The sequence below is a fragment of the Rhinolophus sinicus genome, chromosome 15, assembly GCF_057876585.1.
Source record: "Rhinolophus sinicus isolate RSI-liver-muscle chromosome 15, RSI-T2T, whole genome shotgun sequence".
Lineage (NCBI taxonomy): Eukaryota > Metazoa > Chordata > Mammalia > Chiroptera > Rhinolophidae > Rhinolophus > Rhinolophus sinicus.
In genome coordinates, this window is record NC_142515.1 from 76,275,083 (window position 1) to 76,494,958 (window position 219,876).

At 46.5% G+C, this 219,876-nt stretch overlaps 3 protein-coding genes and 1 long non-coding RNA gene across 17 annotated transcripts in view; 2 read left to right on the forward strand and 2 right to left on the reverse strand.

Moving 5' to 3' along the window:
* Nucleotides 1-33,232, reverse strand: part of RANBP3 (RAN binding protein 3) — a 51,394-nt gene extending 18,162 nt beyond the window's left edge. For 2 of the 10 annotated variants that reach the window (XM_019710778.3, XM_019710777.3), the window contains exons 1-5: nucleotides 33,104-33,228; nucleotides 15,100-15,155; nucleotides 9,118-9,306; nucleotides 752-788; nucleotides 575-661 (exon numbers count right to left, since the gene is read on the reverse strand). In XM_019710778.3, the coding sequence (XP_019566337.3) occupies nucleotides 575-661; nucleotides 752-788; nucleotides 9,118-9,306; nucleotides 15,100-15,155; nucleotides 33,104-33,125 (391 nt within the window). In that variant the 5' untranslated portion in view covers nucleotides 33,126-33,228. Of the gene's footprint in view, nucleotides 1-574; nucleotides 662-751; nucleotides 789-9,117; nucleotides 9,307-15,099; nucleotides 15,156-33,103 lie in introns of all 10 variants that reach the window. The other 8 variants (XM_019710781.3, XM_088792311.1, XM_019710776.3 and 5 more) reach the window with 7 other exon arrangements.
* Nucleotides 33,233-33,409: 177 nt separating this feature from the next.
* LOC109434067 (uncharacterized) lies at nucleotides 33,410-35,013 on the forward strand. Its single transcript, XR_002135770.3, has 2 exons — nucleotides 33,410-33,549; nucleotides 33,850-35,013. It is a non-coding gene; the product is annotated as an uncharacterized LOC109434067 (long non-coding RNA).
* A 7,082-nt stretch (nucleotides 35,014-42,095) lies between these two features.
* On the reverse strand, nucleotides 42,096-135,705 carry RFX2 (regulatory factor X2). Of its 5 annotated transcripts, none has more exons than XM_088792313.1 (18): nucleotides 135,543-135,705; nucleotides 84,281-84,428; nucleotides 80,736-80,825; nucleotides 78,784-78,860; nucleotides 77,003-77,264; nucleotides 66,971-67,045; nucleotides 60,325-60,506; nucleotides 59,290-59,409; nucleotides 56,536-56,651; nucleotides 55,368-55,486; nucleotides 54,862-54,974; nucleotides 54,378-54,532; nucleotides 52,850-52,947; nucleotides 51,876-52,025; nucleotides 50,388-50,596; nucleotides 45,566-45,686; nucleotides 44,358-44,400; nucleotides 42,096-43,842 (listed from the first exon to the last, which is right to left on the reverse strand). In XM_088792313.1, exons 2-18 carry the CDS (start codon nucleotides 84,383-84,385, stop codon nucleotides 43,730-43,732), a joined length of 2,148 nt encoding a protein of 715 aa, XP_088648439.1. In that variant the 5' UTR covers nucleotides 84,386-84,428; nucleotides 135,543-135,705; the 3' UTR covers nucleotides 42,096-43,729. The 5 variants fall into 5 exon arrangements, with proteins under 5 accessions (XP_088648439.1, XP_019566383.2, XP_019566382.2 ...); XM_019710824.3 differs by having other exon boundaries at nucleotides 45,566-45,719; nucleotides 135,543-135,703; XM_019710823.3 differs by having other exon boundaries at nucleotides 45,566-45,719; nucleotides 84,281-84,393; nucleotides 135,543-135,688.
* ACSBG2 (acyl-CoA synthetase bubblegum family member 2) lies at nucleotides 135,436-188,339 on the forward strand. Its single transcript, XM_074338705.2, has 14 exons — nucleotides 135,436-135,620; nucleotides 135,730-135,971; nucleotides 165,130-165,371; nucleotides 168,991-169,079; nucleotides 169,822-169,942; nucleotides 172,202-172,288; nucleotides 173,415-173,564; nucleotides 179,634-179,810; nucleotides 181,868-182,055; nucleotides 182,182-182,415; nucleotides 185,304-185,521; nucleotides 187,251-187,390; nucleotides 187,531-187,777; nucleotides 188,231-188,339. Exons 1-14 carry the CDS (start codon nucleotides 135,436-135,438, stop codon nucleotides 188,302-188,304), a joined length of 2,394 nt encoding a protein of 797 aa, XP_074194806.1. The 3' UTR covers nucleotides 188,305-188,339.
* Nucleotides 188,340-219,876: the final 31,537 nt, after the last annotated feature.

A 219,876-nucleotide genomic window follows, 5' to 3' on the forward strand; every position in this document is an offset into this window, starting at 1 on the left:
ACTCAGATCATGCCCCATCTAGTCACCTCCACAGAGTCCCAGGCTTCAAGGCTCCAAGTCCCCTCCTTCTAGGAGCTCATGGCATTTCACCACCAAATTGTCTGTTGGAGCCACTCAGCTCACTATGTACCGTGTGCGCGCGCGCGCGCTTCTTAACTGGACCACCAAGGTCTAGGCACATGGCAGAATGGTCAGAACACCCCACTTTGTACTTCCTACACCTTCAGTCTACAGACACAGCCAGCAGCCTTTGGAAGGTGGCATGTAATTAATGGTTAGAGCCCCAACAGGGCTCTGACAGTCCTTTTCCTCTCGTCCAGGGGGACGTTTTTCTTGGTGTGTTCCTTATCAGTGAACTAGGTCACACCCCTCTGTAAGTGTCACTGATCTCAGACTGGGGTACCCGGTGCTACACCTCAGGCAAGCTCCAACCTTATGTGACAGAGACCAAGTCTCAGATTGATTCTACCTGGATCTGGGCAGAAGATGACAACAGGTGTGAGACACTGGAGGGAAACAGTGGGCTTATCAACATGGATGCTTTTACCATGCAATACAGGTCTGTAACTGTTACCTGACTGTGAAGGTGGGAATTGGGTTAAAGAGGACGTCCTTTCTCGCTTGACAGGAGGGCAGTAATTTCCATCTTCTCGATCAGAATCTACAGAAAATAATGAGGAGGAAAAAAAAAAATCAGGCTGCTTCCACGTTTACAATCCAAGATGGAGAAACGTTTTAGAGATTTCCTCACCTTCTCCACCTTCGGGGCTGGAGCCTCCAGCAGACCTCTGAAACGAGAGCACAATCAGGGTGGAAGAGCGGGCCAAGCTGGCCTCTCACCTACAGCTCCTGAGATCCTTCATAAACGGATCCTGAAACGCAGCGCTGAGGGCGAACTCCCTGAGCTCAGCCACCCGAGTGACTTTCAACCTAATGCTCAAAATGCCTCTGAAGAACCTTCCACATCTGGCTGACCAGGCCACGAGCCAAGGAATCCTCTTAACGACAGAGCGCAATTACAGCACAGGAACCGGTTTCTTTGTTTCTGCACAGGTTACAGCCAACTGGCGTGCCACTCCTCGATTCAAGCACAGTGAAACTTTATCTGACCCCAACTCGTTTTGCCAAGAGCTGGAAAGCGACCCTGTCTCCCCTCGGATGGGCAGCAGGACTGTTTAAAATGGTCACATGACACTGGCTCGTGGCAGTTTCCATTCCTTGCCCTGGCACACCCCACGGTTTGGAACCCTATTTCCAGCTGGGCTACCGTTTGCAGAGCAAGTCAGAGCTCTGACGCCTTGGACAAAAGTCTGCCGCAAAGCGCTCAGAACAGGACTGTCAAATGCAACAATTCAGCAGACTACAGACCCCATGGAACGGCACATGCGGAGAGAAGGCGGCTGGAATCATCCCCTTAACCTCGTTTTAGAATGTGAACAACTAACAATTAAGACGCCTTTGAGAGCCAAATGGGGCCCCTCCTACCCTGGGACAACACACAATCCCTCAGGTCCCTTTCTCAGGGCCTTGTCACCAAAAGCAAACATGGAGGTGTGAACAGCACTCCTCCCAGGGTGCTTTTTTAGAGCCAGCAGAGGAGCCCATTTTTTTAATTTTTTTTTTTTTTAGTTTCAGAAGAGCCCCAAAGTTCAGCCAAATGACGACCACCTGCCTGGAGGAGCGATTAGGGATAAAATGAGATGGGACATGTGAAAGTGCTTTGCGAGCCCAGAGCAAAGCCCAGAGTGTGTGGAGGCAGGAACTGTACGCAATAACAGAGCTGCTGAGGAGGGAGCTGGAGGGAACCTGGCGGCGGGACTCTGGCCAGTGACCCGGAATCCGCTCTCGGCTCTCCTGACGTCTGGGGCCTCACTGGTGAGAACTCCCTGAAACCAGGGGTGGCATACTGTTTCATAAAGGGCCAGAAAGTATTTTCAGCTTCACAAGCCACGTTATACATTGTTTGTTTTTTATAATCTTTTAAAAATAGAAATACCATCTTAGCTTGTGAATCCGTGTGTGCACAGCCCTGTCCTGAAGGCTGGCGAGAGCCTGGACAGAAAGAAAATGATCCCAACCTGGACTCTGCATCCCGTGCGAGCCGACGACTCAGGTCTGAGTCAGAAAAGCCAGCCTGGGTCTCCAGCTCCAAGCCTGCGATTTAAGAGCTCCCTGGAAGCGTCTGTGAAGGGGAGAGGAGGCCACTGTCCTCAGGTGTGTCTTGGGGAATTGGGAGGCTCAGAGGAGACCATCTATCCAAGTGCTTGGGAAACACAAACCCTCGTAACCACGGGGGTTCAATAGTCCTCGGGGCAGCTGTGAACATACCATGGGGCAGAGTGTGAGGCAGCTCGATGCCCCTCTCAAAGGCTTGTAGATCTAGTCAGTTTCTCCCCGACTGCCATTGTTTACACGGGAAACCTTGGGCAAACTATCTCATTTGGAGAATTAGGGTGCCAGCATCTCCCTCAGAGGGAGGTGGCAAGGGGTCAGTGGGATAAGGAGGTGACTTCTGCTTAGCCCAGCACCCAGCCTTGTTATAACTGTTCATGCCTCACCCCTCACCATGGCCACCCTCTCCCAGCAAGCTCACTTCCGCAGGACTTTACACCCTTGGGCAGGGCTCGAGCTCCGGGACAGGCATGAACAGGAGAGTCGGGATGTGGGGTAATGTCCTGGGGGCAGCTGGGAGGTGAGGGGCCAGATCTGGAGACACTCAGCGGGGGTTAAGAGGAGGGGCCTAAGACTCAGCATGGGGATGCTGAGAGACGCACTCCTGCAGGGCTGACTCTGCAGAGGTCAGGCCCTGGGGTGACACGTGATAAGGCAGAGCTGTCACCAGGGCGCCACGCCTCCGCTCTGGGATCACAGCCTTCCTTGGGTGACATCGAGGTGCAGGCTCCAGGCACCGCTCCTATTCCTTCCCAGTGGGTCCGGCCCACCCTCCCCCATCCTCAAGTCCTGTGGCCCTGCAGGTCCTGCCACTTCCTGGATTGACTTCTGGAACCTGGAAATGGCCACCCTCTCTGGCCTCTGTCCACACTGCTCCCTCATCCACTGACATCCTCATGTCTGTTCCTTGACTTTGCCTGTGAAGACACACCCCTCGGTCCACTGGCCTCACTGCTCCCTCTTACCCCGATTGTGTGATCTGTGTCAGGGTCCCCCGCTAGCCTCTGAGTTCCAGGAGGGGACTGGCCCGGGGCACCCCACAGTAGGAGCTTGCGCGGTATTTGCTCAGCGAAGGACCATGTCCATCGAGTTATGCCAAGAGCAGCGGCCCATGTCCTAGTCAGCAGCCCTGAAAGCTGTTAGGCTCACGTTTCCTCATGTTTCCTCTGCTGCTGGGGAGGAAATTCCTCTAGCACCTCAATCTCAAGAGGCCTCCACACTGAGCTTTCCTTTGCCCCGCAGGCCACTCAGGTTAATTTCCACGTGTGTGAATCTCCTAAGGCTCCTTCTGCTATGGGTTTCTAATTTCATTCCACTGTGGTCGGAGAAGACTGCATGACTTCAGTCCTTTCAGATGTACTGAGACTGGTTTTGTGGCCTAGCACGTGGTCTACCCTGGAGAATGTTCCACGTGCCCGTGAGGGGAACCTGCGCTCTGCAGCTGTCGGGTGGAGTGGTCTGCAGACCTGCGAGGTCTGCGTGGTTCTGTGCTCTGGGAGTCCCCAGGGTCCTCATGCGTCTGTCTGGATGTTCCACTGACAACTGAAGGTGCAGTACCGAGGTCTCCAACTGTTATGATTGAATTGTCTTTCTCCCTTCAGTCCTGCCAGTTTTTGTTTCGTGTATTTTAGGGGCTTTTTTAACGACACCTAACTTTCTCACCTCTCCTAATGACACCGCAAAACTTCAGGCATCTGGATCTCCTTCAGAATTTGATGGGTGCTAGGAGCCTCTCCCCACACCAGGAGCTGGGCCTCTGGGTCTCTCGGGGTCCAGGACTGCTGACCAGGACGCTTGGTCTGTTCCATACCGCCCCTCCTGCTGTCCTACTCCACGCTCTCTGGCTCCTTCCTGTTTTCTGAGCATGTCAGCACTCTTCCCACCTCAGTGTTTCCTCTCCATGTGCTACTCCCAAGGCCTGGGATGCCTTTCCTGCAGGTTCACTCGCTGCGGCCTCCCTGTCCACCTCCAGGGTAAACCAGTGCTCATGCCTCCCTCACTGCCCAGAAAGAGGAAGCAGCTCCTCTCCACCCTCCAGCCTCTCAGGCCTCTACCCTGTTTTGTGTATCACAGTCAGCAATGACCTAATGTGTCTGTCCCCTGCTTCAATGAGGCCCTACCCTGTCTGTTCTGCTCACAGCTCATATTCACAACATCCAGGACACGGTGCACAAGATGCTCGACAAATGTTTCCTTTACGAATGGAGACTGCATCCTCCACTACATCCCCTTGGGTGATCCGGAGAAGAAAGGGTGCCCTGCCAGACAGTATTTAGATACTCCTAAACCCCTGACTCCAGAGACCCTCAAATCCCACCCCAAGTCTCTTATAAGAACCATCCCACAGGCATGTGGTAGGCCTCTTGCTCCTGGAAAAGCTGGGACGCCAAAGCCTGGGAGGGACAACACAGGAAGACTCCCTCACTGGGAGAACCTTCCAGAAACTGCTGGAACCTCCTATGGGGTCTGAAATAGCTGACTCAGAAGCAATGAGGAAACTGACACTGGCAACTCTCTTCACGAGTACAGGGGCGGCTGGATGGCTCAGTTGGTTAGAGCGTGAGCTCTGAACAACAGGGTTGCTGGTTTGATTCCCACATGGCCCAGTGAGCTGCACCCTCCACAACTAGATTGAAGAGAAGGAGCTGCTGCTGAGCTTCCGGAGGGGCGGCCGGATGGCTCAGTTGGTTAGAGCGCAAGCTCTCAACAACACGGTTGCCAGTTCAATTCCCGCGTGGGATGGTGGGCTGCGCCCCCTACAACTAAACACTGAAAACGGTAACTGGACTTGGAGCTGAGCTGCGCCCTCCACAACAAGATTGATGGACAGCTACTTGGAGCTGATGGGCCCTGGAGAAACACACTCTTCCCCAATAAAATTTAAAAAAAAATAAAAAGACTCATACAAGGAAGCAGGAAGACAGGATATAAGATGAAGCCATTTCTGCGTGCCTTTGGATATGCTGACTCTTCTAGAAATCCTGTTACCCCACGTGAGGAGCAGCCTGCACCCCACACGCTGCTGGGGAAGGGCTAAGTTTGCTGTCCGGCTGCCTCATGCTGTCTTCTCGGGAAGCAGAAAAAGGTCTGGGGTGCAACTCCCTTCAAGCCTCCTTCCCCCTGTCCCACCCAAGGCCAATGCCAGCTCCACCAACACTTTCCTTACCCATGGCAGCTTGGTAGTCAGGATCTCTTCCTTGTCAAAACAGTCTGGGCCCCACCCCACCCCACTAAGGGAGCAGCTATTGATTAGCTATTCAGGAGTCAGTTGAGAACAATACTGGGGACTCCAGCTCCTCAGGTGCCACTCACGTGAGGAGGTTCTAAGAGCAGACTTTCAGGATCCATGCTTCTACTGAGGACAGACGCAGGGTGTGGGCGCCCTGTCCTCCTCCGTCTCTTCCCACACTAGAATCCACCCCAGCAAGGATGACACCCAGGGTCAGCACCCATTTGGGACACCAAGACGAAAGTATCCCCAACAGTGACATAAGGAGGCACAAGGGAAAGAAGAGCAAAGATACCCTTCCACTGATTTCTCTGGCATCAGGGCAGTGTACGAATGAAGCAGGCTCATGAAAGACGGAAAAGTCCTCTGAGATGGCGGCGGGGGGCGCGGACTGGGAGGCAGGCTCGCCTGCAGCGAGAATGAAGGAGCTGTTCCCCACGTGCTTCAGGGCGGCACTAGCAGCCCTGGCATTGGGGCAGGACAGGCAGCAGCCGTCTTCTCCCTCAGAAGCCACTGGATCCTTGGGGAAAGCAGCTCATTCTGGGAGGCGTGCAAGTTCCTGTCGTCAAGTACAACATCGGGGGTAATGTCTAACCCAGGACGGCACTGCAGGTGTGGGAAGCTGCTGTTCTTTGTATGAAGCATGAAATGATGAGAATTACTATTGTTACATTCATCGAGGAGCCCCCTCTTCCAAAACAACATGGCTCTCGTGAGGCTGTCTGGCGTGGCCTTGAGCGGGAAGACGTGCCAGTCCAGGGAAGGGGATGGAGCTAGAGACTGTGTCTCAGGAGGTGACACAGGCACAGACACATAGCTAAGTATGCAGGAATGAAGGGCACTGCCTTCCTGATCTCCCAGAAAAGAGCAGAAAGCAAGACCAAGTCAGATAAATTCCTTACAGAAAACACTGGCTACCACTGGCCTGCCTGGACGGACCAGTTAGAAAGCTCGGCTGGCTGTGGGATGAAAAATCAATTAGGAGCGGAACCTGCTGACACGTCCTTGTCTTCATACGGACTATGGGCCAATTCGATGTTGTTTACAGAAATTCTTACCAAAAAGGCAGATACTGAAAAACCAGAGGTGGCCTCCAGAGACGTGAAGCTGGGTGGGGGTGGGGGTGGAACCAGGGTCGGCTCCCACACAGAAGCTGGAAGACGAGGGAAGCTGTCCAGCCAGGGGCTCGTTCCAGAATCTTTCTAAGCTTCCTGGTGGGTCTCATAAATGTATCTTAGGCTCATCAGTGCCTTGGCGCGGAGCTTCAGTCAGCAGACTTCAGCCATGCTCGGGGTAAGCACTGAGCTGCTTGCTTTCTCCGGAGCAGAGAAATGAATCTGAATGTGTTTTGGTCTTCAAACTGCCTTCTGAAAGCCAGGAAGTCTGATATATAGACGTTTTCCTGGTACTGCGTCTTCAATGGCCAGAGTGCTGATGAGAATGAAAGACGATCAGGGCCCTTTATAAGCAACAACGCAGCAAACCACTATTTATTATAAAGAGCTGGTGCTTACGGTTGGGTCCCCGAGGGCTTGGATCGCAGCACAGAGCAAGACACTGAATGTGATGGATGAGACCTGCTGAATAACATGTGGGCGGTTTCCTGAACTCCGATGTCACACAGAGTAAGATCCAAATTTGTTCTGATGCAAAAGCAATGAGTTAACCAAGGAAAAATCTCAGCCTGAGGAGCTGGGATCGGGTTCTGTCCGCCGTGATTTATGCCCTACCTGACCTAAAAACAAAAGTGTACTTTGCCTTAAACATGCCCAATCAGTGGGAAAGCCAACTGACCGGAGCCATTAGCAACCAGCCAGGGTTTTCTCTGCTGAGAGCCCCTTGAACGAGCCCTGGGTGGGCCCTCGATGGCGCTGCTGGGACTTCTGACGAAACTGGGGAGTCCTAGTTATGAATGCTGAAACTGAACTGTGCACGTGTGTATGTCACACGCATGGCCTTTGTTGCTGTGCTGCCACACTCATAAACTGCTGCCCCAGTCCTGGCTCTCTCCCATGGCGACTTCACAACCCATCAGGTTCCCTGCCAGAACACTTGACCTTGCCAGTCCGAGGACTGAATTTCTCCAGATTAGAGCCTCCAACACAAAGTCCACAAGAACAGAGAAGCCGAGTTCCACTGGTTGGGCCTCAGGCGAAAGGTGAGGCCCCTCAGGGCACTTCCTGCACCAGCCTCTTGTGGGGTGGGGGCTACCAGTCTCACCAAGTGGACACTCGAAGCAAGAGGGCCCGAAACAGCCTGTGTGCCTCTGGAAGAGTAGCTGCCGTGACACAAGCTCTGTAACCCAGCCATCTGCCACTGTTGGTTGAAAACCCTCAACCACCCCAGTCGGAGACGTCTCCGTAAGTTGTGCTTTCAAGCTAGACAGCAGCAGGAGGCCGCAGGGCCTGGCAGGCAGTTCCACGTGAAGGTTGTCTGTTCTCAGGGCACCGAGACCACCGTGTCTTCTGCACGTGAAGGTCAAAGGCACAATAACTCACAACACCTGACTCAGGACAAGGTTCCAGGAGCTGCTCTGCCCCCAACCAAAGAGGTGTCACCTCCTCATTCTTGCTTTGTAGGCTCTTGTGTGAGGGCTGTGATGACAGAACAATCTGGTGTAGGTGTCTCCTGCCGGGAATCTGTATGGAGCTTCTGAGTATATTTAATTACCCAAACCCACTTCTACGCCCTGAACGACCACCTCCACGCCACCCCCCCCCACCCATGGTGAAGGCTGGTTCTTTTCCCGCCACACACGGATTCCTCTGAAGTGTTAAAATGTGACTCTAACCTCACCTCGCCTGAACATGCTCTCTTCTTGCGTATCCTAGGGTTGGGGGCTGTAACTGAATTGTGTAATAGGCTCCTTCAGAACACAGGTGATGTGACAGAGGAACCACTGGGGTTGTGACACCCTGGAAGGCTGTCTGGTGTTCTGTGTGGCTGAGCGGGCTCCTATTTTAAGAGTCATTTTTCCAGGTCATGAGAATGGGGGACTCTGTCATGAGGTACCTAGAAGACGGAGTTTTCAATCCTGAATGTATGATAGTGTTTACTTTTCCCAATTTATCAAACTCCAAACACTCAAGACATTTAATGTCCTTGAGAGTTCACTCTTCTCCATCTATAATCTTCAAAAGTCTTCTTAATACAAAACTGAAGGACTCAGGCGTTCCTTCTGGTTTCAAAGAAGAGTCTTCTCTTCTTCCTGCTTTGATTGAAGACATGCAGTTCACAGCCTAAGCACAGTCCAGACACAATGGGCCTTGCAAAGGATCTGCGTTAGACACCTCCTCCTCCTACAGATGAAGGAAGCCGGAGCTACGTGTCTTTCTAAGACACTGCACTTGAAGGCCCAGATTCAGGGAGAGGAGGAAAAAAATGGAATGAGGGAGAAGGGATCGAATTTGATTTGGAAGATTCTACCCACTACTCAATTCCTCTTGTGACCCCTTGTGTCTCTTTCAGGAAACAGGATTAGCTTCTTGCTGTGGGTATATACTCCCTCAAGTAGAGAAGTCTCAGTTAAAAGGGGACCTAATCTTCCCTGACTTTTCCACAGAAGGAATTAAAGGGAGGTGGAGAGACCCTGGTCATCTTTTCAGTTGTCATCAGCTGCTTATGATCTAGGGTGTGGATCTGAGGGACCCGGAGGGAAAGGGGCCGGTTGGGGTGGGACCCCTGGGCCGTGGAATGCCAGGTGGAGGTGGACTTACCCCTGCCAGTTCTTGCGGAAAAGGAGGAAGCTGGGCTTCAGGAGCGCTGGCTGAAGCACTAGCAGGGGCAGGAGGCTCTAGGGCATGCTCACCAGCTGACTTGGGGTGACCTGTGCCATGGTGGGGGGCCTCAGCCTCCCCCTGAGGTTCCTCTCCCGAATCCGACAAGTCTTTTTGCTCTGCAGAAGACTGGGAGCAAAAAAGACAATTTTCCTTCAATGTAAGTAAAGGCTGCAACACGGGGCAGGGGACAGGGGCGGGGATTGAAGGGCTAGAGATGGCTGAACCTTCAGCAGCTCCTGCCCAGGAGGGCGGCCCGAGAGCCGGTACAAAGCGAAACGAATGTGGACTTGCTACTGTTTGAACTTGCAGGGAGCTTTGAGGAGTGCAGGAAGTCCAGACCTGCATTTTCAAAACTGCATGGTGGCCTGGCATGGAGCCACTCTGCTTAAGGCCCGTGAGGGAGGAAAAATACTCCTAGTGACCAAAATGGGGGTGGTGCCTCTATTAGAGGGGATCAGGGACGATGATGGTAAATTAGGTTAATAGCACACCCCCTCACAGACACTGATGCGGGAGCTGTTCTCAGCACCACTTCTGTCCACGAGGAAAGGTGGGGAAGCAGGCCTGGGCCACTACACAGCTGCAAAATGGGGCGTCCAGGGTCAAAGGCTTCTGCATCTGGCTCTAGTTCTTCCAGCATCTTGCAACTTGTGCTGCTTAAACCTGAGATGAAGGAAGCACTTTCTCATCTCAGTGAGTGCAGGTGTGGGGTGACCCAACGAGCTGGCAGAGACACGGAGAATTGGTTTTGTATCAATGGGCGGGCGGGTGGGTGGGTGGGAATTCAGCTGGAGGAGGGAGCCCCTTGGCCTGGATTCCCCCAGGCTCACCCCAAAGACCTCGGGCAGGGGCTTATTTGGAAAATAGCCAGGGTAAGAAAAAGCCGGCTCCGGGGGTCTTCATTCTCGAAAGTAAGACACCCCTGCCATTTCTTGAGGTGGTTCTTGGGCTTCCGGGGTTGGGGGTGGGGGTGGGGTTTCCATGGGCCGAGAGCTCTGTGCTCTAGACTCTTTTCTTGAGAAATGGGTTATACGGCTGGTGTCTTGGAACAGATGGCTCAGGTCCCCAGACCTCCCGCTTGGCGTCATCGACAACCAGAGCCATTTCTCAGTTTGTGAACTAAATGACCAAGAGGTTGCATTTCTTCTGATTGTGAAGTGACTGAGACCTTTTTAGATAAGGGGTGGGGCCTATTTTTTAAACATGTGAGCCTGTTGGATGAAAGGAACTATATAAGGAAGATCTGAGAGAACTTGCAAACATTCTCAGGAAAGCAATAGCAATACAACGTTAACTCATCTGTACGTCTAAAGAGTCACCGAAATCGACTCTTCCTATCGAGGGCAGATCGGCCGACACAAAGGCTTTCTTTTCCAGGCTGTTCCTCAAACCTGTGCGGGGCACCGGGTCAGTCTGCACCCGTCTGCTGCTACTTTATGGCGAGAGATTTAACACCCAATGAGAGAGAGTGAAACCCAAAGCTCTATGGGAAACTGCCTACCTCTCTAATTGGAACCACTTGGATTTCTTTTTCAAAGCCCTGCTTTTAGAACATAAATGTTCAAATGCCCTCATAACATGGCAGACTCAAGATGAAGCCTAAATCAGACGACCAAAAAAGAAATACAAGAGCTATTCCAGTATTTTTTACTTGGGTCCAAGTGTTTCTGCTGGACAAGAAAAAGAAAAGTAAGCTCTAAAGACCCAAGACAGGGCCTGTAATTTTTCAACATGTTTGCTAAAACCAGACATCAAGATTTCGGCAGCCTCTGACGTCATCCTAAAATATATGTGGCCGACCAAAACAAACAAACAAAAATGTGCATACAGGATACACTTGTTACACTAATAAGCTTTAAGACCTAAACATACTCTACAGTGTTTTCAGCGACACCTGACTTTCATCAGTATTTCTGTAACTACTTTCATCAGTATTTCTGTAACTACTTTCTGTCTTTTTACCCAATGGGCATTATCCTGCCAGTGCAACCTCAAAGCCACCCCCTTCATATTAACAAACGTCTGGAAGATAAACTGACTGCAAGAAAGTCATCACAAACAATAAGACACCTACATGGGCGGCCGGATGTATCAGGTGGTCAGAGTGTGAGCTTTTAACAACAGGGTTGCCGGTTCAATTCCTGCATGGGATGGAGGGCTGCGCCGCCTGCAACTAAAATTGAAAACGGCGACTGGATTTGGAGCTGAGCTGCACCTTCCACAACTAGATTGAAGGACAACGACTTGACTTGGAGCTGATGGGCCGTGGAAAAACACTGTTCCCCAGTATTCACAAATTAAAAAAAAAAAAAGGCTCCCTAGATCTAAATGTATTTGTAAAAAAAAAAAAAAAAAGACACCTACAAAAGGAGATTCAAATTCTCTTCACATTAAAGAGAAAAACAAAAAACAACCCTATCTCCATTCAAGCCAGTTAATAAAAAAAAGTTTCGTTTTTTGCCTCTAAAACAAATGTATGTAGTAAATGTGAGAATTTCATGAAGAGCGCCACCTTGAGGAAGCCTGGGACATGGGCGGAAGTAAAGACAATTCTGAGCTGTCTGTCAGTCGAGGCGTTAGGACCAGAACTCAGACTGTCCGAAGTTTTCTCTGACATGGGAGGAGAGGAGAATTTGAGAACTCATCCTGAGACTAGGTGACACCACAGGCTGTCACGTGGCTGGCCACGACCACCAATTTGTAGGTTGCTGAAAAAGAACGGCTGGTTAATGGGATTGACAGAAAATGCCACGTGGCGAAGCTTAATTTTTTTTCCTTTTGTTTTTAGATCCTTTATCTCAATCGTGATTCAGTAATAACAGCTGGGGCTGTTGTGCACTCTCCCTTGAAGAGGGGACACGGGCTCTCTGAAGTACCTCTCACTGGGTGTTTTACTGACAATGAAGTTAATGGTCTGACAGTGACAATGGGACTTCTTGATCTTTGTGGATCAAGAAGTACCTCAAAATATAGCTATAAGGGACATTTTGGTGACATTTAGGACAATTAAATATGGACTATATATTGGAGATTTCTGAATTAATGATCATTTTCTTAAGGGTGACAATGGCAGTGGGCCATGGAGAGGAACGGCCCTATTCCTAGCAGACACCTGCGGGCGTATTTAGAGAACCGTATTTAGAGAACCGTCCGATGGGTGCCACTTATACTCGAGTGCTTCCAGCATGTAAGACAAAAACAGTAACACTGAAGTCAGGTGAAGGACACCCGAGGGTCCGCACTACCATTTTCCTAACTTTTCTGAGGACTTGAAATTTTCCAAATAAAAAGCTGAAGAGAAAAAGGAGGAAAAAAAGTTCACTCGGAATAAAAAACGACAGCAGCCCGAACAGCCATTTCCCAATTCTGCTTCTGCAGCGTGAGGAGAGAATGAAACTGGCAGGGTTTCAAACTCGCACTTTTGTCAGAAGTACTGGGGCTGCTTCCTGAGAGTCTGCTCTCCCGTCCTGGTGGAGATGAGAAACCACGGGAAACCAGGCAGTGGTCTGAGTTACTGTTTACTTCCCGCCTCACTCTGGAGCTGTCATAAGCAACAGAGAAAGATTCTGTGTCCATTTGGCCACTGTCCACTGGCAGCGCAGAAAGCGGCGCTAAAGGACAGTTGCCGAGACTCCTTTGGCTTCTGCTGTTCAGCACGCAGGTTTTCCGTCCCCTTTGTGATCCTGTGGCAGAAGTGGAGAGCTGCACTCTGGAAAGCTGGAGAGCAGTTATTTGTAGCAGCCCATTTCGAGTTGGCTCCGAGTCAGTGCTGTGATAAGAATGACACTCGCACATCTGTAAGACGATCAGGACGTCTTCAAGCCGGTCTTTTGGTTCAATGTCACCTGCTTACGTAATGTGCATGGACTTTGTAAAGGTCATACACAAAAGTCAGCCTTTGAATTACAAACCAACAGAACTGTGAAAACAGTACTCAAATAGGAAATAGTAATTTTAAAAGCATTTTCAAATCAGCCAAGCAAATATTACATTTTAGTTTTTCATCCAGCTGGTTGTCTGAAAGTCTTTAATTTTAAAGAATCATTAATGCTTATTACTCATTTGAAATCTGGGGTTGGCAAACTTTTTGTGTAAAGGGCCAAATACTAAGTATTTCTGACTTTGAAGGTCATATGGTCTCGGTCCACATGACCTGCAAAAACAAAAAAACACTTAATTTCACTCTGCTGTTACAACCTGAACGCAGCCTCAGCTACTGTGAAGGAGAGGGGCATGGCTGTGCGCCAATAAAACTTTATTTACAAGAACAGGCAATGGTGGCGGGTCTTAGTTTGCTGACACCTGTTTTAAACTAAGAGTGGTTCAAAAGATGATGATGATAAAACTGAAAAATCTAATTGAACAGAAAACCTGAGAAGAAACTTTGACATCTACAAGAGAAGTCGCATACATCCATTTCTAACAGCTCGAGGCGCTGCATAGCCCTTCAGTGACTGGCCCTCTGGAGGAGGGCGGACACTGGGCTGCATGTATGTGTCAGGGCCTCAGGTAAAGGAGATGGCAGAGGCTGATGTACCTTGAAAGTACCACCTGGAAATCCAAAACAAAATGGGAAGAAAGTTTCCTCAGGCTTTGTGTTTCTTTCTTCAGCAAAGAAGCAACAACGGGAAAGTTTAATGTGAGAACAAGCCTAGTAGATAAGTCCCTGCCAGCACAGAAGGCTCCCTGCGACGGGGTTGGGGGTCGGAGTTGGGGCAGCTCCTTCTCCCTCCCGCCCCCCTTCACGCGCACGCACGCACACACGCTCCTCCTGGCACAGTACTTGAACGTTGCCCAAGAAAACTGGGCCGCACAGACAGGAAAGTCTCGGCTCTCTTCTCAGGCCAAGGGATGGAATCTACAAGCAGGAGCTGGGCTGCCAGCGTCCCAAATCACCAGACCAACAGCCGCCAACCTTGGAGCTGGCCACCCTGCACCCGGCCACCCTGCCGGGGACCGGGATCCACCAGAGCACCTCGCCTGTGGACCTCGAGCCCTGAGCCGCTTCTCAAATGCTGTTCTCATCAACCAGACTGCAAACAGATTTTGGAATACACCAAGTCCAGCGCAGCATGTGGTCACTCTGAAGCCTTTTGCGGGCACGAAATGACACCTGCTGTCCTGGGGCATGGGTGGCGAGGACCTATCCTTTTTTTTTTTTAACAAATAGAGGGAGTCCTCACACAAGCTTGGGAGACATCGCCACAGAACACCAACTAACTCTGGACACAGCCCCAAGCTTCCACACTGTTTTGTCAGGGAGGGAGACAAATATAAAACCGGTGACTTCAAGAAAAACAACACGCGGCATCGGAATGTTGCGGTGGCACGGATCAGGCTCGTCTATGAAGGTGTGCCTATGAAGTAGGCAAGGTATTTCCAACAACTGTGCCCAAGACATTTAAAATCCAAGAGAGGGAAGCAACCCGACAAAGATGGATGGTAAATATACAATGCAAGCCAACTAATAATTATTCTACTCATTTATGCCAAGTTGGTTAGGGCCAAAAAATCCCCATAAAAATCTTTAATTAAAGGTTCTGTTTTTCCCTCTTAACCACCATTGCTCTCTCCTCTCCCTACCCACCTTTTCTCTCCCTCCTGTCCCTCCTCCTTCCTTTTACCTTTTTTCTCCAACTCTTCTCTCCTACCAGTTTTCCTAATGTCCAGCAGTATTTCTAAATTGAATCATTAGGAATTAGAAGGAAGCTTTCCACCATCATTTTTTAAAGCAGGGTGTCTGAGCCCTTTCCAAACACCCAACTTAATCTTGCGCCGTGGTCACCTAAAGCCACTGGACCTTTTTTCTCTAAGCTCAATGTGAAGGCTTAAAGGGCAGAAGCATCCTTGGCCATGTGACCTGGGAGAGAGACCTCTTGGAGAAAACAAATGTGAAGAGAGAACACGCCGGCCCCTTACCTTTTGTCCTTTATCCTTCTGAAACACAAAGACGGGAGGAGCAATGGCAGGCTTTTCTGCAAAAAGAAAAATTGGAGTTTTTGCCCCCAACACTATATTCATACAGTAAACAAAGCTACATTTGTTTGTAAAAAGTTAAAAACAAACCCAATATGAAACTAGTAACTCCAAAGAAACATCAAATTATTTAGAAAATAGTTGCATGACGTGGGACCGTGGGGTGTTCAGTTTGTGACAACGCGACACTTAACGGGAGGATACGTGTACATGTTACACACCAACAAAAAGGCTTCAAGACTCACTTAGAACAGGCCGTGTCACTGACCAAGGGACGTGGTGAGGAATGCGGCGAGCTGCGGGTGTCCGAGCTGGCTGCTGTTCAGCAGCACCAATGGTGGCTTTGTAGAAACTTGGCCCTGAGCAGTCAGATCTTAACGTGGCACCTCCCCAATTTCAAATGTTGAAGACCAGTTTAGGTTTTTCATTTTTCTCAAATTTGTAGGCCAGTTGAGGCCAGGGGGCAACCAGGTGGCAACCTCTGCTCACACAGCCCTTTGGAGAGCTTACCCCGGCCGAGTCAGCCCAACGTTCCCCTGGGTCTCTAAGTGATCACCAGTTACTGCAAAAATAATTTATGGGGTTGCAAGTCTGAGAGTCCATCTTGCATGGCTGCTGCTGAAGAAGAAACCCTTTGGGGTGTCCTGTTACATGATGGGACCAGGGCGATGCTGCCTGTTGTTTTCAGGCAACACCATTTGTCTCCTATCCAGGGATAGCCCAGGATAGGAGATTCTGGACGAGGACCACTTTAACCCCCAGGGGGGCCCCTCATTGCCTCAGGCCTGGGCACAGTGGCTCTGGGTGCACTCAGGGACCCTGTGGGGTGTGCCCAAGGTCTCCTTCAGCATTCAGGGGAAGAGTGGACGGGAAGCCAGTGGAGTCATGAACTTGGGGAGCCCCTAGTCGTGGAAGGCTGAGATTACCCAGGAACCTGCACACACACACACACAGCAGTGCCCCAGCAGGACGCGCGGCATGGTTCATGTGGGGAGCTGCTCAGTGTCTGGTCTGGTGTGTCAGGGAACCGTCCTTGAGAAGAGGTGGCTGTGCTGAAGTCTCAAGGACAAGAGCCCGGCAGGGACAGTGGCAGGTGTGAAGGCATGCAGCCCAACAGCAGACGGTGGCCATGCTGAGGATTTGGGGAGTGTTGTAAAAGGAGTGGGGGAAGCATGGAGGTTGGTTTAAGTTTAAAGAGAGATCAGTTTGGGGAAGAGGGTGACATGGGCAGACTAGCTAGGAGGCCACAGCGATTACCCACAATAAAGATGGGGTGAAGACAAATTTTGAGGTGGAAAAGGGACAAGACTGAGATGATCAAATGGATCCTATCCTACTCCACCTCCCAAAACTCCTACTCCTTGGAGAAGCGGGACAGATGCCAGTCTTGACCTTGGGGCAATGGCCCCTGGTGGTGACCATTCCCTCCGCTGTGCTCACTGAGGCTATACCACACCCGGTTCAGTCACCTCAATGGTCCTCAGCACGTACAGTAAACACAGGTGAACAACACGTGTGAGACCAAAGTGCTAAAGGAAGAAGGGGGAAGGGTTGCCAGTGAGGCTTCTGTGCGTCCCTAAGCAGCCATCTCCCTGCACAGTGTGTAACTGCTGCCCGACAAACCACGACGAATGAACGAACGAACGAATGAACAAACGAATGTGCCTATACCAGGCAATACATGACAGCCAAGGAACGCAGGATGGACTCGGGACAACAGCAGTTTATCCACACCACATCTACCACGGGGAAGCCCAGAGACCTTCTCACGCTGCCTTTACCCCACAAGCCCAGCAGCAGGGGCTGAAGGTCTGGGCCTCAGCCTCACTTCTGCGTTCGACTCCTGGCCAGCTGCACGGCGCTGAGGCACACAGGGAGGAGCCAGGGTTTTGGCAAGCCCGGCCCCCACCCAGCCCCCCTATTTTCTTTAGAGAACCATCCCTCCCCCACCTCCACATTTCAGATGGAACCCAGCCCTGGCTCCAGACCCGAGGAGGAGAGTCCTGCGTGGGGATACTGTGGCATGTGAATGAGGCCAGGCCACTGACTGTGAATGCGACTTGGGTCCAGGACTTTTGTGGGAGCTACTGGGGAAGAGGAGCTCTCTCTGCTGGGGTGGCTGAGCTGGTGGGAGGTAACCCTGGGGCTGCCAGCAACCATGTGTCATCACAAGGGACCTTGGACTGGCTGGAGACAGAAGAGAAAATGGAATCCTGGAGACACAGCTGGAGGCGCTGGGTCCGGCAGGCCCAAGGCTGACCCCGTCCCCACGACTTTTGAGAAAGTCATCAGATACTGACTTTTGCTTAAGGCACTGAGCTGGATTTACGCCCCTTGTCTCTAAGCCTCCAGCCTGAGAGGGGGAGACTTCATTAAACACACACTCTGTTCCCTAGAAGAAACCTTGGACGGGCCTCCCAGGGAAGCGGAGATGCTTTTTTCTCTTCACCACTTGATAAACTATGTATTTATGGGTTTATGGTCTTTCTCCCCTACTAAGATGTCAACTCCAGGAGATGGGAGACTGCCTGGTTTCCCTCTCTGCCCTGTAGGCTGAGAACAGTACTTGGCACCCTGCAGGAATTCAACAAACATTTGATGGAGGGATGAGCAAGGGGAAGGGGCACTGGAGAAAATGACTGCCAGGCTAGTAAGGAAGGACTAAATGGACTGGGAACCATTTGGATGGGAGAGGAAGAGCTTTCTGATCTGCAGGCACACAAGAGGGGCTGCATCTGTGGGAGGCCTGGCTGCCTGTGGGCGCCTGAGACAGAACAGGACCACATGGCATGAGTGGGGAGAGGTCCCATCTGAGGGAGAAACAATTCTGCACTACAAGTGAGCACGTTGTTCAGCTGGGGGCAGAGGGAGGCTACAGAGGGGACATGGCGGTCTGGATTCTGGAAGCAGCCACCCGAAGAACAGGAACACAGGGTGAGATGCAAGCAGATCCAACCTTACTAACTCCCGGCTCCTGCCCCCCCCCCCCCAGTTCACACTTGCCTTCGTTCTCTGCACAGCAGCCAGAACACTGGTGCTGAACGCACGCTTAAAACTCGGCAATGCTCTCCCAGACTAGGGTTGTAGCTCCTTCAGCAGACAGGCCACCGCCACCTGACCAGTACTGTGCTGTGGCTCTGTCCCCCACACACCCAAGGCTTCTGTCACTCTCCTAGACCTCTGCCTGGTTTAGTCCCTCTGCCTAGAACACATTCTCACCTCATCTTTTATGGTCAACACTCACTCATGTATTGACCGTCTCCTTCAGGAAGCCCCCAAAGCATGCTCTGGCTTATATTCTGTATGGGTCACATGGAGGCCACCTGTCAGGGAGGCCGGGGGCCCACAGATAGGGCATTGAAAACAGCTCTTGCCCCAGCCTGTTTGCCACCCGGTGCGTCCCACTTAAGAATCATTCAGTAAATGTTTGAACTAAACCCCTCTGAGCTTTTTTTATTTTTAGGTATTTATTTATATTAATTTCAGGTACTCTCTGTACTTATTCACATGTGTAACACCAGCTGTTACGTAATCACATAAATATTTATTAGGCCCTTACTCTGTGCAAGGCATCACGGGAAAAATGGGACCAGGAAGCCACGGGACAGAAAACCTTAGGGCAAAACATCTGGTTAGAAGGGAGGGATGCGTTTGTATATAGCTCGTAATGGGCTTGTGTATCTGCTCAGTGGCAGCATCCGCCCCTGGAATATAAGCTCCGGGCGAGGCCTCTGTTGTATTCACCTCTATCTTTAGAGCCAACATGAAACACGGCTCAACAAGCAGTTACAGAGTGAATGAAAGGTCTTCCATTGCCAGGGCGCTGACTGAGGAGGCAAGGGCTCTGGCCGACCACCTCGGGTCCCACTGGGACCCCCACTGCGGGCAGGTTTAGCAGCTATGACAAACCCAGCCACTACACTAAAATGCAACAATGACCTTCAGTCAGCGTTCCACCAAAACCACAAAGCACCAGAGTTACACACAATTCATTTCCACTCAGCTCCAGACGGGCCAGAAGTCCATAAATTGCAAATTAGTGTCGGTATTACAAAATGACAACACGTACCCCCTTCCAAGTAGGATGGGCTTGCATTTACTGGAGTGGCCACAGATGGTTTTTTTTAACTATTTCCCACCACCAAACTGTTTCTGGTTGTCACTGAAGACCAGCATTTGCTCAGCTAACTGAAACCCAAGTTTGGGGAACGAACATGGGATAGAAGCAATGAGGCTCCTGTATGAACTGCTTGACGTCCCAGCTCAGCCTTCCTTTCACAAAGAGGGGAAAACCATCACCCGAAATTTCTAAAAACCCAGACCATCACAAAGACCTAAAATATTACAACGTTAATCAAATGTAGACTATTTGATCCAGGTTCTGCCAACCAGTGTTTTTTTGTTTTCTGGTTCTATGCAATGCTCTCTGATCAAATCAGTTTGTAAAAAACCAGCCAGCCTGGAGCGTTGGCTCACACTTCAGCATAGGAAGGGTTAAGGAAACCAACAGTATAGTAACCTGTTTCACCAACTGTTCCCCTAAGTTATCTAACCAGAGAGCCCCCTTTTCAGAACACCCGGGCTGAGGCCTGAGAACTGTGTTCTGTGGGTGACTGTGACCCACACTGGTGTGAAGCAGGGGGGATTCAGAGCCCCTAAGTCGCCTCTCACACGGCCCCACCTGCGGGGGGGGGACGACACATCAGGTGCTTTGATCTCACTGCAGCTTCCCAAGGTGCCACGTCCGAGTCAGCTACTGCCCGATCCGAGCCCTCCCCACACCCTCCCCCACAGGCTTCTCTTCAGCTCCTGCGCTCTGGACAGCACCCAGCCTGAGCCCAGCCATGATCCCAAATAAGGACCCAAAGTCCCAGCCTCCCGACCCCCGAGGCAAACTGTGTTGGGGGCGGGGCCACTGGCCAGAAGCTGAAAGGAGTGAGCCACTGATGACATCCCGGCCCAGAGCGCAGCCCCGCCCCTCCCCGTTCTCCTCCAACTAACTGTGAGGTTCAGATGCAAAACAGGACGGGACGGCCCAGCTGAGGGCAGGGCCTGTGTCAGGGATCTGGTCTTTGCAGCCCCAGTGACTAGCACGGACAGGTACCCCGGGCACGGAAGCTGCAAATCCCACACCTCTGCCAGATGTCTGGGTACCCCCCCCCAGCCCACACACACACCTGATCCCCCTTGCGGGCCCAGCTCCCAGAGGCACTGCTGGCATGGCCGTGACTGGCAGGGTGCCCTGCCCAGCCAGCTGAGCCTGGGACCCACTCCCCAGCTGCACCTCTTGCTACCTGGGCAGATTCAATCATAACATTCATTCAGCAACTACCACTGTCAGTAATTCCACACACCAAGTGTCCACTGTGCACCAGACATCATACTGGCTTCTAGGGTGTGGGGGGTGACACGGAGAGACATGTCCCCTGCCTTCCAGGGCAGGACCTCAGTCTTGAGTTGAACATTATAACACAGGGGAGGCACAGAGGGACCCAGTGTGGAGCTGGGCACCCAGCCTGGTGAGCCTGTGGAAAAGGAGTGAGCTGGGGAGTTTCTTGGAGGAAGTACCACTTAAGATGAGCAGCATTTAACCAGGTGACCAGGAGCAGGGAGGAGTCATCAGAGAGCAAGCATTGGAGGAACTCCACACGGCGTCCTCCAGACCCGTGAGGACAGAGGGGGAGCAGACCACCCCAGCCCAAGGAGACAGAAGTAGAGTGTACCCCTCCCCTCATGTTCACATCTGCATGGTCCAGTGTACCTGTTCCTGGAATGTAAACACCAAACACACTCAGGCAGTTCCTTTGTTGAGAAAATGAACCAAAGTTGGCACAAAAGAAGGCGGGGGAGCCTGAGACGCAGGCTCCCTCCTGACCCAAGGGGTCGCAGACCATTCTCCCCGCAGAGAGTGTAGGTCTCTGGGTGGGAAGGGGGTCTGGTCTCCAAGGTGACGGTCCGTTTTCCTAAAGCAGAAATTACTGACCTGGGGCCCTGGGTCCTAGAGAAAGTCCGCAGTTGGATTGGGTGCAAGTGTGGGAAGTTCTAAAAGCCCCACCCTGAAGTCATGCCCATAATTTGGTGTACAATGTCTCCGTCAGGTCAAAAGGAGGAGTTTTAAATGGCCCTGTGCTTGAGAGAATTAAAACAGTGGGCTTCTAGGTACCACGCCTACCAGGGTTTTATCTGTGTCTTTTCTGCTCAGAGACTGACTAGTGGCAAAACCTTTAAGACAAAATGAATTATGTGTTTATTTCAGAGGCCACAAGGAAGGGGGATGAAGAGAGGCAATGCCCGAAGTGAGTCTAAGAAGGAACTAAGAAGGAAGAGTTCCCAGGGAGAAGGTGGGTGAGGAAAGGAGGTGGAGTCCCTGCTGCAAGCAAGGGCAGGAGAACAGAGAGCTGGCCTGGACCCCACAGCTGGCCCAGGGGTAGAAGAGTGTTTCCCAGCCTCCAGGGTAACAGGTCTTGGGATTCCGTCTTTAGACTTCTTCCAGTCGCTTCCATGTTATTCACAGCAAGGACATTCCCACACCCGGGATGGAGTCCCCCCGGGGTCCCCCACACCCGGGATGGAGTCCCACATAGGCCAGCAGTCATCGGGCTCGCAGCATTTAGGGGACAGGCAGGTGCTCGGCACTGCATCTGCATCATCTTCCAGAATCTTCCTTCACAGTCACCTTAGGAGGTAGGTCATCCCAACATCTTTACTTTACAGAACAGGGGATGGAGACTCAAGAGAGGCTGTCTAAGCTGGGGCCGGGTCTCTAAACCAGGCGGGCCTGGCACCTGAGCCATCCATGCACCACAAGTGCAAAAGGAAGAAGTCATGACCCGTTTGCTTCTTCCCGTCTTTTCTGCTCAGGTGGGCCTGGGAGCTAAGAAACAGACACACTTTTCTTTCAAGAAATAACATCAGGAATAAAGCAGCTGTCAGTTACCATTCTAAACATCCGTGGAAGAGTATAAATGAGACTGGAGGGCGAGCAAAGGGCTTTGGGGTGGCCCGAAGCTTTCAACAAGGCGTGTGGTCATCTGCCTCGCTCAAGTGTGCACTTAAGCCGATAGCCGATCCTTTGGGTCCTCAAGGAAAAAATCCAGACACATTCCAAGGTGCATACTCAACGCAGAAACACACTGCGCTGTCCTCATTTGTCAAATGTTTAACCACATAGTGTACTGTGTAACACATTTAGGATCTAAGCTGAAAACATTCTCTCCACTGCCCCCTTTCACATAAACTTTCCTTCTTCACGCTGCGGAGGGAGTAATGTACACAAATACCAAAGGCAGGCCCTGTCTTGCAGCAAGCTTTGGCACCCCCCTGTGGCTGCCTCCAACCTTTGTCCCTGAGCAGCTCTGTTAAAATGAAATATGCAGACCTAGAAAAACACACAAAGAAGGGAATCTGGATTATCTTTCCTGTTCTATTTATTCCCCTCCTAAGTGAGGACTCAAACACCTGCCAGGAAACGTCCCTCTTCTGGAAAGCCACTTGGAATTCCTGTCTAAAATGTCAGCAAGGTACTTGTGTAAAATGAGCTTTAATCCTGGGCTGATGTGTCTTCATCTTCTTATCTGTGTAAAAAATATGGAAAGCATCTTGCCAACACAAATAACAGTATTAATACATGGCAACTGCTTTAATCCTGCGACACCATCTCAGCCCTGAAGTTTTTCCTCAGGAATTATTATAAACAGTCCTGTGCAGCAACATAAAGGCGGATTCGTCAGTAATGTGTCAACTCTGTTAGCAAACGAATTCTTTGCTGAAGAATGACCCTGATCGCAGTCATGCTGTTGCTAGGTGACAACGCTCTGGATGCTAGTGTGTCACACACTCAGTGGCCGCCCAGCCCAGCTGGCGGAGGGTGACGGGCCCCTGAATTCTTTTTTTGGTACTCAAATATATTTCTCCTCAGGCAACTCTCAACTGGTCTCATGGACATCACAGGGGGCACAGTTTTGGGAGATGATGTTCTCTTTTATTTTATGCACGTTTTTTCCCTGGAATGCTCTTCATCCTGTTATCTTCACCTACTGAAATCCATGACAGTTTTCAATTATTTCTTCAATTTTCAATTATTATCTTACCACTGGACCCCTTATACTTCTCACAACACCGAGAGCGAGCAACGCACACTTGATTTGGTGGTGGATACTTCACACACCCAATCCCATTGAATGCCACGCAACTCCCACGGCAGATGTCACTTATCATCTCTAATCTGCAAATCATGAAACAACACTGACAGGCCTTTGGCAGATGGGTGCCTTGCCCAAAGTCACACAGCTGGTAAGTGGGAGAGGTGGGGACCAGAACCCTAAGTCTGCCTGTCCGAGCTGGGCACCTCATACCCCCACTCCCCCCCCCCCACCCGTTATCTCCCTAAGGCCAAGCAGCAGTCTGCCTTCTACTTATTGGCCCTGCAGCCAAACCCTCCACTCTGCCCACCCACCCAGACTATGCTTCTGGGGGAACTCTGTGCCGTGAATCCAAGAGAAACCCCATAAACCTATTCAATAGATCATACAAAGTCGGCGACTTCACCTAAAACTACTGAGAAATTTGGGGATCCAGCTTTGACAGCATTTTTCTACTCTGCTACCAGAGGGCGCAACCCCAGCACAGCCAAGGTGAAGTACAAGAGGCTAAAGACTGGAGAAAAATTCCAGTCAAGGCTACAGACATCCCCTCACGGGAAGGAAATCTAAGGACTACATAACTTTTGCTGAGGCTGCAGACCGAAAGTGATGAAATTCAGGAATGCGGGCTCTGGTTTTTGTGTGCATTCAAACTGGCCTCAACCACTGTGGCTGGGCCCCTGGGCAAGTTAACTCCCGTTCTCCATACACTGTCCTCGTCTGTTCAACAGGGATGGTTTGTCCCAGGCAGTTTTGGGAAGGACTGAATGAAGTGATGCATATAAAGTGGTTGGCACAAAATATGAATTCTACACTGGTGTCATCATTATTGTAACTACACGTAGAAAACTGCAAATACTTTGATGCCGCCTTAAAGTATGGGGCTTGGATTCAAAGACTGTCCCCAGCCCCTGGGCTCTCGACAGTGACAAATGCCTCATGTTTGAAGGAGGGTTTGGCCCTTCCAAGAGCTGCTTGGACGCTGGGACACCGCAACACAAACACTCAGCAGCTCAGCACCTCGCAAGACCTTCTGAGGCTGAGGGATTCACTGGGGCGAGATGTGATGGGGCCAACTAGACAAGCCTTGCTCCCCGCAGCACGATTTACTGAGCACCTACTATGTGCCAGGCACCCTGCTCAGCACTGCAGACAAAAGGCCCACGAGGGCACAGCTTTCTAGTGGGAAAAGAAAACAAACAAGTTCCCAGAGGCATGGGAGACAATCAGACAATTCTGGAGATGGGTGCTATAAGGAAGCTACAGCAAGAGGTGGGAGTGACAGGTAGACGGCACTGCAGGGAGAGGGGGAGGTAAGGCCTCTCCAAGGTGACAGCTGAACCTCAGACATAAAGGAGTGAGCGGGTAAAGGCCAAATATACTGGACAGAGGGAACCCCAGGTACGAAAGTCCTAAGGACAGAAAGAACCTGGAGGCCAACATGGCTGAGAGTTTCCACAGGAAAGGTGGGAGGTGAGGTTGGGGAGGGGGTGCCGTGATGAGGAGTCTGGCCCGCTCTTGTGTAAGCGAGACCAGGGGAGGAGGACAAGTGGGGGAGCGACGCGATCTGATTACATTTCTAACAGACCCACTGGCCATGGTCCTTGTGTGCTTCTTCCTCTTCGTGTGTGTTAGGAAAGTTCCGGAACAAAATGTTGGCGATTACCACCCTGGGAGAGGTGAGGAGACTGATGCCAGGGAGGCAGGAACAGAGGCAAGGGGACCAGGGAGTCTGTCCCGGTGAGAAGTGGCAGTGACAGTGATGGCTCAGGCGAGGCTTGTGGCCTTGGAGACAGGCCAGAGTGGATAGAGTGGAGGATTTTGGAGACAGAGCCTGTTGGCCCCTCAGGTGTGGGGATCGAGATGACCGTCATGAGGCTGTGAAGGTCTGTCAGTGGCAGATGCTGGCAGCTGAAATAATTCTCACTCCTCTGCCAAGAAGACTCCACAAGCAGGGTGCCCTCTGCCGTGGCACTGATGCTGAGTAACCCAGGCGCAGCCACCACTGTGAACGCTGTACAAGTCTTTCTCCTCCGAGCAAAGGGGAGTCTGTTTGCTCGCTCTTGCCACCTGAGAAAGCCAAACTTGCAAGAACTGTTTTTCCCACTCCCATGCTGCTGTGACAGATGCAACACAGGTATTAATTTTGGGTCCAAAATCTTCCAAAATTCTGAGTGGCAAACTCGGCCAAGGCATTTTAAACTTACTGCAGAAGCAAGGTCTGCTTTCTAAACACATGCATGGAGTACTTACTCCCTTCTCTGCAAGTCCCTATTTTTCTGTGCCACAGTGAGAGCAGACGTAGTGCCCTACATGGGTCAGTTTTCAGGAGGACAAGTGCCCATTAAGTTGACAGTACTGATCCACTAGAAAGGATGACCACAAGCTCTTCGACCCAATGGCTGGCGGTAGGCACGCTGGTACCGGCCGACTGTCCCTGCTTACATGGCCTTGGGCCCCAGCTGGCCCCCTCCCTCCACCCCTCGTGAAATAAAACAGCCTGGACCCGGAGCACCTCTGAAGGTGCTTTCCAGCTCCGACATTCGGTCAGGACCTCACCTTGGACCTGAAAGGTCAGGGAAAACACTGTTCCTCCTTAGTAACAGGGCTATGAAGCCCACGAAGCCTACTTAGTGGCCAAAAGGCCACAATGGAAAAGAAACGTCAGAAGGGTGAGTCCTAAGCTCTAGTTGGCAAACAATTTATTCCTGGATAGTTTTATTTAATCTTACAGCTCAGGAGTTCTCACTAGGGGTGATTTTGTCGCCCCCCCCCCCCCCGGGGCAATGGACAATGTCTGGAGACATTTCTGGTTATCACCAGGGGCAGCAATTGCTAATGGCATCGAGGAAACGGAGCCCAGGGATGCTGACTAACATCCTGTGATGCGCACGATGGTCCTCCAATCACAGAGAACGATCAACCCCAAATACCAGCGGTGCCGGGGTTGAGGAACCCTGCATTCATTCTCTGGAAGAAGACCGAGTCAGAGCAGTAACTCGCATCATACACCAGAATCAGTTCCCGATGTGTCAGATGGCACAAACCAGGGAGATCCCAGCTTCTCAGTTACCTCCTTTCTCCCTCCCCACTCAGTGTGCGTATTTAAATGTATGCAGGACTAGGATTTAGTAGATCAGATAATTACAGAACCCAGAATCTCCTGCGGTGGGGGTGGGGGTGGGGGCAATGGAATACCCTAAGCCAGGGCTAGGGAGTCTCAAATGGGGGTGATTCTGCCCCTGAGGAGACAGCTGACAATTATCTGGAGATATTTTTCCTTGTCATGACGGGGGTAGGTGGGTGCCATGGTGTCATTTGGTAGAAGTCAGGGATACTGCTAAACACGCCACAATGCCCAGGACAGCCCCCACTAGCACCCCTGTCAGTACTGCTGAGGTGGAGAAATGCGGCTACAACCCCAAAGGAGCTTTTTCTCTGCCCAGGCACCCAAGCAGAAGAGGAACAGCAGTCGTAACTGACATGGCCCACATGCCGGTGTCAATGACCCGACCTGTTTTCTCTCATACAACCCTCAGACTTGATCAGCTTCATTCCCGTTCCACAGATGCAGGAACTGAGGTCAAACAAGTAAGTGGCTGAGGCAAGAAACAAACCGAGGACAGTCAATCCAGGCACTTCCCACTGGGCCACAAATTATCTACCACGGCCTGCCACTCACTCCTCCCAGTTTAAAATTCCCCTGGAGCTGGAGAGACAGGGAAGAAACCCACGTGGGTCTCCCTGCAGGCCCCACTCAGGCCCTCTGCACTGGGGCTCCGCTATCACATGCCAGCAGTTCTCAAACTTGTGAATTATTGAGGATCTCTAAGAGCTTTTGTAAATGTGGGATACAGCTTCTGATACTTACCACATTAGAAATTAAAACTAAGAAAATGTCAACACTAGTTAACTTATTTAAGTCAGTAAAGGATTACCTAAATAATAGTTTTATGAGAAGTAACTATTTTTTGGGGAAAAAAGTGAGAAAAGGGGCATTATTTTACATTCTGACAAACCTGTCTAATGTCTGGCTTAATAGAAGACAGCTAGATTCTCTTATCTGCTTCTCCAGTCCATCTGTCGCTATTATAATCTCCGGAAAAAACTCCACGGCCCATTCACAAGAGAATGAGAGTGAAAAGGGCAAATGATGGCCTTGTATTGTTAGGAAAATAGTTTTGAACTCACAGTCCCCTGGAAAAGGTGGGGACACCTGGGGACCCTGGGCCATGCTGGAGAACCGCCACCACACGCTGCGCTGAGTACTAGTACTCGAGGCCACTGACTCCTGCATTAACTGCAGGTTGTCAGCTCTCTGCTTGGGTTCTTTGGTAAAACGTACCCTGAGTGGGAAGAACTACGTCTAGAGGAGTCCAACGGGGTGGAAACCCAAACGCCAACCCAGGTCAGGCAGGCAGGCCCCACACTCGGCAGGGACTGGGGGTCGGCGGCACACAGTGTACCTTAGGGGTAGCGGCTGCTCCTCAGCCCTGGCAAGTCATATTGTGCAGGGATGCAGGCCGGGGCTGGCCCTGGTTTTTCAAGAGAAGTCAGAAACCTGGTTTATTTTCCCCCCCAGAAACCTCAGAATTCTTAAGTGTTGGCTCCTAATTAAAAACAAAGAAAAACCTAAATGGGCCAAATTAAGCATGTCTGCTCACCCCTGAAACAACTTGGTAAGTTCTGCCTGAAGTTTTCGACTCTGGCTTCATGTCATAAAACACCTGTGGGGCTTTTTAAAACGACAGACCCCCTGGACCCCACAACAACCTCTGAGGGTGCGGCCCAGGCATCAGTTTCCAGTTTCCTCCACAACCTCCTTAAATAAGTGTGACGCGCAACCAGGGTTAAGACCCACAGTGAATGCTGTGCAATAGCATCACGTGCCAAGACAACCAAGTAAACTGTGCCCACGTGGGGCTGCCCTCGGAGGCACTGTGCATCTAGTTTGCTACCCAGCAGTACTGCAGTCACACTAAACGGGACTCCACGGGACCACAGGAAGGTTACTGCCCACAGGTGGCAGAAACAAGTCCCGTTCAAACAAAGAACTGCTTGCCGCCCACACTGCCACTAGGTCCTGAATAGATAACGACACAAACGCATCTGCCTCCTGACTGCTTCAAAGTACCATGGAGAGCTACCAAAGCTCTGCCAAGTCAGTACCAGCCACCTTTGCCATCAACAACATGAAAACTGAGGAAAGCCAAACCAGCCTTGAAAAATCTCTAGACGGACACTTGGTCAAGCTAGATCAGTGGTTCTCAACTGGGGACAACTGTGTCCCCCTAGGGGATACTGGGCAATGTCTGGAGATGTTTTTGGTTGTCATAACTGGGGGAGTGGGGAGGGTGCTATTGGCATATAGTGGGTCAGGGCCAGAGCAGCCCCACAACACAGACTGATCTGGTCCCAAAGGTCTAGTGACAAGGCTCAGAACCCACAGCTAGATGATTATGCAACGAAAGGCAAGAAGGAAAACTTGGGAGGTCCGCCGGCCCAGCTCCCGCTGACCTCCCATTATAAGCTCCCCCAAGGGCTAGCTCATTCAGTGGGGTAGACTCACCCACACTATTCAGACTCACTTTTTAACAATTTCTGCTGAGCTGAGCACTTAAGCTAAATGTGTCTACAATATGAGGCCACTGTAGTGAAAATACTACCATTTACTGTTTATTACTGTGTGTGGACACAGGCGCTAAATAATTTACGTGCATTAATCCATCCAATGCTCACAGCAACCATGAGATAGATGTGATCATCATTATTCCCATTCTACTGGTGAGGAAACTGAGGCTCAAAAGGGCTAAGAATTTGCCTTTTATAAGGCAGAGTCAAAACAAATCCTGTTTATAAGGCAAAGCCTGTGCCCCACCACTGCTTTATACCAGTGGGTCTCAAGTGCCGGTGGTTCTCCTCACTCCCTGTCCCCCTCACTCCCTGTCCCCAGACATTTCACTGTCTGAAGACATTTTTGGCTGTTATGATTGCTGGGGTAGGAGTGCAGGAGACGGTGGGTGCTACTGGCATCTTATGGGTGGAGTCAGGGATGCCGCTACGCTGCTAAAAATCCTATAAGGCACCAGGCAGCCTCATGACAGAGAATCACCGGCCCCAGATGTCAACAGGGCTAAAGTTTTTACCTGCTTTTACCATCTCTGATTTCTACCACGCATGTCCATAGGTCAGCAAGGCTTCATGTGGATGTGGTGCCTTTTAATGCTGGAATCTAGAGTCCAAGAATCCCTACAGCTCAAATACACTCTGCTCAAATACATTTTATTCACCCCCTTCCCATTCTTCTTTACTTTACCAGGGTCAAAATGCTGCCTTCAAATCCTGATGTTGGTCTACAATGCAGAATAACTCCAGAGATAGGATGAGTAATGAGTGTGGGATGTATCAACAGCGACATTTCAAGCAGAAGAGAATATCCAAAAAACTACAAGTGTAAATCAATCTCTCTCTCTCTCTCTCTCTCTCTCTCTCTCTCTCTCCTAGGGGAGAAGCATTTCAACTGGACTTTAAAAGTCATGGGCTGCAGGGCTACCAAGGAAGGGCTGTGGGAGTTGCCGTCACCATCCCTGAAGAGATCACCAAGGCAATGAGGGCCATCAAGATGCTGCATTGGATACACCACTGGAAATGTTTCTTTGTACGAAAGAACTCCTAACCTTTCCCACTCAAACCAGTGGTTCTCAACCCTGGCTGCATATCAGGGTCACCTGTTCTGCTTTTTAACTGTACAGATGCCCAGGGCCCACCCAATGCCTCACAGAATCAGAACAGGTGGCTGTGAGGACTGAGCATTTGTGATTTTAAGGAAGCTCTCCAGGACATCCTAATGTCCAGCCCTGGTGGCCAGCTACTGCTTCGGACTCACACAGAGGTGGCAATAGCCCAGAGAAGAGAGGCCGAGGGTGTGAGGAGGGACCAGCTTAGGATCCCACTCTGGAAAGACATTAGCCAAGAGGGCGTCTGGAGCTTAAATAGCAAGCGGGAAAGCACACTGATGGGGTAGTCTCTAAAGCTTCAAAAGGCACGGCAAGGAATCTTAGCTTACACAGTGGATAAGAAATTAAACATCCAAGCCAAATCCACAAATGGAGTCAAGAAATGACCAATTAAAGGATGGCAGGGATATGTGAGGCACAAACATTTCCTGAGGACAACTATGCCACAACTAGTATCAAAGGCAAAGTACTACTGTGTTTCCCTGAAAATAAGACCAGACCTTATATTACTTTTTGCTCCAAAAGACACACTAGGGCTTATGTTCAGGGGATGTCATCCTGAAAAATCATGCTAGGGCTTATTTTCCAGTTAGGTCTTATTTTCAGAGAAACACGGTAGGTGAGTGAGGCCTTTATTAGGCAAAAATTTTAAGTACAAAGCATTCCATTATCTATTTTACACTTACTCTACAACTATGCAGTTTACAATTGACAGCTCATGTGTCAGTGTATATGCTAGAAATGGTATCCCTGGAAAATAGGAATCCGTAATTTTCCCTTTATGCTCAAAGTATACCTCACAATAAAGGTCCTCACTGATGAATTCATTCATTCATTCATTCATTCATTCATTCATTCATTCATTCGACAAACATTTCTTGGATACTTATTCTGTGCCAGGAACTGTTTAGGTGTAAGGGATCCATCAGTGATCATGACAGACGGAAGGTTTTGCCCTCATGGAGCTTATATTCTAACAGAAGGGTAGTAGTTGAACAAACAAGTAAACTTAGCATGCCAGATGGTAATAAGTGCTGTGAAGTAAAATAAAGAAGGATAAAGGGGATAGGGAATGTGGATACAATTTAAAATAGGTGGCCAGAGAAAGTCTCAATAATAAAGTAATATTATTAAATATTATAAAGTGAAGGAGTGGGCCATGGGGATAAATGTCGTAAAACTGATTCAGGCAGAGGAACCAGCAGGTCCAAAGGCATAAAGGAGGGAGTATAGAGACCACTCAAGGGACAGTGAGAAAGCCAGAGTCAGCGAGAGAGTGGTGGGAAAAGAGGACAGGGAGGCTTGGAGGGGCCACTCTGGTTTTTGGGTTGAGCAATTGATAGGTGTTAAGGGTGGAAGGGAAGCCCAAGGGGCAGCAGTGTTGGTGGTAAGTGGTCACCCTCTGGAAATGTTTTGAAGGAAGAACTGACAAGATTTGCTGTGGTATGTAAGAGAAAGAGAGGAGTCAAGGGTGACTTCAAGGTGTTGGCCTGATTCAAAGAACGGACTTACCATTTACTACACTGGGGGAAAGACTGTGGAATGGACAGGTTCTGGAGGAAAGACAGGGATTTTGTTTGATATGCCTATTAGACATCCAAATGGAGATGCTGAATATGATGCTGGATATCTGAGCCTTGAGATCAAGAAACTGAATGGGTCGAAGATGTAAATATACACAGTTATGTCATACTGATTCCCATTCGTCCAGTCCCTCTTCTGCCTTTAAATGGATCTTATGAATGGAATGCTCAATCCTCTATGGGCTCCTTTATCTTACAAAAGATATGTGCATAAAATGACATATTTTATGCGCATATCTTTTGTAAGATAAAGAGGGTAGAAGGTTCTGACCTCATTGATTCACATCCCTGCGCCTTACTGTGTGGTCTGCCTTGGACAAGTAACCTAGTCACTCAGTTTTCTCACCAAGTGCACGGAACTACACTACCTACCTACTTCATGGAGTTTCTGAGGATGAGTATTAACCAAGGTAACATACCGTGATCAAGACTTGAACAATATTTGGTACCATCCCAAAAGCTCCACCAGGGTGAGCATTTATCACTATCATTCATGCATTCGTGCAGTTCAGTCTGGAAACCTCAGGATACCCTTGGATAGCTGGGAGCATGGTATAGGGAGGGAATCAGGACCAGGCAGGGAAATAGCGCGCCTGTCGCTGTGCACCTAGAAACGGAGGGAACTAAAAATAGGCCTCGGAAGTCCCGAAGCTACAGCGATACCAACACCACTGTTGATTTAAGCAGACATCGGCTTATGGAGTGCTTTCTATGAGGGATTCTAACTGTAACCTTGTCAAAAACGCTCAGGTGGGATGTCAGCGCTCCGCAGAGGAGGGAATCGCACAGTCTCTGTGTTTGTCTCTCTCTGCAAGCGCAGCAAAAAGGGCCAAAGAGAAACCAGGGCTTTCAGCGGCCCACATCCTGCGGCCGGGCCTAAAACGCAGGGAGGTGAGGAGCGACTCTCAGGTCACTACGACGGAACCGGGAGAACTGGGGGCCGAGTTCGGCGTGGGGGGTGAAAACAAACCTGGCGTCCTCCGTTTTGGAGTTGGGCAGGCCCGGAGAGGATGAGAACCCACAGGACTAGGGGGTGGGCCTGCTCGGCAGCCAGGCCAGGAAAGGGGGAAAGCCCCGGTCCCTGGGAACGAGGGGGCGGGGAGGGAGTGTGGCGTGCAGGGCCCACCACCAGGCCCAGAAGTCTATTTACATCGGAGACCGAGGCGCTGGCGCCGCGCCTCCCACCCCCTTCAGCCTACGGCCTGGTCCGCAAGGCGGAAGGGCCTCAGAGCCGCGGCCCCAGCGGCCTCCCCGGCTCTCTGGCCGGACCGTGGCAGGGTCGGGGCTGCCGGGAGTGATGGGCCGGGCTGGTGAGCCCGGCCTGAAGGGACGCAATGGGGGGCGGCTGCGAGGCCCGCTGCGCCACTATCCCAGAGCAGATGGGTCCCCAGCACTCCGGGGTGCTCACCCGTCGCACCTGTGGCCCCTGGACCTCCCTCCGCCCGTTCCCTGACCGCCAGCTGGCCCCCGACGGCGCCTCCCCTACCTTCGTTCGCCAGGTCCGCCATTTTACTTCCTTAAGCCCTCCCACAAGGCCCCGCGCCGGCCCGGGCTCGCTTGCTTTCTGCCAGAAACTCCCGCGCGTGCGCACTTCCCTAGCCGACTCCGAGCGAAGCGGACAGCTCGCGCCTGCGTGCTGAGTCGGGTGCGGAGTCGAGCTCCCGATCGCGGTCAGGCCTGGCCAAGCTTTGAGCACGCGCCTGCGCCCTAACCGTCCCCGCCTCCTTTTCCCGCCGATCGAGGGGTATGGACAGGGCAGGACGCATGCGCAGTGGCTCTCCCGCGCGTCGCGGGCAATACGGAACGAGCGTTCTGTGAGCGTGCACGGCGGGCACTGGGTCTTGACGCCCCTGCTTTTTGCTTGTTTACCGTGGGATCCCCGTGGTGGGAGAGTGAGCCATCTAGGGCGCTGCGATCGAGGCCTTTTTCTAGGTAAATCCCTGGGTCTGCGGAGGGGGTACTTTCCACACACGCAGGCTGGAGGCCAGAGGGGCAGGCCTGCCGGACAGTTTTGGGGCTCCCTGTCACCTCAGGCTTAAGCTTCCCCTTCTAAGGGGCAAGTACATTGGGCAAATGCTTTCTTGAGGCCACATGGGGGAGGTGGCTGTGGTTGAGGGGGAAGCAGAGGTCAGAGGTTAAACATTACTGACCAAAGGGGTTTGTGTCAGTGGGGGTAGTGGGGCACAGGAAGGGAGACCCAGCGCAAGGGACTTGATCTCTCTGACCCACCAGAATGAGAGTTCCAGGACCTCCAGACCCTGACGCTCTGAAGGGAACAACGCCTGCCACGGAGCAGGGCCTCGAGTTTTTTCTGTAAAATGGGCTGATGAATCCCACAGGCAGATGTGAGAATGTTGGACACCCTGGACTCTTTCTTGACTCAACCTGCTATGACTCTCTCAGAACACCCTGTGGGCTCTGCCTCATCTCCACAATCCAGCCCAGATCCACCCGTTCACCAGCTGGACTGTCTTCACCCCAGGCCAGACCATCCTCATCTTTATCCGGGAAGATTGGATGGCTCCCTCTCTCCTTCCATTCATGCTTCCAGAGGTCCAGTCTCTGTTCTGCACACAGCAGCACGCAGAGGAATCTTTAAAAAATGTAAATTAGATGAAGAGCACATCTTAAGGCTTCCAAGGGGCTTTCTGCTAAGAATCAATCCTAAACCTCTTATTGAGGCTACACAGCCCCCTGGCTGTGCTTTGCCCTGGTGCTTCCCTTTGCTCATTGCGGTTCAGCCACATGGGTCTTTCCATCCTTGGAGCACACCAAACTCCTTCCAGCCTCAGGATCTTTGCCTTCGTTGATCCCTCTGTTTGGAACTGTGTCCCATGTCTCACCTAGATTTGAGTCCCAGTTCCACGCCTCCTCCAGAGTGATCTAAACCAGGAGATCCTATAGCTTATGGGCCACATCTGGTTTGTGAATGAAGAATGGTATTTTTAATTGTTGGAAAAAAAATAAGAGTAATATCTCATAACATGTGAAAATTGTATGAAATTTAAATTGCGGTGTCCATAAAGTTTTATTTGAAAACAGCCATACTTAACTCAATTTACATATTGTGTGTGGCCGATTTCCAGCGGCAACAGCAAAGCTAAGTCCTTTTAATAGCCTCTGGCCAACAAAACTTAAAATTTTACTATCTGGGTCTTTATAGAAGTTTGCCAACCTCTAATCTAGGACACATGTATCTACATTGTTGTCCTGTAGAGATCTGTACAATCAGTGTGTGTGGGGGTGGTAAATGTTAAACAACTGCTCTGAGAGAGAATGTGTGTGCAGTATGTATGTATGTATGTGTGTCTCTGTGTGTATAGTTTATTATAAATCTTACTGATATTCTCCTATCTCTTAAGTCTACAAGACAATAAAACAATAAATTGAACCCTGGTTTGTAGTGCTGATTTTCTTGGTATTGTTGGGGATGGGGGTATATTTAATAACTATTAAAATTCCCCTCAACTTTATTTAATAGACACCCGAATTCTGCTACCCTAGATTTCTCCACCAGGCTAGAAACACAAGCCACAGACCTTGAGTTAGAAATTCTCCAGGAATAGCTAGAAGGTCAATGCTGGAAAGGTCCCCGGGGATCGTCAAGTCCATCTGGTGGCCCGCAGTGCATGGACTTAGGTTTTCTCATTTCTAACTTGTTGGTTTCATTATATTCATTATATTTCATTACATGTAACTTCTCTTGGGTAAGTCTCCTTGGCCTTTGCTAAATCTGAACCCTCTGACCTTGAATGAACTTAATATTTTTCTTTGTCTTTTTATCGGTTTAAATTTACATTAAATAGATACTGTATGTCACCATTTAAAATAGAAAACCACACACAAAAAATAGGAAACCACAAAGCCATGAATAAGAAATCATTGTAGAAATAAACAGGAAAACAAAATAAGGTTTTTAAATTCTGGGTAGATACTGTATCTGCCAAGGTGCTGAGCCCCAAGCCTGCTTTTTCCTTGATGTAAAGAGAGATTAGCAAAAGTATTAGAGAGGGATTTAGGTATATTAGCAGTCAACTGAACTTTCTCCTTGACATGATGAGAAGGCGTGAAAGAGAATTGGAAATGGGATAACTATAATCCATGTGATCTGGTGTCATTTAATGCCATGTCTACATGTCTCCTAAAGTCATTTCATACGCCACAGTCATCCCACACTTTGGGGAACTCCCAGCAACATGTCATCACTTGCTAAATATAACCTAGTTGTGGTTTTTCAAGGCACATTAAGGGATGCTAGCAGGCCAACTGAATTTCCACTGGTTTCACAATTCTCGTCACAGTGCCAGCGGCGGCCAACATTGGGCCCCTTTGGCCTCCTTTGCTTTTTAAATCTGGTCTGTAACAATTTAGTCAATGTTTATTTATTAAGCAAATATTTATTGATCACCTGCTGTGGTGGTTTTAAAATATGGCCCCAAATTCTTTGACCCACTTCCCAGCAGGAGGTGAGGTCTCTGTTCCCTTCCCTTTGAGGCTGTGCTTGTTACAGGCCCATCAATAACAATACTGGAGAAATGACACTAACCTACAAGGTGAGGTCATAACAGGGACAGAGGATGTGACTTCTGCCTGCTTTGCCGGAACACATGCTCTTAAAGCCTTCAGCTGTCTTGTAAGCAGTCCAACTGTCCTGAGGCTGCCATGCTGTAAGGAAGCTGAGACCACAAATCCCGAGAGAACTGGCCAGCCTAGTACATCCCTTTCCTCACCCACAGGGACCATGAAAGATAAATGATGGCTGCTGTTATAAGCCACTAAGTTTGGGGGGGTATTTGTTATGCAGCAATATATCGAGCAGACCTGCTCTGCATCAGAAACTGCTTTACAGGTTGGGGCCCAGGACAAACCAGACAGCCTTCCCAGAGCTTTGCATTCTGCTGTGGGGAGACTGACAATAGACAGGTAAGCAAAATAATTAGATAGTGACTAGTGCTACAAAGAAAACAGCATTAGTGTGACAGTGACAGAAACGGGACACTTTCGATTGGCTGGTCAGGGAAGTTCCCTTGGGTGGTGACATTTTAGTAGATCTGCAGGAGAAACTTTCCAGACAACAGTGAGTGCAGAGGTCCTGGTGCAGGAAGCAGGTTGGTGAGCTGGAGGAGCTCAGTGTAGCCAGGGCAGAGTGAGGAGATGAGGTGAGGAAGGGGTGGGCAGGGTCTTGTAGGCCACCGCGAGGAGTCTGGAGTCTGTCCTAGGACAAGGATCACCAGTGGGAAGCGGAGGGATCTAAGTGGTTTACCTTACACTGCTGAGCGGCCTCTCCGCTGCCTGCTGTTTCCTTGCTGGGTTACCAGGAGACAAGTCTGAGAGCCCCTCAGCCTGAGCTGAGCTTTAAGAACTGTGAACTTTCTTTTCCACAGCCAAGGTGGAAAATGACTTCTGCAGTCAGGCTCCAGGAAAAAGGGCCCTCAGAGCTGTAATTCAGTTCTCATCTCCCCTCGTGGGCAGGGAGCCAGCATGTGAAGTATCTGCTCTGTGCCACACGGAGGTGGAGGACCCAGAGATGAATCAGATACAGTTCCCTCCCTCAGAAGCTCAGAGTCAGGCGGGGATGGAGGGAAGCCATGCTGGTTGCCTCCTCAGCTCAGCACTCTCCCCTGCCCTGCCCTCCCTCAGTCCTGACGGCTGAATGTCCAAGGTGGTCAGGGCTGGCACAGAGGGGGACCCCTGACTCCCTGGTTTCACCAGCTTCCCTCCCATATTTTGCAGCAGTTAAATATAGTATGGAATTGTGAGGAAATACTGTATATTTTGTAATTAAAAAAATTTTCAACTTTCAGTTTAAAATAATTTCAGACATACCAAAACGTTGCAAAAATAGTACCAAGCATTTCATATAGCCTTCACCCAGCTTCTCCCAATATTAACAGCTTACGTAAACAGCGCAATGATCAAAACCAGGAATCCACACCGATGCAATACCGTTCGTTCACTAATATACGACCCTTATTCAAATTTCATCCATTCATCACTAATGTTTTTTTCCTATTCCAGGAACCAGGCCAGGATCCCCCGTTGCATTTAGATGTTGTTTCTCAGTCTCCTTTAGTCGAGCTCAATTTCTCAGTCTTATTTTTTCTTGACCATGATACTGGTAATGAGTACTGCCCCGGTTATTTTGTCGAAGGCCCTCGATTTGGGGTTTGTTTGATGATTCCTCCTGATTAAATTCACATAATGCATGTTGGGCAGGAATAAGTTGCGATTGGTGTGTTTTTCTCTGTGCACCCTAGCAGGAGGCACGTGATGTCACTTTGTGCCATTACTGATGAGAGCTGAGCTCACTTGATTTTAGATGGTGTCCGCCAGGTTACTACTTTTCCTTTTGTAATTATTAGCCAGCAGCGAGACAAATAAACAGGGAATATTTGAGAAGGAGGAGGAGAGGCAGAGGGAAGGAAGAGGAAGCTAGCTTTTTCACTCTGTTTCTGGTGGTCTTTCCAGGCATTGCTGCAATTTAATAAACAAAACCACCTTAATTCTAGACAAAATCGGAGCCCGCGGTGTCCGCGCGCTGAGAGGAAGAGGCAGTATCACACAGGGACCACTGGGGGGCGGCAGAGGATTGGATGAGTTGAAACTGGCTCCAGAAGCAGCAGTTCATTCTTTCTCAGTAACTACACTTAACGGGGACTCAAAAGGCTCGGCATCAGTTGAAGTCTGGCATCCTCTGGGAACCAGGTCAGTAGGTGCTGGCTGCACCAACAGAGGTGCAGCGTGCGTCGGTTGCACGGCGCCTGCCCCGCTGAGGATCACGCTCCCAGCGGGACGGTTGCGCCGCCTCTAAAACGGGGTGTGGGTCCCAGGAGGGCTTCAGGGCGTTTGAGGATCCCCTCTGAACCTGCCTGCAAAACTCATGGATCCTGAAGGTGACCAAGAAGGATCCATGAAGGTTTGGAAACTGGTTGCAAACTCCAAAAACCACCTCTGGCAAATGTAAGCAAAGGGGGAATTTGCTGGAAAGTTAAGAGGGTGCTGAAAAGATCAAAGAGAAAAGAGGAGAAACTGGGCAGTCCTAGAGGGTCTTGGCAACAGAATCCATTAGCAGTATCAGCGGGGCACCTCCCCAGAGAAAGCCCAAACTTCAATTGCTTTCAGGCACTCAGCTCGCCTCCCAGAATCCAAGGAGAGTGTAAGATGGATCCAGCAAGGCAGGGCAGGGCAGGGCAGGTATTTTCCTGCCTCTGTGTGTTCAGGCCTCCATCAGGTTCAGATGTTGATTGAGCAAGTGACTCCAGGTGCCCAGCTGTTGTTCTGATGCCATTTGAGACACCCAGTGGACATTTGAGGGATGAGGAAAGTAAGTTCTCAATCCATTTTGAGGTCATGGCCTCTCACTCATGGGCCACCAATCCTGGAATGAAACCCCAAGTCCTCTCCAGGACTCAGGAAGCCCTCCTTGTCTTGCCCCCAGTTGTTCCTCCAGCCCCATTCTACCTCCTGCCCCCTTGCTCACCTGTCTCCTCCACCTGGAACAGTCTCCTTTAGTACGTGAGACCACCCACATAGAGATGGTGTTTAACACCATGGGAGAAAGGTTATTTCAAAAGAAGGTGGAATGGATGCTGGATAGCAAAACCCCACAGACGGTCCTCACAGAGGATTCTAGAAGGGACCCATGACCTCAAAATAGGGTGAGAACTACTCTCTGGTATTGTGCTGTTTGATACATACGGGATCTGACAATTAAGTTCGGAAACTCACCTGGAAAAAGTGCCATATACCTCATTGCTGAATATCACTTCGGTCACCTTCTAAGTACTCCCCTACGGAAGCTATGCACCGATGCCAGTGCCTAGTCCACCCTTCAAAGCAATTTTGGAACCCTTTTCTGGAATGGCCATCAGCGCTGTCATCGTATTACCCTTGATGTCCTGTATGTCATCAAAATAGCTTCCTTTCAATATTTCCTTTGTCTTCGGTAAAGAAAGAAGTCATTGGGGGCCAGATCAGGTGAGTAGGGAGGGTGTTCTAATACTGTTATTTGTTTACTGGCTAAAAACTCCCTCACAGACAGTGCCGTGTGAGCTGGTGCATTGTCGTGATGCAAGAGCCATGAATTGTTGGCAAAATGTTCAGGTCGTCTAACTTTTTCACACAGCCTTTTCAGCACTTCCAAATAGTCAACTTGGTTAACTGTTTGTCCAGTTGGTACAAATTCATAATGAATAATCCCTCTGATAATAAAAGAAAGGTAAGCAACATCTTTGCAACAAGTTCGTGAACTTGTCACACCAAGTATGCATATTCACTACATTTCACATTACAGCCCAATACCATATATGTATGTATCATACATACATATATCCTGAAATTAAGAGTATACAAAGCCATGTTTATTTTTATTACATCAACACTCCTGGTATTTTCTATTTCTATCCTGGTCCATTAAAAAGAAAACTAAACTGGTTATAAGCCACCAACATGATTTCATAACCCTCTTGGCCTGCCTTTGGGCATACGGCTTTAGCAGGCCTCTCACCCCCTTCTCCACCTCACTACCACTTCAGTTCCACTCCCACTGTCCCCACTCACCTGATCTTAACAAGTACCTAATTGACCCCCTTGCTTCCGGTTCCTTCACCCACCTGCCAGAATCAGTCTTTCTAAAGTCCAGCTCGATGGTATCAAAAAATTCTGGTGGTGGCCTCCTGAATGAGTTTGATTTTCTTTACTCTGCCTGCTCCTCCTCATTCCTCCACGTTTTCTCTCCTCCTTCCCAGACCATTTCCCAGAAGTCTTTCTCATTCATTCACTCACTCATTCACTAGATTTTTGCCGAGTGTACACTGCGATAGGTTTGGGAAACATGGACTTGAGCAAGGCAGACGAGAGTTACGTCTGCAGCTGCTGTGTGTGTGTGTGTGTGTACACCTCATATTTTGCTTCCAGAGTCTGTGGAGGCAGGAACATCTATAGGTCCCCTTGCATATCGCCCCTCCTCCCCAACTGTGCCTATTGAACTCTGACAGGGGGCCAATAGGACTGTAATATCAGCAGGGACCCAGGCTTCTGTCTCATTGCTTCACCATCCTTATTATATGACATCTACCTCGAAGTCGAGGATGGCTGTTGGTGCTCCAGCCATCATGTCCGCATTCCAGCCAGCAGCTTCAATTTTTCCATGTGTACAATGGAGGTGACACCTATCTTGGAAGATCATCAAAAAAGAGGAGATGGGACCAAAATGTCTATCATGGAGCTCCTGTGATTAGGCAGAAACTCCCAGAGGCTCTTGGTGGGACTGCGCCCGTTGTGCGGTGCCTGTGCCCTGGGGGTCACCCAGTGGCCCCACTGAGGGACTTGACGGCCGTGGGCCTTCAGCAGGCTCCCCTCCTCATCTCCTCTCTGGCTCCTGGGACAGTAATCACGTAGATATTGCCCTGCTCACTCCCTCACCAGCCACTCAGGCCCCATGGGCAGGGCCTGGCTCTGTCCTCCAGGATCCTGCCTCCCTGACACAGGCCTGGCTCTCTGAGGGGGAGGGCTGCGGGAGGGCTGCTGTTCAGAGCGAGGGCTGGTGCTGCTCAGGGGCTGCAGGGGACTGACATGTGAACCACCAGAGGGTGGGAGAGTCTGAGTTCCGAGAGCCTGGCAGGGAGTCAGTACAGAGTCAGGCCCGGAAGGGCAGGGAGTTCCCCAGGAGTGGCCACAGAATTTGTGGGGCCCAGTGGAAAATGAAAATTTCAAGATGGTGACAGCAGAGCATTAAGCCAAGCACAGGCCCTGGATTGCCCAGGCCAAGGAAGTGAGGTGATTTTAGTGTCACCTGGGGGTCCCAAGGCCTCTTCCTGGGACAGAGGGTCCTATGCTGGGGCTGAGGCTGAGCATCTCTGGGGGCATGTGGGGCAACGGCCTGGCAGCAAGAAGCAGCGTTTAGGAGCGGCTGACCAGGAACCGCATTGCTCTCCTCAGCAGGGTTTATTCAAAGTCCTATGAGTCTGTGTCACAGTCCCCTAGAAGGGGGTGGTCACAGCAATATGGATTCCTGGCTCCTACAATCCCACGAGGCAGGCTCTCTGCAGATGGGGCTCAGGGATTGGCGATTTTGGAACAAACTCAAGCCCTGCTTTTTAGGGGACTCTGGAGTTTGGCCCCACAGCCCTACAGAATAAACCCAAGAACTGGTGGGTTGCATCAGCGTCGGAGCGTGGCTTCATTCTGTCATGTCTGAATGAGCCTAGTCTCTTTACAAATGGCCTTGACCATCCTGGCTGAGGATTGTTTCTTGCCACTTCCGGCCCAGGGCTAGCCTTGCTAAATGAAGCTTGAAGAACCTGCTCCTTCTGGGATTCTCTGCAGAGAGTTGGGAGGGCAGTGCTGGGGGCCAGGCTGGGAAGGGGGGCCACATCCTGCAGAGCCACTGTGGGGGGTGTGTGGAGGCTGGAGTGTGGACTGTGACCCCCAAATGGGTACATTAAATGTGTTTATTGCAATGAAAAATGAGAACAGGCTTGGAAGGCTCGTGTCTTTACTGTCATTTGTAGTCCTCCTCATGGAATCGTGCAAAGGACCAGACAGAGCGTAAGGCAGAACCCAGCTGGTACTGGTTACCACATGTGGAAGCAAAGGCAGGCCATTACAATCCAAGAACGTCAATGCCTCCCCGTGGAGGAGATGGGTATTTAAAGACATTCTTTCTGTCTGATTTCATTTAAGTCTTGAACTCTAAGAGCAGACAGACACTGATCACCATGGACTTCTGGTTTCTAGAATCAGTGTATCTCCTGGTCCTCCCCCCAGCTGCCCCTGCACACCTGGCGAGGGCTGAGGCCTGCACAGCACTCCTGCTTGACGGGAAGTAAGGTTTTTAAAGGCCACGTGACTTTCCATCAGTACCTTCTGTGTGAACGAGAAAACAATATTGGGGACCGAATATACTGCAATATACACATTCATAAGAAACGTTCTAATAACAATTGGAGCACGAAACTATTCGTATAAACATATTTCCAAAAAGAGAAACTATTGCATTTCATAAGATGGCGCTTCCTAGACCAGAGGTTTGTCTTTCTTCTTTGCAGTTGTTTTGGGGACATAAGTCTTGCACTGAGCTAAACTAAGCAAGTGCACGTGTTATGATAGCCACAGATCTGGAGTTTGAAGGTCAGGTTTGTGCCAGTCCTTGGGATGTTTGTCCCCAGAGAAGACTCTCGACTTTGAGCAGTTCAAGATGGGACCTGCCCGGGGTTACACTGCCTCAGGATCACCAATTGCAAGGCAGGTGTTCTGGAAGATTCTGTGGAGCTGGCCGCAGGAACGGCTGTTTGTTCACCTTGGTGGGTGGCTGCCCTCTGAAGGCGCTGCTGAAATGCTGACCGCCCTCCCGGCCCCCTCAGAACAGACACGTTCCAGACCCAGCTGTTTGGCTTCATGTTGGCTGTGACCTTGGATTGACCACAGTCCTTCCCATTGCTGATAACACGTCTGGTGTTGACTCTTAAAAGACACGAGTGGGCCTGTTTCTGTGACTTGTTTCATGAGCCACGTTGGGCCGTGGGCTGCCTGCCCACACTCTGGGGACCTTTGGCATCTGGAGCTGGGGCCCCTGTGGGGCGGCCTCCCTGTCTCAGCGCAGGGCAGGAGGTGCGGACTGGTTGTCTCCCAGGGGCCACGGGGTGCACAGAGTGTCCCTTCCCACCACAGGGGCAGCAGGGCGGGGGCTCCGTGGACGAGGCCAGCTCGGGACTGCCCAGCAGCTGCCCACACCCTTCCTTTACGGCCTCCGCCTGAATTTTAAACATCACGGTGAAAACTGGACCAAGCTGAATGGAGGAGAAGCCTAGTGCCCAAGTGCCGACCCACCCCGCACGGCCCTTCCAGCTCTTGGCGGGACGTGGGGACTCCATGGAAGGTCCCAGTGCAGCAGACGGGAGGACGAGGTCAGGACGAAAAGACAACCCGGGCACTCGGAATCAGGCGTGGCCTGTGGCAAGGTGAACAAGTTTTTCTTCCGGAGGAACAGCGTGACCTTCCAGGGCGTGCTGGGCCTCTGACAGCAGGAGTCAGAGGCAAGGTCACTTCACGGAGGAGGCACGATTGCGGTGGAGTCTCAGGGGGCTGGGCGGGGCCTGGGGAAGGGCGCCCCCTAGAGGCCCTGCAGGGCGTGGTTCGGGTCACTGCGCTCGCGCTTCACCAGGGGCTCGCCAAGGCTGCGGGCGTCCACATTGGCCTCACTGCCCCGGTCTTCACTGATGTCATCTGCGGGGTCAGCGGTGGGGATAAGGGGGTTGGGGGTCCACAGGACGGAGAGAAAGAGAAACACGTCTTCAGAGAGGTGCCCAAGCATGAACAGGCCTGGGCTCCGGTCTGGGTTAACCTGGTTCTCCCTGACCAACGCCCATTGCCTGGGTCACATGCCGGGCAGGTTCCCCCTTGGTGCTTCATCCTCCCAAACTGTGGGGCAGGGAATGGGCTGGGGGTGGAGGCCCTCTGCCCTGCCTGCCCCATGCCCCGGCAAATCCCCCCTCCTACCCCATTGCTGGCTGTGGCCCTGCTGCTCGGGGCCCCCATGGGGGAGCCCAGGATCAGGAGGTGCCACATGTGAGCAGGAGGGGCCAGTCCTGCAGAAGTACTACTGGGCCACCTGCTGCCACCCGGGTGTCACCCGCCATCTTGATGCCAGCTCCTGAGGCTCTCAACCTGCCCAAGAGCTAGGCCAACGGCAGGAGAAACAGACCCTGGGAGGCTCATGGGAAAGCCCCGGCCACACCCACCTTTGTCCAGCAGCGTCAGTGACAGAGAGGCGAGATCGTTGAACTGAAAGAGAGAAGCCCAGAGTCAGGGGCCTTTGCGGAGGGGGTCCTGGTGAACGTTAGCAATGTCCACCAAGTTACAACGGGCTTCTGCTTTGTAAGTGAGGGGTTCTGATACGAGAAGTGGCTCGGATGCTGTGTCCCCTCGGACACTGTCTGGGCTGTATCTGTGAGCTGCTGGAGGGTTGAGGGGGTGCTGACTGCTCAGACCAGCAAGGGGACACAGGCTGTGGCCTCTGAATAATGACAAGGAATAGTTGGCATTTATCAGGGGCTTATTATGTACCAAAAGCTATATAAGCATCAACTAATTTCTTCCTCAAAACAACCCCACGTGGCCCAGCAATTCCGCTCCTGGGGAGATACCCAAAATAATTGAAAACAGGTGTTCCAACAAAAACTGGTGCACAAATGTCACCGCAGCATGATTCACAACCACCAAAAGGTGGAAACAACCCAAATACTCATCCATGGATGAGTGAATAAACAAAATGTGGTCCCTCCACACACTGGGTTATCATTCAGCCATCAAAAGAAGGGAGGTGCTGACATTCGCCACAACATGGATGGACCTTGAACACACGGTGCTTGGTGAGAGAAGCCAGACACACAAGGCCACATAGTGATTCATTTTAGGTGAAATGTCCAGACCAGGCACGTCCACAGAGACATGAAGAGGATTCGTGGTTGCCAGGAACTGGGGTAGGGGATGGGGAATGACTGTTGAAGACAAGGTTTCCCTTTGGGGTGATGGAATATTCTGGAATTAGATACAGGTAGTCGTTGCACAACACTGCAAATATACTAAATGCCACTGAATTATTCACTTCAGAATGGTTAAAATTGTAAATTTTATATGTATTTTACCACAATAAATAAGGTGTTTGAGGCCTCATTTTAGAGGCAGGAACAGATACCTAGGGTCGCAGTGGCAGAGGACCCAGAATCTGCACCTAGGTCTGTGGGCTCCCGCCCTAAGCCCCCTGCAAAATGCTTGCTCTTTGGGGATCCACCGTCCACTGTGTCAAGCTCAGCGTTCCTCACTCTCATCCCTGCAGGCTGCCCCATGGCCCCCCACTCCCCTCCCTCCCCTGCAAAGTCCCACAGCCTGGGCCTTGCTGACACCCTCCCAAGGTCCTTGTGGTGGGGGCGGGGTGGTGGGGGCTCACCTCTCCCATCACAGCAATGGGTGTCTCTCCGGTTGCCTCAGCGACGCGGTGCTCCACCAGGTAGAACATATACTCATCATACAGCAGGCGGATCAGGTGGAAGGAGCCGAAGCTGGCGGCACTGCGCAGGGTGAGGTCGCGAATCACCATGGAGCTGGGGGATGGGCAGACAGATGCTGGGCACCTTCCAGAGAGCAAGGAGTCCCAGGCGAGCCAGGCTTTTCTTCAGCTTTGAGGTTGTCTGGGGACCCCTTAGACCTATAAGGGGCCTGCCAGCTGCCAAGACTACCCCCGCGTCCAGGTGGGACAGGCAGATGGGAGGTGGGCAGGAGCAGTAGCTCTAAGAAGAGGCCGCTGAAAACATAAACGTGATGGTCTCTGACACAGCCTTAGAGACCACCTTTGGTAAGGGTCTTTCAGTGCCATTACTGAGTCCCCCCCAGTGGGCTGCCTTTCCCAGCCTTCCCATATCCTTCCCTCCTCCTGCCACTCCTCCGTCAGTGATTTAGGCACCGAAAAACAACACAGAATTACAGGGTGCTTTCGCCTCTTTCATCTAAAGCGGGAGTTGGTAAACTACAGCTCAAAGCAGACCAAAACCCAGCTTACCACCAGTTTTTGTACAACCTGCGAGGTAAGAATGGTTTTTACATTTTAAATGGTTGAGAAAAAAGTCAAAAGAAGAATTTTATTTTATGACCCATGAAAAGTACCTGCAATTCACCTGTCAGTGTCTATAGTTTTATTGGCACACAGCCATGTTTCATTTACATGTTGTGTGCCATGTGCCAATAAAAGTATTACTCGAAAATACTTACTGATTCTTTTTAAAAAGGAAGTATATAACATGGCTCCCAACCAGAAACCCTGGCCTACAAACACAACTAAGATGTAGCCCCAAACACCCAAATGCCCCATCTCAGAGCTCACCTACTCTGTGCCATTCAATCACTATTGTAGCAAAAAAAGAAACAGGCAGGGGCAAGAGAGGAAAGGAGACACAATGTAAATACAAACCATTACAGTAATTAAATAAGGGGGTCATCACACTGGGGTAGCACTGGGGTAGCCTTGAGCCTAGTAAGCAAACCAAAATCTAAACTGGAGTCAATGCACTTGACTCTGAGAGTGAAACTTACAACCAGTCACAAACAGCGGGTTCTCAAATAAAGCTGCTGGAGCTGTAGCCAATCAAATTATGTCCCTGCTTTGCTCAGCTAATCAAATCATGTCCCTGCTTTTCTTAGCCAATCAAATTATGTCCCTGCTTTGCTCAGCTAATCAAATCATGTCCCTGCTTTGCTTCCTCATCTTCTCTATAAACACTTCTCCCTCTCCTGTGGGTGGAGGCCCCAACCACTTTGGGTTTGATGCTGCCGAATCTGAATTGCTGTTTGCTCAAATAAACGTTTGGAAATTTTAATGTGCCTCAGGTTAGCTTTTAGTAGGCTGAAAAATGTCTATAGTTTGTGTATTAACTGAGGCTGCAGGTGAGCCAGTAAAGACAGCTGATTACACATCAGTTCATTTAATTTTTTTCACATCTTCCTGGACCAGCATGTAGATGCACTCTGAAGGCACTTTTGTTCAGCTGTGGAAAAAGAGCTGGCTTTAGCTGGCTGTGACTTTGAGATAGCTTAGGAAGGGTAACCAAGGAGGGAACCCAGGAGGTGGCTGTTCAAATTGGCACTTTCAAAAGCAAAGGTCACTTGAAGAACATTCATGAATGCAAAGGCTGTGCTCATAAGTGGACAGAGTGAAAAGGCTCGGGATATGTGATACTTTCTCTTTAGCATCTTCTTTGGCTCTGCATGGGAACCCCCGCCCCCCAAAAGTAAATGGGAGAACATGGACTGTGGGTCCCTGGGAGGAGGCCCTCACTCCCTGCCCACCTCTCACTGTCCCTCTCCCCACCTTCCTTTCCCCACTCCCAGGAAGCTTGCTTGGTTTGACATTTCACCAGCTCCTTTCTCCTGAACATTGTCTGTCAGCCACAGGGTAACACAGGTGTGGACGCTGCTGACATCTCAGGCTGTTCAACCACTGTGTTTGCTGCTGCTCTGTTAGGGGACCCCAGGTCCACATGCTTTGGGTCTCATTGCCCCTCCGTGGCCCACCCAGCTCAGTCTCAACCCCCCTTTCCCTGAAGCCCCCCACTTCCTGTGGATCAGGCCCTGGTACTCTGCACCCCCCACCCCCAGCCTTGGTGTCTGGTGCGATGCTTCAGCTCAGGTAGCTTTTCTGAATGTCTCCGTGGTCGCTTGGTATATTTTGGGTCCTCCACATGGGCTTGTAGCTTCCTGCGGTAGGAACATCAGCGGGATTCTACTAGGAGAAGCTCATCCCGAGCGTGGCAATCCTCCACCAAGCCCCGGCCCACCTGTTTACCGTTTTCTGGTGGATGCTACAGAAATAAGTCCCTGAAACCTAATAAAAGGAAACTGGGTAGTGTTTCAGTCCTTGTAGAGAAAAGCACCCCGATCTCACAAGGCGACAACCCCCTGAGACTCTTAGCCATGTCTTTGTTTCCGCATTTCCACCACTCTTGATCTTGTTTCCCTGCAACCTCCTACCATGGGCATGGGATCGCACCCCTGTATGCTGTCTCTGTACCCACAGAATCAGAGGTGTACCCCCTTCCTCGTTTATCATCTCAATGTTGCTTTATCACACTTTTGGGCTAAATTAGTGTTCTCTCATGTGGCGATGGGGGGTTAAGTGTCCAGCTGAGCCACACAGAATATTAGGCTTACATTTCCTTCCTTGTTCATTCACTCAACCAACACTTAGGTGCTGGGGACAGAGCAGTGCACAGAAGCAACGTCCTGGCTCTTGGGGAGTGTGAGGCGAGGAGACATACAACAGATAGGCAGATAGAGAACGAAGTGACAGGTGACCATGGGAAAAAGCAGGGCCTGGGGGACAGGATGAGAAGGGGCATGCTATCACTTAGAGAGGTCTGGGAGCGCTTCTCTGATGATGATCAAGCCACGGCAGGGAGAGGGCAGTGCAAAGGCCCTGAGGTGGCGAGGCCAGGGTGGAGAATGAGGAGGGAGCTGGGAACATGGAGTTACTGGGCAGCTGGCTGAGGGGCCAGCAAACTTCTTTTCTTTCTTGATATGACCCAGAGAGTAAATATTTTCAGCTTTGTGGCCACCTACTCACACTTCTCTGTTTGAAACTGCTCAACCCTGCTAAGGATCCACAAACGAATGAGTGTGGGTGAGTGCCAATGAAATTGTATTTGTGCGGTCAGGTGGAGGGTGACCTGATTCACTGGCCATAGCTCACCGATGGCCTGGATCACACACGGCCTGAAAGCCTTGGAACAGCTTTCATTTTCCTGGGGTTAATTGCCTCCTTAAAACATGCTCAATTTTCCACGTGTTTGTCACTAATTAAAGGAGCACAGTCCGTGTCTTCTGGAAGGTCCCGTCTGCACAGGTTACAATCTCAGTGTGGACACTGTTTTCCTTCAGAATTCTGAAGACACTGCTTAGCTGCTGTCTAGATTCTGCGTAGTGGTTCAGTCAGGACATACTGTTCTGATTCCTAGGGCTTCAATGTGGCCTGTGGCTTTCTCGTGGAAGCTTTTCCAACCATCTCCTAACCTCGCTGCTCTGAAATTTCACAGGGAGGCTCCGTGGGGAGGGTCTCAATCATTGTGCTGGGAACTTGGTGGCTTCTTCAGTTTGGAGACTGGTGCTCTGCAGTTCTGGGATAGCTTCTTGATTATGTTTTTATTATTTTCTTTCCCTCCGTTTTCTCTCTCTTAAAGAAAAATTCGTATCAGCTGGATATTGAACCTTTTGGATCTTTCACTTTTTGTTCATGCGTTCTCTTTCTCCCTCTTTTCCTTCTTTCTCCTTATTGTTTTCTTTCTCATGTTTACTTTCTGTGATGATTAGTTTTATGTGTCAACTGGTTAGGCTATAGCACCCAGTTATTCAATCAAACACTGGTCTAGGTGTTACTGTTTAGTGGCTGTGGTTCACATCTACCTTCTGTTGACATTAAGTGAAAATCACCCTCCCTAACATGGATGGGCCTTATCTAATCAGTTGAAAGGCCTTCAGAGCAAAGCTGAGGTGTCCCCCAGGAAGAAGTCCCACCTGTGGCCTGCAGTGTCAGTTCCTGCCTGAGAGTTTCCAACCTGCTGGCCTGCCCTGCAGATCGCAGACTTTCCAGGCCCCACAGCTGCGTGAGCCCGTTCCTTGAAATAAATCTTGTTATACATATTAATACATAATAATAATTATTTCTATATTTATATGTAATTATGATTAACTATAATATATTTACTTACATACTTAAAAAATGTATGCCCCTGACACACCTGGCCCTTGCCCAACTCCATTCCATGGTAATACATGGACCGCAGGGGCACCGACGCCCATTTCTGCTTCCTGCTGCACTTGGCAGTGAACAAAGGCTGATGGCTGCTTCCCGTTTGGCTCACTGCCCTAACTGACCACCTCACACCATCTCCCAAACTCTTGCTCGCATCTGCCATCTGCCATCATCTGTTCTCCTGTGCTCCTTGTTCTGGGGGTTTATGCCTTTTAACCACTTTCTTTAAACCACTTTGTGGGGTGTTGCTAGGGAGCAGAAATAAATGCATGGGCTGAAGTTGCTTGGTTTTCCAGAAGGCCCGATGGCGATGATTCCTGGCTGTGGAAGCCCGCCACCTTCTTTTAGGCCCGGGGAGCCGCTCTGCCCCCCTCAAGCCAGGATGAAGCCCACCACTGATGGCAGGACAATCTCTGGAGCCCCCACCTTGCCCTCCCAGAGTTCCCTCGGTGATCAGATCAGGGGCACTTACCTATAAAAAGACCATTTTAGCAGGAACTGCCGGGCGGCCTTGGGGAAGCTGGGGCTGCCCGCATGCTGCTTCAGGACCTGGGTGACCACGTTGTCGAGCCAGCGGGCCCACTGGTCCAGGGAGCTCTGCTGCTGCAGGGTCAGCTTGAAGTCCTGCTCTAGCCGCTGCACAACGCTCTCCTCACACTGGCACACCCACGAGGCCTGCTCCTGAGGGTGCAGGGGGCAGTGGGTCAGGATGGAGTGTCAGCGACAGCCCTCCATACCAACGCTGTGGGTGAGCGCACAGGGACCCAAGCACGAGCTCAGGACCGGGTCTCATCCCGGCGTGCACACCATCTTGCCTTTGGCCTTTCCGACTATGGCCAACTACTGTTAGTACCACCCCACCCGGCAGGGATGGAAGGACCAGAGCCTGTCCGGCTTCTATGGACTTGAATCCAGGTCCTAGATCCAGACCTCAGAGTACACAGCCATGTCTCTGTGTTGTTTTATTTTTTATTTTATTTTTTAATTCTTTTTTTTTTCTGTTTTCTTTTTTTATTGGGGAACAGTGTGTTTTTCCAGGGCCCATCAGCTCCAAGTCAAGTCATTGTCTTTCAATCTAGTTGTGGAGGCACAGCTCAGCTCCAGGTCTAGTCACTGTTTTCGATCTTAGTTGCAGGAGGCACAGCCTACCACCCCATGTGGGAATTGAACCGGCAACCTTGTTGTTGAGAGCTCGCGCTCTAACCAACTGAGCCATCTGGCCGCCCCTGTGTTGTTTTATTTTTGAGTGGTCACTCTTGCGAATGTGTTTTAGTGGATAAACTCAGGGCAGCACGACCCCATTTGCTGATGGCCTGCACTCTTCTAAGCCCAAAGAGAGAACTGTGAACATGGCAACAGGAAGGTCCTTTTTTTTTTTTTTTTAAGGAGGGCGCAGCTCACAGTGGCCCATACCGGGATCGAACGGGCAACCTTGGTTTTATTTTTTTATTTTTATTTTTATTTTTTTTTGTAGATTGGAAATATAATTTAACTTATTTACTAGTTGTGGCTAGTTAGGGTGGGAATACTAATTTTATTTGCATATAAAGGAGCACAAATTGCTATAACCAGAATCTAAAGTTACATTTTCTTTTTTTGCAACCTTGGTTTTATTAGCACCACGCTCTAACCAACTGAGCTAACCGGCCACCCCAAGAAGGTATATTTTTAAAGGAAAAGAATCAAGGTGATGGTCCCACCACCTGGATGCCAGGGGGACCTGAGAGATCACGGAGTGGAAACATGGGGTCCCTTGGTGGGCCCACCCTGAAGCTGGTTCATGCGACACAAACGTGCATGCTGGCTCTGCTGTTGGATGAATTTGGGGGGTTTGCACATTTTTCTAGGCCAGTGGAGTGGGGGTCGCAGCTCGTCGCCCCTGCTCTGCAGCTCTGCTCTGCAACCCTGCCCCGAGCCCCGGCCCAGGCGGTGGGGAGGGGAGCCTGCTTGGGAAAGTCACCTGCACGTTGGCGAAATCCACGCGGTTGAGGTCGCTGAGCATCTGGTTGATCTGGGAAGCGTTCTGAAGCACTGCCCGCGCGGCCTGCGCCAGGTGGTTGAGGGACGTGTACCTCCGCAGGGTCTGCGCGAAGGCGCTGACCACGCCCACCTGTGACGGAGGGTGGCAGGGGAGGATGAGGCTCGCGCATGCAGAAAGCTTGTGTTCTCTTCTTGGAGGGAGCAACTCAGGGACGGGGCAGGGGCCGGGAAGCGGGACCCACCGCTTCCGGTGACAATCTCAAGGACCCGAAGAAGGAGAATCAGTGAAGGACACAGACGTCACCAGGGCATCACGTGGCATCTATAGCAGACGCTGTGGGACGGGTGGGTTAGAACGCAACCCCTTTGGCCCTCTGGAGGGGTGGGTGAAAATACAGGGTGCCACTGGATCAGACTCTGTGGGGGTGGCCTGGGAATCTGAGATTTTTAACAACTGCGGTTCTCTGGCACCCTGAAGTTTCAGTCTCATCGGCCTAACAGCGATTCCAGGATGTAGGCAGGTAAACCAGACGCCCAGAATCTGGCCTCGTCTGTACTTGGCCGCTCCTTAAGAAATGCTGGTGAGAACAGTCACAGAAGCTCATTCTTTTCTTTTCTTTCTTTTTTTTTTTTGCATGAGGGCCTAATCTCCACATTTAAATTCTGATTTGTGGCTAAAACTATAGTAATAAGGGTAGATAGAGCAAGATTAAATTCCTCCTCTTTCATGAGCATAGAAACATTCAATCTGTGGTGAGTTGACCCAAATGGGTCCCATCAAATGGCCTCCTCTGTCGCATTTCCTCAGGCCCCCTGAAGGGACACAGAGGAGCAGGCTCCTGGTCCCCTCCCTTCACAGCACAGCAGGGCCCGAGGGGTCCCCAGCCCACGGCCTCTGCTCCCTCAGGGTGACCAGTGTGGTCTGGAGACCCAGACTCCAACCCCAACAGTTACCTTGGTCTGGATGACCTGCTGTGGGAAGTCGCTCATGGCGTTCGTCAGCCAGCCTTCCAAGCTCTTGGCAAAGTTGCGGATGGCCTGTGTCAGGGTGCCTGCGGGATCAAAGCACGACATTACCAGTGAGAAGGGCAGCGTCTCGCCCGTCAGGATGTGCACAGGGTGTGACAGGCAAGCGCAATGCAAGGTATCACCCCACACGCAACACAGGAAAAGCAGTGGACGGAGCGACACAAGGGGGGGGGGGAGAATTCAGGACACTCAGTGAGGGAGGCCTGCAGTACAAGTCGGCCTGTGCAGACTGTCCATGTCTCTTCATCTGTCTACACTAGTGGGTCTCACCCAGGGCCTTCCTGCCCCAGGGACACTGGGCAATGTTGGGACATCTGTGTTTGTCACGACTGGGGGGGTGGGGGGTCCTGGCATCAAGTGGGTGGGGCCAGGGATGCTGCTCAGCCCCCCACAGTGCCCAGGTGGCCACCCCCAGAGTCATCCAGCCCCACTGTCAGCACTGCCGAGGCTGAGAGCCCGATACACATGTATGTATGGAAATATGTTCTATCAACTTCCAAAATGTATTGAGATGGCTTACAATAAGAAAAAATTAAGACTCTTATAAAAGTCCCCAAAATGTAAAAGTAAATGCACCCGAAACTCAAACCTTAATATAGACACTCAGTTGCACACTACACTGAATAGTTGTCTGGCAGGTAAGGCCAGAGGAGAAATGCAGCCATCAACACTGTTTCCCATTTTCTGGCACAAAAGCAGCAGACCAGTTCATTAAGACAGACGGGGACTTCCGAGCGCTGACACAGGTATTTACAGTCACCTGCCAGGTGTAACCCGTGGAGCACACTGCAGTCATTGATGAAGAGCGAGGCCTCAGTGCCCAGCTTCCTCCCCCTTTACTAGGTCCACGCAGGAGGGCCTGGAAGTTAGGGCGCCGGCACCGCGGGCGCCCCCTGGTGGTGGTGGTTGTCACACCACGAGAGACCCTGGGAAGCTCCCCCAGCCGGTGTAGCCATCAAGGCCCACGATTTTGTTTTTTTCCCCTCCTTTGATCAATTAAGGTCGCTGGAATCTGGACAAAGTTCTGTAGAATCCACCCTTTGGCGCTAAAGAGTCGCAGGGTTGGGAGGAAGCGGAGCTCAGCATCAGATCAACCCCAGGGGAAGTGGGTTAAAACCCAATTCAGGGCTTACAGCAAATGCAGCCCCGAGGGGGAGGGACGTCCTGTGACCTTGACCCCACCCTCTAGAATCTCCTCTGGGGACATCTGAGACGGGATGTGACCTGGAACCCCACAGCTTTGGGCAGCAGCACCCACCTCTGAGCCCAGCCAGAGCCACTGCCTGGGCCCCTCCTAGTCTCCCAGGGTCAGTGAAAAAGGGTGAGCACCTTCCAGGGGTGCCTGAGCCGCTGCTCTCACTGGACTCTTGGTGCCCCAAGTCTGAGACGCCCCGATGAGATGGCTGCAGGGGCGCAGGAACAGGAAGCGGGGAGGCGGGAGGGGAGTGCTTACTGGGCACTGGCCGCAGCACGTCGGGGATGAGGACCTCCACCAGGGCCTGGTAGAGGATGTGGTCGCAGCTCCTCATCCACTTGAGGATGGGGTCACATTTACACAGAGACACCAGCTTGTCCTTCGGGAGGACGGCGACTTCGGGGTTCTCGTCACTGTGGGGGGTGGGCGAGATGAAGTGAGCTGCAGCCCCACAACTGTCTGAGGCCTGTGGAGTCATCAGTGCCTGTATTCCCCATGCGGGTCCACACGGTCCCTCCCCTGTGGCTACAGCCGAGGTGATTTCTCTTTGGCACATGGTCACCTCCAAAATCACTCACTCGAACCAAGGGACTGGGCAATGCGAATTACAATCAACCATCAGAGGTACAAAAAACAACATATGCTCAAGGTGGGGGCCAGCGCTATTTCTTGAAAAGTTGACGCGTTTGCCTGTGGGTCACAGTGGGGTGTCATTGGGCCTGTCTGGTGGGACAGCAGGTACCTGGCCGGTAGAGAGGCAGGGCCATCACTGGAGGAGGGTTTAGAATTCCAGAAGGAAAGCCACAGCTTTTCAATGTAGTGGAACTGGAGGTTCATCACGACATCTAAAGTTGCCTGGGAGTAAAAACAGCCGGTTAAATGCACGAATGTGTATGTTAAAAAGTTTACAGATCAAGTGTCATCAGGACCTGCCAAGCAAGCAGCCATGACACAGGCTATGGGGGGGGGGGGGGCCTTTTGAAATCCAGAGACCACAGAGAGGATAGAAATGGACAGAGGGACACCGTCCAGGGGGGACATTTTATCTACTGCTTGGCCAGAGTGAGCCGGGGCTGCTGTGTCATCGGGGACAATTGGGGATGTCTGAGCGCTTGGTGGGTCAGCTGATGGGCCCGGGGAAGCATGCTTGGCTCTGCAGCCAGCGCCTGGGGGGCCCCGAAGCACCCGCTGAAGCCCCATGGCCCAGGCACGGGCTCTTTCCGGGGCTGCCCTGAAGGGTGTGGTCACCTCGCAGTGCCGCCGGTAGACCAGCTGCAGGGCCTTGACGTCATGTAGTGTGACACTCTCCTGCAGCAAGACGCTGCCCAGGTCAGGTGCTGGAAACTCCGGGAACACGTGGGAGACATCTGGGGGATGGAAACAGGGTTACCAGCGGCCCTGCAGAAGTTCTCCCCACAGAAGCCGGGTCGGGAGCCCCATGTGCTGTGGGACGCTGGCCAGACATATCAGCGACTGTTCCACAGCCCTGGGGCGGTGTCCTGGCTCTGCTGAGCAGTCACACGGCTTCTGTAAGCTTTGGTTTTCTCAGGTACAGATGGGGACAGCATTGAACATTGTCCCCTCCCCCCCCACACACACATACACACATGAAATATGCTGAGAGACAAAGTATAGAGCCCAGGGCCAAGGACACAGCAAGTGCTCTCATCACCCCAGATCACCCCAGCATGGGTGCCACCCAGGGCAGTGCATCTGGGGACAAGGCCAGCCCAGTGGTGACCTCCTGGGCTTGACAATCTCTCCAGAAGAGCCATCACAGGAGGGCTCTATTTAGGCTCTAAAAATACACCAAGGCCACTGCTGTCTCAATGTGTGCATGTTTCTGACACGGGTCCCAATAAGTCTCCCTGGGCGTGTCCAAGTGGCAGTCTCTGGGTGAGGACGCAATCCTGGAGCAGTGGGGTCATCTGGGATGGGACTCTCCAGAGCAGCACCCAGGGAACAGGGCCCGGCTGGCCTGTGTGGGAGCTCTGGGAGAGGAGAGACCCAGTTTTAGGGGTCCTGAGCATCTTGAATGTTCCAGTAAGCAAGGAAGACAACCCAGGAGGGCAGCCGACTCCTGCTGCTGCCCTCGGCCAACAGGTTTGAAAATAGGACATCTATCCTCTCTCTGATGGGCATTCCATTTTATTCACTTATTTTTCTGGTGGACTCTTTATCCACGAATTTGGGGGGCAGACGCTGATCTCAGGGATGTGGCATCTCAGGGATGCCACAAAGAAGTGGCGTGTGATTGAACTTTCTATGTCATTCAAAAAGTGTCATACAAGGAGACTCTTTAGAGCACCCATTTCAGTGCTGCTGGTGTTGAAACCCACAAGCACCCAGAAGGGCCGAGCAGACCCCGGGCTTTCACAGCGGGCCCTGCACCCAGGTGGGGATGCTCCCCGCTCACCTATGTACTGCTGGTGCTGCTGGCTCTGTGCGGCCATGGCCTGCTCCGGCGTGCTGTGGAGACTGCTGTGTGAGCCACTGTCCCCAGGGCTGTCTGTCTTCTGGGCCGGCCGGTACCTGGTCAGGGGACACATGTGCCACAATGAGGACGCAGCAACACTGCCCAGAATGGGCCTAAGGAGCAGAAGGCTGAGCAGGATGTGCTTTAGTGTGTGCGTGTGTATAATTTGTAAATGATTATGGTGAAATACACATAACAAAATTGATCATTTGAACCATTTTTAAGTGTTCGGTTCAGTGGCATTAAGCATATTCACCTTGTCATACAACCATCCCCACCATCCATCTCCAGAACATTCCCATCTTCCCAAACTCACACTCTGTCCCCATTAAACACTCACTCCCCTCCCCTCCCCCAGCCCCTGGCACCACCATCTACTTCCTGTCTTTGTGGATTTGACTCCTCTGGGGGACCTCCTGTGAATGGAATCACACAGTATTTGTCCTTTTGTGTCTGGCTGATGTCACTGAACTCAATGCCCTCAAGGTTCACCTATGATACGTTGTCACATGTGTCAGAATGTCCTTTCTCTTTATGGCTGGATCCTATCCCACTTCATGTATATGCTACATTTTTATCCATTCATCATCTGCTGTTGGATACTCGGGTGGCTTGAATGTGTATATACAGAGGGTGCCAAACAAATGTATACAAATTTTAAGAAAGGAGAAAACCTGTATTAAAATTATAATCCTCAATATACACCAATAACAAAAGATGAATACTAGTCACGTTTGACTTCTGCAATTACAAGAGGCGCTCAAAGTGGTTCCCATCAGCGTAATTTTAATACAGTTTTTTCCTTGCTTAAAACGTGTACACATATTTTTGGCCCCCTCTGTGTATATCTGAATGCTTCTTCTTAGAAGACAAGTGAACTTCTTTACACAGAATCCCAAATACCTTACCATTATATGGTCTCGAAGGGAATTCTGAGACTGTCCCTTTCCCTGAGCAAGAAAGCAGTGGACAGTGTGTGTGGGCAGCAAACTGGGGGACATGAACAGAGAAGTCCTTCCGGGGCAGCATGTCTCTCAGAGCCCAGAGGGACGCTGCCAGGTGGAGTGTGCAGCAGGAAGGGTGGGGTGGGGGGCCCCTGTCTGAGCTGGGGGTGCCTTTCTTTGTGGAAAGGGGGGTCAGGCTCACTGTGAGGAGGAAGAAATGCCTCAGATGTGCACGGGCCACCTGACCTGGGGGGTGGTTCCATGTACAGGGTACCAGCCTGTTGCTATGAAATATGTGTACGTGCTCCTAAAATAATACGCTGCCTGGCATATAGATCCATAGGTGTTTGCAGGGGCCGAAACCAAACAAGAAGAAGCTGTCGAGTCCATGTCTGTGGAACAACCAGGGTCAGAGTGGACTGTTGGTTCCATTCTGATGTGTTGGCTCCGGGAGAACATTCCAGAGACTCTTCTGTGACCGCCACTCCTGTGATTGCCATGTGGTTAGAAGTCACTGGGACACTTTGGAGCAGCGGAAATGGGGTTTTCAGCCTCACAGATTGGCTGAGGCATGAAGGTGCCATGTGGGGGTTAAGGGGGCACAGTCCCTGCCCTGGAATAGCCTGGACTCTGGAGAGGGAGCCCGGGACACTGGGAGGCTGACATTCCAGTGGGAACCTCAATGGGATAAACTATGGCTTAGAGGGCTAGTTCTGTTGCTCGTTTTGTAAATAAAGTTTTGTTGGCACGCAGCCATGTCCACTTGTTGGCCGATTACCCCTGGTGGCCCTCGGCTACAGCAGCAGACCGAGCAGTCATTACACAGACACTCTGGCTTGCAAAGCCCAAGGTATTTGCTCTCCGGCCCTTTACAGAAAAGTTTGCTGACTGCTGCCTTAAAAGATGAGTAGGTTTGTGAGGGATAGAGAACATTCCAGAAAGTGCCCAGGCCTTTCCAGCCCTCAGAACAAAATGTCAGGAAGAAGCAACAACTTAAATCTATAGGCTTCTTTCTCCTGGCTTCTTGTGTTATTTTCAGTGCTCTCTCTCTTTTGTTCTTGGTAGTTGAAAAATTAAAGATCTGTGATACCAACTCTATGACACTCTGGAAAAGGCGAAACTATGGGGACAGTCAAAAGCTCAGGAATGCCAAGGGTTAGGAGAGGGAGGGATGCGTAGGTGGGGCACAGGGGCTTTTTAGGGCAGTGAAATAGTCTATGATACCATTCTGAGGGACATGTCATGATACATTTGTCCGAACCCCCAGAATGTAACCAGGATGAACCCTAGTGTAAACCATTGACTTGGGGTGACGTCGACGACGTGTCAACAATGCAGGTTCAATTGTAACAAATGCACTGCTCTGGTCAGGGATGTTGACAGTTGGGGGAGGCTGTGCGTGTGTGTAGTGGGGAGGGGTCTATGGGGAGTCTTTGTACTTTTTACTCAATTTTGCTGTGACCTAAAAGTGCTCTGAAAAATAATGTGTATATTCTTTAAAAAACAGAACACTCTGGAAGCTGTTAGCTGGGTGAGGCTACGTCCTCAGCCCCGAGTCCTGATGCCCTCTCTTCAGGCCAGTGGAGGTGAATGCCTTGGTTCTCCCAGGACGCTGGAGACCGAGGTTCATTGGTCTCCACTGTAGGATAGGAGTCCCCTCGCATGGATGACTTTAATGTTTGAGAAACCTCTCCCTGCATTCTCCCTAGGGAAACCCCTCCTCAGGCCGGCCTCAGCCCTGGTCACTCACCTGGGCTTCTGGTGCACAGGCTGTTGCCGCATGGCCATGTACTGGGTGTCCTCCTGCAGCCGGTTCAGGGGTGAGTCTGGCTTCAGACGGATCCCATAGTAATGATACTTGGAGTTTCCCCTAGAAACCAAACATCCGGGTCAGTGCTCTCTGCAGACATCCTGAAGGACAGGAGGTGCTGTCTGGGTCCTTCCTGTACGTTGGGCCCCAGGGTTCAGTATTCCCTGCACCATGTGGGAAATGTTCATGGGCTGCTTCATGTCCAGAGGGATTGAAGAAATTCTGCACACAACCTCCTGCTCTGGGAGGTTCTCCTCTTGCATTTTAGTATGATAAAGGCTCTGAAAAGTCCTGCAGTAAGAAAACCAGTCCCACGTCTATGTGCTGTAAGGACGGTCTCTGTCAAGGATCAAAGGTGGCAGAGTTAAGGAGGAGACCCACACATTCTCTCGGCCAGGATGCTGGCTTCTGAGTGTGCACGAATGAACCCTGACCCCCACTTCTGTGTGACCTCACTGAGCGTAGGCACCGAGCCTGGCCTGCCGCAGGTCACGGCCACATGCGCTCCAGGCTACCCACTTTGAATAGAGTGTGACCACCTTTTTCTAGCGAGAGAGGTGTTCACATTCTTGCCTGGGATAAGTTTGTGGCACATGATGTTGCCTGGCTGCGGCAGGCCAATGGCAGGCCATGGCGGGGTGTCCAGGAATAGCAAAAAGCAGCAAGAAATAATAAATCCAACTGTCCTACACAATCAAGAGGCGGCTTTTTAAAAACCCATTATTATGGAAAATTTCAAACAAGGAGAGGGAGCTGGAGCGAACCCCCATGTGCCGTCACCAGGAGAGAACCGGACCACAGCCCACGCCCCGGCCCAGGCCAGGACCATGCTGCTGCCAATTCAGGGCAATTCCAAGTTCACCGGAGGCGTGCCAGCCGGGATGTGTGGGGAGGAGGAGGAAGCTGGCTTTCTGTACAAAGGGAGAAGAAGGACAGATGGGTGTGGGGGGCTGCTGGACACACCCCGCTACCCACCTGGTGCCCAGTCGCCGCGTCCTCAGGCCCATAAACACGGAGCGGATCAGTTTCCCAAAGGAGGCGGCGTTCACAGGGTCCAGCTTGTGCTCCTGGCAGTGTCGAAGGTAATGGTTGTACAGAGAGCTTCGGGGGAGACTGACACCTTCGGCAGTTTCATAATTATCTAGTAGCCACTGGAGCTAGAGAAAGAAAGACACGTTTCCGTTCGTCAAAATGCCCCCAAACACCAAAATGCTGACATTGGACTCATTAAGAGCATCACATGCTTCCCCTCCACTAACATGACGAGGAAATTCATTGCTATTGTCACCGATTTGGATCCAAGAGATTCTGGACATGTTACTTAGCTTCCTTTCACCTGCTTCTTTATTCTTTCAGTTTTCAGCCTGGTCTTCAGACTCCTTGACTTAATTGAGAAAAACCTGCATAGATGGAGACTTCGTAGAATCTGTCTTTATAATCATGTAAATACCCACACGCCCTGCACGCTGTTGAAACGCCAAATGTCTCCTAAACCTATGGGAATGGAGATCAATTCTGATGACGAGTCAAGAAAACTCACGGGCCGTGAGCCCTGTGTCGTGCATCAGCATGGTGGTCTACGGAGACAGGCCACTACTTATCTCCTGCAGGCCTGGACCGAGCAGAGCACAGACAGAAACTGAGTACAATCCTTAAGAGGCTAATGTGCCAAGTTTTGTGCTCAGGCCAAGGCAGGAAAAAGAATTGAAGGCCAAATGTGCTGTTCCCAGAGGTTGGCACTGAGTTGGAGGGCCAGGAGCTGGCCTCGTAGAAAGCTAAGTCCCCACCCACGTGGGGCAGCGTGCAGATGGAGGCCCCCCGCCTGGGAACCCCTGAGCACAGTGCCCTGAAGGCTGTGGTTTGATTCTGGCTTCTGCTCTGTTGTGTGAGCACACAAAGCCTGACCCGTGCATCGGCTTTGGGGACAGGCAGGAGCCATGTGCACAGGATCCCAACTGGGGCAGGATCGCTGAGGGAGGCGGGTTGTCGAAGCCCCCCCCACACCCCACACCCCCGTCAAGAGCACTGCGGGGCTCCCTGCTGGCCCTGACCACCTCTGCGGTCCTGGCACGCAGGGCTCCTGCATGGCCCCATGCCCTTTGCATCCTTCCAGATCCAGAGTGAGCGTCTCCCCTGGGACATTGAGACCCCCCACCCCCACCCCCACCTATGGCCTGTACCCCACTGCACTCCACGCCCCTTTGTGGCCCCAACCAGGCAGCATGCTAGCTGAAAAGTCAGCCTACGCATCCCTTTGAAAAAAGTTTTATTATGGAAAGTCTCTATCATGCACAGAGGTAGTGAGAATAATTTAAGGAACTCCTGCCTCAACAGGCATCAGCCTGTGGCCATTTTATTTCATCTAAGCCCCGCCCACAGCCTTCTGCCTGTCCTAAGCCATTTTAAAATGAACCCAACGACCCTTCATTTCATCCCTGGGGCCTCGACGCTCCCACGTGGGCCTGAGTGACAGGTGGGTGGTGGGGCCACCTGGGGGTGGGGATGCCAGAATGAGGGAGGTTTCAGAGGCAGGGGGTGGGCACGCTGGACGTGCAGGATGAAGCCGTGGGAGCAGAGCAAAGATCCAGGACTGACAGAGCAGAAGGTCCTTTAATAGAAAGACAGGCATCGGGCACCAACAAGGGCTAGGTAGTGGGTTCTGTTTGGGGAGGAGGAGGTCTGGGCTGGTGTTTGGGGCAGAGGTGGGGACCAGATGTGTAACCCTGGCACCACGCAGCTGAGGACAGGGTCTCGGTGAGGCGTGCAGAGATTTGTCGCGCGTGGGCACTGCCCTGTGCAGGGGCCGAGGAGGGAGCGTGTGGCCAGGCCTGAAATGAAGACCCAATACGTGCTGCCTTGATACCCGGGGAAACCTCCCCACACTGCTCCTGCAGGGAAGTCTTTGAGCCACACAGCCATCCTCACTGCGGGACCGGGCACAGCTCCTGCGGATCCCTGAGGAGCAGGAGTGAAGCAGGGGCCATGCCACCCTCTTGTCACCACAAAGCCTCCCATAGTCCATTGCTCACTCTGTTCCTCAGTATACCCATGTGACCCCTGTGGTCGGCGCTGTCCTCCTCCCGTGGGCTGTGAGTCTGTGTGACTAATAACAAACAGCTGTCCACTCCGTCTGGTGCCAGGTGTCATGCGTTCAGCCATCCCTGTAACCCTAGGGTGGGAACAGCCCTCACAGACAGGCTGACGCGACACAATGACAACAGGGATACAAGAAGGAAGATGCAAAGCGACATGCAGGAGGGTGGCAGCCATCAAGGGCAGGGGGCTCTGGGCAGAGCAGCTAGCTGCGTGACACGGGCCCGAGCTCATGGGAAACCAGAAAGGCCCCTGAAAAAAACTGTCCCTTAAGGAAAAGAACATCACATTTTCTACTTTCCATCAAGTCATTCAGGCCTTTCATGTTCACACTTCCTGTAAACGTGCTTTTCTGCCATAGGCAGCACAAACCTCCCTCTCCTTCCAGTTTCGCTCTGACCCAGGCCTTGGAGCTTTAGGAGCCATCTCCTTGGGCCTCCCTTGTCCCTGACCTCTGTCTCCACATTTGCACCCCCAGGATCTTAAAGATGCCCCAAGAAACACTGACCAGAGAAGATGGGGTCCCAAAGAGCAAATGGGACCCCAGGGTGCCACTCCTTATGGAACCCTCCATGGGTGGGAGAAGCCAGGACCCACATGGGGACACTGACTGTGGTCCCCGGAGGAGAGGCGGATTCTGTCGGGGGGGTGCTGAGTGATGGCGGCTCATATCTGGCCCACCGCTTGACACGACCGGCTCCTATGTAAAAAGAAAGGTTTGGGAAAGGCAATTCCTTTCCCCCAACCTCGTGGTATTTAAATTAAAAGTAGCCATCTCTGTCTGGGTGAATCTGTTGAGTTGACATCAAGGTCATCATGACAGCAAGGACACATGGTCACCTTCCTCCTAAGTAGAAGTGACTACAGAGAGAATGGACACCACTAGCAGCCTCCAAAAGAATAACTTCCTCTTTTTTGCCTTGAGGAGTTACTAGGAAGGAAAACTGATTGAAGAAGCTGGGGGAAGGAGCCATTGGAGAAGTGTTTCAGGCAGACGGCACAGCCTGTGCAAAGGCCCTGGGGCAGGACCGTGCCTGGTGTGTTGAAGGAACAGTGAGGAGGCCCGTGTGGCTGGAGCAGTGATGAGGGGGAGAGAGGGAGGTGGTGAGGGCAGGGAGGGGGCGGGGGAAGTCATGCAGGGACCTGTGGGTCGTTTCCATGACACTGGCTACTACTTGGAGGGAAATGGGGGCCCTGGAGGCTTCTGAGAAGACAGGTGCCAGGATCTGTCTTAGGTTCTAGTAGGATCACTCTGGAGGCTGAGGGCTGGTTAGTAGGTGGACTCGACAATCCACGGGAGAGATGGGAAGGGTGGTGAAAGGTGGCCATGGTGGTGAAGGTAGGACAAGTGGTCTGATTCTAGGTTGTTCTGAAAGTGAAGTCAAAGAGCATGGGGAGGTGAGGAGCAGGAGGGGGCAGGAAGCAAGGATGAGAAGGGAAGATGGCAGGTGTGGAGTTGGGGGCGGGGTCCAGGCAGCCATGCCCTTGAGGAAACAGCTGCCCTGCCAGGGGAGGGCAAGGTAGTGAGGGGAGAGGGGATACTGAAGAAATAGCGGTCCAGCCAAGGCCACTGCTAGAGGCATTTGCCACGTAATTTGGAGCAACATCTGGGCAAGTGACCCATCCTGTAAGCTGCCGCTCTGTGCAAGCCCCAGCTGGTCTGCAAGTAACACCTTTGTCATCATGCCTGCCTATGGTGGGCCACCAACTGAAGGATAAAGGATCTTTGACAATTTGTGTTTCTTGATTAAAAAGCCATATAACCTGAATATAATTTAAAATCAGGGCATCCTCCCAGGGTTTGGAAATAATGAGTTTGTTTTAGTAGACAGTGGCCACCTCCCTGTGACAGTGACTCAGTGAACCACTGTGGGGTCCCTGAGTCTGCCAGGGTCGAGGGGAGGCTTCTGCAGCTGGGATCTGGGGACAGCAGGGAGGCAGCGCTGGGAGGAGCCCAGGCACCTCCAATGAGTGTAGTTGGGGACCTTGACGGAGGCTTCCCCAGGCGGGGCAGCATGGCTGCTACACCCAAGCGGAGGCCACAGCGACAGCCCGGTGGGGAAGGAGTTTTCACCCCCAGAACCAGTTTCTTTACCTCCTTTCTCTGAAATAACTATCCCTCGTTTTCATGCCACCAGATCACACCTGTTCCCATTTGGAAGACCACTTGAGGCCTCCTTCCTTCAGCGGGGGTTTCCACATCAGGCTGGAAGTTTCCTTCAACCTGCAGACCCCCTGGGTCTGAGCTCCCCAACTTGAGGGCAGCACGGGAAGCACCTGGGGGACCCCAACATCAGCTGGCTCTGGAGGGCACCATCCAGCCTTCCTGGGCTTTGGACATCACGCCACCTGCGCCCACCCCAAGAGAAAACAAGCCTCACAGGAGGCAGTAACGGATCCAGAGGTAACCTCTGTGCTGGGTTCCTGGGCAGACAGGTTTGCTCTGCGCGGCTTTTCTCATGCCTGTCAAACTCCTCACCACCCAGCTCCCCAGAGTGATTTCTTCTCGTTCCTTTTGTCTCCATGCTCAGCACAGCCCAGGGCTGGGAGGACACTGTGACTAGGGCCTGGGACGCCACCAGGAGAACCAGCCCTCAGGGCGCCCCCGAGTCAGACTCGTTTGCCCTGACGTTGGGCTGACAAAGAAGCCGGACTATGGCTGGCTGTCCGACACTAGAGCATCTCAGCTGGGGACAGCTCCAGTGACAACTGTCATGCGTGCGTATGGCCAGCTGGCCACAGGGTAAGCTCAGTCAGCTGTGACGGTGACAAGTGTCAGCAGGACACACTGCCCACCTGTGAGGCAGGTCACACGCTTTCTCTCTCCCCTTCCTCCCGCTCGGTGTGCATGGTTGACTCTCTATAGAAAGATTCTCTTCCACTCCCTTTGACTCCAAATCACCAAGCCCCGCTCCTCCTCCTCAGCTCCTGATGGAAGGAGGAGACCCAACCACAGATCCGCAGGGAGAAAACTGACGCGGAGGTTTTCTGCTCGGAGAGTCAAGTCAGGAATGTAAACGGGCAGGGAAGCAGCCAAGGCTGCCTGCCTCCCAGAGCAAGTGTGAGAACACCAGAAGCAGCCCTGCAGCCATACACCAGCAGCTCATGCGTTTCCCAGACATTTCAAATGAGCCGGACATGCACGCTGCCTGCCTGGGGCGTGCGCCCCCATCCTGCCTTCCTTATACGCCTCTCCTCAGGGCTGACCGAGCGCCAGGCCACAGGCTGTGACATGTCCACGTGTGTCTGCTGACTGCCGAAGAACGCCTGTCCCTGTAGAAGAGACTGTCATTCTGCAGCTGTCCCTACCCAGTGCACTCTGAGTTTAAGACTGAGAAGGGGTGTCTTCCCTCTAAGCACTCACTGAAAACTTTTCCTCCCCAGATGGGCCATTTGGGGTGGCCACGATCCATCTAGCCTGGGCGTGAGGGGGGCACCTGATGTAGTTTTGTTTTTTCCCTCAGACAGGTGTGAGCCTGCGACCCCTAGTGAGAGCCTCTGAGGCTGAGAAGCGTACGGCCCGCATACATGTGCCTGGAGCAGCCAGCCATACCTGTGTCCAACCATAAACCCAGAAGTTTCTGGGCCTTTCCCTAGCTGGGCTGCTGCCCCAGAACCTCTGCCTTTTGAGCAACACTCCACTTTGAACATCAACCAGCACAAAAGTCTTCATGGGGTCACGGGATTGTGATTGACTAAAGGGGACTTCTTTTTCTTTTGTGTTTTAACTCTCAAGAGAATTGAAAAGATTTGGGATCAAATCACAACCTAAGTAGCTGCTTGAGAAGCATTCTGGCATCAGTGGCCTGTCCTCTTTTTAAAATGCCGAACAAATTTCCAGTTACATGTAAAGTTGAATTGAAAGTGTTTGGAGAAGGGAAAATGGAGGAGTGTGAGGAGACCAGAACTTTCCTTGTTAACTATTCCAGGAAATAGACTCTTAGACGGTTACCTCCTCCAGTGCGCTCCTGCCCCACAAAGCTGCTCAGAGACAAAGACGTTTGTCACCTCCTGGCATGGAACCCATGATCACAGTTTCCCCAGAAGGGGAAGGAGAGAGATCTCACACAACCCACATCAGTAGGAATGAGTTGCTTTGCACGTTTCTCAAGTTACCTTCCCCCCTTCCCCCCCAAATGCCGATCACAGTAAACTTCGCTAAGACTCTTTATGGTATCCCCAATCCTGCATCATCTTTTGTTATTGTTGCTTGTTTTAGTATTAATTTTGTTTATAATGCTTGTGATCCGCCAGGCATTGCTGGAAGTGTGTCATGTACGTTCAATAATCTCATCCCCGTAACACGCCCTGAAGGGGTAGGTGCTATGAGCATCTGTCTGCCTCCAAAGAGGCCCTCATGTCCCCTACACTGCACAAGGGCATTTTGCTGGATGCAGACCTCTGGCTGGGCTTCTCCCCCATTTTCAGCACTTCAGAAGTGTCATTTCATTGCCTTCGCTTGTTTTTATAAAATGCCTGTGAAGGGACACGCACAGCAGGGCAGACCACCGGGCCAACACACACTTACATGGCTGTTGAGTAAACCGCTTTTGTGTGATGTAATCCCTTCGCTTTTTTGGAGGTTTTCAATCGCCATTTCAAGCTAAAGAAAATGTGTGCAGAAACAAAACAAAACAAAACGAAAAAAAAAAAAAAAGGAAATCAGATGGTTAGCATCAGCCAAGGTTTGTTTTTATTAATATCCAAATAATGATTCAAGCGCCTACAAAATAAAAACAAGGCTTGACACAGGCAGGGGGCGGGTTAAGTGGGAGGTGAAGCAGCAGCCGGGTGTGAGGTAGTTACATGCAGGTGAGCCCAGAGCTGAGGGACACGAGAAGCGGGAGGAAGCTGGACTCTGAACCCTGGCTGTTGAATTGAGCACGATGCCTGCATGCGCACGTGTACAACATCCACACTTAGTCGCTGCAGAAGTTCAAGTGTAAGCAGAGCCAGCAGAATAATCGCCCGCTGCTCCCCACACCTGTCGTCTGTTGCTAGGGACAATCAGCCGACCAAAAGACACCATGGACAGTTGGTGGCACTGACTTCCCGGCCAGCCTGTATCCTCCTGGATGCTTCGGGAATACACCAACAAGGCTAAAGACCCAGGTCCTGCCATCAGAGGTGTAAGACCATGGGGCCATTGCACATGTCACAGAGATAAGTTCCTGAATGTGTATGAAGCACGAGCAGTGCAAAGAGGGTTATAGAGAAATGAGAATGTAGTCACAGAGGAAAAGTCATGTGGCAGGCCTACCAGCGAGGCCTTCTTGGGGGAAGGGGCTTCTGAGTTGGATTTTAAGGACCTCATGGAGGTGGGGAACTGAGGTGGTGCCACAGGTCTACGCAAAAGAACAAACACCCAATTATGTGTGGCTACCATCACATTTGTATGTGCTGAATTTGACCCTGATTTGTACTTAGAAAATGGAAATTTAAACTCTGCTGCATTCCACCATGACAGAGAACTGCAATGGAAGGAAATGAATCTAAAGTATACGCCATTTGTCCTCAAACACACAAGGACTTCAGTGATGCTTCTGCAAAAAGCAGGCTGAACATGTATTCTAGAAAGCGCAGCTGGACTGGCTTCCCGGAGCTGAGTTCAGAAATGAGAGGGTTACTGCTTCACCCATCACCCTTCTGATTACTGTTGTATATGTCCACTCTCACTACTTCTATTCAACATTATACTGGAAATTCTGGCCAGGGCACTTAGGCAACAATAACAAATAAAAGGTACATGAATAGGAAAAGAAGAAGTAAATGACCTCTCTTTGCAGATGGCATGATCTTAAAGAAAATACTGAAGAGCAACAGAAAAATCAATTAGCACTCATAAATGAATTCACAAAAGTTGCAGGCTACAAGATCAACATACAAAAATAAGTTATATTTCTAAGCAATGAACAATGTGAAAAGGAAAGTAAGGAAACAATCCCATTGACAATAGCATCAAAGAGAATAAAATACCTAGGAATAAATTTAATCAAGGAGGTGAAGTACTTGTACACGGAAAACTATAAAACATTGTTGAAAGAAACTAAAGATGACCTAAATATACAGAAAGACATCCTATGTTCATGGATTGGAAGACTTAATATTATTAACGCGGCAATACGCTCCAAATTGATCCCTATCAAAATTCTCTATTGAACTTCCAACTGCTTTTTCAGAAATGGACAAGTTGATCCTAAAATTGGTATGACATTGCAAGGGACCCCGGTGCCAAAACAATCTTGAAAAAGAAGAACAAAGTTGAAAACTCACCCTTCCTGATTTCAAAACTTACTACCAAGTTATAGTAACTGAAATGGTGCAGTACTGGGATAAGAACAGATATGTAGATCAATGAACTGAGAGTCTAGAACTAGTCCCATCCATCAATATGGTCAATTGATTTTTGACAAGCATGTCAAGACCATTCAATAGAGAAAAAGTAAACTTTTCAACAAACAGTGTTGGGATAATTGGACAGCCACATGCAAAAGAATAAAGCTGGATCCTTATCTTATACCATATTCAAAAATCAACTCAAAATGCATCAAAGAACTAAATGTAAGAGCTAAAACTATAAAGTTTCTAGAGGAAAACATGAGGTAATCATGTAAAACGAGGTTATCTTCGTGAACTTAGACGTGGCAATGGATTCTTAGAAATGGCACCAAAAGCACAAAAAACATAACAAAAGAAAAAAATTGAGATAAATTGGACTTTATCAAAATTAAACTTCATTGCAACAAAGGACACTATCAAGAGAGTGAAAAGAATCCCACAGAATGGTAGAACATATTTGTAAATAATATATGTGAAAAGGGTCTTGTATCCAGAATATATAAATAACACTCATAACTCAACAACAAAAAGACGAATGACCCAATTAAAAAACGGATGAAGGACTTAAATAGATATGTCCCCAATAAGCACATGAAAAGATGTTCAACATCATTAGTCATTAGGGAAATAGAAACTAAAACTACAGTGAGATACCTTTCATACCCACGAGTATGGCTGAGAAAGAAAGAAAGAAAGAGACGGAGGGAGGGAGGAAAAGAAGGGAGGGAGGAAGGAAGGAAGGAAGGAAGGAAGGAAGGAAGGAAGGAAGGAAGGAAGGAAGGAAGGAAGGAAATAACAAGTGCTGGTGAGGATGTGGAGAAATTGTAAGTAATCCTCATACACTGTTGGTGAAATGTAAAGTGATTCAGCTGCTGTGGAGTCTAGCAGTTCCTCAAAAAGTTAAATGTAAACCCAGTTAAACCATATGACCCAGCAATTCCACTCTTAGGTATATACCCAAGATAACTGAAAACGGGTGTTCAAACAAAACTGGTACACACATGTTTATAGTAGCATTATTCATAATGGCAAAAAAAGTGGAAAAATCCAAATATCAATCACAGACAAACGGATAACACAACACGGTCCAGCCACACAATGGAATATTGTTCATTCACAGAAAGGAGTGAGGCACTGACAATTGCTACAATATGGATGGACCTTGAAAACATGCTTGGTGAGAGAAGCCAGACACACAAGACCACAGTGTGTGATTCCATTTATGGGAAATGTCCAGAACAGGCACATCCACAGGGACAGGACGTGGGTTAGTGGTTGCCAGGCGCTGGGGGAGGGGGGCATGAAGGGCGACTGCTAACTGGTACAGGGTTTCTTTCTTTCTTTTTCCCCCCTCAAATTGGGGAATATTGGGGAACAGTGTGTTTCTCCAGGGCCCATCAGCTCCAAGTCATCCTTCAATCTAGTTGTGGAGGGCGCAGCCCACCCTGCCATGTGGGAATCGAACCGGCAACCTTGTTGTTAAGAGCTCCCGCTCTAACCAACTGAGCCATCTGGCCACCCCCAGGGTTTCTTTTTAGGATAATGAAAATGTTGTGGAATTAGATAGGGTAACGGTTGTATAACATTGTGGATGTACTTGATGCCATTGAACTGTACACTTTTAAATGCTTAAAATGGTGAATTTTATGTTATGTGAATTTTACCTCAATAAAAAACATAACTAATTAAAAAACCATTAGTGTCTCTCACAATCTCACAAAAAGAATGGATCTTTTACTCACACGCATGGTTTTAACATCATGCACTGGTCACTTGGAAAATATTAGTTCACTGAGTTTGCAGATCTTCCAAATGTTGCCACATTTCATTACACAGTATTGAAAAATCACATTTGTTAATATCACTACCAACCTCATTGGAAAGATACCAGTTTCTCAAAATTCTTTTTTTTTTTGGTTGAAAATGTACTGGCAACAAAATCTGTCAGTTGTTTTCCTGGATACATCCGGCTCCCCCGTTCATTTCTGAGAAAGTGCCTGCCCCCTTTCCAAGTCTGAATAATCATAATTTGTCTGTTATTCCTTCAAGCAAGAACAGCGTTTGAAGAAAAACGTGGCTAGTTCTGCTCACAGCTCACTTGTACAGAATCTTCTCCTCAAGATGGGCAGGCCGCTAAAGAGCTGTTTGTCACATGGAATATTATAAAGATGTGCACTCAGAGACTGAGATTTCATAAAATTAATAGTTTTTACGGCTTCACCAAGGACCTTCTTACGTGGAACAGGTGTTTGATTTCTCTGTTCTTTTTCGTTTTACTGTGAGCACATGCTGGTGAAGGATACAGTGACTTCCAGGAGAGCGTGATGCCTCTGCTTTGATTCCTGCCTTGACATGTGCCCACCTGTTTCAGTGATGCTCATTTTGCACAATCAGTGCAAGTGTTGATACTGGGAAAATGGCAACTAAAGGCTTAGTGTTATTATGAAAACAGTTTTGAGCTTGTGCAACCCCTGAAAGGGTCCTGGGGACACCCAGACGTTTGCTGGACATATTGAAGACTGCTAAAAATCATGGAGTTATGAATATTGAGAAAAAGAATACAAATTTGCTGTATAAGACCATCCTTAAAAACCCATAGCTATTAAATAGGATCTGAACAAAACCACTGATACAGAAAATTAACTTAATGTAAAGTGGAACCTCGGAAGGTGTTCATTGTGTTTTCAAATTAAAATATCACTTAAACATCTGAAAGCGACGAAGGTCAGGAAACCACCACCAACACCTTAAGGCCAGATGGGAAGGTTGATGCCCACAAGTCAGGACTGAAGGTGCACTGCGCACGCGCCTCCAGCAGAGGGCGCTGCGGCACCATCTCCCAACACGACTTGGAGGGCAAGCCCAACATCCTTGGAAAAAGGGGTATCTTGCACTTGAACTTGAAGTTTGGGGGCTTCCTTTCAGATCTGACAAAGGGATTCTTATTGTACAAGTACAAACGTCTTGCTCAGTCTTCTTGGTGGCTGGAGAAGTTAGGGTTAAATCGTTAAATATGCTTAAAATTAAAACTAATTTTGTATTTCACTAGAGTTTTTCTAATATTTAAAATTTTTTATCTAAGTGCTACATGCATGCGCACATGTCAAACAGCATGGAAGAGCCAAGGATGGACTCAGTGGTGCCCCATCCCCACCCCAGGCCCAGGCTGCTTTCCATAAAATAATTTCTGTCTCCTTCACATCTTGGTATTACGTATATGCTTGTGCACCTATTTCTTGACTCATAAGGCACTTAATTTTTCTTTTTGACTTGCTGCAATGCAGCATGTATTCCTTTTTATTTGGCCATTTAATATCATGTGTTTCTGCTACATGAATTAACAGAATGCCTGCTTTAAGAGCTCAGTTGGACGGAGGACAGAAAATGAATAAGGACTCTCTATCAAAGATACAGTGTCTCAAGAACCTAATGTAGTAACAGATAGCAGGTGAGTTTTAATAGCTACCAAGTATATTAAAATTAGCCAATTATTTTAAAAATTTTTAATAAAATTTTAAAATTTCTTTCATGTATAATCCTAGCAAGATTCTATCTGGCATAAGGATTACATTCATGCCTCTTAAGAGAGGGTGGAGGTTACTTCTCCTCCAAGTTCATTAGCATCTACCCAAATGGCCATCCCATATATAGCATAATAACCTTGTTAAAAGGACGTGCCAGACAGGGTTTGTCCCTGCAAAGGGCCAGGAATAAACACCCAACACCCGCATCTCCAGGCTGAGTCTGCCCTAATTGGATATCGGGACCATGTCTCCTGGGGCTAGAAGTGTGAAGGGGTGGGGGATATTCCCTGGAAAGCAGCGGGAGAAGTGGGGACAAGGGCAGAAACCTACGATAGCTAACCCTCTGTCCTAAAACACAGCTTAGTTATGATACCATAGAACAAGGAAGTAAAAGTTTAAATGTTGTATGAGCAACCCTTTTGGATCTTTAAAGAAAATGGAGAGTATTTTAAAAGAAGGGAAGCAGCCCATCTGGAATTCTGAAGGTAGGGACATAAATCATAGAATTACATCTGGAGAAAGGGCCAGGTAGGAAGGGCCACAGTTAAGGGCCAAACAGGAAGACGGGAAGAACAGTGGGCTCATTGCTGGGGCAAGGGGGAGGCTGGCTTGAGTAAAGGGGGCATTTTTAATGTTTGTCCATTTTTATTTTTGCTAATGAAACATTTTAAAATTATGTAAGTAATATTATATGTGGCTGCTGTACAAAAATCTGATTAGGTCAAAGGCATATAAGCCTCCGTCCTGGGCCAGGACTGGGATGTGGCTAAAGAGGCACGCAGGGCAGAAAACTTAAGGAGACGCTCTGCTCAAAGTTGGGCCAAGGCAGGATCGGCCCCTGAGATATGGCACCCTGGGCACGTTGTCCCCTGGGTTGTGTCAAGGAGGTTCAATCTGGGCTGAAATGACAAGAGGAAACGTCTCAGTTTAGTATCTCTGCTCCATGTAGTCCAAAAAAAAGTTCAACAAAAAAAGTTTTTATCAAAAACTCACCATTTGGGCAATTCACTTTTAAGATTTAGAATACTGATGAAAATTTAGCCACAAATAAAGACTCAAGAAAATCTGTCACCCAGTCTGAAATCACTCATTGAGGTTGTAAATGGCGATTCGCACTGGTCTTTATGCTTTCTTTTCAGGATTAACTTCAAGTCCCAAAACTCTGACATAAAAGAATTGGCAGATGTCAAATGTCAGATCCAGGAGCGATATTTTATTTCTGTTGCAGCCTCCGGACCGTTTCTGTTCTTGGCTCCTGGAAAGTCCCTCGGATCTCTGCTGCATCCTTGTGAGATGTTCCCACGCCAAAAACAAGCCGATAAACACCAACAGAGCGGATGGAGTCAGGGATCAGATTCTCATCCAAGATAACCACTCCCCAGGGGCTTTCATGGGTGCGTGTGTGTGTGCGTGCGTGTGTGTGTGCGCGTATGTGTGCATGTGCGTGTGTGCATGTGTGCGTGTGTATGTGGAAACACATCCCATTAATGGATTTCCAATTGATTCCAACACTTGATTCTTCAGAAGCATCCCAGATGACAAATCACAGTAGCCAGGGGGCCTGGGGTCTGAGCTGCACATTTGCCTGCAACCAAGATGGTGTGGACCAGAGAGAACACTGCTGTTTGTCAGTAAACTTGTTACCTGCAATCTTAGTATTTTCTACTAAGATTTGCTTGCATCAAACCTGTCATATTCATAAAAGTTAATGTAGTCTGTGAAAAACACTTTCTGATCAACAACAGCTCTAAACTTAGGTCGACCCAGCCAGTCCTCTGAGGGAGAAGCACGTCTGGTCCCTGTGGCACCTCAATCTGGCAAAACATCGCAACCTCTAGAAAGTAACTGATTTCTCTCCAGGCCTGTTCTTGGAGGCAGATCCTGGGGAATGAGTACTCTGGACACAGAAAGAGAGAGAATAGCAAGGCTTAGGGACCTCTCTGATGTCAGGGTGATGCCAAAACGCACCCAAAAGAACAGGGATGAGACTACAACATCACCTTCTATTTCAGGAGACTAACCCCACGCCAAAAGAGGAAGTTATTTTCTAACTGAAAATCAATCAATTAATCCATCATATTAACAGTCTAAGAAGCAAAAACTCATGATCATATCAACGAAGAAGAAGCACTTGAAAAAACTTAACATCCAAATGATAAAGACTCAGAAAACTAGGACTAGAAGGAACTTCCTCAACTGGAAGAAGGGCATGTATGAAAACCTACAGCTAACATCATACTTAGCAGCAAAAATCTGAAACATTTCCCCCTTAGCCTGGGAACAAGTCAAGGAGGTCCACACTCACCCCTCCTATTCAACATAGTATGGGAGGTCCAGCCAGTGCAAAAACAAGAAAGAGAAATAAAAGTCACCCAGATTGGAAAGGAAGAAATAAAATTATTCCTATTTGCAGACAACATAAAACTCCTAGAACTAAAAAGGGCATTCCACAAGGTTGCAGGATGCAAGGTCAACAGCAAAAAATCAACCGTAGTTTCACATACTAGCAATGAACAGTTAGAAACAGAAATTAAAACTCAATACCATTTACAATAGCTCCAAAACCATGAGATACTTAGGTATAAATCTAACAGAATATGTATAGGTTCTGCATGCTGAAAAATTACAAAATGAAAGAAATCACAAAAGATCTAAATAAATGGGACAGCATACCATGTTCATGGATTGGAAGACCCAAGTCAATTTTCCCCAAATTGATCTACAGGTTCAATGCTATTTTATCAAAATCTTACTATGAATTTTTTTTGTAGACATAGATAAACTGAGCTACAACTTACATAGAAAATTCTACATTTATAGAAATAGCTTCAACAATACTGAAGAAGAATAAAGTTGGAAGAACCACTCACTATAAAGCTACAGTAATTAAGACCATGGTACTGGCAAAGGGACAGGCACATAGATCAATGGCACAGAACAGAATGTCCTGAAATAGACCCACACGTAGCCAACTGATTTTTGACAAAGGCACGGAAGCAATCCAATGGTGGAAGGATAGTCTTTGTAACAAATGATGCTGGAACAACTGGCAGTTTAAATGCATAAAAGTAAACCTCGACCTAAAACTTGCATCTTATTCAAAAGTTAACTCAAAATGAAGCATATCCAAATGTAAAATGTAAAACTATAAAACCTTTCCCAGAAAACGTAGGAGAAAATCTTCATGAGCTGGGGATAAGCAGAGTTCTCCGGCATGACTGCAAAGTATAATCTTGTCAAAAAAGAAAAATCAACAAATGATTTGATCAAAATAAAAAATAAAAATTTCTCTGCAAAAGACACTCTTAAGAGAATGAAAAGCCATTATCAAGACTGGGAGAAAATATTTGCAAATCACATATCTGACAGGGGACTTGTATCCAGATACATAAATAATTCTCAAAATTCAACAGTAAGAACACAAACAACACAGTTGAAAAATAGGCAAACGACTTGAACTGACACATCACCAAAGAGCATGTACAAAAGGCAAATAAGCACATGAAAAGCTGCTTACCATTGTTAGCGATTAAGAAAATGCAAATTATAACCACAATGAGATACGACTTGCACACCTACTGAAATGGCTCAAATGGAAAATGCTGACAACACTGAGTGCTGGTGATGGGGAACAACATGAACTCCTATGCATCGCTGGGGGGACGTCACATGGTAGGACCACTAGGGAAACTGTCAGTGATTTCTGATAAAGTGCAACACACACTTACCGTAGGAGCCAGCAATCCGCTCGTAGGTATTTACCCAAAAGAAAGGAAAAGGTATGTCCATACAAGAACCTGGATGTGAGGACTTGAGCTGCTTTATTCATAATTGCCCCAAACTGCAAACCGCCCCAATGGCCCCCGACTGGTGAATGGATAGGCAGTGTGACGGAATCCTATTCAGACACGGAGGAGGTTCACGCTACAACTTTACTGGTTCTCAAAGACGCCACACTGACTGAAAGAAGCCGGTGTAAGAAGGTCACTACTTACATGACAGTCCGAGAAAGACAGAATTACAGTGATGGGAAAGGATCAGCGGTTGCCAGGATTGTGGGTGAGGACACGTGGTGACGGCAAAGAAACTCCAGTCGGGAGTTTGGGGTGAGGCAACCATCTGGATCCTGACCGCGGCGGTGGTTACCAGAACTCGCATGTGCACCCAATCCCAGCCCAAACTCAGGGCTGTGCACCCCCAAAAGTCAATTTTACTCTATGTTAATTTAAAAAATGAACGTAAATATGGAAACTAGAGTTTTGAAAGTGAAGTTTTTTAACCGGGTAAGGAACTGTTCTGGATGGAAGCATGCAGTAACAGTGTGGTATAGCTCTTAAGAGAAACTTCCTTTTAGTTCAGTCCCGCTTTCATAGGGATGGGCTGACCTAGGCCTCTAACAGCCTGAGGATGCAGCTGACGGCCATGACACCACCAATAGCAGCAGCAGCATCTACCAGTAGGGAGGTCTTTTTTTTTTTTTTTTTTTACTCATAGGTAATGTTCACAATAGCCCGTGATGGAGAATTTATCCTTTTTCATCAACGAAGGAATGGAGGTCCAAAGAGGCCGAGACTTGCCCAGGTACAGCTGGCAGCGCTCGGGCTCCAGTGCCCCAGGCTGCCTTCTACTCACCGTCCCTCTGCTGCTGCCAGTCTAGTCGGGGTCTAACCTGCTGGCCCTGGGAGCCGAGTACCTACCGTAGCTGGCGACGACCGGGAGGTGTGGGCCAGCGTGTGTCTCGTGCTGTCCATCCCGCCGTGGATGAGATAGGCTCCCGCACTGGAGACGATGGAGCTCCCGCCGACATCCATGGTGATGCCCACCATGCTGTGTGAAGGGACCACGGGTGGGGAGGAGCCGGCCACGGTCACCTGGGCACCACCCGGGGCCTCGAAGTAAGACGCTGCGCTGCTTGGGGCGTACATTGGAGGCTCGGGGTTGTAGGCATAGGCCGCCCGCCTGTCAGAAAGAGAGAAGATGCCTCCTCTGAGTCTCCACGGAATCCAGGACAACTTCACAGAAAAGCCGGAGCCCCACGAGACTGAGCATATGCGCTAAGTCAGACACGAAATGGCCACGCAGCGCAAGGTTCAAGGTGATCGCCTCTGAAAATATTCAGGACCACAGGCTGACTCATCGAAAACTAATCATTTAAAAATTTTAAGTGTATAAAGGGGTCGTATAAGGGAGTTCCTTTGTGGAGATGGCACCATTCTGTATTTTATTGTGGTTATGCGAAATCTAGACACCAGATAAAACTGCATAGAATTAGGCAGGCACGTGCACAGATGCTTAAAGACTGGTGAAACTCAGGAAGGCCCACAGGCTAGTTAATGGTGCCACCCCAGTGTCACTTTCCTGGTATTGCCCTATAGTCACAAAGGATGTCACCACTAGGGAGGCTGGGGAAACGGTACATGAGACTCTTTTGTACTAATTTTTACTAACCCGTACTAGCCTCCTGCAAGTCTACGATTCTTTCAAAACAAAAAGTTTAAGAAAATGAAATTGCATAATAAAAAGAATTTCTAAGTAACACCAATAATTTGTCTAATATTCCTTTAACATCTGGATCAAATGATTAATCATATATGTTGACACTTAAATTTTTAGGTTCCACTCAAGTAACACCCACCGCCATAGTAAAAGGCAGTTGGTAACAGTTTTTCCTTGGTGGTGACTAAAGGTTAGTGATGTGCCTCTGGGTTCCTCTGGGTGGCAGGGCAACCCCCACCTCTGGGAGGCATGAACTCCAGTTCTGTTCCCCAGGGGACAGCCTCTATAACTGCAGTACAGTCAAACCCAGGAAGTTGACGCTGGTACAACCTACACACTTGCTCAGATGTCATGGGTTTTACACGTGTTCGTTTGGGTCTGTATCTAACGGAATCTTCAGTGTAGGGCTGTAGAAGCTCACACAACTCAATAAGCACCACCACACCCTCACACTCCATCCCTGAATTTTCAAAGGGGAGTTGTTGAAATCAAATGAGCAAAAGGACTTGTGTTTCGAACATAATGAGCTTCCCGGGAAATGTGTCCTTTTCTGCCCCAAGCATCACATAGTTTGCAAGCAGAAAACCCTAGTCCCTGATAAATGGAAAATCAAGGTGTATCAACATCATAAAAAGCTACAGGTGAACAAAGGCCAGGATGAAAAAGCAGAGAGGAAATGGTTTCCAGATTGTGAATACTGAATCTTCAGACTTAGAAGTTGGATTAGGATTTGTTTGTTTGTTTAAGACTGCCTTTTCTAGAAGTAAACACTACAAAGGTCTGTGATTTCTGAAATCTTCACAGGCCTCTGGTGTTCTAACACCACTGTAATGGTTGCAACCTATCATCCAAAGGATAAGGGAGAGGAATTTGTGCAAACCCATCCCCAAACGGACAAAGGTGGGAGAGCTGTGAAGAAAAGTTCCGACGTGGCCTAAGGTTCTCTGGGAAGACCCTTCCCAGGGGAGACGAAAGCACGTACAAGGCTCCATTCGTGTAGACAGTGTCTCCGCCCTCCACGTACTGCACTTGGGGGTACACGTGCTGCACGGGCTGGACCTGAAACATCAGACATTTTGAGTTACGCACAGTGGGCTTCTTGTTTGTGCTTCCACGTTATTCAAGGTGAAAGTAACTTCTATTGCCTTTTATAAACAGTGAGTACTACATTACAGTTTTCCCACCCACAGTTGGCACTTCTAGAAAGAAACTAGGAGAGACAGTCCCAGAAAGGCCATGTAGGAGGTGGCAGTGTATAGGGAAGCAAGGTCAGTGGCGCCTGTTCTGTGGGGGGAGGGCCCGGCCAACAGCCAGAGCAAAGCTGGGTAGGTCCCTGGGGCCCGCCAGCCACTGGGCAGAAGGTCGGTCCTGCTGGACAGCGGATGCCAGAGTTAACGGACAGAACGCCAGCCTCTGAGTGCCGGACCTGTGTCCCCTCCACTCAAGGGCAGGGCAGAGGGCTCAAGCTTGTCACACTCTACACTGTCCGATGATGCTCCCTTCAGGTGGCTCTAGTGCCCCTCCCTGGCAGAGGGGTCTTGGGAGCCACACCAGGGAGAGACTGTGAAGGTCTGAAGGGAGGACCCCAGCACAGCCTTCCCTGGTCCCCATCCATCAGTGCCCCAGCTAATGGCCGCTGAGGGACACTGGGCTGGGTGGGGAGGCCCAGAATCTGAGCCTCACTGCAGAAGGAACCTTAACGAATGCCTAATCCAACCTCATTTTGAGTGAAAAAATCGAGGGCGGGGTCCCATCGTGACCCCTCGGTAGGGCTTTGTGTGGAGCTGAGTCCCACCTCTAAGGACAACACAACACAGTGTATACGTGCACACGCTCAACCCCTGGGACAACAAGCGTATCGTGAGGAGTTCAGGGCTTACCAAGCCGAATGGGCTTTGCCTCAGGGGACCAGATGAAATGCACAAGTCTCACCCCACAAGTCCAAGTTACCCAGAGAGAAAGAGGTGGGGCAGGCCCAGCCCCACCAAGGAGGGGGTGTTTTGAAATCACGATATTGGTCTTGGCCTCCCCTCCCTCGAGGAGCTAAGATAGCTGCTCCTGCCGGCCCCGCAAGCCTCCTCCAGTTCTCACTGACACAGCCACCAGACAAACCCCTCTAAATATGCTACTCATCTGAGCAGGATTCCTTGAAGAGAGAGGCATGTCCTCTGGGGTCTCAGTCATCTCCACATATTTCTCGCAGTCCCTTTCAGGCAGGAGTCTGAACTATTTTTAATTTAAATTCAGCACCTTACAGAGCACGAGTCGGCAAACTCCAGCCCGTGGGCCAGATCTGGCCTGCCCATTTTTGTAAATAAAGTTTTACTGGCATACAGCCACGCCCCTTCTTTTATATCTATGGCTGCTTTTGGAGATAAGGCAGAGTTGAGTTGAGTGGTTGTGCCAGAGACTGTCGGGCCTGCAAAGCCAAAAAAATGCACCATTTGGCCTTTTCCAAAAAAGGTTTGCTGACTGCTGTCCTAGATCTCTCTGACTGAGCTGGTGGTGATCTGTGCTGCTGTTTGGCAGTGAGCCCATGCTTTCAAGCTTTGTTCCCAGATAATTTAATTTCATAAGAGGCGCTTCCTCGGTCATGACGCTCGTCTGCGGGTACAGCACCTGCCTGCAGAGAGGTGTGCCTCCCCAGGAGGTTCTGTGTTCCTCCAATCCAGAACCTTCGCGTCTGTCTGCCTGTCTACTTCAGCACCCATCGCTCTATGGAGGGCTTGCACCCCAAACCTGAATTTCTTGGTGTGCTGCAAAACTATCTGCAGTAAAAGATTTTTTTAAAACATAGCTTCAAAAGAACCTTCTGGTAAGGAACTGAAGACATCAAAGAAAAAGGAACAGCAATGACAGAAAAGAAAGCCAGTTCAGAGAGGGCTCCAGATCGCTAAGTGCTAATGTGTCCCGTGTCACCTGTGCTGTGGTTACCTGCTGTGGCACCTGCTGGACTCTGGGGAGCGAGATTTGCTGCATCTGAGCCCCTTTGGGAGCCGAGCCCGCTGCCTGGACCAGCACCCTCTAAAAGGGAAGGAGAGAAGGACATTCAGACTTGTCAGAGGTTAGGCCCGGAAGCAAACACAGATTACAACCTGAGCTACTGGGCCTGGGCTACTGTTGCTTTATGAAAATATAGGTGGGACTGATAGAAAAGGAGGGGAGGATGCACATATCACATGCAGGCTTACTCAGACACAGCAGATGCTGCTCCTGTGCACACAGGCACGTGCACACACACACACACACACACACACAGACACACACACAGACACACACACAGACACAGACTCACACACACAGACACACACACAGACACACACACAGACACAGACTCACACACACAGACACACACACACACAGACACACACACAGACACACACACAGACACAGACTCACACACACAGACACACACACAGACACACACACAGACACAGACTCACACACAGACACACACACAGACAGACTCACACACACAGACACACACACAGACACACACAGACACAGACTCACACACACAGACTCACACACAGACACACACACAGACAGACTCACACACACAGACACACACACATAGACACACACACAGACACAGACTCACACACACAGACACACACACACACAGACACACACACAGACTCACACACACAGACACACACAGACACACACACAGACACAGACTCACACACACAGACACACACAGACATAGACTCACACACACAGACATACACACAGACACACACACACAGACAGACACACACACACAGGCATGCACACACACACACAGACTCAGACACAGACACACAGACACACACACGCACTCACACACACAGACACACACAGACACACACATAGACACACACACACAGACTCACACACAGACACACAGACATAGACACACACAGACACACACACAGACTCACACACACAGACACACACACACAGGCACACACACGCAGACACACACACAGACACACACACAGACACACACACACACGGACACACACACACAGACACAGACTCACACACACACACACACACACACACAGGAGCACATGCATCGCCACCCGCGCCCAGTGGCTTTGTCTCCTTGGGATCTGTAGTCAGCAAGGTGACGTGGGCTGTCCCTGGCACTGAGCCAAGAGCTGGGTGCCGCGGAACCGTCTGGACAGCCGTCCACACCACCTGCCCCTGGAAGAGTGCTAGGTATCACGTACACATTGGACTTGTCCCCATGTAATACATGAGGGGACAAATGAAGCCTGGAGTGGTCAAGCAATGTCTCTGGGCCTCAGCACAGTACATTCTAGAACCAAGACTCAGTCCAGGTTTCTGCCTCCAGGTCCCGCTCCTGCACTCCACGGCTCTCTGGGTTCCTGGGCCGAGTCTTCACAGTGTGGCTTTGTCATTGTGCTGTCAGAGTACTGATCGGACACAAAGAACTATGAAAATATGAAGGCTCAAATGTACTCCAGAGTCAAGAGAGAAATAGGAGAGTTTTGTTTACGTAAAGCTAGGGCTTTAGAAGTCATTGACTTTAATTCTGTGGTTTTCCGATATGGACCCTAAATGTCATGGGTTGTGGGGATTCTGCAGTGCTTTGCCCTGTAAACATCACTGTATAAAATGAATTCAACAGGGACCTGGCCCTCCATGAGTGCATGACCAAAAAAACAAAAAGCACGTAGATGGTACAAAATCAATAGGATGAATAGATAACACAGTGTGCCCATCCACACACTGGACTATTACTCAGCCGTGAAAAGGAGGAAGTGCTGACACTCGCCACAACGTGGATGGACCCTGAACACACGGTGCTCATGAGAAAAGCCGGATATACAAGGCCACACAGTGTGTGATTCCATTTATGTGAAATGTCCAGAACAGGCACAGTCACAGGCAGAGTGGGTTCGTGGGTGTCAGGGGCTGGGGGAGGGGGAATGACTGCTAATGAGAATGGGGTTTCTTTCTTGGCTGATGAAAATGTCCTGGAACTAGAGACGTGAAGGTTGCACAAAGTTGGGAATGTACGAATCATGCCACTGATTTATTTTCTTTCAAATGGTGAATTTTATGTTATGTGAATTTCACCTCAAATAAATAAATACATAAATAAATAAATAAATAAATAAACAAATAACAATATTAAGGATTTACACAAGCTGAGCTGTGAGATACAGTAGCTACTTGCTAAATAGCCGTGTGGCCATGTAAATTTCATTTGATTTAAATAAACTGCACAACTCAGTTCCTCAGGCGCACGGACCACATTTCCCCTGTGCAGAGGCATGTGGGGCTCGTGGCAGAGCACACCCGCAGGAGTGGGAAGCTCTGTTGGGCGGTGCAGGGCTGAGAAGGGCAACAACGGCACTGCAGCATGGGAACTGAGCCAGCTAGAATTCCTCTTTTTGGCAAGGAACCGGTCAGGAGGCCTGGGGAACACGGTACAGCCTGGGGCCAGGGCACTCAAGGAAAGGGAGTTTCCTGGACAGGCAGCGAGCAGGGCTGGGGGCAGACGTGCACCTGCCATGTGGGAGTGGGGTGCACCGGGATGGGGACACTGCCATCGAGGCTGTTTGGGGGGGGGGTTCTGGACTCATTTCTATCTAGCAGGGATGGGAGCCCAGGAACCTGGGAGGGACACAGTGGCCACAGCAAGACCCATTTCACTACCCCACCCCCACTCTGACAACCACCAATCTGTTCTCTGTACTCACAGGCTCGTTTTATTTCTTTAAGATTCCACATATAAGACAGATCATACACTATTTGTCTCTGTCTGACTTATCACACTTAGCATAATGCCCTCTAGGTCCATCCATTTTGTCGCAAATGGCAGGATTTCATTCTTTCTTATGGCTGAGTAATATATATGTACTGCTTCTTTTTTATCCAGTCATTTACTGATGGACACCTAGCTTGTTTCCGTATCTTGGCTAATGTAAATAATGCTGCAATGAATATTTCAGTTCCTCTTTTCGAGCTATTGTTTTCATTTTGAGAGAGCCTCAATATGAAAATTGTCTCTCCACAAATTTTAAAGACTATATCCATTCTAATGCTAGACTCAAGTTTTAACCAAATGCTAAAAATTCTCACTTATCTTTTGCCTTATCCATAAAGTCTTCCTGTGTAAAAGGGCCATTCCCAAGGTAGAAGAAAAGGTCCCTTGAAAGATAAGAAAAGACTACATGGGACTCGGATCTGACTTCGTATTTCTTTCTGACTTCAGATCATTGATTCCTTGGGTGGGGGTGGGGTGGGGGTGGGCAGAGGGCTTTTCAATTAGTGAAAAAGCCAAATAATGTGACATGGGGCAGACAGAGAAGGTGTGGCTATTTCAACAGCTGCAGCCTTGGGCCTGAGAAGGCAATTCAGGAACACACAGATTCCTCTCTCTACTGATTCAAGTGTTGTCCAAAACCACAGTTGGTGTGCGGCCACATTGGCCACACTGGTCTTTGGGGCTGGTCCGTTACCTGCGGGGAGGCTGGCACTGCCTGGGCCACGGGCGCCTGCGCAGCTGCCGACGAACACAGAGCCACAGACGCCGGCGAATCCGGTCCACCCTCTGAACTCTGCATGCTCAGTTCTGAAGAGAGGCGGAGAGAGGGCGAGCGGGCAGGGCTGCAACCGCCAAACCCAAGGAGGCAGCTTCAGACACAGGCAGGACAGGCGAGCGGGAATTCCCTACAGTCCTCAACGTTCAGAGGCAGGGACCCAGCCAGACGGGGTAAGGAAGAGGGGACCAGTTTGTACGGCTGTTTCCAAGAAAGGGAGAGGGGAGGTGGGAGGGGCTCTTCTTCCAAATAGAAAACCAAAAAGTAGTTCTGCAGGAATGCCTCAATGGCAGGCAGGGGACAATGGCTTGTCCCTGTTCCAGGCCAATCAGGCTGAACTATTTTCAAGGGCTCATAGAACTGTTTGCTCATTTACCCAGCAAGTCAAAAGCTCTTGATGGATGCCTGCTGTTTGGGGAACTGGGCAAGAGCATTCTAGAGCAGGTTTCTCCTCCTCAGCACTACTGACATTGGGCCTGGGTCATTCTCTTGGGAGGGGGGGACTGTCCTGGACATTGTGGGGGGTTGAGCAGCACCCCTGGCCCCACCCGCTCAATGCCAGAGCACGCACCCCCAAGTTGTGACAACCAAACCAACAATGTCTTCAGACATTGCCCAATGTCCCATGGGGGCAAAATCGCACCCCAGTTGACAACTGCTGGCCTAGGCAGAAAAAAGGTGATACACAGTGAGAGGAAAAAAAACATTTTCTCCTAGGCTGCAAAAAAGTCTTCAGGAATTTTAGCAGCAAGTCAAAACTACCTTCTGTTCCTAGGATGTTAACCCATGAGAAGGCACAAAAGTGTATTTCTTAGTGCCAAATGCATAGATCTTTCAAACAGGTACTTTTAAAATTCTCTACAAAAAGACTCGCTTAATATTAGAACAAAGTGGCAGATGATACAAAATCATTCTATGAAAATGCAGAAAGTCAAGCTGTCTTCACTTTAAGCAAACCACCAGCTACCTTAAGCATTTGGGAGGCAATGAAATATACACACTGCAAAGAGGAGGTGCTTTGTGGCCAGGCACATCCCTCCCTATCTGTCCTGTCCTGGCCCCACGCTGAGCATGTCACCCTAGCTTCTGCCTCACTGGGAGGCCCGAGGCACACACCAGAGTCCGCAGGACATCGTGCCAGAACGTTTATATGTATATGCTTCTCTATCACCCTAAGAGTTCCCACCTGTATGAATGAGTGAAGAATTTTTTTAAAAAGCTTTTTTTTCAATGCAAAGAAAAACTGATAACTGGTTAAAATAATTTGCCTAAGGGAAGCAGAAAGGTTTGTGTGTGTTTGAACCTGAGTGTGTTCGTTTAATCCCATCTTCATTGATGGGGACAATTTCATGACCTCCCCCAGTCACCTCCCAAATGCCTTTGGAGCCTGACTCAGGTCTTACCACTAGATGTCCCCAGTGCCCCATGGTGACTGACACCTCCAACTTTCTTTGCCTCTGAGAGGAGATTGTGGATTTCCAATTGTGTATTTCCTGGGTCTCCAATTCTCTCTGCCTTCCTGTCAGAACCGACCTTTGGAATTTTCTCTTGGAAGTTGCTTAATCGAGGTCTCTTATACACAGTTTTCTCTAATGTTTAAATCAGTCATTTGCATACTAGACACCACTTTGGTCCCATTTGAAGCTAAGAAGTGGGTAACTTCAGTGACACTAGGAGCAAGTGGACTAGAACTCTTCGTGAAAAGAATCCACTAGCAATAAAATGAGAAAGCTGACTTCACTGAGACCAGTTCCTTGTTCCATGGGCAGAAATAATTTTGCTCCAAAGTCTAAGCCTTATTGAAGCAAGGAGAGCGGTGAGAGTGTTGGTGATAGACGTTGAGCCCATGATCAGCTTAGTGTGGCCAGATCGCACCTTCCAGAATGCAAGTTATTCAATATCACATGGAGTTTTCAAGCTAACATGTTCCCTGGTTTAACACATTATTTATCATGCACTGTCTGTGTTTATCGCACTATTTAGCTTATATTGTTTAAGGATCAGCAAACCTTTTCTGTAAAGGACCAGAGAGTTTTTGACCATCCAGTCTCTGGTGCAACTACTAGACTTTGCCATTGTGGCACAAGAGCAGCCTTTGCTGATATGTAGGTGAATGATCTTGGCTGTGCACTAATAAAACTATTTATAAAAACAGGCGACAGGCCAGGTTTGGCCCATGGGCCATAGTTGCTGGTGCTGGTTCATACAATCTAGGTTTAAATAATGATGTGGTTTTGGAAGGTGGGTAGAAAAATTACACTGTGTGGATTCAAAACCTTGAGGTCCGCAGGCCCTTAATCCAGTGCATAGTTCTTGGGGTCACTTCTCACTAACATGACAGGACTGGAGGGGGAAGCTGGGGGTGACTCAAATTGTTAGGAGGATGGAGGTGCTAACTGTTAAAGACAAATGGAAATGAGAACAATGGGCTCCTGAAGCTGATGAAGTCACGAATACAAGTGGCTCACCAAATCCTGGACCCCGGAAGCCAGGTGTAACCCTTACAATGTAAGACAGGCATTGGGCACAAGGGAGAGATCACTTTGGGGAGATGAAGTGGGTTGAACAGTGTCCCGCCAAAATTCATGTCCACCCAGAATCTCATATGAATCTTATCTGGAAATACAGTCTTTGCAGATGTAATCACGTACGGATGAGATGAGACCATACTGGATTAGGGTGGATCCTAAATCAAGTGACAGTGTTCTTATAAGAGACAGAAAGCACACACATGGAAGAAGGCCACGTGAAGACAGAGGCAGAGACTGGAGCGATGCAGCTACAAGCCAAGGAAAGCCAAGGACTGCTGCTGCGAGCCTCTAGACCAGGGGTGTCCAAACTTTTTTCAACGTTTTTTACCAAGGGCCATATGCGGTAAAATACACAAACAGCCGGGCCACTCACTGGAGGTGAAGTACGTATTGCCTCACCTGGTTTATTTAAGTAAACTAAATATATTTTTGGAATTTGCTGCGGGCCAATTAACAATGGATCGCGGTCTGCAGTTTGGACACCCCTGCTCTAGAAGCTGCAAGAGGCAGGAAGGACCCGCCCCTAAAGGGATCACAGCCCTGCTGACACTTTCTAGTCTCCAGAACTCTGAAAGGATACATTTCAGTTGTTTCAAACCACCCAGTTTGTAGTACTTTGAATGGCAGCCCCAGAAACTCAAACAGGGTCCTTATGAGGGGCATGGGGACAAGTAGGGACCAGGGCATGCCACGAGTGGGTTTTGGTGCAGGGCTTCAGTGCCATGCACAACTCAGGCGGTGGATACATGTTTATCAAATGAATGAATATTTTAATAACTCTTTAGTATTAGAGCTGATACTGAATTATATAAAATTATCTGTAGCATTTCAGATAGCGAGACTCTCTGACAGTACTTTATAAAACAGATAATATATGGAATTTGAATTTCAAGAGTACAGATGAAAAATATAAATAGGTTTATAAAGGTTTCAGAAAATTTAAAATCTACCTGGTTATTTTAGGATATCTGAGACTATTCTGGGAAATGTAGAGACTAACTCTCTACTCCACCTAGAAACATCCCCTGATGTTGGTAGCAGACAGGCAGACTGACAGGCAATGTGTGGGCCAGCCTGGCTGGTCCGATATATTAACACGTAACTGCCTGTCTGCAGAGAGCATGGAATCCTTCCTTACCCATTTGAGATAATCGAGGTTGTAGGATACACAACCTGATCCAGTTTTCTGAATTTTTTTAAAAAATTCGGGTCCATTCATCAAGGGCTCTTAGCACATCAAAGTTTACGATTTAAAAAAAAGTTTTCTGAAAGGCATGCAACAGAGCACTGGCTTTCAGTAATGGTGGAGCAGATTGGTTGGACTAACCCTCCTGTAGATAAAAATTACAAAATTGGGAAAAATATTTTTTAATAACACAACTATCTGAAGTCACTGGAGGGAGACAAAAGCAGGCAGACACTGCCAGGAGTCCATCCTTGGAAGGCCACTGCCACAGGCAAGGCCAGTGACTCTGTGGCTTTGGGCCCTAGGTACACCCCAATCCACAAATACTCGGGTGGCAGAAAGCAGCAGCTTGTGTGTGAAGTGTCAGGAGAGAGTTTGGAATGTTAAGGGGGAAATCCTGGAAGAGAGAGCCACAGAGGGGGTGAGCCCCCAGATCTGCCTACAGAGTCCACCCAAATCTTTAAACCATGCATGTGTGGGGGAGACAACGGGTCTTGGAGAAAAACCATCAGGTTGAACATAAAAAAAACTAAGGTGATTTCAGTGGCTGCCCACTGTAGGAGGGACAGAGTTTGAGTCTAGCCAAGTTAAATGCCATCAGGGGAACACAGCAGACTCCAGAGATTCTATAACATCATTCATGAAGTCCAGGACCCAATAAAGACCATGAGCTTGAGAAGAAATGGGAAAGTGTCACCCATACTCGAGAAAAAGAAAAAGGGAGTTAATTACAACCAAATCAATCTAGGTGATACAGATAAAGCAACTACTAAAAATATGCTTAAGAACTTAAGGGACGTTGTGTGCACAATGAATGAATTATATAGGAAACTCAACCGAGTAAGAGAAACTATAAAGAGAACCGAATAGAAATTCTGGAGCTGAAAAGTACAATAACTGAAATGGAAATTTCACTGAATGTGCTCAACAACTGATTAGAGATGGCAGAAGGAAGAGTCAATGAACTTCAAGATAGAGCAGCGGAATTTACCCAACCCAAAGAACCGAGGGAAAAATTGAAGAGAATAAGCAGTCTAACATGAGTTCCAGAAGAAAAGGAAAGAATAAGATAGAAAAAAGATATATTTGAAGAATGAACAAACATCTCTTCAATTTGATGAAAGAAATCAACGTATAGGTCTAAAAAGCTCAGTGAACCCAAAGAAGGATAAACCAGTTTAGGTGTGTCATGGTTATACTAGTAAAATGAGAGAGAGAGAGAGAGAGAGAAAAAAAGAGAGAGAGAGAGAGAGAGAGAGAGAGAGAGAGAGAGAATTGAAAGCAGTCAGAGAAAAACTACACACATTCAGGGCAACAATGGCATGGATGACAACCAACTTCTCATCAGTAACAATAGTGACCAGAGGACAATGGAATGACATCTTTAACATGGTGGGGGAAAAAAACACTATTGCTCAGAATTCCATACCCAGCAAAACTATTCTTAAAAGGAAGGTGAAATAAAGATATTTTATGATAAACATAACCTGAAAAATTTTGCTGCTTACACTATGAGAAATGCAAAAGGAAGTTCTTAAGGATGAAGGGAATTAACACCAGATAGTAAACTTGGATCTACAAGAAGGAATAAAGATCACTTGAAATGATAAATATGTAGATGTAATCTACATAACAATAATAGCACAAAGGAAAGGAAGTAAATGGAATTACACATGCAAGGTATTTTATATCATACAGTAACATATTATTAATAACTCCTATCTAGTTTGTGATAAATTAAAACATATTACAATTCCTAAGCTAACCTCTAAAAATACAAAGAGATATAGTTAAAAATTAAAGAGGATTAAAATTAAATACTAAACATATTTGCATATCCCAAAAGAGAGCTGGGAATGAAGAACAGAAGAACAAAAAGACAGATGAAACAAATAGCAAAATGGCTTTCCTAAATCCAGACATATTAACAATTACATTAAATGTAAACAGATTAAACACTTGAATGAAAAAGCAGAAATGATTAGCCTGGATTAAAAAAAAAAGATCCTGTTGCCTAAAAAAATCCCTAAAGGCACACACAGATGTAAAATAATAAGATGGAAAAGGATATACCATGCAAATTTTAATCTTAAGAAAATTGGAGTGGCTACAATAATCAGACAAAATAGACTTCAAGACAGAAAATATTTCTAGAGATGAGGGACATTACAACATGATAAAATTATCAATTTATCAGGATGACATAATCATTATAAATGTGTATGAACCCAGTAAAACAGCTTCAAAATAAATGAAGAAAAAAAATCAACAGAACTAAGGAAGAAATAGATAAATAATCATAGTTGGAGATTTTAAACACCCTTCCCTCCCCTCAGTAATTTTGATAGAAACTAAACACAAATATCAGTAAGGATATAGAATATCTGACTGACACTATCAACCACATTGATCTAATTGACATTTATAGAACACAACAACCAAATCCTATATATTCTTTTCAGATGTACATGAAATATTCACGAAGATGAATCATATTCTGGGTCATAAAGCAAGTCTCAATACATTTCAAAATACTACAATTATACAGAGCATATTTGTATTTTGGCCACATGTACATCAATAAGATATCTAGAAAAATGCCAAATATTTAGAAAATTTACAATACACTTCTAAGATAACCTATGGGTCAAAGAATAAACCATAAGAGAAATTAGGAAATATTTTGAACTGAATGATAATGAAAATACCATGTATCAAAAATCGGGGGAGGGCCGGCCCGGTGGCTCAGGCAGTTAGAGCTCCATGCTCCTAACTCCGAAGGCTGCCGGTTCGATTCCCACATGGGCCAGTGGGCTCTCAACCACAAGGTTGCCAGTTGGATTCCTCGACTCCCGCAAGGGATGGTGGGCAGCGCCCCCTGCAACTAAAATTGAACACAGCACCTTGAGCTGAGCTGCCGCTGAGCTCCCGGATGGCTCAGTTGGTTGGAGCGCATCCTCTCAACCACAACATTGCCGGTTTCGACTCCCGCAAGGGATGGTAGGCTGTGCCCCCTGCAACTAGCAATGGCAACTGGACCTGGAGCTGAGCTGTGCCCTCCACAACTAAGACTGAAAGGACAACAACCTGAAGCTGAATGGCACCCTCCACAACTAAAATTGAAAGGACAACAACTTGACTTGGAAAAAAGTCCTGGAAGTACACATTGTTCCCCAATAAAGTCCTGTTCCCCTTCCCAAATTAAAAATAAAATAAAATTATGGGATGCATCTAAAGCAGTGTCTAGAGGGAAATGTTTAGCTTTATAAGCTTATATTAGAAAGAAAGGCTTAAAAATCAATCATTTATATTTTCAACCTGAGGAAGCTATAAAAAGATGAGCAAATTAAACTTAAGAAAATAATAAAGAAAAACAATGAGATAAAAAATTCCACAAACAATAGAGAAAATAAACAAAACCTAAATTTCTTCAAAATTGTTTAATTTCTTCCAAAAAGAAATGAGCTATCTAGCCATGAAAAGACATGGAGGAAACAAATAAAGACGCATTAGAGCCGATTGTCTGGCTAGGTCTTATTTTCGGGGAAACAGGGTAGGTGGAACACAGAGCATTTTTAGGGCAGTGAAAATACTCTGTATGATAATATACATTTTTCCAAACTCATAGAAAGTACAACACCAAGGATGAATCCTAATGTACAGTATGGACTTTGGGTGATTATGACATGTCAGTGTAGGTTTCATCAATTGTAACAAATGTCCCATCTGGTGGGGATGTTGATAACGGGAGGCTGTGCCTGTGTGAGGGCAGGGAGATATGGGAAATCTCTGTACCTTCCTCTCAACTTTGCTATGAACCTAAAACTACTCTGAAAAAAAAAAAAAACTCTTAGGGGGAAAAAGACAACAACACTGACAACCCCTTAAAAAAACACTGATAAGAAAGAGAAAAGAAAAAAAAATCACAAATTGCCAATATCACTGAATGAAACAAGATATATCACTACAAATCTTACAGAAATCAAAATGATAATAAGGAACTATTATGAACAATTTTAGCTAATAAATTCAACAACTTGGATTGAATGAACACTGTTTTGAAAAACACAGCATACCAAAACAGATACAACATGAAACAAAAAATGTGAATGTCATATCTAACAAAGAAATTGAATATTATCAAACAACTCCCTACAAGGAAAACTGCAGGTATAGACAGTTTCCCTGGTGAATGCTACCAAACACTGAAAAAGAAATTAATACACAAATTCCATCAGGAAATAGAGAAAAGAATACCTCATGCCTCATTTTACGAGGTCAGCGAAACCCTGACACCAAAACTTGATAGTGATACTACAAGAAAACTATTTAGCCCAACATCTCTCATGAACACACACGCAAAAATCCTAATAAAATACTAATAAATAAAATCCAGCAATATACAACCAATATAACCCATACTTACGTTGTCAGTCAATTTTTTTTTTCCAATAAAGACTCAGCTCTTTTCCTCCTCAACTGATTTTTGATAAAGGTGTCAAGACAATTCAACAGAGGAAGAAAAGTTATTTAAACAAATTGTATACCATACGGAAAGAAAAAAAAAGAAACCCACCTCAATCCCTACCTCACACCATATAAAATATGGTTTCAAGTTAGACCACAGACTTACACATAAAAGCTAAAACTATAAAACTTCTAAGAGAAAACACAGAGGTGTAGGCAAAGGTTTCTTAGACAGGATGCAGAAAGTCATAAGCATAAAAGAAAAACTTGATAAATTAGATTTCATCCAAATTTAAATCTTCTGCTCATTAAAAGATTTCATTAAAGAACACAAATCCGTAAGCCACAGTCTGGGAGCAACTATTTGCAAAACATGAATCTGACAAAGGTCTTTTATTCACACTATATGGAAAGGTCTTACAACTCAGTAATAGGAAGACAAATAACCCAGTGGGCAGAAGACTTGAACAGGCACTTCCTGAAGATACAGACACTCAAAATGGATGTAAACTGGTGCGTAACACTGTCAGTCGCTAGGGAAATGCAAACCAAACCACAGGGACCATTAAACACTCACTAGAAAGGTTAAAATAAAATAATCTGACAACAGCCAATGTTGTCAGCACATGGAGAAATCGTGACCCTCACACACTCATGATGATGTAAAATGATACAACCACACTGGAAAAAGCGGTTTGGCAGTTTTCTAGAAAGTTCAACCTACCCCTTAACCCAGAATTCCTCCCCTAGATGTTTATCTAAAAGAAATGGAAATATATGTCTTCAAAAATACTTGTAAGAGCATGTTCATAGCTGTTTTATTCACAATTGCCAAAAAGCAGAAATAACCCAAATATCCATGATCAGGAGAATGGACGAGAAACTAGATTGTGGTAAACTACAAAGGCATATGGTAATTCCTAAAACAACTACTAAAAAATACAAACAGATAACGCTACAAAGCTAATAGGGGAATACTATCCGTTAATACAAAGGAGTGAACTCTGATAGATGCAACACCCGGCGGAATCTCAGTCACCAAGCTGAGTGAAAGAAACTGGACCCAAGAGTGCATTGTGTAGAATGGAGAAAACTAATCTCAGGTTTAACTAAAAATCAGAGCAGTGTGGGGGCGGGGATGGCTGGGAGGGACAGGCGGGAAATTCCCAGGGAGGATGAGAGTGTGCGAGTGACACAGAATATCCATTTGTCAATATTAGACAGCCAAGATTTGTGCATTTCCTGTGTATAAATTTGAGGCTGAAAAATCCCACAAACACAATGGAATGGCTGTGGATATAAGTGGTACAAGAAAGGCAGAAGCCTGGTAACTGCAGAGGCCAGTGTAGCTGAGGGCCACATGGGGCTCATTATCTGTGTGCTGATTCTGTTGATGTGTGAAATTTACATAATAAAAAGTTAAACAAACAAACCAATCTGGCTATTAGCTTTCCACCAAAAAGAGTAAGTACAAGTATGTTTCATTGCTGGTTTGCCATGCTAGCAATGCCACCTTGAAGGGTGGCAGTTCCTGAGATCCTTCCAGAAGGTGAGAGGCTGGATGCCAGTGACTCCTCCGTCTGGCAGAACAGGGATCGTCAGCAGGGAAAGGAGGTAGCCGGCCCGGGTCCAGGGCCTGGATCAGCCACATTCAGCGTGAAGTGTGGGATCCCTGAATTCAACACACATCCCCCTGCCTCCCCACCCTTCCCAACCCCCTCCACCTGCTCAGCTGGGGTCAGGTCTCTGGCGATCACAGTCACCTTAGATGCATTTCATAGGTATGAGTGCAGGTCTGTGCTTCTGCTCTGAGCTTGAACTTGCTATATGAACTGGGAACCATTCAGTCTCTGTCTGTCATATTCATTTGTCCTCTCTCCTGTTTTTCTTCCCGATGCTAGGCCCCATGCGTTCTTTCTCTGACTCCCTTCATCTGTGGCCCCTCTAGAGTGGGGTCCAGGGGCCTTAGCTGGCCAATACAAAGAAGAGGGGCCTCCAACACAACTCAGCCCGGCCAGGTCGGCCAAAAGCTCCCGGTAGCTCAGAAACTCGCCTGGTGTGTTGTTTATAAGCCAAGTACGTTTCATTTGCCATCTGATGCAAGGCAAGGGCAGACTGGAGAAATAAATAGGAAAGGACAGCGTCATTGCTGCGCCTTCCCCTTCTTGGCCAGCAGCAGTGCCTAGAAGGCACATGTGACCTTGTGGAGATGCTGCCAAGGACACTCAGCAGTGGGACATCTGCCGAGGCTCCTGAGTACATGTGCGAGGACACTGTGAGACCGCTGGTCAGCAGCCCTGGGTTATAGCCTCGGTGAATGAATCTGCCCAGGCACCAAGGGAAGACGCAGCTGTTTATAGGAAAATACTCTGGTTACCTGGTAACCAGTAATGACAGGAAAGGAAATGCAGGAAATGCTGAGGGCAATTTCTGGGCCTGCTCCTGGCCCTGCGCTGACTCACCAGGACTGAAGCATCTCCTTTCTATTTCTTCCTCCATATGCCAAGTGCAGGGGTCACCTGCCTAACAGAGGTCTGATCAATACTTAGAAAACATGTGGTCATCTCTGGGAAATTAGGAAAGGGCACACAAAATGTTATTAGCTCCCTTCATTGTGATTGGCTAATTACCTTCCACTTTGGGGAGACACACAGCCTTTTACTTTTACTTTGGGAGGAGACAGGGGCCTCAGGCCGTTGGCTCACGCTCTCCTGGTACTTGGTGGCATCTGGATGGCACCAGGGTTCATGTGCCCCAAGAAAGCAATGAATTTCTTCCACATGAACAAGAAGCAACAAGTCCAGAACACTCTCAAGAGTTCTTTCAAACCCTGGCTTCTGCCTGATGCTTGTGTTGCCATTCTGAGTGTTATTATGGTGCCCAGAAAAATGAGGTCCATTTCCTTCTCTTGGATCCCCTTCAATCTGAGGCCAGATCTAAGGAGGAGGTGATGGTCCAGTGGTTCAGGTTCTGTCTTAACTGTCCCTGTTGTGTGTGGCCCCCGCCTGGCCCTCACCACAGCCCTGCTCAGCTCCACGCTCCAAGAGGAGATCCGTATATTTGGAGAACTAAGTGTCCATATTTCCCATTGCCGAAAAGTGGAGCCTTTTACGTGGGAGCCATGGCAGAAACTACGTCCTTTCTCGCACTTGGATCACTCCCGACACCCAGTAGACACAAACGCAGGGATCTCAGCCCAGGCACTGCAGACATTCTGTGTCCTGGGCAATGTGGGGGGCTGAGCAGCATCCTTGGCCTCTGGGAGCACCCCCTCCCCCTGCCCACAGTCTCCAGACACTGCCGAATGTCGCCTGGGGAGCAGGGTCACCCGATTGAGAACCACTGTTCTAAGCAAACGTGCGATGTCTGAGAAATGAGCTGGATAAACAGCTGAGAGTGAAATGAACTTGCTGACAGGTTAAGAATAACAAAGAGGGTACTATAGTGACCTGGACACAAAATTGTCACAATTCTGTCAAACAAGGAGTGTGGAATTAGAGGGGGAAAAACAAGGGACCCTTTAGAGGCTCTCCGCTATTTCCAAAAGTATCAAATTCCAATTTATATTAAGGGAGACCCATTAGACTTTCTTTGCCTAAATTTTTTGAGCAACACGTTACTCCTCAAGCAGTTCTTAAATGTTTTCTTTTGCAGCAATGGACTTTGAAGGACCAGGGCTGGCTCGGAGTTTCTCTGGAATAAAGTATCTTCAGAGTTCAAATTCCTTTTTCTTTTGGTAAGAACTGGGCATCTGTTCCTGTTTCCTTTTCAGTAGCCAAACTCTCCCTCTTTCTCCAGCACAGGATCAGGCCTGAGCCCTGGAAACTGGCCGTCTATCCAAAGCGCTCTAGGCAGGACACAGGGGGCGGGAGGCACAGCCAGGCCCCAGTTGGCCCCTGAAGTCACAGGCTCTTGTCCTTGGTGGCATAGGACTGGCTACTCTGAACTCAAAAGACAGCAGCCTTTCCCTGTCCGAATGGGAGCACTCACTTACTTCCCTCTTTAAGAGACATGACTTCATTATCAATTTAAAAATTGTCCAAGCTAAGGTCTGGTTACCTTGTTTTGGATGTAAACTGATTTTAGTTGCAACTGACATCATGGATTCAGGGGAAAATGAGAATTAAAAAACCCTCCAGCCTTCCCCAACATTTTCACCCAGTAATTGTCTTAGGCAGGCTCCCAATTCCATAGCCTGAAGCATCACAAGACTTGGTTTCCAGGAAATGGCAATTCTCCCCAGGTTGAGGGGCAGGTGCCCCAAAGTTCACCACATCAGAGGGAATAGAAACTAGGTGCTGAGCAGTGCTGAGCGGGAGACCAACCGTTAGCACTTTTCTGCGAAGGGACAGTGGGCACGAGAAGTGTTGTACACGCACACATATACACACACGTACAAACACATGCACAAGTGCCCACACAAAAACCCACATGCACATATATGTACACACATGCATACGCTCACAAATACACACGTATACACAAACACACCCACCTACACAGGGCACAAAAACGTACATACGTGCCCACAGAGAAACATGCATATACACAAACACATATACACAAAACACACATGAATGTACATACACACAAAACACAGGCTAATTAGAGAAAAATGGCCCAAGCCACTCAGAAGACCCCACAGCCATGATCTTACTCCAGATAGTTTCTATTAAACTGAATGTTGACTAGTCCGGATAGGGAAAAATCAATGATTCTTAAAAGTAAACGGAGGCAGGGGGAGGGAGGGACCTATGTTTACATATTTGCACATATGCATATCGGAGAAAATCGCACAACACAGGTTTTTCGCCACAGATAACTTTCTCATCCTGGGTTTTGGCTCTGAAATTGTAACCCCATCACCCACTTTCTGACACAGCTTCTCCCCAGCTCTCAGCCCTGCACCCCACTGCATAATCCACCCCATGTCCTCTGCCCCTTGCCCTTAGCCCACCCGTCCTGGCCCAGGTCTCCCTCTGTCTGCCCAGATTCTGGTCCCCACCTTTCCACTCTTCTCTTCCTAGCATTCTCAGCGCCCATCACGCATTTTCTATGGCAGATTTCTTGCTACAATCGCAGGGCTGAGTGGCTGTGACAGAGACAGTCACCGGTTACTCTCGGGTTCTTTCCAGAGCCCTGACCCAGGTGTGGTGTGTGTCCCAGAGACTCCGTCTCCACAGAGGACCTGCATAGCAGGCTGTCCTCTGCCTTTTGCTTGCGTTTCATTCTTGCAGCTCACAGCTCATTCTGTCACGCCGGCTTCGAGTCACGCCCATCACCACCATGACCCCCCTGCCTTAGTTCCTTTGCTAGGCCAGGATCTGGGGAGGCAGCCTGTGTTATCTGGCATCTTAGCCTCTCTCTGGTCTCACAACAGCCCCACGTCTTCAGGGCCAGTTTTCAGGCTCATCTGAACTTCCTCTCCGTAGTGTTTGCTGTTGCTCGTTGCGATTCTATCCCCATTTCTGGTCTCTTCCTCAATCTGATGGTGGCTTCTCAGTTCCTGCTCTGGCCCTTCTGCATCCCATGCTGCACCGTCGGGCCTCCCCTTCCCGGGCTCTGTCACCTTGGCATGGGTGACGTCCCTACACCACGACTTCCAACACTGCCCACTTGCCCAGCTCCAGGCTCCATTTCCTGTTGCTTCCCACACCTGGGCGTCCCTCAGGTGCCACAATAAATCCAAAAGGGAACTTTTCCCGCCAAACTTGCCATTTGTGTGTTTCCTCAGCCACTGAGCTGTTCCAAATCGTCAGGGATCTCCTTCTGCCTCGGGGCCACATCTACCTGGTGACCAGCCCTGCTGTCTCTGCCAGGTGCCACCTCTCAGGGACCTAGTGCAGTCCCTGCCTCCTGGTCACACACCTGGAAGTCTGATCTGCCTCCAGAGTGGATGCATATTCTATGTCCATCAAAGGTGACTACCCAGGTGGGGGCCAGGACATTCTGAGGCCAAGGGCCTTGAGAAGCCTGAGTGCCCGGCGCCAGCCAGTTCCCGGCGTGCCCTTCACATTCACGGGGCAGCGCAGCCTCTGGGCGACCCAGACCTGCTGACCGTCGACGCCCAGCCAGCCTGACAGCCCTGCTCTGAGGAGCGCAGCAAAGAAAGGGACAGCTGGCTCCCTTCCTACCTCTCAACCCGCCCGTGGATCTTAGTTCTATCAGGGAAAAGACTTAACAGCCTCCCTTCCTCGTATGAATAAGAAACTCGACTTTTGAACACACGCTGAGGTGAGTGTCCAGCTGAGCGGGGGAGGGGCAGAATGGACTTTGGACTCAGATACAACCAAGTTCAGATCTCAGTTGTCACTCGCTGTGGCCTCAGTTTCTTTATCTGCAAAAGGGGTGGGGAGGACGTAGTGGAATGATGTACTGGACATGCCCGCCTCGAGCCTGGATCCCAGCCAGTGCTTGATAAATAAGATATAGCCAACCCTTGAACAACACGGTTTGAACTACACAGGTCCACTTATATGTGGAGCTTTTACAGTAAGTATGTTGGAAAAATATTTTGGAGATATGCGATAATCTGAAAAAACTCGTAGATGAGCCATATGATTTTCTTAATAACATTTTTCCTCAAGCTGACTTTGTTGTAAGAATCCAGTATCTAATACATGTAACTTACAAAATATGTGTTACTCAACTGTTTATGTTATCGGTAAGGCTTCCGGTCCACAGTAGGCTATTAGTAGTTAAGTTTTGGGGGGAGTCAAAAGTTATATGTAGATTTTCAACTGTGTGGGCGTTGGCACCCCTAACCCGTGTTGATCAAGGGTCAACTGTATGACCTAGTAGAAAGGAAGGGGGCGAGAACCCCAAAGACAGTCAGCATGGTGGAAGCAGTGCTTGTGCACCAGACTGTGGGTCAAGCATGTTCTCACTTAGTTCTGAGGAAGCTACTCCGATAGCACCCCCGTTTTAGAAACAACACACACGCTGAGGCTCAGAGAGTTCAAGCGACGTGCCAAAGGCCACACAGCATGAAGGGGCAAGCTGGATTTGCACCAGGTATTCCTCCTTTAACAGCGGGAGGCACAGGTTTGTAAGACCCCCCCCCCCCACGTCTCCTGCATCTGTATCACGCAGAGCGCTGTTTCCTTCCCATATAAATTGCTCCTCAAACCCACGACCACGAGAACTCAAAATAATAGCAGGAGCTCAGTGTTTTGCTTGGAGTCTCCGCATGTAGTGTATGTCACTAGAGCTACGAACTGACTCCTAGGATTCATGTGAACGAAGGTTGGACTTGCACGTTCCGCCCTGTCTGGTTCACATTAAGAAATGGCTCTATCCATTCTCATAACTGGAGGGAGCGTGTAAATAAGGATGCCAACAGCCACTGTCCCCGTGCTTTCCCATAGGAGTTGTCCGCACAGATGAAGTCCAGGCTGGCCCCCTGACCAACCATGCACATGCCACACCTGCTTTTACTCCCCCCCACTGGAGGCTGGCGCCATCTGTTTCCCACGTCCCTCTCTGTCTTCTTCGAACCTCACAAGCTCATGTGCTCACATCCGCTCTCCATCAGGGCGTGGTGCATCTTCTACAACCTCTCCCCTGCTCTGTAAAGGCTTTCACTGTCACTGTAGGAAAGCCAGGCGTCCTCTGATTCCTGACACAGTGCTGAACTGGGGCGGGCACGCAGCCTCCAGGCTTGGCGCCGGGCCTGTGGGGTCCGCGCGTGGGCCTCCACACCGCCCTGTGCTGCTTCCACACACAAGCCAACATCTTGCAGAATCGAAGGTGGCCAGTGTGGCTCCAGAGGTCCAGGCCCGCAGTGACAAGGTGGGTGGCAGCCACTTAGCAGGGAGGGCCAGTGGAGGCTGGCCAGGAGTCTCCATCAGCCCTGCAGCCACCATGGCACCAGTCAGGATGAGGCGGATGGGCCCCCAAGGAGCAGGGCCGAGGCCAGGCTGGAGAGACCCCTGTCCCTCGTGACAGCTAAGAACAGAAGGGCTGCTCAGTTCACAGGGTGGGGGGCAGTAGGAAACCCACCTGCAGGATCAAAGTGGACAGATGCATGGCGGTGAGCATGTTACACCCTCCGTTAAATCACCTCAGCATCCAGGGCGTTTTTCCTGACCTGGGCACTGCTGACATGGGGGCAGGGTCATTCTCAGCTCTGGGGTCTGTCCTGGGCGCTGCAGGGGCTGCAGCGGCATCCCTGGCCTCCACCGGGGATGGCAGGTACCTCCGTCCTCCAGCTGTGACAAGCACAAACATCTTGAGACATCACCCAGTGTCCCTACTGAGACCCACTGGTCTAAGGTCAAGGCCTTAGACACAGGGCGTTTCTAATGAACAAAACTGTTCCCGTTGCTCGGTGCCCCCAGTTCTGCTCCATCACACAGGTGTCCTGGACTAGCCAGGCCTCCTTGAGAAAACCAAGTCTGGGTCTCAGTCACCCTGGGGTCCCCTCCCACTCCCTCTCCTCACTCCAGGCCCCTGGCCACGTTCCTCGTAACGACTCTCCAGACATGTTTTGAAGTGAATGGCGGTACAAGGGCCCTGCTGCCCTGTGCTGCCCGCCTGCACTGCCCACCTGTATCGAGCCAGCCTCCAGCCTCTGTCTCCAGTTGGTTACGGGTCCCTGACCCCACGTTCTGAGGCCCAATGTCACAGGTGTGTTGTTTTTGGATTATACCTCCTCCTCTTACCAGCCTTTCTTTTCCCTCACTTGCACCCTGGTTTCTGCCTTTTTTCCTCCTTTCTGCACCCTCTCCAGCAGGTGGGGAATGTGTGAGGCCAGTGAAAATGTGGACAGCTGGAGAGGCTGTCTGAGGCCAGGCTGGAGGCTGACTTAACTTTCCCCCTCTTATCCCACCTTCTGAGTCTTCAGAGTGCCCCAGAGAGCCAGAGGGCGGAGGAGGAGCAAGGCAGGACGACAAAGGATGGGCCAGGAGCTCCTTCCTCAACAGCATCTCCTGGGTGACAACCTGGCACAGGACAGGGTGGCCCAGTGTCAGGGGTCTCCTGTCCCGTCCCCCAGGGACAGCCAACAACTTCGGGCCATGGGCAGTACCTCCACTACTGACTCAGGCAAAGAGGAGGCTGGCTTTCCTCATCCTGCCAGCATCACACACGGGACCTTTCCAATTTACACGCTCTCTCCCTTCCTATCACCACTTCACTCTGGAATTTAAAAGCAGAGACATAGCCCCCTAAAAATCAAGAACTTCCACTTGAAATCACAGCCCAGGGGGGGCCCTTAAAAATCACTTAGCTCAGTTCTCTTACCGGACAGATGAAGGATTTACCAAGATGCTAAGTGGCTGACCCAAGCTGCAAAGCCTGATATGGGGTAAAGTATTTCCACGGGAAATTTTAAAAAGTAATAATCCATTTAAAAGAAAATATAATTCCTGAAAAACGACTTGCCCACACTGGGACTGGGTATAAAATAATTCCCTGGAACACAGGATAGCATTTCTTCTGGAAGAATTTATCTTTTTCAGTACTTAGCGACTATCTACCATCCCTCTGCAACAGGCTGCAGGAAGAATCATGAATTCGAATGAACCTCTGGGGAACCTTCGTGTAAATCAGAACTTATGTTGATTCCAGCAACACTCACTGTAATTGGATCTTAATTACTGCATCTAACAGGGCTGGTGGCTAATGAGTTTGCTTATTTTTTTTTTTAAAAACACAAGCTTGCTTTTACTTGTTTTAGAACACAAATGACACCCCATTATAAGATTTGGCTGCAAAAGTAAAGCTGGGAAACTTGTTCAGATACTTTAAATCATCCTAAGACATCAGGGGGAATGTTGGCACGAAAGTGCAATGAACATTTTCTTGGGGCTACAGGATGAACGCCCTTAAAAGATAAAAAAAAAAAAAGAATGCCCACCATACAAATAAAGCAAGTCTGACCAATGGGCTGTTTTACTGACCACGGGCTGTGGTGTTCTGACACGGGTGGCACTTTTGCGGCTGTGGCTGCGTTAGTCAGACACTGCACTCGAGGTGAATGAGGCAGAGTCAAGTCTCCACCAAAAAACCCTGCACTGCCTAATATTTCTCAATTTATAGCCCTGCTTGGTGGGCGGGGGCGGGGGGCGGTGCAGAGAGGAGGGAAAGTAATGTGTCACCACTGCCTTTGCATGACGTTCAGGCCGTGTTTACCTCAGCAACCAGCCCTGGTAAACAGCCCTACCTCTGGCTACCCCGGAGGAGGCGGGGAGTGACACTGTTTTGATCACAATCCACGAGGTGGCTGCAAAGTGCTCATCAATAGCTGAGGGTTTTCCACGCTCCTTTTAGTGGGAGCGCCCTTCTTCCCCTGATATAACATACACGTTCCCCTCAGGGTCACCAACTTCTCAACAGGAATACTGAAGAACGGGAAGGTTCTGGGTTCGGTCAGCCTTGCATGTGGATGTCTTTCCGTGTGAGCCATCGGGGTTCAGCTGTTGGCTTTTCCAATACTCTCGGGCAGCAGGATGAAAGCTTCATGCTGAGAAGCCTCCAGAAGTTGCAGCTCCTCAGGGACATACGGTAGTAGGTTGGCCGGTAGTAGGTTGGCCGGGTAATGATTTTACAAACACGAGAAATTAGATCAAGAAAGAAATTCCACTTAAGACTGAAATAAGTCTCCAGTTGAGAGCAGTGTAGGACAGATTCAAAAGACTAAAAGTTATTTTTCCAACATCCCTTCTTGGTGTGTATACAGGGTGAGATGTCAACATGACAATATGCTTTCTTCTAAGTAGACCCCAAGTGGACCCAGCTCTACCTGTCATTGCAGATCAAACTCAAACATAATTTCATCAGGGAAAAATATATGCAGATGTTCAATTAAAGCCTGGAGTCTGCAGTCCTGGCGCTGCTTGCTGGCCCTCATTGTTTGCTGAGTAACAACGGTTGCCAGGGACAACGCAGTCCACTCCCGTCTCCAAGAGCCTGTTGCTGGGCAACCGGGAGAATACTTCCCAAACCAAACAATGTCATCCTGGGAGCAATCCTCTCTATCTCACATTAACCAGATCTAAAAAAAACCCTCCCAAATATGTAATCTATTATTTTCAGAAGCCCTAAGAGAAAGGCAAATAATCTCTTCTCTATAGTAACCAAGGGGAAAACAGTTTACCATATTTGTTCTGAAATAACAAAACCCAAGAAGGACCAACTCTGTCCACATAAGCATCACAGGAGGGACGTCTTCAGTCTTTCCTAGTGTCTGGAGGAGAAAGTGCCTTTTTCTCCAAGAGGAAAGAATTTATTTATTATCCAGCAAACAGTGTGGGATAAATCATAGCCACACACGGGGTTTCTGGGCACTGATTAGACAAACTAAATAAAACAACCTGGAGATTAAGCTATTTGGGAAAAAAATGTAAGAAAAGAGAAATGGATCCTTATTTTGAAAACGTCATGTACATATGAAATAGGTGCAAACTGAATCGTTGACTCAGCATTAGAAATGCCTCCTGGGGCTTTGCCGGAAGGAACTTACAGCATCTGGTGTCCCCTTGCCTGCTTTTCCTGCCCCACTCAGAGAGGGGAGGACTCTTGGAAGAGGAAGTCAGGCCACATCAGAGAAGCCCAGATGGCAGGACGCACAGGGACACACAGCCCCAAAAGAGGCTGCAGAAAAAACAACCACAATTAAACTGAAAGCACACAGCCTTGGCTCTGTCTGGAGCAATGCAGGCTGAGTGGGTTCCTTATGGCTTTGGAACTGACACAGGGAGCGGGCAGCACCCCATTATATAAGGGGAGTGTAGAGTTCTAAGTGGATGGTCTCATTTGGGGGGGGGGGGGGCGCACGCATGTCCAAGGATCAGAAAACATTTTCATAGAATGGGAAGTGTGTGGCTCCAGCTGCAAGGGGTCCACGAGGGGTCCAGCTGCAAGGGGTCCACATCTTAGATGATAAAAGCACGTGACAAAAGATCGACAGGATCGGGCACGGAACTTTGTTTTCTTAAGACAGCCTCCAGGAGTTGCTCCTAGAATAAACAGGAAGGCTCAGGATGTGGCCCTGAGAACACAAGAGGTGGATGCCCTGCTGTTAGAATCTGAACCTGGACTCCAAGGAGATGAGGAATTGGAAGCCAGAGGCCATTATTTGAGGCCATTAACCCACGGTGAAGCAGTAATGTGGAAGGTGACATGTCTCTAGTCCTGGCGTTGAGATCACCGGCAGCCATAACCCTGGGAGTCGCTGCTCAGGCAATGACCTGGGGACACTGCTGATTTGGCTTGGACTCCCCATCAAATGGAGGCTCTGACATGCAGTAAAGACCCCAAACTCCGTCTCCAAAAAGAAGACTGACACGGGGGGTCCTAATTGCGTTATTCATTGATTCCAATACAAAAATATGTACTGACTGCCTAGCATGGGCCAGGCACTGGCTACCATGGTAATCAAAACAGATAAAATTCCTTCCCTCATGGAGGTTATATTCTAGTAGGTAGTGGGGGTGGCGGTTATAAACAGTAGGTAAAATAAATAAGAAAAATATGTAACATGTCAGATGGTGATAGACGCCAAGGGGGAAAGTGGAGCAGAGAGGGAGTGCTGGGGGTGTGTGCAATTTTTAAAGGCTTGTCACATGCCGCCCGGAGAAGACTCATTATAGTATAGACATGAAAAAAGTGAGGGACAGAGCCATTCAAATGTCTAGGGGATGAGAGTCCCGGTGGGGGAAACACCGTTCCTGTGGAGGGAACAGCTAGTGAAAAGGCCCTGAAGTGGGACTGTGCCTGGCTGGTGGCCCACGCAGACCCTCAGACGGACTCTGGCTTTTGCTCACAGTCAGACGGCAGTGATTAGAGGGTTTGAGCCCAGGACTGACCTGATTTGACTTGAGTTTTAACCAGGTCCCTCTGGCTGCTGGGTTGAGAACAGGCGAAGAAAGAAAAGGGTGGAAGCAGAGAGAGCAATTAAGAGGCTAATGTGATCATCCAGATGACACATGGCCTGGCCTGGGTGACAGCGGTGGGGGGAGCACAGTGGTCAGATTCTGGATAAATACTGGTGGTAAAGTCACAGGACTTGCTGTGGGTTAGATGTGGCGCATCAGAGAAAGGAGTCAAGAGTGTCTCAAAAGTTTTTGGCAACTTTTGATGTGGACCCCTTGCAGCTGGAGCTACTATGTTTCCCTTGGAAGATGGGGTGCTGCCCACTCCCTGTGTCACCGCATCGTAGATGGGTTACCCAACACCCAAAAGGCCCTTCAGGGAGCTTCCGGTCTCCAATCCCATTCCTCAGCCATGGGATCACTCCATCACAATTCCAAGGTCGCCCCGAGTCTGCTCCAGCCCCCAACAGCTGGCCCCTGTAGGGTTGCTGGAGGGCGCCCACCTCAGGGAAGTGCAAGGCTTGAAGCCACGGAGGAGCTGGGCACCACGCATGATGACGACGCAGGGCTGCAGGCCTCACACTGGTGTCTCCAGCAGACTCTGGGCTCCGAAGGCGAGCTGCAGCTGGGGACGCGCCCACACAAGGCCTCCCTGGGCACCATGACATATGGAGGCTTCAGGCTCCCTATAACCGAGCTAGGGCCGGAATGTCTGTGTTCCCCCTCCCCAAAGTCACATGACATGTGGAACACCTAATGCCCAAGGTGATGGTATTAGGAGGCGGGGCCTTTGGGAGGTGCTTAGGTCGTGAGGGTGGAGCCCCTGTGAAGGGGATCAGTGCCCTTGTAAAAGAGGCTCCAGGGAGCTCCCTGCCCCTTCTGCCATGCGATGACACAGCGAGAAGTCTGCCGCCCAGAAGAGGGCCCTCGCTGACCCTGCTGGCCCCCTGATCTCAGACTCCCAGCCTCCAGAACTAGGAGCAATACATTTCTGTTATTTATAAGCCACCCCGTGTGGTATTTTGTCAAAGCAGCTCACATGGACTAAGACAGACCAGGATCGCCCCCCCACCGCAGGATTCTCCCTCAACAGCCTACAGAAGCCCCGTCCTTCACGTTTATGCCCGCACACAATTTGCTCCTTTTACTGCTTTCTTTATGGTTACTATACACCTCTTTTACAATCCACCTATGTGTCTAACCTTTCCATGTTCAAGTATTACTAGAAATTAGTTCTAATACACCCATTTTTCCTGCCATATCAACGAACAAACACAACGTTAAATAAGAAAATGTTCTAGGGTCACATAGAAAAATAAAAGTGTATCTCTTGCTAAGTCATGCTTGAACTACGCAAGATTACCAAAAATTTACTGTAAGATAAACAGGGAGGCCAGGGACCTTGCTGTGCGCGTGTCAGAGGCAGTTCCCCTGTGCTGGCCAATGAAGGGACGCAGGGCCCTGTGTGCCTGTCTCAGGGAGGGAAGGAAGCTTTGGTTGCTTTAAGTGTTATCAGTCTCTGCGGTACAGATATATCTCGACTGGCCCAGGATGGAAAATCTAGTTAAAGACCCTTCCTTCAGCAAGACCCAGGGAGCTCTGAAGACATGAAAAGGAAGCAACGAAAGGCAAAATTAGAAATACTTATCCCATCATCTCCCCTCTGCTCATCTCATCTCAACCCCCGTCCAATCCTATGAGAACAAAAAGACATTTTTTCCCCTGTCTCTGTGAAAGTTTCAACCCCAAAGCAAAACCTCAGGATGCTCTGACAAAATGGTTTTAGCTGTTGTTGTTGAACTAATTATTCTAACTAAACACTAAGAGTGAAATTTTGGAGGTATTTTAGTTTTTAAACTAATTAATCCTAATTAATTCTTAGAAGATACACTGAAATTGATTCCATTTTAGGAAGGCATTCAAATCAAGAGCTAGGGGGAAAATGTAATTTTTTAAAATTTAAAAGGGTGCCAGAAAACATTGAAAATATTTTAAATGAATTTCCTATTCCATCAAGATTAAGATGAGTCTTCATTTTTCTCAGCAAACGCTTCCCACCAGCATAGGGTGGGGAGGACCCCAGAGTGTGAAACCGGTAAGCAGCTCACAATGTTCGGACAAATACCCAGCTTCATCCGGTTCTGTTTTTGGTGTCTCCGTTCCCAACTCCGTATTAAGCCACCCCCCAAAGCAGAGCAAAAGACTATTTTGAAAAAAAAAAGCAAATTGGAATAAAATGTTCTAGCTCTGTTTCAAAGGTGGAAAGAACAGCAGAGGCAAGGGCTGTGAGACCTAATTCAAGGAACTGTGAACGGCCTTCCCATCGGGCCTCCCTCTGCGCTCTCAGTCAGAATATCCACCTGGACAAGCAGCCACCTCTCAAACCCTCCTGGGTGTAGTACCGGTTCCAGGTCTCCTTGCTTCTAGAGGCCCCAGTGGGTGACATAACCTAGCTACCAGGTGATCGTGACCAGTGCGACATTTAACAGCATTTGTTACTACCTCAGCATGGTTCTCAAGATACATATTTGAAAGATATCCATCCAAATGGAATTTGAAATGATTTCAATAAGGAAAAAGTAAGGTTGAACCAGTAAAAAGCCCACTAAAGCTTACTACAGCTTGGAATAATGAACAGACAATTGCATTTCTGCGTAAGTCAAATCCTCTATTTACAACACCAATTTCATGCTTAAGATTAGATTGAATGTGGATGGCTGATCTCAGTAATTTGGGCTAAACACTTCTCTTTAGGAAGTGAAGGCATCTCTCTGCCCAGGCTATCTGCCCACACTGTGTAGGAGAACATCTGTGAGGCTACAGGACACCGACAGAAAGCCGTCAGAATCTTCTCTCCTCAGCAAATACAATGTGTATGTTTCATCCTTACACATGAATGACTGTGGACAACCACAGGACAGGCCTGCCCTTGGGCAGCAGGGGCTCTGGGCAACGCCCTGGTCAAGGTCAACTCTTGGAAAGATGGAAGATGAGTGAGGGGCAGCCCCACCCAAAGAGGCTGACCTTGACCGGCAAACATGGATTTCCATTTCTTCATCCATAAATGGAGAAAATAAATTCTGTCTGCCTCTGTTGGTCATTGTGTTAAATAAAAGGAAGCCTCCCACGCATGGGGTTTGTGAGCCCAGCACACAGTAGGTACTCAGTGAATGCTAATTAGTGTCATGGTTGTAACCCACTCCAGTATAACGGAACCAAGATCACCTGCTGGTTTTTGCCTATTTAAACATTTGAAACTCTAAAAGCAGTTATGTGCTTTGCTAGTTGTGATTTCAGAAACAAATAAGCGTGATAAGTTCTTTGGGGAATGCCTCATGCTCTGTGCTATATTCATTCCAGGGCATATTTGTGGGGTTTGTCATTTGGGCCAAATACTTAATACTCATTTCTCTCCCAGCATCACGCCAAATGTAACAGCTCTCCTTCCAAATTAAAATTGCTGCATTACTGTCAGAGAGATTACATTTTATCACCAGCCCCGCATTTCCCATCTCAGAAATGCATGTGCAGTACACTTTCCATGGCCCAGCGTCTCATAAATGGCTTGACAAATGGTGACGGATGCACACTGTTTATTGCCGCCCTTCCCGGTGAGAGAGCTGGTGAGTTTAATTCCCCATAAGGAGATCCTTTTTGTTTCTCTCCTTTGCTCCAAGTTTCTGGGTTTTGCATCACTAAACTGCCGGCTTTGCCAATGCCTTCTTCAGTGCTAATTCAAAGGCAGGTGATGGTGGCTGCAATGTTCTGCCTGAGCGTGTGCAAGGGAGGCAAGCACAGTCACACAGCACTGGCCTCTGGCTCTTGCCTGGAGAGGGGGGATGCTCGAGACTCAGGATAGGTCTGAACCCACACAGTCAGAAGATGAAGAGCTGGCTAGACGAAGTGTCTTCCCCCCGTCCTCAGAATTTATCTTATAGAAATACACCTACCCAGAAGGGTGCACGGCCACACAAACACTGTATACCAGTGTTCACAACAGCATGGTTCACAATAGCCCAAAGTAGAAACAACCCAGATGTCTATCAGCTGATTAAACAAAATATGGCCCACCCACACACCGGAGTATTACTCAGCCATGAAAAAGAGGGAGGCGCTGACACTCGCCACAACGTGGATGGACCTGGAACACATGGGGCTCATGAGAGAAGCCACACACACAAGGCCACACAGTGTGTGATTCCATTCATGTAAAATATCCAGAACAGGCACATCCACAGACAGGAAGTAGGTTAGTGGTTGTCAGGGGCAAGGGGAGGAAGATGGGGAGTGACTGCTGAGGGGGACGGAATTTCTTTTTGGGGTGATGGAATGTTCTGGAATTAAGAGGTGATGGTTGCAAGGAGATAAAAGATAGTGGAGTAGATAAATCCTGTGCTTACCTCATCCCACGAACACATCAAAATTACAACTAAATTATAGAATAATCAACCTGGAGAATCATCTGAAGTTTAGCTGAACAGAAGTTTTATAACTAAGTATATAAAGAAGAAGCCATGTTGAGACTGACAGGAGGGGCAGAGATACGAAATGGACTGGTCCCACACTCACATGTGGTGGTTGAAAATCAGGAGAGATATCTCAACTACAGCAGTTCCCCATGAAGGAGCGAGGGACCCCAACCCCCACAACAGGCTCCCCAGCCCGGAGTACTGATGCTGGGAAGAGGAGCCCCCACAACTTCTCGCTGTGAAAATCAGTGGGGATTCTGACCATCTGGGTGGCACAGAAGGCTTCGGGAAACCCAGACATCCTCTTAAAGGGCCTGTACAGGTACTCACCCTGGGCTCCGCTGGAGGGACGGTGACTCTGGGAGCATCAGAGACATATGGGGAGAGACTGAGTTCTGTAACTTCAGGGCGAGGAGTGGAAGGACAGTCCCCATTTTCTCTGTGTGAAATCCTCCTCCAGTGTGGTCAGCAGGCAGCGCCATCTTTTCTGTGTTGAGCCCGCCCCCACCAGCCAAATCTGAATCTGATTGGCCTGGTGAGTTCCGCTGCTCCACACTGCTGACTCACTGAGACCCCCTCTCACCCAACTTTCAAACTGAAGGAGGCTTTATCAGCAGCTGAACCTTATGGGAGCCAGCAGGGGGCAGCAGGCGTTAGAGTGTCCTGGCTTTTTGCAGAGCTACCCCAGACCCAGTACTGGTGGCAGCCAGCCTCGGTTTGCAGCACAGCCTCTCTGACGCACCTCCAGGTTCAGCACAGGCAGCAACCAACCGTGGATCACTTTGTAGCTCCTACCAGGTAGTCCCCAGCCAATCACAGGCAGTGGGTGACCTGGGCCTGCACTGGAGACCCTCCCAAGAGACCCTGGAACCAACATACTTGAAGGGCGGCTTCAGACCATAGCAGAGCACAACCTAATTAGCCCCACAAGTGGCACACCCAAAGGGTGGTCTCAATAGGCACCAGAGTCCACTGGGGATAACCATGCTCCATGGGGCAAAGCCCCACACAGCAGCCCATAAGCTGTGGACGTGGCCAAATTCTACAGCCAGTCAGCCTGAAGGTCTATACCACTGCCTGACATGCCAACAGCAATCAAGGCTCAACTATAACAGGAGGGCACACACAACCCACACAGGGGACACTCCTGGAGCACCCAGCTCAGGTGACCAGGGAGACTGTGCTACTGGGCTCCACAGGGCAGCTACTACATAAGGCCACCCATCAAGAATGGGAGACATAGCAGCCTTACTTAATACATAGAAACAAACACAGAGAGGCAGCCAAAATGAGGAAACAAAGAAACATATCCCAAATGAAAGAACAGGAGAAAACTCCAGAAAAAGAACTATACAAAAGGGAGATGAGCAACCCACCAGATAAAGTTTAAAACAATGGTTATAAGGATGTTCAAGGAACTTAGTGATAATGTCAAAAAAGAGATAGCAAGCACCAAAAAAGACATAGAAACCATAAAAAACAACCAGTCAGAAGTGAAGAATACAATAACTGAAATGAAGAATGCACTAGAAGGAATCACCAGATGGATCGAATCAGGGATTGGAAGATAAGGTAGCAGAAGAAACCCAATCAGAACAGCAAAAAGAAAAAAAAAAATGAGGATAGTTTAAGAGACCTCTTGGACAACATCAAGCATAACAACATTCACATCATAGGGGTATCAGAAGGAGAAGAGAAAGCAACGGATTGGGAACCTATCTGAAGAAATAATGACTGAAAATTATTCTAACCTGGCAAAGGACATAGACATACAAGCCAAGGAAGCACAGTCCCAAACAGGTTGAATCCAAACAAGCCCACATCAAGACACATCATAATTAAAATGGCAAAGGTTAAAAACAAAGAGAGAATCCTAAAAGCAGCAGAGGAAAAGCAGTTAGTTACCTATAAGGGAACTCCCATAAGACAGTCATCTGATATTGCAACAGAAACTTTGCAGGCCAGAAGGAATTGGCATGAAATATTCAAAGTGATGAAAAACCAGGACCTACAACCAAGGGTACTCTACCCAGCAAGGCTATCATTTAAAATCGAAGGACAGATAAAAGCGCTTCCCAGACAAGAAAAAGATAAAGGAGTTCATCATCATCAGACCTGTATTATAAGGAATGTTAGAGGGACTTCTTTAAGATGGAAAAAAAAAAGATAAAAAATATGAATAATAAAATGACAATAACTACACATCTATCAACAATAGCTTTCAATGTAAGTGGACTAAATGCTACAATCAAAAACATAGGGTGGCTGAATGGATAAGAAAACAAAACCCGTACATACGCTGCCTACACTTCAGATTGAGAGACACACACAGACTGAAAGTAAAGGGATGGAAAAAGTTATTGGAAACAACAATAACAAAAAATCTGGGGTAGCAATACTTATACTAAACAAAAGAGACTTTAAAACAAAGGCTATAACAGGAGACAATGAAAGACCCAGTAATCCCACTTCCTGGTATTTAACCAAAGAAACCCAAAACGCTACTTTGAGGAAATGTGTGCATCCATATGTTCATTGCAGCATTGTTTACAATGGCCAAGATGTGGAGGCAGCCTGGGTGTCCATCGATGGAAGAATGGATAAAGAGGAGGTGGTACATGTATACAATGGAATATGCTCGGCTGTGAAAGGGAATGGGTTCTTGCCATCTGTGGCGGTATGGATGGACCTGGAGGGTATTATGCTGAGTGGAGTATGTCAGACAGTGAAAGACAGATGCAATGTATTTTGTTTATATGTGGGATGTAAAGAACAAAATAAACAAACAAAACAGAAACAGACTCATAGATACAGAGAACGTTTTGATGGTTGCCAGGTGGGAGGGGGTTTGAGCAGGTAGATGAAAAAGGGGAAGGGATTAAGAAGTACAAATTGGTTGTTACAAACTAGTCATGGGGATGGAGGGTACAGCATAAGGAATACAGTCAATAATATTGTAATAACTATGTATGGTGTCCGATAGGTACTAGATTTATCAGGATGATGGATGGGAGAGGGGTTGGGTGGCAGGGTGACAAAGGTGAAGTGATTAGGAAATACAAATTGGTAGTTACAAAACAGTCATGGGGAAGTAAAGCAAAGTATAGGGAATATAGTCAATAATATGGTGATAATTATGTACAGTGCCAGGTGGGTACTAGTCTAGTCAGGGGGATCACTTCTTAAATCATACAAATGTCTACCCACTATGCTGTACACCTGAAGTTAATATAAAGTAATACTGAATGTGAACTGTAACTGAAAAATTAAAAAGGAGGGAGAAGGTGAAGGGCAAGAAGTTGTCCAAATCTCCAGGTATAAAAAAAGTAAGTCGTGGGGATATAATTTACAGCATGGGGAAGATAGTTAGTAATATTGTGACAGCTGGTACAGTGTCAGATGGTTGCTGGACTTATCATGGTGATCACTACTTTAAGTATATAAATGTTGAATAACTATTGTGTATACCTGAAACGAATATAATAATATCATATGCTAACTATATTTTTAATATAAATCTTTAAAAATAAAAAATAAAAAAAGGTGAGGGTTGCACACCTCTGTGGATATATACTAAAACCCACTGAACTGCACACTTTAAATGGATCAATTTTATGGTACATAAAACATATCTCAATAAAGTTGTAAAAAAAAAAAAAAAGAGGTATATGGGCAACATGTCCATTGGGGCATTATTTGAAGTCACAAAAAACTGGAAACAACTTAAATGTTCATCAATAGGGAAATTGTTCAATAAATTATGGTACATCGTTGCTGTAATACTATGATGCCATTAAAAAGAATGAGGTACATTCTCCAGAAAGATCTCCAAGATATGCAGTGCTTGACACAGCAGGCTCTCAAATATTTGCAAAATTTATGCATGTGTGAAAACTAATACACCTCAAAAGGTGAACATGATTGTAGGTAAACTTAAACTAGAAATAAAAAAAAGGGAACAAAGTGAATTTACTGAGTGCCAGGCACTAGTCTAGACTCTGAGCATTCAAAGGTTAACAAGTCGGACGAAAGTCCTGATCTTGCTTCTCTGACATCCTCATGCAGAGGAGTCAGACAAATGACCAGTCACCAGACACATAAGGTGATTGTAGAGTGATCTGGGCCAGGATAAAAGGAGGCAGAGGGACAGAGCCAGAGAGGTGGTGGACAGGCCAGCTGAGACCTGACCCGAGCAGGGGCCAACCTGGGTAGATGTGGAAAAGAGCCTCCAGGCACAGGGAATAGCAAGTGCAAAGGCCCTGGGGCTGGGAGGGCTGGAAGGCTGGAGAGCTCAGCAGAGGCCCCGATGTCACGGTCACAAGTCTGGATTTTACTCTAGCTCCTGAGGGAAGCCCCGGGTCAAAGCATAAAATCATCTGACTTATGTTTTCAAAATAGCACTTTTTAGACTATTGGGAGAAAGAATGAAAGCAGGAAAACCAGAGAGGAAGCTCCCTTGGCATCTACTATTTTACAATTTTAATAATAATTAATACTTCTTAAGTTCTTAATTGACTTTCTTAAATGTATCATTTTATAAAAGAAGCCAAGGATAACAGGCATCGTAGTAAATGAAGGGTTAACTAATTAAGTATTTAGTTAACAGGAAAGTATTGACGGCCTCTGCAATTTTAATGCAGGTAATTATACAGTCAATCACCACAGCCTACAAGCATCGGCTTGCTTCCTAATTCAGTGTGAATTGTTCCTATTGACCTATAAATGTCATTATCCAAAAATTAAATAATTTACGAGTATACACTCATTTTTTAAGAGGGCACCTAAAAAAGTAGACAGAGGAAACAGACAGGATGTTGAATTCGTACTTTGGTTACACTTACTCGCTGTTAGGGATTAATACAGTAATTGATTTCAATCAGGGGCTGGCAAACTTTTTCTATAAAGGGCCAGAGGATATTTTTCACTCCATGGGCCATAGAGTCTGTCACGATTACTCTGTCACTATTTCTAGAAAGTCAGTATGGATGGTAAATAAGGAATGAGTGTGGCTGTCTTCATGCCCTTCAGAGCCTTACTGGAGCATGGGGCAAAGGAAAAAAGTCAGCAATACTGAATTTGTCTTTATTTAAAATTTTGACATTTAAAAAATGTTTTCATATTTTGCTTATAGTGGATTTTTTGGCATTTATTTTGATTTTTAAAAATACTGCATTAAAATATTATTTATCTCAACGGTTGAGTGTTTTTTTGGCCCCACCCTCCTTAAATTTGTGCCCAAGGTGAGTATCTCACTTGCCTCACCCTAGTCCCAGCCCTAGAGCTGTTCCAAAAAAGCTTTATGTATGGGCACTGAAATTTGGTTTTCATGCAATTTTCATGCATCACACAATATTCTTTTGATGTTTTTTCAACCACTTGAAAATGCAAATAATATTCTCAGCTTATAGGACTTACACAAAAACAGGCATCATGCCAGATTTGGCCCCCAGGGTGTATTTTGCTGACCTCTGGGTCAGAAAGCCGTTTAGGAAGCATGTCTTATTCATCTTTATATTTGCAGAAAAATACCTGCTATCAAGTGGGCACTAAAAGGACTCTGAACAAATTAGTTCTATTGTCTCCTTTCTGAAACCCCTGCTAAGGTTGCTTCTCGTTCTTTGCTCACCCCCAGGTCCCAAAACGCAGCAGCACACATGAGAACATGACTACGTATAGAGAGATTTTTAAGGTTGATCTTATGACTCAACAGGAGAGGTGGCACTTACAAGAGCTAAACTATGAAAGAATATGCCTTCTTTAATATAACACTGGGAAATACAATCAGAATGTGATACTGAACTTGTAATTTTTAATTGCGGTAAAACATATATAACATAAATTTACCACTGACCATTTTTAAGTGTACAGTCACACTGTTTGGCAACCATCGCCACCATCCACCTCCAGAACTTCTTTCATCTTGCAAAACTTAAACTCTATCCCCACTAAAGAACAACTCACTAGCCCCTGGCACCATCATCTACTTCCTGTCTCTATGGAGTTGACTACTCTAGGGTCCTCCTGCGAGTGGAATCACACAGTATTTTTCCCTTTGTGACTGGATTATTTCACTTAACATAATGTCTTCAAGGTTCATCTATGTTGTAGAATGTGTCAGTATCTCCTTCCTTTTTAAAGGTTGAATACTATTCCATTGTCTGGCTGGACCGCACTGTGTTTATCCATCATCTGTCAGTGGACACTTGGGTCGCTTCCACCTTTTTGCCATTGTGAATAATGCTGCTGCGAACATGGGTGTGCAAGTATCTGTTTAAGTCTTACGACACCTAGAAGTGAACTGCAGGATCATATGGTTATTAATTCTACGTTTAATTTTTTGAGGAACCGCCAGACTGTTTTCCACAGCAGGTGCACCACTTTATATTCCCACGGGTGGTGCACAAGGGTTCCAACTTCTCCACGTCATTGCCAACACTGTTCTTTTCTCCTCTTTGGTTTTAATGATAGCCATTCCTAATGATATAAACTGCATCTCCCTGTGGTTTGGATATGTATTTCTTAATGACTAATGATGTTGAGCATCTCTTCATGTGCTCATTGGCCATTTGTATATCTTCTTTGGAGAAATGTCTATACAAATATTTGCCTATTGCTTAATTGAGTTGTTTGTTTCTTTGTTGTTTAGTTGTAGGAGTTCTCCATATATTCTGGATATTAACCCTTTATCAGATCTATACTCTGCAAACATTTTTTCCCATCCCATGGGTTCCCTTTTCATTCTGTTGACAGTGTCCTATGATGCACAAAAATTTTTAACTTTCATGACGTCCAATTTATCTATTTTTTCTTTTGTTGACTCTGCTTTTGGTGTCATAGCCAAGGAATCACTGCTGACTCCAATGTCGTGAAGATTTCCCCCTATGTTTTCTTCAAGGAGGTTTATAGTTTTAGCTCTGATTATACATTGCGGTCTTTGATCCATTTTGAGCTCATCTTTGTATACGGTGTAAGACAAGGGTCCAACTTCACTCCACTGCATGTGGGTGTCCAGTTTCCCAATATCATCTGTTGAAAGACTGTCCTTTCCCCATTGAATGGTCTTGGCACCCTTGTTGGAGTAAAATATTATAAACAAGTAATTAAAGGTAAGTAACAATACACGAAGATCTAATCTTGCCAGAAGGGGCACTGAAAAGTGAATTTGTGAAAGCAGCTGACATAAATGACATGAATTCTACTTTTCCCCTCCAGTGGTAATGGCCACTGTACGTAACTTATTCCTGTTTTCAGTGGTGACTCCTTCCTATTAGCATCAAAGGGAATGTGTGCAGCTGACTCACACCATTCTACAGAGATACAAACATCATACAAGGACCCTGTTTAAGACAAAGCATTAGGTTTTCACCTAGTTTTTGCCCTTCTATTTTTAAAAACCTAGAGACTACTTGGAAAGTGGTTTAAACTCTGCAATTTTTCCGTTCAAATGTCTATAGCAGGATCCTATAACTGGGTCTGTGGATTCACGTGGGTGTACTTCTGAGTCTGTGAACCTGAACTTGAACATGAAATTCAAGGGGGGGGGTGGTGCATGTGTCTATGCCTGCTCTTCTGGGAAGAAATTCCCAACTTTTAGGAGACTCTGAAAGAGGTCTGGACTGAAGAATGGTTAAGAAACACTGGGCTATAGTGCTATATTTTTGTAGGGATCTATTTTTAACTTAAGTTCACAAATTCAAGGATTCCAGTTTAGATGAGCCTCATTGTATCATCCAGGCCAGGTCAGTAAGCTTTAGAAGAAAGTGACACAATTAATTCATTTCCTGGAGGAAGGGTGCAATGGCAGCAGTGGACACCAGTCACACATGGCAGAGATGTGAGGCCACGCAGACAGTCACAGGAGTGGAGTGGAGGCACACCCCGTCTCTAGTGGGAAGCCACCGTCCAAAGGCTTCTTTCCCACACCCCATGATTAGGAACTCAAACAGTTCAGGAAGGGATTATGCTGGTAATTAGCTATACCTTCAATGACCACCTCGGTGATAATTCACATACAGGCCACCAAGCCCAGGAATGCCGCAGATTTAAAGAAACCTGAGAGAGAAACATCTGCCAGTGGGGAGAAGGGAGAGGTCATGGTTTTTTCTTAAAAAATCCAGCTACAACAAACGATTTTGAAGTCACCGAGAATTCATTTCAAGTGGGGTTTTACCTCTATAAGAAAAAGACTGAAATGTGGAAGGAGTTCACTTTTTTGATCTCTAAACACTGATTTTTTTCTTCATGGATTAGCCAGTGAACATTTGTACTTCTTATGTGTCACTGCTACAGTGTGCTCCCACATGAAGCCAACTGGTTACAGATGTTGGTTTTCCCACACGGGAGCCTGTCTCCTTGCACCATCTGGAGCAGTAATTCATTTCTGAAATCACTGCTGGTGCCATGATTTGCACACCAAATTCCAGAGCTGGTACAACCTGCCCAGAGAAAGTGACAGACACCCGGAGCTGACTGTTGGTGAGCCGGGGACCACCTTCCCACCCCGGAGTGTTGGTCTAAACCTTACCCAGGTCTCAGGGGCGTGAAAGACAAAGAGGAAAGCCATGGAGTGGAAGGCCAGAGTGAGCAGAACAAAAATTCTGCCAGGGGCACAGGCTTACAGACATAAAAAGGCAAGGGGATTTCAGCCTGCGAGATGCATGTGGCCAGATGCAAACTCTTCTTCAATCACAGCAAACAAGAGAATAAAGTAAATTTCATTCCTCTTGCCCTTAACGGACGTGAAAATAATGTAAAGCGCTACTGAAGATTCCAAGGGGTTTCATAAACCTCTAAATCAGCACGGTATTCAACACGTGATGTTGTGCCAGGTACTAGTCACATGGCCAGTGTGTTCGACCAGCACTCAGCAAGCTCATTCTGTAAAGGCCCCAACAGCAATTATTTTAGACTTTATGGGTCAGACGGTCTCTGTTGAGACTACTCAACTACTCCACTGCAGGACACCAGCCACCACAGATGACATGTAGACAAATAAGCGTGAGCATGTGCCAATAAAACTTTATTGATGGACACTCAGATGTGAATTTCATATAATTTCATGTGTTCCAAAACATTATTCTTTCATTGATTCTTTTTTAACTATTTAACATTGCAAAAAAAATTCTTAGCTCTTGGTCGTACAAAATCAAGCGGTGGGATGGATTCAGCCCATGCACTAGTTTGTGGACGCCATCCTAGATTCAAATGTATGATATCGCTAAACTAGAGTCCTAAAATAATTATGGAGAAATAAACAGACAGCTATTAAACAGCCCATATAATTACAGTTGACCCTTCGTATCTGCAGGTTTCATATCCACAGACTCAACCAACCATGGATCAGAAATATTTGAAGGAGAAAAAAAATCCCAGAAGGTTCCAAAAAGCAAAACTTGAATTTGCCACGCATGGAGCACTGCGCTGAGTCCACAAGAATAAAATGATGTGTGGGCAGCCTTAATGCAAATACAGGTTATATACAAATTCATCACTTTATATAAGGGACTTCAACATCCGAGAATTTTGGTGTCCATGGGGGTCCTGGAACCAGTCTCCTTTGGCTACTGAGGGAGAACTGTACAAAGAACATTCTAGAAATCTCCGTGTCCAGAGGGTCAAGGACACTCTGAGGGTGAGGACTGACATCCCTGCCATGTCTCCCTACTGCAGAGGAGGATGCAGGATTTCAGGAACTGTCTGAAAAAGGGGTGCCCACAGACCAGAGCTGGAGCCATGTCACAAGGGAGAGAGAGAGAAGACAGCCCTCACGTCCTATTGATTCTTACCCTCCCTTCCCTCCGCCCCCCACATAGCTGTGCTGTGTATGCCATGCACCTTCCTGATTCAGCATCTTTGGACATTTTACAGAGAAAGAGAAACTTGTGGATCCAAGAAAATTGTAAAAGATGACACCTTTGGATAGATACCTCTCTAGAGAAGACACACAGGTGGCCAAGAAGCACATGCAAAGATATTCAACATCATTAGTCGTTTGGAAAATGAAATGAAAAACTACAACAAGATGCCACTTCACACCTACTAGGACGGCTATAATAAAAACAAGGGAAAATAACAAGTGTTGGTGAGCATGTAGAGAAATTGGAGCCCTCCTATGCGGCTGGTGAGAAGGAAACATGGGGCAGCTGCCATGGGAAACATTTGGCAGTCATGGAGTTACCATGTGACCCGGCGATTCCACTCTAGGTATCTACCCAAGAGAAAGGAAAATCTATGTTCACGCAAAAACTTGTCCACAAGTGTTCATGGCAGCATTACTTATACTAGCCAAAAAGGAGAAACACCCCAAATGTCTATCAACAGATGAATGGATAAACAAATTGTGGTGTATACACACTGGACTATTATTCAGCCATAAAAAAGAATGCAGTGCTGACACAGACAACAACATGGGTGGACTTCAACACATGCTCAGTGGAAGAGGCCAGTTGCCAAAGGCCACGTACTATATGATTCCATTGATAGGAAATGTCCAGAACAGGAGAATCCATAGAGACAGAAAGTATAGATTAGTGGTTGCTGGGAGTTGAAGGAGGGGCATGGGGAGTGACTGCTAATGGGCACAGGCTTTGTTTGGGGCAATGGAAATGTTCTAGAACTAGATAATGGTGACAGTTGCATAACATTTTAGATATCCTATAAAACACTGAATATACTTTTAAATGGTGAATTTTATGTTATGCAAATCATTATGCAAAAAAAGACGATACAACAAGCATTGGCAAATGCCAGACAAGAAGAAAAACAGATGATATATAACCTAAAATGCTTCCTATATTCCTTACCTTGGAAGAAGTGAAACGTGACATTGATGGAAATAATAAAGGAGTTAGGCCAGAACTTACAAGGTCAAAATTCTTTTTAACATCTTCAGAAACAAATTTTGTTAACAAACAAAACACCCCTTACACACTATCCCTGAGACTTTCTGTTTGAAAACTTCCAGTGATGGGGGTGGGGGGGCAGGTGTAAGGAAGGTAAGGAAGTCTGTTTTAGAAATGCCCACACATTTGGTTAGACATGTCCCGGAAATAGAACCCACCAAGGACAATGAATGAGAAATGAACAGCTAGAGGCAGGCATTTCACCATCAGCAATTTGAAACCAGAATATGTTCTAGTTCGGGAGTCGCCAGAATTGTAGACTTTCTGGCTCAAGCCCTAAGTGAACATTACCACTGCAGAATAAAGAAGCAGGCAGTTTCTAGAAGATTCTACATTCGTGAAGCACTAAGAAGGAAAACTAGATTAGGTTAGTGTTTCAGAAGTCTTAAAGGATGCTAAAAAGAAAAATGTGATCCTTTGAATTTAAAGAGGGAGAAAAGTTCACCTTAAGGACAGATGACTTTAGGTCATCGGAATTCTGGTTTTAAATTATTTAAGAGAAAGGATCTACACTGTAACGAGAAGGCATCTATGTGAGAGACAAAGGTTCGAGAACAGGATCAAGAGATGGCATGAGGGGGCTCCCTACTCGAGCTGGGGACAGCAGACACTGCAACCGGAGCTCGGGTCCCTTAGCTGGCATATGGAGGAAAATGACCCTATTTGGCAGGTTATGGACAGAGAGTGGCCAGATGTTGCATGCTGAACTGCCGGACAGGTTTTCTGGGAAGACAGCGGAATGAATGTTTTGGTGGAGTAGCAAGGTAGCAGAGTCGAGAGCCATATATCAACGCGAATTGAACGGGGTAGGAAATGCCATTGCTATGTGAGGATAGGCTCAGAGTCAAGGCAACAAGCTTGTACTTGTGTGGGCACAAACCGGCCGAGGGGCCGAGGCTGAGTCAGCCGTATGTGGGCTGTGAAACAGGCAGAGCAGAATTGTCAGGGTACAAGTAGGGGCTGGTCCATGGACACGACACAGGGGGTCCAAGAACCTGCAAACCCACAGGCAGAATCCGATGGATGCGTTTCTCATGCATTTTCTGGGGGGAAGAACGCACATTTTCACCAGGTGTCGAAAGGTGTGACTCGCTATTCTATGAGTGAGACTGGGAGTTAAAGGTAAAAGACTGGCGTATGCTAACAGTCCCATGGCACGGGTGGGAGTGGGAGGAGGTGGCAGCAGCTGGTCATGCTGGAGATGGTGTGGGTGCATCTAAGGACACGGATGGACAGTAACCCTCACTGCAGGCACAGAATGTGAGTGTGAGTGAGAGATCCAACACAGAGGCAACTCTCCTTCCGGGAACTTGCAAACATCTCATACACACGCAGATATGTTTGGATAAGGCGGTTGATAAAAGTGAAAAAGGATCAACGAAATGCCCTTCAATAAGGAGCTATTTAATGACCTCAGGGGTGGACCCTCATGCAGTTACATAGAGACAATGAAGTGGACACATGAATAGTGGTAAGAAAAGATGTGGACTTGAGCAGGTTGCAGGAAAGTGGGTGGAATATGATCATTTTTATACCAAAAAAAAATTACTCAGCCATGAAAACGAGTGAAGCGCTGACACTCGCTACAATGGGACGGACCTTGAACACACGGTGCCCATGAGAGAAGCCAGACACACAGGCCACACAGTGTGTGATTCCACTTACGGGAAATGTCCAGAATAGGCATGTGCACAGAGACAGGAAGTGGGTTCGTGGTTGCCAGGGGCTGGGGGAGGGGGTAGGGACTGACTGCTGATGGGGGCAGCGTGCCTTTTTGGGGTGATGGAATATTCTGGAACTAGATAGTGGTGATGGTTGTATCACCTTGTGAATACACTAAAAACCGCTAAATTGTACACTTTAAAAGGGTGAATTTTATGACATGTGAATTATATCTCAACTGAAAAGATAATAAAGTATCAGTGTGTATATTTTATCTGCATTCAACATATTCTAAAGATTCCAGAGATCTTTACTAGTGGTGAGAGGGGCGGGAGGAGAAAGTCAGAGGCTCTTTTTTCCCTTTATATTTTTTGATACTGCAGTATTTGGAGTTGTTCCAATGAAAAGACGACTCCCGTGATGTAAAGAGGAAGTAAACAGACGCACAGGGCCGCCCAGAAAGATCCCAAAGTTCTGAAATGGTCACTGTGGCATTCTGGGATCAAACTGCTCAGGGGCCCAGAGTGCAAAGTCCAATCGGGATCGCTTTAGAAAATGGAAAACATTTGAGTCAGGGGGACCTGTGCTACTCACACCCTGTGAGTGACCTCCAACTGCAGTGGCTGTGCGGTACCTGCACACCAGTAAGTAGCTCAAATAGTGCCGGTGTTCTTACAAGAATAGGGACAACGGAAAAGTCATGCCTGTCTGCATTTTAACACTTTATCTGTGCTGTCCAACTCAGTGGTGCCGGCCCCCCATGTGGCTGGTCCAAACGAAGACGTGCTGTGCGTGTAAAATACACACAGGACTTCAAAGTCCTAGCAGACCAAAAAGAATGTGAAATCGCTCAATAAAATTTTTTTCATATGGATTCCGTGTTAAAATAACAATGTTTTGGATATATTGGATTAAATAAAATATGTTATACAAATTAATTTCACCCATCTGTTTTCACTTTTAAAAATATGGCTACTGGGAAATTTTAAATTACACAGGCAGCTCACATTATGTTTCTATTGGACAATCGTGACCTAGGAGAGTCCTAGAATAAATCAAACTGTGAATTCACAACTATCTTACCAGGCTCTATTTTACTAGAAAGTCAGGGACATGGTTTTTAGAGCTGGGTAAGGTCTCAATCTAATAAGAACTCGAGTCAATTCAACAAATAATTACTCTATTTGTTGTCCCACAAAGACAGTTAGACATGGTCTCTGTCATCAAGGGTTTTACATTGTGTGAGAGAAAAGGAGACACAAATAACTCCTTATGTGGCAAAGGTGACAGGTGCAGAATCGAGGTGGAACATGGTACCATGAACCATAAGATAGGGAATCTGGGAAGGCACCATCCTGGACAGGCAGGATCTTGGGGTGGGTGGTGGGGACAGAGAGAATGAACTAATTGAAGAGCAGGAGCTGGCACCATCAGGGTGTGTGTGTGTGTGTGTGTGTGTGTGTGTGTGTGTGTGTGTGTGTGTGTGTTTGTGATTGGGGGTGGCAAGAGAAGGGCAAAGCTGGTTGGTACAGAGGGCCTGGGTTAGGGGCTCTCTGGGAAAACAGGCTGGGCCACTCAGAGAAAGGCTGCGAATCCCGGGGAACCCCTGGACTCCATCCTATAGGGCAGAGGTCAGTTAACCATGGCCCACGGGCCACGTCTGGCCTAGTTTGCCACCTGGTTGTGTATGGCCCACAAGCTGGGAATGGCTTTTACATTTTTGAATGGTTAAGAAAAATCAGTCAAAATATTCTGTGACACATGAAAATTATATGAAATTCACATTTCAGTTCCCATAAATAAAGTTTTATTGGCACAGGGCCACAGCCATTCATGCACGTGTTGTCATCAGCACAGTTGAGTAGTTGTAGTAGAGACCGTCTGGCCGGGAAAGACTAAAATATTTACTATCTGGTCCTTTATAGAGAATGTTTGCCAAACCCAAACCACCCCACCCCATCCCCTCCCCCCGACCACTACCCCACTTCCTTGGAATATTAAAACATTCTTCAGGCTTTTTTTGCCCAAATAAAATAATGGCACTTTTGCCTATTTTTAGAAAAATATGCAATAAATATGTTTCTCAAATTAAAAACAATTTGCCCTACAAAGATTCCTTAAACCCTTGGTACAGGTTCCCTCTTCTCTGTTGGTGAACAGCAGTGAGCAACAAAACAAATTCTCTGCAATTTTTGCAGAATTTGGGAAACCCTGGAGGAGCCCATCATGCCTGATTCAACAGCAGTTTATTCCACTATCATAGTTTATGATTTAATCGTTTTATTAATAAAAACATGATGAGTTCGCATGACCTAATTAAATGCCCTGGTATTCCGGAGTGTTCCACAAAGACGTCATGTGTCACCCCCCGGGCCCCCTCCCTCAACAGCTTAAGACCACTGTTGAAGGCAATGGAAACATCAAAGATTCATAAAGAGAAGGCAGAACGACGGCTCTGAGCCATACCCTTCCTGCAAGGGGAGAACCCCAAGGTTACGCCCACAGTCCTGAATAGAGGATCTGAACCAGAACAGCACATGCGGAGATGGGACAGACAGGATCAACACAGGCGACTTCTGGGTAGCGAGACCTATGGGAACTGGGGAGCAGTGGTTTATGGGGTGAAGGAGGGAGGACCTAACAGTGGCTACAGCTGAGAGCTGCTCTCCCCACCACACACCTGCTGTATTTAATTCCCTATATACAGTTCCCCACCTTTCTCGAAAAACCCTCCTTCCTTGGTCTGAAGCAGAAGCGGAACAAGCCTTTGTCAGAACTGCTGGGCCCGGCCCTTCCCACTCGGTGGAGAAGACAGTCTCTATTTACCCTTGAGACTCGTCGGGTCCACGTAATACATTTTCACAGGAGCTTACTAATCACAGCCAATTGACCTTATGTTTCCACATTCAAATATCTCCAGTTCCTTCAAAGGAATCCCTACAGCACTGGACAGTCTTACATGGCTCAGAGACAGTGACTGGCTCCATAAATGATGGCACACGTCATTCTAGATAAGAGCTGTGTAACAAGGCAACCGGACACACAATGATCTCAGTTTCTACTGGGAAACAACAGGGAACTTTACTACCCGTGAAGTTCATCTTAGCTTGTCTAACTGGTTTCTATTTTGACTGACATTGCCTCTATTCCCAATAAGAGTCATGACGGTTTAATTAGAAATCGGGGCTCACTGGAGGAACTTCAGAAATGGGGCTTTCCCTAGCCTTTGCAGTGCAGTGGTGCTTGGCTAATACGAACATTTCTAAAGAGCAAAGGGAAAGAGGTCAAGGGGAGATGAGCTTCCCTCAGAGCCTACCCCACACAAGTCCACCAGGACCCCCCAGGCCAGGACCTTGAACCAGCGTCTCCTTACTCTCCTTACGGGAGAGGCTCCTGAGCTGGGGAATAGCACTGGGGAAATGGATCTTTCAGGAAGGGAGCCAGGATGAGAAACATTTACCTACAAAGTGAGTAAATTTTACACAACTCTGTTGATCCTCTGTAACGACTTTCTGCAGCACTGTGGGCTTTCAAAACCTTTCACCAATTACAAAAGCTAAGGTTCTAAATACTGACAAGTTGCCCTATCACTTTGCAAAAAGAATTTGTTCACTCAACAAATTTCAAGTGCCATGTTTTGTTGATGAAACGATTCTAATAGACACAACTATACTTGTTTCAAATCTTTTTAACAGTGAAATCTTGGCAAAGTTCCAAAGCAAAACAAATATGAATCAAGCTGTTGTAACTGGCTCAGACACAGAATCAGGCATTTAATATTCTCCCCTGTGTCCACGGATCCTGGCAAGGGGACCCCGCAGCAGTTTGGTTACGAGACTTCATCTCAGACCCCTGTGCTTTCTGGAAAAGAACTTGATGTGCAATTTTGGCCAAAAGGGAAGTCAATTAACAGTAGAGGACTTTGATTAAAATTTCTTTTGGGATTTGGTAAAGGAAAATTACGTATTTGAAAGGGATGGAATGTTAATCTAGACTGAATCAAAACCATGGGGTTTTTAAGGCTATCAGGTCTCAGGCAAGGGTTTCATGATTTTTGCTTTTCGCTAAAACCAAAGGCTGCCATTACTGGCCGTGGGCTGCACCCTCTGGAGAGCACTCTGGTTGGCGTTCTATTCAGTCGTGTATTACATATTTAGCCCTGTGGGAAGTGTGGTATCCCTGCCCTCGAGGAGCTTACAATTCATAACAAGAAATAAGAGACATAAATCACTAGGGTATGTCCACGTAGACTTGCGATGCTACATCTTCAGGATGTGCCAACTCAGGAGTCACTGCCACCTCTGGCTGATTAGTCGCACGGTCCCTACCTAGGAGGTGATTCAGACCCCCAGGGGGCATTTGGCCATGTCTGGAGACATAGTTATTGTTCCAACTTGGGGGGTGCTACTGGAAGGTGAAGGTCGGGGATGCCGCTCAACACCCCACAGGGCCCAGGACGGCCTCCCGCCCCTCCCCCCACCAAGACTGTTCTGGTCCCAAATGTCAATAGTGCTGAGGAGAAACCCCGCCCCAGTCTTACATTTGCCCACTCAGCTCGCCAACTAAAGTCTCAAGGCTCCATGGCCAGAGCGCACTGGAGAAGGGTTTTCAGAGAAGAGTAGGACTGTCATCGGTAGCAACGACATTCCAGAGAGAGGGGAGACAAGAGTATAAGGCCTGTTTAGGGGATGGCAAGCCCATTCGGAAAAGTAATGAAAGCCGAGGCAATGGAAAGGAAGATGGAGCAGGAAGGAGACAAGCCTTCAACACTGAGCTAAGTACAATGTGGTTACAAAAAAGGGGAGGGGCCAGTCCATCCCTTTGGCTAACAAAGCAGGTAAAGGTGTCCATCCCTTCCTCCTCCAGGAGAGACGAGGTGAGGTGGGTGGGAGATGAAGAGATAAGTAAGAATCCTGAAGCGAAGCAAGCCCCATCTATGCAGCACATGGAAGTGATACGGGGAGCACTACTTAGTGCTGAGCTGAGGCTGGGGAAATATTGCTCCTAGGACAGGAGAGCAAGGCTGGGCCCCTTGCTGGGAGGACAAAGGACTCTGGCTGCCACTGGGGCTACAATAAAGAGAGAAGCTAGGCTTGTGCAGACCCCACAAAAGGGAGGCGGGAGCAGCTTCCAACCCAGTCTGGATGTGGGGGAACCACCTGGTTACCTTGTGGCCACTTGTAACTCCACCATCCTGCAGTTTCTTAAATTAAATAACTGCTAACTGGTGACTCTTTTCTGTTGCCCCCTGGGGTCTCCCCAGTGATCACAGCCCAGTGGATGAATACGCCCAGTTGTGACCTAAGGCCAGCAATGAACCGAGTCACATGGGGTTTCCAGAAATAATTTCTACTTACTCCTGGTTGTATAACCATACCATGATTTACACGATTGACAAGCTCCTAAAATAATACACCCAGTTTATACTTTAACATCAGATCTGAATGTCAGTGGCCAATTGCTGTTAACAATTTTAAAATTTTCTAGCATCTTCTCTCCTCTTAACTTTCCACATGGTGATAGATTAATACACTTAATTATTCGACTAATTATAAGCTCCTCATCTGTTTGAGATTTGGGGCCCATAAATATTTGCTAAATAGATGGAAGCCCCAGAGAGCAACTCACATCAAGAAGTCCCTAATAAAGTGAATTCTAGAAAATGAAGAATTCTTTGAAAAATCGAAAGCACATCCTCTAAGCTGTTTTTTGTGTGTCTGCAGTTCCAATCCTATTTCTTCTCAAAGCGGGCTACATGTGCCTGTACATATGCTGAGAAGAATAGCAGAGGTGGGAACGCGCTGCCTGTTTTCTTTGGGTTCTCCCTGGCCTGGGTGGGGCTGGAACATATTTGTGGGCTTCTCATTTTTTTTGGACACTGCTTCCAAGGCCTTACCCCACGGGTCACCTTTTGGATAAAAACGTATCCTGGAAACACAGCGCCATTTCTAAAAAATAAAGTTTGCATTTTTTAAATGTAAGCATAATGAAGTGCTGTTGTGACTTTAGGAATGGACTTTGATATCATTGATTTCAACACATTTCTGGGGGGACAGGCGCTTGTGAGCCAAGCCTTCTGCCTTCTGCCTTTCTGTGGGGACTCGTCCTTCTCCCTCCTTCCCATGGGACTGCTCCCCGTCTAATCGTTCTGGCCCATCAGGCCTCACGCTTCCTGTACAGTCCCTGAGTTACTTCCCCTTTGCCTACAGAGCCCATTTCCACTTTCTCCTTCCACCTAAGAATCCCTTCAGGATCTCCTCTGTCCAGCATGGCCAAAAGGTGGCCCATCGAGGGATGAATGGATAAACATAGTGGTTCATCCAGACAATGAAAGATTACTCAGCCTTAAAAAGGAAGGACATTCTGACACCTGCTACAACGTGGATGAACCCTGAAGGCATGATGCTCAGTGACATAAGCCAGACACAGAAGGACAAATACTGTGTGCTTCCCCTTATACGAGGTCCCAAGAAGAGTCAGATTCATAGAGACAGAGAGTAGATGGTGGTGCCAGGGGCTGGGGCAGGAGGGTAGGGGGTTACTATTTAATGGGGACAGAGTGTCAGTTTGGGAAGATGAGAAAGTTCTGGAGATGATGGTGGGGACAGCTGTATGACAGTGTGAATGTACTTAATACCACTAAACTGTGTGCTTTAAATGGCTAAAATAGTAAATTTTATGTTTCAAAATTTTATATTTTACCATAGTTTAAAACAACCCACTTTCCTGTGATTTTTCATTGGTTTCCTGCTCCTTAAATGTTGACAGCCCTGCCCTTGGCCTTATCTGCTCACTCCCCACCCTCTCCTTGGGTGATCTCATCCATTTTCATGACTAAAATGACCAACTGTACTCTGACAGCTCCTAGACTCTGACCTCCAACCTGGCCTGCCCCCTCAGCTCCAGACCCCGAAATCCAGCTACCTACTGGGAAATGACCCCATTCAGATGTCCCAAGATGTCTAAAGCTGGCCAAGCCCACAAATGAATTCATGACTTCCCCGCCCAAAAGCAGCTTCTCCCCGGTCCCTGACTCACTGAAGTGACATGCCACCTGATTCTCGGACACCTGGGAATTGCTCTTGGCTCCTCCTGCCCACTGTCCCACAGCAAGTCACCAGGTCCCTGAAGCCCCTGAGAGCCCCATGGCTGTTTCCAGCACCCCCCAGCTGGGGCTGTGAGGCAGGCCCTTGTCACCTTTTGCCTGGACTATGGCAACAGGAATACTCCACTGCCAACCTCCAGACACCAAGCGTTCTGCCGCATCCTCTGTGCTCTCATTCACTGGGCCATCCACTGACATCCAGCATAGCCCTTTTCTGAAGCTGCCTTCCTCTCCTAGTCGATTTTGGTCTTGGTAACCTCATAGGATAGGGCTTGACTCAGGGAGGAATGAATGAATGAATGAATGAATGAATGACAAATGTCAGAGGCCCAGAAAGCAGGTCTTCCAGCAAATGACTAGATACCGTGGCTCTGACAACTGTGGGTAGAGGAGAAGTCTACCAACAATCTAATTTATACTTAGAACAGCATCCAGACTCTTCTCCATGGCCTCTGAGGCCCTCTGCCTCTCCTTTTGCTCACCAAGCATTAGACACACAACAGGCTTTCTCTGCCTTGACCGGGCCTGGCTGATTCCTCTTGCCCCAGGACCTTTGCACCTGCTGCCCCTCTTCCTGGAAGGCTCTTCCCTCTGAACTCCACAGGGCTGCTCCCTCTCTTCATTTCAGTCTCAGCTCAGCTGTCACCTCCTCTGGACACCAGTCACCCAGTTCTGAAATTCTCTTTCACACACTCACAAGCTCAAAATAACTGCAAAGATCTTAGTAGAAATAGGCTTACTGTATATAGCACATCTGGGCTTCATTGCATAGTAAATAGCACATAGTCACCACATTGGGCCATTACACGTTCTACATATTTTTAATGGCTTTATAATTTTTTTTTCCATTTTTTAAAACATGGACTATGGCAGGTCTAATCTGTTTGGATCATCCGAAATCCACTTGCTGTATGTATCATTTACAGGTCTGGGACGTCAACTATATTTTTCAGAAAGTCATAGCAATCTCAAAAATTAAAAATAAGAATAAGGAGTTGCCAGGGCATAAAACAAGGTTTTGAAACATACCAAAACCTATGTATCATCAAACAGGAATGCACTTCAGGAAAAAAGAAGTGAGGTGCAGCAAGGAGCCCGGCCAGGCTGCCTGCCCCTGAGGGCCTAACTCAAGTCCTGGCACGAGGACCAGGCCAGGTCTCACCTCCAAGTGGCTGATTTCCAGACTTCGACCAGTTGGCACGATGACAGAGAAGGGAAACCAGTTTTTAAATGTTCTCACCTGGAAGTTCTGCTTGCTGGGCTGGCCACTGGGCAAAACCCACCCAAAAGTGTCACGCTTGGGGAGTAATTTCAGAAGCATCTATAGCAAAACCAAGATGTGGGACTGCGAGTGAGTTTTTTTGTTTTGTTGTTTGCCAAGCACTTACACTTGCAGGGTGACATATTTGTACCAGTAAATTTCTACGCTAATTGAAGGGCATTTCGCACCTAAAATAGACAACTTAAGGCTCACCTGCTCAATCAAGAATGCATGACATGTTCACGCAATGTCTCCTCAGCTTCTGGTACTGGGCAGGAAACCAAAATAAAAAACAAATAATCCCAGGCCACTTCTGCTTATTTACTTACTAGTAATAATAATAATTACTCTTTGCTCAGCACCTATTATGTGGTAGGCCCTGTGCAAACCAGTTTATAGGTATTATTTCTAATACTGCAACCGTACAAGCACAATTATCTATTTCACAGATGCCAAACCTTACCTGGAGTCACTGAGCTAATAAATGGAAACAGAGACGCCACACTTTACTTCCTCTGCCAGGCCCCAAAGCCCCAATCTGCAGCACCCAGTATTACGATACGTAAGTTTTCCTTTCCTCTTCCCTCTGCCCTGTTCATCCAGTCTGAGCTGTACCGAGTCACACAGATGGTGGCATGTGCCACACAGGAGCAACTCTTAGTTTCTACATATGCTTTCCCGCAGCTGTGCAGAAAACCATTTATTTATTCACTTAACAAATATTTATCGAGGGCCTACTCAGTGCCAGAATTATTCTCAGTCCCGGGGATATAGAATTTAACAAAATACAAAGAGCTTCTTCCCCACACCGCGCTGACATTCGAAGAGGGGACAGCGATAATAAAAATATACACATAATATACAGCCCTTTAAAGAGTGATAAATGCTAAAAGCAGGGAAGGAGGCTAAGAATGCATCACTTTCGAGTGGTGGTCTGGGAAGGTGACATCTGAAAAAAGGCCTGAAGGCAGTGAGGGAGCAGCCCCTCAAATGCCTGGGCCAAGTGCTTTCAGGGCAGAGGGTTTGGGGGAACTTCCGAGTGGCTAGAGGGGATGCAGTGGAGTGAGCACAAGGGATCGTGGCTGGAGATGAGACCAGAGAAATATTGGGGTGGGGGCCAGGGTGGGGTGGGAGGAGGCTTTGGCTTCTGCTCCAAGCGAGATGGGAGTCATTGGAGGGTTCTGAGTTGAGGAATAGACCACAGTATGATCCCCAGGTTAACAGGCTGGAATCACCTAGGCCACGGGTGATGGTGGCTTGGAGCAGGGGGCTGGCAGTGGAGGTGGCCAGGCGTGCTCAGAGTCTAGGTCCCCGCCAAAGGTGAGTGGGCAGGATTTGCTGGTGACTTGAGAGCAAGAGAGGAGTGGGGGACAATGCCCAAGTGTTGGCCTGAGCAGTGGGCAGAACACAGCTGGTACTGATTGTACTAAGTGAGGATGCAGCCTGGGAAGAGCAGATTTGGGGGGACTATCTTGAGCTCAACTTGGCCACCTCACGTTTAAATGGCCTGTCAGAATCCACCTGGATATGTCTAGTGACAGCTGGCGACTTTTCTGCTAGGAAGCTCTTAGAATCCTGTCTCCTCACACATCATCTTAGCCAGCCCAAGCTGCCCGGGCACGACTTCACTCCAGACTGTACCCACTCCTTACTCCATACCCCAGCCCTTGATTCTGTGACTTCCTCTCCTAAAGTTCTCCCTCTTGTGTTTTCCTTTAAGAATTACTTTGCTGATCTTGGGGTTTACAAGAAGCGTGTAGGTAGTTTTCCGTTTTTACGCTAATTCTCAATGCATATTTCTTCCTTTCTTCCATCCATTCATTCATTCATTGGACAAATTAAGCACACTCTGTGCCAGGCATATGTCTAAGAGAACATGGCCTGTGGTGGAGCTAATTGCCATTTACATTCCAGAAAGGTCAAAATGCCCCTTTTTATAACTTAAGTCCACAATTCCTTATAATAATGCCAAAATCTAAGAGGCTCTGAAAACTGGAAGTTTTGGTAAATTTGGCATGGATTCACTTGGTGACAAAAGCTGACCTGCACCGGCACGAGGTCGGCGATGTCCTTATCTACCCCGTTTAGTGGGACTACACACACAGTTCAGCCCAGAGACACAGCTGTGTGTGCTAGGCGTGCCCGGGGCCTTTCAGACACTGGATAAGAACTTGTATGTCCCTCTCCCTGGGTTCATGAGAGTCCCCACAGCGAGACAGTTTCTCTGACAACTTCCCTTGCTTTTTAAATAGTTTCACATTTTACAAATAAGTAGGTGTGTACAGGGGGATCATTTTTTAAATAAGGGGTCAACCTGGAGTTAATTAAAAAGAGCCAAATATATTACAAGATATGGCTCCTTCAGGCCCTGGAATTTTATGAGCAAAACAACCACATGTGACTATAAAAATCCCATAAGAACATCCAAAACTTTGGCTCAATTATAATATTAAAGTTAAATTAATTAAATATTGATTAACATTAATTATAACTCGAATCTGAAACTACAAATTATATCTAAGGAATAAGAGCCAGATAATTTCCCATCATCTCCATTTCTGGTAAATGGCTCCATGCCAGCAGCTTTTCTGTGGTTGAAAGATAAATTTTAAGGTAATATATACTCTTCACCCAGAAAGCAAATATCAATTGAATTTCAAAGGACTTACTCTGTTACTTGAGGATAATTAATAACTCTGTCCCTGTCCTCCTGATTCCCCTTCTAAGTGACTCATCAGTTTATCTGGAACAAGAGAGGAATGCACGGAAGGGCTAAATAATTCAATACTGCTTTCCCTGCAGGGGCAAACCATTTCTGAATTCACTTCCAACCCAAATCAGCTGGAATATCACAGGATCACAGAACCACAGAACCAGTTAACATTTCCATCCTTTATTATGGGAAGTCTTTTTAATAAAAACTACCAAGTCCCCTCCCATATTTTATCAAGCCTGTGAGAGGACTGCTGGTCATTAAGAAAATTAAATTCCTTTTCTGGGGAGGGCTTACCATAGACTCATTTCTCTGGTCAGAGCAGGTGAGTAGCCATTTCTAACGGTAATTTAGAGTCAATTCAAGTCTTTAAATTTGAATGGGTAAGTAACCCCCCCTACGCCCCAGAGCAGAGGATAAGGGTCTTTATATAAGCAAACATATTTCAGAGCATTAAGCAAAAAGATAAAAACACGTTGACAATATGTGGTCATAAAAAACTGTTTCGTTGTTAATGTTTTGTGTTATTATTATCATTAGTATTATTTTGTTGGAGGAATCAGTTGAAACTGAGTCTTGTAGAGTTTTGATATTTTGGATTCACAGAGCTAAAGCTGATCGGGAGGGAAAAAAACTCACGAAAGTCAGCACTGACAGTTTATTGCACAAAGCAGGAAATAATTGGAGGGGGCCGTAATAAAAACAGGCAGAAGCAGGAATGAGGTCTATAGGGGAGCGCAGCCCTGGACTCCTGCGCTGCATCCTGCCCTGTCTCTCATTCCTGCGGGGCAACCAGGAGGTTAAAATTAGGACGATGAACCACCCCCGCCGCCACCGCCCGAATGGCAGGGGCAGCTCACCCCGGGAGGCCCTTGAAATAGCCAGTAGGATCTGGAAACCCAACTTTCCAAGCGCAGCAGCAAGAAAAACCCACAGGGACGCCGCCGGGAGGAAGCGCCGCGGCTTCTCCCCGAGCGAAAAGGAAAAGAATAAAGAGCTTTTTTTTTTTTTTGGGGGGGGGGGAGGTGCTGGTGGAGTATTTAAGGGGGTGGGGTTTGGATTTAGAAACACACACACGCACTCGCACAACCGCAGGAGAAAATACCACCGAGGAGTTTGGGCCACAAGTTAGGCTCTCTAACAAAATAAGAAATTTAAAAAAAAAGAAAAGCCCTTTGGTGAAACTTTTCTCGCTTAGCGATCAGTCCAAATGCCGGAGCTGCAGGGTGCGAAGGAGCTTCCTGGGGGACGTGTAAGGACTGGCAGACCCAGGGTCGCCCAAACTCAGGAATATGGGGTTAAGAGTGAGGTAGGTGGGGGAGAGTGTCGGAGAAGCTATAAATGCAAGGATTTCAGGGGAAAGGGTGAGAAACGGGTCCCCAGGAAGCCGGATTCTCGGGGAGGTTGTGGTGAAAAGTGAGAAGGGGGAGGGGTTCTCCCCAAGACAACCGCACCGACTTTTAGTTAATGAGTAAGAAAAGGGTTCCCAGGGGTGCCCTCAAATTCAGTATGTTTGGGGGTCAAAACGAAAAGAGGGTACCCATGACACCCCAAATCCGGGAATTTGGGGTAAAGGTGAGAAGAGTTTTCGAGGCCCTCTCAATTAGAAGTTTGAGGTTAAGAGTGAGAGAAGGGTCCCAGGGGGAGCCCCAATCAGAGATTTGGGGAGTAAAAGGGAGAAGAGGGGTCCACAGGGGTCCCCAATTCAGGTAGTTTAAAGGTAAGTTTGAGAGGGGTTACCGGGGCTCCCCTAATTCCGGGATTTTCAGGTTAAGAGTGAGAGGGGGTCCCCGGGCGTCCCTAACCAGGAAGTTTTATAAAAAGTGAGACGACGGGTCCCTACCTCTCCTCGAGTTTGGTTAAAAGGAGGGAGGGGGTCTCAGGGAGCCCCTAAACTCAACCGTGCCAGCGGGGTTGGGGGTGCGAAGTTGGGTCCCGCGGGCGCGCCGTCCCGGACATTCAGGATGAACGGCGGGGGCTGTGCTGCTCACCCCCGGACCTCCCGTCTGGGGTCCCCGCCGCCCCCCGCACTTCCCGGCCGGGCCGGGCCCCGGGCGGTCGCATCGGTCACCTGGAGTTCGGGCCGGGAGTTCGGGCAGCGGCTCCCGCGGCGGCGGCGGCGGCGGCTGCTGCGTGTTGGTCCCCGTTGGTAAGTAACAGTCTCCACGGCTACAGTCTCTATGGCGGCGGCGGTGGCGGCGGCGGCCGCTCCTCCTCGCGCTCCTGCTGCCCGCCTCGCACCGCCCTCCCGCCCGCAGCGACGGGGCGGGGCGTTGTTACCGGCAACGGTTACCAGGCTCCACGCCCCACCCCTTTAACGGCCCGCCCATGCCCGCCTCCAACGGGCACGTTGAGGGCAGAGTACAAGGCCCTGCGGCGTTCTATTGGTTAAACGTGGTGCCTGTCAGAGAGGGCGTTTCCCGGCGAGGAAGAGGGCGAGGCCCGACCAATCGCAGCGAAGGAGGGCCGGGCTTGGCGGGAGGCGCGCGCGGCTTGGAGGGTTGGCGAGCGGGAGGCGCGCGGAGGCCTGAGCCTGTTGGTGTGGCTCCCGGAAGGCCGAGTTTCGGAAACCTACGGGTTTTCGTTTATTCCATAGACGACTGAGGGACGTCCAGGCACAGTGTGGGCACCGCGTCAGCAAACTCTGACCCGCCTGCTGCCTATTTTTCATGGCCCACAAGCTGAGAATTTAAAAATATATTTTACTTAAATGGTTTAAAAAAAAATCAAAAGCACTTTTTGTGGCATGTGTAAAAACACATGAAACTTTGTTTTATTTGCTTGAATCCAGTATTTTCAGCTCCTTTAAGGATTGGTAAGCTATGGCCAACTTCTGCCTTCCTGTGTTTGTAAATAAAGTTTTATTGGAACACAGCCTGTCCCATTCCTTAAAGGGCAGTGGAAGTCTGCTTTCACACTACAGGGACAGAGTTGGGTAGTGGAGAGTTTAGTAACTGCACTAAGCCTGAATGGCATAAGCAGAGGCAAAAATACTATCTGGCCTGCCACAGAAAATGTTTGCCAACCCTCTTCCCTCCCTTCACTTCCTGATGGTAGGTTCAACTATGAGTAGGACATATGCACGAAGGTCGTAATAATGAGGAAGGGAAGAAAATTTCAGGAATTCAAAATCCCTGGGGTGGAAACTCCTGTTGAAGAAACAGAAAGCAGGTCCTTGGGCGTGGCTGGAGTAGAGAAAATGGGGAGGGCAGGTGTGGGTGTAGGGTGGTGAGTCAGAGGTTGGAGGGGGTCATTCCATTTGCGGTCTCATAAGCTATGGGGAAGGGTCCTCTTCTAATCGGGAAGCCATTGGAGGGTTTTAAGCAGGGGGGAGATGTAATCCAATTTGTGATTTTGAAAGCTTACTGTGTGGAGAACAGATTGTAGGAGACAAGAAAGAGAAAGAACTGGGAGTCTGTTACAGTTCTCCTGGACTAAAAAGTATGGTGGCTTAGATAGATAAAGGACCTGATAGTGGAGGTGGACATGAGTGGGTGGATCGGAAGTACATTATGGAGAACATGCTAATGGACTGGATGCGAGCAGGTGAGAACTAAAGTTTTAGGGTGTGAGGGGAGGTGCTTTGTAGCCACCTTGTACACTCCATTCTGCTATAATTTTTGTTCTGAAAATGTGAACTTGTCCCAATATGGTGTAATTTTACAGTAGTATTTAAGTGTTTCTTAACCATTTAACATGTGTAAAACTGCTATTAAAGAAGATATCATGAGGGAGACTAGAAAATACTTTGAGATGAATGAAAATGAAACACAACATACCAAAATTTATAGGATGCAGCTAGTAGAGGAAAATGTATAGCTGTAATTACCTATGTTTTAAAAGGAGAGAAAGATCTCAAATGAATAATCTCACCGTCCACTTAAGAAACTGGAAAAGAAGAGTAAATTACACTGGAAGTTAGCAGAAGAAATAAAATAATAAAGGTTAGGGTAGGAATAAATGAAACAAAATAGAAAATCAACAGAGATCATTAACAAAACCACAAGTTAGTTTGAAATATCGACAAAGTGGACAAACCTTTAACTTGACTGGCTGACCAAGATGAAAAGAGAGAAGATTCAAATTACTAAAATCATGGATGAAAGAGGGGACATATAACCAACCTTACAGAAATAGAAAAGATGATAAAACAGTACGATGAACAGTTGTATGCCAACAAATTAGATATCCTAAATGAAATGGGCAAATTCCTAGAAAAACACAAACTACTGAAACTGAATCAAGAATAAACAGAAAATCTGAATGAATCTGTAACAAATAAAGAAATTACATTAGTTAAAAGTAAAATCAACAACAACAGCAACAATACTTCCCACAAAGAAAAGCCCAAGACCATATGACTTCACTGGTGAATTCTACCAAATGTTTTGAGAAGAATTAACCCTAATCTTTCACAAACTTTATTTAAAAATAGAAGAGGAGGGAATACTCTATGTGGCTATTCTAACATTCTATGAAGCCAGTGTTATCCTGATGCCAAAATCACATAAAGACATCACAAGAAGAGAAAACCATAGATCAATATCCCTGATGAACATAGATGCAAAAATCTTCAACAAAATACTAGCAAACCAAATCCAGCAACATATAAAAAAGGATTATACACCAGGACCAAGTGGAATTTATCCCAAGAATGCAAGTTTGGTTGATTCAACATAAAAAATAAAAATTCATTTTCGCAGAATAAAGGACAAAAAATACACGATCATCTCAACAGATGCAGAAAAAGAATTTGACCAAATTCAACACTCTTTCATGATAAAAAACACTCAACAAGCTAGGAGTAGAGGAGAACTTCCTTAACCTGATAAAGGGCATCTACAAAAATGCCACAGACAGACAATGATACTTAATGGTGAAAGACTGGATGTTGTCCCCCTAAGATCAGGCACAAGACAAAGATGTCTGCTGTCACCATTTCTATTCAACATTGGACTGGAGGTTCTAGCCAGGCTAAGTAGGCAAGAAAAATAAAAGGCACCCATATTGTAAAGGAAGCAGGAAAACTGCCTTTATTTGCAGATGACAGGACCTTGTATGTGGAAAATCCTAAGGAACCCATTTAAAAGCTATTAGAATCAATAAAGTAATTCAGCAAGGTTGCAGAGTATACGTAAATACTACATAAAACTCAACTTTTTCTATGCATGAGCAATGAATGAACAATTTGAAAATGAAATTAGGAAAAGAATTCCAATTACAATAACACCACAAATAATAAAAGACTTTGAAATGAGTTTAATAAAAGAAGCCAAGACTGTACAAGGAAAACTAAAAAAAAAAAAAAAAAAAAATTCATTGAAAGAAATTAAAGACCTAAATAAATGGCATGACATCCCATGTTGTCCAGATTTTTTTTTGTAGAAATTGACAAACTGATCCTAAATTCATATAGAAGTGCAAGGAACCCAGCATAGCCCAATCAATCTTGAAAAAGAAGAACAAAATTGGAAGATTCACACTTCTAGATTTAAAATCTTACTACGAAGCTATAGTGTGGTATTGGGATAAAGCTAGACATATAGATAAATGGAACAGCACTGAGAGTTCAAAAATAAACGTGCACATTTATAATCAATTGATTTTTGACAAGGGCGTTGGTGTCAAGACCATTTAATGGGGAAAGAATAGTATCTTCAACAAATGGTGCTGGGAAAACTGGATACCCACATCCAAAAGGATGTAATTGGACCCCTATCTCACACCATATGTAACGTTAATTTAAATTAGATCAGAGACCTAAATGTAAGAAATAAAACTATAAAACTCTTGGAAGAAAATATAGGAGAAAATCTTCATGGCCTTGGTTTGGCAATGGTTTCTTAAATATGACACCAAAGGCACAAGTGAAAAAAGGAAAACAATAGATAAATTGGACTTCATCGAAATGAAAGCTTTCGTGCTCCATCAAGAAAGTGGGAAACACAGCCCACAAAATGGGAGAAAATATGTGCAAATCATATATTCAATAAGGGACTTGTATCTAGAATACATAAAGAACTCTTACAGCTCAACAACAAAAAGAAAAATAACCCAATTTAAAAATGGGCAAATATTTCTCCAAAGAAGATATGCAAATGGGAAATAAACACGTGAAAAGATACTCAAAAATCACTGCTCATCAGAGAAATACAAATCAAAACCACAATGAGATACTGCTTCACACCCACTAGGATGGCTAGAATAAAAAAGACAGATAATAACAAGAGTTGACGAGGGGGTGGAGAAATCAGAACCCTCATACACTGCTGGTGGGACTGCAAAATGATGCAGCCGCTCTGGAAAACAGTCTGGCAATTTCTCAAAAAGTTAAACATAGAATTGCTATGTGACCCAGCAATTTTACTCCTAAGTACATATATCCAACAGAAATGAAAACATATGTCCACACAAAAGCTTGTACACAAATTTTCATAGTGGTACTATCCATAGTAGCCAAAAGAAGAAACAATCAGATCTCCATCACAGGATGGATGGATAAATAACACATGGTAAATACAGATAATGGAATATTACTGGGCAATAAAAAAGAATGAAGCACTAGACATTCTACAACATGGATAAACCTTCAGAACATTATGCTAAGTGAAAGATGTCAGTCACAAAAGGTCTGACACATTGTATGATTCCATTTATATGAAATGTCCAGAAAAGGCAAATCCATTGAGACAGAAAATATATAAGTGGGTATCAGGGGCTGGGGGAGGGGTAGTGACTGCTACAGGACATGGGGTGTCTTTCTGGGGCGATGAAAGTGCTATGAAATTGTGGTGACAGTTGCACAACTCTGTGCATATTCTAAAAACCGCCAAATTACATGCTTTAAAAGATGAATTTCATCGTGTATGAATTATATCTCAATACAGTTGTTATTAAATAGCTCTGCTACCCAGGTGGCCGGATGGCTCAGTTGGTTAGAGCGCGAGCTATGAGCAACAGGGTTGCCGGTTCGATTCCCACGTGGGCCAGTGGGCTGCACCCTCCACAACTAGATTGAAGACAATGAGCTGCCACTGAGCTTCCAGAGGGGTGGCTGGATGGCTCAGTTGGTTAGAGCGTGAGCTCCCAACAGCAAGGTTGCCGATTCAATGCCCTCATGGGATGGTGGGCTGCGCCCCCTGCAACTAAAGATTGAAAACGGCAACTGGATGTGGAGCTGAGCTGCGCCCTCCACAACTAGATTGAAGAACAACGACTTGGAGCTGATGAGCCCTGGAGAAACACACTGTTCCCCAATATTCCCCAATAAAATTAAAAACAAAACAAAACATTAAATGGCTCTGCTACCATATTAGTTTTTGGGTTTTTTTAAATTGTGCAACTCACTGACCAAGTTTTTGGGTATTGTTACTCTAATCCAATTACAAGCCCTGTGGTTTTTATTGTGTAATTTTTCCCAGGGTAGTGATTTTTTTAGGAACACATATATCACGTTATAGCAGAACTGACTATGTAGTAAATTATTTCAGTTCCATGTTAGTAAGCGGCGGGCTTAGGCTAGTCAAGTGACAGTTGTCCCCCGCCCAATCAGTTCTCAAGAAAACCCGATTACTCTTAGCCATTAGTTAAAGGGGAACCTCTCAGAAGTTTAGCAACAACTCATCTGGTAACATCAAGGCTCTTGCCTCCATGACCAGCTTTTCACTGAGGTCTAACACTACTGCACCACTCTCTTCCTGCTCAGCCCCTGGAAGAAGGAGAAGATGAAAGTTCTTGGGTGGTGGAGAAGGCTTCTTGTGCAGAATCATTAAGAATTTCAAGGCAGCAGAACATTAAACCAAGCACAGGGGACCTTGTAAAGCTGGCCCTGGATACACGCCACCACCACCTCCACTTGGGTGGGTTGTCACCCGTGATTCCTTTTACCCAGCCAAATTCTATACTGACCACCACTTCCTCTCTCCCCAGTCCCTGGGGACTCAGGAACCACCTCTTGCTTCTGTTCTTTGTGGGGAAGCCAGGACAGGCTTAAGGATAGATCTAAGATGCCCCCACGTCAGTGCTCCCTTGTTCACCAGCGCATCTAGTTCCTCAGAAACACACACCTCTTCCCAAACAAACCCTGCGTTTGCAAGCCCGTCCCGATTTAGCAGCAAGCTGCCTTTGCTCAGCTGCCAAAACAGACAAGCAGCCCATCCCTCGTCCTCCAGTTTCTGGCAGGAAGCAGTCAGCAGTCCAGCCTCCCTCCCTGTGACCGGGCATCCCACACTCCCTGCTCCTTGGGGCTCTGCTTTGAGTCAAAGTGCGCCCTTCAAGTCACCCTCACCGGGATGAGGGCAAAGGGCACTCAGGCCCTCCTCACAGCACCCCGGAAACCTCCACTAAGACATCCTTTTAATAGGTTCCCGTTCAGTGTCCCCTCTTACGCTTCTCACTGATCCTGCTAGGTGAGCAGGCTTTCGAGTTGGGAGCCTCTTTCTCAGCTATTTCCTCTGAAAACCTGCGTCACTGGGGAATTCCATAATCTTTATGTCTTGGTGGCCCCATTGAGTGGGTTAAACTGTATAAAATAGGGTGACCCCCAGCATTTGTGAATTACCTCCTCTCTCTGTCCCACTCAGGTTGTATATTTCAATGTGTGCAGCATTCTAGGACCTCAGTGGGTCAAATGATTATAGAATGCAGTGTTGCCTAGTGTGTGTGGGGGGTCGATGGACTCCCCTAACCCAGGGGGTCTCACCTGGGGTAAGTCTGTCCTCCAGGAGACACTGGCAATGTCTGGGGTCATTTCTGTTGTCATAACTGGGGGGAGGGGTGCTCCTGGAATCTAGTTGGTAGAAGCTGGGGATGGTGCTCAGCATCCTACAATGGATAGGGTGCCACCACCACAGAGAGCAAGCCAGCCCCAAAGTGGAATCCATGCCTACAGGCACAAACTTCTTGCCCAAATCTATCTTGAATGTTTTTTTAAATTTGAGATAATGTATACATAAAATTTCCCATTTGAACCATTTGTAACTGTCCAGCTCAGTGGCATTAAGTACATTCACACTGCTGTGCAACCATCCCCACCATCCATCTCCAGAACTTTCTCACCTTCCCAAACTGACACTCTGTTTCCATTAAACACACACTCCCCACCCCCCTCCCCAAGCCCCTGGTGCTCACCATCTACTCGCTGTCTCTATGAATCTAACTCCTCTGGGGACCTCCTATGAGTGGAATCACACAGTGTTTGTCCTTCTGTGTCTGGCTCATGTCCTCCAGGTTCATCCACATTGTAGCAGGTGTCAGAATATCCTTCCTCTTTAAGACTGAGTAATATTCCAGTGTCTGGATGGACCACACTGTGTTTATCCAGTGAACTATCAGTGGACACTTGGGTTGCTTCCACCTCTTAGCTATTGTGAAGAATGCTGCTGTGAACTGGGGTGTGGAAATCTCTCCTCAAGACTGGGTTCTCAATTCTTTTGCTGCCCAAATCTCTTACAGCTAGATGGGCAGAAACATCGAAGAAACACTTCCATTAGGGAAATGTAGATGAAAGAATGCAATTCTGTAAGTATAGGAAAGGTTTTAAGCCTCTGATTATAACCCAGGAAAGGTATGAAAGCATTGCTCTGAGATTCATCCTTGGCGTTTCGTTACAATTCCACGGTTTCCCACTCAAACGGTGGTTATATTTTATATTAGGAGGAAACAGATGTGAATTTTCCACAGGAAATTGCAGCTCGGGACTTACATTCTGTTTCGTCCCTCTTAGCACCCCAGTATCTCTATTCTGGCCCAAGAAACCAAAGAAGTGCCTGGTCCCTGCTGACACAGGACACCCAAGGCAGACAGGGCGGGAGGGAGGAAAGGCTGACGTTTCCCCCTAGTGGACTCTGCTTCCAGTCCATTCCAGAGAGAAAGCTTTGCCTGCCTAAAGAAGCCACTCTAAGCATACAGCAGTTTTTGGAGGGCACAGTTTGGAGGGAAAATGGCACAGCCAAAGTCTGAAGTCCGCAGCAGAGGAAGCCACAGAACCAGAAAAGTTGGAGAGTGGTGGAGGAAAAGGGGTACACTTGCTTTGCCCTCTTATCTAAAGCTCGAGGGCAAATGACATTGGGAGGAATCACTTGTAGGGTGTGACCAACTCGCCCCAGTTTCCCTGGGACTTTCCAACTTTGAAAACTGAAAGTCCCAGCTCCTGAAAAAGTTACATAGAGTTACTGTATGACCCAGCAGTTCTGCCAGGTATGTAACTAAAGTAATTGTCCACACAAAACTTGTCCATAAATGTTCACAGCAGCATTATTCATAACAGCCCCAAAGTGGAAATGATTCAAATGTCCGTCAAAGGATGAATGGATAAACAAAATGCGCTCCATTTACACACTGGTATATTACTCAGCCATAAAAAGGAAGCACTGACACTCGCTACAACGTGGATGGACCTTGAACACACGGTGCTCAGTGAGAGAAGCCAGACACACAAGGTCACACAGTGTGTGATTCCACTTATGTCAATGTCCAGAACAGGCACGTCCACAGACAGGAAGTGGGTTCGTGGTTGCTAGGGGCTGGGGAGTGCTTAAGGAGTACAGGGGTACAGGGTTTCCATTTGGGCTAGTGAAAATGTTCTGGAATTGAATAGTGGGGATGCTTGCACACACTTTAAATATACTAAAACCATTGAATTGTACTCTTTAATGTGATGGAAGTTCATGTTACATGAATTGTACCTGAATAATAATTTTTTAAAATGTTTGTTAAAAAACCTGAAAGTTCCATGTTCCTGGGACAACCTCAGCCCAGGGCAAACAAGACGGCTGGTCACTCCAGCTGCTGCAATTTGTAGGTTTGGTCACGGACAGGCAGACACCGAGTCCCTGCTACAGTTTGCTGCCCGACAGTCTTACTATAGCCAGATGCTCTATGAAGAAAGGTCTCTGTGATCAATAATGACAGTGCCCAACAGCTTCTTAAAGGCCCTGAAAAGTCCTGCAATCAGTCAGCTGTGGTCACAGCCTTGGAAACTGTTCAGACTCAATTTGAATTCTGTATCTGCTGTGTGCTAGCTGCGTGCTCTTGGGAAAGTCAACTGTAAAGGTACAGGTAACCTTGTAAACCATAGTTTCCTCTTATGAAGACTCCCTCATGGGGTTGTCATGAGGATTAACTGGAATGAACTCGGTAATGTACCTGGGATATATTGCAAATGCCCCCAAATTGTTACTATTGTTAGTAAATGAACCTGGTTAATCCTGTCCAATTCAGCATTTCCCAAACCCATTTACCCACATGCCCTATTTTCCCCCTCATCACATCTCCTAACCCTCCTAACCTGGGGAGAAGCATTTTACTATTAGGACTCATACGAATGAATTCCCCAGCCTCAGGTCACCCCATCATAAAGCTGCAGCTCCGTTCCCATGGAAGGCTTGGGAGGTGCGGAGCAAACACTGGATTTGGTGTCTGGGGACCTGTGTTTGTAGTCAGACAGGTGAAAAGGGAGAGGCGTGGATCGAAGGCAGGGGGCACCACAGGGCACTTGGTCTCCCAGAAGCAGTTTGAAACCTTGGCACCAAATGGTTCCAAAGATGGGTCTCTTCCACCTCAAACATTCCGTGACCAGAAACATCACAATTTAAAATGGGACACTGAGACAAAATGAATGACAAAAACCTGGGGACATCCTAAACTGCCACCAATAAAAGACTGTTTAAAGTGGCATTCAGCTAAACAGTGGAATATTATGCAGCAGTGAAAAAGAAAGAAATGAATATGTGGGCAGATGTAGGAGAATGGCTATCATCTACGTATTAAACAACAAAAAAGTAAGTGCAGAACACTGTTTATAGTGTTTTCCTATTAATATTTGTATTTTTACAGGACTTTTTTTCAATGGTGGATGAGCTTACAAATATACTACCTTTTAAAGTAAATATGTAAACATTTATTGAGTGCTTACTATGTACCAGGTAATTTTCCCATAATTTTGCCAATTTTACTTCATTTCATCTTCACACTAATTCTTGGTGTTATTAGTCCCATTTTACATATGACAGACCTGGGTATATTAGGTATCTATTGCCCTACAACAAATTGCCCCCAAATTTAGCAGCTTAAGCAACAAGTATTCATTGTTTCAGATAGTTTCTGTAGGTCAGGAATCCAGGTGCAGCTTAGCTAGGTGGTTCTCGCTCAAGGCTCCTCACGAGGTTGTGGGTAAGTTGTCAGCTGGGGCTGCAGTCTCATCTGAAGGTTCGACTGGAGAAAGATTCATGAATCTTTTCTTTCTTCTCCTTTTAATTATTTTTTATTTTTTTATTTTTTTAAAGAGTTTATTGGGGAAGGGGAACAGGACTTTATTGGGGAACAGTGTGTACTTCCAGGACTTTTTTTCCGAGTCAAGTTGTTGTCCTTTCAACTTTAGTTGTGGAGGGTGCCGTTCAGCTTCAAGTTGTTGTCCTTTCAGTCTTATTTGTGGAGGGCGCAGCTCAGCTCCAGGTTCAGTTGCTGTTGCTAGTTGCAGAGGGCACAGCCCACCATCCCTTGTGGGAGTCGAGGAATTGAACTGGCAACCTTGTGGTTGAGAGCCCGCACTCCAACCGAGCCATCTGGGAGGCAGCTCAGCTCAAGGTGCCGTGTTCAATCTTAGTTGCAGGGGGTGGAGCCCACCATCCCTTGCGGGACTCGAGGAGTTGAACTGGCAACCTTGTGGTTGAGAGCCCACTGGCCCATGTGGGAATCGAACCAGCAGCCTTCGGAGTTAGGAGCACAGCTCCAACCGCCTGAGCCACCGGGCCGGCCCTTCTCCTTTTTAAATTGTGGTAAGAACATCTAACATGAGATGTACTCTTTTAAAAGTGCCGGAAAAATGGCAGTGTGAGGTGAGCCTCTGTAAAGCTCCCCTGGAATTTACAACGAATCGAACAACAGAAACTCCACAAAGGACTCCCTGCACAGCAGACAGGCAACACGAAGAGGCCCACTACCGACTGAAATCACCTACAGGTGGGAGATTCGCGTGAGTGGAGGGAGGAGGAAAGGGAGAAGTGCGGAGACGGAGCCGCGCGGGCGCAGGACGCAGACCTAGCTCAGTGCTCTGAGCTCGCTGCTTCCTGAAACTACCGCAGCTGCGAGTGAGGGAAGAACTCGGACTGCTAGGGCTCCGCTTATGGCCCACAGGGCTGAGGGGACAGCATATACCACGGCTGAGCCCAGCGCTCGCGGCAGAGACCTCGGGGAAGGGACTGAGGGAGGAAGGCTGAGAACGGTGGTTTGGGCCCTCACTGCCGAGCAGAGAGCGGAGCCTTGGGCGCTGAGACCAGCCGCCCCCTCCCACCCCTCCCAGGGCTCGCCCCGCCCCCACCTGCCCAGTGCTGGAGGCGAGACAGTGGCAGTGTCAGATCAAAACAACAGAGGGTTTGCTGTTTTGAGAACTGTGGGCCGCAGACACGGATTCGCAGCCCAACTGGTTCCGGCAGGGGGGAGGGAGCCGTGGAGGCAGGACCGGCTGTGGTGGTGGTTGCCGCCATTGCTCTGGGCCACCTCTCACAACTCACCCCGCCCTGACCCCACCTATGTGGGCGGATCCCTGCAGGAGTAAACAGAACTGCTGAAACATACGGGCTCTGAATCTGGAGCTGGAAGAGCTTTGGAACATCAAAAGCTCTCCACATACCCACCGGGACACTGCGCTCTGTGACCTAGACGAACTATTAACAGAGGAGAAGCCCATCTCCCAGGGAATCCCCCCATTGTGTGAGAAGCAGGAATAGTGCAGAGAAAACAGCACTACCGTGTGGGAGAAGAAAAATAAATTGCAGTTGGAGAAATAATAAGACATTCTACCAACAAGTACTGGAAAACAACCTGTTGCAGAAGTCACTCCTGTAGATGTCTAGGAAGAGAAATAGTAAACCAGTAATCGCCAGGAATAACCAAGGCAACAAGATAGCTCAGAAAGAAAGTGAAAAATCTCCAGACAAGGCACTTAAAGATACAGAAATATGTGACTTAAGTGACAGAGAATTCAAGATTGCAGTTCTGAAAAAACTCAACGAGATACAAGAAAACACAGATAGGCAGTTAAATGAACTCAGAAACTCAATCAAAGAACAGCATGAGCATTTTACGAAAGAGATTGAAATTTTAAAAAAGAACCAAATAGAATTTCTGGAGATTAAGAACTCAATAGAAGAAATTAAGAATGAAATAACCAGCTTAGGTAGTAGAGTTGACCAGATGGAGGAAAGAATCAGTGACATCGAAGATAGAAACCTGGAAATGACACAGATAGAAGAAGAAAGAGACTTGAGACTTAAAAGAAATGAAAGAACTCTACAAGAACTTTCAGACTCCATCAGAAAGAGCAATATAAGAATAATGGGCATACCAGAAGGAGAAGAAAGAGAGAAGGAAACAGAGAATATATTCAAACAAATTGTCGATGAGAACTTCCCAAATTTGTGGACAGAACTGGACCCTCGAATCCAAGAAGCAAATAGAACACCTAGTTACCTCAATCCCAACAGGCCTTCTCCAAGGCACATTGTATTGAAGCTGTCTAAAATCAACGACAAAGAAAGAATCCTCAAGGCAGCCAGGGAAAAGAAGACGGTAACTTACAAAGGAAAGCCCATTAGATTATCATCAGATTTTTCAGCAGAAACTCTACAAGCCAGGAGGGAGTGGAACCAAATATTCAAACTACTGAAAGAGAAATCATGAGCCAAGAATAATATACCCAGCAAAGATATCCTTTAAATATGAAGGAGGAATAAAGACCTTTCCATACATACAGAAGCTGAGGGAATTTTCTAATACACGACCTGCACTACAAGAAATACTAAAGGAGGCTATTCGACCACCATCAACAGGGACAATTTGTGGCAACCAAAACTCAAAAAGGGGGAGAGTAAAGGCCTGAACCGGAATAGGGGAATGGAGAAAGTAAGCGTGCTGAAGAAAATGGAATACTCTAAATATCAAACTTTCTTTTACATAAACTTAAGGGTAACCACTCAAAATAAATCCAGAATTGAAATATATACTGAAATAAAAGAAGAAACAGAGGGAAACATCATAGAATACCACCACACAGAAATAATAGACAACAACAAAAAGGCAAAGAAACAATGGAGACACAGCCTTACCAGAAAACTAAAGATAGAATGACAGGAAATCCTCACATATCAATAATCACCCTAAATGTAAATGGACTGAACTCACCAATAAAAAGGCACAGAGTAGCATATTGGATCAAAAAACTAAACCCAACCATATGCTGTCTCCAAGAGACACATCTCAGCTACAAGGACAAGCATAGACTCAAAGTGAAAGGGTGGAAATTGACACTCCAAGCAAATGGTGCCCAGAGAAAATCAGGTGTAGCCATAATGATATCAGATGAAACAGACTTCAAGGTGAAAAAGATAACAAGAGACAAAGATGGACATTTCATAATGGTGAAGGGGACTGTACAACAAGAAGACATAACAGTCATCAATATTTATGCCCCCAATCAGGGAGCACCGAAATACACCAAGCAACTACTAACAGAACTAAAGGGAGAAATTGACCAAAACACAATTATACTAGGGGACTTAAATACATCATTGACAGCTATGGATAGATCATCCAAACAGAAAATAAATAACGAAATAGTAGCCCTAAATGACACATTAGATGAAATGGACATAATTGACATTTATAGAGCACTTCATCCTAAAACATCAGACTATACATTCTTTTCTAGTGTACACGGAACATTCTCAAGGATAGACCATATATTGGGACATAAAATCAGTCTCAACAAATTTAAGAAGATTGAAATCATACCATGCATATTCTCTGATCACAAGGCTTTGAAATTGGATATCAACGGTAAAAAGAAAGCGGGAAAAAACACAAATACATGGAGACTAAACAACATACTTTTAAAGAAGGACTGGGTCAAAGAAGAAATTAGAGGAGAGATCAAAAGATACATAGAAACAAATGACAATGAAAGTACATCCTACCAAAATTTTTGGGATGCAGCGAAAGCAGTTTTAAGAGGGAAATTTATCTCATTACAGGCCTATCTCAAGAAACAAGAAAACTCCCAAATAAATAACCTCATGTTACACCTTAAAGAACTAGAAAAAGAAGAACAAGTAAAACCCAAGGTCAGCAGAAGAAAGGAAATAACAAAAATTAGAGCAGAACTAAATGAAATAGAGAACAAAAAGACAATAGAAAAAATTAATGTGACAAACAGCTGGTTCTTTGAGAAGATTAACAAAATTGACAAACCCTTGGCTAGACTTACTTAGATAAAAAGAGAGAAGACACTGATTAACAAAATCAGAAACGTAAAAGGGGAAGTTATCACGGACACCACAGAAATACAAAGGATCATCCAAGAATACTATGAAGGACTATATGCAACCAAATTCAACAACCTAGAAGAAATGGATAAGTTCTTAGAAACATATAGCCTTCCAAGGCTGAACCATGAAGAACTGGAAAATCTAAACAGACCGATCACCAATAATGAAATTGAATCAGTCATCCAATACCTTCCCAAAAGCAAAAGTCCACGACCAGATGGCTTCACTAGTGAATTCTACCAAACCTTCAAAGAGGATCTAATATCAATTCTGCACAAACTCTTCCAAAAAATTGAAGAAGAAACAGTACTCCCCAACTCATTTTATGAGGCCAACATTACCCTGATACCAAAACCTGGTAAGGACAGCACAAAAAAGAAAACTACAGACCAATATCTCTGATGAATACCGATGCAAAAATCCTAAATAAAATTCTAGCAAATCGAATACAACAGTGCATTAAAAAGATTATTCATCACGACCAAGTGGGGTTCATCCCCGGGGCACAAGGATGGTTCAACATACGCAAATCCATCAATGTGATACATCATATAAACAAAATAAAGGACAAAAATCATATGATTATATCAATTGATGCAGAAAAAGCATTTGACAAGATACAACATCCATTTATGATTAAAACACTTAATAAAATAGGTATAGAAGGAAAATACCTTAACATAATAAAGGCCATATATGACAAGCCCTCTGCTAATCTCATAATTAATGGAGAAAAACTGAAGCCCTTTGCTCTACGTTCAGGAACACGACAGGGATGTCCCCTATCACCTCTGCTTTTCAACATCGTGTTGGAAGTCCTTGCCAGAGCAATCAGGCAAGAGAAAGAAATAAAAGGCATCCAAATTGGGAATGAAGAAGTTAAATTATCACTCTTTGCAGATGACATGATGCTATATATAGAAAACCCTAAAGACTCCACCAAAAAGCTATTAGAAACAATCAACGAATACAGTAAAGTTGCTGGCTACAAAATCAACGCACAAAAGTCCATTGCCTTCCTATATACCAACAGTGAAATCTCAGAAAAAGAAATACAAAAAACAATTCCTTTTGCAATTGCAGCAAAAAGAATAAAATACCTAGGAATAAACTTAACCAAGGATGTGAAAGACCTATATGCTGAAAACTATAAGACATTTTTGAAAGAAATTGAAGAAGACACAAAGAAATGGAAAGACATTCCGTGCTCATGGATTGGAAGAATCAACATAGTTAAAATGGCCATATTACCCAAAGCAATATACAGATTCAATGCAATCCCCATCAAAATCCCAATGGCATATTTTAAAGAAATAGAACAAAAAATCATCAGATTTGTTTGGAACCACAAAAGACCCCGAATAGCCAAAGCAATCTTAAGAAAAAAGAACTATAATGGAGGTATCACACTTCCTGACTTTGGCTTGTACTACAGGGCCACAATAATCAAAACAGCATGGTATTGGCAGAAAAACAGAAACATAGACCAATGGAATAGAATTGAGAACCCAGAAATAAAACCACATAAATATGGACAGACAATTTTTGACAAAGAAGCTAAAAACATACAATGGAGCAAAGACAGCCTCTTCAATAAATGGTGCTGGGAGAATTGGATAGCCACGTGCAAAAGAATGAAACTGGACTGCTATTTGTCACCATGTACCAAAGTTAATTCAAAATGAATCAAAGACTTAAGCATAAGACCTGGCACAATAAACTGCATAGAAGAAAACATAGGTACTAAACTTATGGATCTTGGGTTCAAAGAGCATTTTATGAATTTGGCTCCAAAGGCATTGGAAGTAAAAGCTAAAATAAACAAATGGGACTATATGAAACTTAAAAGCTTCTGCACAGCAAAAGAAACCATTGACAAAATAAAGAGGCCACCAACTGAATGGGAGAAGATTTTTGCAAACAGTGCCTCCGATAAGGGGCTAGTTTCCAGAATATACAAGGAACTCATGCAACTCAACAACAAAAAAACAAACAACCCAATTGAAAAATGGGCAGAGGACTCGAAGAGACATTTCTCCAAAGAGGACATACAAATGGCAAATAGACATATGAAAAAATGCTCAACATCACTAATCATCAGAGAAATGCAAATCAAAACCACAATGAGATATCACCTCACCCCAGTCAGAATGGCAATCATCAACAAGACAAATAGTAACAAATGTTGGAGAGGCTGTGGAGAAAAAGGAACCCTCATACACTGTTGGTGGGAATGCAGACTGGTGCAGCCGTTATGGAAGGCGGTGTGGAGGTTCCTCAAAAAATTATGAATAGAATTGCCATATGACCCAGCAATCCCTCTCCTGGGTATCTACCCAAAAAATCTGAAGACATTTAGAGATAAAGACACGTGTGCTCCAATGTTCATTGCAGCTTTGTTTACGGTGGCCAAGACATGGAAACAACCAAAATGTCCTTCGATAGATGAATGGATAAAGAAGTTGTGGTATATATACACAATGGAATACTATTCGGCGGTAAGAAAAGATGATATAGGAACATTTGTGACAACATGGATGGATCTTGAGAGTGTAATGCTGAGCGAAATAAGTCAGACAGAAAAAGCAGAGAACCATGTGATTTCACTGATATGTGGTATATAAACCAAAAGCAACAAAAGAACAAGACAAACAAATGAGAAACAGAAACTTATAGACACAGATAATAGTTTAGTGGTTGCCAGAGGGTAAGGGGGGTGGGGGGTGGGGGGTGGGAGATGAGGGTAAGGGGGATCGAATATATGGTGATGGAAGGAGAACTGACTCTGGGTGATGAACACACAATGGGATTTATAGATGATGTAATACAGAATTGTACACCTGAAATCTATGTAATTTTACTAACAATTGTCACCCCAATAAATTTAATAAAATAAAATTTAAAAAAACCAAAAAAAACCCAAAAGTAAAATTGGGAAATAAATATACGTTAAAGAAAAAAAAAAAAAAAGATGTACTCTTTTAACAAAATTGTAAGTATACAATGCAGTGTTGTTAACTAGAGCAGAACGTTGTACAGCAGAGCTCTAGAACTTACTCATCTTAAATACCCTAAACTTCATATCCTCTGGACAGCAACTCCCCATAAGGGAGAATTCATTTCTAAGCTCACTCATGTGGTTGTTGGAAAACCTGTTCCTCACTGCCCGCTGGCTGGAGAGTTTCATTTCTCACCACGTGGGCTTTTCAACAAGCTGCTTGAGTATCCTTATGACATGGCAGCAGGGACCTGGCAGCGTGCACCCCCATGCACTGAAGACAGAAGCCACCACCTTTTTATAACCTAATCTCAGTAGTGAAGACATCGCATCAATTCTGACATATTTGTTAGAAGCCGGTCAGCAAGTGTGAAGGACCATCCTTGGGGACCCTCTTATGTGGGGGGGCATCTTAGAGGCTGATGATGCTTTGTGGGTACACAAGGGTCCCGTCACTTGCCCAAGCTCACAGATTGCAGAGCTGGGATTGGAAGCCAGGCAGTCTGGCCTATGCTTGACCTCTACCCAGTACTCCATCTCCTCCCTGCTCTTTTGCAGCATTCTTGAACATGCAGAGGCTACTCCTGGAAAAATAACAAATATAAACCTGGAATATACCTAACCATAGGAGGGGGGCTTGGCTTTTCATTGTAGACCCTTTCATACGGTTGAGGCCGTCTGTATGTCTTTGAATGTATTTGCCAAGTGCAAACCTTACTTTTTCAGTCAATTTTGAGGGTGTCAAAAAGCCCCAAAGGCATGATAAAATGAAAAGATATCTTCTGCTAAAATATAAAATAAAAGTCGAACAAGAAAATTTAAACCACATGTTTATGAGAAAAGAATTAGCCAGTAAAACCACAGGGCCACTAAAAATGAGTCTGAGTACAAGAACAGTAGGAAAATGCATCCGCCTGGGACCTTTCCAAATCTCCTGGAGGACTTGCCCTCAGAGGTTAAAACTTTTTTTTTTCCTCCCTCAGATGGGCTCCTTCCTAATTGACTCTTTTTTATTCAACTAATGACTGTTAATTAACCAGTGCTACTAAGACTTTAAAGGCCATTTATGCATTTGGTGGGTGGTTTTAAGAGCCACTTACTTGGCGCAGACCTGAGTATGAGCATCTGATCCTTTCTAGGGTGGCATAAAAGGACAATTTCCATAATGATGGGGCTTCTGAATAGTGGATTTTGTGTGGAAAGCACCTGTGTGCCATCAAGTTCTTTATGTCTTGCCTGGCTTTGTCACCATCCGAAGCCACATTTCTCCGCAACACAGAATCATTTCCACAGCAAACTGCCCTGACCTCGAACAGCCGCTGGAGGAGCAGACTGAATACACGTCAAACACATTTTTCCCCTAAATCCCATGTTTTCAGCCAACTGTATTAACCACTTCCAGGCAACCAGGGAGCAGGGGAATACAATGACCCTGCCTGTGCTCCCTGTTGACTGCGAATGAAAGGAAAAAGGAAAGGAAAGGGGAAAAAGAGAAACGGGAGAATTGGAGACAAATAAAAGCGGAGAGGAATGAGAAGGCAAGAGGTTAAAAAAAAAAAAAAAAAAATCAGGAACAGAAACAATTCAGTGACAAAAGCGGTCAAGAATTTTTATAGCCCACTTCACAAAAATGAAGCTAAGAATGTTTGATTCTTAATTGCAACAGCTCCAGTTGTAATGGGAACAGCTGACTAGTCAGGAGTCCATGAAAAGAGTGACTTTTAAAAAATTATACAAGGGCCTGCCTAACATTTTGACACAACAGTCTAATGGGGGTGGGGAGTTCTTTGAAGCTTACTCACATCTTTATAAAGGACACTGGTTATCCATGTTATTTTTGGGGATGTCTCCATGTGAATTCTGCCCTGTTCATTATTAATTGGAGGAAATCGCAAATAGGAAAAAGAATATGGAATATCATAAACGATGAGAAAGGGTTTCTGGAAGGAGTTAAATGTGTGGGTTTGGCAATCTTCTGCATTTTCTGGTGGACAACCTTGTGTGTGTGTGTTTTTTTTCCAGACCACTGCTGTTTCAGAACATTCAATTCTTTTTCCTAAGAGAAGTCCAGCATGCATAAGGGAAGTTAAGAAACACGAGTTCCTTCCCCGGCCACCAGGCGTCTAACAGAGCCACATTAGGGACCTTGAACACGTGCACTGGGCTTTAAACACAGACAGAATAAAATTAGGTGTTTATGTTATGGTGATTCTGGTTTCATCCCTCACTTTTGGTTTATGGAGTGGTCAAATAGAGGGGAAAGAAGCTGATTTTTCAATTCATATTGGGATGTATTTATTTTATCCTGTTAGGAGGACAGGCAATAAAGAGATTAATAAATGTAAAAATACAGATTAAAATGTGCAACTCTGAATTCTGAAAATTCTAAATTGTAAAAATCCTTCCTTCTGTTACCTCATCGTCTGGTGCTTTTCAATTGTTCTTCCTGCAAAGAGAATGTATAAAATGATATTTATGTATTTGTATACAACTTCCTCATGAAATCTTTTTCAAGCTTTTAATTAAAAAACTGAACTTCCTTGCACGAATGTAACTTTTTACATTAACCTCTATGCTTATCATCACTATATACAATTACTGATTGGAAAATTTTGCTACTGGTCTCTTGAAATTCTTTTTAATGTTATGAAATGTGTTTAACCGTTTTATGACATTTTTCTTTTTTACTGTGCTATAACTGACATACGTCAAAGTGAACACTTTTTAAGTTTTTACATATGTGTGACTTTTTACACGTGTGGACCTTTGTCAGCAGCACCTAGGTCATGGCACAGAACATTTCCAGCCCCACAAAGCGCTCCTTGATATCCTTTTTCAGATAATAGCTCCACCCATTTATTCTGACGTCTATCACCCTAGTTATTTTGCTTGTTCTTGAACTTCACATTGATGAAATTATACATGTACTCTTACGTGTCTGGTTCCTTTTGCGTAATATTATGCCTGTGAGATTCATCCGTCTTGTTAAGTGGATCACTTGTTCATTCTTTTTAAAAAATTGTTAGTAGTATTCTATTGTATGAGTATTCCACTATTTAGCTATTCGTTTTCCTGTTGATGGACATGGACATTTGGTTTGTTTCCAATTTCCAAATTCTTGACAGGCACAGTTGGCAAGAAAATTTGGGTGTATAAACGGGTGATAAGAAACTAAAAACAAGCAAGTTTTACAAATCTTTCAAAAATCACAACAGGTACAATTATACTTGGCGGGTGATAGGAAATTTGCAAATGCTTTTTACAAGTCATTCACAAATGACAACAAGTGAAATTATACTGGAAGACCCCAGCTGCTCTTCCTCTTTGTTCACTGACAATTTCTTGTAATGATGTGAATGGATTTTAAATCCAGTTGAATGTTTTTCTACCAGGAATTTTTTAAATGATGATGACGCTCTCATTTTCGGGACGTGCTTGCGTTGTTAAAGTAGTCACCACCCAGCTGCAAGCTTAGTCCCCACTAAAAGGACATGCAGGCTGCAAACTGATATACATGTGAAGATGGAAACTGGGGGCTTTTGCCTGGACCTGTCTCCACCGGGATCCCCCTTCTTTCTGGCTCCCTGTGTGTCTCTCTCTTATAAGGACACCAGGCATTGAATTTAGAACCTACCCTATTCCAGTATGACCTCGTTTTAACTCATCTAATTCCATCTGCAAAGGGGTGTCACCTATTTCCAAATGAGGTGACACTCCGAGGTTCCAAGTGGGCATGAATTGGGGGGTGAGCACTATTCAACCCAGTGCAGCATCTTTGCAAATTGTAGAGTGCTGTACAATATGAGGAGGCCAAAGCAGGACACAGGAGAACATGATGATTCTCATGGTTAGAGCATGAACAGCCAGACTGGAAGATTGGAACTTGTAGGCTTAGAGAGCAAGATTCCCAGACGGAAAAAAAGGAAACTGATAGATTATCCTACATCAGGGGTTGGCAAACTTTTTCTGTAAAGTGCCAGGTAGTAAACATATTTAGCTTTGTGGATCATATGGTCTCTGTTGCAGCTACATAGCTCTGTTGATAGAGCGCAAAAGCAGCCAGAGACAATACATACATGAATGGGCGTGGCTATGTGCCAATAAAACTTTATTTATAAAAACAGGCGGTGAGCCACATTTGGCCAACAGGCTGTAGTCCCCTAATCCTTGTCCTATATGTTTGTGTACGTTGGAAAAAATAAACTATTGGTGGGCCTATGGCAGTTGTAATAAAATATATATATACATCAGAACACATAGGAAACTGTCAGTGAGCAAGTCCACAACAGAAAGTCAAAAGATGTCTGATGCTGAGGTTAACACCAAAAGAAAAAGTTGATCATGGTTGGCTACTGGGGGTAGGGTATTTGTGGGATTTGAGGGGGCAGAGGTGGAACAGAGGATTGTTACTTTGTTATAAATCTTTCTGATCTTTCTTATAAACCTTTTCTGATACTCAAACAACAAAGGCGACTAAACAATGTATTACCTTAATAAAAAAACTTGAAAAAACAGCCGACTAATGTCATGGTCAGGGCCCGTCATCTTTGCTACCTGTATTGTACCAGATTCTATGGTATATTCTCTCCAGGCTTGTGTCCGGGAGATGAAAGCTCCCACCAGGGGGAGCTGTGAGAAAAGTTACACTTTTTCTCTGGGAAAATAAAAATGAGAATCACCCTGCTTAATCTATACAGTAAACCTCACCAATCTACACTCCCGTGGGCCAAATCCAGTCTTCTGCCTGAATTTGTTTTCTTCTTTGCTATTTTATTTTATTTTTCTTGAGGTATAATTGATATATTAGTTTCAGGTGTACAACATGATGATTCAATATTTGCATATATTGTGAAATGCTCAGCACAGTCTAGTTACCATCTGTCACCACACAGTTACAGAATTTTTTCTTGTGAGCAATTTTAAGATCTACTCTCTTACCAACTTTCAAACATATAATACAGTATTGTTAACTATATCACTATGCTGTATATTACATCCCCAGGACTCATATATTTTATAACTGGAAGTTTGTATCTTTTGACCACTTTCACTCATTTTTCCCATCTCCACCTCTGCCTCTGGCAACTGCCAATATGTTCTCTGTATCCATGAGTTCATTTTTTAAAATTTATTTGTTCGTTTTTGTTTTTAGAGTCCACGTACAAGTGAGATCATATTTGTCTTTCTCTGTTTGACTTATTCACTTAGCATAATGCCCTCTAGGTCCATCCATGTTACCAAAAATGGTAATATTTCATTCTTTTTCATGGCTGAATAATATTCTATTGCATATATACCACATTTTCTTTATCCATTTATCCATCATTGAATACCTAGGTTGTTTCTATGTCTTGGCAGTATGAATAATGCTGTAATGAACATAAGGGTGCAGATGTCTTTTTGAATTAGTATTTTGGGTTTCTTTAGGTAAACAGAAGTGGAATTGCTGGGTCATAAGGTAGTTCTATTTTTAATTTTCTGAGGCACCCCCATACTGTTTTCCATAGTGGCTGCACTGATTTGCAATCCCACCAACAATGCACAAGGGTTCCCTTTTCTCCACATCCTTGCCAGCACTTATCTCTTGTCTTGTTGGTAATAGAAATCCTGACAGGTGTGAGGTGGTATCTCATTGTGGTTTTGATTTGCATTTCCCTAATGATTAGTGATATTGAGCACATTTTCAGGTGCCTGTTGGCTATTTGGATGTCTTCTTTAGAAAAATGTCTATTCAGGTCCTCTGCTCATTTTTAATTGGGTTGTTTCTTTCAAATTTTTAAAAACCTTATACATGTATCACAAAGTATACATGTATATGTTATTTTAAAATTTAAATTTCTAAAAAAGAAATTCGTTAAAATATGAAAAAATAATGGGTTAGCCCTATAGAATAATGAATTGACACAATATAGGGGAAGGGGAAAAAAAGGATATATGTTTTAAGTTTTTGACAAATACAGTCAAGTTGTTCTTCAATGGAGCTGTACTAAAGCACTCCTAGCTACAATATATGAGCGTCATCAGTGGGTTTTAAGACTTTTATCTGGAGGAATTTGGCGTTAATCACTTAGATAACATATGCTCATCACAAACTATTAACTTCTAAAATCAGCCCAGAAGTGTCATTTCAAGATTGTAGTCGTGAGCATTTGAGTGAATCTAAAAGAAAACATAACCAAAGCGTTGTGAAACATGGGCTCATCGTTCTCACCAGGTGAGGGAGGCTGACTGAAGGCACACAAAGCAGGGCAGTGTGACGGGAGGTGGTGAGATCAGGGTCCTCTACGTCTCAGCTCAAGGAACCTCTCCTAACCTCCCTCCCTCTGTCAGATCGCCCATCAAGCCCTTTCAACACACGTTGGGACTCTCCGCACAAGTGTAAGTTTGCATTTGTTTGTACAATTCTAGGTTTCCCTGCTGTCTCCCTAAACAAACCTCATCTGAATTTGCTCATTTTTGTGCCCCCCCACCAGCATGTAGCACAATGCACAACATCAAGGCTGTGGATTCATACCGTGTTTCCTCGAAAATAACACCTCGCCGGACAATCAGCTCTAATGCGTCTTTTGGAGCAAAAATTAATATAAGACCTGGTCTTATTTTACTATAATATAAGACCGGGTCTTATATAATATAACATATAATAAATATAACATAGCATAACAAAATAATATAACATCGGATCTTATATAAGACTGGGTCTTATATTAATTTTTGCTCTAAAAGATGCATGAACGCTGATTGCCCAGCTAGGTCTTATTTTCAGGGAGACATGGTATAAATGTCATGAACACATGCAGGAGTGCAATGAATGAATGAGTGAAACGAGAACCACAATCCTCCTGTCCAGGAAGCAGTTTCCTCCAGGGGTGGGGGTGGCATGGGGAGGCAGGGACAGCCAGTGATGTCACAAGAGGTGGCTGGGACAGAAGATTCTGGAAGGTTGAATAGGGTAAAGGCTGTCAGGGAGGGAACGTGCCTACCTTCCTGACTCTTGTCACCACAACTATCCTTGCTGGACCCAGACAGCAACGAGGCCTGGGAAGAGAGAGCATATGTTCAGGTTTCTAGGAGGGTCACCTAGTTTATCACCTTTGTGGAAGAAGAAAACACCATGAGTGCCCAGATGTCTCAAGAACCAATGCCTTGCTGTGATGGCCAGAACCACATCTTGTGAAGAGTGGCAGGTGACAGTGCTATGGGAAAGGGGCATGTGGGGGTCCTTTGGGATTCAGCATCTGACTGTCATTCAGCAACATATTTCATTAGGACTTGGTCTCACCACAGACACACACATTTTAGCCTTGAGTCAGACCCACAGTACCTTTTTTTATTGCATTTTTTCATCAGTTGCTGCTGGCACACAAGAAAGCTATTGAGTTTTGAATATTGATCTTTTGCCTAAAAAGTGTCTTACAGAACTTTTATTTCTAATAGCGTTTCAGTTCATTGGATAGTCTAGATAGTCAATCATATTATTTGCAAAATGACAATGTTGCCTGTTTGTCAACTTTATTCCTCTCATTTTTTCTTATCCTATTGCATTGGCTAAGAACCTCCAGGTCAACACTGGACAGTATCAGGTGACAGTTGATGTCTTTGTCTTTTACTGACTTCATGGAAATTCTTCCAGTGCTTTTGTTGCTACTAAGTATAATATTTATTGTATATTTCAGGTAGATAATCTTTTATCAAGTTAAGAAAATGTCTTCCATTTCTTATTTGCTAAGGGATTTTCATAAAAAATGATAGTTCATCAAATTCTATCTTGTGATGATCATGTGGTTTTTCACCCTTTGCCCCTTAAATGCAGTAACTCACGTTGACAGATTTGTAATGTTGAATAATTTTTGCACTGTTACAATTAACCAAGATAGCTTTTTAAAGTTGTGAAACATATCTTGCACATAAAATATTAATAACATGTAAAACATATCTGTACAATTTATGAATAGCAATAAATGTCTATGTACCTACTTCACTTTATGAAATAGAGTATTACTAGTAACTAAGAAGTCCTCTGTGTGTCCTACCTTTTTCTCCCTCCTCTGAAAGAGGTAACCACTATCCTGAATTTCCTGCAGAACTTTCTCTTATAGTTTTCTCACCTAAACAAGTACTAATTAATGTTGCCTGTTTATGAACTTTATGTAAATAGAATGATACAGCAACCTGCTTCTTTATCAGCATCATGGCTGGGAGATGCATCCAGGATTTTCTGCGTCTGTTCCTACATTTTCATCATGGCATAGTATTCCATAATGGATGTATCGATTCTCCTGTTGATGGACATTTGGGCTGTTTCCAGGGTGGGGCTCTCATGAATGCTGCTGCTGTGAACATTTTTGCCCATGTCTCCTGGGGCAGATGTGCAAGAATCTCCCTTGGGTAAATACCTGGGAGTGAAAATGCCAAGTCAGGGATACACAAGTTCACTTTTTTTTCCCAATTTTTATTGGGGAATATTGGGGAACAGTGTGTTTTTCCAGGACTCATCAGCTCCAAGTTAAGTCGTTGTTTTCAATCTAGTTGTGGAAGGAGCAGCTCGACTCCCAAGTCAAGTCGCTGTTTTTCACTCTAGTTGTGGAGGGTGCAGCTCACTCGCCCATGTGGGGATCGAACCGGCAACCTTGGTGTTATGAGCTTTGTGCTCTAACCAACTGAGCCAACCGGCTGCCCCCACAAGTTCACTTTTAACGCTTAATGCCACAGTGTCTTCCCAATTGGGTGTGCAGCCTTCAGCTCCCACCAGCAGTGGAGGACAGCTCCCATTCTTTAGCCTCTCCAGCATTTGGTGCATTTTTGCACAATGATATCTCATTGTGGTTTTAATTTGCATTTCCCTGATGATTAGTGACGTTGAGTATCTTTTTATATGTCTATTGGCCATCTGTATGTCCTCTTTGGAGAAATGTCTCTTCATGTCCTCTGCCCATTTTTTAATTGGGTTGTTTTTTTTTTTGGTGTTGAGTTGTATGAGGTTTTTTTTTATAAATTTTCGATATTAACCCCTTACTAGATGTATCAATGGCAAACATCTTCTCCCGTTCAATAGGATGTCTTTTTGTTTTGTTAATGGTTTCCTTTGCTGTGAAAAAGCTTTGTAGTTTGATGTGGTCCCATTTGTTTATTTTTTACTTTTTGCTTCCCTTGACTGAAGGGATATATCAGTAAAAATATTACTAAGGGTAATGTCTGCCAGTTTACTTCCCATGTTTTTTCTAGGAGGTTTATTGTTTCAGGTCTTACATTTCAGTCTTTAATCCATTTTGAGTTTATTCTTTTTTTTTTAAGTTTTTTTCTTTTTTTAATTTTTGTTTTTGTTGGGGAATATTGAGGAACAGTGTGTTTCTCCAGGGCCCATCAGCTCCAAGTCGTTCAATCTAGTAGTGGAGGGCGCAGCTCAGCTCCATGTCCCGTTGCTGTTTTCAATCTTAGTTGCAGGGGGTACAGCCCACCATCCCATGTGGGAATTGAACCAGCAACCTTGTTGTTGAGAGCTCACGCTCTAACCAACTGAGCCATCCGGCAACCTGCATTTTGAGTTTATTGTTGTATGTGGTGTAAGAAAGTGTCCTGGTTCATTTTTTTGCATATATCTGTCCAGTTTTCCTAGAACCATTTATTAAATAGACTGTTTTTACCCACTTTTTTTCTTTTTCAGTTTGCCAAAATAAACCTTCACTTATAAAACTTTAATTGACTGCAGCAAATTTTACTCTTTATGCTGATAGAATTCTACCAACATGTAACACATATTTGGAAAACTGATGAAGATGTTTTAACAACTAATATACGAGAATAATGGACATAATATGAATAAGACCTACGTCTATATAGCCAATGGGAAGCTATTTGCTAATAAGTTATTTCCTTCTTATATTTTATCTTTAGTTATACCTGAAAACTCAATGAATTAGCCACAGAATATTTTTAAATTGTCCATTTTAAGAAGTATAGTACACTTTTCCCGCATGCGTTAGAGTTCACTTTATAGTTCTACCAAGTTTTGATGAATGCAGAGTCATGTAACCACCAACATGGTCAGATACAGTACGTTTCCATCACCCCTCAAATTCCCTCATGTTTTCTCTTCATAGTCAACCCCGTCCATCACGACAGATTTGCCTTTTTCAGAAATTATAAAGCATGTAGTCTTTCGAGTCTGGCTTCTTTCACTCAGCGTAATGCCTTTGAGACTTGCTCAAATTATTGTATCAATAATTCATTCCTCTTTGTCGCTGAGTTCCAGTGTATGGACGTACTGCAGGTGGGTGAGGGGAGAGGAGGTGAGTTTCTTTCCCTCAGGAGACTTAAAAATGTTTTCTCACCTACAGTATCATATATAGACTTGGCCTCTATATTCCAACCATTTAAGAGACTCTTCTGGAAATTCACAGATGAATACTCTCTGAACTTGACCAGTGCTCCATGATCTGGCATACGGATCACTCTCTTCTCCTCCTAGGCCCTAAACAAGCATGAGTAATCAATCCTGGGATTCTAGGCAGACATGACCAATGTATGGGAGTTGGCCTCAGCCCTGCAGCCCCTTTGCCAGTCCTGCTAAGTTCCCTGCTTTGTATCTTGCAGTACTGTGAAGAATGGTCTCTGCAGACCTGGAAGGGCTGAAACCCCGACGACTCAAGAAAAGGCTGAGGACCTTAAAGTAGACATGAATAAAAAAAAAGGTACTTTCCTGGGGCCGCCATAACAAAGCACCCCAGACTGTGTGGATGGAACAACAGAAACTTAATGCCTCCCAGTTCTGGAAGCCAGAGATTTGAGATTTAGGTGTCGGCCAGTTGGTTCCTCCTGGAGGCTGTGATGGAGAATCTCTTCCATGCTCCTGGTGGCTGCGTTATCCTTGGCCTTCGTGGGTCTGTACCCTCCTCACTCCAGTCTCTGCCTCTGTCCTCACATGGCCTTCCACTCTGTGCATTTCTGTGTCCTCTCCTCTTCTAAGGACACTAGTCATTGGACTTAGGGCCCACCCTCAATCCAGCATGATTTCATCTTGAAATCCTCTACCGAGTTCACCTGCAAAGACCCTATTTCCAAGTAAGGTCACATTCTGAGATTCTGTACATGAATTTGAGGGGAAACTGTTCAACCCACCGCAGTCATTAAAATATCCTCACCAGTATCCAGGTGACACCCCTCCACATTTTTGTCCAATTTAAGGCTCCTTCCATCCCGCAGGCTTCAGGCTGGACGCCTGGAGCCACGGGGGCAAGGGAGGCGTGATGAGCTGCTCTTCGATTTCCTTGATGGTGCTCTCCTCATGATGCCCCCATCGCCACTAGGTGATTTTGTTGTAAGCTGATGTGACTCCCACAGCTGATTCTTCTTGGGGGGGGGGGGCTCTATGAACTAGCTTTCTCTGGATGTAGGTCGTTATGGGTTGAATTATGTTCCTTTGCTACGGTCTCAATATTTGTGTCTCCCCCATTCATAGGTTGAAATGTACCCCCCTCAATGTGATGGCATTTGGAGGTGGAACCTTGGGAGGTGATTAGGTTATGAGGGTGGAGCCCCTATGAATGGGATCAGTGCCCTTATAAAAGGGCCCCAGAGAGCTCCCTCACCCCTTCCGTCATGTGAGGACACTGAGAAGATCTCTATGAACCAGGAGGCGAGGACACCAGATCTGTTGGCAATTTGATCTTTGACTTCCCATCTTCCAGAACTCTGAGAAACAAATGTCTGTTGTTTCTAAGCCACCCAGTCTATGGTATTTTGCTATAGCAGCCCGAATAGACTAAGACATCCCCTCAAATTCATATGTTGCAGTCCTAACAGTTGCCCAGTACCTCAGAATGTGACCTAACTTGTAAATAGGGTCATTGCTGATAGGATGGGTCTTAATCCAGCATGACTGGTGTCCTTATGAAAAGGGGAAATTTGGACAGACACACACATGGGGAGAATATCATGTGAAGAAAAAGCAGTGATACTTCTACAAGTCACGGCACGCCACAGATTGCCAGAAAATCACCAGAAGGTAGGGGAGACGCCTGGCATAGATTCTCCATCACAGCCTCAGAAGGAACCAACCGGCTGACACCTTGACCCTGGACTTTTCGTCTCCAGCACTGGGAGAGAGTAAATTTCTGTTGTTTTAGCCACCCACTCTAGGGTACAGACATACCTCATTTTATTGTGCCTGGCTTTAGTGGGCTTCGCAGATACTGCAATTTTTACAAATTGAAAGTTTGTGGCAACCCTGCTTCGAGCAAGTCTACCCGCACCATGTTTCCAATAGGCTCAGATGATAGTTAGCATTTTTTTTAGCAATAAAGAATTTTTAAATTAAGTATGTGCATTGTTATTTTTAGACATAAAACCATTTACTTGCGGGCTGTGGACCATTCACCCACATGGAGAAGTCCTTCTGAGGCTATCAAAACATGGGCCAGGCCATGAGACCCCAATAACCATCCCCGAATTTTTTCGGGAGTCAGTTAACCGATTTGGGACTTATCCAGCCCTCGCATCAAAGAACAGAGGAGAATGGAAAGTTCTGAATTTCATCCAGTACTACGAGGATTGTCGGAGGGCTGCGAGAGCCTTGATCAAGGTAAATGAGTCATTCATTCCTTCTTCCTCTCTTCATTCATTCATTACCATTCAATCATTCATTCATAATAGGAAATACATATACATACATATGACACACACGTATGATGCACAAGGCACCACAAGATACAAAGGGTAACTGGTGAAAAATTTCCCTCCAGCCCTTGACCCCTCCCTTATGGAGGCAGCCACTATTGTCAGTTTTTTGTACATCTTTTTTGGGAATAACTTATGTGTATATATTATACAATTTCTCTCTACGCAAATTTTTACACACATAATATACCATACCCATGATTCTGTATCTTGCCTTTTTCCCCTCAGTATAGTTTCTCTGTGTATAATATTAGTTAGCTACTGCTGCGTAACAAATCAATCCTAAATTTAGTGATTTAAAATGGCAAACACTTATTACCTCACAGTTCCTGTGGGTCACAAATCCAAGAGTGGCTTAGTTGGATATTTCTGGCTCAGGGTCTCTTATGAGGCTGTAGTCAAGTTGTCAGCCGGGGCTGCATCATCTGAAGGCTTAACTAGAGTTGAAAGCTTCACTTCTACGCTATTTACATGCCCAGCTATTGGCAGGAGGCCTCAGTTCCTTTCTCCATGGCCTTTCCCAAGGGGTTTTCTTGGAGTAGCGTCACAATATGGCAGCCAGCTTCCCTGAGAACAAGTGATCCAAAAAGAGAGTGTGCACAGGATGGGAACCGTGATATCTTTTATAACCTAATCTCAGCAATGACATGCTATCACTTCTTCCACACACAGACCAACCTCGATACAATAGCAGGGGGATTATGAAAGAACACAAATACCAGGACAGGAGAGGCACTGGGGGTCAGCTTGGAGGCTGGCTCCCACACTCTGAGACCCTTCCATATTGATTCATGTAAACAAATCCACATTCTTTACAATAACTGCAACTGTGTACGTAACAGCATTGACTTAACCAGTCCCCAACTTGGGGGCATTTAAGTTGTTTCTAGCCTTTTGCTAACATACATGGTGCCACAGTGAACCACCTTTGTACAATCAATTCTTACAAAGAAGTGCCTCTATATGCCCACTCACAACGTATGAGACAATCTGCTTACCAACTGGATACGTCATATTATCAAAAATGTTCATCTTGGCCAGTCTGATGGACATGTGAGGCAGAATTCTAAGATGACCCTGCAATTCCCAGCCCCTGGACAGTCATGCTGTGTAGTCTCCTCCCATTGATGATGGGCAGGACTCGTGACTACGACGGAATTTCCTTCCTGTGGTGGCAAAGGTGAAGAAAGAGATTTAGCAGATGTCGTTAAAAGCCCTAATCGGTTGACGTTGAGCTCCTCAAAAGGGCAAATGATCTGGGTGGGCCTGACCTAATCAGGCAAGGCACTAAATGAGCGACTCTCCTGCGGGTCTTGCAGAAGCAAACTGCCATGTTGTGGAGAGGGCCACGGGGCAGCAGATGGCAGGCAGCCTCTAGAGGTTGAGAGCCATCCCCAGCTGACAGCTACCAAGAAAACAGGACCTCAGTCATTCAGCCACCAGGAAACGAATTCTGCCATCACTGTGTGAGTACAGGAGAGGATTCCATGCTTCCAAGAGGGCACAGTCCCCACTGATGCCTTCCTTGCGGTTTCGGGAGAGCGTAAGCAGAGGATCCAGTTAGGTTGCCCCGAACTCCCGACCTGTGGGCATTGAGATAATAAGTGTGTGTTGTCTTAAGCTGCTAAGTTTGTGCTGCTGTGTGACGCAGCAACAGAAAGTGAATATAACAGGTATTTACTACTGTGAAAGTGTATCTGCTGCTGGTTTCGACCCACAGGAAATCTGATCACGTCTTGACCTAGACCCCAGGGCCTCCCTCCCCTCCTCCGATGCCTATGTGTCTTCACCGAGAGACTGAGAAGCCACAATTCAGAACCATCTGCTTTGGGTGGCTTTCCTCTTGGCTGCCCCCCACCAACACCTCAGTGCTGTGGTTGGTTCACCCCTCTTTAGCTATGCCCTTAGTTCTGGAGCTCACGGACCCACCACTCTCCACACCGGAGGGGTCCAATCAGAAACACATCAGTTTATCCACACACTAAGAGAGACACACGTGTACAATGAAGACATCCTGTTTGTCAGTAAGCACCAACACTCGGCATCACGTTCGGAGGCATCAGCAGGCAGATGCCTGCCAATTGCTTACTCTTTCACCAAGACCAGGGCGTCACTGCCAGCCTTGCTTCATGTGACTGAAAGAGCCAACAAAGTTGGAGTTAGCCCCACCCAAAGGGGTGTCTCCCAAGGATAGTCAAGTTACCTTCAAGCCCAGGATTTCTGGTTCATCCACAACCACGTTCAAACCAAGGTCACACTTTTAAAAGTGCAATTTATCACCACTATAGGATATCCCTCCTTGAGTACTTTGGTTATTAAAAATAAAAATAAATTCACACCCATTAGGATGGTTATTATTTTGAAAGGGAACAGAAAATAACAAGTATTGGTGCGGATGTAAAGAAATTGGAACCCTCATGCACTGCTGCCGGGAATGGAGAAGGACGTAGCCGCTGTGGGAAACCGTGTGCAGGCTCCTCAAAACAAGCAAACAGAATTCCCCCTGACCCAGCCATTCCACCTCTGGGTACATACCCCAAAGATTTCAAAGCAAGGACTCGGACAGATATGTGCATGCCCACGTTCACAGCAGCATTATTCACAATAGCCAAAGCCAAAAGGGGAAACAACCCACGTAGCCATTGGCAGATGATGGGTAAACAAAATGTGGTCCATCCAGACAATGGAATAGTACTCAGCTTTAAAAAGGAAGGACATTCTGACACCGGCTACAACGAGGATGAACCTGGAGGACATGATGCTCAGTGAGATAAGCCAGACACAGAGGGACAAACACTGTGTGATCCCACTCACAGGAGGTCCCCAGAGGAGTCAGATTCATAGAGACAGGAAGTAGATGGTGGTGCCAGGGGCTGGGGGACGGGAGGGGATGGGAGTGAGTGTTTAATGGGGACAGAGTGTCAGTTTGGGAAGATGGGAAGTTCTGAGATGGATGGTGGGGATGGTCACACAACAATGTGAGTGCACTTAATGCCACCGAGCTTTACACTTAAAATTGGCTAAAATGGTACATTTATGCTGCAAATAGTTTACTACGATAAAAATAAGAATGTAGAGGGGGTGGCCGGATGGCTCAGTCGGTTAGAGTGCGAGCTCTCAACAAGGTTGCTGGTTTGATTCCTACATGGGATGGTGGGCTGCACCCCCTGCAACTAAAGATTGAAAACAGTGACTGGACTTGGAGCTGAACTGCGCCCTCCACAACTAGATTGAAGGACAGCGACTTGACTTGGAGCTGATGGGCCCTGGAGAAACACACTGTTCCTCATTATTCCCCAATAAATTTTTTTTTTTTTTTTAAAAAGAAAGAATATAGAGGGGGCAAACCAGTCTCCCAATAGTCACAAAAATATCATCCCACAGATATTAGCCTCCACACTGGCTTTCCCCCATGTGACTCGGTGGGCTTGGAAAGGTACTCTCCCACATCGCAACAAGCAGATCCCACCAGAAGCGAAACATCCCTGTGTTTCCATTTTCTGTTTGTCTCTTTGCCTCCCCAGCTGGGCTTGCAGCGGTTCCACGGAGTTGGCATCCTGGGATTTAACTCCGCTGAGTGGTTTATTGCTTCTCTTGGCGCCATCTTAGCAGGGTAAGACTAAGAACTAGTTCATGTCAGGGTGGGTGAGCTGCTATTCTGGGCCCGCTGCCCTGGGCTACTTTCCACTGAGGTGTGAACGCAGAGGTCAGACAGCCCCAGGTTGGCAGGAGTGAGACACACAAACCAATCAACCTGACAAAGGACTGGTATCTTGAATATATAAGGTACTTCTAGAAATCAGTAATAAGAAGACAAAAAGATTTTAAATGGGCAAAAGACTTGAATACGAAAGCACTCAAGGCAAAGTAGGCAATAAGGATTTGAAAAGATGCTCAATGTCATTAGCCATCGGGGAAACGCAAATGAAAACCACGGCAGAATGGTTAAAAGCAAGAACCAAGACTGTGAGGAGGGGACCGGGTGGGCTGGGCTGAGTGGGGGTCCGAACCCCACCTCTGGCATTTATTTGCCATGGCACCCTGAACAAGTGACTTCACTGCCCTGTGCCTCAGTTTCCTCATTTATAAAATGGGGTGCTTCCAAGGGTTCCATGATCCAATGTCATAATGGCACCGTAGGAGTTGTCACTTTCATCATGATCATTTTTGGTTTTGTCATTGTTACATTGTGGAAAGAGGGAAGCTCCAGCCAAGGCTGCAAACTCAGAACTTGTCTGCAGATCTTTCCCCTCCCCACCACCTTCCAGGGCATAACCCCCTTAAGGTGTGTGTGTGTGTGCGCGCGCCTGCACGCATGAGCACGTATCACATGCACACGTGTTTTCTTTTCCCAGGGGCTTTTGTGTTGGCATTTATGCCACCAACTCTGCGGAGGCCTGTCAGTACGTCATTACTCGCGCCAAAGTAAACATCCTGCTGGTTGAAAACGACCTACAGTTACAGAAAATCCTTTCGGTAAAAACCGGTCACCCAGGGGGACCTCAGGGCTCTGGCCCAAGGTGTCTTTTTGTTCCCAGGTAGATGCTAATGATCAGGTGGGGTAGGGACTTGCCGCAGGCACGGGTTCAGTAAGGACTTGGGTGTAACCGGCAAAGCTACTTTTGGGGGCAGCAAGGTGGGGTAGCAGAGCTGAATTTCCAATCCATATTAACTTCATTTCCTACTCAGCTTCCATTTTAAAAATGTGTTACGTATTACTTTATATACAGTCCACTGTTATTTTTTTATTTTAGAAGTGTGATTATTTCAAGCCTTGTCATTTTCTTTACTTCTTATAACTGCCTGCATTTCTGCAATGCTTTTGCCTTTCTCTTCTAGTTCTTTCCTGAGTTCTACCGCCTCCTGTTTCACTTCTTTCAGGTATCTGGCCCTCTCTTCCCTCAGTGCTTGTATGTTTGCTTTGTGTTCTTCCTTACCAGCTGAATTTACTTCATACCATTTAAAATTTTATGCTGGAATGTTGAGTGGCAATTTTCCTTTCTTTGCGGTGACTTTCTTTGTGCACAATGAAATTTAGCTCCTCTCTTATTTCTTTTTTTTTTCCCTTAGTGTCTTTGTATGGATATTGTAGGAACTTTTCCAATTACGTTTGAATGAGCTGCAGTTGCCTGAACAAGCTTTTAGCAGGAAGATCTTAAGGGGAGGGGTGTCCTGGGGAGAGGTGAGGCTAGATGACCAGATTCAGGCCCGGCCTAAGGGCCACTGTGACTGTTTCTTTACTGTTTCATGACTTCTGAGTATTTCTCCACTTTTTCACATCTCTGGAGTTGAGATGGGCCTTGCCATTGACAGTATTCTCAGATCACCATTGCCCACATGTCTTCCCACATTTTCACACCTTTGAAATTAGGGTCCATTTTCCAGACTCAGTGAAGTCCTACCCAGACTCAGTGAAATAGAACACATTGTGCCATCAGGCCTCGTTCCACACCTAATTCCTGACCTGGCTCAGGAAGGACAGATGTCTACCTCTAGCTCTGAGCTTTTTTGAAACTGCTTTCTTCCATGATGGCTCTGTGGTCCCTGGTATTCATGTCATGACCTGTTACCTCTGCTCATAGCAGAACACACTGGGGGGGCAGAGGATGAGTGACGAGTGGGGTGCTTCTTCTTGTCATGAATACTAGCCTATGACTTGGGTTTTTCCACTGTTAGAAAAAGTCGTGTACCCCATCCTTCCTCCTGTACCAACCTCACTGCTATGGCTTCCTGTCCTGCTTCCTGTATATTTGACCTCACATGTATAAAGCAATATCTGAATTATTTCTCTCATAGTGTCACTGAAAGTACTTTTTCTGGGGGATGTGTGGTTCTGGTGGCTCTGTATGGAAGATGCAAAGCCAGGCTCCTGATATGCTCCTCCCAAACCAGATATTCAGGTCCACTTGCAAACCTGATTCTGGGCGATACTCGTGGCTTATTATCCTCCAACTCTCCAATGCTTCCTGTCTCCTTCAGAATAAACATCACACTCCTCACCGTTGCCTCCAAGGTAGCCGACCAGGCCCTGACCTGCCTCCTGCACTATCCCTCTCCCTTCCATCCTGGACTTTTTCTATTCCTCAAACATCCCCAGCTACTGCCAGCTCCAGGCTCTTGGGATGTGTGTTCCCTCTCTCTGGAAAACTCTTATCTGCTGTTATAAGCACAGCTGTCATCTTTTCTCTCCAAACTACACCAGATATTATAACTTGGTTATAATCATAATAATGGATGTGGGAAGTGACTTTCTCATGGGATTGACTAGCAATGTTGTAGAGGTCCACTCCTTGCTTTTCATGAACAGGGTACAAGCATCCCGCAGCCCTGGTCACCTGAACCTTCAAGTTCTAGGTATAAGTAGAGAGTTCTGGACCTGCCCAGGTTCCAGCTACCTTCACAGAGGATTTTTGTGGCCTGACTCCAACTAGAAGGCGTCTAGTGGCTGCATAGTGCAAGACGCCAGCTAAACAACTGTGTGCAGCAGAATGTGGGCTGAGACATGTTGTCCCAGGGAGACTTGTCTTCATCCACCTCTAATTCTTGGAGGCTACTGATACTTGCCACAAAGAACCAAGGAGTTCTAAAACCAGGTTGTTTCGTGTCAGCCAAGACAAGGAAAAGAAGGGAATAAAAAGAGGCTGGGGTTGCAGTAGGAGAGAACTTAGGCCTTGCATCCAGCTTGTCTTTCCCAGGACTGGGTTGCCATGAGGCCCATGCTGAACTTTCTTTCAGATTCCACAGAATAGAGTGGAGACCCTAAGAGCAATCATCCAGTACAAGCTGCCAATGACCAAGAGCAATAAAAACAACGTGTACTCTGTAAGTACAGGAGGAGGCTGAGCAAAAGGGAGGGTGGAGTCTCTAAAGGGAAGTGGGTGGGCTTCTCAAAGGAGGTGGGAGGTGAGCAAAGGGGAGGGTGGAGCCTAAAAGGGGAAGTGGGAGGTGAGCAAGAGAGAAGACAGGGATTCACAAGGGAAGTCGGCAGGCCTTTGAGAGGCTTTTTTTTTGGCATGAAGGGTATGACTTAAGTGAAAAATATAATTTATTGGCTCATGTAACTACTACCTAGCGTGTGGATTTCAGGCTTGGCTAGAACTATGGGCTCAAATGTGACCCAAGCTCCATTTTGTCCTCCTGGTTCCTTGACTCCACTCTAGCCTTGCTTTCCCCCATAGTTCTGAGATGGTCCAGCAGCTCTACGTTTTGATTCATTCAAAATGAATCATTTTGATTCATTCAGAATGAATCACTTTGATTCATTCAGAATGATTCATTTGGTTCATTCAAAATGAATCATTTTGATTCATTCATGTCCAGACAGCACGTCCAGCAAAAGCCTGACCTTCACTGTGATTGGACCACTTGAGGTCACAGACCCAATCCAATCACTGTGGCCCAGATAGAACCCTCTTCCTTAAACCAATCAGGGTTGACTTCTGGATTTGGGGGTGGAGTCAGCCCCATCAATCTGGTCACCAAGAAGTTTGGGTGCAGAGTGAAATCTGGGAAGGGAGAGATCAAATAATATCGAACTCTACTGTTCTAAGCACTTTACATATATTAATTCACATACTGCTTAGAACAACCCAAGGAGCTGGGTCGTGATATCATTCCCATCTTGCAAATGAGGAAAGTGAGGTACAGGGAGCTTAACTGGCCTGCCCAGGAGAGGAGAAGCCAGAAGCAAACAGTCATGCGTTGTAGGACACTGAACAGCATCCGTGGTGACCACCTACTAGATGCCAGTAACACCCTCCCAGTTGAAACAACAGCTTTTGGAAGAGGAACCTGGACTGGCAATCCTAAGCGTTTCCTCTTGCTGAAAAATCACGCTTTAGGAGAAGCTGATGGGACAAGATCTGACTGGGGAAGGGAACCCCTGGCGCTTTGAGGCCACTTCTCACACCCCAAGTCCCCATCCTCTGCTTGTCTCTTCTTTCCATAGTGGGATGATTTCATGAAACTTGGCAATAGCATCCTTGACTGCCAGCTGGACCAGATCATTGCAAGCCAGAAGGCCAATCAGTGCGCTGTGCTCATCTACACTTCCGGGACCCAGGGCAACCCCAAGGGAGTGATGCTCAGCCATGACAATGTAAGTGCTTTCTCCACCGACAGTGACCAGTTTGGTTGCATCCAGAGTCCCTTCACTCTGGGGCAGTGGCCTACAGGATGTTTTTGGTCTTGACCCACAAGGGTGGGGTGGTGTTTAGGGGTCTAGAATGCAGCCCTTAACCAGTGGTGGGTATAGAGTCATGCGGACTCTTCCAAGGACGCAGCAGGGGTTGAGATCAAGGACTCTGGAGCAGACCTGGGTTGAAATTCTGGCTCTGTGATATTGGGCAAGACATCTCACATCTCCAAGCCTCAGCTGCCTCATCTTAAAATGGGCGTGATGTAACAGTCCAAAAGTTTTACACTTAGTAAATTCTCACAGCGATTCTATTGATTCCATCAGATGCTATTTTTACAGATGAGAAAACTGAAACCCAGAGAGGTTATGTTACTTGGCCCAGGTCACACAGCAGCAACATGGCAGAGCTGGGATTTTGGCTTCACAGGGAGGTTGGCTTCACAGTCCACACTTTTAACTACACTATAGGATCTATGTGACTAATGTGTAAAGATGTCCAAAGATGCAATGTCAACATTTAATGTAAACAAAGCAGAACACTATTCAGAACACAGTGCGATTTCTGTTAATAACCTTAAAAAGGCACCAAGCAATATGCACCTGTGTAAGTTTTAAAAACAGAAAAATGAGTTTCGGACAACCAAGATGACGCAGTAGGTAAACGCTTGGCTTACCTTCTCTTACAACCACATCAAAATTACAACTAACCTACAAAACCACCATTACTGAGAATCGCCTAAAATCAAGCTGAACTGAAACCTTTCAACTAAGGACTTGCAGAAGAAACCACCTCCAGACTCGTAGGAAGGTCAGAGACGTGGCACGGGCTGGTCCCACACCTGCGTGTGACCATTAAAGATCGGGAGGGTTATTTTGGCTGTGGGGGTCCCCCATCCCTCAGAGGAGTGAGAGGTCCCAGCCCCACCCCAGCTCAAGGTTCCAGTGCCAGGGAGAGAAGTCCCCATAATTTCTGGTTGTGAAAACCAGCAGAGATTGTGACTGAGTGAGACAGGGCAGCTGCACTCACAGGCGCTCCTCTTAAGGGGACTGTGCACGGACTCACCCACCAACAGACTCACTTGCTCTGAGCTCCAGCGCTGGGGCAGCAGCTGGAAAGGCAGCAGAGACAACGGGTGGGGAATTTAGTTACCTGGCTTGGGACGGGGGCTAGAGGGGCAGCTTTCTCTTGGATGGGGGAGCTGGTGGAGGCCGTTGTTTCTTTGCTGAGCCCGCCCCCTTCCCAGCGTGCGAACACAGGCAGCCGCCATTTCTGAGTCTCCGCCGGTCGTTTGCCCTACATTGGCGATTTGAGACCTGGCCCCGACCAACTTTTGGGCACACCCAGGCTGCTTTCAGTGGCTTTTTTGTGCAGCCCACCGGCCTTGGCTCAAGCTGAAGACTTTCCTAGGGTCTCTCAAAGGTTCGCAGAACCCAGACAAGCAGTATCTGGCTTGAGCGTGTCCTGTTCCTCTGGCTGAGCAGCCCTAAGCCAGCACTAGTGGCAGCCGGCCTTGGTTTGCAGCTTGACCTCTGAAAGCGCTTCCAAGCACAGCACGGGCCGCAGCCATCTGCGGATTTCTTTCTGGCTCCCGCTGGGTGGCCCCGGATAGGGCATGGGCTGTGGCTGAACTTGACCTGCAGTGGATCCCCTCTAAGGTGGTCCTGGTGCTAGCGCCCCCAGTGGCCAGCTTCAAAACGAGCTGGAGCATCACCCAGCTGCCTCCATGTACCACACACCCAAAGGGTGGATTGGGCAGGCACCAGAGTCCTGCTGAGGCAGATCCTGCACTGTAGGGGCAGCCCCTGCATAACAACTCTTCCACTATAGTCAAGGTCAGTCCTCACAACCAGTGAGCCCAAGGGTCAGTCCCTCACGTTGATGTGCAATTATCAACCAAGGCTCAACTACAAGAGGAGGGGACACAAAACCCACACTAGGGACACACCTGGAGCATGTGGCTCAGGTGACCAGAAAGACTGCACCACTGAACCCCACAGCACACCTATTACATAAGGCCATTCTACTAAGACCAGAAGACATAGCAGCTCTACCTAATACATAGAAACAAACACAGGGAGGCAGCCAAAATGGGGAGACAAAGAAATGTCTCAAATAAAAGAACAGAACAAAGCTCCAGAAAAAGAACTAAGCAAAATGGAGATAAGCAAACTACCAGACGCAGAGTTCCAAACACTGGTTATAAGGATGCTCAGTGATCTCAGGGAGAACTTCAACAGAGAGATGAAAACCATAAAAAAGAACAAGTCAGAAATAAAGGATACAATAATGGAAACAAAGAATATATTACAGGGAATCAACAGTAGATTAGATGAAGCAGAGGATCCAACCAGCAATGTAGAAGATAAGGCAGCAGAAAACACCCAACCAGAACAGCAAAAAGAAAAAAGAATCCAAAAAATTGAGGAGAGTTTAAGGGGCCTCCGGGATGATATCAAGCATACCGACATTCGCATTATAGGGGTACCAGAAGGAGAAGAAAGAGAGCAAGGAATTGAAAATCTATTTAAAGAAATAATGACAGAAAACTTCCCTGACCTGGTGAAGAAAATGGACATACAAGCCCACGAAACACAGAGAGTCCCAAACAAGATAAACCCAAAGAGGCCAACATCAATACACATCATAATTAAAATGCCAAAGACAAAGAGAAAAGCTGTTAGTTACCTACAAGGGAGCCCCCATAAGACTGGCAGCTGATTTCTCAACAGAAACTTTGCAGGCCAGAAGGGATTGGCAGGAAATATTCCAAGTGATGAAAAGCAATGACATACAACCAGGATTGCTCTACCCAGCAAGGCTGTCATTTAGAATTGAAGGACAGATAAGGAGCTTCCCAGTCAAGAAAAAGCCAAAGGAATTCATCACCACCAAACCAGTGTTACAAGGAATCTTAGAGGGACTTTTTTAAGATGGGAGGGGATTTAACGATGGGTGAAAGGGCAAGGGATTAAGAAGTACAAATTGGTTGTTATACACTAGTCATGGGGACGTAGGGTACAGCATAAGGAATGTAGTCAATAATATTATAATAACTAGGTATGGTGCCAGACAGGTACTAGATCAGTCAGGGTGATAGATGGGAATGGGGTTGGGGGCAGGGTGGAAAAGGTGAAGGCATTAAGAAATACAAATTGGTAGTTAATACAAATTTACAAATTGTTTACAAATTGGCTGTAAAGATCATGAAAGATGCCAGACGGGCACGGGACTTATCAGGGGGATCACGTCACAGACTGTGTAGATGCCTGACCAATGTGCTATACACCTGAAGCTGAAGTAGAATAATACTGAATGTCAACTATAACTAAATATATAGGTGAATATAGTCACGGGATGTGGAGCACAACATAGGGAAGAGAGTCAATGGTATTGTAACAGTTGTGTAAGATGTCAGAGGGGTAGTGGCTTGGGGGGGGGGGGTTACATCCAGCCGGTCCCCCGGGCTAGGCAGGAAGGTCCGAGAAAGACTTCACTCACATGTCTCACATGGCTTCAGCTTCCTCACAGCTCGGTGGCTCCAGGTTGTCAAACTTCTTCACATGGCAACTGGCTGCCCTTCAGAGCACATTCCCTGATTCAAAGGCAGAAGACGTATCTTTGAAGGCTCAACATCAGAAGTTACAGTGTCACTCTGCTCCATTCTGTAGGTCAACAAGTCACTGGGAAAGAAAAGGAAAACAGACTCCAGCTGTGGATGGGAGGGGTGGCAGAGAATTTGCTGCTGTATTTAATCTACCACACATACGTAAAGTGCTTTGAACTATGCCTGGCGCATAGTGAGCCATAACAGTGTTAGTTTAGCTACTGTTATTTTTTATATCATCATCCTCTTTATAGCAAGAAGTTAAAGCTAACCCAATATTCTCGACATATGTCAACAGCTCAAAGTTTCTCCCATTTATAGGGTACTAACTATGTACCACGCTCAGATAAACATGTTAACCCCTCACAAAAACCCCATGAGGTAAGGTTTGCCATTAACACCTTTCACAGATGGGGAAAGTGAGGCTCGGAAAAGGGAAATGACTCGCTCAAGGTCACAGAACAAAGAAAGGTCTGAGCCAGGACCTGAACCCAGGAGCACCTACAATACTGTACATCACAGTCCACACACACCAAGCCCCGTCCCTCAACAAAGGGTGCAGGGGCCCCTGGAGCACAGGCGTGAGAGACAGTACTTCTGGGACAGAAGTAAAATCCCTCCATCCTAAGGCTCAGAGAGGGAAGTGGGACCCATCTCGTGGGCTTACTATGGGCCAAGTGTTTTGCGTCCATCACTGCACTTCATTCCTTCTATCTCCTCATTCAGTCAACAAAAGTTGATTGAGCACATACTATGTGCTGGGGATACAGCATTGAATAAAATAGATCCAATCATGGCCTCGGTAAGACAGAGAGGGAATGAACAAATAAAACCATTCATTCTCCAAAGAGGACATGCAGATGGCCAACAGACACATGAAAAGATGTTCAGCGTCACAATCAGAGAAATGCAAATCAAAACTACAACGAGACATCACCTCACACCTGTCAGAATGGCTATCATCAATAAATCAACAAACAAGTGCTGACGAGGGTTTGGAGAAAAGGGAACCCTCATACAGTGCTGGTGGAATTGCAAATTGGTGCAGTCACTATGGAAAACAGTATGGAGGTGCCTCAAAAAATTAAAAATAGAACTACCTTATGACCTAGCAATTCCACTTCTTTATTTATCTAAAGCAAACAAAAACACTAATTCAAAAATATATATACACCCCTATGTTCATTGCAGCATTATGTACAATAGCCAAGATACGGAAGCAACCTAAGTGCCCATCGATAGAGGAATGGATAAAGAAGATGTGAAATATATATATAATACTACTTGGCCATAAAAATGAATGAAATCTTGCCATTTACGACAACATGGATGGACCTAGAAGGCATTATGCTGAGTGAAATAAGTCAGACAGAGAAAGACAAATACCATATGATTTCACTTGTATGTGGAATCTAAAATAAACCAAACAAACAAACAAACAAAAAACACAAATGAATCAACAAAATAAAACAGAAACAGACCCACAGATACAGAAAATAAGCTGATGGTTGCCAAAGGGGAGGTGGGTGTGGGAATAGGAATAAAGAAAAAAAAAAATTAATGAAATAAAATAACACCATTTGGGTTGTGGTGAGTGATACCCAGAGAATTAGATGGAAACTTCAGTTTGGTGGCATGACATTTAAGTGGAAATTTAACATGCAAGACGGTGTCAGTCACGTGGAAAGGTGGAGGAACAGCATTCCAGGCATAGGGAAAAGCCAGTGCAATGGCCCTGAGGCTGGACCCTGCCTGATGCAGAGGCCCGTGTAGCTGGTTTAACGTGGTAACTGCTCACCAGAGATTTATGACACCAATGAGAAATACAGATAGCAAAATTATAGACGTGCTAAAACTTTACATCAAGGTGAAAGAAAAACATTAATATGCTAATTGTTGGTGTTTATAGGATGGGACTATGGGCAGCCTTTTTGTTTGTTGGACAATGTTGGTTCCTTAGTTTTAGACTGGACATGAGACACCTCTGCCCATTTAAAAGATAAGGAAATAGAGGTGACGGCAAGGGATTTTAAGCAAATAGCCCAGGGTCACCCAGCTAGCAAACAGTAGAGGCAGGATTTGATTCTGGGACACTTACAGCATCCTTCAGATTTCTGACTTCCCAAGTTGACATTCTGACCCTAGGATCTGTTGTTGAACCCATGAGGGTCTGTTTAAACTCCCAAAGCTGCCGCTGAATTTTACATCTCCTTTCAGCCTCAGGCAAGTTAGTTAACCCTCTGTGCAACTATTTCCTGTCCATAAAATAGGGAAATAACCCTAGCATGTTACGATGAGGATTAAACAACTTAATGTTTGTAAAGGCCGAGAATAGTGCCTAGCACCTAGTAGGAACTTTGTATTTGTTAAAGAATTGCTCCAGCAAGGACGAGGTGCTGGATCATAACCCCCACTTGTGTTCCAGGTCACGTGGACTGCCGGGGCAGTGGCAAGGGACTGTGGCCTGTCCCACGCCGGAGAAAAGCAGGAGGTGGTGGTCAGCTACCTTCCCCTGAGCCACATTGCAGCTCAGATGATGGATATCTGGGTGCCCATGAAGATCGGGGCGTTCATCTACTTCGCTCAGCCAGACGCGCTCAAGGTAAGGCTGAGGGCAGCCCGGGGTGAGTGGATGGTTTCGTGAAGCCTCAGTCCCAGGGGTTCCTTTTTTGTCCTCACCTTATGCTCCATTTAGCAGCATTAGAAACAGTTGACCACATCCTTTTAGTTTTAATCTTTACCCAAGTCAGGGCATCCACATACGGTTGTGTAGACTGTACACTGAACAACCCAAGACTAAGATATGAATGGTATTGAAAGCAGAATGTGTGCGTGTCAGTGGTTTTTTCTTTTTTTTTTTTTAAAGTCAGTATTCCCAACTCCACAAAGCTCCAAAAACCAAATCCATCTCCAGACCCTTAACTTAGTCACACCCACAAAATCTCTTTTGCCATAAATGATAATATAGTCACAGGTTCGGGGGTTCTATCATGCAGGCTGTCTGAGGGCCTTTGTAATTCCTTCTAGAAGGTTCATTCTCTTGTTCTTTGTATGGCAGAGGACTCCTTGTCATTTAGTTCTCTGTTTACATTTCTCCTTGGCCCTTCTCACATCCCCTAAGCTCAGTGTATGAGATGTAGTAGCTATCAATAAATAATTTTTGGCTGAATATATAATGTATATATATATACATACTCTCACCTACAGGACCGAGAAGTTCCCATCCTCCCACATGCTTATTAAGCCCATAATATTGTCAAAACATTTAAAATAATTAGCCTGAAAGGTGATAAAGCTGTCTTTCACAGTTTAAGGAGCTGCCAGACTGTTTTCCAAAGTGGTTGCACCATTTTATATTCCCACCAGAAGTGTATGAGGGCTCTGATTTCTCCTCCTCCATTATATTGTCATCATCATCGTCATCACCATCGCCATCCCAGGAGATTTGAAGTCATATCTTGTCATTTTAATTGGCATTTCCCTAATGACTAATTATGTTTAGTTTTCATGTACTTTTTGCTCATTTGTGTATCTTCTCTGGAGAAATGTCTGTTCAAATCTTCTGTCCATTTAAAAATGTGGTTGCATATCTTCTTTTTATTGAGTTTTAAGGGTTCTTTATACATTCTGGATATAAATCCTTTATCAAATATATGATTCACAAATCCTTTCTCCCAGCTTGGTGACTTTTCATTTTGATTCTGCTGAAGTCCAATTTCTTTCTTTTTTTCTTGCATGCCTTTGGTGTCCTATATAAGAAACCTTTGCCTACACCAAGGTCACGGCAATTTCTTCTATGTGTTCTTCTAGAGGCTTTTCGTTTCAGCTCTTACATTTAGGTCTGTGATCCATTTTGAGTTGATTTTTGTGTTTGGCGAGAAGTAAGGCTCTAAGCTCAGCTCTTCTTTTTAATTTTTTGGGGTATGGATATCCTTTACACCATTCAATTGCCTCAGCACTTTTATTGAATGTCAACTGGTTGCCAATGTAAAGATCCATCTCTGGGCTTTCTGTTCTGTCCCACTGAGCTCTGTGTCTATCCTTACACCTAAACTGCACGGACTTAGTATTACTGGCTTTATGGTAAGATGACTACCTTGTCCCAGGCTGCCTGGGACGTCCCCAGTTTTATAACTGAAAATCCCACATTCCAGGAACTCCTTCACTTCTGGGCAAACTGGGACAGTTGATCACCCTACTTAATAATAAATTTCAAAATCACATAGTAATTCTTCTGATTTTACTATTTTCCAAAATTGCTTTAGCTATTCTCTGCATTTTCATATAAATTTTAATTTAAGATCAGCTGTCAATTTGTATGAATAAGGCTGCCTGAATTTTGATCAGGATCATATCAAACCTATAGATCAATTCTGGGGGAGAATCTTGCATCCTTTTTAACAGTTGCATAATATTCTACCGCATGCTTGGGCCACAGGGTTTTTTTTTACCAGCCTGCTGCTTTCCACCCTAGAGTAAGAAGATCTGATTGGCTGCCAACCGGTCAATGGCTTGACTCTTGGGTGGGGAGCTCACCCTGGTCCATCCAATCAGCCAAGGAGAAATTTCGCCTGGGCTGAGTTGGGTGGCTGGGGAGAGATGGACATCTGGGGTTCATGGAAGGTGCAGGTGTGTCTAACTGAGCTCTGTCCCATGCAGGGAACTTTGATCAACACTCTGCAGGAGACAAATCCTACCATCTTCCTGGGGGTGCCCCGAATTTGGGAGAAGTTGCAGGAGAAGATAAGGGACAGTAATGCCAAAGCCCCAAACTTGAGGAAGAAGGTGTTTTTATGGGCAAGAACTATTGGCTTAAAGATCAATACAAAAAAGATGTTGGGATTGGGGTAGGTGGCGGGTCCAGCGGTGCGGGCAGGGAGGGTGGTGGGTGAGGGGCTCAGCTTTCTCCACCTGGGACCTATCAGCCCCTTTTGGATCCATGGCCAGAGAGCTCTCCTTGGCATTGTTCACAGGACAAATGACACTTCCATGAGCTACCACATAGCGAAGAAACTCGTGTTCAACAAAATCAGGAGTGCCCTTGGCCTTGATTACTGCCACTCTTGTATCAGTGGGGCCGGGCCCCTCAGGCCAGAGACCTCTGAGTTCTTTCTAAGCCTGGACATACCTATAGGCGAGATGTATGGTATGAGTGAAAGCTCAGGACCTCACACTGTATCCAACCAGGATAACTACAGGATTCTAAGGTACCGGTCTCCTAGACAGATTCCCCCCAACCCCCCCCAGTCCTCCAGCAACACAGGGTCAGGGGGAGAGAGTTGGGAAGGTGGGTGGGGCTCCGGGCTAAGACGAATCCTGACTTGGTGTCTGCAGAATAATCCCTGTTCTCCATCTCCCAAGCCCCAAATTTGCACGACTGTGGGAAGCCCAATTTGTTGGGAGTCCACCAACAAGGGGAATGGCTCTCAGAACGTTCCATGGTCTCCTGCCAATTGTCACTAGTGAGCTCTGCCTCCAGGCAGCCCAGCCCAGGCCCGCCCATCCCAGGTGCACCTCCTGGGACCTCAGGACCCTTCACCTCCATGATGCTCTATCTCATGGGCCCCCTCTGTCTTCCTCCCAAGTTCACTTCACTCCAGGCTGCAGCACTGAACTCAATAATACTGAAACAGTGACAATGCCACAGGCAAGTTCCACACGGAGTCTGAGAGCCCTGTTCCTACAAGTTCAGCTTGTCTCTCAAGCTTGGCCAGGTTCCAACGGCCTTTGAACTTAGCAAAAACTAAGTTCACTCTTCCTAGCCTGGCAAAACCATCTCTTGCCTCTTACTTGACCTTTCAGGGGAGATTTCCACCGCAATATCTCCCCCTCATGCATAATCCTATCAGATCTGTTTTGTGCAGAATGCAAATGCCCACTCGAGTTTTTCCAAAACCAAAGGGTGGTCCTTCCCTAAAATGAACCTGGAGGAAAGGGTTGGGACAAATTCCAGCCTCTATCTTTACCTTTTTCTTCCCCAATGGGGTATACACGCACATATCAAAAACAATCAGAAGGTCTGAAATGACAGAGTGGAAGGCTTCCTCCGTCCCACTCCAAACCTCCATCTCACTGCGGTGAGTTTGCTAGGACACAGTTCCATACAAAGTTCCATACAATTAAACAACAGAAATCTATTTCCTCACAATTCTGGACACTACAAGTCCAAGATCAAGGTGCGGGCAGGGCTGGTTCCTTCTGAGGCCCTGAGGGACAATGTGTTCCGGTCTCTCCCGACTTCTGGCGCTCGCTGGCCATCTCTGGTGTTCCCTGGCTTGTAGAAGCATCACCCCCATCTCTGCCTTATCTTCACATGCTGTTCTCCCTATGTGTGTGTCTGCGTCCAAATGTCCTTCTTTATAAAGACACCAGTCATCCTGGATTAGGGGTCATCCCACTCCAGGGTGACCTCATCAATTTAACCAACTACATCTGCAATAACCCTATTTCCAAATAAACCCACATTCTGCAGTCTTAGGGCTTAGGGCTGCAAAATATGAATTGGCGGTGGGAGGGGGGACAAAATTCATCCCATAACCCCCTGCCAGAGGCAAAACAACCACATCATGTCCCTTTAAATTAACCAGGCATAAGCAGTGCATTGACACATATTTTTATCCCAAATGGAAGCATTTCCATGTAAAAATGGATGTGAAACTCATCCTCTTTGAACTATTGCCTGCCACTTGGAGCTCAGGCACCAAAAAAGCTCAAATAACATGCTATCCCTCACTACCTGGATTCGTAATCCACACTTGCGCTCAGTCTTGGCTCACACCATCCAAGATCAGGAACCAGATTTGGTTAGTAAGAGCTTCTTCTAGAAAATGTTCCCTGTCGGTGCATAGAGCTGCCACATTTTTAACAGCTGCATAGTATCCCACCAGGTGGATATACCATAATTTAAGTGGTCCCTTTTTCGTTGGATATTTAGTGCTTTTTTTCTCCATCATTTGTCACCACAAACAATGCTAACATGAATGTTTTCTATGTACACCATATATTTTGCTAAACCAATTGGTGGAAAGTGATATCTCATCATAATTTTCATTTACATTCCTTTAAAGTTGAAAAAATCCTTTCATACATTTCAAAGCCATTTGTATTTTCTTTTCTCTGAACTATGGGTCCATATATCTGCCAGTTTTTAAAACTAGACTATCAGTCCCTTTATTATTGGTTTGCTGGCACTCTTTACATATTAGGAAAATCAGCCCTTTGTTTCTGAGTTGCAACTATTTTGCCCCTAAGTTTATCATTGGTATTTAGTTTTAGTTAAGGTGTTTTTGCTGTGCAGAAATCTTTTTTTCTCTTTACGTGGTTGAATTCACTAATCTTTCCTTTATGGCTTCTCCAGGTGTTTCTCCACATTCCTAGAAAGGCCTTCAATGGGGAAGTCATAAGGAGGCTTTTTGTAAACTTTGAGCTTCTTGGATGTGCCTTCTTTTTTCTCTTGCTATCTAGTGGAACCCCTACAATTAGCCCTAAAACCCGTGACCCTTCTAACTACCAATGAAAGAGATCTCAGCAAAGCAACAGAAAATAACTTTCTTTTCTGCATGCTGAAATAGCCCTCCCAAATGTTATCTCTAGGAAAAGAAGTCTTACAAGAATCCAGTTTCGGATACTGCTCTTCTGTCCTACGGAAGTAACTTTAACCTCTAAGGAGATGCCGGCTGGGTGTCTTACTTAACAGCAGCTTTCCCTGGTCATTGCACGCAGGTCTATATATCTGCTTCCTAAAAGATGAGGGATTTTGCTGTTCTTAAGCCAGAAGCACTCTATCCTTCTCCCATGTACGTGGAGATTAAAACTTACAACTCTGCTGGGTGTCCCAGTTTACAAAGTGTTTGGGAATTTGCCTCACTGGATTGAACACTCCCTCTCCCCTCCATTCAGCAAACACCTCCTATTCCCACCACTCACCTACTCCACCCCCTACCACCCACCCCCAGGTCCTGGAGAGGCTGAAAGAAGCAGATCCAGCCTGGGGCCAGCTAGGTAGTGTCAGGAGCCCGGGCTGCAGACCCAGGCTGACCTGTGTGGGTGACCTTGTCTCTCTGAGCCTCACTTTCCCCTTCCCATTCCCTGGCAGCTGTGGAAAAATCCTAACTGGGTGTAAAACCATGCTGTACCAGCAGACCAGTGACGGCATTGGGGAGGTCTGCATGTGGGGCCGGCATGTCTTCATGGGCTACCTGGAAAGGGAGGAAGAGACCAAGGACGTCATTGACGAGGAAGGCTGGCTACACACCGGGGACCTGGGCCGCATGGACAAGGAGGATTTCCTCTACATCACCGGGCATATCAAAGGTAAGGGGACTGGGCTCTGCAGGGACCTCCTGCAAGCACGCCCACCATGAACACTTATGGGCACAGGCCTCGCATGAACGTGCAGGGTCAACCTGGTCCACACATCCCAGCTCTGTCCTTGTGCCCAGCATTTGGCCCTCGGCAGGATGGACCTGGGAAAGACACCCACCCCAGCCCTGGGCCCTCCTTCCTACCCTGTAAATGAGGATAATAACTATAATGGTTAAATAAGGATTAAATGAAATGACGTAGAACAGGCATCAGCCAACTTTTCCTGTAATGGTCCCGATCGCAAATATTTTTGGATTTGCAGGACATAAGGTCTCTGTCACAGCTACTCAGCTTGGCAGCTGTGGTATAAAAGCAGCTACAGACAATATATAGATGAGTGGATGTGACCGCGTGCCAATATAATTTTCATGTGTCACAAATATTCTTCTCTGGATTGCCTTCCAACCATTTAAAATGCAAAAACCACTTGGCTTGTGGCCATACGCAAACAGGCAGAAGGCTAAAGTTGGCTCGCAGGCTGCACTTTACCAACCTCTGATGTAAACAGAGCATTTGGCACTGGGCCTTACATAGGGAGTAACTACGCAATAAGTGAGCTCTCTTAGCATTATTTCCATGATAAGCAACAGAAAACCCTTTGTAAACAGGTTTGAGTGAAAAACGGAAACGTTTCAAAAACTGAAAAGTTCAAATGGTCTTGCTTCAGGCTTGGCTGGATCCAGGTGCCAAACAATGTCACAGAAGTCTCTCTAACCTTCTCATACTGAGCTGTCTCTTGTGTTGGAGCCATTCTTGAAGAGGCTTTTCCCATTTGATGACAGGATAGCTGCCAACAGTCTAGGCTTACTCTAACTCCCAAAGGACAAGAGTGTATTCTTCCCAATCATTTCAGCAAAAGTTTTAGTCTTGACTCTCATTGGCTCACATGCGCACCCTGCAGTTCACCTGCCCAAACCACATAAAGATGGAAAGGAATTCCCTAAGGAAATTTCAGGGCGCATTTATCCTGAGGAGTCACTGGGCTGACAACACCACAAATGTCCATTATATGATCATATTATTACTACTGTTATAACGACCTAAGTAAAGGTGACTGCAACGTCATGGGATGAGATAGAGAGAGTTTGGGTGGATGGGACAGGAAGTGGCAAGCATCCCAGGATGAAAGAAGAAGTGAAGAATATGTCTGGGGCAGGAGGAGGAGTTCGAGAAGAATTTTAGAGGCTCAGGGGAGAAAGTGACACAATTCTTTAGACTTTGCTGAAATGAGGGATGCGACACACCACCTCAGGGTAAGACTGGACTTAGGTTCTTTTGGGGTTGCCAAGTGATGGAAAAATCAGGGGACAGACAGACATGGTGTGCCCAGAGCATTTCACTATCTTCCAAGCAAGACATATTGGAGGGAGTGGACCAGGGTATGGGAAACTGAGAAATAGGCAATGAATTAATAAGACATTATCCAAATGGAATGCACAAGACGTGAACACTTGATAGAAATTTGAAGAAGACGAGGTGAGGGTGGTGGAGTGACTTTGGGTATGTGGCTTGGAGAAGAGCATGGTGGGAGTCCTGGCCATGGGCTGGGGTGCTCCTCTGCTTCTGGGGTTTCCTAGGTGAGTGGCTGTCCATGCCAACATCTGTCCCCTCTGATCCTCGAGAGGGCGGAGGTTTCGAATTGTTGTGCTTGAACCCATCGAGCCCTGCTTTGTTTCAGAAATCCTCATCACGGCTAGCGGTGAGAAGGTGCCCCCCGTTCCCATCGAAAACATGGTTAAGGAGAAGATCCCCATCGTCAGTAATGCCGTGCTGGTGGGAGATAAGGCCAAGTTTCTGAGCATCCTGCTGACGCTGAAGGTGACATGGGTGTCCTGCGGGGTCTGTGCCCCAGGGTCCGGAGGGTGCGTCCAAGGGTTCAAGGCCTGTTTCGTGGTCCTCGGGCTGGCCAGGCAGTGTGTGTGGGTGTTGGGTGTGGTGACATGGGTGTCCTGGGGCAGTGCGAGATGGACAAGATGAGCGGAGAGCCACTGAACAGACTAAGCTTGGAGGCCATCAAGTTCTGCCGGAACCTGGGCAGCCATGCGTCTACCGTGACTGAGATCGTGCAACTCCAGGACCCCCTGGTCTACACGGCCATCCAGAAAGGTATTGACGCCGTGAATCAGGAAGCCACCACCAAAGCACAGAAGATTCAGAAGTGGGTCATCTTGGAGAAGGATTTTTCCTTCAATGGCGGAGAGCTAGGTGAGTGGCCTGGATAGCCGGTGGCTTTGGCACTTGGAGGCTGGTCTCTTGCTAGTGTCCAGGGCCACGTGGCTCTGAGGAGACATGCCCCTTTCTGGGGGGTCAGAGGGTCCGTGGGACCAGTGGGGGGGCGGGAGAGGGACGCTGCCACCTCCAGCCGACTGGTGCCCAGCTCCTCCTGACCACACACACACACACCCTGACATACACACAGAACCCCAGGGCAGCCACATCCCCCACTCTGGGAATAGAAGCCAAACTCCTTACTGTGGCTCGGTGTGCTCTCTTCCCTCTGACTTCTGCTTGTCAGTTACTCCATCCCACTGATGGGAAAGGTGGTGCACCCAGGAAATGGGCCCCAGCCAGCCCCAGCCACAGGACCCTGTTGCCTGCTCATGCCCAGGATGTGTGGACTTTTCCCCACCAGTGAACTGGTTTCTTCTTTCTTGAAAGGTCCATCGGCAAAAATTAAAAGGCATTTCATAACCCAGAAATACAAACAGCAAATTGAAAACTTCTACCACTGACGTCACTGGTGGAGCTGCTATTGGCCGTCCCCATGGTGAGAACGGGCTTTGCTGGACTGCCTCAAATGAGTCCAACAGAGGTGGTTTCTCATGTGGCAGGCAGGTCTGTGAGCAGAACTGCAGAGGCCACATACATACACACATACACGTTCAGCTGTCATGGGTGCCTAGGTGTCCAGCCTCAACTCATGCTCTACCAGGGTCATGGTAGGGCATGCAAACTCCTTCACGGGTGGCCACCCAAGTTGTTAGCTGTTCTTCTGGCCTCTCCCACTTGCGGGAGCAGCGTAATCTCCCCATCTAGGACCAGAGTTTTTCGTGAAACACCCAAATGTTTCATTGTGGCTTATCTGGAGAAGGCCTTTTGTCAGAAACTTTGGTGGGGGAAGTTCTACTTGCCAGGAAGCCAAGGAATGAGGTGTATTGACCCATCACAGATGTTAAGGGATGGAGACCTGAACTGCTCCTACCATCCCTTTCCTCTCCTTCCCCCCAAGTCCTGTCCACAGGGAGCCCTCACGACACCGCAAGTCACTAAATGCAAGGTGCACACAGAGAGAAGGCATGGTCAGTTGTCCTAAGGGCTACCTGTAACCCCTTGATGTCAAGTCTTTCTCTCCTGACGCCCCCAGCCAACACACCAGTGTTCATTTACTAGAGCTGCTGTACCCAAGCACCACAGGCTGGGGACTTCAACAGGAATGTTTTTCCTCCCAGTTCTGAGACCAGACATCTGAGATCAAGGTGTCAGCTGAGCTGGTTCCTTCTGGGGCCTCACTCCTTGGCTTGTAGATGCCATGTTCTCCCTGTGTCTCTGTGTCCAAATTTGCCCTTTTGATAAGGACACCAGTCACATGGATGTCACCCTGATGACCTCTGTGAAGACCCTATCTCCAAATAAAGCCACATTCGGAGGTCCTGGGGGTTGGACTTCACCATATGAATTGGGGGGAGGGGGATATAATGTAGCCATAAGATCACCGTATTCATTTTCTTTTTCTTTATCATTAACTGGTTTAACTCCTCCACACCTTCATTTTCAAAGTCCTGTGGTGAGTCCAGCAGTTAAATACATTCATCATTCCACATCTTTTGAAAGATTTCCAGTTTCACTTTGCAGATGGGTGAGAGACAACTGACACTGGTGAGGGGGTAGGAGATGGAACCTCTATGCCCGTGTTGTCATGTGGCAGCCACTGGCTGCAATGTGGCACGTCCGAACTGAGATGTGCTGTACGTGTAAAATACACACGGGGTTTTGAAGGCTTGGTACCAAACAGAATAAAAATGTCTCATTAATATTTTAAAATATTCACTACATGTTGAAATGATCATATTTTGGATATCCTGGGTCACACAAAATATATTATTTAAATCAATTTCACCAGTTCCTCTTTTGTGACTACTAGAAAATGTTTAAGTATATAGGTGGTTCCCGTGATATTTTTCTTGGACAGCACTGTCTAAAGTTCACTTCAGAGGAATTCAAATTTTTCTAATTTATAAATGGATCTATTCATTCTGGAATATTTTCATCTTATGGTAATTGCAGAGTCTCGGAGAATAAATACACATATTTTAAGAATCCCCATGTGACAATTTGTCTTTCTCCTCTCTCCAGCCTCCAACCAGAAGACTCCATCCTGACATACGATTTACTGCTCTGGGCAGGGACTTTTGCTCCTATTTTTAAGAAGCCAGATTCCCTGTGGATCCGTCTTTCAATTATTCACCATTTGAAGTGGTGACCCCATTGGGACCTGCGATGCCTTTCAAAGCAATAGGATCAGCATAGATCTTTGAATTCCGATGAACCTTCAAGGTGTGGTCCCCCTCCAGGGGAAGCTTCCGGAGACATCTCTGAAGAACTGCCTGGTTTAGAAGATGAGACCTTGTGGGTTCCAATTGGATATTTTTTCTCCCCAGAGGACTGAATGAGACATCAGAAAGAAAGGCATTCACAAGTTTGAAGAACTGGGCCCCCAGACCGACTCACCTTCTGGGAAGCAATTTGGAAACCCTTCCAATAAGTTCTGATAATAAAGCACATTAGCATCCCGTGCTCTGAGTTTTGGCCAGACACAAACATTTTGTCCTTTGTTGAGAAGCTCAGACTCTGAAATCACCTCTGGGTTGAAATTCTGGCTAGCTGTGTGTGAGTTCAACCTCTGAGTCCTGGGTTGTTGTTGTTTTTTTTTTACCTGAATAAATAGACCCCCATCTCACAGGGTGGCTATGAAGGTTCATTGGGATGACAAACGGAGTGTGGCATCTGACGCCCCAAAGCCCTTGATACATCTAAAGGATTACCATCAAAGCACCCAAGCAGTTTTGGTTAACAGCTGTGATTCTTGATGAATTCCATCTTTTGGGGTGAGTTTTTGCTGTTGTCATAAGGTCCAAAATACTAGCAACTTAAAGAAGACAGAAGTTTATTCCTCTCTCATCTAAAGTCCATGTATAAGCAGACCAAAGCTGGTAGGGCATATCCATGGTCTTGGTCTCTGAAAGAATATCAGTGGAGGAAGCAGGGGAGGGGACATCTTCCAGGCCAGAGAAGGACAGCCCATCATGACAGGAGACAGAAAACTTCTAAGCCCTTAAGGTTCTAGATACCCAGACGCAACCCGGAGCCCCTTTTCTTTTTAAAATATAAAACTGTAAATAGATGAGGACTGTATTAAGCCATTTTCCTTGAAGAAAAAAATTAATTCGACGCAGGTAAGGCTTAAGTCATATTTTATGGCCCTCCTTATCTATCTGGCTGATTTTTATTTTTTTAAATATGTAAGTACAGTTAATCCTCTTTGTTTGCCAATTCCATATTTGCAAGCTTGCCTGCTTATTAAAATTTATCTGTAACCCCAAAATCAATGCTCCAGGCACTTTTGTGGTCATTTGTGGACACGCACAGAGTGTGTTGGCTTCTAAAAAATCTGAATGGCCCGACATACACATTCCCAGCTGAGCTAAAACAAAGCAATGCTCTGCCCTCGTCCTTCAGCTCATACCGTAAATGCATGTCCTCTGGGGGGAGTGGGTCTATTTAGCACTTTTCTGTCCCTGCATTTTTGTTGGTGATTTTGCTGTTGAAATGGCTGCTGAGTAGTGCTAAAGTGCTGTCCAGTGTTCCTGAGTGCAAGAAGGCTGTGATGTGCCTTATGGAAAAAGTACATGTTAGGTAAGTTTCGTTCAAGCATGCGTTATAGTGCTGTTGGCCATGAATTCAATGGTAAGGAATCAACACTGTATATTAAATAAGGTGTCCTTGAACAGAAACACATGTAACACAGGCTGTGTATTGATCAGTTGATAAAAATATTGTGACCAGAGTCTGCCAGGAACCTAATCTCTCCTAAGAGCAATGGTTCAGCGTTTGCTGGCTGAGTGTTCATAGCAACTTTATAGAAAATCACTTCCGCAAATAACAAGAACTGACTGTACACAAATACACGTGTCACTATAGGAAAAAAATATACGTGCGCGCATGTGTGCGAGAGGGAGGGAAGAATTTATTTTTACATATAAAATATATAAAAGACGTATCTTCCCTTCCGGGCAGGCGGGACTTAGCACAATGGTTGGGAATGTGGGGTGGGGGTGGGGAGGGCAGTTGCAGGAAGGAGCAGGCAGCAGGCTTGGAGGCCAAGGGCGTGGAGCAGTGCGCGGAACACGAACACGGAGGGCAGGCTCGGACGGACAGTGTGGCTGCGAGAGTGGATACATTGAGCAAATAAGTAAATATACTGAAGATAGTAGAAGCCGAGAAGAAGTCTAGGAAAATTAGATTGGAATTGAAGGTAGTGGTACAAATTCAGTTTTATAATACAGAAATAGTAACAGAGATGTGTGATACGTAGATATGTCTATATATTTGCGTGCATACACTCCCACACACGTGCATGTATAGGCACATATATATGAGGTGTGAGAAAAAAATGCGGTGAATGTTTAAATTAAAAAAGAATTATTACAGTAAAAGACACACTGCCATTAATCCCCCTCAAATTACTCCCCCTCACTTCAAACACACTTATCCCATTGTTCTAGCCACTTTCTGAAGCAGTTCCGGAAGTCCTCTTTCATGAGTGTCTTTACTTGCACTGTCATGGCTGCCTTGATGTCCTAAATCATTTTGACTTTGGGGAAGAGCCAGAAATCTCACAGTGCCAGATCTGGTGAATAAAGTGGATGAGGACACACCGTCATGTTTTTATTTGAGAGAAATTGCCGTACCAGAAGAGATGTGAGACACAGAGCATTGTCATGATGGAGGATAAAACCGCTTGCCCATTTCAGGTTAATGCGTTGTTGGTGATCCATGATTTATGGCACACTTTAAAACATACCTTCTCTCAACCGTAGCTCACATCCAACTGACCATACAAGTTGAAACTTGTCACACACTATTCCTAAGTTTCGACGCACTGCTTCCCATAATGAAGATCCCTGCCTTTCCGTTGGATGGCACTTGGCAGCAGCATTCATTGTATTTTTCTATCACACTTCGTACATTTCCCAGCTCTGTCTGCTCAGAGGGCCTAGAAGCAGTGACACCCAGTGGCAGTGAGCACACTGAACAGCCAGACCTTGGCTTCTAAACACCAACCAACCACTAAAAGGAACCAGTGCTGTTTGGGAAAATGTCTGACTCCAGGGCTGGGGCAGGGAAAGTATAAGATAAGCCTGGGATATCTTGTGCCAAAAACTAAGGAAATGAACAGAAAATCTGGGGGAACTGTTAAAAAGCCAGAGGAGCCAGCTCGAAGGGCTTTCCACTGGCCAAATCTGGGGAAATTTGAGCATAAAGAGAAATAATGGGGTGGCTGGATGGCTCAGTTGGTTACAGCATGAGCTCTGAACAACAGGGTTGCCAGTTCGATTCCCACATGGGCCAGTGAGCTGTGCCCTCCACAACTAGAATGATGACAATGAGCTGCCGCTGAGCTGCCGTAGGGGCTGCCGGATGGCTCAGTTGGTTAGAGTGTGAGCTCTCAGCAGCAAGGTTGCCAGTTCAATTCCCACATGAGATGGTGCGCTGTGCCCCCTGCAACTAAAGATTGAAAATAGTGACTAGACTTGGAGCTGAGCTGAGCCCTCTACAACTAGATTGAAGGACAATGACTTGGAGCTGATGGGCCCTGGAGAAGCACACTGTTCCTCAATATTCCCCAATAAAATTTATTTAAAAAAAGAGAGAGAAATGATAGTAACGGATTATAGCCCACTGTATAACTCACTGAATAATGGGACTTATTGAAAATATGAATCCAAGCAAATAGAAGTTAATGAATGAATGGAGGCAGGAAGGAGGAAGCTCTCCCTTACTCAGGAAGCCAACTAATGCAGAAGGAATGATGGAATTAGAGAATCTCCATTTGCCAACCATATGGAAGTGGCTGACGCAAGAGGGAGTCATCAGAGGATGCTAAGGTTGGTGCTTGGAGGTTGATAAGAGAGGATATTGCTGTAATCTCAGAACACCTCCCCATGAAATTCTGGTTAATTGTAAAGGGGGGGAGGTGATTTTAAGGTGGGGGAACCTGAGAGACACCAACTTGACCAGGTGATCAAGGTTGCCATCACCAAAGGCGAGACAGGTCAGCATTGATGCCTCCTGATACACTGCACTAAAAAGAACGTAGCCTGGTTTTTGTCATGTTCCTACTGAGAAAGCCGTATGAGTTCAGGGGATTTAGGGGCCAAGCACGAAAAACTATATGACCACAAGGCAGCAATAGCACAGATGAGTTTTAAGTAGCACTGTAATAGGGGAAGCCCCTCACAGCACAAGACCTTCCAGAAGCAAAGGCACAGGTGATACCACCCAGAGGGGAGGAGGGCAAGGGGACTCCCCAGGGGAAAGAAGGATGGGGGAGAGGGCTTATGTGTCCGGGAGCTATTGCTCAGCAGCCGGGCAGGGGGTCTTTGGGTCAGAGAGCTCCGAAGGGCAGTGGTGGCCTGGACCTATTACAGCTCTGGGCTTTATCTTGTCTGTGACACACTGGTTGCTGTTTCTCCTGGTATATAAAGCAGACAGGCTCTAAATGGCCCCAAATCTGCTTATTTAGGCTCTATTTCAAACAACTAGAGGAGTAAGAATTTGAGTTTGCTACCATCTTTCCCTTCCAATGGTGTATGGTGCTACAATATAACTTAATGCTCATATGCCCTGTGGACCAGGAAATGTTTTTTGTTTTTTTTTTAAGACTTTATTGGGGAAGGGGAACAGGACTTTATTGGGGAACAGTGTGTACTTCCAGGATTATTTTCCAAGTCACGTTGGTGTCCTTTCAATCGCATTTGTGGAGGGTGAAGTTCAGCTCTAGGTTCAGTTGCCGTTGTTAGTTGCAGGGGGCAGAGAGTCGAACTGGCAACCTTGTGGTTGAGAGGACACACTCCAACCCACTGAGCTATCTGGGAGCTCAGCGGCAGCTCAGCTCAAGGTGCCATGTTCAATCTTAGTTGCAAGGGGCGGAGCCCACCATTCCTTGTGGGACTCGAGGAATCAAACCGGCAACCTTGTGGTTGAGAGCTCACTGGCCCATGTGGGAATCGAACCGGCAGCCTTCGGCATTAGGAGCACAGAGCTCCAACCACCTGAGCCACCAGGCCAACCCAGGAAATCATTTTTTCCAAGCTAAAAAAACAAAAAAAACAAAATGAGTTTGGCACCAGAGGGCTTTTGAGCTAACAGGTCCCAGACTGCAGTGAAGAAGTAAACAGGGGCCAATTACAGGGGTCCTCTTTGGCTCATTTATATGAGAAAAGCATGGCCTGAGTCTGGTCATAAGGAAACACCAGAGGAAGCCACGTTGAGGGTTATCCTACGGAATTTAAGGCCTGTGCTCTTCGAGACCGACCAGGAATGAAAGACAGAGAACGAGTGGAGAAGTGTTCCTGACTGAAGGGAGTAGGGCAACTGAGTGCAATACGTGGTCCGGGACCAGAAAGGAAGAAGACATCACAGGGGCAGCTGGGGAAATGTGAACGGGATGGGACGCCTGGGTGGGGACGCCTAGGTGGGAATGCAGCGGTGTTGATTTCCTGACCTGGAGGGTTCTGTGCTGGGTGTACAGGAAAGTGTCGTTGTTTGGGGAACGTACACATTGGATGCTTGCGACTCCCAGGAGTAGGTGACTCTCAGAAAAAGAAAATGATCATCTGAGGGGGGTGGATGATGCAGGAGGAAATGCTAAATGTTAATAATTGGTGAGTCTGCATCAAAGGAGAGTTCTTTGTACTGTTTTTGGAAACTTTTCTGTAACCCTGACATTCATTATTTCAAAATAAATTATTTAAAGGATATATTAAAAGACTCATACTTGATTTTTCTTCCACTTAAAAAATAAGCTGCAAACATCTTCCTCTGTAAGAACAAATACGGCCACCTCGTTCTGTCTAATACCACTTAGCATTCCAGAGTAATGGGTTTGCACGGCACTCACTCATTTCCCTGACACTCCAGCTGTTCACTAACAAAAGCCAGGCTACAGGTAGCACCTGCATATGTTGCCCTGTGCATAGAGTACATCTCTTCAGATTCCTTCTTTACTTCACCGGATAGTCTTCTGGCATCTCAGCTGGAGTCACGAAGGCCAGTACGGAGCTCAGCTTTCAGCCCGTCAACCACACTTACAGCTACAACACCTCCCAGCTGCTTGGGTTAGTCTAACGAATCCACAATCTCAGCACACCTCCCCTGACAAATTCCGTCCAATTGCATACCGTCCCTCCCTCCTTGGTGTAGCACCCTTAGAGTCTAAGCCCATATAGGGGACCCAAGTCTTTCGCCCTATATATATTAGGCAAGTCTTGTGAGACATTTGCAGGTCTTTATCTCTAAGGTCTGACGTTGTAATTGGCCTTCTGGACCCTCTGATATTTGACTCCATTTTAGGTGTGGAGGCAAGGTGGTGGCGGGTGTGGGAGAGAGGATAACTGGCTCCTACCTGCAAGGTAACCGCCTCATTAGATGGGAGGAAGGGCTGCCATTACTGGCAAGGGAAGCAGAGTGGGCTTTGGAAGTTCAGGACACTCAAAGTCATCTACGAGGCATGGTAGAAAAATATGGTGAATGTTTAAATCAAAAAAATTATTACAGTAAAAGACACATTGCCATTAATCCCTCTCAAAATACTCCCCCTCATTTTGAACAAACTTGTCCCATCATTCTTGCCACTTTCTGAAGCAGTTCTGGAAGTCCCCTTTTGTGAGTGTCTTTACTTCATCCTCCATCATGACAACGCTCCCTGTCACACATCACTTCTGGTATATGACAATTTCTGTCAAATAAAAACATTGCAGGCTGTCCTCATCCACCTTATTCACCAGATCTGGCACTGTGAGGCTTCTGGCTCTTCCCCAAAGTCAAAATAACCATGAAAGATAAAAGTTTCGAATCAATTCAGGACATCAAGGCAGCCACGACAGTGCAACTAAAGACACTCACAAAAGAGGACTTCCAGAACTGCTTCAGAAAGTGGCAAGAATGATGGGACAAGTTTGTTCAAAACGAGGGGGAGTATTTTGAGAGGGGTTAATGGCAATGTGTCTTTTACTGTAATAATTTTTTTATAATTTAAACATTCACTGCATTTTTATCATACCTCGTAAATTCTCCCAAATTACTCCATTCCAATACTCGGGGTACCACTTTTCTCAAATAATGCCCTTGGTCTCACCCAAAGGTCTGGCAAGGCTGTGAATTCACTGCACATTATAATTCAGCTACCTGCAGCTGGAAGAGGTAAAAGGTCATGGAAGGCAACCACAGAAACAGGTTCTCTGAATATGCTTTCAGGTGAGAACTTGAACTCAGAGCCTGTCATCCTCTAAGCCCTCCCATGTTGTCCTAAATAGCCTGCCTACTCCAACTCCTGGGATTCTGGCGTCTCCCACAGAGGTCTACTCTTCCGGTCCCGAGGCCCACCAGATCCTCGTGGTTAATGAAAGAACAGAGGTGGCAGACTTTCTATTTAACAACGTACTGTAAAGCTATGCAGCCAAGACAGTGTGGTGCTAGTGCAGGGACAAACATTGTATATCAATAAAACACAACAGAGAGTCCAGAAACAAAAGTGCACATTTAAGGTCAACTGATTTTAGGTAAAGGTGCCAAGGCAGTTCAATGGGAAAAAGACGGTCTTTTCAACAAATAATGCTGAAATGATACGCAAAAACAAGTAAATAAATAACTTATGAGAATTTACGCCTTTACTCACACCATCCACAACAATTAACTCAAACTGTACCAAAGACCTAACTATAAAAGTGGAAACTATAAAACTTCTAGGGAAAAAAATAGAAGTAAGTTTTCATACCCTTAGTTTAGGTAAAGATTTCTTAGCTCCTGGACATGATACCAAGGCACAAACCATATTTGGAAAAAAAACACAAAACTTCATCAGAATACTCTTGCCCTTCAGAAGATACTGTCAAGTAAATGTCAACTTTGAAAACGAAAAGACAAACGTATTTAAGAATTATTTATCTGCTCAAGGACTTGTAGCCAGGATATATAAAGAACTCTTACAACTCAACAATTAAAAGACAAATGACCCAATTTTAAAACGGCAAAGGATTAGAATGAACACTGCTCTACAGATATACAAATGGCCAGTAAGCACATGAAAAGATGCCGAATACAATGAGTCATCAGGGAAATGCAACTCAAACCCACAATGAGACACCACTTCACACCCACCAGGATGGGGAAAATACAAATCTGATACAACCGAGGGTTGCTGAGGATGTGGGGAAACTGACACCCTCACACATCACTGCTGGAAATGGAAAATGGCACAGCCACTTTGGGAAGCAATTCAGATGTTTCTTAAATTGTTAAACATGAAGTTACTATACAACCCAGCAGTTCAGCTTCTAGGTATATGCCCAAGAAATGAAAACCTACGTTTGCACAAAAACTTGTACATGAATGTTCATAGCAGCAATATTCATAATCAGTAAATGTGGGGGTCGGGGAGCCCAAATGTCCATCAACTGATGAATGAGAAACAAAACATGGTCCCTCCAAATAATGGAACATTACTCAACTGTACAAATGAATGAACTAGTGAAACATGCAGCTGAATGTAGGCAACGTGGAAGAAGCCAGAAACAGAAGACTTACACATGGTATTCTTCCACTTACCTGACGTATCTAGTAAAGGAAACACTGTGGAGACAAAGCAGGTCAGTGGTGCCGAGGCTGAGACCAGGAGAAGAACTGACCTCACACAGGCACAAGGGAGCTTTGCGAGGCGATGCAAAGTGTCCTAAAACTAGGTTGTGGTGATGGCTTCACAACTGTATGTGTTTATTAAAAACTGTTGTACTGCACTCTCCCAATGGATGGATTTTATGGTTTGTAAATTATAGCTCAAAAAAAATCCAGGGGAAAAAAAATCATTGGTGGGGCTGGAAGAGCATGCTCCAGGAATAACCCCTACCTACTTCATAGGTGAGAAGGAGTGTCATCTCCATGGCAGCCAACAGGGGACTCACACTGCTCCTAACTGTGCTCAGGAAAACTGCGCATGCCCAAGAAGCTGCTGAGTCAGCAAACTGCCTGCCAAAGCAGAGAGGCGATGCTACCACTGCTGGCCCCAGGGCGACGTCATTTCTGCCAGGAAGTGCCTTGGCTCTCTCCATCACGACTCACTTCTTTTTTTATTTTTTTTAATTAAATTTATTGAGGTGACAATTGCTAGTAAAAGTACATAGATTTCAGGTGTACAATTCTGTATTACATCATCTATAAATTCCATTGTGTGTTCATCACCCAGAGTCAGTTCTCCTTCCATCACCATATATTCGATCCCCCTTACCCTCATCTCCCACCCCCCACCCCCCACCCCCCTTACCCTCTGGCAACCACCAAACCATTGTCTGTGTCTATGAGTTTCTGTTTCTCATTTGTTTGTCTTGTTCTTTTGTTGCTTTTGGTTTATATACCACATATCAGTGAAATCACATGGTTCTCTGCTTTTTCTGTCTGACTTATTTCGCTCAGCATTACACTCTCAAGATCCATCCATGTTGTCACAAATGTTCCTATATCATCTTTTCTTACCGCTGAATAGTATTCCATTGTGTATATATACCACAACTTCTTCATCCATTCATCTATCGAAGGACATTTTGGTTGTTTCCATGTCTTGGCCACCGTAAACAAAGCTGCAATGAACATTGGAGCACACGTGTCTTTATCTCTAAATGTTTTCAGATTTTTTGGGTAGATACCCAGGAGAGGGATTGCTGGGTCATATGGCAATTCTATTCGTAATTTTTTGAGGAACCTCCACACCGCCTTCCATAACGGCTGCACCAGTCTGCATTCCCACCAACAGTGTATGAGGGTTCCTTTTTCTCCACAGCCTCTCCAACATTTGTTACTATTTGTCTTGTTGATGATTGCCATTCTGACTGGGGTGAGGTGATATCTCATTGTGGTTTTGATTTGCATTTCTCTGATGATTAGTGATGTTGAGCATTTTTTCATATGTCTATTTGCCATTTGTATGTCCTCTTTGGAGAAATGTCTCTTCGAGTCCTCTGCCCATTTTTCAATTGGGTTGTTTGTTTTTTTGTTGTTGAGTTGCATGAGTTCCTTGTATATTCTGGAAACTAGCCCCTTATCGGAGGCACTGTTTGCAAAAATCTTCTCCCATTCAGTTGGTGGCCTCTTTATTTTGTCAATGGTTTCTTTTGCTGTGCAGAAGCTTTTAAGTTTCATATAGTCCCATTCGTTTATTTTAGCTTTTACTTCCAATGCCTTTGGAGCCAAATTCATAAAATGCTCTTTGAACCCAAGATCCATAAGTTTAGTACCTATGTTTTCTTCTATGCAGTTTATTGTGTCAGGTCTTATGCTTAAGTCTTTGATCCATTTTGAATTAACTTTGGTACATGGTGACAAATAGCAGTCCAGTTTCATTCTTTTGTACGTGGCTATCCAATTCTCCCAGCACCATTTATTGAAGAGGCTGTCTTTGCTCCATTGTATGTTTTTAGCTTCTTTGTCAAAAATTGTCTGTCCATATTTATGTGGTTTTATTTCTGGGTTCTCAATTCTATTCCATTGGTCTATGTTTCTGTTTTTCTGCCAATACCATGCTGTTTTGATTATTGTGGCCCTGTAGTACAAGCCAAAGTCAGGAAGTGTGATACCTCCATTATAGTTCTTTTTTCTTAAGATTGCTTTGGCTATTCGGGGTCTTTTGTGGTTCCAAACAAATCTGATGATTTTTTGTTCTATTTCTTTAAAATATGCCATTGGGATTTTGATGGGGATTGCATTGAATCTGTATATTGCTTTGGGTAATATGGCCATTTTAACTATGTTGATTCTTCCAATCCATGAGCACGGAATGTCTTTCCATTTCTTTGTGTCTTCTTCAATTTCTTTCAAAAATGTCTTATAGTTTTCAGCATATAGGTCTTTCACATCCTTGGTTAAGTTTATTCCTAGGTATTTTATTCTTTTTGCTGCAATTGCAAAAGGAATTGTTTTTTGTATTTCTTTTTCTGAGATTTCATTGTTGGTATATAGGAAGGCAATGGACTTTTGTGCGTTGATTTTGTAGCCAGCAACTTTACTGTATTCGTTGATTGTTTCTAATAGCTTTTTGGTGGAGTCTTTAGGGTTTTCTATATATAGCATCATGTCATCTGCAAAGAGTGATAATTTAACTTCTTCATTCCCAATTTGGATGCCTTTTATTTCTTTCTCTTGCCTGATTGCTCTGGCAAGGACTTCCAACACGATGTTGAAAAGCAGAGGTGATAGGGGACATCCCTGTCGTGTTCCTGAACGTAGAGCAAAGGGCTTCAGTTTTTCTCCATTAATTATGAGATTAGCAGAGGGCTTGTCATATATGGCCTTTATTATGTTAAGGTATTTTCCTTCTATACCTATTTTATTAAGTGTTTTAATCATAAATGGATGTTGTATCTTGTCAAATGCTTTTTCTGCATCAATTGATATAATCATATGATTTTTGTCCTTTATTTTGTTTATATGATGTATCACATTGATGGATTTGCGTATGTTGAACCATCCTTGTGCCCCGGGGATGAACCCCACTTGGTCGTGATGAATAATCTTTTTAATGCACTGTTGTATTCGATTTGCTAGAATTTTATTTAGGATTTTTGCATCGGTATTCATCAGAGATATTGGTCTGTAGTTTTCTTTTTTGTGCTGTCCTTACCAGGTTTTGGTATCAGGGTAATGTTGGCCTCATAAAATGAGTTGGGGAGTACTGTTTCTTCTTCAATTTTTTGGAAGAGTTTGTGCAGAATTGGTATTAGATCCTCTTTGAAGGTTTGGTAGAATTCACTAGTGAAGCCATCTGGTCGCGGACTTTTGCTTTTGGGAAGGTATTGGATGACTGATTCAATTTCATTATTGGTGATCGGTCTGTTTAGATTTTCCAGTTCTTCATGGTTCAGCCTTGGAAGGCTATATGTTTCTAAGAACTTATCCATTTCTTCTAGGTTGTTGAATTTGGTTGCATATAGTCCTTCATAGTATTCTTGGATGATCCTTTGTATTTCTGTGGTGTCCGTGATAACTTCCCCTTTTACGTTTCTGATTTTGTTAATCAGTGTCTTCTCTCTTTTTATCTAAGTAAGTCTAGCCAAGGGTTTGTCAATTTTGTTAATCTTCTCAAAGAACCAGCTGTTTGTCACATTAATTTTTTCTATTGTCTTTTTGTTCTCTATTTCATTTAGTTCTGCTCTAATTTTTGTTATTTCCTTTCTTCTGCTGACCTTGGGTTTTACTTGTTCTTCTTTTTCTAGTTCTTTAAGGTGTAACATGAGGTTATTTATTTGGGAGTTTTCTTGTTTCTTGAGATAGGCCTGTAATGAGATAAATTTCCCTCTTAAAACTGCTTTCGCTGCATCCCAAAAATTTTGGTAGGATGTACTTTCATTGTCATTTGTTTCTATGTATCTTTTGATCTCTCCTCTAATTTCTTCTTTGACCCAGTCCTTCTTTAAAAGTATGTTGTTTAGTCTCCATGTATTTGTGTTTTTTCCCGCTTTCTTTTTACAGTTGATATCCAATTTCAAAGCCTTGTGATCAGAGAATATGCATGGTATGATTTCAATCTTCTTAAATTTGTTGAGACTGATTTTATGTCCCAATATATGGTCTATCCTTGAGAATGTTCCGTGTACACTAGAAAAGAATGTATAGTCTGATGTTTTAGGATGAAGTGCTCTATAAATGTCAATTATGTCCATTTCATCTAATGTGTCATTTAGGGCTACTATTTCGTTATTTATTTTCTGTTTGGATGATCTATCCATAGCTGTCAATGATGTATTTAAGTCCCCTAGTATAATTGTGTTTTGGTCAATTTCTCCCTTTAGTTCTGTTAGTAGTTGCTTGGTGTATTTCGGTGCTCCCTGATTGGGGGCATAAATATTGATGACTGTTATGTCTTCTTGTTGTACAGTCCCCTTCACCATTATGAAATGTCCATCTTTGTCTCTTGTTATCTTTTTCACCTTGAAGTCTGTTTCATCTGATATCATTATGGCTACACCTGATTTTCTCTGGGCACCATTTGCTTGGAGTGTCAATTTCCACCCTTTCACTTTGAGTCTATGCTTGTCCTTGTAGCTGAGATGTGTCTCTTGGAGACAGCATATGGTTGGGTTTAGTTTTTTGATCCAATATGCTACTCTGTGCCTTTTTATTGGTGAGTTCAGTCCATTTACATTTAGGGTGATTATTGATATGTGAGGATTTCCTGTCATTCTATCTTTAGTTTTCTGGTAAGGCTGTGTCTCCATTGTTTCTTTGCCTTTTTGTTGTTGTCTATTATTTCTGTGTGGTGGTATTCTATGATGTTTCCCTCTGTTTCTTCTTTTATTTCAGTATATATTTCAGTTCTGGATTTTTTTTGAGTGGTTACCCTTAAGTTTATGTAAAAGAAAGTTTGATATTTAGAGTATTCCATTATCTTCAGCACGCTTACTTTCTCCATTCCCCTATTCCGGTTCAGGCCTTTACTCTCCCCCTTTTTGAGTTTTGGTTGCCACAAATTGTCCCTGTTGATGGTGGTCGAATAGCCTCCTTTAGTATTTCTTGTAGTGCAGGTCGTGTATTAGAAAATTCCCTCAGCTTCTGTATGTCTGGAAAGGTCTTTATTCCTCCTTCATATCTAAAGGATATCTTTGCTGGATATATTATTCTTGGTTCATGATTTCTCTCTTTCAATAGTTTGAATATTTGGTTCTACTCCCTCCTGGCTTGTAGAGTTTCTGCTGAAAAATCTGATGATAATCTAATGGGCTTTCCTTTGTAAGTTACCGTCTTCTTTTCCCTGGCTGCCTTGAGGATTCTTTCTTTGTCGTTGATTTTAGACAGCTTCAATACAATGTGCCTTGGAGAAGGCCTGTTGGGATTGAGGTAACTAGGTGTTCTATTTGCTTCTTGGATTCGAGGATCCAGTTCTGTCCACAAATTTGGGAAGTTCTCATCGATAATTTGTTTGAATATATTCTCTGTTCCCTTCTCTCTTTCTTCTCCTTCTGGTATGCCCATTATTCTTATATTGCTCTTTCTGATGGAGTCTGAAAGTTCTTGTAGAGTTCTTTCATTTCTTTTAAGTCTCAAGTCTCTTTCTTCTTCTATCTGTGTCATTTCCAGGTTTCTATCTTCGATGTCACTGATTCTTTCCTCCATCTGGTCAACTCTACTACCTAAGCTGGTTATTTCATTCTTAATTTCTTCTATTGAGTTCTTAATCTCCAGAAATTCTATTTGGTTCTTTTTTAAAATTTCAATCTCTTTCGTAAAATGCTCATGCTGTTCTTTAATTGAGTTTCTGAGTTCCTTTAACTGCCTATCTGTGTTTTCTTGTATCTCGTTGAGTTTTTTCAGAACTGCAGTCTTGAATTCTCTGTCATTTAAGTCACATATTTCTGTATCTTTAAGTGCCTTTTCTGGAGATTTTTCACTTTCTTTCTGAGCTATCTTGTTGCCTTGGTTATTCATGGCGATTACTGGTTTACTATTTCTCTTCCTAGACATCTACAGGAGTGGCTTCTGCAACAAGTTGATAGGAAGAGGTCTTTCTTTTGTTTTCCAGTACTTGTTGGTAGAACGTTTTACTTTTTCTCTGACTGCAGGCTTTTTTTTTTCCTCTCTCACAAGGTAGTGCTATGTTTTCTCTGCACTATTCCAGCTTCTCACACACTGGGAGGATTCCCTGGGAAACGGGCTTCTCCTCTGTTAATAGTTCGTCTAGGTCACAGGGCGCAGTGTCCCGGTGGGTATGCGGAGAGTTTTTGATGTTCCAAAGCTCTTCCAGCTCCTGATTCAGAGCCCCTATGTTTCAGCAGTTCTGTTTACTCCTGCAGGGATCCGCCCAGATAGGTGGGGCCAGGGGCGGGGTGAGCTGTGAGAGGTGGCCCAGAGCAATGGCGGCGACCACCACCACAGCCGGTCCTGCTTCCACAGCTCTCTCCCCTTTGCCAGAACTAGTTGGGCTGTGAATTTGTGTTTGTGGGCCACAGTTCTCAAATATAGCAAATTATCTGTTGTTTTGATCTGACACTGCTACTGTTTCGCTTCTAGCACCGGGCAGGTGGGGGCGGGGCGAGCTCTGGGAGGGGAGGGAGGGGGCGGCTAGTCTCAGTGCCTAAGGCTCCGTTCTCTGCTCGGCAGTGCGGGCTTACACCACCGTTTTCAGCCTTTTTCCCTCAGTCTTTTCTCCGAGGTCTCTGCCGTGAGCGTTGGGTTCAGCCGTGTTATATGCTGTCCCCTCAGCCCTGTGGAGCCCTGGCGGAGCCCTAGCAGTCCGATCTCCCGCAGCTGTGGTGGTTCCAGGAAGCAGCGAGCTCGGCGCACTGAGCTGGGTCTGCGTCCTGCGCCCGCGCGGCTCCGTCTCCGCGCACTTCTCCCTTTCCTCCTCCCTCCACTCGCGCGAATCTCCCACCTGTAGGTGATTTCAGTCGGTAGTGGGCCTCTTCATCTTGCCTGTCTGCTGTGCAAGGAGTCCTTTGTGGAGTTTTTGTTGTTCGATTCTTTGTAAATTCCAGGGGAGCTTTACAGAGGCTCACCTCACTCCGCCATTTTTCCGGAACTCACGACTCACTTCTAAATCCATCATGATTAGAGGAAACTGAGTCATGTCCAGAAGCTTCCCTGCATGGGATTCTGGGGAACAGTGTTTAGCTTTCTAAACTTCTGCTTATTAGAATGGGGATGGGGTTGCTCCTCTATCAGGCCACTGTTCACAGGCCTGAGCCCAGAATTTGCATTCTACGCCACTGAACTACATACAACACGAGGTGTGACGATTAAGTTCATGAACATTGGCAGCACTGTACAAACAGCTCGGTAAGGTTTCATAACCTTGGTATATCAGTGTCTCACAGCTGTGTTCGTGTCGATGTGTGGCAGTGTCTTGCTGAGTGGCGTTCATTATTGTTGCATGTTTTTGTGTGCCATCATGAGAATGTCTGAGCTTGAGTTAGAGCAATGAACAAACATTAGCTTTCTTGTTAAACTTGGCAAGAATGGAAATGAAATCGGGGACATGTTAGTCCAAGTTTATGGGGATAACGCCATGAAGAAAACGGCAGTGTACAAATGGGTTAAATGTTTCTCCGAGGGGAGAGAATGCGTCACTGATGAAGGGAGGTCAGGGCGGCCAGTAATGAGCAGAACTGACAAAAACACTGAAAATTCATCAAGTGGTGCATCAAAATCGTCAGCTGACTGTGAGAAGCATAGCAGACCAAGTAAACATCTATAGAGAAACAGGAAAATCTTAACTGAAAAGTTTGGCATGAGAAAGGTGTGAGCAAAAACGGTCCCGAAAGAGCTCAACGATGATCAAAAGCAAAGGAGAGTCGAAGTTTGCCAAGACCTTTTGGAGAAGAAGCAAGATGATGTTTTGGGTCATATTATCACTGGTGATGAAACATGGGTGTACCAATACGACCCTGAAACAAAGCCTCAAAGTGCACAATGGAAGTCAGCCAATTCTCCACCACCAAAAAAAGTTAGATCAGTCCAAATCCAGAGTCAAAACAATGTTGCTAACCTTTTTTTTTATATCAGAGGGATTATTCATTATGAATTTATACCAACTGGACAGTTAACCAAGTTTATTATTTGGAAGTGCTGAAAAGGCTGCAGGAAAAAGACGACCCGAACTTTTCGCCAACAATTCATGGCTCTTGCATCACGACAATGTACCAGCTGACATGGCACTGTCTGTGAGGAAGTTCCAATAACTGTATTGGAACACCCTCTCTACTCACCTGATCTGGCCCTCAATGACTTCTTTCTTTACTTGAAGATAAAGGAAATATTGAAAGGAAGACATTTTGGTGACCTTCAGGACATCGAGGGTAATACGACAACAGCTCTGATGGCCATTCCAGAAAGAGTTCCAAAATTGCTTTGAAGGGTGGATTAGGTGCTGGCATCGGTGCATAGCTTCCCAAGGGGAGTACTTCAAAGGTGACCGAAGTAGTGATATTCAGCAATGAGGTATGTAGCACTTTTTCTAGGATGAGTTCGCAAACTGAATTGCAGACCTCGTACTTACTCTTCTGTGTCTGGCTTCTTCCACTTAGCGTAAGTCCATCCACAATAGTTCCTTCATTTTCATGTTTATATTGTATTTCATGGTAGTATTCCACTCTTTGGATGTACCACATATATCCACATGTGTATCTTCTTTGAAGAAATGTCTATTCAAATTTTTTGCCAATTTTGAACTGAGTTATCTGTCTTTTTATTGGTGAGTCATGAGAGTGCTTTATATATTCTGGTTACAAGTCCTTTATGCTGTCTTAATTACTATAGCTTTATACTATGTTTTGATTAGGCAGGACAAATCCTCTCTTTATATAATTTTTATCTTTCATTTTATCTACATAAACGTGAAAACCAACTTCTCAAATTCCATAAAAATTCCTGTTGGGATTTGGACTGAAATTGCATTTTTACTGATTAATCTGGAGAAAAATAACTTTTACAATACTTAGCCTTCCCATTAGGTAAGACGGTGTCTTTTTCAATTTATTCATGTCTTTTCTTTAGTAAACCTTGATAATTTTATCTATAACTGTCTTGTATAATTTTTGGTGAATTTAATTCTGGTTTATAATCTGTTTACTTTGTGGATGTGATTTTCCCCTTTTTCTAGGTGATTAATGATGATATATGGGAACACTGTCAATTTCTGCATGTTACTACTATATCTAGACACTTCCCAGCCAAACTATTTCTCAAAATGTATAGGCTTTTTACACAGATGAGCATACCTCTGGCAAATATTTTTCACTTCCTTTTCAATATTTATTCAGCATCAAGGAAATAGAAATAGTTGATTAGATTTTTTAAATGCTCAAACTCTGTAGAGAAATACATATATTTCCTCAGTGATTCTCACCCTCGCCTCTTAATAGCTGTTCTCTCTTTTTTTTTTAATAGCTGTTCTCTTAATAGCTGTTCCTCAAGAAAAGACAAGAAACTACTAAATTCAGAAAGACTTTTTAACATTTACTTTTTAAAATTGCAGTAAACACAAAATTTATCATTTTATGTTAATTTACCACTTTCACCAATTTTAAATATATAGTTCAGTGGCATTATGTACATTACATTGTCGTGCATGTTGCAAAACTGAAACCCTGTACATTAAACAACTCCCCGCAGCCCACCTCCCCTGGCAGACCATTCTACGTTGCCTCTGTGGATCCGACTACCTCATATGAGGGAATCATAAAAATGTTTGTCTTTTGTTACTCGCTTGTTTCAACAAGCATGATGTCCTCCAGGTTCATCCACATTGTAGTAGCAGGTGTCAGAATGTCCTTTTTAAGGCTGAACGACATTCCCTGTGTGGCTGGACCATATTTTGTTAACCCGTCATCTGTCGATGGACAATGGGTTGCTTCCTTTTGGCCAGTGAATCATGCTGCTCTGAACATGGGTGTGTGAATATCTCTTCCAGGGCCTGCTTTCCATTCTCTTGGCTATGTACCCAGAAATGGGGTTGCTGGGTCACACAGTCATTTTATGTTTAATTTTTTGAGGAACCAGAGAGGCTTTTAAATGATTTGTTTATCCATCTCAGCAACATCCAACAATATTTGAAAATGCAGCTGTGCACACATCTGGAAGACTTCTATCTATAGACCATGCCTGGTGGGCAAATGAGTTCGTGACCCCCAGGCACAACAACTCAAAGTTCTTCGCGAGTTCTGCTGGCCTGGCCTTGCTTTTTGAAACACTGTGCTCCCCTGGCCTCCATGCCGTCAGAGCTTCTGAGTCTGCCTCTTCCATCTCACTATTTTGTCAGGCTCCCTTCTGGACTCTTTCACTCAAAGCCAACGGTGCTGAGTAGTAACTATAGAATCCCTCCAGCTGCCAGATTTGAACCCAAGACTTTATTGCTGGCTCCTCCCTGGGGACTGTCACTTTGGGAACCACTGGATGTGGGGACAGACAGTGAAGGGCCTTAAGTGGAACCCTGCCCCCAAGACTGGCCTCTGCAAAGGGGCAGCAGGCCATGTTGCCATCATGGCTCCAGGCTACAGAACCACACTGCTGTCCCAAGGGCCGGCCACAGGCAGGAATGTCCCGGACAAGCAGCCTGGAGACTGCTGCCCCCGTGGCTAGAGCAGGGCGGTGACGAAAGCTGATAAAAAGCAGCTGGAGACAGGAGTAGGCACTGCTTCCTGACAACAGAGAGGGGTAAAAATATGCTGTGGGTAGAAGGGGGGCTGGGAACCCAGATATTTCAGCTTTTTTTTTTTACCAGTTGGCACACTGGGTTAGCAGAAGGTAACAGAAAGCAATTTTTTACTAATACGCAAGACCCCACGGGATATGTCTCTCACCACCAGTCTTGTTTCATTTCCTTCTATGCCCCCCACTTTGCTTTATACTCCAGCCCCAACGGCCTTTATCACATTACTCTTTTCAAATGCTTTTGCCTCCTTTCTTTGCCTGGTCAACTCCTACCCATTGTGCAGAAGCCTTCCCTGGCCGCCCCCTTGACTAGTTGGGACCCCCGTACCTCCCCACCACTGGACACTCGCAGCCCTCCACTCAGTTGTAATTGTGTTTGTATGAATATCTGTCTGCCCAGTCCCAAGAGGCCCGACATTCCCCCGACAGTGGAAATGGAGGCAAAGGTACTCTGGACACCATGTCCTCAAACAAGACACTGAGGCCAGCCAAGGAGAGAGCTCACCCACCAGAAATGAAAGCTAGAGGTCGGGGCCACATTGGGCCCTAGGTGTGGCTGCTGGGGTTCCCAGAGAGGCCAGTTTGGGGGTCTTGCCCCTCAGGGATGGTCAAGGCAGGGGCTGAGCCAGCGTTGGGATCCTTGAGGTCTCGCCAGGACTGTGTATAAACAGGGGTGGAGGTTGGGGGATGAGGGCGGGGAAGGGCTGTCCTTCTGCCTGGATGCTGGACTGGGAGTCCAGGTGTGCAGGTGGTCAGCCGTTGTCAGAGGCGCCTGTCCCTTGGCGGGTCCACACAAGGGCCTGTGGGCCTGCTGCTGAGCTGTCTGCTCGCAGGTGGGTTTGCGCTATTCCCTCTCTGGGCCAGGGCACCTCTCTGGACACCTGTCATGCAGGGACTCTGGTCCCAGTCCCTTCACCAGAACGCAGGATATGGTGAGGCCAAAAAGAAACACCAATGGAGCCATGGATAGGGGGTTCATACCACTACAGTCTCATGGCGGCTGGTCGAGACACAAAAGCAAACATCCGCCAGTACTCCAACGAGGGGTCTTCCTGCACCCCAGTCTCGCTGGCGGTGGGTGAGACATAGGAAGTAGGATCCACACGATCCGCAGTCCACAATCCACTTGCTAACCACACTTGCTAGCTGCAATCCGCCGTCCACTTCTCTGCCAGCCAACGAACCAACCCCTTGCTAACTGCAATCCACGCTTGCCTGCGAAGCCACAGCAGTTATATTAGCGGCTAATGGCTCACTGGTCACAGCTGATGGCCATCTGTTTACAGCTGACGGCCACCTAATAACCGAGCCAGCACCTTTCCACGTGAGGCCGAGAGCCTGGAAACTGCTCTCTGGGCCTCTGTCCCCACAGCACCTGTCCCTGAATCCTCCTCTGCGTCTCCCTGCTCACCTCGCCCTTTCTCCTTCGGCGCCCGTTTTTTCTCACCCTCGTGCCTCTTCCTCAGCCCGCCTGTACCCCCGTCAGTACCACACCTCTGCCTCTGTGCCCCGCTCCCCCATGTCTCCCCCTTCCTTCTTTCCCTCTCTCATCAGTCTGAAGTCAGGGCCGCCCATGAGTCCCGCCCGACCACAGGCCACCACTACCGGACGACACAGCGTGACGGCAAGGTGCGCCTGCCGCAAGAGGCCTCCTTCCGTAGCAAAACGCCCCTCACCATGCACAACATGATCATGGGCACAGCCATCGAGTATGCCAGCTACATCGCACTCAGCTCCAAGCACAAGGAAGGCTGGCACCTACTCATCCGCATCGAGTACTACGACGAGCGTCGGCAAGCCATCAAGGCCTCCTCAAGGCACTGTGTGCTCGCCTGCGCCTGCGCACTGCCCCCCCATTTTTCCTCCTGCGCCTGCGCATTGCTCTGCCCCTGCCCTTCTGCTCTGCTCCTTCCGTACTGCACTTGTGCACCTCTGTTTGCTCAGGCTCAGGCCCACGCTCCCTACACATCCCGGCTTGACTGGTTTCCTTGAAATTGCCTGAGTTCGTGGGTTCGAGTCCCAGCCCCGCCATTACCCGTGTGTTTTTGTTAAAATTACTTAGCCTCACTCATCAAGATGTATACATTAAATGCGTGCTATTTTTTGTTAAAAAAAATTACTTAGCATCACTGTGCCTCAGTTTCTTGATCTTTAAAATGGGGCATTCTATATATTGTTTACATGTACAATATTAAAAATATGAAATTTATATGTGAACATATCTATACTTTATTTTATATCAAAGTTTATATTGATTTATATTAGCATTTTATATATAAATATATAAAATAGAATAGCACTTAGCACAAAGTTTTGCTACAAGGACTCAGTGAGTTTTCACATATCCACTAGCTCCTGATACACAGTGAGCATTGCATCAGCATTAGCTATTATTCTTGGGTTGCTATTGAGTCTCTTCTTCAATGTGTCTCATTTCCTTAGCGAGGTCTTCCTGATCAGCCTGGCTATGTAGACTCACCACCACCACCCTGTCTGTATCACAGCCCCTTTTCAAATGTCCTGCCCAGTTCTCGCGGCCACCTGGTATCGTGGTTGTGTCGTTTGTTTAGTTGGTCAGTTCCATGACAGCAAGGGGCCAGACTGCTAGTTCAGTGTGGGTCCCCAAGATCTAGAACTGCAATGGTTCCTCGGGTGTGTGTTCCATGAACACACACCCACTTTTCAGATTAGGAAAGGGGGTAAGAGACCAGAAGGGACTTGTCCAGCCAACGTTATAAACAAGTAAATTATGCAGTAGGTATACAGTGATTCGGTGATTTGGAGACACCTAAATCAGGGAAGAGGGTAGACAAGTCGGGGGTGGGGGGTGAAATTTTAACATACTGTGGCCAAGGACAGTCTCTCTGAGAGTGAGTGATATTGCGACAAAGGCTTAAATGAGGAGGGGAGGGAGCTATGTGAATATCTGGGGAAAGATGGTCCTGGCAGAGGTATCAGCCTGTGCAAAAGTCCCTGGGGCAGAATCATACTTGGCACGTGGAGGAACAGGGAGAAGGCCCACATGGCCGGAGCAGAATGAGTGAGGGGGAAAGAGGGAGGAATTGAGGGCAGAGAGAGGACAGGGTGGGGGTGGAGCAGCTCGTACAAGGTCTTGTGGGCTAAGGGGAGGATTTGGGCTTTAACCTTGAGAAAGATGAGAGCCCTGGAGGTCTGTGGGCAGAGAGCAGTGGAATCTGACTCAGGTACTCACAGGTGCCCTCTGGCTGCTGTAGGAAGAAGATTCGTTAGAAACAAGTTGAGGTTGAATGAAGCTGGGTTGGATCTGAATAGTAACAGGAGAGAGAATGAGAAGTGGTCATATTCTGAAGGCAGAACTAACAGAATTACTTGATGGACTGGATGCCTGAGAGAATGAAGGGTGCCGAGGATGACCAGTATCTCAGGCCTGTGCAACTTGAAGGATGGAGCTACTGTTAACTGAGATTGTGGAAGGCTGGGGTGGGGATAGCATCAGCAATTCTATTTGGGCCAGGTCGAGTTTGAGATGCCTGTTAGATGAGGACACAAGGAGTGGACACTTGTATCCAGGAGTCTGGAGTGGAGGGGAGAAAGGTCCCACCTGAATCAGATGGAATCACCTGGTTCTGCCAGGACAAATGAGTGGTGCGCCATCTTGACTTTTCAAGTCAATCCAGATGTAGCACAAATAATCATGCACGTAGGTAGAGCCTGAGCTATGGAGATAGATGTTCACCCCAACATTTTATCTAATAAAAATGGAGGGGAAAAAACAGAACCCACCTAAATATCAACCAATAAGGGAGATCATTAAATTCTCACATTTTTATACTACACAATATCATAGAGGTGTTATATTTGATACCACAGAGAAATAAAGACTGGGGAAAATAGTCAAGCTGTACGGTTTTGTGAACAGCAAGTTATGATCACAAATGCATGGTACTGCCTTGATTTTGTCAAATATTTATACGTAAAAGTGTCAGGGGGCATTTTGCTTGGATTTTCTCAATCTAGTAGATATTGACATTTGGGGCTGGTCATTTTTTATAGAGGGGTCTGTTCTGTGCATTGGAAATGATTTCTGAGCTTCTCGGGTGCCCTTGCACTGATGTCAGCGGCATTACCTCCCCCAAAATGTCTCCAGATGTTGCCAAATGTCAGAGCAAAGGGAGCCCCAGCTTCTTAGCCTGAGGCCCCTGGGCAGGTGGGGGTGGGCCTTTCTGTACCTCACAAGAGCCTCCTCCCCCAGCTGGGCCTGGAGTACCTCCACAGCATGGGGATCGTGGGGTTCAACTCGGAGGAGTGGGTCATTGCCAGCACTGGTGCCATCATGGCTGGGTAAGAGGTACCTGGTCTCTCCTGGGGATATGCTGAAGCAGGCATCCACCAGTCCAGCGGAGGCCCATCCCCCTTCCTGAGACCACTGGGAAATTCTCGGGGTATTCTGGGACAGGCCCACTACCCCCTCATTTTTGGGCTCCTCAATCAAAGCTTTAGTGTTCCAACACCACTCACCCCTCTGCATCTTTAGAACAAACTCGGCCGCTAACACCTTGTCTGGTGGTGCTGGGGGCTCCTGTTAGGGGTAGAGGGAAGGCCCCACCTTGGACTTGACTCTGTTACATGAGCAACCACAGAGTGGAAGAGGACCACAGTGGCCAAGACATACCACGCTGAAACTGAACGTTTGTACGAGGGCGAATACTAGCAGCTGGGAGAGCCCATGGGCTCCTTTCTTCATGCCTGAGGTCCCACTTTCGCCTCTCCTGTTAGCCATCATCCAAGAGCCGCTTTCTAGAGAGAGGGAAATTGCTCCCAGTGAGAGGCCTGGTTTTAACTAAGAGGCCACTCTCTGGGGAAGCATTTTAAATTTAAAAGAATAAAATTGGTTTCACTAAAGCAGTGTTTCTTATGTGTGGTCTCTCTATCCCCCAGGGGACACTGGATGATGTCTGGAGACAGCTGTGGTTGTCACGACTGGGGGTGCTCCTGGCATTTGGTGGGTGGGGGCCAGGAATGCTGCTCAAACCCCACAGTGCCCAGGACTACCTTCCACAGCATGAATTGCTGGGCCCCGAAGTGTCAGTGGTGCCGAGTGGGTGAGGAGTTTTGTACTGAGGGCTCTGGAAGAGTCAAAAACTGACAGGGTGAAGTTCACGAGCTGCTTTTACTCTGAGACATGTGCACAGTCTTTAAGTGCGAAGTTGTGGCTGCACAGGCGTGGTTTCCTCTGGGAACGGTGCACGAACAGCTCCGGGCTGTAGGTTGTCACCCTGAGGGAAGGGCTGCGACCAGCACCGGTTTATACATCAGGGGCTAGGTTCAGGGATTCACAGCGGGCTGCTCAGAACCACCTGGGAGGCTGGTGGTTCAAATGGTCCCTATTACAGCACCCTGCACCCAGCCCATAGGAAAGATGAGAATCAACTCGTGGACACGATCGAGCTGCACCGCAGGGCCTCTGGCTCAAACAGGGAGCATGGCCATAAGCAAGGCTCAGATGGGGCCTGAAGAGGTCGTCATGGCCCAGGACATGCTCAAGGGAACCCTCCTTCAAGGTCATGTACACAAATAAGAACCCCGAATCAGGGGAAGGCCAACATCAGAAGAGGCTGTACACAGGACTTACACCCAAGGAAATAGAGCTTTTTCCTTGGAGAAATACTAGGAAATCGCACCTGAGAAATAAACACAGGGAGGTGGTCGGAGCGGTTTGCCGTCCGACAGGAAAGGAGCTTGGTAACTGAAAATCGACAATTCTTCTTAGATCCAGCAGCGAATGGAAGTCCCAGAGCAAACCCCAGCCCCAGGAACAGGAGAGGCAGATGTGGAGAATCCCAGCTTACCCTGAGCAGAAGCCACTGCTGGAGTCAGCATCTGATGGGAACACGGAGGGGACGTGACTAATTGCGGGAGACTAAGCATGAACGAGCTGGAGAGAGAAAAGCTCCCGGAGACCCAGCCTTGGGTGGGGCGGGGTTAGCTGCACATTCATGAGTATTACCTCCAGGATCTGGTGCTCCCTGCAGGAGGGGAAAGTAGCCATTTTGAAGTATGTCCAGAGGATTCTGTTCTCCTTAACATAGGCCTGCCCTCCAGAAACTGTTTTACGACAGCCTGACAAATGTGGATTTTACCAGAGCCTACCCGAGCTGGGAGAAGGGAAACACCTAACTCCAGCCTTGTCTATCCTTCCTCTCAGCTAAGGATGGAAAAAAAGAAAAAAGCTGAGAAGAATCTGTGAAGGTCACAGTCCCAGGGCACAAGCTTATCAGACTAAGATGACAGAACGTTTCCCCACCCTCCGTATTTTACCATCACATCAATAGGGCTCTTATATAATAACAGGATTTCAGACGAAAAGAACTACAAGGCTCAGATCTGATTTTAAAAGGAGTATCTAGGGAAACCCATGAGGGCATAGGAGATAAAAACAAGGACACCTGAAGGAACTTCAGCTTATGACACCTACAGCTACAGCCCATAGTGAACACAGCCTAACTCCTAGACCGAGAAGTACGAAACTACACCCTAAAAGCCGATTTACCTCCATTCCTTTCACCCCTGTAAATCATGTCCAACTTCCAACAAAAGACTACCAGACATGCTAAACAGCAAAAAACACAAGAGACAGGGCAAGGATCAGAACTGGACTCAGATGTGCCAGAGATTTTGGAATTATCAGACTGTGAAACAACCACAATTAAGATGCTATGAATTCTGGCCAATGTGCAAGAACAGATGAGTAATTACGCATCTGTTAGCTGGAAGCTCCAAGAAAGAATCAAAAGGAAATGCTAGAAATTAAGAACATTGTAACAGAAACCAAGAGGCCTTGGATGGTCTCATCAGTAGACTGGACCCAGCCAAGGAAATAACTGCTGGGGAGCTGAAAGCTATGTCAGTAGAAACTTCCCGAACATGAAGTCAGAGGAAAAAAGAATGAAAGAAGGGGCGGTGGGGAGAACCAGAATATCCAAAAACTGTGGTATAATTCCAAAAGGTATAGCGTACACACAATGGGAGATGGTTAGAGATCTGACAGGTGAATCCTGAAGGTTCCAACCTGTATCATAGGAGGAGGGAAAAAGAGGGGAGGCAGCATCTGAAGAGATGATGGCTGGGAATTATCCAAAGGCCCAGCAAATGCCAGCGAGAATCTTTTGAAAAATTAGAATTAAAAACAGCATATAAATATGAGTTTCAAAATCAGACAAAAATATCTTAAACTTATGCTGATTAGGTCATATGGAAAAACAAACATGCAAGAATATCTGGGAAAATTCTAAAAGAAGAATGAAGGGGGGACTAGCCCTACCAGACACTAAAGAAGTCATAAAGCATCAGTAATTAAAAGCTCAGTGATAGGGCATTATTAAACATGCAGAAAATAGAAACCAAGAACAGACACAAATATATGCAGGAAGGGAGGGAGGGAGGGAAGGGAGGGAGGAAGGGAGGGAGAAATAATCAAATTCCAGGGAGAAACCATGAGAGAACTGTTTTGTTTTATTTTTTTACGTTATCCTAGACAAGGAATAACAACCCAAACACCATTTAAGGAAAAGCTTGATGTGGATATGTCTCTTTGGGCAAGGGAAACCAAAGGAAAAATAAATGGGACTACATCAAATGAAAAAGTTTTGGCACAGCAAAGGAAACCATCAACAAAATGAAAAGACAACCTACTGAATGGGAGAAAATATTCAACAATGATACATCCAATAAGGGGTTAGTATCCAAAATACATAAAGAACTCATACAACTTAACACCAAAAAGACAATCTGATTAAAAAATGGGCAGAGAACCTGAATAGATATTTCTCTAAAGATGACATACAGATCAAATACATGGTGATGGAAGGAGAACTGACTCTGGGTGGTGAACACACAATGGGATTTATAGATGATGTAATACAGAATTGTACACCTGAAATCTATGTAATTTTACTAACAATTGTCACCCCAATAAATTTAACAAAAAAAAGATGACATACAGATAGCCCTCAGACATATGAAAAGATGCTCAAACCACTAATCAGAGAAATGCAAATAAAAACCACAATGAGATATCACCTCACACCTGTCAGAATGGCTATCATCAATAAATCAACAAACAACAAATGTTGGCGAGGATGTGGAGAAAAGGGAACCCTCATGCACTGTAGGTGGGATTGCAAATTGGTGCAGCCACTATGGAAAACAGTATGGAGGTTCCACAAGACTTAAAAATAGAACTATCTTATGATCCAGCAATTCCATTTCTGAGTATTTAGATGAAGAAATCCAAAACACTAACTTCAAAAGATATATGCACCCCTATGTTCACAGCAGCGCTATTTACAATAGATAAGATATGGAAGCAACTGTGATGCCCATCAATAGACGATTGGATAAAGAAATCGTGGTACATATATAAAATGGAATATGACTCAGCCATAAAAAGAATGAAAACTTATCATTTATAACAATATGGATGCACCTAGAGGGTATTATGTTAAGTGAAATAAGTCAGACAGAGAAAAACAAATACCATGTAATCTCACTTACATGTGGAATCTAAACAAAATAAACGAACAAACAAAACAAACTCATAGATATGGAGAACAAACTGATGGTTGTCAGATGGGAGGGGGTTTGGGGAATGGTTAAAAAAGGTGAAGGGATTAAGAAGTACAAATTGGTAGTTATAAGACAGTCACAGGGATGTAAAGTACAGCACAGGGAGTATAGTCAGTACCATAATAACTATGTATGGTGCCAGGTGGGTACTAGACTTATTGGGCGGATAACTTCGTAAGTTATATAAATGTCTAACCACTATGCTGTACACCTGAAACTAATATACTATTGAAAGTCCACTGTAATTGAAAAAAGTTTTTAATTAAAAAAAAAAAGCTTAGTCATAAAAATATAAGACTTCAGCATGAGGGGAAATGCCATAAGCAAAAATTAAAGCAAACTGGGAGAATACAATACATTGAAAAGAGCTACATTTCATATTCTATAAGCTCATAAAAATACACACAAGTATACAAACACACGCATACACACAAATGCCAAGAAACCCAGCAGAAAAAAATAGAAGTCCACTGCCAAAGCCATTGCTTACAGATCCAGTCACACACCTCCACATGTGTATTTATGGGCAGTCATGGAAGTAAACGAGAAAAAAAAGTCTAAATGACGACCAGCAGGACTAGTTATGTAAGTTATGGTGCATTTACTGAACATGCTAATTTGCAATTAACTCTAAGATATATTAAGAAAAAAGTGTGCTACCATTTGTAAAAGGAAGCATGTCTTGTTCATGCACAGATGTCTCTCAAAGGAAGCGTAAGAAACTGAAAAAGGGAAAGAAGCAGGATAAGGATCGTCGCTCACTGTGCACATGCCCTGGGAACTTTCAGACTTGTGCCTGCATCAGCAAAATATAAATTTAAAATGTAAGATTTGATAAAAATTCTAAACAACATTTAAAAGGGACAGAGGTGTCATACTGATAAAAGAAACAAGTCACCAAAATGTACAAAACTGTTTCTGACTAAAACACAAAAAGAAAATCTTAAGAGTACCAGCATGAAGGAAGTGATAACAGAAGTAGGGGTCACAGAGAGATTTGCAGATGGAGGAAAGGGCCACAAGCCAAGGATTGTAGCAGCCTTTGCAATCTGTGAAAGGCAAGGAAATGAATTGTCTCCTACACCTTCCAGAAGGAACACAGGCCTGCCAACACCTTGATTTTAGCCCCGTGAAACTGATTTCAGACTTTTGAACCCCAGAACTGTATGAGAATAAATTGATGCTGTAAACAAACAAACAAAAAGCACCAGAGACAAAAGACACATTATCCTCAAAGGGGCAACAATGAGACTTAACCACTCACTCCTCAACAGGAACAATGGAAGACAAAAGGGTGACGTTTTGAAGGTAAACATCTGCCAACCTTGAATTCTATACCTAGCAAAAATATCCTCATAAAGGTGAGATGAAAATGTTTTTGGATGAACAGCTGAGAGAATTCATCACTGCACTAAACGAAATGCTACTAAGAATTCTTCAGGCTTAAGGGACGAGATCGCAGAGGGAACCACTGAAAGACAGAAGAGTGACACAAGGGGCAATTATGCAAATAAATACAAAAAAAGTATGGACTGTCATAAGCAACAACACATGCTTGGGCTTGAGTCTCAGAAATGCACCTACAGTGCTCATTTCAGCAGCACATATACTAAAATTAGAAATGCACCTACTAGCTGTATATTGTCATAGGCAAGTCAGCTCTTAGATGCTGTTTCATCTGCCGATGGGGATCCTGAGGGCAGTAGTACCAACCTCGAGTGGTTGTGAAGCATCCGTGACGTAATTCTTAGCACAGGCCCTGGCCTGCAGCGAGCCCTACTGTATTTCTAAGTAGTCCTTCCACTGTGTCTTGTGGGTCTGGGAACCATGAGAACCACTCTGGACCCTCTTTCATTATGTATCCCTACTGTAGGAGCTCAGATCAGACACTCCCAAAAGGCCTGCAGGGTCTTTTGCTGGTAGGAAAGACATCAGCAGGGAAGGCCACAGCCCTGATGCTGAAAATGGAATTTTTGGCTGCCAACTAGAAGGGATAGGAACCATTCCTGTCTCCCCAGCTGCTGTCTGCAGGGTGGCAGGGGTATTAGCCTGCAATGTTAACCACTTAAGAATAGATTTTTCTGGCTCCTCTGGTGAGAGTGGAGCCCACACAGTGCACAGAGCTGCTTCAATGGGGCCTGCAAGAGCTTTGTCCCCTTGGGGTCACTCAGCTCTGCCATACTTGAGTCCAGAGCATCACACACCATGGACAAACCCCAGCCTCCACAAAGGAT

Coding starts and splice junctions, on each gene's coding strand:
- ACSBG2 (XM_074338705.2), top strand. CDS start 135,436: ATGAACGGCGGGGGCTGTGCTGCTCACCCCCGGACCTCCCGTCTGGGG. Junction 135,972..165,129: donor AGGCGCGCGCGGCTTGGAGG/GTTGGCGAGCGG, acceptor TGTTATTTTTAG/ACATAAAACCATTTACTTGC. Junction 187,391..187,530: donor GCATCCTGCTGACGCTGAAG/GTGACATGGGTG, acceptor GTCCTGGGGCAG/TGCGAGATGGACAAGATGAG.
- RFX2 (XM_019710824.3), bottom strand. CDS start 84,385: ATGCAGAGTTCAGAGGGTGGACCGGATTCGCCGGCGTCTGTGGCTCTG. Junction 80,826..84,280: donor CAGTGCCAGCCTCCCCGCAG/GTAACGGACCAG, acceptor CTTCCCTTTTAG/AGGGTGCTGGTCCAGGCAGC. Junction 52,948..54,377: donor CGTGCTGCGGCCAGTGCCCA/GTAAGCACTCCC, acceptor TTGATCCCGCAG/GCACCCTGACACAGGCCATC.